The sequence below is a fragment of the Salvelinus alpinus genome, chromosome 35 (genome assembly GCF_045679555.1).
Source record: "Salvelinus alpinus chromosome 35, SLU_Salpinus.1, whole genome shotgun sequence".
Taxonomy (NCBI): Eukaryota; Metazoa; Chordata; class Actinopteri; order Salmoniformes; family Salmonidae; genus Salvelinus; species Salvelinus alpinus.
Genome location: NC_092120.1, coordinates 2,114,011 through 2,401,472, shown reverse-complemented (window position 1 = coordinate 2,401,472; position 287,462 = coordinate 2,114,011). Strand labels below are relative to the sequence as shown.

The 287,462-nt window shown below is 42.2% G+C and overlaps 13 protein-coding genes, 5 long non-coding RNA genes and 3 pseudogenes across 44 annotated transcripts in view; 10 read left to right on the top strand and 11 right to left on the bottom strand.

The window, feature by feature from the left end:
* LOC139563948 (amyloid beta precursor like protein 1-like) overlaps positions 1–34,794 on the top strand; it is a 55,045-nt gene extending 20,251 nt beyond the window's left edge. Inside the window, exons 2-17 of one of the 2 annotated variants that reach the window (XM_071383022.1) lie at positions 16,481–16,660; positions 18,922–19,051; positions 20,500–20,612; positions 21,246–21,436; positions 21,522–21,871; positions 22,674–22,801; positions 23,456–23,530; positions 23,627–23,785; positions 24,192–24,320; positions 24,877–24,976; positions 28,600–28,767; positions 28,905–28,928; positions 29,049–29,113; positions 29,499–29,564; positions 29,725–29,868; positions 30,641–34,794. In XM_071383022.1, coding sequence (XP_071239123.1) covers positions 16,481–16,660; positions 18,922–19,051; positions 20,500–20,612; positions 21,246–21,436; positions 21,522–21,871; positions 22,674–22,801; positions 23,456–23,530; positions 23,627–23,785; positions 24,192–24,320; positions 24,877–24,976; positions 28,600–28,767; positions 28,905–28,928; positions 29,049–29,113; positions 29,499–29,564; positions 29,725–29,868; positions 30,641–30,739 — 2,121 coding nt within the window. In that variant the 3' untranslated portion in view covers positions 30,740–34,794. Of the gene's footprint in view, positions 1–16,480; positions 16,661–18,921; positions 19,052–20,499; positions 20,613–21,245; positions 21,437–21,521; positions 21,872–22,673; positions 22,802–23,455; positions 23,531–23,626; positions 23,786–24,191; positions 24,321–24,876; positions 24,977–28,599; positions 28,768–28,904; positions 28,929–29,048; positions 29,114–29,498; positions 29,565–29,724; positions 29,869–30,637 lie in introns of both variants that reach the window. The other variant, XM_071383023.1, reaches the window with a different exon arrangement.
* Positions 24,983–27,207, top strand: LOC139563985 (uncharacterized). The gene is made up of 2 exons (XR_011672674.1): positions 24,983–25,974; positions 26,371–27,207. It is a non-coding gene; the product is annotated as an uncharacterized lncRNA (long non-coding RNA).
* A 24,387-nt stretch (positions 34,795–59,181) lies between the features above and the next one.
* Positions 59,182–82,276, top strand: LOC139563988 (uncharacterized). The gene is made up of 7 exons (XR_011672678.1): positions 59,182–59,306; positions 62,092–62,161; positions 69,554–69,697; positions 79,453–79,611; positions 81,529–81,582; positions 81,819–81,955; positions 82,103–82,276. It is a non-coding gene; the product is annotated as an uncharacterized lncRNA (long non-coding RNA).
* On the bottom strand, positions 59,384–64,510 carry LOC139563986 (uncharacterized). 2 transcript variants are annotated; one of them, XR_011672676.1, is made up of 4 exons: positions 61,386–64,510; positions 61,144–61,199; positions 60,885–60,938; positions 59,384–60,751 (listed from the first exon to the last, which is right to left on the bottom strand). It is a non-coding gene; the product is annotated as an uncharacterized lncRNA (long non-coding RNA). The 2 variants fall into 2 exon arrangements; XR_011672675.1 differs by having other exon boundaries at positions 59,384–60,938.
* Positions 82,277–99,086: 16,810 nt separating the features above from the next.
* LOC139563950 (zinc finger and BTB domain-containing protein 16-A-like) lies at positions 99,087–113,452 on the top strand. 3 transcript variants are annotated; one of them, XM_071383031.1, is made up of 6 exons: positions 99,087–99,164; positions 99,328–99,388; positions 104,196–105,406; positions 108,517–108,638; positions 110,722–110,895; positions 111,029–113,452. In XM_071383031.1, exons 2-6 carry the CDS (start codon positions 99,368–99,370, stop codon positions 111,256–111,258), a joined length of 1,758 nt encoding a protein of 585 aa, XP_071239132.1. In that variant the 5' UTR covers positions 99,087–99,164; positions 99,328–99,367; the 3' UTR covers positions 111,259–113,452. The 3 variants fall into 3 exon arrangements, with proteins under 3 accessions (XP_071239132.1, XP_071239131.1, XP_071239130.1); XM_071383030.1 differs by having other exon boundaries at positions 99,328–99,442; positions 108,538–108,638; XM_071383029.1 differs by having other exon boundaries at positions 99,328–99,442.
* LOC139563987 (uncharacterized) lies at positions 104,042–114,123 on the bottom strand. Its single transcript, XR_011672677.1, has 2 exons — positions 113,842–114,123; positions 104,042–104,690 (listed from the first exon to the last, which is right to left on the bottom strand). It is a non-coding gene; the product is annotated as an uncharacterized lncRNA (long non-coding RNA).
* Positions 114,124–121,815: 7,692 nt separating this feature from the next.
* Positions 121,816–126,700, bottom strand: LOC139563962 (putative nuclease HARBI1). 8 transcript variants are annotated; one of them, XM_071383060.1, is made up of 11 exons: positions 125,161–126,697; positions 124,799–124,869; positions 124,536–124,712; positions 124,384–124,445; positions 124,215–124,301; positions 124,086–124,127; positions 123,844–124,017; positions 123,729–123,764; positions 123,076–123,630; positions 122,683–122,794; positions 121,816–122,588 (listed from the first exon to the last, which is right to left on the bottom strand). In XM_071383060.1, the coding sequence occupies exons 1-8, from the start codon at positions 125,316–125,318 to the stop codon at positions 123,729–123,731; spliced, it is 807 nt and encodes a 268-aa protein (XP_071239161.1). In that variant the 5' UTR covers positions 125,319–126,697; the 3' UTR covers positions 121,816–122,588; positions 122,683–122,794; positions 123,076–123,630. The 8 variants fall into 8 exon arrangements, with proteins under 8 accessions (XP_071239161.1, XP_071239160.1, XP_071239159.1 ...); XM_071383059.1 differs by having other exon boundaries at positions 123,729–124,017; positions 125,161–126,699; XM_071383058.1 differs by having other exon boundaries at positions 123,076–124,017; positions 125,161–126,700.
* Positions 126,701–131,510: 4,810 nt separating this feature from the next.
* On the top strand, positions 131,511–135,848 carry LOC139563968 (IGF-like family receptor 1). Its single transcript, XM_071383071.1, is given in 8 exon segments — positions 131,511–131,637; positions 131,640–131,711; positions 131,836–132,025; positions 132,164–132,203; positions 132,473–132,572; positions 132,745–132,846; positions 133,023–133,130; positions 133,980–135,848. Coding segments are annotated over 8 exon segments (957 nt in total). The 5' UTR covers positions 131,511–131,615; the 3' UTR covers positions 134,303–135,848.
* Positions 135,849–136,290: 442 nt separating this feature from the next.
* On the bottom strand, positions 136,291–213,545 carry LOC139563939 (histone-lysine N-methyltransferase 2B-like). 2 transcript variants are annotated; one of them, XM_071382983.1, is made up of 34 exons: positions 213,131–213,545; positions 204,526–204,604; positions 188,868–193,004; positions 188,485–188,675; positions 188,146–188,259; positions 187,750–187,912; positions 187,371–187,605; positions 186,961–187,259; positions 184,689–184,792; positions 183,940–184,050; positions 183,323–183,436; positions 182,993–183,133; positions 182,392–182,602; positions 182,143–182,256; positions 162,090–162,274; positions 161,662–161,763; positions 161,400–161,510; positions 160,590–160,666; positions 159,191–159,426; positions 158,929–159,083; positions 158,589–158,726; positions 158,272–158,430; positions 158,065–158,182; positions 157,876–157,954; positions 157,626–157,786; positions 156,170–156,313; positions 152,753–156,026; positions 152,009–152,118; positions 151,740–151,877; positions 151,169–151,421; positions 143,075–143,182; positions 142,457–142,540; positions 139,211–139,340; positions 136,291–139,011 (listed from the first exon to the last, which is right to left on the bottom strand). In XM_071382983.1, the coding sequence occupies exons 1-34, from the start codon at positions 213,437–213,439 to the stop codon at positions 138,736–138,738; spliced, it is 12,360 nt and encodes a 4,119-aa protein (XP_071239084.1). In that variant the 5' UTR covers positions 213,440–213,545; the 3' UTR covers positions 136,291–138,735. The 2 variants fall into 2 exon arrangements, with proteins under 2 accessions (XP_071239084.1, XP_071239083.1); XM_071382982.1 differs by having other exon boundaries at positions 213,107–213,511.
* Positions 178,047–181,290, top strand: LOC139563983 (uncharacterized). 3 transcript variants are annotated; one of them, XR_011672672.1, is made up of 3 exons: positions 178,047–178,237; positions 179,543–179,774; positions 180,338–181,290. It is a non-coding gene; the product is annotated as an uncharacterized lncRNA (long non-coding RNA). The 3 variants fall into 3 exon arrangements; XR_011672671.1 differs by having other exon boundaries at positions 178,072–178,237; positions 179,558–179,728; XR_011672670.1 differs by having other exon boundaries at positions 178,072–178,237; positions 179,543–179,728.
* Positions 213,546–214,313: 768 nt separating the features above from the next.
* Positions 214,314–217,993, top strand: LOC139563981 (gamma-secretase subunit PEN-2). The gene is made up of 4 exons (XM_071383094.1): positions 214,314–214,470; positions 214,859–214,969; positions 217,112–217,216; positions 217,500–217,993. The coding sequence occupies exons 2-4, from the start codon at positions 214,909–214,911 to the stop codon at positions 217,637–217,639; spliced, it is 306 nt and encodes a 101-aa protein (XP_071239195.1). The 5' UTR covers positions 214,314–214,470; positions 214,859–214,908; the 3' UTR covers positions 217,640–217,993.
* Positions 217,994–221,580: 3,587 nt separating this feature from the next.
* LOC139563978 (alpha-crystallin A chain-like) lies at positions 221,581–223,431 on the top strand. Its single transcript, XM_071383086.1, has 3 exons — positions 221,581–222,293; positions 222,594–222,716; positions 222,935–223,431. The coding sequence occupies exons 1-3, from the start codon at positions 222,078–222,080 to the stop codon at positions 223,100–223,102; spliced, it is 507 nt and encodes a 168-aa protein (XP_071239187.1). The 5' UTR covers positions 221,581–222,077; the 3' UTR covers positions 223,103–223,431.
* A 123-nt stretch (positions 223,432–223,554) lies between these two features.
* proser3 (proline and serine rich 3) lies at positions 223,555–232,339 on the bottom strand. 6 transcript variants are annotated; one of them, XM_071383025.1, is made up of 15 exons: positions 232,174–232,335; positions 231,984–232,061; positions 231,694–231,778; positions 231,416–231,584; positions 231,059–231,324; positions 230,682–230,833; positions 230,122–230,228; positions 229,517–229,602; positions 229,262–229,395; positions 228,818–229,032; positions 228,235–228,674; positions 227,934–228,150; positions 227,034–227,196; positions 226,420–226,501; positions 223,555–224,159 (listed from the first exon to the last, which is right to left on the bottom strand). In XM_071383025.1, exons 3-15 carry the CDS (start codon positions 231,702–231,704, stop codon positions 224,120–224,122), a joined length of 2,082 nt encoding a protein of 693 aa, XP_071239126.1. In that variant the 5' UTR covers positions 231,705–231,778; positions 231,984–232,061; positions 232,174–232,335; the 3' UTR covers positions 223,555–224,119. The 6 variants fall into 6 exon arrangements, 5 of the variants coding, with proteins under 5 accessions (XP_071239126.1, XP_071239125.1, XP_071239128.1 ...); XR_011672666.1 differs by having other exon boundaries at positions 226,420–226,763; positions 231,984–232,339; XM_071383024.1 differs by having other exon boundaries at positions 231,984–232,336.
* Positions 232,340–232,360: 21 nt separating this feature from the next.
* LOC139563973 (protein lin-37 homolog) lies at positions 232,361–235,219 on the top strand. 4 transcript variants are annotated; one of them, XM_071383080.1, is made up of 10 exons: positions 232,361–232,495; positions 232,846–232,899; positions 233,031–233,100; positions 233,245–233,292; positions 233,431–233,460; positions 233,560–233,645; positions 233,789–233,949; positions 234,068–234,199; positions 234,293–234,366; positions 234,541–235,219. In XM_071383080.1, the coding sequence occupies exons 2-10, from the start codon at positions 232,866–232,868 to the stop codon at positions 234,626–234,628; spliced, it is 723 nt and encodes a 240-aa protein (XP_071239181.1). In that variant the 5' UTR covers positions 232,361–232,495; positions 232,846–232,865; the 3' UTR covers positions 234,629–235,219. The 4 variants fall into 4 exon arrangements, with proteins under 4 accessions (XP_071239181.1, XP_071239179.1, XP_071239180.1 ...); XM_071383078.1 differs by having other exon boundaries at positions 233,025–233,100; XM_071383079.1 differs by having other exon boundaries at positions 232,484–232,646; positions 233,025–233,100.
* A 339-nt stretch (positions 235,220–235,558) lies between these two features.
* LOC139563959 (C3a anaphylatoxin chemotactic receptor-like) lies at positions 235,559–237,797 on the bottom strand. Its single transcript, XM_071383050.1, has 2 exons — positions 237,651–237,797; positions 235,559–237,035 (listed from the first exon to the last, which is right to left on the bottom strand). The coding sequence occupies exons 1-2, from the start codon at positions 237,769–237,771 to the stop codon at positions 235,984–235,986; spliced, it is 1,173 nt and encodes a 390-aa protein (XP_071239151.1). The 5' UTR covers positions 237,772–237,797; the 3' UTR covers positions 235,559–235,983.
* A 2,767-nt stretch (positions 237,798–240,564) lies between these two features.
* LOC139563977 (chymotrypsin-like protease CTRL-1) lies at positions 240,565–242,378 on the bottom strand (annotated as a pseudogene).
* A 1,290-nt stretch (positions 242,379–243,668) lies between these two features.
* LOC139563982 (heat shock cognate 71 kDa protein-like) lies at positions 243,669–246,718 on the bottom strand (annotated as a pseudogene).
* Positions 246,719–250,944: 4,226 nt separating this feature from the next.
* LOC139563958 (TBC1 domain family member 15-like) lies at positions 250,945–265,913 on the bottom strand. Its single transcript, XM_071383049.1, has 10 exons — positions 265,264–265,913; positions 262,440–262,625; positions 262,166–262,284; positions 259,010–259,113; positions 256,924–256,991; positions 256,363–256,509; positions 256,153–256,243; positions 254,752–254,900; positions 252,227–252,368; positions 250,945–251,999 (listed from the first exon to the last, which is right to left on the bottom strand). The coding sequence occupies exons 1-10, from the start codon at positions 265,565–265,567 to the stop codon at positions 251,837–251,839; spliced, it is 1,473 nt and encodes a 490-aa protein (XP_071239150.1). The 5' UTR covers positions 265,568–265,913; the 3' UTR covers positions 250,945–251,836.
* On the top strand, positions 265,291–274,878 carry LOC139563964 (uncharacterized). Of its 4 annotated transcripts, none has more exons than XM_071383068.1 (10): positions 265,291–265,425; positions 269,547–269,627; positions 269,890–269,947; positions 270,049–270,426; positions 270,520–270,567; positions 270,710–270,748; positions 273,670–273,781; positions 273,946–274,023; positions 274,166–274,247; positions 274,545–274,878. In XM_071383068.1, exons 2-10 carry the CDS (start codon positions 269,562–269,564, stop codon positions 274,617–274,619), a joined length of 936 nt encoding a protein of 311 aa, XP_071239169.1. In that variant the 5' UTR covers positions 265,291–265,425; positions 269,547–269,561; the 3' UTR covers positions 274,620–274,878. The 4 variants fall into 4 exon arrangements, with proteins under 4 accessions (XP_071239169.1, XP_071239168.1, XP_071239167.1 ...); XM_071383067.1 differs by having other exon boundaries at positions 269,887–269,947; XM_071383066.1 differs by lacking the exon at positions 265,291–265,425 and adding an exon at positions 268,196–268,237.
* LOC139563976 (uncharacterized) lies at positions 266,254–267,756 on the bottom strand. 2 transcript variants are annotated; one of them, XM_071383084.1, is made up of 4 exons: positions 267,671–267,756; positions 267,493–267,540; positions 266,543–266,989; positions 266,254–266,419 (listed from the first exon to the last, which is right to left on the bottom strand). In XM_071383084.1, the coding sequence occupies exons 2-4, from the start codon at positions 267,536–267,538 to the stop codon at positions 266,310–266,312; spliced, it is 603 nt and encodes a 200-aa protein (XP_071239185.1). In that variant the 5' UTR covers positions 267,539–267,540; positions 267,671–267,756; the 3' UTR covers positions 266,254–266,309. The 2 variants fall into 2 exon arrangements, with proteins under 2 accessions (XP_071239185.1, XP_071239186.1); XM_071383085.1 differs by having other exon boundaries at positions 266,573–266,989.
* A 5,478-nt stretch (positions 274,879–280,356) lies between the features above and the next one.
* On the bottom strand, positions 280,357–285,911 carry LOC139564074 (B-cell receptor CD22-like; annotated as a pseudogene).
* Between the last annotated feature and the right edge of the window lie 1,551 nt (positions 285,912–287,462).

Genomic DNA, 287,462 nt, shown 5'->3' with positions numbered 1-287,462 from the left:
TAAGTCCATATTTCAAATGACTAAAGCCTTGCCTCTAATGGAAGAAAACATCTAGATAAAACCCTTATTGTATGAATGCATAAACAAACCACTGATAAAGGAGTGGAGAGACAGAATGTGGACAGAAGACAGATACATTGAATGGAATGATTAAAATGTGCTCCTACACTTGATACAAATACTGTGTATGTGTGTGATGAGTCACGGCTGTGAACCCATCTGTGTGAATGTGGGAGTTTTGTGGAGGAGATGCCTACAGGTCTGTTGGGTGATATGCTCCTGGACCTGGACTGGTCTGTGGGAGACAGAACTCTGCCAGCCAACCACGGCCTCATGACTTCAGGAGAAGTTCGTGACCTTTGCAGAGGAGAGATGACAACTGTAACTCACGACTTACTGTGCTGCTTATTCTCCAAGCCACAGCCTGATAGGTCAGGATGATAAGCAGGCGCTCAGAGAATGGAGCTGTAGGCTAGTAAGGTTTTTTCTACTAAGTATCTGTGATTCTGTATATGTAGAGACCAGCGCAAATATGACTCAGAAAAATGATAGGTTTACTTCTAAGAGGTATAGCCACCATAGAAATAGAATCCCCAAAATATGACGATCACCATCATGAGCTGGTTTATATAACTACTGACCAATCTCTCCATCTCTGGACTCTCTGATGTTTGTGGCAGCTGATAGCCCACGCCCCTTATTTTAAGCCACATCTGAAATTAAATTAAATGTTGCTCTGTGGGTTTTGGCTGGTTTCTGGCCGGTGCTGTGGCCCTAAGTTACCTGTAGGGTGCCGGGGTGATTATAGACCATCTGTTCCCAGTGGGCCCAGCTGGACGGGGCACTGCTGTAATCTGGTTGGATGAAGTCAGGGTCGCTGAGGGACAATGATGTCACAGCATAACCGTAAATAAGACCCTCTACCAGGGTAATCTAAAGCCATGTTTTTTATTTGATTGTGTAAGGTATCGAATAGTTTCTGGGTTCAAGGAAAGACAAGAACCTCCATTACAGGGAGAGAATGTGTTTGACTAGATGTCCAGTTAATTTTGTTTTGTTTTATATACACTATATACACTAGTTTTAGAACACCTACTCATTCAACTGTTTTTCTTTATTTGTACTATTTTCTTCATTGTAGAATAATAGTGAAGACATCAAAACTATGAAATAACACATATGGAATCATGTAGTAACCAATTTTGTTTTTTTTACCAATCAACATATATTTTATATTTGAGATTCTTCAAATAGCCACCCTTTGCCTTGATGACAGCTTTGCACACTCTTGGCATTCTCTCAACAAGCTTCACCTGGAATGTTTTCCCAACCATCTTGAAGGAGTTCCCACATATGCTGAGCACATATGCTGCGCACTTGTTGGCTGCTTTTCCTTCACTCTGCGGTTCGACTCATCCCAAACCATCTCAATTTGGTTGGGGGATTGTGGAGGCCAGGTCATCTGATGCAGCACTCCATCACTCTCCTTCTTGGTCAAATAGCCCTTGCACAGCCTGGAGGTGTGTTTTGAGTCATTGTCCATTTGAAAAACAAATGATGGTCCCACCACTAAGCCCAAACCAGATGGGATGGCGTATCGCTGCAGAATGCTGTGGTAGCCATGCTGGTGAAGTGTGCCTTGAATTCTAAATAAATCACTGATAGTGTCACCAGCAAAGCACCCCCACACCATAACACCTCCTCTTCCATGCTTTACGGTTGGAAATACACATGCAGAGATCATCCGTTCACCCACACCGCATCTCACAAAGACACGGCGGTTGGAACCAAACATTTTCAATTTGGTGTCTGTTACTTGAAGTCTGTGAAGCATGTGTTTGGGCTGCAATTTCTGAGGCTGGTAACTCTAATGAACATATCCTCTGCTGCAAAGCTAACTATGGGTTTTCCTTTCCTGTGGCAGTCCTCGTGAGAGCCAGTTTTATCATAGCACTTGATGGTTTTTGCAACTGCACTTGAAGAAACTTCCAAGTTCTTGAAATTTTCCGCATTGACTGACCATGTCTTAAAGTAATGATGGACTGTCATTTATCTTTGCTTATTTGAGCTGTTCTTGCCATAATATGGACTTAGCCCTATTTGGTAAAAGACCATCTTCTGTATACCCCCCCCCCCCTGTTCCCCGGTAGACCATCATTGTAAATAAGAATTTGTTGACTAGTTAAATAAAATAATCCTTCAAACTCATTAAGACGGACAGCAATTCCACAAATTAACTTTTAAGGCACACCTGTTCATTTTGATGTCTTCACTATTATTCTTCAATGTAGAAAATAGTAAAACATAAAGAAAAACCCTTGAATGAGTATGTGTTCTAAAACTTTTCACCTGTAGTTTTAATCAATTAATGAATCAAATGTATTTATAAAGTCCTTTTTATATCACCAGATGTCACAGTGCTTATACAGAAACCCAGCCTAAAACCCCAAACAGCAAGCAGTGCAGATGTAGAAGCATGGTGGCTAGAAAGGAAGGAACCTAGGAAGAAACCTAGAGGAACCAGGCTCTGAGGGGTGGCCAGTCCTCTTCTGGCTGTGCCCAGTGGAAATTATAAGAGTACATGGCCATTAAGGCCAGATCATTCGTCAAGATATTCAAAAGTTTATAGATGACCAGCAGGGTCAAATAATAATCACAGTAGTTATAGAGGGTGCAACAGGTCGCACCTTAGGAGAAAATGTCAGTTGCCTTTTCATAGCAGAGGAAGAGGGAGGGTCGAAACAGTAGTTCCGGAGACAAGGTAGCATGTCCGGTGAACAGGTCAGGGTTCCATAGCTGCAGGCAGAAACTGGATCAGCAGCACAACCAGGTGGACTGGTGACAGCCAGGAGTCATCAGGCCAGGTAGTCCTGAGGCATGGTCCTTGGGCTCAGGTTCTCCGGAGGGGAGAGAAAGATGGGCGAATAAGAGGGCGCATACTTATGATTTCGACCCATTCCAAAATAGACCTTAGGCTTTCCCAACCGGACCCGATATGTATACATTTATTTGTTTAATATAGAGACTGGTTCTGAACGGACCCGACGACAACTAGAACCATTCTGTATAGACCTGGTCGGATCCAGACCCGATCTGAATGAGGGAAGCAGCAGAAAAGTAATTTTTTGAAGCTACTTTGTTAACCGGAGCTGATAAAGCGCGAGAGGCAAAGAGATGCCGCTCTAGCAGGCGTGGGAGGGGGCTGTACTGTGAGCGAGTGACACAGGGAGGAGGGAGGAAGAGACAGCTAGCAACCAAGCTAGCAACCAAGCAGCTAGCAACCGATTAATGCCCACCTTGCAAAAGTATTCATCCCCCTTGGCATTTTTTCCTATTTTGGTGCATTACAACCTGTAATTTAAATTTTATTTTTATTTGGATTTCATGTAATGAACATAGACAAAATAGTCCAAATTGGTGAAGTGAAATGAAAAAAATGACTTGTTTCAAAAAATGAAGAAAAATACAAAACAGAAAAGTGGTGCGTGCATATGTATTCACCCCCTTTGCTATGAAGCCCCTAAATAAGATCTGGTGCAACCAATTACTTTCAAAATTCACATAATTAGTTGAAGTCCACCTGGGTGCCATATAAGTGTCACATGATCTGTCACATGATCTCAGTGTATATATACACCTGTTCTGAAAGGCCCCAGAGTCTGCAACACCACTAAGCAAGGAGCACCACAAGTAAGCTGCACCATGAAGACCAAGGAGCTCTCCAAACAGGTCAGGGACAAAGTTGTGACGTACTACAGATCAGGGGAGCACCATTAAATCCATTATTTAAAAAAATGGAAAGAATATGCACCACAACAAACCAGCCAAGAGCGGGCCGCCCACCAAAACTCACGGACCAGGCAAGGAGGGCATTAATCAGAGAGGTAGCAAAGAGACCAAAGATAACCCTGAAGGAGCTGCAAAGCTACACAGCGGAGATTGGAGTATCTGTCCAAAAGACCACTTTAAGCCGTACCCTCCACAGAGCTGGGCTTTACGGAAGTGGGCAGAAAAAAGCATTGCTTAATGGAAAAAAATAAGCAAACACATTTGGTGTTCGCCAAAAGGCATATGGCAGACTCCCCAAACATATGGAAGAAGGTACTCTGGTCAGATGAGACTAAAATTGAGTTTTTTGACCATCAAGGAAAACGCTATGTCTGGCACAAACCCAACACCTCTCATCACCCCGAGAACACCATCCGTGGTGGTGGCATCATCATGCTGTGGGGATGTTTTTCAACGGCAGGAACTGGGAAACTGGTCAGAATTGAAGGAATGATGGATGGTGCTAAATACAGGGAAATTCTTGAGGGAAACCTGTTTCAGTCTTCCAGAGATTTGATACTGGGATGGAGGTTCACCTTCCAACAGGACAATGACCCTAAGCATACTGCTAAAGCAACACTTGAGTGGTTTAAGGGGAAAGATTTAAATGTCTTGGAATGGCCTAGTCAAAGCCCAGACCTCAATCCAATTGAGAATCTGTGGTATAACTTTGCTGTACACCAACATTACCCATCCAACTTGAAGGAGCTGGAGCAGTTTTGCCTTGAAGAATGGGCAAAAATCCCAGTGGCTAAATGTGCCAAGCTTATAGAGACATACCCCAAGAGACTTGCAGCTGTAATTGCTGCAAAAGGTGGCTCTACAAAGTATTGACTTTGGGGGAGTGAATATTTATGCATGCTCAAGTTTTCTGTTTTTCTGTCTTGTTTATTTCACAATAAAAAATATTATGCATTTTTAAAGTTCTAGGCATGTTGTGTAAATCAAATGATACAAACCCCACAAAAATCTATTTAAATTCCAGGTTGTAAGGCAACAAAATATGAAAAATGCCAAGGGGGGTGAATTCTTTCGCAAGCCACTGTAGTAGACTAAAAGTTGACATAGCTAGGTTATTTATCATCAATATGACTACGTAGTGTCTGTCTTGAATGCATCAAACCGGGAGAACTAGTTAAGCTAATATTAACTAGCTAGGCTAATTGAGGCTGCATGTATTTTCTCATCCTACAAACAACATCTCCTTTCAGCATATTAAGTAGCAGCCTACCTATTGGTTATTTGTCGCAGCCTACCTGTTGGTTGTAGCCTATCCTTCTCCTTTAACTTTTAATTTCATAAATGTAATTCCATCTTCCATTGATTTAAATATCTCCTAACTTCCGTGACATTATTTAGAATTCTGGATTCAGACGCTCCCGGATCGGGCTTGGGTATTCAGGCACAGGTAGATCCATGAAGACAGGACACCAGATAAGACAGGACTGGAGACTGAGACTGGAGGGGTCGGGTGACACTGGCGCAGTCCGACAATACCCACAGAAAGGGCCAACCAGGCAGGATATAACCCCACCCACTTTGTCAAAGCACAGCCCCCACACCACCGGAGGATATCAACAGACCACGAACCTACTACCCTGAGACAAGGCTGAGTATAGCCCACGAAGATCATAGTAAATATTGTTCCAGTTGAATGCATCTGAAGTGCGTTCTTGCAGTGCAATCTTTTGTCTTCTTAGCCTGGAATCTGACAGCTTTTATTGAACTGTGACCTCTTAACCATATCCCTGGTATGATGTCTACTTTTGTGCATATCAAATTGCGTTTCAGATAGGCCACTCAACAGAGGTAGCATACATTGGGGGTTAAGACTAGCAGGTTAAGGGTCTACCAATCTGCCACAAAGCTGGTTTGATAGGTACCCAACACAAACTGGAAACCACAACAATTAGTAGTGGGGTTTTAATTAGTATGGGGGCGATGATGGGGGTCGATGTTGATGGCACGCTATTCCATATATAGTCAAATGTATTTTATATTTATTTTATAAATATAGTGCACTATTTCTGTTCAGGGCCACCATTTTTGTACGCACACCTTAACTCTCTCCACGCTCCACGCTCCACCAGACCAGACTCTGCATCCCTGTGTGTCTGACGCTCCTCTCATTATCATGGGCCCAGCCTGCCTGGCAGATGTGGAAGAGACCCTGGCAAAGCCAATGAATAATTAAACACTGTGATTACGATGATGAATGCTCCCAAATCTATTTCACCATATAGTCTGAGCCCAGCGATGGGATGGAACAACAGCAGAGTGTGAGGCTTTGTGTGAAGGCGGTGAGGGGTGGGGATGGGAGGGAGGGTGGGAAGGTGTAGTGAAGGGAGGGTGGGGAGGGAAGGTGTGGTGGTGCGGGGAGGGAAGGTGTGGTGGTGAGGGTAGGGAGGCTGGGTTGGGGTGGGACACGCTAGCTGACTGGAGAGTGCCCAGATCAGAAGTCAGCGGGAGGTGTGAGAGAGGGAGGGATAGGAGGGAAGGATAGGACAGAGAGTGAGGGAGAGAGAGAACAAACGGAATATGGGAGGGATGGAGGGATAGTCTAGGAGGGAAGGATAGTACAGAGAGTGGAGGGGGGTGAGAGGGAGGGAGGGAGGGATAGTCTAGGAGGGAAGGATAGTACGGGGAGGGGACAGGACAGAGATCAAATGGAATGTGGGAGGGATAGTCTAGGATGGAAGGATAGGATAGGACAGAGTGGAGGGGGGATTGAGAGGGAGGTTGCAGAGGTAAGGTGGGAGGAAGGATGGGATTGGAGGGAGAGAACCGAGATCAAAGGGAATGTGAGCGGGATAGTCTAGGAGGGAAGGATAGGACAGAGTGGAGGGGGGATTGAGAGGGAGGTTACAGAGAGCAGAGGTAAGGTGGGTGGGTGGGAAGGAAGGATGGGAGAGGACAGAGAGTAGAGGGAAGGTGGAAGGGAGGGAGGTGAGCCACACACTCTCTGACCATCTGTGCTGCAGAGGACCACAGAGACCGGCACAGCAAGGCTTCTGGCTGTGTGTGTGTGTGTTTGTAAGTGTGCGTATCAGCGTGTGTGTACGTGCGTGCATGCATTTCTGTGCATCTGTTCATGTGCATTAATGTGTTTGAATCTGTGTGTGTGTGAGTACAATTGTGTACAGTGTTTATCCCAGTGTATGTGCTTGTCTGTGTGTGCCTCGCCCTTGCGGTGGCACCCGGCCAGCCAGCCCTCAGGGAGGAGGGTTGTAAATAAGCAGGTGAAATAACCCAGATCCCTACTGCCAGGGGATTAACCCCTCAGAGGTCCCATGTCTCCGGTTCAGCACCCGACCCCACTAAACATCCATCAACATCAGTACACCAGTCGGAACATAGACTTAACATGATCCTCTCAACACACAGCCCTTAGCTACAGATCTAGGATCAGCTGACCCTCCCCAAGTCCTAACCTTAACCACTACAGGGAAGAAAACCACGTCATTAGGCTTGGACTCCTCCTCCCCACACACAGGAAGTGATGAGCCAGATGAGTCGGTGTCAGACGTGCAGCTCAGCTAACATTTATGGCAGGGCCATCTGATGGATTAAAGGGGTTGACAGATGATGGAGTGGCTACTCCCCCTCCGCTGCCTGGCCTTGCCATGTAGGGCTGGGAGGTTTCATCATTACAGAGGATGAAGTCATCCTGCAACAAAAGGCAGGCAGAGGGAACAGGTGCTGCATATTTAATTAGACAAGGGGGTGGGCTGTGGTGATGCCAGAGGAATATGTACATTTGATGGCGGCCCTGGCCTGGCACGAGCTAAACCCAGCTGACAAAGATATTTATGGGCAAGATTATGGATTTTGTTTGGTCTCTTTATTTGTCCCCCTGTACTCAGTTACACACATGCATGCATCTGCTTATCGCATCTGCATTGCAGCTTAACTACCTCCTATCAGAGGTGCATCTGAGAAATAAGGATGACTCTGTCTCTCTCTCTTCATGCTATCACTCATCATATCCCCAGACTGCTGTTCTTCCCTCTGCCCTTTGTGCTCTTTGTGTCAGAGTACTCAATACCTCCTTGTGATGTTTTCTTCCTTGGAGAATAGGGAACATAGGGACTAGGGAGTACTGTTCATGAAAAGAGTAGAGTCCATCCATCCCTAGCTAGTGGATGATGGAGAAAAAGAGAGGGAAATATCAATGGAGAATAAGGAGCAAGAGAGCAGGAAGGAACCAGGAAAAGGCAAAAAGGCAATCGATGTCTCTGGGCTTGTGTCAACGGGCAATTATTAATGATGAGGTGGGCTCTGGCTCTTTTCCTCTGTGCAGTGGTGGAGTCAGGGAGCTCTCCTCTCCTGTCCACTGTGTTTAGCTCCCTCAGCACGAAGGTGTGACATGGGGGAGAGCGAGAGAGAGGGCCTTGAAGGTGGAGGGAGAAGGGTGGGGATGGGGCACCACACACACCCCTCCTCTCTCTCTCTCACACACAGACACACCTCAGCTCACACTGTACATCTCTGGGAGACATCCAGGCCTTTACTGTCCAATTAAGGTTGGCCCAGGGGGGAAAGTACAGAACAGAGCAGCTCTCCAGCCTCCACCTCTCATCTCTCTCTCCGTGGAGGAGCTGGGTAATTGTTAACAGATTGGGAAGTGTTATTGTGAAGCAGTGTGGATCAGGACGTCTCAGCCAGCCGACCAGACCAGTCAGCCAGCCGGCCGGCCGGGGTGACTGTCTGAGAGGCTCACGCCACTGTGGTCACAGCAGAGAGGTCTTAGTGGTCTTAAGCCTAATTGACTAAGAAATAGAATGAAAAGCCCCCGTTCTGGCAGGCAGAGGAACCCAGTCAGGGTTTTCTACTGAGCAGATAGTTAAGAGGAGTCAAAAACTGACAAAACATACTTTTTGTGTGAGACCAATTCCATTAGGACAAATATTAAGTCCAATGAATATATTGAAAAATAAATTACACCTAGAAATGTTTGATCTTGCGCTCTATTCCTGCTACCCTTTAGCAAGAGCGTCTTCTCAGTTGACTGCCTTGTTTAGGTGGGGGCTACGCTTGACTGTTTGTTTGATTTGACCATTTAAACAAGAGTAGTGACTGGCTTGCAGATTCCCCTAGTGTGCCAAGGCAAGCGCCAAGACCACACCAGCACCTTTCATTCAGGCTGTTGGTACTTCCTCCTAAAAGTAATTTAGACCAATTAGTAGAGGGCATGCTGTCTTGTCTGACCAACCAATCACAGCCAGATAGGTCCCTGTCAGGAGATGGGTTCTAAACGGTTAGGATGTTGATGTTCAAAATGTTCCAGATAGAGGTGTATTGTATAGAATAGATATAACGTTATATTATGTGTAATAAACTGTCATGCCAGGTCTATGCAGTACATTTCTATCTGCAACCCACCAGATTGAACAGGCCCCGGGTGACTGTAGAACAGGGGTGCTAAACAATTGTCATAAGTAAATGACAGAGTGACGGCAGCTAGTTCCTGTTCACACGCATGTAACTGTACCATACCTTCTGTAAACAACAGTGTTAGTCAGCCTGTCTGATTCACTGACAACTGAGAGACAAGGCTTCTTTAATGAGTCTGTGTTGGGTGGGAGAGTTTACGTCTCTCCTGGGTCTCTCTATTGAAATAGATTGATTTCATGCAATTATGAATGACACACAGAGATACTGTACCTTGTTATAAAGCTAGGCAGCCTTGATGTAATTCAGAATTTGAATTGTGAGTTTGAAAATGACTATAATGCAAATATGCCAGGGCTTTTATTTACTGAACTGAAGCTCTGATTGAAACATTTCATGACTTGACTTGGACTATCATAGCCTGCAGTGGTGCCATCAGACCTGTGACTTTCCCAGTCAGCGCCATACTGAGACACTGCGTGGTAGGGTGGCAGTCACACCACGGAGGAGTGGGAGGGTGGCAGTCACACCACGGAGGAGTGGGAGGGTGTGGTAGGGTGGCAGTCACACCACGGAGGAGTGGGAGGGTGTGGTAGGGTGGCAGTCACACCACGGAGGAGTGGGAGGGTGTGGTAGGGTGGCAGTCACACCACGGAGGAGTGGGAGGGTGTGGTAGGGTGGCAGTCACACCACGGAGGAGTGGGAGGGTGTGGTAGGGTGGCAGTCACACCACGGAGGAGTGGGAGGGTGTGATGTCTGTCCTTGTGTGTTGGTTGTCATGGTGGTGAGATGGTGAAATGCAGAGTGATTATTCCCAAAGTGGGTCAAAGACAGCATGTCCATAACTGCTAGCAGGACATGGGTACTTTGAAGAGGAGAGAGCGAGAGGAGGAGAGGATTAGGAGGAGATGGAACAATGTATAAACAAATCCAGGGCTCATTGAGGGAATGCAGGCAGTGTTTGTGATTAGGATTTGTTTTCACGGCAGGCCCATCTAATCTGGTGGTGAATCAGGGAGAGCTGGGATTGGCTGAGGTGCTGCGGAGCATCCTCTCCACGCTGGAGGTCAGGCCCTCTGGCTCCAAATGGGCTCATATTGATCGGAGAGAGCGTGGCGATCCAGTTGCAGACGTACATCATTGATTTTCTGCAGGAGTGGAGAGTGCAGGAGTGGAGAGTGCAGGAGTGGAGAGTGCAGGAGTGGAGAGTGCAGGAGTGGAGAGTGCAGGAGTGGAGAGTGCAGGAGTGGAGAGTGCAGGAGTGGAGAGTGCAGGAGTGGAGAGTGCAGGAGTGGAGAGTGCAGGAGTGGAGAGTGCAGGATGAAGGCTGGAGCACAGCAGAGCTGTCAGGTCGTCTTCTCAAATATCCAGAATATTTTTTTGTGGCGTTGACCTTCCCTGAGTACGAGACATATCTATTTAACCACTACCTCAGCAGGCCCAGTGGCTTGTCACTGTGGGCTGTGTGTAGCTTAAGCAGGCGCTTTTATTCTCACACACACCCTTTCCTTAACACACATCAATAACGTGCTGAAAGCTGCCAGTTCAGCAGAAATCAACATCCGTTAGCACCACTCTAGTCTCCACTCTAGTACCAGTAGTCATAACGACTTGAATGAATAAAGTCACTACAGTACCAGTAGTCATAGAGACTTTAATTATTAAAGTCACTACAGTACCAGTAGTCATAACGACTTGAATGAATAAAGTCACTACAGTACCAGTAGTCATAGAGACTTTAATTATTAAAGCCATGTACAGTACCAGTAGTCATAACTACTTTAATGATTAAAGTCACTACGGTACCAGTAGTCATAAAGACTTTAATTATTAAAGCCATGTACAGTACCAGTAGTCATAGAGACTTGAATTAATAAAGTCCCATACAGTACCAGTAGTCACTCATGGAGACTTTAACCTTAGCTCTGTGCTTTGTTAATTATTGCTGAACTCCAAATAAATTGGGTGTCTCTGCACCATTCTGGAGCTCCAAACCCCATTCCTCGAGGCCTCCCTCAGCCACATCCATACAGCTTTAATTACAATCCAATGAACTCATTATCATAGTTTCCATTCATATCTAGTGGGGCTCTAATGCTCAGACTCCTACGGTCCTTATTATATTTATTGTATATTTATTCATGGGTTTTGTATATATTTATTTCCGATATAAATTTTAATTAGAACTTCAAACACTTTAGCAGCAGTCGGCTGAGGCAGAGCTTCCCTTTGATCAGATTTCACTCGTCCTGCTTTCCTCTCTCTCTCTCTTCTCCTCTCCCCCTTTACCCCTGGGCATCTTGATGCTAATAGGCTGAGTGTTGCTCTTCTTGCCTGTCAGTCCATCTGTCTGTCTATGGAGATTAAAGCAGGTGGGCCAGTCATAAGACGGGTTGAATGGGTTCTGGGTTGCCATTTGCCAGTTTCAGTGTGGATAGGGATATTGTTTGAACTTTCTGTCATATCAGTTTTCATAAGTGACTCTTAGCAGTTAAGCCAGAAGAATGGCAAGACTAAGCTAAATGATTTGTTAGGTAGATGTTCAAGCATGTCTTTGAAATATTCCCCTACTTTTTCTGCACCACAGAGGAGTCATATCTCTGTGCTATATATACTGTACGTGTGAACACAACACCTGATAACTCCATCCCTCTATGTCCCTTTCTAAAATAATCCTAGTGAGGCATTGACGTCATAATACTCAGCTTGTGTTACAAAACGAGCATGTTTGGTCTCTACATCTGCGGAGATTATCTCCTGCAGTGTGTACATCATTGTCTCCCCTCCCTCCTCTACTCTCCTCCTTTCCTCTCCTACTCTCACCCCTCCTCCCTCCCTCTCCTGTGTGTTAATGTACTTGAAGTGGCCCGGCGGTCAATGAGCTTGTATTAACACCTGACTGGGAGCAGCGGGGCTGGGGCCGGCTGGTGTTTGTTGCTCCACGGTGCCTCCCCTGGGCCCGACCCCCAGGCAGCAGGCAGAGGGAACGGATCCCATGATCAATAACAACATCCTAGCAGGCTGTTGAGAGAGGGTGGGTAGGAAGGAGGGGGAAGGGTGGGGGGAGGAAGAGGCAGAAAGAGAGGGAGAGAAACAGTAGGGCAGAGATTGAGAGAATAGAGGGGTGGTAGAAAGAGGATAAGAGGGGCAGATGGGAGCAGGCTTTACAGTATATAGTTGTTGTACATTTCCTATTTATCCACCCTATCTTTATATTCTCAACTCTTAACATTGCTAACAAAACCAGGGCGTAGTTTCAGTCGATAAGTCAGACTTTTCATCGGCTTTGGGTGTCACTCAACGCATGATCTGGTATAAATCTTTTTTGATCTTTGTCTCTGCCAATACTCTCTATCGCTGTAGCTACAGTGTGTGAGACGAAATGGTATATGCATTAGCGTGAAAGTCCATTTCTCTCTCTCTCCTCTCACATACATACATACATACATACATACATACATACATACATACATACATACATACATACATACATACATACATACATACATACATACATACATACATACAGTGGGGAGAACAAGTATTTGATACACTGCCGATTTTGCAGGTTTTCCTACTTACAAAGCATGTAGAGGTCTGTCATTTTTATCATAGGTACACTTCAACTGTGAGAGGCGGAATCTAAAACAAAAATCCAGAAAATCACATTGTATGATTTTTAAGTAATTCATTTGCATTTTATTGCATGACAAGTATTTGATCACCTACCAACCAGTAAGAATTCCGGTTCTCACAGACCTATTAGTTTTTCTTTAAGAAGCCCTCCTGTTCTCCACTCATTACCTGTATTAACTGCACCTGTTTGAACTCAAAGACACCTGTCCACACACTCAATCAAACAGACTCCAACCTCTCCACAATGGCCAAGACCAGAGAGCTGTGTAAGGACATCAGGGCTAAAATTGTAGACCTGCACAAGGCTGGGATGGGCTACAGGACAATAGGCAAGCAGCTTGGTGAGAAGGCAACAACTGTTGGCGCAATTATTAGAAAATGGAAGAAGTTCAAGATGACGGTCAATCACCCTCGGTCTGGAGCTCCATGCAAGATCTCACCTCGTGGGGCATCAATGATCATGAGGAAGGTGAGGGATCAGCCCAGAACTACACGGCAGGACCTGGTCAATGACCTGAAGAGAGCTGGGACCACAGTCTCAAAGAAAACCATTAGTAACACACTACGCCGTCATGGATTAAAATCCTGCAGCGCACGCAAGGTCCCCCTGCTCAAGCCAGCGCATGTCCAGGCCCGTCTGAAGAATGCCAATGACCATCTGGATGATCCAGAGGCGGAATGGGAGAAGGTCATGTGGTCTGATGAGACAAAAATAGAGCTTTTTGGTCTAAACTCCACTCGCCGTGTTTGGAGGAAGAAGAAGGATGAGTACAACCCCAAGAACACAATCCCAACCGTGGAGGTGGAAACATCATTCTTTGGGGATGCTTTTCTGCAAAGGGGACAGGACGACTGCACCGTATTGAGGGGAGGATGGATGGGGCCATGTATCGCGAGATCTTGGCCAACAACCTCCTTCCCTCAGTAAGAGCATTGAAGATGGGTCGTGGCTGGGTCTTCCAGCATGACAACGACCCAAAACACACAGCCAGGGCAACTAAGGAGTGGCTACGTAAGAAGCATCTCAAGGTCCTGGAGAGGCCAGCCAGTCTCCAGACCTGAACCCAATAGAAAATCTTTGGAGGGAGCTGAAAGTCCGTATTGCCCAGCAACAGCCCCGAAACCTGAAGGTCTGTATGGAGGAGTGGGCCAAAATCCCTGCTGCAGTGTGTGCAAACCTGGTCAAGAACTACAGGAAACGTATGATCTCTGCAATTGCAAACAAAGGTTCCTGTACCAAATATTAAGTTCTGCTTTTCTGATGTATCAAATACTTATGTCATGCAATAAAATGCAAATTAATTACTTAAAAATCATATAATGTGATTTTCTGGATTTTTGTTTTAGATTCCGTCTCTCACAGTTGAAGTGTACCTATGATAAAAATGACAGACCTCTACATGCTTTGTAAGTAGGAAAACCTGCAAAATCGGGCAGTTTATCAAATACTTGTTCACTCCACTGTACATACATACATACATACATACAGTTGAAGTGGGAAGTTTACATAGAGTTAGGTTGGAGTCATTTAAAACTTGTTTTTCAACCACTCCACAAATTTCTTGTTAACAAACTATAGTTTTGGCAAGTCGGTTAGGACATCTACTTTGTGCTTGACACAAGTCATTTTTCCAAAAATTGTTTACAGACAGATTATTTCACTGTATCACAATTCCAGTGAGTCAGAAGTTTACATACACTAAGTTGACTCTGCCTTTTAAACAGCTTGGAAAATTCCAGTAAATGATGTCATGGCTTTAGAAGCTTCTGATAAATTATGTCAATTAGCCTGAGTCAATTGGAGGTGTACCTGTGGATGTATTTCAAGGCCTACCTTCAAACTCAGTGCCTCTTTGCTTGACATCATGGGAAAATCAAAAGAAATCAGCCAAGACCTCAGAAAAAAAATTGTAGACCTCGTCAAGTCTGGTTCATCCTTAGGAGCAATTTCCAAATGCCAGAAGGTACCATGTTCATCTGTACGAACAATAGTACGCAAGTATACACACCATGGGACCACGCAGCCGTCATACCGCTCAGGAAGGAGACGTGTTCTGTCTCCTAGAGATGAACGTACTTTGGTGCGAAAAGTGCAAATCAATCCCAGAACAACAGCAAAGGACCTTGTGAAGATGCTGGAGGAAACAGGTACAAAAGTATCTATATCCACAGTAAAATTAGTCCTATATCGACATAACCTGAAAGGCCGCTCAGCAAGGAAGAAGCCACTGCTCCAAAATCGGCATTAAAAAAGCCAGACTGCGGTTTGCAACTGCACATGGGGACGAAGATCGTACTTTTTGGAGAAATATCCTCTGGTCTGATGAAACAAAAATAGAACTGTTTGGCCATAATGACCATTGTTATTTTTGCAGGAAAAAAGGGTGAGGCTTGCAAGCCGAAGAACACCATCCCAACCGTGAAGCACGGGGGTGGCAGCATCATGTTGTGGGGGTGCTTTGCTGCAGGAGGGACTGGTGCACTTCACAAAATAGATTGCATCATGAGGAAGGAAAAGTATGTGGATATATTGAAGCAACATCTCAAGACATCAGTCAGGAAGTTAAAGCTTGGTCGCAGATGTGTCTCACAATGGACAATGACCCCAAGCATACTTCCAAAGTTGTGGCAAAATGGATTAAGGACAACAATGTCAAGGTATTGGAGTGGCCATCACAAAGCCTTGACCTCAATCCCATAGAAAATGTGTGGGCAGAACTGAAAAAGCGTGTTCGAGCAAGGAGGCCTTACAAACCTGACTCAGTTACACCAGCTCTGTCAGGCGGAATGGGCCAAAATTCACCCAACTTATTGTGGGAAGCTTGTGGAAGGCTACCCAAAACGTTTGACCCAAGTTAAAGAATTTAAAGGCAATGCTACTGAATACTAATTGAGTGTATGTGAACTTCTGACCCACTGGGAATGTGATGAAAAAAATAAAAGCTGAAATAAAGAATTTTCTCTACTATTATTCTGACATTTGACATTCTTAAAATAAAGTGGTGATCCTAACTGACCTAAGACAGAGAATTTTACTAGGATTAAATGTCAGGAATTGTGAAAAACTGAGTTTAAATAAGGTGTATGTAAACTTCCGACTTCAACTGTGTATATATATATATATGCATGCACACACACGCAGAATGGATGCAACGATGTATACACACAGACACACACACTCTCTCTCTCTCTCTGCAGCTAAGCCATTGTCTGTGTTGGGAGATAGATCAGAGAGACTGTATCAGCTGGTACATTTAGACTAATCTAAGGTCCTGTCCTTCATTCTCAAACTCGATATTATCCAACCACTTTGTTTGTATTGACAACTCTTCTCTCTCTCTCACACAATTCAATTCAAGGGCTTTATTGGCATGGGAAGCATATGTTAACATTGCCAAAGCATGTGAAGTAGATAATAAACAATACAAATTAACAGTAAATATTTCACTCTCTCTCAGGACAACATTAACAAAGTATTTTTCTCCCTCCACCTTTCTACCTTACTCCCTCTCCTTCCATCTATTACTCTTTCTATTTCTCAACTTCTCTCTTCTCTTTCTACCACATCTCACCCCGTCTCCTCTCCTCTCCCTCTCCCTCTCCCTGTCTACCTCCCTCTCTCTAGGCTTTGGCCATGGCTGAGGTGAATGGACCGGGGCCCCTGGTGGCCGAGCCGCAGATTGCCATGTTCTGTGGGCGTCAGCTGCTGCACATGAACCCTGAGACTGGCCAATGGGAGCCTGACCCTCAGGGCCGTCAGGGCTGCTTCACAGAGCCCAACCAGATCCTGTCCTACTGCCAAGAGGTAGGAGCCAACAACACTGCTATGGTTATGAGATCGACCTCATACTGCACTGTTACTGCACTGTAATGCTCAGCTCATCTCCAATGCTGCTGCAATAGCATACTAGAGAGCAGATACTTTAGATAGGTTTATGGATATAAAGATAGTGGTAGATTCAGGGCCTTCAGAAAGTATTCATAACCCTTGACTTATTGTTACAGACTGAATTCAATATGGAGTAAAAAATCAATTCTACACACAATAATGACAAAGTAAAAACATGTTTTTGCAAACGATTACAAGCATACCCATAACATGATGCAGTCACAACTATGCTTGAACATATGGAGAGTGGTACTCAGTAATGTGTTGTGTTGGATTTGCCCCAAACATATTCAGAACAAAAATGTAATTGCTTTGCCACATTTTTAGCAGTTTTACTTTAGTGCCTTGTTGCAAACAGAATGCATGTTTTGGAATATTTTTCTTCTGTACAGACTTCTTTCTTTTCAGTCTGTCAATTAGGTTAGTATTGTGGCATACGGTAACTACAATGTTGTTGAGCAGTTTTATCCTACCATAGCCATTAAACTCTAACTCTTTTAAAGCCACCATTGGCCTCATGGTGAAATTCCTGAGCGGTTTCTCTCCTCTCCGGCAACTAAGTTAGCAAGGACACCTGTATCTTTGTAGTGACTGGGTGTATTGATACACCATCCAAAGTGTAATTAATAACTTTACCATGCTCAAAGGGATATATATTTTTTTACCCATCTACCAATTGGTGCCCTTATTTGCGAGGCATTGGAAAACATCTCTGGTCTTTGTGGTTGAATCTGTGTGTGAAATTCAGTGCTTGACTGAAGGATGTTACAGATATTTGTGTGTGTGGGGTACAGAGATGAGGTAGTCATTAAAAAATCATGTTTAACACTATTGCACATGGAGTGAGTCCATGCAACTTATTATGTGACTTGTTAAACACATGTTTACTCCTGAACTCATTTAGGCTTGTCATAACAAAGGGTTTGAATATTTATTGACTTGAGACATTTCAGCTTCTAATTTTAAATTGATTTGTAAACATTTAAAAACATCATTCCACTTTGACATTATGGGGTATTGTGTGTAGGCCAGTGACAAATAAATCTACATTTTATCCATTTTATCCATTTTAAATTCAGGCTGTAACAACAACATGTGGAAAAAGTCAAGGGGTGTGAATACTTTCTGAATGCACTGTAAATGGGTGGACAGACTGGTATAGATACCTGACACAACATTATGAATAGGAGCAGGAGTAACCAACCTAATCTCCCAATCTGTCTCACTTGGTTTGTCTTGTCCTATCAAATCTATATATTTCCGTATATATATAGTGATGGTGGTCAGGAGAAAATATTTATTGATATTTCCTGAATATTAATACTACCATTCATCGATCTTCCTCCTGCCACGTTTATCCCCCTAATTCCTGAAAGTCTCCTGCATGCCAAACTTAAGGCATATCAATGGCATGACAGGCCTAGCCACAGCCTTGGTTTGATTTGAGACTCGCTGCGCCCCCTCCCCAACAAGAGCAAGGAGCCTGTTTATATAAAAGGACATCATGCACCACCTGGTGGCTAAATGAAGCACAGCAGGTAAAGAAAACAGCAGTCACACAGTTGAAATGGCTGTAATATGATTACCCAGCTCATTATTCTTCTGTGATTGCTTTTCCACAAAAGTGTTCCTTTTTTCCTCAACGTCTGTGGACCCGGCTCTCAGACAAATACATTTCTCAATCCATTAAACCTCATTATAGGGCTGTGCTTATGCCATTGCCCTACATTTTAATTGAAAGTAGTCAGATGTGAAATTGGGATTATTGAAACAATTGGAAGTGGGATTGTATAGGTCAACTTGTTTTCAGACTGGAATTTTCCTTACAACTTAAGGAGAATATCAGTGTACGACGTGCATAGTCAGAAAATAGACCCTTAGGGCCAAAGTGTTTCAGACCGTTGCATGAGTCTCTCCTTTTTTACCTTCTCCCTATTGATTGTGCTATCCTCTCTCCTCCTCTCTCCCTCTCCTACTCCCTCTTGCCCTCTCCTCCTCTCTCCCTCTGTCTGTACTGTACGTCTCCTCTCCCCTTTTCCCCTCTCCATTTGTCTGACCCTGTTGTCTCTCTCCTCTCTGTTGTCCTGTCTGTCCATATCGTCCATCCATCTGTCCCTCCCTCTGTCTTTCTGTCTGTCTCTCCCACCGTCTGTCTGCCTGTCCATCTGTCCAACCAGATGTACCCAGCCCTACAGATCTCCCATGTGGAGGAGTCCTCCAGCCCCGTCACCATCCCAGCCTGGTGTAAGAAGGGCTGGGGCCACTGCCAGACACGCCCCTTCATCGTCATGCCCTACCGCTGCCAGGGTAAGAACCACATGTCTGCAATGTCTGCACCCTCAGCATCATCATCATCATCCTTCTAATCTTCAGCATATCCCTACACAAACATCACTCAAAACATTGCACAACTTCCCTTTGATCACCCACCCCATATCGGACGGATACCGTTATTATATTAATAAGTAACATGTCATCATTATGTTTAATACAAAGCATGTAATTTCCATGATATGTTTAAGTAGTGTTCAAATTCAGCCTCGGGGAAGTAATAATAGAAACGGACATAGTACGTCTAATAGTTCATTTGAATGGATTCCATTGTCAAAGCTTTGTCAGGTGCACCAAAGGGCTTCACTCCATTAAAATGGTGGAAAGGTATTTCAGTCTGTGTTGAATTTTAACCCCACATTTTTCCAAACATGCCACTATGCACATCTTACACCATTAGTAACCCTAACACGTAATCCAAATTGAAAAGTATGTAAAAAGAATTGTGACTGATGGGAACATACCGTGCTCTGCCTATAATAAAATGAACAGATATTTGCCCCCATATCTACTGTATATACCACAGCTCATTTACCCACACACCTCAACCCAATTACCCAAACATCCCATCCCTCTCTCCCCATGCCCTAACACCCACATGCCAATACCCTAATATTGATACAATCAAGTACTGATACATCCATATCCTAGCCCTGAATGATACACCCATATCCTAGCCCTGAATGATACACCCATATCCTAGCCCTGAATGATACACCCATTTTTATTTTCTTATTTAACCTTTATTTAACCAGGCAGGCTAGTTGAGAACAAGTTCTCATTTGCAACTGCGACCTGGCCAAGATTAAGCAAAGCAGTTCGACACATACAACAACAGAGTTCGGGGATTCGATCTTGCAACCTTTCGGTTACTAGTCCAATGCTCTAACCACTAGGCTACCTGCCGCCCCCAATAAAATTGTATTTTATTTTTAATCATACTCGACACCTTAATAATGCATAAGATATGGCTTATTTGTTAATAAATACAACTTTAACTTCTCTAGAGCCTATAAAGTACAAAAGTTATTATTTTCACTATTGTGACCGATGGAATCAAATTACTTAAATTAAAATCTGAAATGAAGCATACTTCACATTTTTCTGTCCTTGACTGACTGACTGGCTGCCTGCAGCTATTGAAAGTAGAACTGCAGGCAGCAGCACACCATTGTGTTTTGGATCAATCTCCACTCCCTACCTCGTCCTCAGCCCAGACAGTGCAGAGGCACTGTAATGAGTTGGCATTATCTTATTATACTGAACCTTTCTAGTTCAAGTCTCTCTCTCTCCTCTCTCCTCTCCTCTCTCTCTCTGATTTATGGATGTTTATCAATTAAAAATTTTTACAACCAAGGCAAGTATTAAAATATAAAATATTCTCCCCCTCATTCCATTTCCCTCCTCTCTCTCTCGCTCTGCAGTGGGTGAGTATGTGAGTGAAGCCCTGTTGGTTCCAGACCGATGCCGTTTCCTGCACCAGGAGCAGATGGATGCCTGTGAGAGCTACGTCTACTGGCACAACATAGCCAAGGAGGTGCGGGCGGAGCGACATTATATTAACTAAGATTATATTAGAGTTAATGAAATTATGCCTAAATGATATTACATGTTCATTTTTCAATTCATTTCTTAAGTTTTAATTGGGTTTTAACGCCACTAGGACTCTTTATAGAGAGTTAGCATAGACTTCTATGAGACATTAAACTTTGACTTGGACTAATTGAGTCAATAACTAAACTGCAGTGTAGACTGCACTGCAGTAAAAGACTGGGGCTGGAAGCTAACTGTACCCAGCTGGGTGTAGTGTAACATACAGTATCATACTGCATCAGCAGAGAGAGCAGCTAGAGTAGTTTATTATAGGCCAGGGAGGTGTGGTAGGTTATTATATTCCAGGGAGGTGAGGCAGTTTATTGGAGGCCAGGAAGGTGAGGACGTTTATTGGAGGCCAGGGAGGTGATGTAAGTTGTAGTTTTTATATTTCACCTTCATCATGCTGAGGAAGAGGTTACCCCCTGTCGTGTTCCATTCGTCCTGCTAGTTTGTTCCCTTTGATCACACTCACATTTCCTCTCTTTTTCTATACACCCCTGATCGCTCTAGTTCACCTTGGTCTTTTCCAATCTTGATCCAGTTTAACATATTTCTCTCATCCTTTCTGTTTCAGGCTTGCACAGCAGACGGTCTGGAGCTGCATAGTTATGGGATGCTGTTGCCGTGTGGCGAACGTTTCCGTGGGGTGGAGTATGTGTGCTGCCCAGGGAGGGGCGGGTCCAGTGGCAGGGGGGAGACCGAGGGAGGGGACGTTCTCCCAGCAGGACCCCAGGCCCTCACCCCTCAGGTCAAAGTAAACACAGGGTGAGTCCCATTACCCCTGCTGTCTGTGGTGATGATGGGGGTGATGATGATGATCATAATGTTTGACCTTGTACCCCATTCCCAGAGTCAAAGTGACAACACCCACCACAAGCCCCTCTCCTGACACCGATGTGGATGAGGCAGACATGGAGGAGGAAGACGATGAGATGGTGGAAGAGAATGAGCAGGTGGTGGAAGAGGATGAGGAGGAGGCAGTAGAGGATGATGATGAGGAGGAGGAGGAGGAAGAGGAGGAGCAGCAGCAGGAGGTTGCAGAAGCAGCAGCAGTGAAAGACCCAGAGGAGTATGAGTACTCCATTGACTCTGGCCCCTACCAGGCTTCTGACTACACAGACTCCTTCTACTATGAGAAAGGCCAGGGTCAGGCTGGTCGCAACCCCTCCACATCCCCACCCCAGACCAGGGGAGACAGCCGTGAGTAACCATCTACCTTCTATTTCACAGTTACATCTTCGCCCTGTCCAGAAACCATCCTTAGCCCCTACTTACCACCTCTCAACTAGATCTGAGAGGATTTCATGGGCATAAGCTTTATAGGAATACCACTTTGCCCTAGATGGAATTTTATCCATATTGTCTATATTCTTACCTACAGAAGTGGGGTATTAAGTTGTGTCTAGGTTTTGTGTCTCGTCTGGACCTTTCTCTCTAAAGGCCAGTCTCAGTAAGGGAATGGACTGTAGTTGCTACCCTTAGAGTGGTTAACAGGGCAGTAAAAAGACTGGGTAAATGCTCACATCACTCTCCCACTTACTCTTACTTACTGGGGAATGAACTGTAGTGCCCAGTTAGCGTGAGAGAGAGAAAGTATTGGAGATGCTATCTCTGTAATAGACTAAGGATGATTACGCATGCATGCAAGGGCACACACACACATGCATGCACACACACACTCACCATGCCTATCTGTCTGGCTGGATATAGGAGATAGCAGTGGCTGGCTGATGTATTTACAGCACTACACGTCTCCAAATCAATAATGCTGACTGGTCACCCTACTATCTGGATCAATGGCTGTCTGGCTCTCTCTCTCTCCCTGGGTAATGGCAATGATTGGGATATCTTTCTGTCTCCCTCATCTTCACCGTCTTTCATTCTGCTGCACTGCCTATACCTCCATCTCTCTCTCTCTCTTCTCCTTTGTTTTCCATCCTTTATTCTCCCTCGTCTCGTTCCCCTCCTCTCCTTATCCCCCTCTCCTCCTTCTCCTCTGCAGTACCCACCCCTCGCTCCACAGATGGTGTGGATGTTTACTTCGAGATGCCAGGGGACGACAGTGAACACGCCAACTTCCTGCGTGCCAAGATGGACCTGGAGGAGCGGCGAATGAAACGTATCAATGAGGTAAGGTGGGCAGGGAGGCGGGTTTGGACAGGCAATGAACCAATAAGATGAGGCCAGGCCTGCTGTGCTGTTTCCATATCTGTGATCTCCTACAGAACCCACTGTTGACAGTTGGGGGCAAATTGCTCTGGGACCTGAAGTGAGGTCTTAATGCAATATTAATATATTGGGAGAATCACAATTGAATACTCTGTGTCCTCTCTCCTCAACTCCTTCTCAAAACCCATTGGAGGAGAAGGTCGCGGGGGGGGGGGATGCTGGCTTTGTCATCCAATGGGTTTTGAGAAGGTGAGGACGCGAGGAGTATGCAATTGACTGTTCAACTGTTCAAGTGAACCAAGCCAAGTGGATACCCATAAACAGACAGACTTTCTTAGTAGCTGTAGATTGAGGTGGATATGGAGCATTTTAAACATCAGAATGGGCCTCAGTGGATTCCTGTCTGCGGAAATCTCTCTCTCTCTCTCTCTCTCTGTGTGTGTGTGTGTGTGTGTGTGTGTGTGTGTGTGTGTGTGTGTGTGTGTGTGTGTGTGTGTGTGTGTGTGTGTGTGTGTGTGTGTGTGTGTGTGTGTGTGTGTGTGTGTGTGTGTGTGTGTGTGTGTGTGTGTGTGTGTGTGTGTGTGTGTGTGACATTAACGCATTTTGCCTTTTCAGATCATGAAAGAATGGGCTGAGGCTGACAACCAATCCAAGAACCTGCCCAAGTCTGACCGCCAAGCCCTTAATGAGGTAAGAAGATGGAATAGGAAGAGGGGATTAAAGATGGGACACGGACACTCCTATACCTATTAACGCAACAATGATACCCCTCTCCTCTCCCCCCAGCATTTCCAGTCTGTGTTGCAGACTCTGGAGGAGCAGGTGGCAGGGGAGAGACAGAGGCTGGTGGAGACCCACCTGGCCCGCGTGGTGGCCACCCTCAACAACAACCGCAGACTGGCCTTGGAGAGCTACCTGACCACCGTGCAGGCAGAGCCCCCACAGGTCCGCAGACAGCAGGGGCAGCAGGGATATCTACATTTTCTTAGGCAGAGTACATGACTGTACAGAACTGCATGGGTTTTTCACGCTCAACAATTTCCTGTGTGTATCAAGAATGGTCCACCACCCAAAGGACATCCAGACAACTTGACACAACTGTGGGAAGCATTGGAGTCAACATGGGGCAGCATCCCTGTGGAACGCTTCTGACACCTTGTAGAGTCCATGATCTGAATTGAGGCTGTTCTGAGGGCAAAGGGAGGGGTGCAACTCAATATTAGGAAGGTGTTCCTTATGTTTGGTATACTCAGTGTATATTTGTTAGGCAGAGAGTATGAGTGGACTGTAGTGTGTTCATTTCTTCCACACCTTCCATTCTCTGACTATAATATCCCTCCTCTCTCAACAGCCAGAGCGGGTGCTGCAGGCTCTGAAGCGATACATGGCAGCAGAGCAGAAGGACCGCAGACACACTCTGAGACACTACCAGCACATTGAGGCCGTCGACCCCCAGAAGGCTGAGCAGATGAAGTTCCAGGTGTGAAATGAAAATATACCGGAATATACTAGGATGAAAAGATACTGTACATCTTCCTTAAGCAGTGATGCTGCTTCATGAAAAATGTATGCTCATGAAATAACTCTTAAAGGGGCAATCAGTTGTTGAAACAATAAATAAAAAAGTATATCCCCGCCCCTGTTTCGGTAAAAAGCTGAGGGATCGGGCTGGAGAAATGTAACCACTCAAGTTCATAGACATAGCTATGGATACTGTGACTGACCATTCATGATATCAATGATGTTTTTGAGGCTATTGGAGTAAAACAAGCTTATAGGTTGGGCTCTAATGGGGTACCACAGTTGAACTAAGCTCATGGGGCATTTATAAATTATATTTGTCAAGAATCAATGGGTACATATCATTTATTTATATGACCAAAATGATCAAAACTGATGTCATAATCATCCTTAACAGCAAAACTCATTTTCACTTGTAAATATCATTACATTAAACCAACACATGACTCTTTCAGACTCGGTGGGGGCTTTGTCTTGCAATGAACCTAACCAGCATTGATCTCTTGGGGTTGCAGGTCTACACCCACCTCCATGTGATTGAGGAGAGGATGAACCAGAGCTTGGCATTACTCTACAAGGTCCCTGCCTTGGCTGAGGAGCTGCACGATGATATCCGTACGCTACACTCCTCTCTACTCTCCATGTAGACCAGGATGTGGGGTTACTGCCCCTGTCCTAATATTCATGTTTTAGTTAATTCATAAGACATTTAGAAAGATAAGCTAGCATTTATCATGATGTCTTTGTAAGACATTCAAAGTTCCAAATATACATTATCTAATTAGTAGGTTATTATTATCTTGAAATTTCTCTAGCCCTTTCATGCGTGAGTTCCAAATATCTCTAACGGTCGCCCCAGCGTGAGTTTTTTTATGCACGTGATATTAGAACGTTCTCTCCATTCCAGAATGTGTTTGTTATGTAACAGTACATTTCATCCGCGCTGCACTCAAACAAAAGCACGCAGCCTGTTTTTATTTGTCAATTTTAAATTATTTCTAACAAGTTTTTTATTTTCTAATAACAGTTTGAAATGAGGTGTGTTCCGCCTCATTCATTCACATAAAAGTAGTCATTTTTACTTTTGCGGACCAATTAATTTTTTTGACATTTCTGACCCGGACAAAATTCCCCAAACACTTCTCAATTGTTTGTGCAGGACATTTACTCATCTGCCGTCCTGCATACACGTGTTCATATTATTCCACCTGTCGCCTGCATCGAAATCAAAGTTGTTTTCGTTACCAATAATACCTTTGGAAATGTGTGCGTTTCTATCAAAGTTCCTTATTACGTTATAATAGTTTCTGCATGTCGTGTTATGTCGTTTCTACTGTAGCATCATGTTTTTGTGTATATTCCTTATAACCGCGGACACGCGATGTAACGTTACTCATTTCATAACATTTATGGTGTTATACTCAATGCTTAGGTAGCTAGCTACATTCTCCTATTAGCTCTGGAAAACAATGCTAATTGCGTCAGGGAAGTATTAGCATGTGTTGTATTTTGAAGCTACCCTGGCCTTATGACTCCCAAGTGGCACAGCGTCTCAGTGCTAGAGGCGTCACTCCAGACACCCATCTTCAAATCAAGACTGCGTTTCTATCAAAGTAAGTGCCTAATTACGTTATTGTGTCGTGTTATACCGTTTCTACTATAGCTCACTGTGTGAATGGAGCATAATATATTTGTATATATTCCTTATAACCGCGGACACGCGAGGTAACGTTACTCACCTTTTATGGTGTTATATTCAATCGTGCTTATGTAGCTAGTTACATTATTCTATTAGTTCTGTAAAACAATGCTAAATGCGTCAGAAGTATTGGCATGTTGTATTTTGACGCTACCCTGGAAAAATTGAAAAATATCTTATACCACTTGGTCGTTTTCTGAGTGCATTCCACAAAGCTGTTTATCATCCACTGCCCCCATTTTGAGGTAATAGTCAAGCACGCAGTCTGGTTTCATGTTTCTCTGTCTGGTTTGTTTCTCTCTCCCGTCAGGTGGTCCACCTTCCCTGTGGCTGACATGGTTGCTGTATGGACAGTGGAGAGGACATGGACGTCTCGTTTGTCATGCCACTTTACTGCCAGCTGTTAACATTTCTTATTTTGTATAATGGGTCATTTAGGATGGTAGTAGCGTTGATGAAATGCAGTCATAGCAGCAGAACTAGAAAGCAGTCTTTACTGTCACCAGGAATGTATACATTTCACTAATTGTGGTTGTCCCCCACTCCTGGCTCTCTCTTATCCTGTAGCTCCAAGGCATAGCAATTGGTCTCTACTATGTCTCCCACCAGCTCCTCTGTCAGAAACAACTTGAAGCACTCTGCCTCAGTTGGAAATGGCAAGGGGCGTTGCACTCCAGACTGGGACTCATCAAAGCAAACACCAGGGCCAGGAGGGGTGAAACAGCAGGGCCAGGAGGGGTGAAATGACTGGTGACCTTCCAGCTACCACAGAACTCCTGTACTTCATCCACTGTTGGTATGCCTCCATCACCACCAGCATCTTCAAAGGGAACTGGGACTTTGTCAGTGGACAAGGGAAATTCAGATTCAGGGTTCTCAATGGCTACAAGGTTGGGGGGCAGCTCCTCACTGTCACTGTCAGAATCTGATTCCTGACTTTCATACTCAGACTCATTGTCAGAATTTTAAAAAATCTCCAGAATTTCCACATTTGTTTGTTGTCTCCTTTTGAAAGACATTGCTAATGCTTCAGCTCATCTCACTAGCTACATACATAAACAACAACACTGAATGGTTTAGAGTGAGAGGGTACGTGGTTGACTGCCGGCACGCGCCACTTGTATCAATAAATCACTATCAGAAAATGTTTTGTGTGGCAATTATTTGTGTATTTACGGTTTTATTCACATGTTTTCAAATCTAGGTGACAAATCATGCATTCCGATTCTTGCACAGATTGTAAAGGGCACATATTATGTGTGTAAAATACTTTTTTGAAGGTTGTACTGATTATGATGAGCTAAGCTAATTCCAGCTGTGTAGTCATGTTTGTTGACGTTCAATGCATTCTGGGTTCACGTAATCGTCTGTTTGACCAAAGATGTTATAACAAAATGAGGTGAGTAAGAGTTCACTCGTTTTTTGAGGACTTCCGGAAATGAATGGTGGGATGTGAACGACGGTAGACGACACACCCCTTCAACATGCATACTATAAACAGACCAAACTCATCTCGTCTTCTCTTATCTTCGGTTTCTGTGAGGGAAAAAAAATGCATGGCTGCGCGCTGAAACTAACCGTCGGATTACTTTCGATTTCTAAAAAGTGCTTTACCTAATTATTTCGATCAATGGTGTGCTCACCCGTGATGTGATTAATTATACATAATAATTGCTATTAGCTAATTCATATTGTAGTTTGTCAGCCGAGAGTTAGAAAATATGACTGCTTGTGTTGGGTCAATCTTTCCTCAGCGCTAGGACAAATGTAGCCTACATTTTTCCGGTTAGGATGATTGTGTTATGCTATATATTCTTCTGTGAATATCTGAACATTGAATCCAAAAATAAACTGCTCACATTCTGGACATAGCTCAGCCCAGTCAAAACTGTTCGCTGCTCTGGCACCCCAATGGTGGAACAAACTCCCTCACGACGCCAGGTCAGCGGAGTCAATCACCACCTTCCGGAGACACCTGAAACCCCACCTCTTTAAGGAATACCTAGGATAGGATAAAGTAATCCTTCTAAACCCCCCCCCCCCCCTTAAAAGAGTTAGATGCACTATTGTAAAGTGGTTGTTCCACTGGATATCATAAGGTGAATGCACCAATTTGTAAGTCGCTCTGGATAAGAGCGTCTGCTAAATGACTTAAATGTAAATAACTTTGTAAGGACTGTGTTTGTGTAAATAGTTTCTGAAAAAAGTGTGGCCAGCTCAAACGCTGATTGTTGCGTCATTCGAAACTGGCCGTTCTAAACGAGCGTTCTAAATGAGTGTTCTAATCACACGGGTGTGATCGTACGCTTCAGGGACCACTGTAGAACGATCACACCCGTGTGATGGTACGTGTGAAAGGGCTAGGGAACTCTCATTCAGAAAATAAAGGATTGGTGTATATAAGGTGTAAATAACAGTTTTACCGTAAATACATTATACTGTACTGTATATCAAGCTGGGTAGCACTTTAGTTTATTGTATTTCTCTAAACACCTTTCCTGTGTTTAAAACCTGCTTGTTTCTCCCTCTCTCCCTGTAGAGGAGCTGGTGAAGGCGGAGCGAGGAGACATCAGTGAGCTCATGACCACTTCCTTCTCTGAGACACGCACCACCGAGGAGCTGCTTCCTGCTGAGAGTGAGGAGGAGAAGGATGATGAGGAGGAGGAGGAGAGAGCCTTCCAGAACAGGCCCTACCCACCCCGCATTGGTACGGACACACACTCATGAATGCACGCATACACACAAAATGTTTCCTCTTCAAATAGTTCAGGAAATAATTCATTTATTTGAATACAAGCAGTAGTTAACTTTTTTTTTTCTCTCTCTTGTTTCTGTCCTGTCAAGACCCACAGCCCAACACTAAGAAAGGTGAGTTGAAGGGAAGGAACATGAAGTGTGATATTTGTCTGCCAAAATGTCATTTTCAAAGAAAAAAAAAGTTGAAGTTGATCATGGCTGAATCTGTGTGTTTTCTGCCTCTGCACTCAGCCTCTACAGACGAGTATGACTATGCCACATCTGAGAGAAGCCCCACGTATGAATATGAGGAGAAAGTGAGAAACATCTCTATTTTTTTTATTGCAAACATACACGTCACTTTGCAGACATGGCATCCTACTTGCACTTGTGTTTACAGCACAGCCAAGAGATACACTGACAGATATTATGTTAATCATCTCTCCTTCTCTCCCTCATCCCTACCCACTTTGTATCTCACCCCTCGTGTGTGTATATGGAAAAATAGCTTGTGTCGCACTGCAGCCTCCACGTGATAAACTGCTACATTTTTACTCACTTACTATAACATCCTCCCACAGCAGGAAGTCAACTCCCATAGATATGTAGTTAATGTGTTCTATTTAATTCTGTTGTACTTCCTCTGTAATGCCCTATTAAATAACCCCCTCTCTTTCTCTCACTCTTGCTCTCACTCTCTAGATTAACACCTCTGTGGAGCTCAAGCACGTGGTCTACAAGTCTCCTGAGATCCAGACAGATGAACTGGTGAGTCTGCTACCTAGATAAGTGTCTGGATGGGCTGGGCTGAGCGGACCCAGTCCTCTCTTGTGGTATTGTAAGTCATTCCCATGATGATATCAACCTCTAATTTCTCCATCCTCCCCTCTTTGTGCCCGCTCTTCCCCTCTTCTGTTTCTGTCCTTAGCAACCAGACGCCCTGGAGACGTTCAACCGCGGGGCCATGGTGGGGTTGCTCGTGGTTGCCGTGGCCATCGCCATGGTGATGGTGATTAGTCTGTTGCTGGTGCGCAGGAAGCCGTATGGCACCATCAGCCACGGGATCGTGGAGGTAGGAGGCAGGGAATCCAACAGAACCCGGACACTTTGATACTTTCAGTAGATCTCTTTATTGCACATTAGTGTGGGTTTAAATATTGTTTTGACTTCTCTGACCAAGGCTTCCTCCGATCTCAATGCCATAAACCTTCTTCCTTGATCATCCATCATGATCATCATCCCTTCCAGTTCCATTATTCTCACAATTTGTTGATTAGTTGTTTGTACAGCTTTTAGCTGTATGCAAAATAAAACTAAACTAAACACAATCAATCAAATGTATTTTATAAAACCTTTTTTACATCAGCAGTTGTCACAGTGCTTTACAGATGCCCAGCCTAAAACCCCAGAGAGAAAGCTATGCAGATGTAGAAGCCTAGAGGCTAGGAAATACTCCCTAAAAAGCATAAACCTACTATAGGAAGAAACCTAGAACGAAATCAGGCTCTGAGGGGTGGCCAGCCCTCTTCTGGCTGTCCAGGGTGGAGATACATGTGGCCATTAAGGCCAGATCGTTTTTGTTCATAGATGACCAGCAGGTTCAAATCATAACCATGGTGGCTATAGAAGGCGCAACAGAGCAACACCTCAGGAGTAAATGTCAGTTGGCTTGTCGTAGGCAGGTATTCAAAGTGTCTCTCCCTGCAGCGGCAGGTAGGAGAGGCACTTTATGCTTATAGCACAATATAGTGTCTCCTACTTCCTGCTGATAGCACTTCCTTATACCGTAGCATTGTACTGTATCTGTATCAGTATGACATTTGACCCTCCGTGTCTCACAGCAGGTTGACCCCATGCTGACCCCAGAGGAGCGCCAACTAAACAAGATGCAGAACCACGGCTACGAAAACCCCACCTACAAATTCTTTGAGCAAATGAACTGAGGCGGTGGGTGTGGCCTCCCGGTCATGCCCAATCACACGATGCGCTCCCTTTCCTTGCTTCCCCTCCTAGGGGCAGTCCCAGTCACACCCCCTATGATGTATTAAGACGTATCATTACGACCAACACTTTAATGTAACTTGACAAGCAAATAGGGGGTATATACCCCAAACCTCTGACTAACCATGTCCCCACATCAGTTTTTGGAATGTAAACCAGTAACAGAGACGTATTACCAACTGACCCATCCTCTTACTCTTCTGGTCTAGAATAAAGGGGTGGACATTAATGCCACAGTGTAACAATCATCTCCTTTGGAGAGATTTACTCCTGTCTACTTGGATAGGAATGCCATTGGCTTGAGTTGACCCCCTTATTCTTAATAAAATGGATTGATATTTGTCAGAAACTGACTCAATGTTGAACACTGCATTTTGCTTTGTTCTGTATGTCATCTGTTTATTCTTTATTGGATTGTGTTACAGCTCTGATTCATTATTTTCCAGTTCAGATAAATGGTGTAAAATGTGAACAAACAATATAGTATAGCTGATCTAAAACTCCACACAAACTAGTTCTCTATCTAAAGCTACAATGACTGACATGATGACCACCAAGCCAACCCCACATCCATGAGTCAATGAAGGACATCTTCTTTCAAAGCCAGGCACAGTTATAATGAATGAAGCAGAGATGAGGAGGTTGGGTTGGGAATGTAAGGTATTGAAGCTTGATTAACTTAGTTGTTACTTAGGTATTACTTACACCAACATATATTATCAATCCATAGTAAAATGGGTTGGTGGTCTTTTGATATTCAGCCCAACCTCATCCTTCAGTCTGTGGCATCTGACATAACCGGCACCCAGAGCCTATTCCATGTGATGTGAACTATATAATTGAACTAATGTACCAAATGTACCATTTAAGTGAATGACTGCTACCTAAAAAAATTGTAACAAAGTGATGAGAAGTCCATTATTTTAATGAAAGCATGCAGATTTGGTGTATGATGCTACCGTCTTTGTGTTGTTCCTGTTCTTTGCTTTTGATAAGATGGAAATGTTACAGATTAAAATGGACAGTGTAAATATCTTTAGAAAAAAACATGACTTCAAAATAGACATTTCTAGAGTGAATTTGCACCAGTGTAATGGAATAATAACAAAAAAGAAGAATACCTTGTGCTGTTCAGAGAGAGAGAACATTTTCCTAACATGGCTGATTGAAAACGGACTGTTGTAAAAAACAGCACAAGATGACACAATTAACTTCTGACTGAATGTATTTTAGGTAGACGTTGAGACTCCATTTCCTCTTCGATAGTGCATCACTCCCCTAGTAGAACCCCAAGGACTAACCTGTAATCAGTAGACAAGCTACATGTCCAAAACCTTCCTCATTATCTCACTGTAGTTTAACACTGAATGTCTCTTTTCACTATTTGCAGGTTTGAATGAGAACAGTGAGATGTCAATCATTGTTTTGGTGCAATGAACTTCAGCATTATGGAACATAGTGATGTTGGCAAACCATGGTGATATTGGGTAACAGTTGCACGTAAGGGAGGTACGCCGAGGACTGGACTATTGCTCAGATTGGGTGGGACCACAATATTTGCTCTAGCACACCTTAGTGAGTTATTTTCAGTTTATTGCTTCAAATTCAAGTGTAATCTTTATTAGGGACATAGCAGGTTTCAGGCAGGATGAACATATAGACGCTGTATATAAACCAGTTGAATGTTAGTCCACTAGGGAGATGTTGCATCTCACTGATGCATCTGTAACAGTTAGTATGATCAATATCATTCACTGTATATAGATAACAAGGGATTGTCCCCTTTTCAATGGCTGATTGTTGATCTCTTGGATGGGTTTTACATTTAATTTATTATCCACTACATGATTTTTGTACCAGAGAGAGTTCTTTGTGTTGGATGGTTACATACACAGTAGGAGGTTTCTTCATAATCAACAGTGTCAACTGCAACTACTGTTGGCCTACTGTACTACAGATGATCCTAACCAAAACCAATCATCTTTCACTACTCTCAGAATTCTGAACATTTTACTTTTTAAAACACCACCAGTCCTGAAACATCCTTAGAGGTTCATCATTTATTTATAACTCATGGCTAGGTTGTGTACTCCATGAAACCACTGGTGACACAAGGGAGTAATTTATTGATCACATCAGAGGAGATGTGGCTGATTTCACCCTCAAACAGTTCTGTTTCTTTATTCAAACACTGCTTTGAATATGGGGAAGATGAGTTCAAATACTTGACCTCAGAGATTTGAATTTTCCATGTATTGCTTTTGGATTGTAGGAATCACAGGTTGTGGTTACTGCATCAAGATAATTAGAGAGCTGAGGTAGTCTTTGTATAATTTGTACAGCTCTGTTTAGTGGATGAAAATGTGGTACTTTCACAGTTTAAGTCAGTTGAACCTTGTGTAACAGTTTAACTTTAGACCGTCCCCTCGCCCCAACGCGGTCGCTAACCAGGGACCCTCTGCACACATCAACAACAGTTACCCACGAAGCGTCGTTACCCATCGCTCCACAAAGGCAGCAGCCCTTGCAGAGCAAGGGGAACCACTACTTCAAGTCTCAGAGTAAGTGACGTCACCGACTGAAAGGCTGCTAGCGCGCACCACCACATAGCCAGCCATTTCACATCGGTTACATTCACCCACCTTTTGACCTCCTCCTTTTCCGCAGCAACCAGTGATCCGGGTCAACAGCATCAATGTAACAGTATAACTTTAGACCGCCCCCTCGCCCCAACACGGTCGCTAACCAGGGACCCTCTGCACACATCAACAACAGTCACCCACGAAGCGTCGTTACCCATCGCTCCACGAGGGCCGCGGCTTTTGTGGAGCGATGGGTAACGATGCTTCGTGGGTGGCCGTTGTTGATGTGTGCAGAGGGTCCCTGGTTCGCGCCCGGGTCGGGGCGAGGGAACGGACTAAAGTTATACTGTTACATTGATGCTGTTGACCCGGATCACTGGTTGCTGCGGAAAAGGAGGAGGTCAAAAGGTGGGTGAATGTAACCGATGTGAAATGGCTGGCTATGTGGTGGTGCGCGCTAGCAGCCTTTCAGTCGGTGACGTCACTTACTCTGAGACTTGAAGTAGTGGTTCCCCTTGCTCTGCAAGGGCTGCTGCCTTTGTGGAGCGATGGGTAACGACGCTTCGTGGGTAACTGTTGTTGATGTGTGCAGAGGGTCCCTGGTTCGCGCCCGGTCGGGGCGAGGGAACGGTCTAAAGTTATACTGTTACACTTGTATCGATACTACTGAAACTATAGAAGAGAATAAGCTTGCCTATGTTTCCCCAAAGACTCAAGGTTTTCCTACCAGCATTTAGCAGATGTAGAATGGTGTATACTGTAGTGACTGAACACACATTTGTATGTCCTCTCTTGATTAAGATACTTCTATGTTGGCCTTCCTCCCCTCCCCAGCCAATGAAAATGTAAACAATTATATGGAGAGTTTAATTGCTGCATTATTGCCTTTTACAATGCTGTGTTTTGGATGTAATTATGTATTTTTATTTCTAAGTAATAATCAATTGGATTGAGGGTCATGTTTTCTCACTGTATGAAAAATGTAATAGCTTGTATAAGAATACCTATAGGCACCCTAAAGAGGTTAAGTGATGTCTAACAGTTCAGATACAGTAAACATACTCTGTCAGTAAGTCTATAACTAAATTGTCCATGGTGTGGCGCCAAGCACAACTGTGAACAAATGATTGCTCTTTGTCAGACACAGATACTGACTGTAAATAATGTGAACTCCCACCATTTTGACTATGCTCTGATTGGAATGATACTGATGACATCACTGAGGGAGCTGATCTTCAAATCCATTCAGAACTTGACCAAACACATGCTTTGCTCTAGAAGAGGTCAGACAACTGACTAATTTAACCAATTGTCCCTGAGCTATGTTGAGTGTAATTCATGTGCAAGAAATCTGAGCAATGGAGATCTGATTAAGCTATTTAAAACTGTAATAAAATTAGAAATAACCCACGAAACACTGTTTCTTGAATCACTGTACTTCCCCTCTGACTACAGGATGGGATAGTTGTCTTGATTTTATAATATCAGCCAGCATGGGTTCACCAAGAGAGACGCATGTGTTCTGTCACAGCTATATCCAGAGAGATATTCTCTGGTTATAATAACACATTAATAAACACACCACCCACAGGAAAGTGGAGTGTTGTAAAGTATGGCTTATGTTGTGTGGCTGGGTGTAGCCTAATGTATGATCTAGATTGGTGAAGGTATCTATACTGTGTGCAACACTATAAACAGTGTGCTGCCATATTTGGGATTTGAGGTCTTGAGATTGAAACCCACCTTCATATCTGTACAAAACATAGCCAACAGAGTTAAGGGAATAAAACCAAGTTTTCTGCAAATGTGTTTATGCATTTTTATGTCAGAACAGGGAGTTGAACACAACCACACATCAACCAAGCACCTATTTAGATTCAATAGAACATGAAGCACAATGACATCCTGTTCTTTCACCTCAACATTTCCATTCCAGTATTTAAACATCACAGACTAACTCGGTATATGCAAGAGCAGGAAGTCAACATGGTTATGGTTTTATGGTTTGTTCTAGGCCAAATGACAACCCTCAGCAGCAATACTGTCTTAAACACCATAGCCAATGGTTTTGCTTGTCTACTAAGTCAAATTCACTTGTTCCAATTCAATGAGTGGAATTATTTTCTGTTTTTAATAGTGTCAGCAGGCTCAGCACATGTTATTTGGTTGGAACGTTATTAGGCTTTAATTATGACTTTTGTTGTGTGTGTATTTTCAACTACATTTGATAAATCATTAGCTATGTCAGTGGTCGCGATCTACTGGTCGATCTCCAAGGAATTGCTATTCGATCGTCAAAAATGTCTGTAAAAAAACAATAAAGCGTTCCTATTTTTTTGTATTCGTTTTGTGTTGTTCCCGTTAAATACACTTAATTCAGCAGCCCTAGCGACGGGAAGGCAAAGCGTTCCTTGCTTTAACAATTTAATGTGTCTGCGGGTAGAACTCCGTCTTCCCGGCAGGCCCAGAGAGCAAGTCAAGTGCACCTGCAAGTTTACCACTGGCCAATCAGATAGCTCAAATCGCCTTGATTGACTTCGAGCCAAAGACTGTAAAAAGAAGCCTCGAACACACAGCAAAGTTGATGCCGGTAGATTTCAAAACGTTCAAAACCATGACAAGAGAGAAAGTCAACGAATACAGCAAAGAGCTGTTGTTTTTGAATGAGTTCATGTTTAAGTTGTTAGTCAGCAATGTCAAGACTTTGTTTAACACTTTTATATGCCATAAAATGCACGTGCCGCTGCAATGAATGAGTATGGGAGAGTGTTTCCGATAAGCTTGCGTGGGTATTGTTAGCGGCTTGTCTTTTTTAATATCAAGGAATATTTAACTTTCTCTGGTCATAGGAGTAACAACATGAATTGGTGCATGAGGCAGAAATAATTCAGTGCGACTTGAGTTTCACCATCAGTTGGAAGACGGTGTCCCCACAGTTAGAACAATGAGAGAGTTTTATAATTAACATCTTTGGTGTCCCCCTTTCTCACGTAGGGTTTCCACAACTTCCGTATTCGCCAGACGAAGGTCCCCCCCATTTTCAACGGGAGCACGCTGAGCAATGCGCAGCACGAACCCTGCTAGTAGAGCGATAGAAAAAGGTCAGCTCTACTTTATGCAAATTGAATGCTGACACTGCTGTCGTTAACCAATCAGGTGAGGAGTAGATCATTGCTTGAAAATATCCCACCCACTAAACAAAATCATAAGGTCAATGACATGGAGGAGGATTACAGAGATTGTTGGTGTTGATGGCGGGTGAAGAGAGATTTGCACAACAATATTTGAGTGTGCTGCTAGTTAGCTATAAACATCAAGCAACCTAAACCTCAAAACTGGGATCAAAGCCACCATTTATAAATGTGCTGAGTCAATTAAATTGTGAAATTTGCCCACCAAAGGATAGAAATCACCAGTTAACACGCATTATAACATAGGAAATGCATGTTTGGTGTATAATTTACAATGTAATATGCTACCAATTGGATTATGGTATCTTAACATAATGAATCTTATATATTAAAGCTTAGGGCTCTTTCATTATGTTGTCATGACATTGATGATTATAGCTCACTTCCTGTAAAATACATAAATCTACATTCACTTGAATGGGTCTTTGGGTAAAGGGAATTGTGCCGTTGACTTGCAAAAAAATGTATGTGCAAATCTCTCTTTACCCAACATTAACACCTCTGAAATACTCCATGTCACCGACCTTCTTTTTCTGTCTCTGTATTCTAAAATCATTTTCAGCAAATAAACGAGGTAGAATTACAACGCTCCCAACGCCACATCATTTTCCTTTTTGATATGTTTCATTAGACTAAAATTGCCAGCTCATTTTCATCTGATTAGTATGCTATATAAACAGTTCAATGTCAATAACATGTTCTCATATGTTTGTTCTGGTTACACTGATAAAATCACCAATGTCTCTATTAAATTAGTTATATTTCTTTGTGCATTTATTGGGGAAAAAACGTCTTGCAATCAAGAGATGTCCTCTGAAAAAGTCTCAAAAGAAAGGTGGATAATGAAAATAGAAGTTTCAGGGAAGAATGAACAGAGAAATGGGCATTCTTACCATCTTTCTCCACTGTCAAACCAGAGTGTTTTGTTCCCAACCAAACTGTTGCTGTTTGCAAATAATTTAATATTAGACATCCTTATAAATCTAAGCATGGCACTTTCAAAAGTTACCTTTCCACCCAGACAGAGGCTTGACCGACGCAGAACAACTTAAGCTTCAACTGCTGGCTACTCCTCCGTTGCTTAACCCAACAACAGAAGTTCTTCCCTAAAAGCTGCCTGGGTTTAATTTATTTGTATTTATTTATTTAACCTTTATTTAACTAGGCAGGCCAGTTTAAGAATAAATTCTTATTTACAGTGACGGCCTACCAAAAGGCAAAATGCCTCCTCCAGGGACTGGGATTAAAAATTAAATAAAAATATAGGACAAAACACAAACATCTTCTCTTTTCAGAAAATGAAAAGCTCAATTAATAGGGATAGCAAAGTCAATGTTTTTCTCTCCTCCAATATTGAAGGCTGCAGCTCAGCTTCAGAATGTCATAGTGAGGAATCAATACATCCAGATATGCAGATATCTGTGTGAATTTTAAAGCTTGTTTCTAGCATAAGGCAGCATGGTGTTAAGCGTTGTTATAGGACGCTTTATATTACCTGGATACTTTTTGATTTATTTCCAAATATAAAGCTAACAATAGGTATCCTTTTTGTACTTTTCTTTAACAAAGGGTATGGCATACCCTCACTCAATTTGAACCCTGGTTTTAACCTAACACACCAAGCCCTTCCCAGACACGGAGGTATTTAAGGAGTGCATGATGACAGTATTGGAGGATTTGGCTATAACAACACATTTATGGATATCATAATTGCGTCTGTCAAACCAAGCCTTCTTGTTATTAGCAAAGTCGAATTAAAATGAAGACAATTGTTGAAATGAATTACTTTCAGCGCCATTTGCTGTCCACCTCTGTTTGATTATGCCGCAGCCGCTCCAAAGCTGATGTCTGCCCTGTTGCCTTTTTAGTTGACTTTCTCCTGCACGCTCTCCTCATAACTTAATGATTGAAAAAGTGTCTGCCTCATAACATTGTAATACATTTGGTCTCCAGTCTATGAGCTACAGAACAACCACATTGGCTACTACTCTTTTTACCGTAGCCTACATCCTTCATGTTAAATTAATTTTATGACCCGCCGCAGCGCTGCGTCTCCCCAACAGCACCCTGGAGAGGCGCGCTGGGCATGAACAAGCTAAATATTTTGCGCCCCTGCCGTTGGCTTATCAGGGGGTGGCATCAACACTCACCTAAAATGCCCTTATGCCGCTGGTTGACCGAAATTGTCATTGTTTTGGGGCAGAATTATGTGAGGTTTTATGTGTTGTTGTTGGAGGTGCGTCTTGGTCAGTTTATCTCAGAAAGGCGACTGCCTAATCCTGCCAAATGAGCGGGCCCAGTTGCGATTTTAGCATGTACATTTTGGTGGGGCAAAAAATAACAAGTGGGATGCATGCCAGCAAAGCCACAACACTAAACAATACATTAATTGCACTAGGTGACGAACTGTGCCCACAAACTGTTAGGGCCTACATAAAGCTGTCCCAACAGCAGTCCCAAAGTCTAACCACTGTTACACCTGGCTATCAGCTGAGCCTTGTCTGGCAGCGAAACAGTTCATTCGGCCTCATTTACTGCTTTTAAAAAAAACATAGCTGATATGGCTGACTTGCCAAATGTGGTTTCTAATGACAATTGAGATGTACAAACTATGGCATAAGTGGCAATCCGTAATTTCGATTAAGACATTAATGAGCGAGCTAGGATGGACGTAGTCAATATAACTATTTGTTTAGCGTTTTTGAAATGTACAGCGACAGAATTCAGAACATGGGCTGTTCTTAGTGTTCTCCCTGTACACCAAGTCAGAACCATAGGATAAATAAAGGGGGCATATAAGCAGACAATGAAAGCTCTTACAAAATGTGATGATTACATTTCCCTAAAACAGGTTATAGGCTACATGTACACCACCAAGCCAGAACAGTAGGCAAAATAAAGACGGTTAAATAGACCAAATTATTAGGGTGAGGCACATGGGCTACTAACAGCTTATTACACAACATACACTAAGTATTACTCTCTTAGCTGCAGTATACATATCTCCCTGGCATATTACATAATTTATGTAGCAGCATACAAGACATTTTTGGACTCACCTTGTTGTGCTGTGCTCACTTGAACAGGAAGGTGTCACGGCGGTACTCCGTGGGCAAATTTTGTCATCAAAGTCTTGCATTTTCTGGATTTATGGTGCTTTCAAGACAACTGGGAACTCTGAGGGGAAAATAACAAAGTTGAATCATGATGATGTCATTGATATTCAGGTTGTAGCTCTTGAAAGAGGCCTGCGTTCCCGACTTACAATTCTGAGTTGGATGACCGTTCAAAATGTATTCCCAGTCGGAGCTCATTTTTTCCAAAAATCACAGTTGTCTTGAACTCACTGAAGTCAAGTTTTCGCAGTTCCGAGTTAACAGTTGTTTTGAGCGCGGGACAAATCATGCTTCATTGACAGCATGGCCAATGTTGAATGTTTATCATTTTAAACTTGGAAAAGAGACACTTCATCCCAGATTTGGGACCACACACACCCACTCCACTGAATAGCAGGCTAGTGATTGCTTTGCAATGCTTGCAATTAGCCACTGTCACTGATTCCTTCCAAACCACTCATTGTTGAATTTGCTATTTCCAACTTGTGTAATGCTTATGGCCAATGAGCACTGATACGTTTTATCTATAATTTCTCATCATATGACGAGGATTAAAAAGGATTTGCCGGTAGATTGTCGTCTTGATTCATGATGATGACTGCTAGCTAAGATTTTGAAAGTATTCTGTTGACATGATCAGTCCAATCAAAGCTACTGTAGATATGTGATTTGACATCATTTTATCTGTGGCCAATGACCTTGAGCCTTCTTGTATAGGCACTTCTAATGTAACTCTATGGCAGCAACCAAGGGGTTTGAAATTGAGGTCTACCCTTAGATTTTTTTAGCTAAAAATGTGGGGCTCAAAACAGGCTCTGCCCCACCTGCCCTGATTGACAGGTCACCACTGAGTATGCTGGCTATGATGGAAACATTCAACCATACAGGTTTCAACCGGAATATAGCGAAGACTATTTGAAACAAAGAGTTGGATTTATCTAACGTTAGAATCTCATTTTTAGCCAGTGATGCCAGCACCAAGAAGGCAAATGTCAAATACGGTGCCTAGCTAAGTTATTTTTCCATCATGCCACCTAGCTAACTTTAGTTAATCTACAGAAACCCATATGTTGTATTGCTGGCTGACATACTACTGTGTTACAGTGGGAGGAAATCCAATTATTTTTCTGTTTGCTAACTAGCAATGACTAAAAATAGAATATATTTTGTATCACGACTGTCTCTTTTTGGTTGTAGATATGGCTAGCTACTAAACAGCAAGTACAACCAGCCACCTAAAGCTAGGTTTACTGGCAGACGTTAGCACATGACTGGAGTTGGGGGTTTCTCAGGGATTGGAGAAAAAAAGCAATTTTCTGGAAAGATGGCGGAAGCAGATGTTGAGGTAGATTCTCTAACGGCGGTAGAATCAAGGAGAATTGGAATATTGTCCAAATGAAAGGAAAACAAAGCAAAGTAGAGTACAGTGATGAGAATGTCACTTCGTATCTTGTAGGAGTACGGTTTATAAATGAGGAGCAGTTGATCGAATTACCAATCTTGAGGAATCCATTTGAGATATCCAAACTGGTGGAGAGAGTGCTGGGAAGAGTGAAGGCTGTGAGGATCACGAGAGACAGGTTGGTTTAGATTTTTTTGTGCTTCTGAGGATCAGAAGAAACGTGTGTTGCGTCTCACCTGATTTGATAAGTTTGAAGTGTTGTGTGTGTCTCTTAGGAACATCGCACCCCTCAAGGAGGTTATATCTGGAGTCTCGTGGGAAGTAGATGTTGAAGAGATTAAAAATATTCCGGGAGTGATTGATGCACATCGGATGAATCGTGAGGTGAATGAAGAAAACGTGAAGAGTATCTGTTCTTTTTTAATATGGAGTCTATCCCTACTCATGGTGCAGTTGGGGTATATTAACTACAGAGTCAGAGCATTTATCCCAAGACCAATGCAGTGTGATCATTGTAAAGCTTTTGGTCATGACCAAAGAAAAATATTTATTGGGCGAAGGAGTTACATGGAATATTATCACAAGCCGTACCACCCTCTCAGGCCCAGAGCCTGAAAAGGGAGATATGGATAATTGGAAGAAGTGGGAGTTTTTGTCAATGTACTATTTTTATTTGGGTGGATTACGTTAGTTTCCCTATCACGTATGGATTATCTTTTACCTTGTTTTGGTTTCAACCCGTTCAGTTGGTGGCAGCAATACACCTTTTTGGGTTGTAGTCTGCCATAAAACACACAGAAGGACTGGTGTTGGCTAGCCAGTTAGTAGCCTGGTGCCTGCCAACTTTTATGCGCCACACCTCGCATTTGTAACTTGTTTGCAAACGTGTCAGATCAGCAACTGTAAATATTTTCACTAGCTAGCTATGTAACATAATTGATGAAGGTTGACAATGGTTATGACCCTGGATGCATTTAAATCAAAATTATAGACATGATGCAAGATACTATTCCAAACAGGTGTAAATAACAATTATTGCATATCCAGCAAGATAGCTAGCTAAGTTTACTAGCAAAGTGAGAAACAATACAACAATTTACTGTTGTAAATCTCTAAAACTGAAGCTGGTTTTACAATAAAAAAATATTTGCCTAAGCATGCCTGATAGTAGTATCTACCACAGCAGTGTTTGTCTGCCTACCTAGCCTCATTTGTACAGTCTGGTACCTGTGCAAAGATTGAGGGTGATGCCTTGTTTCTGTCTATTAGGGTAGATATTGTTGTAAATGTAATCTCTGTGCCTGCGAACATGTATGCCTGTTCAACTAGTCTATATCACGTTTTAGGGAAGACCCAGATGCAGACAGTGTCGAAGTAACACATGTTTATTACTAGAACAGGGGGCAGGCAAAACAACAGGTCAAGGGCAGGCAAAGATCAGTAATCCAGATCGAAGTCCAAAAGGAACACAACAGCAGGCATCAGGGTCCGGGCAGGCATAGGTCAAATAATCCAGTGTGGTGGGTCAAGGTACAGGACGGCAGGCAGGCTCAGGGCAGGCAGAATGGTCAAAAACAGGAACCAGACAGGAGCAAGGGGAAAACCACTGGTATGCTTGACGAACAAAACAAGCTGGTAACAGTCAGAACACAGGTATAAATACACAGGGGATAATGAGGGGAGATGGGAGACTCCTGGTGGGGGGTGGAGACAAGCACAAAGGCAGGTGAAACAGATCAGGGTGTAACAGTCTACCCTAATGTTGATGTCATGCTGGCATGGTTCAACTGTCATGCTGGCATGGTTCGAACTGTACAAACAGAGTACAATTTTGTTTGTTATTTTTTTAAATATATTTTTCACCTTTATTTAACCAGGTAGGCCAGTTTGAGAGCAAGTTCTCATTTACAACTGTCGACCTGGCCAAGATAAAGCAAAGCAGTGTGACAAAAAACAACAACACAGAGTTACACATGGGATAAACAAAAGTACAGTCAATAACACAATTGAAAAATCTATATACAGTGTGTGCAAATTGAGTAAGGAGGTAAGGCAATAAATAGGCCATAGTAGCGAAGTAATTACAATTTAGCAAATTAACACTGGACTGATAGATGTGCAGATGATGATGTGCAAGTAGAAATACTGGTTTGCAAAAGAGTGCAAGTAGAAATACTGGTTTGCAAAAGAGCAAAAAAAACAATATAGGGATGAGGTAGGTAGTTGGATGGGCTATTTACAGATGGGCTATGTACAGTTGCAGCGATCGGTAAGCTGCACAGACAGTTGATTCTTAAAGTTAGTGAGGGAGATATGTCTCCAACTTTTTGCAATTCGTTCCAGTCATTGGCAGCAGAGAACTGGAAGGAAAGGCGGCCAAAGCAGGTGTTGGCTTTGGGGATGACCTGTGAGATATACCTGCTGGAGCGCATGCTACAGGTGGGTGTTGTTATGGTGACCAGTGAGCTGAGATAAGGCGGGGCTTTACCTAGCCAAGACTTAAAGATGACCTGGAGCCAGTGGGTCTGGCGACGAATATGTAGCGAGAGCAGGCCGACGAGAGCATACAGGTCGCAGTGGTAGGTGGTATATGGGGCTTTGGTAACAAAACGGATGGCACTGTGATAGACTGCATCCAGTTTGCTGAGTAGTGTTGCTGAGGCTATTTTGTAAATGACATCGCCGCAGTCAAGGATCGGTAGGATAGTCAGTTTTACGAGGGTATGTTTGGCAGCTTGAGTGAAGGAGGCTTTGTTGCGAAATTGGAAGCCAATTCTAGATATAATTTTGTATTGGAGATGCTTAATATGAGTCGAAGGAGAGTTTACAGTCTAGCCAGACACCTAGGTATTTGTAGTTGTACACATATTCTAAGTCTGAACCATAAAACTAAATGAGTGGTGATGCTAGTCGGGCGGGCGGGTGCAAGCAGCGATCGGTTGAAGAGCATTCATTTAGTTTTACTAGCGTTTAAGAGCAGTTGGAGGCCACGGAAGGAGTGTTGTATGGCATTGAAGCTCGTTTGGAGGTTTGTTAACAGTGTCCAAAGAAGGGCCAGATGTATACAGAATGGTGTCATCTGCGTAGAGGTGGATCAAGGAATCACCCGCAACAAGAGCGACATCATTGATATATACAGAGAAAAGAGTCAGCCCGAGAATTTAACCCTGTGGTACCCCCATAGAGACTGCCAGAGGTCCTGACAACAGACCCTCCCATTTGACACACTTAACTCTATCTGAGAAGTAGTTGGTGAACCAGGCGAGGCAGTCATTTGAGAAACCAACGCTGTTGAGTCTGCCGATAAGAATACGGTGATTGACAGAGTCGAAAGCCTTGGCCAGGTCGATGAAGACGGCCGCACAGTACTGCCTTTTATCGATGGCGGTTATGATATCATTTAGTACCTTGAGCGTGGCTAAGGTGCACCCGTGACCAGCTCACAAACCGGATTGCACAGTGGAGAAGGTACGGTGGGATTCGAAATGGTCAGTGATCTGTTTTTGAACTTGGCTTTCGAAGACTTTAAAAAGGGAGGGCAGGATGGATATAGGTCTGTAACAGTTTCGGTCTAGAGTGTCACCTCCTTTTGAAGAGGGGGATGTACGCGGCAGCTTTCCAATCTTTAGGAATCTTGGGCAATACGAAAGAGAGTTTGAACAGACAAGTAATAGGGTTTGCAACAATGGTGGTGGATCATTTTAGAGAGGGTCCAGATTGTCTAGCCCAGCTGATTTGTATGTATCCAGGTTTTGCAGCTCTTTCAGAACATCTGCTATCTGGATTTGGGTGAAGGAGAAGCTGGGGAGGCTTGGGCAAGTAGCCGCGGGGGGTGGGGAGCTGTTGGCCGGGGTTGGGGTAGCCAGGAGGAAAGCTTGGCCAGCCGTAGAGAAATGCTTATTGAAATTCTCAATTATCGTGGATTTATCGGTGGTGACGGTGTTTCCTAGCCTCAGTGCAGTGGGCAGCTGGGAGTAGGTGCTCTTAATCTCCATGGACTTTACAGTGTCCCAGAACTTTTTGGAGTTAGAGCTACAGGATGCAAATTTCTGTTTTCAAAAAGCTAGCCTTTGCTTTCCTAACTGACTGTGTGTATTGGTTCCTGACTTCCCTGAAAAGTTGCATATCGCGGGGACTATTCGAAGCTAGTTCAGTACGCCACAGGATATTTTTGTGCTGGTCGAGGGCAGTCAGGTCTGGAGTGAACCAAGGGCTATATCTGTTCTTAGTTCAAATTTTTTTGAATGCGGCATGCTTATTTAAGATGGTGAGGAAATTACTTTTAAAGAACAACCAGGCATCCTCTACTGACGGGAGGAGGTCAATATCCTTCCAGGATACCCGGGCCAGGTCGATTAGAAAGGCCTGCTCGCCGAAGTGTTTTAGGGAGCGTTTGACAGTGATGAGGGGTGGTCGTTTGACCGCGGACCCATAACGGATGCAGGCAATGAGGCAGTGATTGCTGAGATCCTGATTGAAAACAGCAGAGGTGTATTTAGAGGACAAGTTGGTCAGGATGATATCTATGAGGGTGCCCATGTTTACGGATTTAGGGTTGTACCTGGTGGGTTCCTTGATAATTTGTGAGATTGAGGGCATCTATCTTAGATTGTTTTACAGACGACCTGGACATCTTCCTGGAGTGGATTCTAGATACAGAAACATCATTCCTTTGCCTGCTTGTGTCATTGTAGGTGAATTGTATCCCTCTCGAAGGATTAGACATTATGCTCGATTTCAAAAATATTAATTTCAGGAGCTGAATGACCTTTTGATCATAGCACTCCTCCCACAGCTTTACAAGTATTCCCTGAATTTACTGTATGTTTCTAGACCTAGGCTACACTAATGGTCACGCTAGTCAGTCGCCTGTTTTACCTGTCTATGAAGTGTTCCAAGGCAATACCTGTGCAGTGATTTGAATGCCAGTCTGCTGCACTCTGTACGAATGTATGTTTTAACCAGGATTAAAGTGAATATTAAACTTGATTAGGATAAATTATTTATGAATTATTAGCATAGTAGGCCTACAGTAGCATTAGAATGAACAGCCTAGGCCTATAGATCGATATAGGCTTTGTGTCATACTGTAGGTAGATGATTTCATTTCCTCATCTATCACTATTCATATCATACACCCATAAAGATACATGTAGAAAGTAGGCCTTGTAAAATAGCTAATTATGATTTTTAAAAAGATCACACATTCTTCTGTCATATTGATCATTTTGTGTTGAAGCTGCAGCCTGGGATTCGAAAAACATTCTGGGATTTTAGCTAACAGCTGAGGTATGGGGCTGAAATGTAACCACTCTCATTTATAGACTGAGCTATGAATGGAAAGACTGATCAACCATTGGATGTTGTAAAGCTGTACAGTGTTTGTTTATAATTACAGTACATTGTTTACAAACAATGGAGTAAAACAAGCTCTTATTTTGGGTTCTTATGGGGTCAGACAGTTGAATTTAACAATGACAATTAATTCATTTAAAAGTCCATTAATCGATGCACCAACCAAATCAATTTCATAGTAATTTGCTACACACAGGTGGCATTTGAACTGGTGCTGGGCAAGAGACGTGTAGCCTACAGCAGTAACATGGCCAATACATTTTTTAATAGCCTACTTTGCATTTGTTTGTTTTTTTCATTTGGTTTCACAGGATGCATCTTTTAAGCCAGGATCAAAGTGAATAGTCAACTTAATTATGATAAATTGTATATTAATCAATAACATAGTAGCCTACAGTAGCTATAGAATTAACAATGTAAAGTTGAAAATAAAATAAGAACTAAAGAAACATTTTACTTTTGATTTTGATGCCCCATGAAGCCACAAGATATTATCTGACCAGTTTTGCAAGGCGAAACGTGAACTACAAAACTCTGCAGCCTACAGTAGACTAGGCTAACCTATGTGGCATTGGTAGCCTATTTCATTAACTCGCCTATCACTATTCATATCATATACACTCAGTGGCCAGTTTATTAGGTACACCCGTTCACTAAAATGGACTGTGATTCATCACTCCAGAGAACTCGTTTCCAGAGTCCAATGGCGGCGAGCTTTACACCACTCCAGCCAACGCTTGGCATTGCACATGGTGATCTTAGGCTTGTGCGGCTGCTTAGCCAAGCAAACCCATTTCATGGAACTCCCAACAAACAGTTATTTTGGAACTCGGTAGTGAGTGTTGCAACCGAGGACAGATTATTTTTACGCTCTATGCACTTCAGCACACAGCGGTCCTGTTCTGTGAGCTTGTGTGGCACACCACTTCACAGCTGAGCAGTTGTTGCTCCTAGACGTTTCCACTTCACAATAACAGCACTTACAGTTGACCGGGGCAGCTCTAGCAGGGCAGAAATTTGAAGAACTGACTTGTTGGAAAGGTGGCATCCTATGACGGTGCCACTTTTGAAAGTCACTGAACTCTTTAGTAAGTTCATTCTACTGCCCATGTTTGTCTATGGAGATTGCATGGCGTTGTGCTCGATTTTATACACCTGTCTGCAACTGGTGTGGCTGAAATAGCCAAATCCATTCATTTGAGGGGGTGTCCACACACTTTTGTATATATAGTGTATTATGTTATTTTCACTCAGCTGTGTTTCACAAGTAATACAACAAGTTATATATTACCGGTATGATCATACACCTACATTTTAATTATAATTTTCAGAAGAACAACATTGGCAGGGCAATTCAAGAATAGTGATAATGTATTGGGCCTACTGTAAATGTGGCCATTGCTAGATCATTTTTCAAGACGTTTAAATGTTCAGAAATGACCATCAGGATCAAATCATAACCATGGTGGCTATAGAGGGTGCCAAACAGTTCAACACCTCAGGAGTAAATGTCAGTTGGCTTTTCATAGGCAGGTATTCAAAGTGTCTCTCCCTGCAGCGGCATATAGCACATTAGTGTCCCCTACTTCCTGCTTATAGAACTTCCTTATACCATAGCACTTACTGTATCAGTATGACCTTAAACCCTCCGTGTCTCACAGCAGGTTGACCCCATGCTGACCTCAGAGGAGCGCCAACTCAACGATGCCGAACCTTTGCTACGAAAACCCCACCTACAAATTCTTTGAACAAATAAACTGAGGCGTTGGGTGTGGCCTCCCGGTCATGCCCAATCACACGAGGTGCTCCCTTTCGGTCTCAGTCAGACCACCTATGATGTATTAAGATGTATCATTACGACCAACACTTTAATGTAACTTGACAAGCAAATAGGGGGTATATGCCCCAAACCTCTGACTAACCATGTCCCCACATCAGTTTTTGGAATGTAAACCAGTAACAGAGACGTATTACCAACTGACCCATCCTCTTACTCTTCTGGTCTAGAATAAAGGGGTGGACATTAATGCCACAGTGTAACAATCATCTCCTTTGGAGAGATTCACTCCTGTCTACTTGGATAGGAATGCCATTGGCTTGAGTTGACCCCCTTATTCTTAATAAAATTGATTGGTATTTGTCAGAAACTGACTCAATGTTTAACCGTGCATTTTGCTTTGTTCTGTATGTCATCTGTTTATTCTTTATTGGATTGTGTTACAGCTCTGATTCATTATATTCCAGTTCAGATAAATGGTGTAAAATGTGAACAAACAATATAGTATAGCTGATCTAAAACTCCACACAAACTAGTTCTCTATCTAAAGCTACAATGACTGACATGATGACCACCAAGCCAACCCCACATCCATGAGTCAATGAAGGACATCTTCTTTCAAAGCCAGGCACAGTTATAATGAATGAAGCAGAGATGAGGAGGTTGGGTAGTTATAATGAATGAAGCAGAGATGAAGAGGTTGGGTAGTTATAATGAATGAAGCAGAGATGAGGAGGTTGGGTAGTTATAATGAATGAAGCAGAGATGAGGAGGTTGGGTAGTTATAATGAATGACCAGAGATGAGGAGGTTGGGTAGTTATAATGAATGAAGCAGAGATGAGGAGGTTGGGTAGTTATAATGAATGAAGCAGAGATGAGGAGGTTGGGTAGTTATAATGAATGAAGCAGAGATGAGGAGGTTGGGTAGTTATAATGAATGAAGCAGAGATGAGGAGGTTGGGTAGTTATAATGAATGAAGCAGAGATGAGGAGGTTGGGTAGTTATAATGAATGAAGCAGAGATGTGGAGGTTGGGTAGTTATAATGAATGAAGCAGAGATGAGGAGGTTGGGTAGTTATAATGAATGAAGCAGAGATGTGGAGGTTGGGTAGTTATAATGAATGACCAGAGATGAGGAGGTTGGGTAGTTATAATGAATGAAGCAGAGATGAGGAGGTTGGGTAGTTATAATGAATGAAGCAGAGATGTGGAGGTTGGGTAGTTATAATGAATGAAGCAGAGATGAGGAGGTTGGGTAGTTATAATGAATGAAGCAGAGATGTGGAGGTTGGGTAGTTATAATGAATGACCAGAGATGAGGAGGTTGGGTAGTTATAATGAATGAAGCAGAGATGAGGAGGTTGGGTAGTTATAATGAATGACCAGAGATGAGGAGGTTGGGTAGTTATAATGAATGAAGCAGAGATGAGGAGGTTGGGTTGGGAATGTGAGGTGTTGAAGCTTGATTGACTTAGTTGTTACTTAGGTATTACTTACACCAACATATATTATCAATCCATAGTAAAATGGGTTGGTGGTCTCTTGATATTCAGCCCAACCTCATCCTTCAGTCTGTGGCATCTGACATAACTGGCACCCAGAGCCTATTCCATGTGATGTGAACTATAAAATTGAACTAATGTACTGTTACGAGAATTATGTTCTCAATGTTCAAAACCCAATTCAATTAAACTACTCAGAATTTGTAAGATACTGGTTGAAGGAAACAGACGGAGGCCCAGCTATGGTAGTCAAAATGTTTATCCACGAGAGCGCTAGTTCGTTGTACAAAACCATTGATTTTATACTGGCTCCTTACGCACATACTTTCACACACAAACAGATATCATATGCACATACATACACACGAACAGTAGGTATCCTACGCACATACTGTATCAATACCCAGCCGACAAAGATTAGGGACCGTGAGAAGCACTCCCTGTCCTCCCTCAAGATTAGGGAGTACTTACTGCCCTCTCCCCAATCTCTGAGGCCCCTAGCAAGGTCGGCACCGATTTCTGCTCAGACAGTCTGTGTTTAAGATACTATAGAGATATATTGTTTTACCGTAGTTCTGACTAAAACTACACACATCATTGATAATAATTATGATCCTAATCAATTTCATACAATTATATGGTTTCAGGGTGGAATATTCTAATCATTCATTTAAACATATATATTCCATTAACATGTACCATTTAACTTAAGTGAATGACTGCTACCTAACAAATTGTAACAAAGTGATGAGAAGTCCATTATTTTAATGAAAGCATGCAGATTTGGTGTATGATGCTACCGTCTTTGTGTTGTTCCTGTTCTTTGCTTTTGATAAGATGGAAATGTTACAGATTAAAATGGACAGTGTAAATATCTTTAGAAAAAAACATGACTTCAAAATAGACATTTCTAGAGTGAATTTGCATCAGTGTAATGGAATAATAACAAAAAAAGAAGAATACCTTGTGCTGTTCAGAGAGAGAGAACATTTTCCTAACATGGCTGATTGAAAACGGACTGTTGTAAAAACCAGCACAAGATGACACAATTAACTTCTGACTGAATGTATTTTAGGTAGACGTTGAGACTCCATTTCCTCTTCGATAGTGCATCACTCCCCTAGTAGAACCCCAAGGACTAACCTGTAATCAGTAGACAAGCTACATGTCCAAAACCTTCCTCATTATCTCACTGTAGTTTAACACTGAATGTCTCTTTTCACTATTTGCAGGTTTGAATGAGAACAGTGGGATGTCAATCATTGTTGTGGTGCAATGGACTTCAGCATTATGGAACATAGTGATGTTGGCAAACCATGGTGATATTGGGTAACAGTTGCACGTAAGGGAGGTACGCCGAGGACTGGACTATTGCTCAGATTGGGTGGGACCACAATATTTGCTCTAGCACACCTTAGTGAGTTATTTTCAGTTTATTGCTTCAAATTCAAGTGTAATCTTTATTAGGGACATGGCAGGTTTCAGGCAGGATGAACATATAGACGCTGTATATAAACCAGTTGAATGTTAGTCCACTAGGGAGATATTGCATCTCACTGATGCATCTGTAACAGTTAGTATGATCAATATCATTCACTGTATATAGATAACAAGGGATTGTCCCCTTTTCAATGGCTGATTGTTACCTTTTAAAACACCACCAGTCCTGAAACATCCTTAGAGGTTCATCATTTATTTATAACTCATGGCTAGGTTGTGTACTCCATGAAACCACTGTTGACACAAGGGATTAATTTATTGATCACATCAGAGGAGATGTGGTTGACTCACCCTCAAACCGTTCTGTTTTATTATTCAAACACTGCTTTGAATATGGGGAAGATGAGTTCAAATACTTGACCTCAGAGATTTGAATTTTCCATGTATTGCTTTTGGATTGTAGGAATCACAGGTTGTGGTTACTGCATCAAGATAATTAGAGAGCTGAGGTAGTCTTTGTATAATTTGTACAGCTCTGTTTCGTGAAAAACGTATGTTCACAGTTTAAGTCAGTTGAACCTTGTATCGATACTACTGAAACTATAGAGCTTGCCTATGTTTCCCCAAAGACTCAAGGTTTTCCTACCAGCATTTAGCAGATGTAGAATGGTGTATACTGTAGTGACTGAACACACATTTGTATGTCCTCTCTTGATTAAGATACTTCTATGTTGGCCTTCCTCCCCTCCCCAGCCAATGAAAATGTAAACAATTATATGGAGAGTTTAATTGCTGCATTATTGCCTTTTACAATGCTGTGTTTTGGATGTAATTATGTATTTTCTATTTCTAAGTAATAATCAATTCAATTGAGGGTCATGTTTTCTCACTGTATGAAAAATGTAGTAGCTTGTTTTAGAATACCTACAGTGGGGCAAAAAAGTATTTAGTCAGCCACCAATTGTGCAAGTTCTCCCACTTAAAAAGATGGGAGAGGCCTGTAAATCCCATTGTAGGATTTTTAATGAATTTATTTGCAAATTATGGTGGAAAATAAGTATTTGGTCAATAACAAAAGTTTATCTCAATACTTTGTTATATACCCTTTGTTGGCAATGACAGAGGTCAAACGTTTTCTGTAAGTCTTCACAAGGTTTTCACATACTGTTGCTGGTATTTTGGCCCATTCCTCCATGCAGATCTTCTGTAGAGCAGTGATGTTTTGGGGCTGTTGCTGGGCAACACGGACTTTCAACTCCCTCCATTCTATGGGGTTGAGATCTGGAGACTGGCTAGGCCACTCCAGGACCTTGAAATGCTTCTTACGAAGCCACTCCTTCGTTGCCCGGGCGGTGTGTTTGGGATCATTGTCATGCTGAAAGACCCAGCCACGTTTCATCTTCAATGCCCTTGCTGATGGAAGGAGGTTTTCACTCAAAATCTCACGATACATGGCCCCATTCATTCTTTCCTTTACACGGATCAGTCGTCCTGGTCCCTTTGCAGAAAAACAGCCCCAAAGCATGATGTTTCCACCCCCATGCTTCACAGTAGGTATGGTGTTCTTTGGATGCAACTCAGCATTCTTTGTCCTCCAAACACGATGAGTTGAGTTTTTACCAAAAAGTTCTATTTTGGTTTCATCTGACCATATGACATTCTCCCAATCTTCTTCTGGATCATCCAAATGCTCTCTAGCAAACTTCAGACGGGCCTGGACATGTACTGGCTTAAGCAGGGGGACACGTCTGGCACTGCAGGATTTGAGTCCCTGGCGGCGTAGTGTGTTACTGATGGTAGGCTTTGTTACTTTGGTCCCAGCTCTCTGCAGGTCATTCACTAGGTCCCCCCGTGTGGTTCTGGGATTTTGCTCACCGTTCTTGTGATCATTTTGACCCCACGGGGTGAGATCTTGCGTGGAGCCCCAGATCGAGGGAGACTATCAGTGGTCTTGTATGTCTTCCATTTCCTAATAATTGCTCCCACAGTTGATTTCTTCAAACCAAGCTGCTTACCTATTGCAGATTCAGTCTTCCCAGCCTGGTGCAGGTCTACAATTTTGTTTCTGGTGTCCTTTGACAGCTCTTTGGTCTTGGCCATAGTGGAGTTTGGAGTGTGACTGTTTGAGGTTGTGGACAGGTGTCTTTTATAATGATAACAAGTTCAAACAGGTGCCATTAATACAGGTAACAAATGGAGGACAGAGGAGCCTCTTAAAGAAGAAGTTACAGGTCTGTGAGAGCCAGAAATCTTGCTTGTTTGTAGTTGACCAAATACTTATTTTCCACCATAATTTGCAAATAAATTCATTAAAAATCCTACAATGTGATTTTCTGGATTTTTTTTTCTCATTTTGTCTGTCATAGTTGAAGTGTACCTATGATGAAAATTACAGGCCTCTCTCATCTCTTTAAGTGGGAGAACTTGCACAATTGGTGGCTGACTAAATACTTTTTTGCCCCACTGTATAGGCACCCTAAAGAGGTTAAGTGATGTCTAACCTACAGTTCAGATACAGTAGACATACTCTGTCAGTAAGTCTATAACTAAATTGTCCATGGTGTGGCACCAAGCACAACTATGATCAAATTATTGCTCTGCCAGACACTGTTACTGACTGTACAGTATATAATGCGAACTAAACCCATTTTGACTATACTCTGATTGGAATGATACTGATGACATCACTGAGGGAGCAGATCTTCAAATCCATTCAGAACTTGACCAAACACATGCTTTGCTCTAGAAGAGGTCAGACAACTGACTAATTTAACCAATTGTCCCTGAGCTATGTTGAGTGTAATTCATGTGCAAGAAATCTGAGCAATGGAGATCTGATTAAGCTAATTAAAACTGTAATAAAATGACAAATGACCTACGAAACACTGGCTCTGTTTCTTTAATCGCTGTTCTTCACCTCTGAATGAGAGTATTTGTGGATGTATAATATCCTCTATGGGGTCACTAACATGCTGGCGACACTGAGCGTGCGTCCATGTGCGCCATCGCAAGCATGTTGATTTTGTCCATCCATAACAGACGTGATCCGGACACGCATGTTTAAATATCAAAACGAACTCTGAACCAACTATATTATTTTGGGGACATTTAGCTAGTTAGCAAGCTGTTGCTAGCGAATTTGTCCTGGGATATAAACATTGGGTTGTTATTTTACATGATATACCTGAAATGTGTTCTATACTCCAACAATTAGTCCACAGATAAAAGGGTAAACCTAATTAGTTTCTAGTCATCTCTCCTTCTTCTATGGACTTTATATGACGGTTGGCAACCAACTTTAAGGTGCATTACCACCACCAACAGGACCTCAGTTCAGCTTTCAATCACTCATATGGGTATATGCACCTAAAAACCAATGAGGAGATAGTAAAGGCGGGACTTGCAGCGCGTTAAGTGTAAAAATTAGAACTAAGTAATTTTTTTGCGTCTGGCTTCTCAGACTCTGAAAAACATGTATGTGTACATTTATTTTGCAGTGCTCATGTGAGAAAAGCGGGCGGTGTGGTCAGCATATAAGAGAGAGTACACAAGCTTGTCACAGTTATCACCAGAGATATGTATTCTTATTGTATTTCTGTGGTTTTAAAACAGTTATGGAGTCACCACCCATAGGAACGTGGAGTGTTTTAAGTATGGCTGGGTGTATTGTTGATTTATCAAAGTCGTTTGATTCAGTTGACGATGAATTGTTGCTAGCTAGACTCAGTAACATTGGAATCAGTGAAGTGGCAGTAAATTGGTTTAGGAACTTTCTTTCTGATAGAACACTGTATATACTGTCACGACTTCCGCCGAAGTTGGTCCCTCTCCTTGTTCGAAAGGCGTTCAGCGGTCGACGTCACCGGTTTTCTAGCCGCCACCGATCCACTTTTCACTTTACATTTGTTTTGTCTTCATTGTACACAGCTGGTTTTCATTCCCATAATTATGTTCCTTATTTAACCCTCTGGTTTCCCCATGGTTTTGTGCGTGTTTGTTCATTGTAAGTTAGTCTGTATTTGTGAGCTTGATTATTTTCCTTCTTGGAATATTTGTTGTTTTGAGTAAAGTTACGTGAATTACTCATCTGTGTCCTGCGCCTGACTCTGCCTTACCTGCTACACCTAGACGCCTTACATATACTGACAATCACAAATCTAGCTTTCTTGAGATTAATAGAGGTGTGCCCCAGGGTTCCATTTTAGCTCCTGTGTTGTTCTCAATTTTTGTTAATGATTTGGGAAATGTGATGCAACCAGCAGAGCTGCATCTACAGTTGAAGTCGGAAGTTTACATACACTCAGGTTGGAGTCATTAAAACTCGTTTTTCAACCACTTCACACATTTCTTGTTAACAATCTATAGTTTTGACAAGTCGGTTAGGACATCTACTTTGTGCATGACACAAGTCATTTTCCAACAATTGTCTACAGACAGATTATTTTACTTATAATTCACTGTATCACAATTCCAGTGAGTCAGAAGTTTACATACACTAAGTGCCTTTAAACAGCTTAGAAAATTCCCAAAATTCACCATCCCAACCATGAAGCACGGGGGTGGCAGCATCATGTTGTGGGGGTGCTTTGCTGTAGGAGGGACTGGTGCACTTCACAAAATAGATGTCATCACGAGGAAGGAAAATTGTGGCTATATTGAAGCAACATCTCAAGACATCAGTCAGGAAGTTGGTCGCAAATGGGTCTTCCAAATGGACAATGACCCCAAGCATACTTCCAAAGTTGTGGCAAAATGGCTTACGGACGACAAAGTCAAGGTATTGGAGTGGCCATCACAAAGCCCTGACCTCAATCCCATAGAAGATTTGTGGGCAGAACTGAAAAAGCGTGTGTGAGCAAGGAGGCCTACAAACCTGACTCAGTTACACCAGCTCTGTCAGGAGGAATGGGCCAAAATTCACCCAACTTATTGTGGGAAGCTTGTGGAAGGCTACCCAAAACGTTTGACCAAAGTTAAACAATTTAAAGACAATGCTACCAAATACTACCTGAGTGTATGTAAACTTCTGACCCACTGGGAATGTGATGAAAGAAATAAAAGCTGAAATAAATCATTCTCTCTACTATTATTCTGACATTTCCCATTCTTAAAATATAGTGGTGATCCTAACTGACCTAAGACAGGGAATTTTTACTATGATTAAATGTCAGGAATTGTGAAAAACTGAGTTTAAATGTATTTGGCTAAGGTGCATGTAAACTTCCGACTTCAACTGTTTATGCAGATGATACAGTCATATATTCATGTGCTCCTTCTCTGGTTCAGGCTTTTGAAGAGCTCCAGGCTGCTTTTCAGTCGCTGCAGGCCTCCCTTTATGGTCTAAAACTGGTCTTGAATGTACAAAAAACAATTTTCATGACCTTTACCAGAGCTCACACTCAGCCAGAGAAGGTTAGCATTGTCGCATCTGGTGGCTTATCCATTGAAAAAGGGTTATCCTACAAATACCTAGGTACAGTGGGGAGAACAAGTATTTGATACACTGCCGATTTTGCAGGTTTTCCTACTTACAAAGCATGTAGAGGTCTGTCATTTTTATCATAGGTACACTTCAACTGTGAGAGACAGAATCTAAAACAAAAATCCAGAAAATCACATTGTATGATTTTTAAGTAATTCATTTGCATTACCATTGCACCTTACCTTACCATTGCACCTTACCTTGCACCAAATTGTAGATTGGACTTCACTTTATATGCGCAGAAAGCTACATTTGTATGTGTTCATCTACACAGCTCTTTTGGGTAAACTCCCCTCTTTACCTCTGAAGTCTGGTCTCCTTCACCACCAGCAGTTATCATAGACCGTCTGCTAGGTGGTTGCTACTTAAAGTCCCCAGGACATTTACAGTATTAGGCAAGACTGCCTTCTCGTCTTATGCACCAGAGGCATGGAATAGTCTACAATTCATGCTTCATCTAGATATGTTAGTGCCACTGAATGAATTTAAAATATTGATGGGGGACTCTGTTACGGAAGAGTGTAAATGCTTTTTTTAGGCTGAATCCTGCTGTTCTATTGTATTGTTGTATGTTTTAATTTTGTAATGTACTGATTGTTGCTGCCTTCTTGGCCAGGTCTCCCTTGAAAAAGAGACTGTCTCAATGGGCTTTCCTGGTTAAATAAAGGTTAAATAAAAAAGTATCTAGATTGGAGTATCTATACTGTGTATAACACAAACAGTTTGTTTATACATATCTGGGGTTTGAGGTCGTGAAACCCACCTTCATATTTGTGCAAAACATAGATAGTTAAGGGAATTAAACCTCAACTGTTATGGACGTCAGATTGGGGAGTTGTACAGAACCACACATCAACCAAACCTCTATTTAAATTAAATAGAACATGAAGCACAAAGACATCACATCCTGTTCTTACACCTCAAAGTTTCCATTCCAGCTGTTCACCTTTAGAGCTGAAACAATCAGACTTTTCAAACCCATTAACTCAGTGTCTGCAATGACAGGAAGTTGACGGTTTTATGGTTTATCATAGGCCAACTCTCAGCAGCATTGCTGTCTAACTCAGTTTAGTCATTTTCATTGCAACTTAAATGTACCTATATTTTAAATCAATAATAAGGAAAACTTTCATCATGGTGGAAAAACACTCAAATACATAGTTTAAGGATATGATTATCTCTCTATTGAGCTATACGACATGCAAAACAAATTGACTTTCATGAAGGTTGTGTAGGTTGGTAGTAATACACCACATAATAACAAATAACCCCCTAAAATGAAATCAAGCATGCAGCAAAGTAGTACCATAAATCTGTACCACATCCTATTCTGTAGGCCTAAATCAAACCTCAATGGCTGCGTTTACACAGGCTGCCCAATTGTGATATTTTCCCACTAATTGGTATTTTGACCCATCAGTTAAGTTCTTTGCCAATAATTGGGCAAAAGATCAGACGTAAACGCAGCCTATTTTTCCATGCAATTTGTTTGTAGCCTTTTAACCTGAAAACTGCTGTAATTAGATGGTCAGTCTTTGGGGGCGGTTTCCTGGACACAGATTTTAGTTCTAGTCTTGGATGAAAAAGCAAACTCAATAGAAAATGTGCATTGAAATTGCTTTTAGTCCAATATATGTATCAACTCTCAGTATGACATCCTCATAAATATAGACCTGTTGTTCAATCAGTAAAAAAGTTGGTTCTGTCATTCACTTTTTCCCTCATGATTTCTTAGCCATCAGGATTAGGGTGAAGTTGATCTGTCAGTGCTGTCATGTACTTGGTATGGCACCAATTGGCATCCTTAATGTATGCTATCTACTGGATGTGTTGTACAGAACTCGCCAGCTTTGTAGTACTAAAACCCGGAAATTAGTTACCTGTTCGTTCAGCCATCCCTATGGGAAAAATGAATGGAGAAAGAATAGGGTTTTGGAATAAACGCTGATAAATAAAGTCTGAGGTTAACACAGGTTTAGGAGATCGTATATGTTTTGTACTATGGCATAATAGCAGTCAGTGCACATGACCTTTATGAATTCTGAAGCCTTTATATGCTGTTTTTTATAACAAATTCTTTAAAAAGTCACAAAAAGGGACGTTAGCTGATGAAGATTATCTTATAAAACAAAATGTATCAGATCTCCTAAGCATGTGTTTACCAAAGGCCTTTACCAAAGGCCCCCCAAAAAGACGCCATAAAATATCCTCATAGGCATTGTCCAACAAACCATGGTGGAGTTAGTGCCTACAAAAAGACGCCATTACTATTTCTCTCACTTGTGGTATTACAGAAAATATGCACTTTGTGTGCCACATAGAGATAGAGGACACATCTTTATAACTGCTTTATAGTGGCTGTGACAACATGGGCAGCGCCATTGAGGGTAAAACCCATAGGAATCCCCACCCAGTTTCCTACTTTAAAATGGTGGATGATGGCAATGTCCAATAGCAATGTTCATGCTAAAACGGGTTATATCCATGATGAGTCCTCGATGTATCTTTATGGTGTGACTTGTGGTAACTAATGGCGACCGCATGCAGTAAAGTGGACATTCGTGCCTACAGAAAACTCGAGATTGCCACGGCGAGATAAAGTGAATTAATTTGCTATTTATTTGCAGCGTCAACAGGTGTCTCCAGGTGCGATGTCCAAGGTATGATATGTTGCCTTTTCATATATAGTTATAAGTGTCACGGCTGTTGAAATGAGTGGACCAAGGCGCAGCGTGCGTAGAGTTCCACATTATATTTAATAGTGAAACTTACAACCAAAACAACAAAGAATATAACAAACGTGCAGTATTGCAGTGCTCAAGGCAACTATACAAAAACAAGATCCCACAAACAACAAGTGGGAAAAGGCTGCCTAAATAAAATCCCCAATCAGAGACAACGATAGACAGCTGCATCTGATTGGGAACCATACCAGGCCAACCTAGAAAAGGAAAAACTAGACTGCCCACCCTAATCACACCCTGACCTAACCAAATAGAGAAATAAAAGGATCTAGGGTCAGGGTGTGACAGTACCCCCCCCCCCCCAGTGCGTAGAACCAGAAAACATGGCACCTGAACGGTGACCAACTCCACACGGTGAGTACAGGGAGTTGGTTCTGGTGCCCACCTTGGCTCCGCCAACCACCCCGTGTCCCCCCCCCCAAAAATGGAGGTTGCCTCTTAGGCTTTCGTTGTGGCCGCAAACCCCGGTGTCGTTGTTGTTGCTCCTTCGCTGCCTCCGCCTGCTTCCATGACAGCTGCCTCTGATTGGGAACCACACCAGGCCAACCTACAAAAGGAAAACTAGACTGCCCACCCTAGTCACACCCTGACCTAACCAAATAGAGAAATAAAAGGATCTCTAAGGTCAGGGCGTGACAATAAGCTAGTTTGAATCAGAGTTCGATTGTTACTGTAAATGAAAGTAAAAGCAAGCCTCTGGTGAAACCCATGTCAGAAAACATTTAATAAACAATATATGTAGACAAATTAAAAGGACAGTCTACTTGAACATAGCATACTATAGTTTATGGCCGCGATAGCATACTATATAAATTCCCTTTCAACTTCAATCAACATTTCATTATCAACCAACTTTTACTGCGTGGAAAGTGACAGAACTGATTTTAGCGCATTTCCTAATGACTGACTAATGCCTTTAGCCATAATGCATACTTTTGTTTCATATTAAGAAAAAACAGCAAGAAACAAACAAATTCAATACAAAGCAGTTACACAATAGAAATATAATATGCCTTGATGTATAGATCAAAACACTGTATTTAATAAAAATGGTAAACCTATGTGTTCAGATAGTGACTGGGCATAAATACTTAGAATTCAAGCCCAGGAAAAAGTTATCTGAAATTTACCAGCAGACAAACATACCTTATACAGTCAACACTGATTAAAAAAAATGTCGATCATCAATTCACCAGGACAGGGCACACAGGAACAGGGCTGCTAATACTATACATTTCCTTAATTCTTCATTTGTGTTCGGAAGTATGACACACAAATAATTGTGGCCACAAAGAAAATCAAGATGTTTATGCTCAGAAAAATGTAATTGAGCCAATGGAGAGAATTGTCTTTTTTGATTTCTAAAAACAAGAGGAAAGTGTTTGTCACTGTCATGTCGAGTTGGGAAGTTATGTTATAGCTGGAATGCTAAGTAGGCCTACAGTCCTTTATCTTGTAAACAGAGCAAACAAGTCATGTTGTATCAATACTTACTCTTTGGGACCAGTGTTGTCAACTTTGGGGCCAGTGTTGTCATCTGGCTGATGTCTTAGATAAGGAAAAGGAGAGATGGCTATGTTATAGAATTAACTTAAATGGTTTTATTTATTTAATCTATAGGGTATTGTAGATGCTACATGGTCCAGATCTGTAGCCTAGACAATTCATTTTCTGTACTACATTTCATTCCACAAAATGTTATTTCCTCTTGATCTGAGGTAATGTTGCAAAAGAGAGTTGCTGTTTCACCTACTATGTAAGCATTTTTCGAGGACCACTGGTTCACCCACACCCTAGCAGATGCAGGAACTAGGAGAGAACACAATGCATAGATAATGAGGGAGTTTGCTTTAAACCTCAAGTATTTATGTTAAAAAGTAGGACTTTCATAAATAATCTTAATTTAGAAATAACTTCCATTCTCTCAACCATAGCAATTTATCCTTATGATGGACAACAACAGTTGATTTAAGATATCATTTTAAAGTATTTTACCTTGGATTAACAACAAGATAAAAAAAATAAGTTTGCACATGATTCTGTAGATCGTTCTAGTCCCGACCAACTTGAAAATGAACAACCTATTTCCTGTAACTTCACTTTATAACGTAGATCAGTTTTTAAAAAAATGAACACAGGAAGATGACAAAAGCAAAAGAAGGGGAGCTACATAATCAAGTTCAGGGCACACACCCCCAAATGGTAACACTTTGTTTGAGATAAAACATATTACGTACTAATTTCGAGTTAAGTGGTCTATTTAGGATGTGAATGCCTTCATTATGTATTATTAGCCATTTAATAGTCCATATTTAAGTGTTTTCTCATTCACACATTACAAGTAATGTATTAACTGACCACCAGTCCTTAATAACCTCATTGTTAGCAATATTCAATTATTATTTATGGTTAGTATATTTACACAAGTAAGAGACTCTTAGTATCCTGTCTCAATGTGGGACCTAACTGTTGGTTGGTCGAATGTTTGGTGGAGGTCTATTACCCTTTCATTTGCCAAATTTGCTGTTACTTTTTAAAATGTAGAGAGAGTGCAATGACCTGAAATTAAAGAACTTGCTTTTAAACATTTGAAGACTGAATTGGTACAAACCCTAAACTGTTTGTCCCACTGATGCCAGTTAAGGGACATATGCAGCTATAAATGGCTTTAATGTTCATATATATATATATTTTTTTTCAGAGTACATCTTCAAATTACTTTTGTATCATATTGTTGATACTGTTAACACGAATTCCCTTTATCTTACAAGGTAAGGCACCTTATCTATTTTGTTCACTATGTTCTTAGAAAATGGTCTGATGGTATTAACATACACTACATGACCAAAAGTATGTCGAACATCTCATTCGAAAATCATGGCCATTAATATGGAGTTGGTCCCCCATTTTACTGCTATAACAGCTTCCACTCTTCTGGGAAGGCTTTCCACTAGATGTTGGAACATTTCTGCAGGGACCTTCCATTCAGCCACAAGGGCATTAGTGAGGTTGGGCACTGATGTTGGGCGATTAGGCCTGGCTCGCAGTCGGCGTTCCAATTCATCCCAAAAGTGTTGGATGGGGTTGAGGTCAGGGCTATGTGCAGGCCAGTCAGCTTCTTCCACACCGATCTCAACAAACCATTTCCGTATGGACTTAGCTTTGTGCTGGGGGCATTGTCATGCTGAAACAAGAAAGGGCCTTCCCCAAACTGTTGCCACAAAGTTGGAAGCACAGAATCATCTGGAATGTCATTGTATACTGTAGCGTTAAGATTTCCCTTCACTGGAACTAAGGGGCCTAGACCAAACCATGAACAACAGCCCCAGGCCATTATTCCTCATCCACCAAACTTTAAGTTGACACTATGCATTCGGGCAGGTCGTGTTCTCCTGGCATCAGCCACACCCAGATTAGTCAGTCAGACTGCCAGATGGTAAAGTGTGATTCATCACTCCAGAGAACGTGTTTCCAATGGCGGCAAGCTTTTTACCACTCCAGCCGACGCTTGGCATTGAGCATGGTGATCTTAGGCTTGTGTAGGGCTGCTCGGCCATGGAAACCCATTTCATGAAGCTCAGTTCTTGTGCTGACGTTGCTTCCAGAGGCAGTTTGGAACTCGGTAGTGAGTGTTGTAACCAAGGACAGACAATGTTTACGCGCTGCGCGCTTCAGAACTCAGCGGTCCCGTTCTGTAAGCTTGTGAGGCCTACCACTTCGCGGCTGAGCTGTTGTTGCTCCTAGACATTTCCACTACTTACAGTTGACCGGGGCAGCTCTAGCAGAAATTTGACGAACTGACTCGTTGGAAAGGTGGCATCCTATGATGGTGCCACGTTGAAAGTCCCTGAGCTCTTCAGTAAGGTCATTCTACTGCCAGTGTATGTCTATAGAGTTTGCATGGCTGTGTGCTCGATTTTATACACCTATCAGTAAAGGGTGTGGCTGAAATAGCCAAATCCACTAATTTGTGTCTGCATACTTTTGTATATGTAGTGTATATTACACATCTGTTAGCACATCATAAATGTCATTGTAATTAGGCTACTGTGCAGTTGGGCTGTGGTGACATCAAGGTTAGAGTGCTGGGCTGGTTTGAATCTCACAGCTGATGCGGAATTCTGACTGGAGTGAGCCGGTAACCGGAAGGTTGCAGGCATCAATATCACAGGTGCTACCTATTGGAAGTTATGGCCTTGAGCAAGGCACTTAAATATACACTGATTACATTAACATACAAAACAGGCCGGCTTCCTGCCTACAGACATCATAATCAAGATAACAGAATTTGCCAAGACTGCCATTATTGAGTCTTCCCAATTCAAATAAAATGTTATTCGTCACATGCTGTGTAGACTAACTGTAACGGCAGTCTAGCTCTTCCTCCTCCTCGGACGAGGAGAGGCGAGAAGGATCGGAGGACCTATGTGCAGCGTGGTAAGTTTCCATGATTTAATAACACGAAAACAAGACACTATACAAAATAACAAACAAACTAACCGTCACAGTCCCGTGTGGCACAAACACTGACACAGGAGACAACCACCCACAATCCCCAACACAAAACCACCTATATATGATTCTCAATCAGGGACAACGATTGACAGCTGCCTCTGCTTGAGAACCATATTAGGCCGAACACAGAAACAGACAAACTAGACACACAACATAGAATGCCCCCCCAGCTCACGTCCTGACCAACACTAAAACAAGCACAACACATAAGAACTCTGGTCAGGACGTGACAGTACCCCCCTCCTGAGGTGCGGACTCCGAACGCACCCCTAAAACTCAAGGGGAGGGTCTGGGTGGGCATCTGTCCGCGGTGGCGGCTCCGGCGCAGGACGAGGACACCACTCCACCACTGTCTTTGTCCCCCTCCTTAGCGTCCTTTGAGTGGCGACCCTCGCCCCCGACCTTGGCCTAGGAATCCTCCCCAAGGCCCCCACATGATTTAGGAGACAGCTCAGGACAGAGAGGTAGCTCAGGACAGAGAGGTAGCTCAGGACAGAGAGGTAGCTCAGGACAGAGAGGTAGCTCAGGACAGAGGGGCAACTCCGGACTGAAGGGCAGCTCCGGACAGAGAGGCAGCTCTGGACTGAAGGGCAGCTCCGGACTAATGGCAGCTCCAGACTGAGGGGCAGCTCCGGGCTGAGGGGCAGCTCATGACTGGAGGGCAGCTCATGACTGGAGGGCAGCTCATGACTGGAGGGCAGCTCATGACTGGAAGGCAGCTCATGACTGGAGGGCAGCTCATGGGTGGAAGGCAGCTCATGACTGGAAGGCAGCTCATGACTGGAAGGCAGCTCATGACTGGAAGGCAGCTCATGACTGGAGGGCAGCTCATGACTGGAAGGCAGCTCATGACTGGCAGGCGGCTCTGGCAGCTCCTGACTGGCTGGCGGCTCTGGCAGCTCCTGACTGGCTGGCGGCTCTGGCAGCTCCTGACTGGCTGGCGGCTCCTGACTGGCTGGCGGTTCTGGTGGCTCCTGACTGGCTGGCGGCTCTGGCGGCTCCTGACTGGCTGGCGGCTCTGGCGGCTCCTGACTGACGGACGGCTCTAGCGGCTCCTGACTGACGGGCGGCTCTAGCGGCTCCTGACTGACGGGCGGCTCTAACGGCTTGGGACAGACGGGCGGCTCTGACGGCTCGGGACAGACGGGCGGCTCTGACGGCTCGGGACAGACGGATGGCTCAGATGGCGCTGGGCAGACGGATGGCTCAGACTGCGCTGGGCAGACGGATGGCTCAGACGGCGCTGGGCAGGCAGGCAGGTCACACGGCGCTGGGCAGGCAGGCAGCTCAGACGGCGCTGGGCAGGCAGGCAGCTCAGACGGCGCTGGGCAGGCAGGCAGCTCAGACGGCGCTGGGCAGACGAGCAGTGCAGGCGGCGTTGAGCAGACGAGCAGTGCAGGTGGCGTTGGGCAGACAGCCGACTCTGACCTGCTGAGGCGCACAATAGGCCTGGTGCGTGGTGCCGGAACTGGTGGTACCGGACTGGAGACCCGTACCTCAAGGCTAGTGCGGGGAGCAGGACCAGGGCACACTGAACTCTCGAGGCGCACTATAGGCCTGGTGCGTGGTACCGGCACTGGTGGTACCGGGCTGAGGGCACGCACCTCAGGGCGAGTGCGGGGAGAAGGAACAGTGCGTACAGGGCTCTGGAGACGCACAGGAGGCTTGGTGCGTGGTGCCGGAACTGGAGGTACTGGGCTGGAGACACGCACCACAGGGAGAGTGCGTGGAGGAGGATTGGGCTCTGGAGACGCACTGGAAGCCTGGTGCGTGGTGTAGGCACTGGTGGTACTGGGCTGGGGCGGGAAGGTGGCGCCGGATATACCGGACCGTGCAGGCGTACTGGCTCCCTTGAGCACCGAGCCTGCCCAACCTTACCTGGTTGAATGCTCCCCGTAGCCCGACCAGTGCGGGGAGGTGGAATAACCCGCACTGGGCTGTGTTGGCGAACCGGGGACACCATGCGTAAGGCTAGTGCCATGTATGCCGGCCCGAGAAGACGCACTGGAGACCAGACGCTTTGAGCCGGCTTCATGGCACCTGGCTCAATGCTCACTCTAGCCCGGCCGATACGTGGAGCTGGAATGTACCGCACCGGGCTAAGCACACGTACAGGAGACACCATGCGCTCTTCCGCACAACACGGTGTCTGCCCGTACTCCCGCTCTCCACGGTAAGCATGGGAAGTGGGCTCAGGTCTCCTACCTGACTTCGCCACACTACCCTTTAGCCCCCACCCCAAGACATTTTTGGGATTTCTTCTCGGGCTTCCAGCCATGCTTCCGTGCTGCCTCCTCATACCACCACTCCTGGGCTTTAGCTGCCTCCATCTCTTCACGAGAGCGGCAATATTCTCCAATGTGAGCGCAGTGTCCTTTTCCCTCCAGAATTTCCTCCCATGTCCAGGAGTCCTGTGTAGTGGGCCGCTGCTGCTGCTGCTGCCCGTACTCACGCTGCTTGGTCCGAGTTTGGTGGGTGGTTCTGTAACGGCAGTCTAGCTCTTCCTCCTCCTCGGACGAGGAGAGGCGAGAAGGATCGGAGGACCAATGTGCAGCGTGAGTTCCATGATTTAATAACACGAAAACAAGACACTATACAAAATAACAAACAAACTAACCGTCACAGTCCCGTGTGGCACAAACACTGACACAGGAAACAACCACCCACAATCCCCAACACAAAACATGCCACCTATATATGATTTTCAATCAGGGACAACGATTGACAGCTGCCTCTGATTGAGAACCATATTAGGCCGAACACAGAAACAGACAAACTAGACACACAACATAGAATGCCCACCCAGCTCACGTCCTGACCAACACTAAAACAAGCACAACATATAAGAACTCTGGTCAGGACGTGACACTAACAGTGAAATGCTTACTTAAGGTCCTTCCCAACAACGCAGAGAGAAAGAAAATGAAGAAATAATAGAAAAGTAATAACACTTAATAATAAATACAAAGTAATGATAATTCGGCTATACACGGGGTACCAGTACCCAGTCGATGTGCAGAGATACGTGGTAATTGTGGTAGATATGTACAGTGCCTTCAGAAAGTATTCACACCCCTTGACTTTTTCCACATTTTGTTGTGTTACAACCTGAATTTAACATGGATTTAATTGAGATTTTGTGTCACTGGCCTGCAGACAATACCCCATAAACTCAAAGTGGAATTCTGTTTTTTGAAATTTTAAATAATGAAATAATGAAAAGCTGTCAATAAGTAGAAGAATTTTTAAAAGATTAATGTGCAAATATTATACAATCCAGGTGTGCGAAGCGCTTAGAAACTTACCCAGAAAGACTCACATTTGTAATGGTTGCCAAATATGTATTGAATCAGGGGGTTAAATACTTATCTTATTGAGATGTATTATTGTTTTATTTTTCATAATTAATTTACAAATGTGCAAAATTTTTCTTCCACTTTGACATTACAGGGTATTTTGTGTAGATCTTTGACAAAAAAATGACAATTAAATACATTTTAATACCACTTTGTAACACAACAAAATTTGGAAAAGGTCAAGGGATGTGAATACTTTCTGAAGGCACAGTACATATAACTAAGAATAAAGCGACTAGGCAAAACAATCAACAGTAGCAGCAGTGTATGTTATTAGTCAAAAGAGAGTGCAAAAAGGGTCAATGCAGATAGTTAAATATTTAACCAGCTACACAGACTAACTATTTAGCAGTCTTATGGCTTGGGGGTATAAGCTGTTCAGGGTCCCGCTGGTTCCAGACTTGTTGCATTGGTACCGCTTGCCTTGCGGTAGCAGAGAGAACAGTCTATAACTTGGGTGGCTGGAGTCTTTGACCATTTTTAGGGCCTTCCTCTGATATAGCTTGGTGTAGAGGTCCTGAATGGCAGGGAGCTCGGCCCCAGTGATGTACTGGGCTGTACGCACTATCCGCTGTAGTGCCTTGCGGTCGGATGCCAAGCAATTGCCATACCAAGCGGTGATGCAGCCAGTCAAGATGCTGTCAATGGTGCAGCTGTATAATTTTTTGAGGATCTGAAGGCCCATGCCAAATTTTTTCAGCCTCCTGAGAGGGAAGAGGCGTTATCGTGCCCTCGTCATGAATGTGTTGGTGTGTGTGGACCATGATAGATCCTTTGTGATGTGGACTCTGAGGAACTTGAAGCCCTTGACCTGCTCAGCCCTTTGTTTCCTGTACTCCACAATCATCTCCTTTGTCTTGCTGACATTGAGGGAGAGGTTGTTGTTCTGGGACCACACTGACAGGTCTCTGACCTCCTCCCTGTAGGCTGACTCATCGTCGCTAGTGATCAGGCCTAACACCGTTGTGTCGTCAGCAAACTTAATGATGGTTTTGGAATCGTGTGCGACCATGGAGTCGTGAGTGAATAACGAGTAAAGGAGGGGACTAAGCATGCATCCCTGAGAGGCCACCGTGTTGAGGGTCAGCGTGACGGATGTGTTGTTGCCTACCCTCACCACCAGGAAGCGGCCCGTCAGGAAGTCCAGGATCCAGTTGCAGAGGGAGGTGTGCAGTCCCAGTGTCCTTAGCTTAGTGATGAGCTTGGAGGACACTATAGTGTTGAATTCTGAGCTATTGTCAATGAACAACATTCTGTAGGTGTTCCTCTGGTCCAAGTGGGAGAGTGCAGTGTGGAGTGCAATAGAGATTGCGTTATCTGTGGATCTGTAGGGGCAGTATGTGAATTGGAGTGGGTGATGGTGTTGATGTGAGCCATGACCGGCCTTTCAAAGCATTTCATGGTTACAGATGTGAGTGCTACGGGGCGATACTCATTTAGACAGGTTACCTTGGCGTTCTTGGGCACAGGCACAATGGTGGTCTGCTAGAAACATGTAGGTATTACAGACTGGGTCAGGGGCAGGTTGAAAATGTCAGTGAAGACACTTGCCAGCCAGTCAGCACATGCTCTGAGTACTCGTCCTGGTAATCTCTCTGGTCCTGCGGCCTTGTGATTGTTAACCTGTTTAAAGATCTTACTCACATTGGCTACGATGAGCGAGATCACACAGTTGCCCGGAACAGCTGGTGCTGTCATGCATGTTTCAGTGTTTCTTGCCTCGAAGCGAGCATAGAAGGCATTTAGTTTATCTGGTAGGCTTGCGTCACTGGATAGCTCGCGGCTAGGTTTCCTTTGTAATCTGTGATAGTTTGCCCGCTCTGTCACATCCGACGAGCGTCAGAGCCATAGTAGTAGGATTCGATCTTAGTCCTGTATTGGCACTTTGCCTGTTTGATGGCTTGTCAGATGTTGTTGCGGGATTTCTTATAAGCGTCCGGATAAGGGACCCGCTCATTAACAACACCCTCCCTTGAGGCAGCTCACATTGTGAAGAATCAATAATGGCATTGCTGGCAGATTTGAATTGATATTTTGTAAGCAGGAAGTCGGCCCATTATGTATGATGATTTTATCTTGCTGATTGTACCTTTAACCCCTAACCTAAATTACAGTACAATTAATTGTTATTCCCAACATTGTGTGTTATTGATATGATACTGTGATACTTCTTACTGTAAGAAATGTAGACATACACATAGAAAAAACATATAGTGGGAAACAGTCAATACTGTTTCATGTTACATGTAAAACTCTAACTGAAATCTCAATGATGTTTTATTTGATTTCTAGGCTCTGAAATGCATTTGGCTAAGCCATCTTTTGAAGTATCTTGCACAAATAATGCAAAAGAAGAAATGTGCAATTCCACCACAGCCTGTGGATGGAATGGTTTCCTGAAACAAGTGCAATTTATTTGCTCTAAAGTTTTGAACGGTAAGAAGCTCATCTACTACCTGTCCCATCTGTAGATTAGTTATAATGCATTATGCCACCTGGGACATACTTTTTTTCAAATAAGTAGGAATGTGCATTATGCATTTTGGTCATAAAATGAATCATAGGGTGTTATAACTACTTGTGTAGAGTTTGTTATGAGTTGTCATGACAGGTTATATGAAGTGATATATGCACTACCCATACTGAAAAATATTTACATGTACAAGGCCTTCAGAAAATCTTCATACTCTTGACTTATTACACATTTCGTTGTGTTACAGCCTGAATTACATAATTACATAATTATTCACACACCTGGGTCAATACATAATTATTCACACACCTGAGTCAATACTTTGTAGAAGCACTTTTGGCAGCGATTACAGCTGTGAGTCGTTCTATGTAAGTCTCTAAGAGCTTTCCACACCTGGATTGTGCAACATTTGCCCATTATTACTTTTGGTTGTTGATCATTGCTAGACAACCATTTTCAGGTCTTGCCATACATTTTTAAGTAGATTTAAGTCAAAACTGTAACTGTTTTCTTGGTAAGCAACTCCAGCATAGATTTGGCCTTGTGTTTTAGGTTATTCTCCTGCTGAAAGGTCAATCTCCCAGTGTCTGGTGGAAACCAGACTGAACCAGGTTTTCTTCTAGGTTTTTGCCTGTGCTTAGCTCCATTCTATTTTTTTATCCTGAAAAACTCCCCAGTTCTTAATAATTACAATCATACCCATAACATGATGCAGCCGTAGCACACCCACCCGTAGCATGCGCTCCAGCAGGTATATCTCACTGGTCATCCCCAAAGCCAACAGCTCATTTGGCCGCCTTTCCTTCCGGTTATCTGCTTCCAGTGACTGGAACGAATTGCAAAAATCGCTGAAGCTGGAGCGCATGCTACGGAAGCTACATTTCAAGCTGAAGCTACATTTCCCTCACTAACTTTAAACATCAGCTATCTGAGCAGCTAACCGTTCGCTGCAGCTGTACATTGTTGTCACGAGAATTTTCAATCCCAATGACGATAACTAAACAATTATTTAAGCTTTGACCAATCCCCAAGGTTTGTAAGACCCTGGGTTTAATAATAATTAGGCAAAGACTCAGCTTCTGCAAAAGGGCCGTAAGGTTTATTCAGAGAGCGTTCTAAAGTAAAAAATGCAAAGACATGTCATTTTATAACTCCCACCCCCCCACCTACTTACACGCACACACAGACACACAAACAGTAGGTGGGATGTATCTTTCCCCACAGTCCACATTCCTCGTTTATCACTACCAAGCTGGCAGTTCCATGCCGTTCCCTCCCTCCCTAGATTAGAGGGACCTTGACAGGGTCTCTTTCCTGTCGTAAGTTTTTCAGAGTTCCAACCAGGTCAGGTCATGTATAGTTCAATTGTCCTCTGTGTTTTCTTAGTCACACATTTCTCTCCTTTATCTTGTCTCGACCAAACCTTATTGGACTTTAGTCTATCACTCCAATTCATTTTACTTTACATAATCTAATAATTACGTTAGTCTAATTATTCTTATACATGTTACATAATCTAATAATTACGTTTCAGGGTGGAATTCTTTAGTCATTACTTTAAACATATAAATTCCCTTAACAATAGTCCATCTGTAAATAACCCAACCAATCTACCGACCTCATCCCCAAATTGTTTTTATTTACTTTCCTGCTCTTTTGCACACCAGTATCATTACTTGCACATCATCATCTGCTCATCTATCACGCCAGTGTTAATCTGCTAAATTGTAATTACTTTGCTACTATGGCCTATTTATTGCCTTACCTCCTCACACCATTTGCACACACTGTATATAGATTTTTTTTCTCTATTGTGTTATTGACTGTACGCTTGTTAATTCCATGTGTAACTCTGTGTTTTTGTTTGTGTCGCACTGCTTTGCTTTATCTTGGCCAGGTCGCAGTTGTAAATGAGAACTTGTTCTCAACTAGCTTACCTGGTTAAATAAAGGTGAAATAAATGTAAAAAATAAAATAAAAGCCACCACTATGCTTGAAAATATTGAGTGTTACTCAGTAATGTGTTATATTGGATTTTTTTTGTTGCCTTGTTGCAAACAGGATGCATGTTTTGGAATATTATTATTTTTCACTCAATTAGGTTAGTGTTGTGGAGTAACTACAATGTTGTTGATCCATCCTCAGTTGTCTCCTATCACAGCCATTAAACTATGTAACTGTCACCATTGGCCCCATGGCGTGGTTTCCTTCCTCTTCAGCAACTGAGTTAGAAAGGACACCTGTATCTTTGTAGTGACTGGGTGTATTGATAACCTTCCAAAGTGTAATTAATAACTTCACCATGCTCAAAGGGATATTCAATGTCTGCCTTTTTATTTTTTATCCATCTACCAATAGGTGCCTTCTTTTTGAGGCATTGAAAAACCTCCCTGGTCTTTGTGGTTGTATCTGTGTTGGAAGTTTGCTGCTCGACTGAAGGACCTTCAAGATAATTGTATGTGTGGGGTACAGAGATGAACTATTCATTCAAAGATCATGTTAACCTAAATGACAGAGTGTAAATGACAGAGTGAACAGAATAATAATATTCCAAAACATGCATCCTTTTTGCAACAAGGCACTAAAGTAAAAATGCTAAAAATGTGGCAAAGAAATGAACTTTGTCCTGAATACAAAGCGTTATGTTTGGGGCAAATCGAACACAACACATCACTGAGTACCACTCTTCATATTTTCAAGCATGGTGGTGGCTGTATCATGTTATGGATATGCTTATCATCGGCAAGGACTACAGTTTTTTTAGGATAAAAAGAAACAGAATAGTGCTAAGCACAGGAAAAATCCTTAAAGAAAACCTTGTTCAGTCTGCTTTCCAACAGACACTAGGAGACAAATTCACCTTTCAGCACAACAACCTAAAACACAAGGCAAAATATAGTTGCTTACCAAGACGACATTGAATATTCCTGAGGCCTAGTTACAGTTTTGACTGAAATCGACTAGAAAATCTATGATAAAACTTGAAAATGCTTTCTAGCAATGATCAACAACCTGACATAGCTTGAAGATTTGTTTAAATATTGTACAATCCAGGTTGTACAATCCTTAGAAACTTACACAGAAAAACTTACAGTTGAAGTTGGAAGTTTACATACAACTTAGCCAAACACATTTAAACTCAGTTTTTTACAATTCCTGATATTTAGTCCTAGTAAATATTCCCTGTCTTAGGTCAGTTAGGATCACCACTTTATTTTAAGAATGGGAAATGTCTGAATAATTGTAGAGAGAATGACTTATTTCAGCTTTTATTTATTTCATCACATTCCCAGTGGGTCAGTAGTTTACATACTCTCAATTAGTATTTGGTAGCATTGCCTTTAAATTGTTTAACTTGGGTTAAACGTTTCGGGTAGCCTTTCCACAAGCTTCCCACAATAAGTTAGGTGAATTTTGGCCCATTTCTCCTGACAGAGCTGGTGTAACTGAGTCAGGTTTGTAGGCCTCCTTGCTCACACGCGCTTTTTCAGTTCTGCCCACATATTTTCTATAGGATTGAGGTCAGGGCTTTGTGATGTCCACTCCAATACCTTGACTTTGTTGCCATTTTGCCACAACTTTGGAAGTATGCTTGGGGTCATTGTCCATTTGGAAGACCTATTTGCAACCAAGCTTTAACTTCCTGACTGATGTCTTGAGATGTTGCTTCAATATATCCACATAATTTTCCTCCCTCATGATGCCATCTATTTTGTGAAGTGCACCAGTCCCTCCTGCAGCAAAGCACTCCCACAACATGATGCTGCCACCCCCGTGCTTCACGGTTGGAATGGTGTTCTTCAGCTTGCAAGCCTCCCCCTTTTTCCTCCAAACATAACGATGGCCGTTATGGACAAAAAGTTCTATTTTTGTTTCATCAGACCAGAGGACATTTCTCCAAAAGTACAATCTTCGTCCCCATGTACAGTTGCAAACCGTAGTCTGCTTTTTTATGGCGGTTTTGGAGCAGTGGCTTCTTCCTTGCTGAGCGGCCTTTCAGTTTTGGTCGATATAGGACTCGTTTTACTGTGGATATAGATACTTTTGTACCTGTTTCCTCCAGCATCTTCACAGGGTCTTTTGCTGTTGTTCTGGGATTGATTTGCACTTTTCGCACCAAAGTACGTTCATCTCTAGGAGACAGAACGCGTCTCCTTCCTGAGCAGTATGACGGCTGGGTGGTCCCATGGTGTTTATACACTGCTCAAAAAAATAAAGGGAACACTTAAACAACACAATGTAACTCCAAGTTAATCACACTTCTGTGAAATCAAACTGTCCACTTAGGAAGCAACACTGATTGACAATAAATTTCACATGCTGTTGTGCATTAACAATACATTTGTGGAGTGGTTGAAAAACAAGTTTTAATGACTCCAACCTAAGTATGTAAACTTCCAATTTCAACTGTATTTGTGGAAATACATTGACTGCATGCTGTTGTTGCTAGTAAAATATATTTCATGAATGAATATATTTCATTTTTTAATGATGGGTAAATTTTGCTTTTTACCTTACATACTGTAGCTAGGCTACATAATTTAAAAAAAATAAAATCAGCACTAAATCACAATAGCATTCTGTGGTAAAGTTTGAATGACTCGACTGATAACAATGCTTCCAATAATCTTTTTCTCAAATAACTTGGTCCATTGTTGAATTGTGTCATTGGAGTCAATGGAAGGTCACATCTGAAACACGAAATAAAATGTACAAATTACCTCTGTGCACTTAACATAAGTATTTGAACATCAAATTGATACTTACAATGCAGATTCCTTCACCTCCAGTGTCTATTGCAGACTCAAAAGTTATAAAAATATATATATTTGTCTTTTAGCAGATGCTCTTATCCAGTGCGACTTACATTTAGTGCATTCATCTTACAATAGCTAGGTAGGACAACCACATCACAGACATGGTCATTCCATTTTCCCTTAATAAAGTTATCAGCATAGTCAGAGCTAGAAAGAGGGGGGGGGGTTCAAGTGCAAGTGTTTTATTTTATGACGGGGGATGGGGATTATTTAAGATACTCTTTGAAAAGGTAGGGTTTCAGGTGCTTTCACAAGATGGGCAGGGACTCTGCTGTCCTTGCTTCAGGGGGAAGCTGGTTCCAACATTGGGGTGCCAGAACAGAGAAGTGCTTGGACTGGGCTGTGTGGGAGCTGCCCTCCCATAGGGGTGGGAGGGCCAAGAGATCATAGGTGGCAGAACGGATTATTCGGGTTGGGGTGTAGGATTTGAGCATAGCCTGAAGGTAGGGATGGGCAGTTCCTGTTGCAGCTCTGTAGGCAAGCACCATGGTCTTGTAGTGGATGCGAGCCTCGACTGGGAGCCAGTGGATTGTGCAGAGAAGCAGGGTGACATGGGAGAACTTGGGAAGGTTGAAAACTAGGCAGGCTACAGCATTCTGGATAAGTTGCAGGGGTTTTATGGCACAAGTGGGGAGCCCAGCCAACAGCGAGTTGCACTAGTCCAGACAAGTGCATGGATTAGGACCTGCGCCGCTTCCTGTGTGAGGAAGTGTAGTACTCTACGGATGTTATTGAGCATGAACCTGCAGAAGCAAGTCACTGGAATTGTCAACCGTGATGGAGGTCTTTGAGTGGGTAGGCCTTCCCTGGGAGGAAGAGCAGCTCCATCTTAATGAGATAGAGCTTGAGGTGGTGGGCCGACATCGGAGCTGAGACATCTGCCACCTGATAGGCGAGACCTGTGAGGATATGACGGAGCCAAGTGACTTGGTGTATAGAGTGAACAGGGCCTAGAACCGAGCCCTGGGGGACATGTGTAGTGAGAGTATGTAGTGCAGACATAGAACGTCTCCACGTCACCTGGTGGAGCGGCCTGCCAGGTAGGCTCCAATCCAAGAGTGTGTAGCGCCTGAGATGCCCAGCCCTGAGGGTGGAGAAGAGGATCTGATTGTTCATGGTGTTGAAGGCAGCGGATAGATCTAGGAGAATGAGAACAGAGGAGAGAGTCAGCTTTGGCAGTGCGGAATGCCTATGTGACACAGAAGAGCAGTCTCAGTTGAGTGACCCATCTTGAAGACTGACTGGTTAGTCAAGATCTTTCTGAGATATCTGATCAACACTTGTTATACTGCACGCAAAATTGTTTTGGAAAGGAAAGAAACAAGGGATACAGGTTTTGACATCAGATGAGTTGAGTGTTGGATTTCTTTCTCTTAGCTGCCCACAGCCCTGTTCTGTAAGCTCACTATGAGTCAATAAGCCACGGAGCAGGAGGGGAGGGCCGCACTGGTCGGGAAGAAAGGGGGGTTAGCAGAAGGGAGAGGCTATTGGATAGAATAGGTGAGAGTATTAGGAGCAAGAGAGAAAATTGCTACTGCGCATGACCGTCTGGGTTGGGGCTAAGTGGCTAGGGTTGGAGGAAATGGAGATGGAAAGGAAACAAACTAGTGATCAGAGACCTGAAGGGGGGGTTGCAGTGAGATTAGTAGACAAAGCATCTAGTAAAGATAAGGTCAAGCATATCGCCTGCCTTGAGTTGCAGGGGGTTGGGAAAGGGTGAGGTCAAAAGAGGCAAGTAGGGGAAAGAGAGTTGGAAAGAAATTATATCAGGTGGTTGAAGTCGCCAAGTACGAAGAGCGTTGAGCCATTGTCAGGAAATTAGTTTATCAAGGTGTCAAGCTCGTTGAGGAACTCGCCAAGGGCACCTGGTGGGTGATAGATGACAACAATGTTAAGCTTGAGTGAAAAAGTGACAGTAACAGCATGGATTTCAAATGAGGATATGGACAGGTGACAGGGAGAAGAGAAAATCTCCACTTAGGAGAAATGAGTAGCCCTGTGCAACGACTAGATGCTCTTGGACTATGAGAGAAAAATGTAGTCAGATTGAGATCAGCTGGAGTAGCAGTGTTCTCTGGGCTGATCCATGTCTCCATCAGGGCCAAAAAGTCAAGGGACTGAAGGGCAGCATACCTGAGATGAACTCGCTCTTCTTGACCGCAGATTGGCAGTTCCAAACGTTGCCAGAGACCCTGAATTCCACATGGGTTGGTCGTGCATGGTGCACTAAATTAGAAGAGTTGCAGCAAAGGGGTGGGGAGCTTTTGTTAGGCCTACAGAGACAGGAGCAAACAGGTATAGAAAACACACACATAGTTGGCAAAGCTACAAAAGAGCAAAAATGAGATCAGAATATAACTCAGTAAGATATTAAGTGGGAGAGTGGCTGTTACGTACGCCTCTAGGAAGAGGGAACGCAACACCCTGCTACAACTCAACTCCCTGTGGAGTGAAAGAGGTATGGATTTGTAGGTGCGAGTAAGGATGACAAAAGCAGAGAATTTATTCCTTCACACGGTAATATGGGGAAAAGGGGCTGATGGAAGCAAAGAAAGTAAATGTCAAAGCCCCCTCTCCTACCTTACCTGCCTATCCACTACTTACCGCACCAACCAAAATACAGGGGATGGTCCGCCCAGGTCTTACCTAGTGTGTATAGACATAGTACATACTGAAAGAGATTTGCGTCAGTTCAAATCTGGTATCAGGACAAAATGTGATTCAGAGTCACCGAATATATTTTAAGTATTTTAATTAAACTCAATTGATAAATGGTAAATGCAATTTTCGTATATACGGGTTCACTGTATCACCACGCAGGGTAAAGCAGGGAACTGTGGAATGTACTCAAATAGCAGTTCTTATACTATGACAGCTTTAGTTCCAACTCGTCCAGTTGGCCTAACATAGTAGAGGCTGAGCGCGGTTTAAACTCTTGATCCGCCTTTGGTGGCATCCGGACTTGTCCAAGTCCCTTAGTGCTTTCCTTTGTCCACATCTGGTTGCTGGGTAGATTAGCTCCGTCTTGTGTCTCTCCCTTGATTCTTCACTCAAACAATTCCTAATATGGTACTGATCAGTGCCCTAACCACCCTGGTTGGCCTAGAGAGATGCACCCCTCCCCTCTCCAGCTTGACCACAGCTTTTATGGCCTGTGTTGGTCAGTCATTACACACCTAGACACACACACATCTGTATTGTTTGTGTGTGTGTGTAACAAAACAATATTAATCTTCAAACAATATGCTAGCAGGCTATAGTGCATAAACATAAATCCTAACAATACTACGGGGTGTATATGTATGCCCGCAGGCCTCTTGCCTAAACACTCCCTAGGTGCCTTCCCCTTCCCCCCTGGGAACAAAAAACAGAATAATTACTAATCACGAACACAGTCCTTTTGGCATACACACCCCTTGCAGGACCGGCTACAAAATACTATACAGAAACTATTTGAGCAACAACCAACACAAAAAAATCAAAGAAGCGCTCTCTGAGCAACAACCAATACAGAACATAACCATCAGCTCTCTTAACAACAACCAACACAGGACACACTAATCATCTCTTCTTCTGAGCATCAGAACACTGGCTTATATAGCTGGAGAAGTTGTCTGTAATGGGATACAGCTTTATCCCCTGACGAGAGGGCGGGGTCAACTCCAATTAGCAATGGGGCCGACCAATCAGCTGCTTGGTGGGAATTTCAGGAATCCATCCTGAAACACACACATACAAACAAAAACCACAACACGGAAACTGGGGAACGTAACAGTGGTGTGGAGCCTTCCTCTCAGAACTCCGCAGAACAACTCGGCAGAACCGTCTTTTTTTTGGCGACGAGACTGCCACTGACACGAATGCCGCTTACAGCTACTGCTGAGAAACCAAGGGAGACTGAAGTACTTACACTAATTGCTGATTGCCTGGGAAACCATTCCCCCTCCAATACAGCCACTGATTACCAAAACAAGTCACAAATTCCCTACCCTTAATCCTGGTTGATGTGTCAACAACTATCTGCAAGTTATTAGCAATCAGCAGTTCACACACCAGGTAGGCTAATAGGCTAATACATACATGACATTAACTGTACTGTACTGAACTCTACTCAACTTTAATTTTCAAAACAATTCTTACCTTGGTCAGTCACACTGCATGTTGGTGGCAAGCTAAAGCAGGAGCTAGTTAGCCAGCTAACGTTAGCTGTGTTAACAAGCTTGCTGAAAATTCTTGCTTGCAGTTGAAGAAATTATCTTCTTCCTCTGTCACCCACCAGGTAAAAAACATATTTTAATTCAATGTTATGAATCTATAATCAAATAAATTGCCATTATCCACGAGAAAGCTTTTGGTAGTGACAGCTGCTCTTCTCCTTCGGAATACATTTCTAAATTGTGAAGGCTGCTCTGTCAGTTTGAGGCGGGGCTCTGCAACATTTAAAATTGTGATTGACAACTCTGGAAAAATATATTTGAATATATATTTACAGATATGTTCTACGTTCAAGTGTCTTTTCGAAATTAACACCTCATTTATTTTTACTGTTTCATAAGTGGCAGTAGGCTATACCTCAATAGCTGCAGAATTTTTTCAACAACAACTCAATGATCCAACTTTTGCATGCAAAACACCTCTTTGGGAACCTAATGCTAAGGTACCAGAGATCAATTAAAGACTCAATATTGTCATCGGTGTGGAGAAGGTTGTGAGGTGTGAGTGTGTATTTGACATATTTTATTTATTTATGTTTGATAAATACATTTTCCCAATATATTTACATATATTTCCAATTGATTTAAATATATAATTTTTCCGTATGGGTATAAGTGTGTAATTCATAAGGCATTATAGATGTAGTCTTTATGTGTGTTGCCTAATAGAATGTGATATTTTTCTAGGCGAGTTCCAATGCAAGCATGAAATAACTGAACCTTCGGAGAAAGAAACATGTAAAAAACTAATGGAGAATTTTTGCAATAATAACTCCGAATGTGGATTCAATCACTCTGCTATTATTAACAACAATGCTTTAAAATGCACCATAAAGATTAAACAAGGTATGTATCTTGTCACTCATACACTCATACACACATTTTATAATATGTACTGCTCTGTTTTACCTATGGTACTATAATTATTAAAATTACAATTATGGGGTAGCATTTAGGGTGTACCTGTGTCACTATTAATTTAGTTATAGTAACATTTATATATTTTGAACAAAACTGATTTATGTTCTGAAATACATTATTGCAGCTTTACGTCAATGTGCATGTTTTAATGGGGCGGCAGGGTAGCCTAGTGGTTAGAGCGTTGGACTAGTAACCGAAAGGTTGCAAGTTAAAATCCCTGAGCTGACAAGGTACAAATCTGTCGTTCTGCCCCTGAACAGGCAGTTAACTTCTCTAGGGTATGTGGGACGGTAGCGTCCCACCTCGTCAACAGCCAGTGAAACTGCAGGGCGCCAAATTCAAAACAACAGAAATCCCATAATTTAAATTCCTCAAACATACAAGTGTTTTACACCATTTTAAAGATACACTTGTTGTAAATCCAGCCAAAGTGTCCGATTTCAAAAAGGTTTTACGACGAAAGCACACCAAACGATTATGTTAGGTATGAGCGAAGTCACAGAAAAAGACAGCCATTTTTCCAGCCAAAGAGAGGAGTAACAAAAATCAGAAATAGAGATACAATTAATCACTAACCTTTGATGATCTTTATCAGAAGACACTCATAGGACTTCATGTTACACAATACATGTATGTTTTGTTCGGTAAAGTTCATATTTATATCCAAAAATCAGAGTTTAGGCGGGACGCTACTGTCTCACTTGGCAAAAAGCCTGAGAAAATGCAGAGCGCCAAATTCAAATGAATTACTATGAAAATTACTATAAAAATCTAACTTTCATTAAATCACACATGAAAGATACCAAATTAAAGCTACACTGGTTGTGAATCCAGCCAACATGTCAGAATACAAATAGGCTTTTCGGCGAAAGCAAACGATGCTATTATCTGAGGATAGCACAATAGTAAACAAAGACAGAGAAGTATATTTCAACCCTGCAGGCGCGACACAAAACGCAGAAAGAAAATATAATTCATGCCTTACCTTTGATGAGCTTCTGTTGTTGGCACTCCAATATGTCCCATAAACATCACAAATGGTCCTTTTGTTCGATTAATTCTGTCGATATATATCCAAAATGTCCATTTATTTGGCGCGTTTGATCCAGAAAAACACCGGTTCCAACTTGCTCAAACGTGACTACAAAATATCTCAAATGTTTACCTGTCAACTTTGCCAAAAAATGTCAAACTACTTTTGTAATACAACTTCAGGTATTTTTTAACGTTAATAATCGATAAAATTGCAGACGGGATGATCTGTGTTCAATACAGGATTAAAACCAACTATAGCTAGCTTTCTGGTCTCGTGCCTCTAACAAACAGGACACTTCGAGTGACTCTACTTCAAGATGGCCGTACTTCTTCATTACACAAAGGAATAACCTCAACCAATTTCTCAAGACTGGTGACATCCAGTGGAAGCGGTAGGAACTGCAAGCAAGTCCCTTAGAAATCTGGTTTCCCAATGAAAACCCATTGAAAAGAGAGTGACCTCAAAAAAAAAATCTGAATGGTTTGTCCTCAGGGTTTTGCCTGCTAAATAGGTTCTGTTATACTCACAGACATGATTCAAACAGTTTTACAAACTTCAGAGTGTTTTCCATCCAAATCTACTAATAATATGCATATCTTATCTTCTGGGGATGAGTAGCTGGCAGTTTAATTTGGGCATGCTTTTCATCCAAAATTCCGAATGCTGCCCCCTACCCTAGAGAAGTTTTAACCCACTGTTCCTAGGCCGTCATTGAAAATAAGAATTTGTTCTTAACTGACTTGCCTAGTTAAATAAAGGTTTTTAAAAAATGCTATTTTTAAGTTGTGTTTTTGCCATATTTGCAGCATTGTCGACACAATCAATTGTGTCAGCAGTGAAAGCGGATGAACCCAGAAATGGTAATTATAATCTCAATACATCATAAAGTATAAGAGATGGAAGCAATAGGGTAGTGTTAAGATGGATGCATATACAGCTATACATTTAAAAACCATGGTGTCCTCTGTACTGAACACATATAGCCTAGTTCCAAAGCTCTTTTTTCCCATTAATTGTCAATATTTGTATGTGTTCCTTTTACCATTGTATGAGGATTTGGCCTGTTCTATTGATTTAATATATTTTTCATACACAGAAACATCTGGAAACGACGCAAATTCCAACTGGTCGAACAATTTCACTTGCATTTGCATTGCCAGCATTATCATTGGATTTTTCATTGGATTTTTCATTGGATTTTACATTGGATTTTGTATTGATTGTAGTTGTCTGGTATGTGTTCTTTGTACTTTGTCAGAGATACAGTATATTTTCAGGATTCTCAACATTTCTGGGAATGTAAATATATGAAAACAATAGAACTGGAAGTTGTAAAATGTCTGATGTCCTGTATCTTATTCAATTGTCTATATTTTATAGGAGAGAAATATGGATCATCGCCGTGGTAACAGGTACACTGCAGTACCTGTAGAAGTGGGCCTAAACTAAAGTTTTATATAACATCCAGCACACAGACAAGCCAACTGAATCTGAGTTTAACAGAGTCTATTTGTTTCATTTATTTATTTTGTATTTTGGGTGCATTATTTTTGTCTGAGCTGGGGTTGAGTGATTGGGGGGGGGGGGGGTTGAGTCAACTTTCACTGACTCGGGATCAGGCCCTTAATTGTTTTATTTCCCTGTTTAACTCTGTTGCAGATAAAACATTTGCATACAAAAAAGTAAGAGTAAAAGACAGACGTTATCATTGGTGTACGCATGGGGTGGCAGGTAGCCTAGTGGCGCTTTCTCCCGCGATGGATAGTGGTTCTGAAACATAATCTTCAGTGCGCCGTTGAATTGGCGCCTTTCCCCTTTATGTTGCTATGTGCATAATAGCAAACTTAACCAGAATGTTGATGTTGAGAACAATGCGAAGGAGGCAGCAGCTGAATGAGGAGATGAGGAAACAGGTCTTGCCTTAATTGTCTTAAGAAAATTGAGGGGAAACACCAACTTAATTAATGAATAGCCTAACTGTTAACTTCTACTTGCTACGCATCCCGGATCCGGGAGCACCCCCATCAGTAAAAAAAGCTGACTAGCATAGCCTAGCATAGCGCCACAAGTAAATACTAGCATCTAAATATCATAAAATCACAAGTCCAAGACACCAGATGAAAGATACAGATCTTGTGAATCCAGCCATCATTTCTGATTTTTAAAATGTTTTACAGGGAAGACACAATATGTAAATCTATTAGCTAACCACGATAGCAAAATACACAACTTTTTTTCCCCACCATTTTTTTCCTGCATAGGTAGCTATCACAATTTCGACCAAATAAAGATATAATTAGTCACTAACCAAGAAATAACTTCATCAGATGACAGTCTGATAACATATTTATTGTATAGCATATGTTTTGTTAGAAAAATGTGCATATTTCAGGTATAAATCACAGTTCTACATTGCAGCTGCAACCTGAAATAGCGTTGGAAGCAGCCGGAATAATTACAGAGACCGACGTCAATTACCAAAAGAATCATCCTAAAACACTTCTGAAAAATAAACGGCCTACAGCAATCGAAAGACACAGGTCTTGTGAATCCAGACAATATTTCAGATTTTCTAAGTGTTTTACAGGGAAGACACAATATGTAAATCTATTAGCTAACCACGATAGCAAAACACAATCTTTTTTTCTCCAACATTTTTTCCTGCATCAGTATGCTATCACTAATTCGACTAAATAACGATATATATAGCCACTAACCAAGAAACAACTTCATAAGATGACAGTCTGATAACATATTCATGGTATAGGATAGTTTTTTTTTTAGAAAAATGTGCATATTTCAGGTATAAATCACAGTTCTACATTGCAGCTGCAATCTGAAATAGCGTTGGAAGCAGCCGGAATAATTACAGAGACCCCAGAGACCGACGTCAATTACCAAAAGAATCATCCTAAAACACTTCAGAAAAATAGACAGCCTACAGCAATCGAAAGACACAGATCTTGTGAATCCAGAGAATATTTCAGATTTTCTAAGTGTTTTACAGCGAAAACACAATATAGCATTATATGAGCGTACCACAATAGCCAGAATCACAACCGCATTTACCAGCTGTAAATGTTAGCGATCGTAACAACCCAACAAAAGATATATAATTTGACTAACCTTGATATACTTCATCAGATGACAGACCTGTAACATCATATTACACAATGCATATAGCTTTTGTTCGAAAATGTGCATATTTAGCAGCATAAATCGTGGTTATACTATGTAATCACTACAAACATTGCATGTATTCTGGCCGGCGCCATTTTGGATTAGCGCCTATTCTTATAAAAATACTATTCATAAACTTGACTAAAAAATATAAGTTGGACAACAATCGAAAGATAAATTAGTTCTTAATGCAATCGCTATGTTAGATTTTTAAAATTAACGTTACTAGACATATAGTGTGCGTTGCAGCCAGACCAGTGCCTGCAAAAGTGGCGCGCAAACACTATGACATTTTTCCACATAAATACGTAATAACATCATAAATAGTTCCTACTTTTGGACGAGCTTCCATCAGTATCTTGGGCAATGTGTCTTTTCTTCAAAAGAATAGTTGCTTTGTTGTAAAACGTCCTCTTCACCTTTGGAACTAGCTGCTACCATTAGCTATGTCGCACACACATGTCCAAATCCTCAAACTAGATACAAAGGAAATTCAGAAAAATAGCACTATACTCGCATAAACTGATATAAATCGGTTTCAAATAACATCGTTATGATGTTTCTAACACCTATATTTAATTAAATTACAGACGGATACATCTCTGGTCGATAACTGAGCGTTCCAAAATTTCATCCTGACTTCTTGCCAGGCGCCATGACGAACGAGACAAAGAAAGGTACTCTCGTTCCATCCGGCTTTATAACCTCGGACAGCTACGTAGACAGACCATTCCACTTCTCATTGGTTACTGACATCCAGGGGAAGGCGGGTGCAGTTCAATTCCAGCCATAGGATATACACAGGCTTTAAAACTGAACCCAGATCAGAGGATAATTCTCAGACCTTCGCAAGTCATGTCAGGATTTTTGCTGTAGAGGGAGTTCTGGGTCACCCACAGACATAATTCAAACGGTTTTAGAAACTAGACAGTGTTTTCTATCCAATAGTAGTAAGGATATGCATATTGTACGATCAAGAATTGAGCAATAGGCCGTTTAATTTGGAGACCAAAAAATGCTAATGCGGAACAGCACCCCCTATAGTTGCAAGAAGACAGACGTTATCATTGGTGTACGCATGGGGTGGCAGGTAGCCTAGTGGTTAGAGTGTTGGACTAGTAACCGCTGAACAAGGCAGTTAACCCACTGTTCCTAGGCTGTCATTGAAAATAAGAATTTGTTCTTAACTGACTAAAAAAATAAATTGTTTGAGAAATACATTTAGCTAAGGCTAAACGGACTGATTCTACATCTGATTGGCAGTCCTTCAGATATTTGACGAATAGATGTTAAAAAAGCAAAATCAACACATTTCTTGAATTGCGTATCAGAGGGTAGTGGTAATCCAGCCAATTTCTGTCAAATATTTGAAACAAAACCCCAGCCCCTCATTGCCCCCTTCTGGTTTTGACAGCCTCTGGTCCAATTCTAGACCAAATGGATATTAGTGATGCTTTTAATAAAAATGTTGCTTCAGCTAGCCACCTGTTTGAAAGGATAATCTCTGAAAGTTCATATCATCCCAACAGAGGGAGTCATTTAGTCACCTCAGAACGGATTGGAGAGAATGATGCACTAACAGACTCACATACTTTATTTTCATTTCAACCCTTTGATGTCGATGATGTACTAAGTGCTTTGCTAAAGATTGATGTAAAAAAAAAAACTAGGGGCTGATTCACTTGATCCTTTCTTACTGCAGCTCTCTGACCCACTTATTGCAGAACCAATGACCTGTATTTTTAACTTGACAATTGTCCTCCCACTACATAAAGGACGAGATCCTTCTGATTTAGTTTACTACCGTCCAATTACCAAATTATTTTGCCTTTCCAAAGTTTCAGAAACAATTTTTTAACATCTCACTCTATTCTTAATACATTTTATTTAATAAATAAATAAAATAATAATGCATTTAATGATGCTACCTGTACAAAGACAATGGGCCAATGATTGAATGGTATACAGGATTAGGGGAAGTAGTAACAGAAAGTAATTGTGAAGAAAGCCCTAATAGTAATTGATGACCACTAATGTGCTAGTAGTAATGTAGCATGTGTTAAACCAATGGTGCATGAACATGGGCCCCCAATGGAAGAGAGTTGGCAGCAATGTCATCATCACCCCACAACTATAGAGTGTGAATACTGCTGTCAGTAGAATGCACATAATTGTTGGCTAGTCAGGATTAATGTATGTCAGTCATTATTGCCCTATATTGGAAAAACACATGATTTCAAAACTGGAAAATCACATGATTTCACATGTGAAATTTCCACGTTTTGCAAATGCTGACCAGTAACTACACTTTATGGACAATAGAAAGGTCATTCTACCATTCCCGTGACATGGACAATAAAGACAAATTTTCTCTCCTATAAATTGAGTAGCTAATCATGTCTTAAACAAATATTATTGTATTTTGTTTTTATCTTGAAAAAATTATTGAAGTTAGGAGGAAATCTAAATACTCTAAGGTGTAGTTAGTAGTGTTGCAAACATTAAAACAGGTATATCCAGTTTAAACCTCAGCAGTGAACAGTAAGGTTGAGTCATGGGGAGTAAATTGGTGATTTAATGTTAGAATGTTCCACCCGAGTCATGTTTTACATATTATCTGATGAATAAACTTGTACAGCAGGTATGTCCAAAATTAAATTAAGATAACAGCCTTGATCGATTATGTGAAAACTGTGAAAAAAACAAGCTACAGTCTAATATGCATATGGAATTATATTGGTGCAGGCACCTGATTTTACCATATACCTACAGTAGCAACACCCTTAAACTGTGACTATGTTCATGATGTAACATGACCTCATGTGCCATAATGTTCAGGGAGATTAACAGACACTAAACCATGTGAATAAGGCTGGGATTCAATCATTGCAGATTTTCTGCTACTACTCCGGGTGTTTATGCTATATCAGAGGTGCCTGATTATTATGGCTGATAACCTTGACTGCTTCCTGTCACAACCATGTGCACTCAAATAATGACATTTTATTGACATTGTCATTGGATATTGATATAGTATGAAGCCACTCCGATCCTAACCTTCCTTGGGTGAATACTAACTGTAGTTGCCAATATGAATTGTTGCTATTTTGTGGACTTGTCCATGATGCATTATCCACAATGATTGAATTCTGCCTAAATGAGCTTTGTTGATATACTTACAGTATATGCATATTTTTGGCACAAGAGGGCAGTGTCTTGCTTTAGAAAGAGCGATAGAGAGACAGAGACAGGGGTTAAGGTAGATATCAGGCATATCAACATGGATTTTATGGCAAAATATTACACTTTTGATTGATATCAATATCAATGAATAATAAAGTCACACACTCCATCGTACTCTATTGTAGGCCTACTCAATGTTTGTTTGAAAATAGTGCCTCATCAATTGTTTTCCTTTTGCATGATCAATATCCCACCCCCCTAAGGCCTACTTTTATTGGCTTTTAAAAATATATATTTTATTGTATTGTGTTTACTTATTTTGATGGAATGTGCATCTTGTCAAATGTGTCTTCAGTTCCAATACTTCTAATAAATATGCCAGTATCTAAGTATCATTCAATTGCATGAACACTACATTTGCAATCGTCTTTATAATTTAATTATATGAATTTGACTTCACTGAAAGTTGAATGGTTCTGTGTACTACAGTCTGAAAGGGGAACGGAGAGGGAACACCCTGTATGAAGGACCTGATTTGATGTACATAGAGTGGGTTCCCCCTCTTTAACATTGGGGAAGACCCCCCTCCCACACTCTACACCATATGCTGTTCTCTATCCCTACACAGCACGGTACAGGTTGAATCACACACCCTTTCATATGGTATATCTTAAGATACTACTGTATAGTGCATAGCAGTGAGCTACTGGCTCAGTAGCTAAGGGCTCGATTCAATCCATAGTGCTGAAGACCTTTGCTACATCGCAATATACATGTAAAAGCAATGTTCCCACGTTTGTGGAGACTAAACACGGAATATGTTGGCTCAATATGATTTTTTTTTTTAAGTTTAAAAATGTAACCAGGCAAGTCAGTTAAGAACAAATTCTTATTTACAATGATGGCCTACCCCGGCCAAACCCGGACGACGTTGGGCCAATTGCGCACCGCCCTATGGGACTCCCAATCACGGCCAAAAGTGGTGCAGCCTGGATTCAAACCAGGTAGTGCAGTGATGCCTCTTGCACTGAGATGCAGTGTCTTAGACCACTGCGCCACTCGGGAGCCCCATTACCTGATCTTCCGTGCTATGGATTGAATCGAGCCCAAGAACCTTGAACTGAAAGAAACACTAGCTTAGAAATTACCCAGAACTACTCAGGACTAGACAAAAGTTTTATATTCCCTTTGTTTTTAACTTTTCTACCATGAATTATGTGCACTGTATCTACTGTATGTATAGGTTATGCAAGTATAAAGATGTATATTCATGTGTACCTTTGACGCTGTAATAATCTGAACTAAATCAATTTCCTAACAGCTTCGGTTGGTACGGCAATAAAGTCTTGAATCTTGAATGTTCCCTTCCTTCCTTGGAAAGTTAATCATGGCAGAGATGTTGCAATACATGATAAGCATCTGTAGGCTATATATAGAAGGGGAAGTAATTGGAGCTGTTATTATGCTACCTGTGTAGTGTATAAGTTGTCATTGAATGGTTCATGTTGGGTAGGGGGAAGGCCCTCTGACTCAAACCAGTGCACATTCAAGTTGGAAAAATTGCTTTTCTTAGGAAATAGAAACTTACACAAGAGTTTATACAGAAAAATAGTAGTGTACATGTGCACACAACCAACAAACACACACATTTAAGGCTTCATTCATTTCAATCGAGATTTGTTTGAGTGAATCAGGCTATGTCATACTGTATCATCTTCCAGGGGAGATATGGCTTTATATGGATAGCTCGAGATTTTGGAAATGAAGCCCTTTATCTACAGTGCACTCCATAATTATTGGGACAGTTTTTTTGGCTCTACACTCCAAAAGTTTGGATTTCAAATCAAGCAATTACTATGAGGTTAAAGTATAGATTATCAGCTTTTATTTGAGGGTATTTGTGTACATATTGGTTGTACCATTTAAAAATTACAATACTTTTTATACATAGTCCCCCTATTTCATGGCACCAAAAGTATTGGGACAATTGGCTTGACAGGTGTTTCTGGTTAGTCAGGAGTGTTCCGTCACATGATTTGTGCAGGCATAAGAAAGCTGTCAATGTGTAGTCTTGATTCTAGGCTTTGAGTTTGCCTTTGAAGTCTGCTATTGGTGTCTGTCAACATGGAGGACAAAATAGGTGTCAATGAAAGTCAGGGAAGCCATTATGAGGCTGAAAAATACAGCTGAAAAAATATATCAGAAACATAACTAAAACTTTAGGCTTACTAAAAACAACAGTTTGGAACATCATTAAAAAGGAAGAAAGCACTGGTGAGCTCAGCAATCGCAAACAGCCTGGTAGGCCATGGAAGACCCAAAAGTGGATGACCTGGAAAAGGGTCTTGTGGACAGATGAGACAAAGATCAACATGTACCAGTGATAGCAAGAGGAAAGTGTGGAGAGAAAAAAGGAACTTCCCAAGATCCACAGCATACCACCTCATCTGTGAAATATGGCGGAGAGAGTGTTATGGCTTGGGCATGTACTGTATGGCTGCCACTGGAACTGGCTCACTTGTCTTCATTGATGATGTAACTGCTGACGGCAGCAGCAGAATGAATTCTGAAGTGTGCAGAAACATCTTGTCTGCTAAAGCAGTGGTTCCCAAAATGTGGGTCGCGGCAGGGGTCCAGGTGGGTCGCGGGATGACATAGAAAATAGTTTTCAGTGTAAACTTAAATGACTAAAACCAAATAGAAAGTACGTAGAAAAGATAATGAACCAATACATTTTTCAATAATAGCCTATAATCTTTCAGAATGTACAATCAACAAAATAAAAGCTAGACACCAGCCATGTCAAAATGCATAGAATTGTAGGACATTAGCTTAAAAACTTAAAACAATTATCTCAACTCCATGGTAAAATGAATAGAATTGCAGGGAATGGACTTGAAAATTGCTAAATGTTCTTTCAGCTCGATAGCAGGATGTGTGGAATTGCAGGAGATTAGCTTTGAAACTGCAAAAGGTTCTGTCCGCAGCCAAGATAATATACTTGGTCTGTGTATGTTTTTTTTACCGCTCAGCCCTTATGGTGGGTCAGGCAAAAACGTTTGGGAACCCCTGTGCAAAAGTACAAGCAAATGCCTCCAAACTCATTGGATGGCGCTTCTTCATACAGCAAGACAATGACCCCAAACATACTGCCATAGCAACTAGGGAGTTTTTCAGGGCCAAAAAGTGGAAAGTTCTCAACTGCATTTCATTTATTGAAGATGAGACTTAAGGGAAAAATACATTAAAACAAACAACAACTGAAGATGGCTGCAGTACAGGCCTGGCAGAGCATCACCAAAGAAGATACCCAGAGAAGATATATCACTCAGATATAGGACAGACACTTCAGAACAAACTTCCTTTAGATTTTCTTTATCTGTTGTTCTATCTGTTGTTCAATGTAGTCAATCTCTTATTCAGTGCGTTTCTATGGGCTAATAGCAGCAAGGGACAAAATAATTTTTCATAAAATATATATCTTTTTTTACTTAAGGGGGTCTTAAAATTCAAAATCAAATAGCAAAATGATCCTTGGTATTAAAACAATTCCACATAGCTTATTAGACCCCCCCCCCCCCCCCCTCCTTACTTACAAGTCCTTAACTAACAATGCAGTTAAGAAACCTAAGTGTTAAGAAAGTATTTAGAAAATAAACTGAAGTAAAAAATAAATGCAAAAATAGAAGCCTAGAATGCTAGTACCATGCTAAAATCTTGAACTATCCCTTTAAGACTGTAAGCAGACGAGTTTAGCTGAAAGTAGATATTATCAGCAGTTCTCTTGTACCATAAGGACTACTAACTCAGACTGGCTGCCTGTTATCTCAAGGATTCCACACTTACTCAAACGTTGACTACAGAAACAAGCTAGGGTTCCACTGTAAAGATTTTCACTGAACACCAGATTTGACCAAAGGCTGGGGATCTCTGGCCTATTGGGTTCAGACAGCTAAACTGAAAAAAAGAGGTGTCATGGAAAATGTGTTTGCTGTATTCAGGCTTGTGTCATGAATTGTGGTTATGGTACATGCACATTAGCCAGCTACATGGTGAAATGTTCTCTACCTCCTTGTCAGGAACCACACCACCTCTTGGTTCCATTGAAACCTTTGCGCATGATGCTATTGTCCCTGTCTGAACCCACACCTAATGTGGTGTTAGTTACACCCAATCTGTCTTGGTTGAGATTCTCACTAAGCAGACGTGCTTATCCAGACTTAAGGAGCAATTGGAGTTAAGTGCCTTGCTCAAGGGCACATTAGCATATTTTTCACCTAGTCGGCATTGGGATTTAAAACCCGTGACCTTACGGTTACTGGCCCAATGCTTTTAACCACTAGACTACCTGCTGCCCCGACTGAAGAACTGGCTTTATGTGTCTGCTGGACCAAGACAGGGTCTAGTTTGCAAACATTTTAGAAGACTCCAGCCACCCAAGTCATAGACTGTTCTCTCTGCTACCGCACGACAAGCGGTACCAATGCACCAAGTCTGGAACCAACAGGACCCTGAACAGCTTCTACATCCAAGCCATAGGACTGCTAACTAGTTAGTCCGGGTAGCTATTTGGTTAATTATTTAACTATCTGCATTGACCCTTTTTGCACTAACTTTTTTGACTCATCACATACACCGCTGCTACTGTTTACCATCTCTCACTTGATTCCTAGTTATATGTACATATCTACCTCAATTACCTCGTATCCCTGCACATCGACTCGGTACTGGTACCTCTGGTATATAGGCAAGTTATCGTTACTCATTGTCTATCTTTTATTATTATGTGTTTTACTTCTATTTCTCTATTGTCTTTCTCTCTGCATTGTTGGGAAGGGCCCATAATTCACGGTTAGTCCACACCTGTTGTTTACGAAGCATTTGACAAATAACATTCTATTTTAGTTGAACCAGTGCTATTATTGGCAAGAGCTTATTGACCAGGGCTATACAAGGTATGGTCCCTATACAAATGATCCTGTGCAAATGGGTCAATCAATGACATTGGAACAACAGACAATGCTTTATCTGTCTGTACCACCTTTCCCTGCCCAATGATCAATACAACACTACAGTTACAAAATTACATTACAGTGCATTCAGAAACTATTCAGACCTTATTCTAAAATCTATTAAATTGTTAGTTTTTTCTTCAATCTACACACAATACCCCATAATGACAAAGCAAAAACAGGTTTATTTTTTATTTAAAATAAAAACTGAAATATTACATTTACATAAGTATTCAGACCCTTTACTCAATACTTTGATGATGCACCATTGGCAGCGATTACAGCTTCAAGGCTTCTTGGGTAGCTTGGCAGACCTGTATTTGGGGAATTTCTCCCATTATTCTCTGCAGAACTTCTCAAGCTCTTCAGGTTGGATGGGGAGTGTCGCTGCACAGCTATTTTCAGATCTCTCCAGAGATGTTCGATCGGTTTCAAGTCCGAACTCTGGCTGGGCCTCTCAAGGACATTCAAAGACTTGTCCCGAAGCCACTCCTGCGTTGTCTTGGCTGTGTGCTTAGGGTCGTTGTCCTGTTGAAAGGTGAACCTTCACCCCCAGTCTGAGGTCCTGAGCGCTCTGGTGCAGGTTTTCATCAAGGATTTCTCTGTACTTTTCTCCGTTCATCTTTCCCTCGATCCTGACTTGTCTCACAGTCCCTGCCGCTGAAAAACATACCCACAGCCTGATGCTGCACCACCATGCTTCACCGTAGGGATGGTGGCAGGTGTACTCCAGACGTGACGCTTGGCATTCAGGCCAAAGAGTTAAATCATTGTTTCATCAGACAAGAGAATCTTGTTTCTCATGGTCTGAGCGTCCTTTTGACAAACTCCAAGCGGGCTGTCATGTGCCTTTAACTGAGGAGTGGCTTCTGTCTGACCACTCTACCATAAAGGCCTGATTGGTGGAGTGCTGCAGTGATGGTTGTCCTTCTGGAAGGTTCTCCCATCTCCACAAAGGGACTCTGGAGCTCTGTCAGTCACCATCGGGTTCTTGGTCACCTCCCTGATCAAGGCACTTCTCCCTCGATTGCCCAGTTTGGCTGGGCAGCCAGCTCTAGGAACAGTTTTGGTGGTTCCAAACTTCTTCCATTTAAGAACGATGGAGGCCACTGTTCTTGGGGAGCTTCAATGCTGCAGAATTGTTTTGGTACCCTTCCCCAGATCTGTGCCTCAACAATCCTGTCTCCGAGCTCTACAGACAATTTCTTTGACCTCATGGCTTGGTTTTTGCTCTGACATGCACTGTCAACTGTGGGACCTTATATAGACAGGTGTGTGCCTTTCCAAATCATGTCCAATCAATTGAATTTACCACAGGTGGACTCCAATCAAGTTGTAAAAACATCTCAAGGATCATCAATGGAAATAGGATGCACCTGAGTTCAATTTTGAGTCTCATAGCAAAAGGTCTGAATACTTAAGTAAATAATTTATGTTTTATATTTGTAATAAATTTGCACCAAAAAATCTGCTCTGTCATTATGGAGTATTATGTGTAGACTGATGAGGTGGAAAAAATGATTTAATAGATTTTAGATTAAGGATGTAAAATGTGGAAAAAGTCAAGGAGTCTGAATACTTTCTGAATGCACTGTAATTGCAGTAGTTGCATTAGCATACATTAGACACAAGACCAAATACCTTCAGCAGTCTCTAACACAGTTCCCAGGCTATGATCCACCTGATAGTCAATGTGTACAGGCTCTCATTGTCATCTCCATCATCACCCACAAATTAGAGAGAATTTCACAGACCTGTCCCCTTTATTTCTCACTGCAGCTTCATCTCTACCACATCACAACTTTTAGGCGCCTCTGCTCTACTGACGGTAAGACCTGTATACACAGATTACTCTGAACAGGGTCTGCGGCCATACACTGACGGTTTGCCATTCATGCGTTTTGTGTAAGTCACAGTCATCTTGGTAGTTGTTCCTCTGAAGTACTCAGACACAGGCATTTACCGTGTTGTAGTGTAGTGTAACAACGCAGCATCGCAGCATCACATTCAGTGGTGGTGACCTTATCACTTCTGTTAACATCTCACCTGCTACTCCTGCTTTTCATTCATGGACTCTTTGATTCATTCAGAGACAATATAAAACTGTTTCTAACAGAAACAAATGTGTGTCAAGAGACTCAGATCAAAGAAGGGAGAAATAATACTGAGTTTGTCTCGTCTGAATGATGACTGAAATATAGGTGTTGTCATGCAGGTCACCTGGGACTAGGAGAACTGGAATAAACATCTGTACCAAAGTGACAGATGTGCTGAATGGACGACCATGTCAGCAACCATACAGACATTCCACTTACATTGGTTTGGTTTATAAAGGCTAGACACACACACACACACTCCAGTGACACATACCAGTGAGTCAGCATAGACGCGGGGCAGGGTGAGTGTAGTGAACGTTAAACTGGCAGTGGAGGACTAGCAGGTGTTAGGGGGTGGGATGTGGGGGAGAGGTACTCTTGCTATTACTGTATAAGAGACAGTAAAGAACAGCCTCATACACCATCTCTCGCTGTCTCTGCCCGGTATCTGAAAGGGTGACATTTCTGTGTTTGGTTAGAGGGACCACTCATAATCACTTACAGCCACATAGAGTAGACCAGACGGTCCAGTGGTTTGAGTTCAAGTCATTTCAACACCAAACAGTGAAGTAGTCTCAGAGCATGACACAGGAGCTCTAACGCTAACTCTCTCTGTCTCTCAACTAAATTCAAAGGGCTTTAGTGGCATGGGAAACATATGTTTACATTGCCAAAGCAAGTGAAATAGATAATAAACAAAAGTGAAATAAACAATATAAAATGAACAGTAAACATTACACTCACAAAAGTTCCAAAGGAATAGAGACATTTGAAATGTCATATTATAGCTATATAGAGTGTTGTAACGATGTGCAAATAGCTAAAGAAGAAAATGGAAAATAAATAAACATAAATATGAGTTGTATTTACAATGGTGTTTGTTCTTCACTGGTTGCCCTTTTCTTGCGGCAACAGGTCACACATCTTGCTACTGTGAGTGCACTGTGGTATTTCACCCAATACATACAGTTGAAGTCGGAAGTTTACATACACTTAGGTTGGAGTCATTAAAACTCCTTTTTCAACCACTACAAATTTCTTGTTCACAAACTATGGTTTTGACAAGTCGGTTAGGACATCTACTTTGTGCATGACACAAGTCATTTTTCCAACAATTGTTTACAGACAGATTACGTCACTTATAATTCACTGTATCACAATTCCAGTGGCTCAGAAGTTTATATACACTAAGTTGACTGTGCCTTTAAACAGCTTGGAAAATTCCAGAAAATTATGTCATGGCTTTAGAAGCTTCTGATAGGCCAATTAACATAATTTGAGTCAATTGGAGGTGTACCTGTGGATGTATTTCAAGGCCTACTTTCAAACTCAGTGCCTCTTTGCTTGAAATCATGGGAAAATCAAAATAAATCAGCCAAGACCTCAGAAAAAAATTGTAGACCTCCACAAGTCTGGTTCATCCTTAGGAGCAATTTCCAAATGCCAGAAGGTACCATGTTCATCTGCACAAACAATAGTACGCAAGTATACACACCATGGGACCACACAGCCGTCATACCGCTCAGGAAGGAGACGCGTTCTGTCTCCTAGAGATGAACGTACTTTGGTGCGAAAAGTGCAAATCAATCCCAGAACAACAGCAAATTACCTTGTGAAGATGCTGGCGGAAACAGGTACAAAAGTATCTATATCCACAGCAAAACGAGTCCTATATCGACATAACCTGAAAGGCAAGCAAGGAAGGAAGAAGCAAGGAAGAAGCCACTGCTCCAAAACCGCCATAAAAAAGCCAGACTACGGTTTGCAACTGCACATGGGGAAAAGATCGTACTTTTTGGAGAAATGTCCTCTGGTCTGATGAAACAAAAATAGAACTGTTTGGCCATAATGACCATCATTATGCTTGGAGGAAAAAGGGGGAGGCTTGCAAGTAGAAGAACACCATCCCAACCGTGAAGCACGGGGGTGGAAGCATCATGTTGTGGGGGTGCTTTGCCCTAGGAGGGACTGGTGCGCTTCACAAAATAGATGGTATCATGAGGGAGGAAAATTATGTTGATATATTGAAGCAACATCTCAAGACATCAGTCAGGAAGTTAAAGCTTGGTTACAAATGGGTCATCGAAATGGACAATGACCCAAGCATACTTCCAAAGTTTGGCAAAATGGCTTAAGGACAACAAAGTCAAGGTATTGGAGTGGCCATCACAAAGCCCTGACCTCAATCCTGTAGAAAATGTCTGGGCAGAACTGAAAAAGCATGTGTGAGCAAGGAGGCCCACAAACCTGACTCAGTTACACCAGCTCTGTCAAGGGGAAATGGAACCAAAATCCACCCAACTTATTGTGGGAAGCTTGTGGAAGGCTAACTGAAACATTTGACCCAAGTTAAACAATTTAAAGGCAATGCTACCAAACACTAATTGAGTGTATGTAAAATTCTAACCCACTGGGAATGTGATGAAAGAAATAAAAGCTGAAATAAATAATTCTCTCTACTATTATTCTGACATTTCCCATTCTTAAAATAAAGTGGCGATCCTAACTGACCTAAGACAGGGGATTTCTGCTGGGATTAAATGTCAGGAATTGTGAAAAACTGAGTTTAAATGTATTTGGCTAAGGTATATGTAAACTTCCGACTTCAACTGTATGTGAGTTTATCAAAATGTGATTTGTTTTCGAATTCTTTGTGGGTCTGTGTAATCTGAGGAAAACATGTGTCTCTAATATGGTCAGAAATCTGTCAGGAGGTTAGGAAGTGCAGCTCAGTTTCCACCTCATTTTGTGGACAGTGTGCACATAGCCTGTCTTCTCTTGAGAGCCAGGTCTGCCTATGACGACCTTTCTCAATAGCAAGGCCATGCTCACTGAGTCTGTACATAGTTAAAGCTTTCCTTAAGTTTGGGTCAGTCACAGTGGTCAGGTATTCTTCCAGTTTGCTCTGTTTTTGTGTTAATTATTTCCAATGTGTCAAGTAATTATCTCTCTCTCTCAGTTAACTCTCTCACTCAGTTAACTCTCTCACTCAGTTAACTCTCTCACTAAGTTAACTCCCTCACTCAGTTAACTCTCTCACACAATGTGAATAGTTTTCTTCTGAAAGGTTTTTCTTTCCTGTGAGAAAGATGTGTAGGTGTGTTTCTTGACAGCTACCCTTACACCTTGTATTATCTGTGATCTAAATAATGTGATGAACAGACCACCTTGTGGTTAACCCCAACAACAGGCATGCTTGATGATGACTAACTAAGGGAGATGCAAGGTGGCCACCAACACCAACATGCCTACTGCACTTCATCATGGTATTTGTGTTACTTCTGTTTCAAACAGGCAACATGCACATCCAGAAAGGCTTTTCAGAAAGTTACATTTTGGATCAATCAAATCACATGATCAGTTATCTTCTCTGCTGAAAAAAAGTTGTCCCGTAAAAAAAAAAACATTTCTAAATGCAGCTTATCTTTGTGTGGACCTATAGAGGAGGATTAGGCAGGGAACCCCACATAAGGCTTTGACACTAAAGTTGACATGGTTTCCCCCCGTGTGTGTCTTAGTTGCTCTTTCTGTCTCGGAAAGCCGTTGGGCTGGTATGCAAAAACAGGCATTAGGGGTGAAGGAGTAGGGGTGAAAGGGAAACCACTGGACCATTCAGATGGTTGAGTGTCCCTCTCACCCACCCACCCACCCACTCACTCTCTTAGTAAAATTGAAAAAACATCAGACATAGTACAGAACAAATGATTGGTCAAGACTCTCCATACTACAGTATGTCTTCTCAACACAATGGAGGTTAATTTATAGGGCCAATGCAGACGTTTTAAATCAATATCAAATCCTTTCTGGGTAACAATTAAGTACCTTACTGTAATAGTTTTCAATTAAAATGGTCAAAAAGAATATAAAAGATTTCTCAAACAAGAATTTAGCTAAGACTGTCTGGGAGTGGTCTGAGTAGAGAGAGGAAAAATAGCTGTTATTGGCAGAGAAGTTTGGAACTCTCGTTGTGATTGATCTATTAAGTCATTTACCACCTGGTGATGTCACCAGCCAAGCCGAAACTCCACCCATGCAAAACCTGCTTGTTAGGTCCTGTGTAGATTGTATTTTCAACCAGCAAATATCAGGAAATAACACTGATCAAAATTCTTCACACTTTTACAGTGTTAGTTTCATCAGCTGTATAATATGATACAAAATACAGGAAAACAGAATTTTGACTGATCTGGTCCTTTAATCAACATAAATATATTTGAAAAACAGAGCCTTAAATTTCCAAGCTTCACTACTGTATAACGTACTACTAAAGATGCTGCATGCATTCTAAAGAGTGCAAGGTCAGACCATTGACCCCACAGTAGAAGCCTACATGCCTATATCATTAATGATAATAGTTTTCACATTATCTATCTCACACGCACATGAAATGCTGCACCATCAGGCTAATGCATGTGCTATTTCAGGTAGACAGGTTGTAGTTGGGTTCTATGTTGTTACAGCATCTCCGGCCTCTCTAGCGTTCAACATCCTGTCAAAGCTAAACTAAGTGCAAATGGTTTTCTCTGAGCACTGTACTTCAGCCCATTACAACATTTCAGTAACCTGCGACTGATGTGGGTGGGAAAAAATGAATAAATATTTGTGCCTTTTAGGATAAGATCATAAATATGATTAAAGAGATTACTCTGGCATAACCTGTGCGTAGCTACATTTCAAACGGACAGTCTCAGCCTAACACATTATTTTGAAATTGATAATCAACCAAGATCAATAGTATAGCCAGTTCAACTCTGTATACTGTAGTAACCAATCATATCTCACGGATGCTCCCATGACAGACCAATCAGGGCCAGATGAGGTTAAGAGGAGGGACTGAGAAGAGAGAAGAGGTAACCACCCTTTCCCTTACCTAAACGGACACCCAGCCAACCCTGTCATTCAACAGCCAGGCCACAATGCGTATAGGGTCGACACTCTCCACAGTGGGTGGGTTGAGTCACTCGTGAACTGGTGAGTCTCTCCATCGCACTGAACACCTCTGCTTTACTTCACTTTCCGTCCCTGCATGGTCTCCCAAGCCAATTTGTTTTTAAATCTCTCTTTCTCTCTCTCTCACTCTTTCTCTCTAACTCTTTCTCTTCACTATCCCCTCTCTGTTGATCCTGTCATCTAGCTGGTGTCTCTGTGGTTTTTAGCTTCAAAAGGTTCCTCACATGCAACTCCTGCCTTTACATGTGAGTAGAGGAGACGCCCTCTGGTTTTTCATGTGTTGTCAGAGGATGTTGAAGGTATGTCAGTGCACACTAGGTTTTCCCCTTAGCTTTATGGGCTATTGAGGACATGTAGATTTGCTTGTGGTAATATTGAAGCCTGCATACTGTAGGTCTAATGTCTGTCTGTAGCCCGCTACTGTATGTGTGATATTCAGTAATCGTATCGCCATCAGTACCTGATTTCTGATGGTACTGTCCTGTATGCGTATAGCCAGGGAAGATCTACTCATTCAACTTTGTGGATAGATTAGTTTGTATGGATGATTGCATTGATGGTGGATCAAGCTATTGTTTAAGGTGCTACATGTAACATTTCTACCTGCAATAGTCCTAGATGTCAATAATAATAATGCATTTTACTTCTATTGCACATGTCAGTATCAATAAAGGAACATACAGTCGTGACTCAAATTATTGGCACCCTGATAAAGATTAGCAAAAAATACAAGCTATGCTGAAAAGATTAGAACATGGTATTATTTTTACTAATACAATTGCTCAGAAAAAAGATATTTTGTTTAACAACTAATATTTTATTTTTCAAAAAGATAGGGGTCATAATGATTGGCACCCCTGTTTTCAATACTCCGGCACCCTCCCTTTGTGAGGATAACGGCTCTGAGTGTTTTTCTAAAATGTTATAAGAGATTGGAGAACACATTGGGAGGGATCTTAGACTACTCCTCCATACAGAATCTTTCCAGATCATTGATATCCTTTGTCTGTGCTTATGGCCCTCTTCAATTCAAACCACAAGTCCAGAGACTGAGATGGTCATTGCAAAATGTTGATTTTGTGGTCAATTAACCATTTCTTTGTGGAATGTTATGTGTGCTTGGAGTTACTGTGCTATGGCCAGATGACATGAAATTAGACATCTTTGGCCACGCAAGAACGATGTGATAAACAGAAAAGAACCGCATACCTACTGTAAAATATGGAGGTGGATGTTTGATGTTATGGGTCTATTTTGCTTCTACTGGTCCCGGGGCCCTTGTTAAGGTCAATGGCATCATGAAATTTACCCAGTACCAGGACATTTTAGCCAAAAGACAATAACTCCAATCACACATCAAATTCCACAAAGAAATGGTTAATTGACCACAAAATCAACATTTTGAAATGGCTCTCTCAGTCTCTGGACTTGATCCCCATTGAAACCCTGTGGTTTGAATCGAAGAGGGCACTCACTCCATTAGCACAGATGAAGGATATCAATGATCTAGAAAGATTCTGTATGTAGGAGTTGTCTAAGATTCATCCCAATGTGTTCTCCAATCTCATAAAACATTTCAGAAAAAGGCTCAGTGCCGTTATCCTCACAAAGGGAGGGTGCACAAAGGGAGGGTGCACAAAGGGAGGGTGCACAAAGGGAGGGTGCACAAAGGGAGGGTGCACAAAGGGAGGGTGCACAAAGGGAGGGTGCACAAAGGGAGGGTGCACAAAGGGAGGGTGCACAAAGGGAGGGTGCACAAAGGGAGGGTGCTGGAGTATTGAAAACCGAGGTGCCAATAATTGTGACCCCTATCTTTTTAAGAAAAAAAAGGTATTTTTAAACAAAATCTCTTTCTGTGAGCAAAATTGTATTAGTAGAAAATAATAGGATTTCCTCTTTTTTCAGCATACAATATAGCTTAGTATTTGTATTATGTATTTTATACAGTATTTTCTGCTCATCTTTATCAATAATTTATGTCGTGACTTGATGTCCTACTGGTGGAAATAATAGAATAGAATTTTTAAAAATGCACTCATACAATTCTCTAATATACAGTAAATAGTTAAATGAATGTCAGTAAAGACGTTCTATAAATTTTCACCCTATAAAATATTCCTGTACCAATAAAAATAATGATGAAGTGATGCTGGAATACATTGTACGATAACTGCTAATCTGCAGTTTCACTTACGCATGAACTTCATTGTCATTTTCGAGAAGGGTGGTCAATTTAATTAAATTCAATTTACTTAAAGCAGTTGCTTCTCAACAATAAGAAATTCAAAAAGGTGATTGTGGGATCCCTCATGTTGCGTACAGAAAGTTTAGCAACAACATTTAAATCTGAATATGATGATTTCTATGATCTGTTATGTCCCCACCACCAATAACCAGCGTTATTGAGCCTTGAATGACTGGCCTTTGTATGTTTGTGTCTTGGCAAGGATAATGTTTTGCACATTTGTGGACAATGTGAATCCATTATCTGGTGCATAAATATGATATAGGGGGGTGGTATATGGTCAATATACCACAGCTAAGGGCTGTTCTTAGGCACGACACAACACGGAGCCGTGGTATATGGCAGCCCCCCGCACCTCTCTGATTCAGAGGTTGGGTTAAATGTGAAAGACACATTTCAGTTGTATGCATTCAGTTGTACAACTGACTAGGTATCCCCCTTTCCCTTTCCCTTTATTGGCCATACACCATAAACCCCTGAGGTGCCTTATTGCTATTATAAACTGCTTACAAACATAATTAGAACAGTCAAAATTAATGTTATGTCATACCTGTGGTATACGGTCTCATATACCATGGCTTTCAGCCAATCAGCATTCAGGGCTCGAACTACCCAGTTTATAATATGATATAATCTATAATAATACAGAGGCCATTACAGAGGCATCGTATAACAGTTGTCCATGGCCATCAGTATACTATAGTTGTTAGTTTTAGTATTTCGTTTTAGTATTTTCACTCTGGGGTCTATAGTCCCATTCAGCAAACAAATCACATTTTGCGTGTTTAGTAACATGTAAGCAAATGAAGGAATGTATTACTTAAAATATTGAGTTCATACTTTTGAGAGTGGAACTGACACTTTGTTTGACTATGTGTGTGTTGGAAAGAGATTAAGCATCAATTACAGTAACGATGACATTAAAGTGCTGTCATTTCAGTACCGGTATGTCTACTTTCGATCTTATCGACTGTCGCCGTCGGCGGATAGAAATGGAGTTACTGTACTGAGCAGAGGTTACTGTGCCAAAGTGCTCCATGGGACAGTTCTCTCAGAGACAGGTCAGCTGGAGGAGCAGAATAGAGGATACACAACCACACATCACACACATAACTGACCACTTGGATTTTTTAATGAAGGGGTTTTTAATGAGTTCAAAAATAAAGTCAGTTTTAACCTGTTTTGCAGTGGTGTAAGTAAAAATACTTTAAAGTACTACTTAAGTAGATTTTTTTAGTATCTGTACTTTACTATTTATATTTCTGACAACTTTTACTTTTACTCCACTACATTCCTTAAGAAAATATGTACGTTTTACTCCCATACATTTTCTCTGACACCGAAAAGTAGTCATTATATTTTGAATGCTCAGGCAGGACAGCTATATGGTCCAATTCACGTATCTATTAATATAACACGTTGTCATTCCTACTGCCTCTGATCTGGCTGACTAAACGCAACTACTGTGTTTGTAAATGATGTCTGCGTGTTGGAGAGTGCCGCTGGTTGTCCGTAAATAAGAAAACCAAGAAATTCTTGCCACCTGGTTTGCTTAATATAAGGAATTTGATGTAAAGCATTTTGTTGTACTTTTTACGTATAACAATTTAGTACTTTTTCCACCATTGTAATTAAGTACATTTAAAACCAGATACTTTTAGACTTTTACTCAAGTAGTATTTTACTGGATGACTTTCACTTTTACTTTAGTCATTTTCTATTAAGGTATCTTTACTTTTACTCAAGTATGACAATTGAGTACTTTTTCCACCACTGCTGTTTAGTAGGATTGTGCACAATATAGTACAGAACTGCGGTTAATCCACTTTTGTAAATTGACGTGACCCATTTCTTTCCAACACAATCCTGTCATATCAAGACTCACTACTGCATGTTCCAATAGCACAATTTGATGTATACCACATACAGAACACTGTTACAACTGTAGATGCCTATCTAAACCAAATTACAGTACACTATAGGTTGTTGTTCATCAAACAAACTTGTCGTCTGTCTGTGAAGCCTGTGTGTACTGGCATTAGTCATAGTGTCATATTCTGAGGAGGTTTGTGGCTTCTGAGTGTATACCTGAGAGATTAATTTCAAAGCTGACATGAAACATAACATTTCCACACGTCAACCAGATATACAGCCTCCGCCACTTATTTTTACTACAGAGGTCAGATATAAGACGTGCTAAAAACATCTGTGAAATATGCTGTACTTCATCAACCACAGAATTGACAAAGACCTTTTAAGCCCCAGATTGCTACACAAGGACTTCAGGGGAAATGGACTTAAAGATAATGTCATGAATGGATATAATTTAATACGACATGTTCTTGAGATTCATTTCACTTCATGCTGCAGACTGTGAAATGCCACTCAATATTTATTGATATGTAATATGATCGACATATCAATTGCTTGTGTAATGTTGAACTTTTTAAGTCATTCTTGCATTGTGTCAGTCCCTTGCGGGCTATGAATTTCCAAAACCCTAGTAACCAACAGCACGTTATCAACCTAACTTACGTCAGCAGGTGATATGATCTGCCCTCTGAGTTTCCAACCCCCTCTTCTCTCACCCCTGATAGCTTGAATACATCCTAAACGTCTGGCATTGATGGAAAAACACTAAGAACCAGAGGCGTGGGATATAATCTATTTATCACAACTGCAATCTCTGCAATTTACTTATTTATACAAATACATTTTCCAACTTGCTATCTGCCATTTTTATTTCTCAGAAACATTACAAAAAATGATCACATTTAGATAATTTCACTGTCTCCTTTTTCCTATAGGTTGAATGGCGTTGTCTCAAACAGTTTCCAAACCATCTCCTATCCACCTGCCCATCTTCTCTTTCCATCACTCCTCCCTTCCTCCTCCATACCTCTAAGATGATCCGAGTTCACAACACCCAGTACTCCCTCTTCCTGCGCCAGGCAGATGTCCTGCGTCGCTCGGGGACACTGTGTGATGCTGTTATCTCAGTGGAGAGCCAGGTGTTCAGGGCCCATCGGCTGGTGCTGGCCTGCGTTAGCAAAACCCTGGAGCATCAGCTCACCCTGCAGGCTGCATACTCAAACCAGCACGATCGCCTCAACCAACCTCACCACTGTAGTCTGGAGCTCCTCTCTCCACACACCTTCCAGCAGGTCCTGGACTTTGCATACACCGAGACACTGGAGGTCCCTGTGGATGATCTGCCCCAGCTTCTGAGGGCAGCCAAGCTCCTGGAGATGCATTCTTTGGAGGAGCAGTGTCGCAGCCAGCTGAAGAGAAATCGGGGGTGCCTGAAGAGAGAGAGAAGAGAGTTGAGAGAAATAAGAGAAGTGAGAGGAACAAAAGAAACTGGAGAAATGACAGAAACAAAAGTTCAGATAACAGAGGAGAGAGATGAGAAAGAATCCCTGAAAGGAAGTCCCATTCCAGAAGAGGGGGATCCCCAGACAATTCCCTCCATTGATCTGGAGCCCCAGAGCAGCCCATTCACTGAGGACCCCACTTTTCCTGACACTAGGGATAACTCCTCTGGTTCATCACCACCACAGAGAAAAAGGCCAAAGCCACTCACACCCACACTAGTGGCCAGCACACCGCCTCCATCCAGAGACAGTGTCATCGCCACCACTGCTGCCACCATCCAACCCCCTCCCCCTCCTCCCCCAGCGGCGAGGGTCATGTGGCACCAAGTCAACACCCTGAGGAAGATGGCCTTGAACTATAACGACATCCTAGCAGCCAGTTCCTCTTCCCTTCACCCCTCACAGCACCTGGTGACATACCCCTTCCACCTCTCCACTCCCCACATGTACCCCCTGCTAACGTCCTCACGCCCGCCCCAGGTCCACAGCGCCGTCCTGGGCTACCCGGGCATCCTGCATCCATACCACCACCCTCTGCTCTCTGGGTCTCGGGAGCTGGGGAACATCCTGAAGCAAGGTCTGCTGGGAAAAAGAGACCCGATGGATAAAGTGTTGATAGGTGGAGCACCAGGGGAAGGGCAAAGGTAAGACCACTCTGGAGGGGTTTTATACTACAGACGTTTTGGTCTTCATTCTTCTCCTTCTTTCCCTGTTCTCATTTCTACAATATAGTTCAGAATCTCCCTAATTTGCTTACATTAAGTAACACATATCGACACAGCTATCTGACTCATTCTCGTTTGGGTGGATCTGAGTGAAAGTTCTAGCCTCCTGTTCTTTCCTATAAGCAGAGTTTCCCCTGTCTCCAGTTAACCCTCTCCTGTCTGTCATATTCACATGATGTACAGTGGGGCAAAAAAGTATTTAGTCAGCCACCAATTGTGCATGTTCTCCCACTTAAAAAGATGAGAGAGGCCTGTAATTTTCATCATAGGTACACTTCAACTATGACAGACAAAATGAGAAAAAAAATCCAGAAAATCACATTGTAGGATTTTTAATGAATTTATTTGCAAATTATGGTGGAAAATAAGGAATTTGGTCAATAACAAAAGTTTCTCAATACTTTGTTATATACCCTTTGTTGGCAATGACAGAGGTCAAACGTTTTCTGTAAGTCTTCACAAGGTTTTCACACACTGTTGCTGGTATTTTGGCCCATTCCTCCATGCAGATCTCCTCTAGAGCAGTGATGTTTTGGGGCTGTTGCTGGGCAACACGGACTTTCAACTCCCTCCAAAGATTTTCTATGGGGTTGAGATCTGGAGACTGGCTAGGCCACTCCAGGACCTTGAAATGCTTCTTACGAAGCCACTCCTTCGTTGTCCGGGCGGTCTGTTTGGGATCATTGTCATGCTGAAAGGCCCAGCCACGTTTCATCTTCAATGCCCTTGCTGATGGAAGGAGGTTTTCACTCAAAATCTCACGATACATGGCCCCATTCATTCTGTCCTTTACACGGATCAGTCGTCCTGGTCCCTTTGCAGAAAAACAGCCCCAAAGCATGATGTTTCCACCCCCATGCTTCACAGTAGGTATGGTGTTCTTTGGATGCAACTCAACATTCTTTGTCCTCCAAACACGACGAGTTGAGTTTTTACCAAAAAGTTCTATTTTGGTTTCATCTGACCATATGACATTCTCCCAATCTTCTTCTGGATCATCCAAATGCTCTCTAGCAAACTTCAGACGGGCCTGGACATGTACTGGCTTAAGCAGGGGGACACGTCTGGCACTGCAGGATTTGAGTCCCTGGCGGCGTAGTGTGTTACTGATGGTAGGCTTTGTTACTTTGGTCCCAGCTCTCTGCAGGTCATTCACTAGGTCCCCCCGTGTGGTTCTGGGATTTTTGCTCACCGTACTTGTGATCATTTTGACCCCACGGGGTGAGATCTTGCGTGGAGCCCCAGATCGAGGGAGATTATCAGTGGTCTTGTATGTCTTCCATTTCCTAATAATTGCTCCCACAGTTGATTTCTTCAAACCAAGCTGCTTACCTATTGCAGATTCAGTCTTCCCAGCCTGGTGCAGGTCTACAATTTTGTTTCTGGTGTCCTTTGACAGCTCTTTGGTCTTGGTCATAGTGGAGTTTGGAGTGTGACTGCTTGAGGTTGTGGACAGGTGTCTTTTATACTGATAACAAGTTCAAACAGGTGCCATTAATACAGGTAACGAGTGGAGGACAGAGGAGCCTCTTAAAGAAGTTACAGGTCTGTGAGAGCCAGAAATCTTGCTTGTTTGTAGGTGACCAAATTCCTTATTTTCCACCATAATTTGCAAAAAAAAAAAATCCTACAATGTGATTTTCTGGATTTCTTTTTCTCATTTTGTCTGTCATAGTTGAAGTGTACCTATGATGAAAATTACAGGCCTCTCTCATCTTTTTAAGTGGGAGAACTTGCACAATTGGTGGCTGACTAAATACTTTTTTGCCCCACTGTATATTATGGATGTAGATGGTCATTCATATTAGCTGTGTCCAAACCACAGAACAGCTGCTGAAGTCATGTTATGTGGTCTGTCCCTTGATGGTGGCATTACACTGTATCTCGTTTCTGGTTTTACAGTGAAGCTACTTCCTCTTTTCTAATGCAGAGACATGATGTACAGTATGGTGTAATTGAAAGGCTCTATAAAGCAGTTTTCTGCATAGTATCTAAAGGGGGAGCCCCCTTAGTTTCTCCCCTCCCTTGCAAATATCAACCATGAAAGACATTCAGATCCACTACGGATCAGTTACAAGCTGTTTCAGTCCTGTTCTTAAACAATGTCTGCCTATTTTTTTTTATTTAACTTTTATTTAATCAGGGGAGTCCATTGAGCCCTGAGGACAACACATTTTACACGAACATTCCAATAAAAAAATATATAAAGAAATGCAGTTTACAATTTGGTATAAGGTCCCCGTAATACACATTGCACATTGCACACACACACACACACACACACACACACACACACACACACACACACACACACACACACACGCATGCATAACATGATACATACTGCACTCCCTCGGATACCACCTTGACCTCCAGGTCAGAAATAACATGTGGCTCAGATCAGAGTACGACAAAGTACTACAGAATGAGTGTAAGTAGTCTTAAAACTGTGTTTATGTGATCCTGTTTCAGTGTGGAAACTATCGGTCGTCAACATCTCTCTGACTTCCTCCTCCCTCCTGTTGCTGATCTCTGAGGTTTTTCTGATATCTCTGGCCATTTCATTTAGGTGGCGTAGGAAACCATCTAGCAGACTTTGTAGCAGATTTGTCACTTTTGTTTATTTGGGGGATTTTAGGGCCATAAAGAGCGTTACCACTCTTCCTTTCTGAAAAATCATTCACCTATGGTGAGTCTAGCTAACAAAGTGCGTCAGATGCTGTGGAAAGTCCCTTTTCTATGTGACACTAAACATACAGTACCATTGTAACGCCTGGCCTCTTCCTCAGAACCCCAGCCTACGACAGTTGGGTGCTTACATTTGACATCAATAGACAGGTACATATAGCCTGCGGTTGGAGAGGTAGGGGAGAAGGACAGGATGTCACAAGATGGTGTGCAAATCAATCTGCTTTGGCATGACACTCATTGCAACACATCAACTGGGTTATCTAATAGTGGTTCGGTGACCACCATGCTCACGTGTTTGCCTTACAACAGTTACATTGACTCTTGTCCTTGAAATATAGTTTTATCTTCTATGGGGCCAGATACTCCCAGGAGCGTCCAGGAAGAACCCAGGACTGTCAGCACTGCAGCAAGGTCCTCCTGGGCAGCTCATGGCTGCAGGGCTCAACCACCAACCCCTCAGGTACTGTAATGTCACAACATTCACTCAGTGCTTTTTCACTAGACCTCTAACTGGGGTACATTGCAAAAAGCATAATCTCAAAATGTGAATATTGTATTGGGAGCTGTACAGAACTAAGACGTGACTGTATTCTTAATATTCTAATGGATACATGGCAGTGACATTTCTAACAGTGGGACCCTTAACCTCTATCGTCATAGGGACAGAGCATATAGGAAACATGAGAGAGAGAGAGAGAAGAGTGCCAGAGGGAGAACGAGAGAGAAAGAGAATAAGAGAGTGAGAGAGAAAGAGTAGGGGAGATAAAGGAGCGAGAGAAGCATGTCTTATGAAGAACGAGAGAAAGAGAGTGAAAGAGTGAGAGAGAGTGGGGGAGAGAGAAAGAGTAAGAGAAAGAGAGTGAGAGAGAAAGAGTGTGAGAAAGAGAAAGAGAGTAGGAGAAGTGTGCCTTAGGGAGAATGAGAGAGAACGAGAGAGAAAGAGAGTGAAAGAGTGAAAGAGTGAGAGAGAGAGAGAGAGAGAGAGTGGGGGAGAGAGAAAGAGTATGAGAGAGAGAGAGAGAGAGAGAGAGAGAGAGAGAGATACAGAAACAGAAAGACAGACAGAGTGAGTGAGTTGTGGCTTTGTGCTGGCGGTGCAGCAGTGCGGTAAGCTGGCAGAACAAACAGTACGTTCTGCAATGTGCTGGTGGTTTTGATACAGTGCCAAAGGGGAAAAAAGCGTACATCTTTTTTTCACTCTATGTAGGGTGGTCAAATCAGCCTCACATCTTTACAGTCTGTGTTTGTGTGATGGGGTTAGCACTGTCACTCGCTCGTTACAGTACGACTGAGAGACGGTATTCATGTGACTCAAGATTATCTCCACTGATTGTCTCCACCAAATTGAATGGACAGCCAAGAGTAACACATTTAGTTGAATAATGAGTGTTTCACTGACTTCAACTGGTCACTTTTATCAGACTTGATCATTTTAGTCCTCATAAGTGGGATACTTATCAAGCTTAGACATCAGAGGTTTGTGTGTTCTAAGCGAGAGGCCAAGGAAGGTTTGGACAGGAAGCTAATTGAGAACAGGCTGAATTTTAGTGAGAGAGGAGTGAACACTTTATTGTGGTCTTGGTCCTTGCTCTCCCGCACCTCTCTCTCTCTCTCTCGCTCCCTCTCTCATCTCAATCTCCCTCTCCACCCCCCCCCCCCCCTCCCCACCCCTATTCAGCACCCTGTATGTGTTCTACAGGGCCCCATAGTAACTGTGTAAAACAGTATCACTAACTGCCACCAAAGGGCTAGAGAGATGACAGCTCTACTTCAGAATCACACCTCGGTCAGATTATAGAGAAATACAAAGGTAGACGATGAGAGGAAACCAAGGTTCTTCTTGTCAATTTGAACCTCGTGAAAGAATGTGGTGTATTTATAGAACTATCTCTGGTAAAAGGAGGTCTTAGTTATCATTATCTAGGTGTGTGACAAACACAATTATGCTACATAAGTTGTATAATACCATTTCATACAATACCCACTGTAATAAAAATAAAAAAAGTAATCTTTGAACTTATCGTCACAAATGAAGACAACAAAAAATGTTGAGTGAAGAAGGTTGCTGCTATGACAACAGTGAGCCTTTACAGTCATGAGTGTGACCCCTGTCCTACAGAGAATCCATCAGCATGCAATGTGGCTGAGCTCACATCACCCTTTAGTGCTATTAGTAGGTCATCACTCTGGCCTGACACTATTGTTTAATCGGGTAATGGTCACCAATGATTGTGCTGATAAATATAGACGTGTGAGAAAACAATTAACCCATACTCTCAATTATACAGGCTGCAGTGGGGAGCACAGGGGGAACGTTAGGGGAAGAAACGCATTACAGTATAGAAATGGAGCTAAGCTAGGTTTATTAATACTGATGTCCATTGGACGGTTCTGTCTGTATACACATAATGTATATTCATGTAAAGTTAACTATAACTAATTAAGTTACTCATCACAAAATACTAAATGAAAAAAGGAATTTATATGACATGGAATGATTACAATTCTACCCCCACCCCCTCTTGTTGCTCTCTCCTCCCCAGGCTCAGGTGAGACTTCTCTGGGGTGTAAGTACTGTGATCGTGGCTTCAAGGTGGAGCGGTCACTGTCGTCCCACCGGCGAGATCAGGGAGGAGAGAAGCCCTACCAGTGTAAACGCTGCTCCAAGAGGTTCAGTCTCAAACACCAACTGGATACACACCACCGGGTACACACAGGTATTATATCCCCCTGTGTGTGTGTGTGTGTGTGTGTGTGTGGTTGGGGGTGTGGGTGTAGGCGTGGGTGTGTGTTTTAATGTGTCAGTCATTGTGTATGTGCTTGCCTGCTCACTCTCAATGTCAACCCCAGGAGAGAAGCCGTTTGAGTGCCGTCTGTGTGGCCAGCGGTCAAGGGACTACTCAGCCATGATCAAGCACCTGCGGACCCACGGCGGGGCCACACCCTACCAGTGTACTGCCTGCCTGGAGTTCTGTAGCAGCCTGGCTGCCATGCAGAAACACCTGAAGAACCACCCGCTGCAGGACTTCCCCCCAGACTGGACCATCAGCAGCACCTACCTGTACACATGCCATACCTGAGCTAGCTTGAAGGCAAATGTAATGTCAATAGAGAATAATTTTACTGCCAAACAACTACATCTCAGGGAAACTAACTCATAGCATGTAATGTACATACATGGTAACAAGACACCAGTTACCGTAGAATTTATCCATGTACTCCAAAAGTGCATGGAGTACGTCAATGCATATTTTCACCACTAGAGGGACACTGGGTCTCAGAAAAGAACGTAAAACATGTCTTGCATCAACAGCATTATCATTATCAAGCACAGTATTATTACTCATCAAAAAGAAAGGAGGACCAAGGCACTCTTCATATAATTAATTAAAATGCCTTTATTAGTATGGCATGTTCAATAGAAACAAAGTTGTTTAAAAACCGATGCGTTTCGGCTGCATGGCCTTCGTCAGGGACTACTAGTTAAACAGTATTATTACCATTCTATCATGGCTGCACCTGAAGACAGTGGCGGTTCTAGACCATTGCAACTGGGGGGGCCAAGCTGGGGCCAGTTGTACTGTTAGAGGGGCCAGTTACATTAGACGTTATTGTTGTCATATCGTTTTCTTCACTGCATTGCAGGCATTAGCAGGCAAAAGACCATGTTCATTATCATTCAACTATTGATTTGCATTTTCTGTCTAATAACGGATGTAAAAGAAATAACAAGAGCCCCCCCCCCCAGAACCGCTAGTGCCTGAAGAGTCAGTCACTTCCAAGAGACAAGGAAAGGAAACATCAAGACTATTTAGAGGCAGCAAAAATGTGTCCTTGTTTCATATGAATGTTTCCATCTATGTTTGTCCGTTATCTCTCTCAAGACAACTTGGAGCAATCGTTTTGTACGCAAATTCTTGATTTTCATTTAGCCATATGTGTTTAGTACATTTAGATCTTGTTCGATTCATATTTACAGTGCCTATAGAGTCTGCACCTCCTGGAATTATTTTGCACGTTCTTTTGCATTACAAAGTGGGATAGAAAAATATTTAATTAATTTTTTAAAATCATTAATCTACACAAAATACTCCCTAATGTCAAAGTGAAAAGAAAATTCTACACATTTTTACAAATGAATAAAAATTAAATAACTAAAATATAGTAGCTGCAGAACTACTCATCCCCTTTGTTTTGGCAAGCCTAAAAGAAGTCAAATGTGTCTTAACAAATCACATAAGTTATATGGGCTCCCTCTGTGTGAAATAATAGGGGTTGACATGATTTTTGAACGACTACCCCTTTCTCTGTCCTCCATACATACAGCCAAGTATTGAATTTGAAGCACATATTCAACTACAAAGGCCAGGGAGCTTTTTGAAAGCCTCATAAAGAAGACCACTGATTGGTAGATGGGTAACAATAACAAATCAGACATTGAATATATCTTTAAGCATGGTCAAATTAATAATTATGCTGTGGAGGATGCATTAAACCACCCAGACACATCAAAGATGCAGTCGTCCTTCTGATCTGAGCTGCAGGACATTAAAGAAACTGCTTAGGGATGTTATTTTGAGGCCATTGATGATTTTAAAACAACTACAGAGTTCAATGGCTGTGATGGGAGAAAACTGAGGATGGATCAACAACATTGTTGTGACTCCACAATAATGACCTAAATGACCTGAGTGAAAAGAAGAATAAAAATATAAAGAATAAAAATACTCCAAAACATGCATAAAAGGCACTAAAGTAATACTGCAACAACAACAAAAACATGGCAAAGGAATACACCTTTTGGCCTAAATGCAAAGCCTTATAATGTACTTATCTAATCAAGGTATATTAGTGTCTTCCACTTTGATATTACAGAGTATTTTGTGGAGGCCGTTGACCAAAAAAATAGTTAAATCCATTTTCATTCCCACTTTGTAACACAATATAATGTGAATAAATCCAAGGGGGATGTAGCCTTTCTATAGGCACTGTATATTTGCTTTAGCCTATTGCTATTTGAATGATAGTATTGATATAATAAATGTATTCATTTGGCAGATGGCCTGTTTTTGTATTGAATGTAGATCCTCACACAGTCACACCCAACAACAAAGAAACAGTAGCCTGTCAAACCGTTATGACCATTGATTTGCTCTGAACTTGAGTATGAATGCGTTTTGGCATAAATTACACAGCAGCTGGCATGCAGAGTGTATTTGCAATTATTATCTCTTCAGAGAATTGATGTCTTAAATAAATATTTATTTATTTTGACAGGTTGTCTGTGTCAGTGTTCTACCATTTTACTTACAGTATTTTTTAGATAAAACTATAATCTCATTATTAAACAATATCTAACATCTTATTCATCTGGTCCAAACAATCCTCATAATTTATCTGAACTATCTATCTGAAAAGCAGTATTCACTAATGCAGCACTTTAAACAATCAACGCCACGGTCAGTCTTAAATAAACGAATGTTCTACATTTAAAATTACAGTTGCTTATTATTTTAAATGAAAATATCTTAGGCGATTATAATCAGTTAATGTGGAAGCCTGAGAGCACCTGATATCACAGAGTAGTAATCTGATCCTGGCTCCCATCACACTCGTTCACTTCACCCGTTCCTCTTGGATGTTGTCTATAGTGAAGCACCCACCGTGCGACGGCCGCATCTCCTTCTCCTCTTCTCCGTCTCTCTCTCTCCGCCCCGTCAACACAGTTCTCGGAGTCGTCGCTGGTCTTGGAGGGTGCGAAGAGCGTACACTCCACCAGGACGTTAAGCTGCTTGGTCTCGCGGGCGCTGCAGTGGGGTGGAGTGGAACCGACGCAGGTCCACCCGGAAGGAGCCCTTCTCTAGGGTCATGCATGGCTCACATCGAGCCCCCCACTCTATCAATTCAATTTCAATTTAAGGGCTTTATTGGCATGGGAAACATATGTTAACATTGCCAAAGCAAGTGAAGTAGATAGACTTTTGTTTATGTCTCTATGTAGGAGATTTTCGCTTGGCACGTCATACCTGGGAGAGGAATACAGTCAGTCCAATCACTGCATCTGGACATTTTAGCAAACAAGCTACTGAATACTTTCTGCTGCATAGCCCTCCAATGCAATGCATTGCAAATGATACATAATTTGAACTACATTTTTTCCAATTACCCTATTCTGCCACAAGAGGGCACTATGAGCCAAAACCTGCATCTGTTACGGTTGTTCATAATAACCCATCTCTTTGTAACCACTGCTCCTTAAATTCTACTGTATGTTATAAACCTCGCTCCCCTTCTGATGCATAGAGCAAAAACCTGAAATTATAATAGCCCATCTGATTGGCCCAATAAATGAGATACGCATGGTAAATTGTTGTATGGTTACTTCGGGAATATTTACTCATGGCCATGAACGGTGAGGAATTTATTATACAATGGTTATCATAACAATTGCAGAATAAATAATACACAATACATATCATAATATGAAAAATGTATTATGTTTATAAATGAAATATTGTCTACTCGAGAAATGTTTAAATTACAGACTGTAGCTAGCCTACAAATGGCAATGGAAAAGGTGAGCCTCTGTTCTACTGTTAAACTGTGCTTCGGAATGGATCAAATAGAGCAAAATACTTGAACTAGCTTATCTATTTACTACTGTGAAGTGGATACAATTAAATAAGAGATGAAGCCTATCCTTACTTGTTGTAGGCTTATAGGGTTTTCAGGAGTATAAAACCACCACAGGCAGAACGAATGAGGCCCCTGGTCACTTCAACACTGTGTTAAGGACAGTACTCCAACAGTGCTCACTCAACACATCAGCCACAGTTAACATATGGCAAAACATGCCATAATTAAAAGGGAAAGACACCCATATCTCTGTTGTCTGCAGTTATGCCAAATGTCTCCATTTTCTTTTATTGGTTGCATTTGGGCATTTCCTGATCCAGAGACTCTCTTTGGAAGGCTTCAACCTAAAATAAAACCTGCCTGAATAATTTACAAATCTTGTTGTGTGTTTAGTCACTGCCACTTGCATAGTCAGGGACATCACATAAAGTATTTTCCTACAAACATGTTCCTAGACTACTCCCTAGTCTAACTGGCAGCAATCCACCAATCAAGAACCATATAAAACCATGTGCAACAGAACCACTCTGTTAGCGTTTACTCTACACACTGCTGAGATCAGATATACAGTCTGGAGTTGTCCTGGGAACAGTGTTTACAGCAGTAGAAGGATTTAGTAGACAGATAAAGACAGAGTAGGGTGGGGGAGAGATTTTGGATCTAAACCTGTCCACTCAAACAGGGCCTGTTGCTCTAAGCCCCTTCATCCTCTGTCTCAGCAGAATTGTGATGGTGTCCCAGCCTAGCACCACACTGACTGGGACAATAATAATATAAAGTATACTTTTTTATCCAGAGAGCAACTTACTGTTAACACACATGAGGTGAATACAGGATTTGAACCCACAGCCATGCTGTCGTGTCCGCACCTTTGTGTCCATTCTCCGGCTTATCTTCTCTAAACCAGTGCACATAAAAACACATGGAAAAACAATGGAGTTCACCTGGAAAGCATCTTGTCTTTATTTGGTGACACGAAATACCTCACTGGGGGGGATTAATGAGGTTGTTCTTTTAAAGATTATTTAACTCCTTCAGCACAAGGAAACACAAACAACATTTGGGAATACACTACAAAATTTGAACAAAAAAATGTAATGTAATCTGTTAAAAAAGACATATTATATATGAATTTGCCTAGTAAAATGTTGATACTCGGAACACAAGGTAAAAGGTAGCCAGGTCGGCCTGCACTCCATCCCTACAGTCTAGGCATCGACCATCGGTCAATGCGTCTGTCTGTCTGTCAAGGCAGACATACTTGCTTATACTATCCTTTAGTCTGGTTACACACACTTGGCTTTTAAACAGTGGCGGTCTGTGACGTTTATACAATTTTTAAAAATTTTATGAACATGGCCTTATTTGTATTACAGCATATTGGATAACTGTCATTCATATTCCATTCACCCAGTTCAATGTAACAGCGATAGGTTAAGGCTAGTGCATGATACTCAAATTGTTTCCATACCCATAATGAGGTTGATACAACCTAGCCTATGAATGAAAGTTTACAACATACAGTAGGTGTATAGGTCAAGAGAAATCTGAGTAATCAAGGTGATAGACATTAACACATTCAATACCGTTTTGCACACTATTGCCTGTATCTAGCTGATCTAGGGTGTAATCATTAGTCCAACAGTTGCAAACGAGAGTTTCTATTGGACAAATTCAGGTATGTTTATCCCAATTTCATTCTGTTTGCTTCCGTTTAAGAAATGTTTTTCAACAGAATCGGTGGAATTTGTTCACCCCTGATCACATGCAAATACAGTTCACTTTCATAGCAGCCACATACAAACAGCATGATCTCTTTGTTGTATAATTCCTTCTTGCATCTACGCACTCTCCTCCTCTCACCTTTTTCCCTTCGCTTATGGACTTCAGTGCACAAAACCATGAGCTTTCTCTGACCTAATGAAAACACTTTCCAAGCCAAACCTTCATAACATAACTGTTAAAACGTCTTAGGGATAGCCCCCTTTTTTCAAATTTCGCCTAAAATGACATACCCAAATCTAACTGCGTGTAGCTCAGGCCCTGAAGCAAGGATATGCATATTCTTGGTACCATTTGAAGGGAAACAATTTGACGTTTGTGGAAATGTGAATTGAATGTAGGAGAATTTAACACAATAGATGTGGTAGAAGAAAATACAAAGAAAAAAACAACCGTTTAAAAAAAAGAATTCTACCACCATATTTGAAATGCAACAGAAAGGTCCCAAATCTAGCATCTCTATGGTTGTAATTCCGATGGTTGTCCAAGAGAGGGCAGCAGTGTATGTGCAAAGATTCAGACTGATAACTTGAAATATGAGCAAGCTTCATGACATTTAGTGTGAAGTCACCCAGCAACATTTGGGCAAATCGTGAAGGACACATCTACATTACATTTTTCTGCAAGAATATCGTCAAATCTGTATACTTGGACATTGATTTAGCTTTTCCAGTATTAGTAGCCATATTGTAAGTTCAACATTTGTAAAACACCCAGGTTTCATAACTCTCCATATTCTTGCAATTTTTGTCCAACAGGAAAAGGCTTGCTGTCGCACAAGGTTAGCAGAAAAATTGTGAGACAGATACGGGGTTATCGCATACTCCTGTAAAGCCCAGCTCATTGGCTATCTACAGTTGAAGTCGGAAGTCTACATACAATTAGGTTGGAGACATTAAAACTCTTGTTAACTAACTATAGCTTTGGCAAGTCAGTTAGGACATCTACTTTGTGCATGACACAAGTAATTTTTCCAACAGTTGTTTACAGACAGATTATTTCACTTATAATTCACTGTATCACAATTCCAGTGGATCAGCAGTTTACATACACTAAGTTGACTGTGCCTTTAAACAGCTTGGAAAATTCCAGAAAATGATGTCATGGCTTTAGAAGCTTCTGATAGGCTAATTGACATCGTTTGAGTCAATTGGAGGTGTACCTGTGGATGTATTTCAAAGCCTACCTTCAAACTCAGTGTCTCTTTGCTTGAAATCATGGGAAAATCAAAAGAAATCAGCCAAGACCTCAGAAAAAAAATTGTAGACCTCCACAAGTCTGGTTCATCCTTGGGAGCAATTTCCAAATGCCTGAAGGTACCACGTTCATCTGCACAAACAATAGTACGCAAGTATAAACACCATGGGACCACGCAGCCGTCATACTGCTCAGGAAGGAGAGGCATTCTGTCTCCTAGAGATGAACGTACTTTGGTGCGAAAAGTGCAAATCAATCCCAGAACAACAGCAAAGGACCTTGTGAAGATGCTAGAGGAAATAGATAAAAAAATATCTATATCCACAGTAAAACGAGTCCTATATCAACATAACCTGAAAGGCCGCTCAGCAAGGAAGAAGCCACTGCTCCAAAACCACCATAAAAAAGCCAGACTACGGTTTGCAACTGCACATGGGGCAAAGATCGTACTTTTTGGAGAAATGTCCTCTTGTCTGATGAAACAAAAATAGAACTGTTTGGCCATAATGACCATCATTATGTTTGGAGGAAAAAGGGGGAGGCTTGCAAGCAGAAGAACACTGTCGTGTCTTTGGCTATGCCGGATTAAGTGATATGACATGCTATTCTATAAAATCCTTTCTCTGTAATTAATATTACCTGATTGAGCTAATCATGTAAATGTAATTAACTAGAAAGTCTGGGCACCATGAAATAATATTTATAGAGCAGTTATCTTCCGAATAAACTCTTAAAGACCTAGTAATATTTTACATCAATAGCAGTCAATATTAATCGTCACCTTATTTCAGTCTCATCTGAAAGTTGTAAATTCTTGGTTATCTTCACGAACCCTGGCTAACAAGTTGAATCAGCAATACAAAATTGGGTTTAATTATTTATTTACTAAATACCTAACTAATCACACAGAATTACATATACACAGAATTAATCATACCTTGATTACAAATGATGTCCTAAAGAAAAACGTCCCTAGCGGACGGAACAGATATGACAGCTGGTTACCCAAAGAAAAGGGGGTTGGGTTTGAGTGAAAGAGCGGGAAGACTGAAGAACAAAGGGAGAAGCGATGTCTCTATCGTAAATACAGGATCTTATGCATTCTAAATTACCGCCCATTTGGAAAAGGAAAATGCAATAAATATTTACTCTGAGCTGCGCTTCGGTAGGTTGGTGGTAGATGAAAGGCTATGTTGCCCAACAGAGTCCTTTGAAGAACGTCTCTGGTGGTAAATTGGATACGTTGTAGTAACGTCGTTGTGTGGTAGACGGGATACTCTGTCTGTTCTTTCCTAGCCCACGTTTGCAACTGCTGTTGCTAACGTATCACTTCTGTATCACTTCTGTAGTGTATCACTTCTGTAGTGAATAAGAGTTCATACCATTCGCAACCAAAGCTCACGCTGAGGTTGGCTTCGTTCTGTAGTTATTATCTGAACCCTTCTGACATCGGATCGTCATCCTAATGTACCCGGGAACAGAAGGTTACATTTTCGTCAAGGGCTTATATAGTGGAGGGAGAAGGGTGTGTTTTCATAGTTTTATAACCCATGTCTCTTCACAGGGGCGGGCCACTGATTGAGCAGAGCCCTAACCTTATGAAAACCCAAATCTCTCATTTGGAAGCTAAAATGACATTTAATCTTTTCACCAATAATTTTATATTTAAACATTTGAATTGCACAACAATTCCATGTGAATCTGATAACTATAATGTGTAGACTTTCCACTGTACCGTTTGTCAGCCTATCATTGATGAGAATGTCTCAGATGACAACCGAACTGACATCATATTCATTAAGTACCATCGCATATGTTCAACTGATTGGATTCCCAAAATATGGTTAATTTCCCCCCACCTTCTGATATTCCCAGAATCTCTGTTTAACAAAGGCTATTCAAGAGTCCCTCTGTAGAGTCAAGAGAGAGGGAAGGGAGAAAGGTATTTATGGGGGGGGTCATAAACCTTACCCACAGGCCAACATCATGACAACCCCATCCCAACCGTGAAGCACAGGGGTGGCAGCATCATGTTGTGGGGGTGGTTTGCTGCAGGAGGGACTGGTGCACTTCACAAAATAGATGGCATCATGAGGGGGGGAAATTATGTGGATATATTGAAGCAACATGTCAAGACATCAGTCAGGAAGTTAAAGCTTGGTCGTAAATGGGTCTTCCAAATGGACAATGACCCCAAGCATTCTTCCAAAGTTGTGGCAAAATGGCTTAAGGACAACAAAGTCAAGGTACTGGAGTGGCCATCACAAAGCCCTGACCTCAATCCTATAGATAATGTGTGGCAGAACTGAAAAAGCGTGTGCAAGCAAGGAGGCCTACAAACCTGACTCAGTTACACCAGCTCTGTCAGGAGGAATGGGCCAAAATTCACCCAACTTATTGTAGGAAGCTTGTGGAAGGCTACCCGAAACGTTTGACCCAAGTAAAACAATTTAAAAGTCAATGCTACCAAATACTAATTGAGTGCATGTAAACTTTTGACCCACTGGGAATGTGATGAAAGAAATAAAAGCTGAAATATATAATTCTCTCTACTATTATTCTGACATTTCACATTCTTAAAATAAAGTGGTGATCCTAACTGACCTGAGACGGGGAATTTTTACTTGGATTAAATGTCAGGAATTGTGAAAAGCTGAGTTTAAATGTATTTGGCTAAGGTGTATGTAAACTTCCAACTTCAACTGTAGCTAGCTTTGTTTGACCCCGATTGGTGTATATTTAACAAAGTTACAGTCAATCAAGTGTAGACCGCCCGTGTCATCGGCGCGCCATTAAGGCGTCGCTCTCTGACCAAATTTGGTGTCCTACAGGATATACTACACTCCTAATGATATTGTGAAGTCTGGTTACGTTCTAGGATCTCTGAGGAATAAATACGAACATAATTTGACTGGTTGAAATAACGTTTAGGGTTAGATTTTCACAGATTCCTTTCTTTGCAAGTTTTATTTTATTTTTTATTTCACCTTTATTTAACCAGGTAGGCTAGTTGAGAACAAGTTCTCATTTACAACTGCGACCTGGCCAAGATAAAGCAAAGCAGTAAGACACAGACAACAACACAGAGTTACACATGGAGTAAACAATAAACAAGCCAATAACACAATAAACAAGTCAATGACAGTAGAAAAAAAAGAAAATCTATATACAGTGTGTGCAAAAGGCATGAGGAGGAGGTAGGCAATAAATAGGCCATAGGAGCGAATAATTACAATTTAGCAGATTAACACTGGAGTGATAAATGAGCAGATGATGATGTGCAAGTAGAGATACTGGGGCCTGTTGCACAAAACTAGGATAAGGGATTAAGCCAGGATATCTTGGTGATCCTGGCTCAATTGATCCGTAATCCGGTTGCACTAAAGATGGATAGGGGGCAGGAGGATATGTTATGGTATAAATTACCATGGAGATTTATTCTGTGGAGCTAGCCTGCTCCAGACCAGGCTAAATTCCAGGATCTATTTAATCTCATCCCTAATGTCAGTCAGCAGTCACCACAAATGGAAACCAATAGTTATTTCACTGCTCACTATACATTGTTATCACATATAACTAGACCCACTGTTATTATTTAAACGTTTGTGATCATTAATTTCAATGATTTTGGATAAAAAATGATTTTTAGATGATGTTGCTATCATTAGATAATTTACAGTTTCCCATAGACTATAAGGCTATATATAAAATGATAGAATATTAGGGCCACAGAGGGGAAAAAAACACAAGTCATAATATTGTAACCAGTTGTTTTAAAGGAGGACAGTTGTTAAAATGACAGATGTGGGGCATTTCGTGAAATTGTACTTCAGTATGGTTTCATAAACAAAGACATGCTGATGTGCCAGAATATTAAGTATCACATTGTCATAAGTATCAAAACTGTAAAAACAATATGTAGCTTTTCTGCAGAAAGAACCAGCCTCATAAATTTATGACTTTATCCTTTTTCTTCAGTGTGGCCCTAGTACTCTGTCATATAAACAAATACACATTCCATATGAATATAAAAACACAATGTGTAACATTATGTTCCTTTATTGAATAAGGACAAAACAAAGCAGGTAAACCATCAGCTCCTTTCGAAACTGAAGTCACAGTGACTCTACAAGATGGAAAGCACAGAATCCAAGCATATTATACAAAATGATACATACACATTCAAAGGTCTGTATATAACACACCCTGCATGTCTGCACACTAAAATAAATGCAGGACAAATCCATACACATCAACTGAACAGACAAATGAATGGATGCAGTAGCCTCCCTGCAGCCTTGTATTACACACAGTATACCGCACAAACATCATAAGAGGCCAAATTCGTCAAAAAACGAACCCAAAAAAAACCAAATTCCTCTGCCACCGCAGGACATATTTAACCAAAATTGAAAGCACACATACTAACTAAAATAATTCAACACATATTGGTCCCTCAGCAGCCGACCACTGTCGTCATCAGGGAAGATTGCCGGATTGTCCCAGTCCATGGCTGGTGGCACTCTGGGGGCCCTCTCCTTCCTCAGGCAGGCCACATTGTGGAGGACAGCACAAGGCACAGTAATATCACATGCCCTAACAGGGCTGACCCTTAATTTGTGAAGGCAGTGAAAGCGTGCCTTCAGGAGGCCAAAGGTCATTTCAACTCTGGCCCTGGTCCTGGCATGGGCATGGTTGTAGGCCTGCTGTGCTTCCTGGGGGTCTGTGAAAGGTGTCAGGAGAAAAGGCTGGCAGCCATACCCCCTGTCTCCCAGCAACACACCAGAGAATTCACCTGTCAACACAAAATCTCATCATTACTACCTCATAAACACAGTGATATTCTTGACACAGCCATGATGGTTATAAATAGGGGTTGTGTGGCTTACCTTGTGATAGGCACTGATAGATTTCAGAGGCCCGAAAGATTCTGGAGTCATGGACTGAGCCAGGCCATTTTGCCACAACATTGCTGATCACACAGTCAGCATTGCAGACCATCTGAAATCATAAGATGAGGAATATTACACCAATCAATGCACATCACTGGCAATGCAGAGTGTTCGTCAATGGACAATATCAAAAAGTTATGTTCACCTGAACATTAATGCTGTGAAAGGATTTCCTATTCACAAAATCGGCCTCATGGGCACCTGAGGGGGCTTTTATCCTTATGTGTGTGCAGTCCACTGCACCAATGACATTGGGGAAACCTGTCACACAAAGTAATGAGTATCCTACTATGTGTTAACAGTTGTCCTGTAATTTGTAGATCCTCTTACCTGCAATCCTATAGAACTCCTCTTTGATGTCACAGAGTCTTCTGTGGCCAGGGAAGGAGATGAAGACATCTGCTAATGCTTTGATAGCCAGACACACACTCCTTATTGTGCGGCAAATTGTGGCCTTGTTCAGCTGTTCTGCATCCCCCACTGAGTACAGGAAGGCTCCACTAGCAAAAAAGCGCAAGGCCACACAAACCATTTGCTCCACACTCAGTGCATGGCTCCGTGCAGTGCGGTGCTTAATCCTGGGACCCAGTAGTCTGCATAGATACCTGATGCCATCTGCAGAAAACCTGTATCTTTCATATAGATGGTCATCAGGGAAGGCCAGTGGGTCCAACCGGTCCCTGAAGACCCTTTCTCGCCTGAAGGCTCTCCTCAGCACAAGTGCTTCTTCATCCACCACATCTCGCACGAATGGGCATGCCATTGTCAGAGCAGAAAGGAACACACAATTTTGGGCCTTCATATAGGCTAGTGGCCACACCTGGTGCTGGGGGGGTGGGCAAAAGAGGGCGATGCCTTATAACGATGACTTGGTTGTACTGATTGCTGGGAAAATAAAAAAAACCTTAGAAAGATGCCACCGTCCTGTGTGCTCACAATAAGAGCTCATATGTCATGGCTCACTTGACTTTACGAGAATATACCTAATTTTTATTTTGAGCTGTGTCATCTTCTTGGAGCTGGGGGAGGAAAGAAAAATAATGATTAATACATTTGTGTTACAGTTAGCATACAGTGTACATTGAAGGCATATCTCACCTCCCTCTCAAGTTTTTTTATTTCAAGGTCCAGTTTCCTAATTGTCCTCTTTTTTATTTCGGACTCCAGTGCAAGATTTTCCATCTTTTTCTTCTTGTACTGAATGTCTATGTCTGCCAGTTCTATTTGGCGCCGGAGGTGGTTGCCATACAACTTTCTGATAGCTTGTGAGCTCTGTGAACACAATACAATTAGCGCAGCTGGAATTTGGCAGGATGTGGTGTCCTTTTATTAATACGCACTATGTTGCCAGGCTGGTTTTCCCACTGTATAGCATCTGGGTCCTGTAAAAGAAATTAGATTTTTTGATTTTGATGAGGACTCCTCACCATTGTAGAGTAAATAGTACTTTCACAGTCTTAACATGATACCTCATGCCTTCTGGAATCCAGAGAGATGGTCTCCTCCTCATCATCATCTCCATCATGTGCTGTTGCTGCTGCACTGGGGCCTTCACCCTATCACATTTAATCGGATTCATATTGAAGCTAGTAGACAAGACATGCCAGGCCTACAGTATGCCTTTGATGGAGTACTCACTGGATCAGCATCGTCTGGTGCTTGTGCTGGTGGCTCTAACAGGAACACAGTGCTGCCAGACACTGCAAGGCAATAGGTAAACCAAAGTCAGACAGTCCAAATTGATTCAATATGAATGTGGTTGTATCCCATGTAGAGATGGAAGGACATACCTTGAATGAAGCGGGTGGCATCTTGGGAGGAACCTATGCTCGTCTCTTTCCCCCCAGGGATCCCCTCTAAGACGGGCCTGCCTTTATTTAGCTCCAAGGCCATGTCCTCTGCTGGGGTAAGGTCAGCCTTTGGTGACCCACCACCCGTGCCTTGTCTGTGGGTATTCTTTTTCACTGCTAAAACAGTACAGACAATGTGTGAGCAGGCACCTTCTGGGTACAATATATGCTTGTGCTTTGTTAAAATTAGTCAGGGACCATACCATTCTGCAGAATGTTCTTGTATTTGATTTTGACCTGCTGCCATGTCCGTTTTGGCCCGTTCATGTTTAATCTACACACACACACACACACACACACACATTTAATGGAGTCACACTGCAAAAAATTACTTGGTATTTTTGTCTTGTTTTCAGTAAAAATATCAAAAAATTTATCATAGCTTTATACAGTGTGATGGAGTTACTTTACACAATTTCACTCATATCTGCAGTGCATTTCAATTAAAAATTTAACCGTTTCATAATTACAGTACAACTGCATTTTTGGAGATGTGAATTAAATATTTGAATTGTAATTGTGATGTTTCAGCGGAGCGGTGAGTGTGTAATTGTGCACTACTTACGCATTCAGGCGGTCTGCAATACTTTGCCACGCTTTTTCTCTTTGCTTTATCACTGTGGCGGTGTTGCCTTTCTTCTTAATTATATCTTTTACCTCCTCGTATGCCTCCATGAGGATTTGTGCTTCCGACGGGGAAAAGTACGCGGCTCTAGTTGCCATGGTAAATCAGTTAATCTGTGATCTGTGGCGGGGTCTATTTGAGTGAGCCGTGAGCGCGCACCTATCCAGGATTGGTTTCACCTGGCTTAATGAATCCGTGTCTGCTCATCCTGGCTTGGTCTTTGTGCAACCAATTAAGCCTGGACGCACATGTTTTGGCTTCATTGAGCTCAGCTGAGTCATTTATCCCGGATGTCTTAATTCTACTTTTGTGCAACAGGCCCCTGGTGTGCAAAAGAGCAGAAAAGTAAATAAAATAAAAACAGTATGGGGATGAGGTAGGTAGATTGGGTGGGCTATTTACAGGTGGACTATGTACAGCTGCAGCGATCAGTTAGCTGCTCAGATAGCTGATGTTTAAAGTTGGTGAGGAAAATAAAAGTCTCCAACTTCAGCGATTTTTGCAATTCGTTCCAGTCACTGGCAGCAGAGAACTGGAAGGAAAGGCGGCCAAATGAGGTGTTGGCTTTGGGGGTGATCAGTGAGATATACCTGCTGGAACGTGTGCTACGGGTGGGTGTTGTTATCGTGACCAGTGAACTGAGATAAGGCAGATGTCACGTTCTGACCTTAGTTCCTTTGTTATGTCTTTATTTTAGTTTGGTCAGGGCGTGAGTTGGGGTGGGCATTCTATGTTGTTTTTTCTATGTTTTGTTCGATTGTTCTATTTCTATGTGTTTGGCCTAGTATGGTTCTCAATCAGAGGCAGGTGTCAGTCGTTGTCTCTGATTGGGAGCCATATTTAGGTAGCCTGTTTTTCATTGTGTGTTGTGGGTGATTATTTTCTGTTCTGTGTTTTTGTTTCACCGTACAGGAGTGTTCGTTTGTCGTTTTCTTGTTTTTGTTCAGTGTTCATTATTTCGTATTAAAACAATATGGACACTTACCACGCTGCGCATTGGTCCTCCTCTTCTTCCAACCACGACAAGCGTTACAGCGGAGCTTTACCTAGCATAGACTTATAGATGACCTGGAGCCAGGGGGTCTGGCGACGAATATGTAGCGAGGGCCAGCAGACGAGAGCATACAGGTCGCAGTAGTGGGTGGTATAAGGTGATTTGGTAACAAAACGGATGGCACTGTGATAGACTGCATCCAGTTTCCTGAGTAGAGTATTTGAAGCTATTTTGTAGATGACATCGCTGAAGTCGAGAATCGGTAGGATAGTCAGTTTTACTAGGGTAAGTTTTGCGGCATGAGTGAAGGAGGCTTTGTTGCGAAATAGAAAGCCGATTCTTGATTTGATTTTGGATTGGAGATGTTTACTATGAGTCTGGAAGGAGAGTTTACAGTCTAACCAGACACCTAGGTATTTATAGTTGGTCACATATTCTAGGTCAGAACCGTGCAGGGTGGTGATGCTAGTCGGGCGGGCGGGTGCAGGCAGCGAATGGTTGAAAAGCATGCATTTGGTATTACTAGCGTTTAAGAGCAGTTGGAGGCCACGGAAGGAGTGTTGTATGACTCCTTCCGTATGACCTCATTTGGAGGTTAGTTAGCACAGTGTCCAAGGAAGGGCCAGAAGTATACAGAATGGTGTCGTCTGCGTAGAGGTGGATCAGGGAATCACCCGCAGCAAGAGAGGCATCATTGATATATACAGAGAAAAGAGACGGCCCGAGAATTGAACCCTGTGGTACCCCCATAGAGACTGCCAGAGGTCCGGACAACATGCCCTCCGATTTGACACACTGAACTCTGTCTGCAAAGTAGTTGGTGAACCAGGCGAGGCAGTCATTAGAAAAACCAAGGCTATTGAGTCTGCCGATAAGAATACGGTGATTGACAGAGTCGAAAGCCTTGGCCAGGTCGATGAAGACGGCTGCACAGTACTGTCTTTTATCGATGGCGGTTATGATATCGTTTAGTACCTTGAGCGTGGCTGAGGTGCACCCGTGACCGGCTCGGAAACCGGATTGCACAGCGGAGAAGGTACGGTGGGATTCGAAATGGTCAGTGATGTGTTTATTAACTTGGCTTTCGAAGACTTTAGATAGGCAGGGCAGGATCGATATAGGTCTGTAACAGTCTGGGTCTAGGGTGTCACCCCCTTTGAAGAGGGGGATGACCGCGGCAGCTTTCCAATCTTTAGGGATCTCAGACGATACGAAAGAGAGGTTGAACAGGCTGGTAATAGGGGTTGCAACAATGGCGGCGGATAGTTTTAGAAAGAGAGGGTCCAGATTGTCTAGCCCAGCTGATTTGTACGAGTCCAGGTGGGGAGGCTTGGGCGATTAGCTGCGGGGGGGGAATGCAAAATCGATCATGCATGCTATATGGACCTTTTTAGGATATGAAAAATTATTTTATCTGAGAAAACGACACTTCATGGTATCTCTGTGACCCTTGGGATGATAAATCAGAGCAAGATTTCAGAATATAAGTACACATTTCACCTTCAGAGGTGAATTTATCAAACCTATCGCGGTGAAAAAAAGTGTTTTGTTGTTAGGAGCTCTCCTCAAACAATAGCATGGCATTTTTTTGCAGTAATAGCTACTGTGAATTGGACAGTGCAGTTATATTAACAAGAATTTAAGCTTTCAGCTGATATAAGAAGCTTATATGTACCGACATTTGTTGTTTCTCTAAAATCTGCGATCGTGACACACGGCGCTGCATGATTTACAACTGTCCTGTTGACGGGATGCCTATCCCTAAGACATTTGAACTGCTACACACAGCCTACATCATTGTCACCATATTAACATCATAGTCAACATAGCTACTAGAAATAACGCGTTAGTAAACACGCTACAAACATGCAGTACAGTGTACAGTAAGCAGCTACATCGGCGGGCCCCGGTGGCAATAAATCAATAAAACCAAAAGCTTACTTCGACTTAGAAGAGTTCCAGTGTTTGATAGCCATAGCCAGCTAGCTAACCTAGCATCCCTCTCTGTTTGAGCCAGGTGTTTGAGTAGGCTAAACTAGCTAGCTGCATTTTCTAGTTAAGTGAAGGTGAAAGTTTTTTTTAAATACAACAAAATATAGCTCTCTCTCTCGCGCTCTCTTGCTTCTCCTTAATTTAGGAATAAATTAAGTTGTTCAAAACTGTTATACTATTGTTTTTCTCTTTGAGTCAACTACTCACAACATTTTATGCACTGCAGTGCTAGCTGGCTATAGCTTATGCTTTCAGTACTATATTCATTCTCTGATCATTTGATTGGGTGGACAACATGTCAGTTCATGCTGCAAGAGCTCTGCTAGGTTGGATGACGTCCTCCGGAAGTTGTCATAATTACTGTGTAAGTCTATGGAAGGCCGTGAGACCCACAAGCCTACTAGGTTTTGTATTGAAGTCAATGTGCCCAGAAGAGGATGGAAACTAGATTTCCCCTGGCTACACCATGGTGCTACACTAGAGAGTGCTGTTGAGGCTACTGTAGACCTTCATTGAAAAACCGTGTGTTTTATTCAATTACTTGCTGACATTTGAATATATTTGGTATAGTTTTATCTAAAAAGTTAAACTTTTAAATTTTTCACTGTTTTAATTTTTTATGAAATTCACTGAAGAGGATGGTCCTCCACTTCCTCCTCCGAATATCCTCAACTGCCTTTAACTAATGAATAAGATGAACAAATAACTTGGACTGTATTTACACAGGCAGCCCAATTCTGATCTTTTTTTAAAATTAATTGGTCTTAATTGGCTCAGCTCTTTTGCCCATAATTGACCAAAAGATCAGAATTGGGCTGCTTGTGTATGTATCTCATATCTAATAAATAAGCAGAGGCCTAATGTAGTTGAGCTCTATCTACTACCATGTAGCCACCTCCCACAATCCAACCCTCCTACCCTTTTCCAGGGCCGGCAGCAGAACGAATCAGTTGGACGGGCCTTTGATTTCCATACAGGGACACGTTTTTGCTTTTTCATTATGGGGTATTGTGTGTAGATTGATGAGGGGGGAAAATGGTTCAATCCATTTTAGAATAAGGCTGTAATGCAACAAAATGTGGAAAAAGTCAAGGGGTCTGAATACTTTCCGAATGCACTGTATTTGTGGTGTACCTGGTGAGTTAAGACAATAAGAAATAAGCCATTGCCAAATGGGCACTTTCCTACATATGAATGCATTCTAGAGAGAGACGCACCATATCTTCGCCACACACCCCTCCCCTGTACCTTCTTCTTGTTGCAACATTTTCAATTATACTCAAGGCACAATATGTTCACACGTTTTAGACGCTTTTCACTGACAGCTGCAACTCAATCAGCTAGACCTACTGCCACACATGCACTACCCAAATTTGGGCTTCCCAAACACACTTGTGATTTGAAGCAATCCACAGATAAAAAATTAAAAAAAGATCCTCCGTGGCAATGTCATGCTCTCTGGTGAAGTATTTTAATGATATTATTTAGACAGGAGTAATTATATAATTTTGGTGTAACATCAATTTACTTTAGGGCAATCCAGCATCCTAACAGTGCACTTTTCACCCACCAACTTTCCTTTACAATTTGCAAGGTGCTGAAACCAGAGATCTGTATATAATGATGAGATGTTCATGTCTCCGCCCTTAAAATGGGAGTCTTTGTTCCAATGGCGGGAAGGCAGGCGACAAGTTTAGCTCTGCATATTATTCCCATAGAAACTAATTGGGCTTATTCTGGACAGATTTTGGTGAGAGTGAGCCCTCTCGCTTCATCTGTGCTGAAACGATATCACCAGAGAAAGCACAAACACAAACAGACCCCACAGACCCCCAGGACAGCAACACAATTAGACACAACCAAATCATGAAAAAACAAAAAGATAATTACTTGACACATTGGAAAGAATAAAAAAAACTGAGCAAACTAGAACGCTATTTGGCCCTAAACAGAGAGTACACAGTGGCAGAATACCTGACCATTGTGACTGACCCAAACTTAAGGAAAGCTTTGACAATGTACAGACTCAGTGAGCATACCCTTGCTATTGAGAAAGACCTGGCTCTCAACAGAAAACAGGCTATGTGCACACAAAATGAGGTGGAAACTGAGCTGCACTTCCTAATCTCCTGCCAAATGTATGACCATATTAGAGACACATATTTCCCTCAGATTACAATGATCCACAAAGAATTCAAAAACAAACCCAATTTTAATAAACTCCCATATCTATTGGGTGAAATACCACAGTGCACTCACAGCAGCAAGATTTGTGACCTGTTGTTACTTCACTTGCTTTAGCAATGTTAACATGTTTCCCATGCCAATAAAGCCCTTGAAGTGAATAAAATTGAAAGCATCCGAACGAGAGAAAAACCGCCCTCTATATGTAGCCCATGTAGGCCTATCTGATGCTCTCTGAACAGAAATAGGATGACATGCCATACACTTTCGGTCCAGACAGAATCCGATACAAGGTCGAAACATACTGAGCAGTGTTGCCAACTTAGCGACTCCGTCGCTATATTTAGCGAGTATTCAGACCCCTCTAGCGACACATTTTCAAAAAAGCGACTAGCGACAAATCTAGCAACTTTTTCTGGTGTTATTGGAGACTTTTGGAGACTCTGACGTGAAAGCACATATCGTTCTTACTCTTCTCAACGAGCAGCGGGTGCTGCAGTGGGCCCCGCCCCGCCCCCGCCCCGCCCCGCCCCCGCCCCGCCCCCGTCCCACCCCACCCCCGTCCCACCCCACCCCCGTCCCACCCCACCCCACCCCCGTCCCACCCCACCCCACCCCACCCCACCCCCGTCCCAAAGCACTCACAGGCGGCCCAGTCCTCGTGCAGTAATCCCTCCCAGCTGCAGTCAGAGCAGGAGATGTTCACCCCTCCGAGTCCAGACTGCAAATGAATCGCGCATGCGGGAAGCCGCCGCTGGCTGATCCCGCCCTGGTTTAGGGCGGGAATATATATATAAAAAAAAGATATATATATATATATAATGAAAAAACTAAGTAACTCTGCCAGTGTCTCTTTTGGGTCACTTTTGCAGGTCCCAAGCCCAGATAAAGGAGGAGGGTTGGAATTGTGACATAAAAAAAAAAAAAGAATTGACAGAAGAAAGTTCATTTGTAGTTCAAAACATATTTAGGGTGTTTTTTACTCACTTTCTGTCTCTCCCACGACATTATTCCTCTCTTCTACAGCGTCCATCACAATTAAATGCACATGGCCAATTATGCACATTAGGCGATGACGTCATTTAGCGACTTCTCGCTACTTTTAGGACAGCCAATAGCTACTTTCCTTACTGAGGAGTTGGCAACACTGAAATACTGAGACAGGGTTGCTGTTTCGCTTGCTCTAACAGAGCCTAGTCTATTCCTTACGTCTTCTCTGAACGAAATGGGCCACTATTCTCATAATTGTAATTGGATACATTTTGGGATGAGTTGAGTAATACATGTGTGCCATGTCATCAACATAATCTGATCCGACCAGGTGAGCTCGACATGCTGCAAAGATAACTTGATTTAAAATAAAGATTTTGATGTTGCTACGTTTTGATGTTTTTCTGTGCACAGCGCGCACTTGTGGTCTACAAACAAATATTATTTTCGATCAGGGTACGAATTTAGTCCAAACTGTGGCAGGCATGACGATGGGGGAACAGCGGAAAGACCGTATCGACCGTGTGCCGCACAGACCTTCAATAACGGGAGCTCCGTGAAATGCAAAACCTGTTCTCCTTGCGCTCCAAATCAAAAGCTGTCCGAATGCAACGCAACGACAGACACGCAATGCTGCGTAGAGGGGTGAGCGCAAATTCTCTCTGGGATAGCTTCAAATCTTGATTGGAAAATAAAGGATGGCCATTTGTTTTCAATCTGGTGCTGAAACTATCTGTGCTTGGTTGTTTGAGTAAAATGTTTAACTGTAGACCCTATGTCTAGGAACCAGACACGGTGTTGGAATGGAGCCCTGAGTACCACGGTGAGTTTCACCTATGATGATGAAGCTGACGATGCTATTTAATTAAGAGCGTCTGTGTGGTAGACTTTGAAGACCACTCTCAAATTTATCATGGCTGTTATTAATCTGTGGACTCTAACTACATCAACAACAGTGCCCCAGGGAGGATATTTATTCACAAATGTTTTCAATTTTGGTCAATGTCTTCTCAATAGGGCAATGAGCAAACAAAACAAATGTATTACATTATGAATGACAAAATTAATATGTTGACTTCACATAAATTTCAGACTCAACGTGTGCAACGGTCAACAACGTTAAGGGTCCAAGTGTCAACATCAAATCCCACCACAGCCAAACACATTGATCCGACATTACATCAGACTGCGTGTAAGTTCCAACCCAACCCCCAAATATGAGCCATTTTAGAAGTCATTTAAAAGGTACTGAGTTTGATAATACCAGATAATACCACCATTCAAAAATATGACTAAACTGTTTTGTTAGGATACTGCTGAACATGTCTAACTGCTCATTGTCACACTCCTCTGTGGTCTTTCAGGGATAGTGCTTACTGTCATCTTGGTTTTCTCTGTACTTGCATTTCTCTTATTCATCTATATTAAGACGAGAAGGAGAAGATCAAGAGCTTTTTGCTTCAGAGGTGAGCAGGATGATAAGCATTAGGGAGAATAAAAAATGTCAAACTGTCAATGTATAACACAGACCAACTGGTTTCACATGTTTGCTTAAAACCGCTTTAACTCTTCCACTTACCTTAGTCTGTGTAAAAAGCACTTTTTTCCTGTCCTATGTTTGAATGGTTGTGGTTTGACACAGATAAGGAGAATACCCACCAACGGTCACAGAGCAGTAAGACAACAGCAGCTGTCAATGAAGAGATTGCTCTGTTACAGTCAGAGACCAGGAGCCTAGAGGACATTTTGAGTGAGTTATCAAGTGCTATTACTAATAGAGCTACTACCAGTCTGTTATTCATTGGTATTACTAGTACCTCTACATCACTACTCTTCCATAAGTTGCTAAAAGGCTCTTGATGTTTTAGCGCGCCACTTGAATTTCAGCACAAATATCCCATGACATGTGGCTGGTTCAACGAAAAGGGTCCCTTTTGTGTCTTTCATATTTTAAGTAGAAATTGTGCCCCATATTTAATTTTAAAAGCCTGTTACATTAAAGGAAGTGCCCTTTAATGTTGACCACATGGATAATTCAATGAAGACTGAAAAGATGTTAAACTGTTCCTTTTAAAATAATTGTTTCAAAAGAAACATTAAACATCTAATAGTCAAATCATAGTGTAAAAGCAGGTGAGCTGGTGCTACTCTTTTTGTACATTTTCTGGTGTTTTGAGGTTGAAAACTGAGTGGGTTGAGCAGAACACGTCAACCCTGTTACCCAACAATTTACATTGTGAAGCTTGCATTCAATTGCCCCTCCCTGTTACACAAAAGCTTCCATTCCCCGTCAAAAGGGGATTTATGGCTAATTTAAGATGAAATTGTCAACCCTGTTACTTTATTAGTCACTTAATATAGTAGTTATTTTATTTCACCTCTTGATATGGGGAAATCATGTTTTTTATTAAGTTGACCGTGTGCTCTTCATGACAGAATGTTAAAATGAGGTGAAATCAGGTTTTTCTCCACCCAAAAGGGACTAATTTTGTGGAACGACCCATTAATACTTGATTTACGTATTTGGCTCTGGATTGACACAAGTCAGCATTACAGGCATGTCACTCACCCTTAGTGATATTTCCCCTCGTCTCACCAGGTCCTGACCTCCAGTCGGCGCCACTGCAGACGGTTCTGGACAACCTGGATGTTCTAGAGGAGCTTGTGATCCTGCTGGACCCGGAGAGCCCTGGGGTGAAGAACACCAGCCACCTAGCATCTCGCTGCTCATTCCCCGCCACCTGGATTACCTACACCTACTCCCTGAGGGAGAGCAAGAGCCCCTTGAGGGCCGTGCTGGAGGGGGTCACCACCAAGCACCCAGAGTGGACTGTAGGACACCTGGCCAGGCTGCTGAGAGAGATGGACCGGAACGACGCAGTGGCGGTGCTCACCAAGCTCAGCTTGCTTAAGGTGTTCTAGTCTGGGTGTGTTCTGTGTTGGGTCCGGAAGAGATGGCTCCATCCAGATACAACCGCGAGTCTCTACCCCCTGCCAAGGCACTGAGATATAACAGGAGGGCCAGTAGGTGGCATGCTTTTCTTGGGGACCCCAAAGCCCCAAGGCAGTGATTGGGAGCACTGTTATTTTGCATTAGGGTTCAAGTAAGATATTTAACTGCGATAACATGGCACTTATAACTTAATGCAGGGATGTTAACCCCGGTGTACTGAAAAAGAAGAGCTGCACACTCTAGGAGCTCAGATGCAATAATATACTAACCTAATAACCAACGTTTTGACAGACAACCTGTCTTCATCAGGGTATAATGACAAACACTGTGGGGTGACTAGTTTATATTGTGTCGAAGGACACACACAAGTGTCTCTAATCATGACCGGGTGTGGCTTGATATCATTTGTTTATTTTCAGATATAAATAGAACATACAAAAAACATGAATGGATAGCATACAATCATAGATAACATTTTGCTACATAGGCCTACAAACATTTATAATGAATAGCAAGATCAAGGTAATGGCTTCAGATCAGTCTACGTTGAGACCGAGGGGAGCAAGGGTCTTTAAAGTAAAGATCCAGGCAGCCTCTCGTTTTAACAAATTGTCGAGGTCACCCCCTCCTAGGGAGGGTGACGTGTTTGATGCCGATATAACGTAGGTACGAAATCGAGTGTTCATTTTTACCACAAGGACAAGTTCTAAGATAAATAACTGCCTTAGGGAAGCACGTGATAACACCTTTGTTTGGGGGTGTTTAAAGGATCTACATTTGTAAGTGACATTGTATTGAGCGTAGCTGTTACACTTGTAGTTTCCATCCGGTAGAGGTGCAAATAGACATTGTGCAGGAGTATTTTGGGGTGGTAAATCAGTTTACCAATTGATCAGAGATTTCTGCCCCGTGAAAATACGACCAAGGGAGGGTCCAAAAACACATTACCGATAGTGTCAGCGGACCGTAGAATGTGGCAATGTTTGTGAACGATTCCCTTAATTTGTTCAGAGCACTTTAAATGAGGGGTAGTGAGGATGCAAGAATGCTGCTTTTTGCAAGACTGTCCTTGAAAGAGATTAAGGGACATTTTAATGTTTGTGCCATTCTTATCTAATTTCTGTGTTCTATACACCAATTTCTGTGTTCATGCAAGTGGCTGACTGTACAAATCACACCTATGAGTAGCTGAAATTTGGCAGTAGGCCCAGACCGTGTTTTGAGAATAAACAAAAGATCTCAGATTCAAGGTATCAGCTTAGAGAAAGAAGTCTCGTGAGGTGTTGGTCTGTCACGTTATGAAACAGTATTGGTCGGTCACATGGATGAAACAAAACGGTAATGATTAATGAATTATGCCAAATCATGCAAATATAACTTGTCTGTGTATAGCCGTATATAAGACAACGGTTGGGACTGCCCCGGCAGAGTTTTCTGACAGACATGTGTACTATAGTGCATTGAGTTGGTTGGAACCTCTCCAGCACGCTGACAAATAAACAATTATTCATTTAAGATTGAGTGTCCCTGTGTAAGAATTGGTTATGGATTTTTGTACCCCCCTCTCCTTGAATTTTCTTTGCATCTCAGCCATATTTCTGTCAATCTGATTGTTTTTGATTCGACAGAATTGGCTGTAGGGCAAACTGTATTCCATGGGAAGCGGGGGTGACAGCTATCAAGCCCTCAAACTGTTACGATCAATAGGTTTCCTGTAAAGATCAGTATATAGAAAATTATCCTCACACAAAATCAGAAGATCAAGGAAACTGATTTGATATGTGTCAGATGGCACAGTAAATCTCAGGCACTCAGAACAAGTGTTAAGTTCCCAACCTGGCCCTCACAATCATTATCATCTTATGTCAAACGTAATATCGCTGTATTTATACATTGCATGTTATATAAATGTCATATTAGCATTTGTTTAATTCAATTTTCAAATGATCAAGTCTGATTTGTTCAAACATCTTAACATCTTTATTAAGCAAACATTATAAATAAAAAAAGTGCATAGAAAAATTAAACGGGTTTAGAAATATGTATACAATTATTTACAAACTCAGGGCTTATTTGTACAAGGTAACAATGACAAGTTCACACATATTTTCATGTCTTTAACACTTTGTTATACTTTAAAATAACCCTACCATATAGAACATACAGCTTTCTGAACCATTTCTGGGAGAGATCGTCATGGTAACTTCAGGTTTCCAACTAGTGCTTTGCATGCTTCATCGAACACACAGGCCAGCTCTGCAGGACATTAAAACCAAGTTACTCTTATTATATTGTCATCATCCTCTTTTTTGCATTAGTATTCTTTCTGTCAGAACAACTGAGGTAGAATCCTGGCAAGAGGTTGGGGAGTGGAGTGGGTATAGAGAAACCTGCTCTGAGCGGGGTTTTCAGCGGAAAAGGAAGCAAGGTTAAGGATAGCCGTATCCCTGAAACAGATGAATCCTGTTATTGTCAAACTAAGGGTGTTAGATGATTGACACATGGGAATACAAGCTCAATCTCACTGATTGGTCACGCAGGCTGGTGGGCTTAAGCTCTTCCTAACTGGTTATTACATTTCAAAAGGACAGTGCTCATTTCCTTTAGATTATTATCTCTATCTTGAAGGGTTCTCTGTAGCACGCAGATGGGAAGAACAGCGTGGACTCAAATGCTTGATATTCTCCTGTTATATGGCCTGCCGATACTAAGGCCTGCTGTACTTTCTCCATGAAAATTCTACCAGAACAAAGAAATACAATCAAAAACAAATAAAAAATACCTGCTTTAGGCCAATGTCTTGTGTAAAGGCTGAAATGTAATACACAACTGTCCCCAAACATCAAGGTTCAAATAAGAGAAAGAAGAAGTAACAAAGTAAACAAAAAGAGGAAACGAGGGGAGGAAGATTTCCCACTAGACCACCATTTATACAGCTAGTTTCACCAGTCCAAAATCTGAACAGAAACATGAATAAATACAACTATTCTAGAGCTCAAGCAATCTCTTATTGTAAAGATGTGAACAACAGGGTGTACATTTCATGTCCTAATGTCTGAATGAACTGACTGACAGCCTTTTTTAAAGTTGTACGACAGCAAACGTTAAGGTGCTGAGTACAGTACTAACGCTATGCTTGAGATCTCCAGTGCACAGGGGTGCTGTCAGTCCACACAGTCGGGTATATATAGAGTTTATAACACATCTCTTAGTGGTCTAACACAGTGTTCCACCCTTTGTGGATTGCAGAGAATGTCAGAGAGAAGTCTGTACTTTGTTGAGAAATATGGAGTCTGGATTTTGTTAGTTCACTAAAGATGTGCAACTGGAGCGCAGCAAAGCAGTAGGCCTAATATTATTGCAAAAGGTAATCAGCATTTGCCATGATAGTAATAAAATATATTTTTAAATAAAAAAAGACGCACTGAGGTTTCCAGCTAAACTCGTCACTCTTGGATTGGGTAGTGTTTGCTACATACAAAAACATTGAAGGGAAAGTTCTTAAAGATATGATTTAGCTGCAGCAAACTCTTTAAGGGTGACACTAACCGTTATCTAACCGTTTAACTGAACATAATGGAGGTCCCTTCCCCGGTCTGTGTGAGAGGCGAGTGGAGAATGGATAGAAAAATAGGTATTATTTGCAGGGTCTCTGACCTAGGAGCCACAAAGCCTATGGCCCATCATATCTAGCACCATGGTTCTCTGAAGTCAACGGAAAGCAAATATGTACAACCTGACGCATGATGAGCTCTGTGAAAAATAATTTCAAATAAATAAAACAATGATTCATAAATCAAGTAAAGATGGAGATATGGCTAAGGGATCAACTGTAGAGGATGGAGCCAACATGATTATGGGTGTCAAAATTAAAAAATCTCCCCCTGCCCCCCCGACAAAAAAAGATGAGGAATCTCTCCAAGTCTAGCTTTTCTGGTCCACCCTTATTTCAACAGAAAGTGCTTGACGTTATGGCGTCAAGGAAAATACCTTCATGCAACATAGAACCAGCATAACCACAACAGATGTCTGCAGCGTTCAGTATCTTGTTCTCAAGAAACAACCCACGCTATAACGGTAGCTACTTCCACCCTCTCCTGTGGTGAACTTGTCCAACCTCTGGCAGGTGCATATCGGTTAGGAGCCAATGTGGGCTTATGGATACATGTCCCTGTGTGGCCTCTTCTCTCTTGCTCCCCCATCTCCTGGCCCTGGTTCCTCTCCCAGTCTTTTCGTAGTGGCCCATCCTTTCCTGTATTTTCTCCTCCCCCACCTCCCAACCCAGTAAAACCTTAATTTAAGGCTTTTAACCTCTTCATCTGTTGCCTCTGCTCTCATCCCCTTTCCTTGTGCCTTGTTCCCCCTGCAGAGACTGTGGAAGTACCAAGTCCTCCTCCTGCCCCTAGTTGAGGAAGCGTCTGCATTTCCGGGCCCCGCAGTTGCAGTTGAGCTTGCTTGCTGGGTCTTCGATGGGGAACTTGTAGTCGTAGGTGAGCTCCTCGCCCCGGTAGATCTTGCGCAGGGCGAAGATGACGATGTGCTTCTGGCCCTCCACGTTGATGACGCGCGAGTAGCAGTTGGGCTCGCATGAGTGGTTTATGAAGCGCGCCGCATTGCCGTGCATGGTGGCGTCCACCACGTCAAAGTCATCGATACGGAACATGTAGCAGCCGATACCCTGTGGAGGAAGGAGGGAAAAGAGACAGGGGACTTAGTTTTAGTTTAAGGAACATGTATTATGTTGGTATCAATAACATGTATTTATTCAAGCCCACAATTAGTGGACTTAAAACAAATCCACCAAATAAGGTCTCGTTGGGATGAACCATAGGATTTATGTCGTCTCCGCAAACACACTCTGGACTGATTGATCTCACCTTGCCATCGTAGTACTTCTCCCGCTTGTCTGTCAGCACTGAGCGAATGACGATGCCGGCATACTCAATGACCATCTCCTGAGCATCGATGTTCCTCTTGCAGAACAGACCTCGGCCGTGGATAGCAGACCTACACCAGAGAGATGTCAGAAGAGGTTCAAGTATGAACAACAGTTCCCATAGCTAATCTCCTTGGCTATTAAAAAGGATGCAATGGATCACATTATTTTTATTATCTGATCCTGAGTCAATGGAAATTCATGTTACTTATTTTGCAGCAGAATAACAGAATAGCAGAAAAGGGAGGGGCAGGAAATATAAACCATGCCTCAGTCCCTAGTTTGCTGTGATAGCTGTAGAGCAGTGGTTCCCAAACTTTCTATAGTCCCGTACCCCTCGAAACATTCAACATCCAGCTGCGTACCCCCTCTAGCATCAGGGTCAGCGCACTCTCAGATGTTGTTTTTTGCAATCATGGTAAGCCTGCCACACACAAACACACTATACAATATACTTCTTTAACATAAGAATGAGTGTGAGTTTGTCACAACCCGGCTCGCGGAAAGTGACAAAGAGCTCTTATAGGACCATGGCACAAATAATAATCAATAATTTCTCTATTTAACCATCTTACATATAAAACCTTATTTGTTCATCGAAAATTGTGAATACCACACCACAGGTTAATGAGAAGGGTGTGCTTGAAAGGATGCACATTACTCTGCAATGTTGGGTTGTATTGGAGAGTCTGTCTTAAATCATTTCCCACACAGTCTCTGCCTGTATTTTGTTTTCATGCTAGTGAGGGCTGAGAATCCACTCTCACATAGGTACATGGTTGCAAAGGGCATCAGTGTCTTAACAGCGTGATTTGCCAAGGCAGGATACTCTGAGCACAGCCCAATCCAGAAATCTGGCAGTGGCTTCTGATTAAATTCAATTTACACAGAACCGCTTGTTGCAATTTCGATTTCTCTTGTTCAGATATCAGTAAGTGGACTGGAGGCAGGGCATGAAAGTGATAACAAATCCAGTTATTTGTGTCATCCGTTTCGGGAAAGTACTTGAGTAATTGCACACCCAACTCACTCAGGTGCTTCGCTATTTCACATTTGGCATTGTCCGTAAGCTTGAGTTCTTTCGCACACAAAAAAATCATACAATGATGGAAAGACCTGTGTGTTGTCCTCGTTAATGCAGACAGAGAAGAGCTCCAACTTCTTAATCATAGCCTCAATTTTGTCCCGCACATTGAATATAGTTGCAGAGTCCCTGTAATCCTAGATTCAGATCATTCAGGAGAGAAAAAAACATTACCCAGATAGGCCAGTCGTGTGCGAAACTCGTTATCATCATGCAAGCGGTCAGACAAGTGAAAATTATGGTCAGTAAAGAAAACATTAAGCTCGTGTCAATACTTTACCCCTTGATAACCAGCATACTTCTGCATGTTGTAAAAGCGTTACTTGGTCGCTGCCCATATAATTGCATACTGCAGAAAATACACGAGAATTCAGGGGCCTTGCTTTAACTTCTTTGGGATAGGGGGCAGTATTTTCACGTCAGGATGAAAAGTGTGCCCAAAGTAAACTGCCTGTCACTCAGGCCCAGAAGCTAGGATGTGGATTTAGATAGAAAACACTAAAGTTTCTAAAACTGTTAAAATTAGGTCTGTGAGTATAACAGAACTAATATGGCAGGCGAAACCCCGAGGACAAACCCCCCCCCTCCAAAAAAAAAAATTCAGCTTACCACTGTTTTCAATGGCTAGTACTATAATTATAAGCCCAAGTCCTCCCAAATTGCAGTTCCTAGGGCTTCCACTAGATGTCAACAGTCTTTAGAAAGAGTTTCAGGCTGGTTTTTGGAAAAATGACCCAGAAATTGTAGTTTTTCTAGGTGGCTCCCATTTTGGCTGTAGTGTTTCCAAGCGCGTGGAGGAAAGCGCGTTCTTTCTTATTTATCTCCGGTAATGAACATACTATTCTCCATCTTAAATTGTATCGTTTATTTGTGTATTAGGATACCGAAGGTTTGATTATAAACGTTGTTTGACTTGTTTGGAAAAGTTTATTAGTAACGTTTGGGATTCATTTTGTATGCATTTTGATGGAGGGAAACTGGATGGATTATTGACTGAAGCGCACCAGCTAAACTGAGTTTTTATGGATATAAAGGACATTATCGAACTAAATGGCCATTTGTGATCTTTTGGAGTGCCAACAGAAGATCAAAGGTAAGGCATTTTTTATATCGCTATTTCTGACTTTCGTGTCGCACCTGCCTGGTTTAAATGTTTTTCATGTGTTGATATGCGGGGCGGTGTCCTCAGATAATCACATGGTTTGCTTTCGCCATAAAGCCTTTTTGAAATCTGACACGGCGGCGGTATTAACAACAAGTTAAGCTTTATTTTGATGTATTACACTTGTATTTTCATGAATATTAAATATTTATAGTAATTTAATTTGAATTTGGCACCCTGCAATTTCACCGGATGTTGTCGAGGTGTCCCACTAGCAGCATGCCTTTCCCAAATTAACAAAGTTAACAATTTTCACTGTAGTGTCCAAAACATCTTCAAGCTGTCAGGCATTCCCTTGGCAGCAAGAGCCTCTCGGTGGATGCTGCAGTGAGCAACTGCTTGCATGCGTTATCACTCCACTGTGTCTCCCTGTCATGGCAGCAGCTACCAACATGAGCAGCAGCTACCAACATGAGCAGCAGCTACCAACATGAGCAGCAGCTACGTTTGGCTACATATGGACCGTTAGTGGAATTCCCGTGAGAGAGTAACGGTTAATGTGATTGGATGTTAATTATTTCACTAGGCTACCTATATTTGACATTGTGTTGTTATTTTACTGAACACTAGATGGCTTAATTTTATTTTTGGCAGTGAAACGAGGCTACTCAGGCGAGAAAAAAACCTCACCCAAATGTACGTTTGAAAATATAAATGGACTGTTTGAAAATGTGGGGGGGGGGGGGGGGGGGAAAGTGAACCACATTTTTATTTGGCGTACCCCCGACGGCATTGCGCGTACGCCCGTACCCCAGATTGGGAATACCTGCTGTAGAGAACCACAGTGACTGCTTCCTGTCCAGACAGACCGCAAATGACCTATGGTGGGGTCAGTTTGCACCCCACTGAGAAACGCATGAGCTCTTTAGCCCAGAATCATGATCATAGTCACAGGCTTTGTCCATAGTATTGGCTTTGACCAGGACTAGTTGTGTGCTGACCTGTACACGCCTACAGCCTCCTTTGATGTCCTCTCCAGATGTCTGAAGCGCATGGCCATGGGGAGCTCCAAGCTAGTGGCACGTCTAGGAGAAAAGGGATAAGCAGAGAAGATGATGATGTGCTTCTGACCTTTCACGTTGAACTCTGAGAAAAGAGTCACTAGAGACTCTAAGACACAAGAGGGTAGAACACATTTTTAACGTTGCTTGTTTGGGGGAAGTAGTTGCAGAAATGACGGAATGGTTTAGTCCAACCACAAAGATCACTTTAGGGGAGTTACAAATACAGGAATAGACAACATTTCAATAGTGAATTAGTCACAGCTATAAAAACGATTATGTAAACCTGTAGTTGTACAGCTGGCTCCTTTGTTACTCATCAGGCTGAACGAATACATTGATATGTCTACCAACTTATAAATGGATAATTTGTTGATGTGAAAGTTGTTTTTCAAAGGAACAACATTTGCGGCCATGTACAACACGTTCTAAGAATGTTCTGCTAGACAAGATCTTTCATGGACTAGCTACTGCAGTATTTAAGCCAAAGTTTCCTTTTTAAAGATATTAGCTAGCTTCCTTTGCGATGGCCAGCATACAATAACTCTGTAATCTGACCTTGTGGATTTGAGTGGGACTTCATCCTCCTCCTCATCGTAAGGGTTGATGTCAGGGAGCTGGCGGTGCTGGGAAGCCAGGAAGTTGAACATGTCGAAGGTGGACTTCCTGTAAGAGAAGACAGGAACAAGGTGTTACGTTAAATTTTACAGTATGCAGACTTTCTTTATCATAGTTATTTTTTGCCCAGCACTGGTGTAGAATTTGGGATGTGTACATCACCCACACACTCTTCATATGTTAATGAAAGGAGCAGCATAGACGTCATACAGGTCTTATTTCCAGCTTACTCAGACTGTGGAGTTGGAGATGACACTCGCATTGAAACACAACAACCACAGACATCCTTTGTTCCTCTAAACCTGACAGCTGTCTACATTCAAAACAGACATTTCACCAATACTCCACACAGACACTAGTTTCCACTTTGAAGTTGAAAACCACCTACAGAGGGGAAAACCCAGATTTTTTAAACATATGCTAGACTTTAGTGCTATGGGTTGACCAACTGCAAGGTGAGGACAAAATAATACCGGTTCCCACCATTAGACTTGTGGTGATTAACAATTCTCAGAAATTTCCAAATGAATACATTTGTATTTATTAAACTTCTTCCAAACTATGACTCATGGTTAGGGTTGTACATTTTGGTGAATATTCAGAGGTGAAAACTTTCCGTGGGAATTAACGGAAATACACTACTGTTCAAAAGTTTGGGGTCACTTAGAAATGTCCTCGTTTTTGAAAGAAAAGTAAATTTTCTGTTGATTAAAATAACATAAAATTTATTAGAAATACAGTGTAGACATAGTCATTTACAACATTAACAATCGTAGGTGGAAACGGCAGATTTTTTATGGAATATCTACATCGGCGTACAGAGTCCCATTATCAGCAACCATCACTCCTGTGTTCCAATGGCACGTTGTGTTAGCTAATCCAAGTTTATCATTTTAAAAGGCTAATTGATCATTAGAAAACCCTTTTGCAATTATGTTAGCACAGCTGAGAACTGTTGTTCTGATTAAAGAAGCAATAAAACTGTCCTTCTTTAGACTAGTTAAGTATCTGGAGCATCAAATCAAATCAAATTTGATTGATTGGGGTTCGATTACAGGCTCAAAATGTCCAGAAACAAAGAACTTTCTTCTGAAACTCGTCAGTCTATTCTTGTTCTGAGAAATGATGGCTATTCCATGCGAGAAATTGCCAAGAAACTGTAGATCTGGTACAACGCTGTGTACTACTCCCTTCACAGAACAGCGCAAACTGGCTCTAACCAGAAAAGAAAGAGGAGTGGGAGACCCCGGTGCACAACTGAGCAAGAGGACAAGTACATTAGTGTCTCTCTAGTTTGAGAAACAGACGCCTCACAAGTCCTCAACAGGCAGCTTCAATAAATAGTACCCAAAAAACACCAGTCTCAACGTCAGCAGTGAAGAGGCGACTCCGGGATGCTGGCCTTCTAGGCAGAGGACCTCTTGCTCAGTTGTGCACCGGGGCCTCCCACTCTTTCTATTCAACAGTCATTGACAACATTAACAATGTATTCCTGATCAATTTGATGTTATTTTTAAATGGACAATTTTTTTTGGCTTTTCTTTCAAAAACAAGGACATTTCTAAGTGACCCCAAACTTTTGAACAGTAGTGTACATGCAAATTAATATTAATACCATCCTGATGTCCTAGCCGTGTCTGAATCCTGGCTTAGGAAGGCCACCAAAAATTCTGAAATTTCATCCCCAACATTTTCCGCCAAGATAGAACTGCCAAAGGGTGTGGAGTTGCAATCCCCTGTCTGCAGAGTTCTGTCATGCTATCCAGGTCTGTGCCCAAACAGTTCGAGCTTCTACTTGTAAAAATCCACCTTTCTAGAAATAAGTCTCTGACTGTTGCCGCTTGTTATAGACCCCCCTCAGCCCCCAGCTGTGCCCTGGACAACATATGTGAATTAATTGCCCCCCATTTATCTTCAGAGTTCGTAATGTTAGGTGACCTAAACTGGGATATGCTTAACACACCGGCCGTCCTACAATCTAAGGTAGATGCCGTCAATCTCACACAAATTATCAAGGCACCTACCAGGTACAACCCTAAATCTGTAAACACGGGCACCCTCATACATATATTCCTGAACAACCTGCCCTCTAAATACACCTCTGCTGTCTTCAACCTGGATCTCAATGATCACTGCCTCATTGCCTGCGTCCGTAATGGGTCCGCCACCCCTAATCACTGTCAAACGCTCCCTAAAACATTTCAGTGAGCAGGCCTTTCTAATAGACCTGGCCCGGGTATCCTGGAAGGATATTGACCTCATTCCATCAGTAGAGGATGCCTGGTTATTCTTTAAAAAGTGCTTTCCTCACCATTTTAAATAAGCATGCCCCATTCAAAAAATGTTGAAATAAGAACAGATATAGACCTTGGTTCACTCCAAACTTGAATGCCCTTGACCTGCACAAAAACATTCTGTGGCGTACTGCATTAGCATCAAATAGCCCCTGTGATATGCAACTTTTCATGGAAGTTAGGAATCAATATACACAGGCAATTAGGAAAGCAAAGGATAGCTTTCTCAAACAGAAATTTGCATCCTGTAACACAAACTCCAAAAAGTTCTGGAACACTAAAGTCCATGGAGAATAAGAGCACCTCCTCCCAGCTAGCCACTGCACTGAGGCTAGGAAACACTGTCACCACCGATAAATCTACGATAATCTAGAATTTCAATAAGCATTTTTCTACGGCTGGCCATGCTTTCCACCTGGCAACTCCTACCCCGGTCAACAGCTCTGCACCCCCCACAGCAACGTGCCCAAGCCATCCCCATTTCTCCTTCACCCAAATCCAGATAGCTGACGTTCTGAAAGCACTGCAACATTTGGATCCCTACAGATCAGCTGGGCTAGACAATCTGGACCCTCTCTTTCTAATACTATCCGCCGCAATTGTTGCAACCACTATTACACCTCTCTTTCGTATCGTCTGAGATCCCTAAAGATTGAAAGCTGCCGCGGTCATTCCCCTCTTCAAAGGGGGAGACACTGTAGACCCAAATACAAACTGTTACAGGCCTATATCTATCTTACCCTGCCTTTCTAAAGTCTTCAAAAGCCAAGTTAACAAACAGATCACCGACCATTTTGAATCCCACCGTACCTTCTCCGCTACGGAATCTGGTTTCCGAGCTGGTCATGGGGGCACCTAAACAACGCTCAAGGTCCCAAACGATATCATAACCGCCATCGATAAAAGACAATACTGTGCAGCCTTCTTCATTGACCTGGCCAAGGCTTTCGACTCTGTCAATCACCACATTCTGTCAATCACCACATTCTTATTGGCAGACTCAATAGCCTTGGCTTCTCAAATGACTGCCTTGCCTGGTTCACAAACTACTTCTCAGATTGAGTTCAGTGTGTCAAATCAGAGGGCCTGTTGTCCAGACCTCAGGCAGTCTCAATGGGGGTGCCACAGGGATCAATTCTCGGGCCGACTCTTTTCTCTGTATACATCAATGATGTCGCTCTTGTTGCTGGTGATTCTCTGATCCACCTCTACGCAGACGACACCATTCTGTATACATCTGGCCCTTCTTTGGGCACTGTGTTAACAAACCTCCAGACGAGCTTCAATGTCATACAACACTCCTTCCGTGGCCCCCAACTGCTTTTAAATGCAAGTAAAACTAAATGCATGCTCTTCAACCGATCGCTGCCCGCACCCGCCTGCCCGTCTAGCATCACTACTCTGGACAGTTCTGACTTAGAATATGTGGACAACTACAAATACCTAGGTGACTAGTTAGACTGTAAACTGTCCTTCCAGACTCACATTAAGCATCTCCAATCCAAAATTAAATCTAGAATCGGCTTCCTATTTCGCAACAAAGCATCCTTCACGCATGGTGCCAAACATACCCTCGTACACTGACACAATCCTACCGGTCCTCAACTTCTGCGATGTCATACAGAAAATAGCCTCCAACATTCTACTCAGCAAATTGGATGTAGTCTAGCACAGTGCCATCCGTTTTGTCACCAAAGCCCCATATATCACCCACCACTGTGATCTGTATGCTCTCGTCGGCTGGCCCTCGCTTCATATTCGTCGCCAAACCCACAGGCTCCAGGTCATCTATAAGTCTTTGCAAGGTAAAGCCCCGCCTTATCTTAGCTCACTGGTCTCCATAGCAGCACCCACCCGTAGCACGCGCTCCAGCAGGTATATTTCACTGGTCATCCCCAAAGCCAACACCTACTTTGGCAGCCTTTCCTTCCAGTTCTCTGCTGCCAATGACTGGAACGAATTGCAAAAATCACTGAAGCTGGAGACTCATATCTCCCTCACTAACTTTAAGCACCAGCTGTCAGAGCAGCTTACAGATCATTGCACCTGTACACAGCCCATCTGTAAATAGCCCACCCAACTACCTCATCACCATATTGTTATTTTTTTTTTGCTCCTTTGCACCCCAGTATCTCTGCACATATATCACTCCAGTGTTAATGCTAAATTGTAATTATTATTTTGCCACTATGACCTATTTATTGCCCTACCTCACTAATCTTACTACATTTGCACACACTGTATATAGACTTTTCTATTGTGTTATTGACAGTAGGTTTGTTTATCCCATGTGTAGTTTGTGTCGCACTGCTTTGCATTTATCTTGGCCAGGTCGCAGATGTAAATGAGAACTTGTTCTCAACTGGCCTACTTGGTTAAATAAAGGTGAAATATATATATATTTTAAAGGTAGTTGTTTTTTGCATACATCATCCAGGAGGATCCTCTTGATGGGGCTGTCCATATCGGCAGACTGTGATATGACCATTTCTTGGAGACTCCTTCCCCTCCAGGAGACTGTCAAATATGATGACAACACCATCCCAACGGGTGTTGCTGGGCAGCTTCAATGTGGTACTCTTATTCTTCTCACTTTGCTTGGTGAGGTAGATTGCTGCTATAACTTGATGACCCTTCACATACCTAACCATTTCCTTGGCTCTCTTGTAAAGTGTATCCATTGTTTTCAGTGCCATGATGTCCTTGAGGAGCATATTCAAAGCATGAGCAGCACAGCCTATGGGTGTGATGTGAGGGTAGGACCACTTTAGAACAAGCAGACTTCATATTCGCAGCATTGTCTGTCACCAGTGCAAAAACATTCTGTGGTCCAAGGTCATTGATGACTGCCTTCAGCTCATCTGCAATGTAGAGACCGGTGTGTCTGTGCTCTTGTAGAATACTGGTTGAGGGGTGGAGATGTAGTTAATTATTCCTTGCCCACGAACATTCGACCACCCATCAGAGATGATTGCAATACAGTCTGCTTTCTCTATAATTTGCTTGACATTCACTTGAACTCTGTTGAACTCCGCATCCAGCAAATTAGTAGATAAAGCATATCTGGTTGCAGGGGTGTATGCTGGGCGAAGAACATTCAGAAATCTCTTCCAATACACATTGCCTGTGAGCATCAGAGGTGAACCAGTTGCATACATTCATCAGCATTTCTCTGACTACGTTCCTCCATTGAGTCAAAAAAACATCTGATTCCAGGAGGACCATGAGCTGTTGCTATCGATAAGGTGTCTCATCATTTTCACATCGAATAGAAGTAGAGGGACTTTTGTCAAATGTTGCTTGTTGTGAGCACAAAGGGAACTTTATTCACTTTGCCAGATGATTTTTCATCTTTGTTGCATTCCTCACATATGATTTGGCACAGTATTTGCAAATGTACACAGCTTTTCCTTCTACATTAGCTGCAGTGAAATGTCTCCACACGTCAGATAGTGCCCGTGGCATTTTCCTGTAAAGATTAGAAAAAAACGAGTAAAAAAATAACTAAATACAATTCCAGATAAATAGTTAAGCAGTTAGATTAAACAACTCCTTTGTAAGATAAATGTTTTAAAATGAAACATGTATGGAAACAGGTGAATTAACACTCAGTTAGCAGGCTCAAGCAAGCTAAAACCCACATGGTAGCAAAAACTAACTAGCAGAAACTGTTAACAAGTCAGAAATTATTTAAACACACTTTGCTGTAGGCTACTAAACTCAGCAAAAAAAAGAAAAGTCCCATTTTCAGGACCCTGTCTTTCAAAGACCATTCATAACAATCCAAATAACTTCACAGATCTTCATTGTAAATGTTTTAAACACTGTTTCCCATGCTCGTTCAATGAACCAAAAACAATTAATGAACATGCACCTGTGGAATAGTCGTTAAGACACTAACAGCTTACAGACGGTAGTCAATTAAGGTCACAGTTATGAAAACTTAGGACACTAAAGAGGCCTTTCTACGAACTAAAAAACACCAAAAGAAAGATGCTCAGGGTCCCTGCTCATCTGCGTGAATGTGCCTTAGGCATGCTGCAAGGAGGCATGAGGACTGCAGATGTGGCCAGGGCAATAAATTGCAATGTCCGTAGTGTAAGACGCCTAAGACAGCACTATAGGGAGACAGGACGTACAGCTGACCATCAACGCAGTGGCAGACCACGTGTAACAACACCTGCACAGGATTGGTACATCCGAACATCACACCTGCGGGACAGGATGGCAACAACAACAACTGCCCGAGTTACACCAGGAACGCACAATCCTTCCATCAGTGCTCAGACTGTCTGCAGTAGGCTGAGAGAGGCTGGACTGAGGGCTTGTAGGCCTGTTGTAAGGCAGGTCCTACCAGACATCACCAGCAACAACGTCGCCTATGGGCACAAAAAGTGCTCTTCACTGACGAGTCGCGGTTTTGTCTCACTCGGGGTGATGGTCGGATTCGCGTTTATTGTCGAAGGAATGAGTGTTACACCGAGGTCTGTACTCTGGAGCGGCATCGAGGTGGAAGGTCCGTCATGGTCTAGGGCAGGGTGTCACAGCATCATCGGACTGAGCTTGCTGTCATTGCAGGCAATCGCAATGCTGCACGTTACAGGGAAGACATCCTCCTCCCTCATGTGGTACCCTTCCTGCAGGCTCATCCTGACATGACCCTCCAGCATGACAATGCCACCAGCCATACTGCTCGTTCTGTGCGTGATTTCCTGCAAGACAGGAATGTCAGTGTTCTGCCATGGCCAGCGAAGAGCCCGGAACTCAATCCAATTGAGCACGTCTGGGACCTGTTGGATCGGAGGGTGAGGGCTAGGGCCATTCCCCCCAGAAATGTCTTGCAGGTGCCTTGGTGGAAGAGTGGGGTAACATCGCACAGCAAAAACTGGCAAATCTGGTGCAGTCCATGAGGAGATGCACTGGAGTACTTAATGCAGCTGGTGGCCACACCAGATACTGACTGTTACTTTTGATTTTGACCCCGCCTATGTTCAGGGACACATTATTCCATTTCTGTTAGTCACGTGTCTGTGGAACTTGTTCAGTTTATGTCTGTTGTTGAATCTTGTTATGTTCATACAAATATTTACATGTTAAGTTTGCTGAAAATAAACGCAGTTGACAGTGAGCGGACGTTTCTTTTATTGCTGAGTTTATTTACTAGTTAACAAAAAATCATGTATGTCATAAAATATATTCACCCCACCCAGTATTGTAATCAAAACTTACCAGAAAGCATGTTGTCCTTGGCTCAGACAGTGTAGTAGCGTGGGCACAATAGCATCTCATTAGTGTGCAAGATTTTGAGAATCAGCTGTACATGTGATGGAAGAGTGGACTGCACGTGATGGTAGAATGCACTGTGCATGCAGAGGTTTACAATTCCATTGAATTGGGGATAGTTTAAGCAGAATGTCACAAAACCTAGAATTGCCTTATGTGTATCCCACAAAAAAAGGTTCACTGTCATAAGCTAACTTTTTTGATGAATTTAAGCAAAACTCCCAAAAATTCCCATGGAAAATTTCCAGGAATTTACCGGAATGTTTCTGACCCTTTGCAACCCTACTCATGATACCTAGGAAGTATTGGTGAAATGTTTACAAGATATGTAAGATGAATCTGTAAGACAACTGTAAGACTCAGTTTACAAATTACACTCCAAAATAATGACTTCCCTTATAATTTATATATTTAACTTACAGGGCCCCTGAAGTGAACAGAACACAGGGACACTGACCTGAGGTAGACCTCAGAGCGGGCACATCCAGAGGGGTTGACAGGCAGGTCCTCCTCTTGGCTGATCTGTTTAAAGAAGCGGAAGGCGTGGCTATGGCAGCGGCGGGCCCCCTGAAGCTGCTCCACCAGGAAGACCACTGTGTCGTGGAGCAGGCCCAGCATACGGACACCTGTCATCCCAGAGAAGGACAGCTGCCTAAGCCTGGCCCCTGCCCGCGCCTCCTGGACACAGTCTATCACTGCCCTCCAGGCCACTGAGGAGTGAAAGGAGGGGGCAGAGAAATAGAGAGAGAAGAGTAAGACGTGAGTAACACAGCATAACACACAAATGTAATACATATGGAAATTAGCCTACATTTTGTGCTAGATGGTTTATTACACACGTTAATTCTATCCAAGTACGAGAACAAGTATTTTTCATAATCTATTGTTTAGTCACATGTAGAAATAGTGGGTATTTGTGCAAAAATCATTGCCTTGAGAATTGGGAAATGTAATTATTTCTATACGAACACTCCACAAATAAGACACATGCAGTCTATTAATTTGCCCTGTCCTCCCTGAAACCTCACCCTCTACGCTGTCTGCCTCCACACTGAAGCCGTCATCGCTTTTGATTTCGAAGCGAAGGTGGGGCTGGTCTCGGCTGGGGGGACACTCATCGTCCTCGTCTGATGGCAGCAGCTCATCATCTGAGCACGATACAGCACCTGACAGGATGGAAATACCACAGGGTATTTTCAAATCAAGCACACTTGTTTACAGAGTACAGGTATAAGAAGTATCATCAGTCATCGTCATACAGGCATACTGTTCATACGGCACCATTACATATAAGTACCTGAGTATTTGTTCCAGTCAGTCAGGGCACTGCGGCCCACTGCGTCCCAGTTCTGTTTGCCCATGTCCCCCCCAAATCGAGGTATAGACAGGCGGTCCCAAGGCCCTGGCCTGTGAGGAATACAACAAGAAAAACACTGAAATCGACTGGATACAGGCTGTATATCACTCACTGTATTAGATACACACTTTAGGGCAGAAATGCAGTGATGACAATTGGAGGTCATCCTGCAAACTAGGCGCTGTATTGTAGATTGGTACATGAGTGGTGACGGTTATGACAATCTCAGTTATGACTTCAAAAAAGGTTTCTATGCATGACCTGCTCTTTAGTTACTGACCTCTACATAGCCTATCGACAGTTCTATTTCAGGAGTAAAACGCCTTGTTCCATTTGTCATATCATACTATAGGTTACTAGTATGGAGAGGAAGAGTTAAGAAGAAGGTTAAAAATAGCCAGACATGATCTTATCGACACAACAGAGAAGAGGCCCACACTGGAAACACGAGCAACGTGCCAATTGTGAGAAGAAAAAAAATATTTCAATATGATTCTGACCTTGAGCATTGTTGGAGATGTAGCAAGTTAATCACTTTTAATAAAAATTATACAAGAGACTCAGCGGACATTAAACATAAAGGCATGACTATTCTTGTATTATTCATTGAAGATATTATTTGTACATTTTACCTCATTACTCACTTCATAAGATCACTGCCCTGATAAGTTCCAAAAGACTAACCTTGTGCTTTCAGAGTCACTCAAGTGCTCCTCCTTTAGCTTGTCCAGGTCCAACACACCTTTCACCGTTGGGGTTTTAATGCGAACACCCCCGGCCCTGCTGGAGACAGCAGCAAAGCTGTCTTTGGGTACCAGCAGGTCCTCCTTAGCACTAGGGGGCTCTGGCTCTAGGAAGTCTGTCTTGGACTTCTTTATGGCACCAATGCGATCAGAAAGGGAGGACACCCTCTTCATACGGACATGGGCACGAGGAGGGCGGGGTGTTGAAACAGACAGTGTGGTGGCTGCGGGCTCGGGTTTGATGAGTAGTCCTGGGGGAAGGACCACAGATTTCAAGGAAGGGTTGTTACGGAATGTGGAGGGACTCAGTATGCGCGGACCGGTCCGGTTGGGGGTGTAGTTACTGGCCATGGCTTGGTTGATGATGGCTTGGGCACTCTCAGTCTTGGTCATGGAGGAACTCCCGTCCTGACCAGCAAACTCAAACAGGTCTGCAGCTTTGTCAGACTTCTTTCTCCTAGAAGTTGTGGAAGGTTCTTTCTTCTTTCTGGGTTTCTTCATCCCTGGTATAGCTCCATCTGCAGATACGCTTGCGTTCTTCCTGGGTTTCTTGACCGCAGTTGCTGCCACTGTCCCATTGTTGTTATGAGTGAGCAGTTGAGTGATGGTAGCTGGGTTCTGAACCACAGGCGTGGCCATCCTAGGGACATGGGTTGGCATGGCAGTCATTGTAACTGGGGTGGACATTGTACCAGCTGCTGCCAAGGTGGCAGACAGGGCATTGCTCTGAAGGAGGCTGGCTATCTGAGTGACACAGTTATAGGAGGGAGAGCTCTGACTGGGCAGCTGGAAGGTGTTGCTCTCTGGGTTCTTCACAAAGATCTGGCCCAGGCGGTTGACTAGCAGAATGTGAGGTGTAGGGTCCACGTTAGGACCACCCACTTCCTTCACAGTAAGGATAGCGTGGCCAGGTAGTCCCTGAGGTAACAGCGTCTGTTGGGGCTCCAGTGGCGGCCTGGGGGTGGAGAAGTTGATGGAGATGGTGTGTCCCATGGCAGCTTCCTTCTGCAGAGACGTGGAGCTGTATCCGTTAATCATCACAGGGGCAGAGGAGGGCTGAAGCGAAGAGAGCATGGGGTGACACTGGGTGGATAGAGCATCGGAGAGAGAGCATATGGAGGGAGAGGAGGATACAATGGTAATTGCTGTGGAGACCATGGCCTGGGATTGTGTGGAGAATATAGGAAGAGAGACTGATCCATACGATGGGAGACTGACGCTTGATGTTGCAGATAAAATGGGATCAATTTGAGAGGACAAATGTGGAAGGGCACTGTCTGGAATAGGTGCTGATAATTTGGTACAAAAGGTCTCCATGGGCTGCAAGACTGTTGACCCTTGGGAGGATGTCAGGGGTTGTAGTGAGATGCTAGTGAGAGGTGGCCTTGAAGGGTTAAAGCCAGGCAAAGAGAACTGCACAGAGGGACTCATTTGTAAAGGGTTCATCGGGGCTATGCTGGGGCAAGGGAAGTCCGAGGAGATAAGAGAAGAGGGTTGAAGAAGCTCCAACAGGGTGCCCTGACTACTGCTCAACGATGGATCTCGTGAACTCTCTGTCAAGTGGTTCATGTAAATGGCAGATCCATCTGTGGGCGATACAAAGTGGCCGCTGTTAGAATCCAAGAAGAGGTCTTTTGGGTCTTGAGGCTGATGGGTTTCCATGGGAGCATCAACCTGGACAGGGACCAACTCAGTGAAACAGGTGCTGGGGGAGGGAGGATCACACCTTTCAAGAACAAGTGGAGCCCCAGGGACAACATCCAGACTGGAAACTTGAAATAAATCCTCTGGGTAGACCGTATCAGGCACCTTAGTATGGACGAAGTCCAGCAGCGTTCCTTGAAGGGGTGCAATCAGCACTGGTTCGTGGGCGTCTAAGGAGGGGACTGAGTTATTTTGCTCTAGAGGAGTTGGGAAGGCGTATAACTGCAGGGGAGTAGTATTCACATCAGCAGGGCTGTACGTTGTAGATGGGTCCACTGCAGCTGGTCTTCGAGCTTCTGGTGAGATCTCAGTTGGTGCAAGGGTCACACTATCCAATTCAGTCCTAGCTAGTTGTGTGGCATTAAAGGCTTTGGATGGATCATGGGGTCTATACGCTGGGGGAGGTTTTGTAGCGGGGAGGACAACTCTGGTTGTAGACTTGAATGGGTTGCTAAGGGGTGACTGATCTGGGACAGGGCTTCCAGAGTCTGCACTTAGACCATTTGTTGTAATTTTTACTTCAGGCAGAACATGCGTTTGAGCTGGGTTCTGAACTTGACTGGCGCTCTTCAGTTTCTGAGCCCCATCTGTGGTTGTCATGCTGGCATCACTCTCAGTCCCATCGTCCACGCCGTCCAGCTGAGGGATAGATCTTGAAGAGGGAGAGGCAGGAGCCTGGGGTGGGTCCCTGGAGCCTGTGCGACTGACCACAGTGTGCGAGAAGTCAAAATAGTGCTCCATGTCCTCATCAGAAGAAGTGTTCCCCCAGTCTTGCCTGGCAGCTGAGCGGGTCAGGGCTGTACGGGTCTTCGTCTTGCGAACCTCGGGCTCCCAGAACTCCTCTTGGTTGTCGTCGCCCTCCACGTCTATCTGGGCGCCACAGTTCATGGCCACTCCCTCATTCACTAGCGTCTCCTCAATCTCAAGCTCAGTCTTCAACTCGGAGCCCATGGCCACGTCAGAGTCCTCGTGGAATTGTGTGAAAGAGCCCCTAAGTGGTGAGGTGCTGTTAGGTGCAGGGTTATCCTCCGGTTCTGGGGAGGCCAGGAAGTTGTGTGGTACCTCCACTGAGTCTGACTGGTTCAGGTCAAAAGACAGCCTGGGTCTAGGGGAGTGCTGGACGGTTGGGGAGAGGGACAGGCAAGGGGAAGGGAAGCTGCCCACACTGTCTTCCCACGGTGGCTGGGGAAAGAGTCCTGAGGTAGAGCGAGTCATATTCCCGGGGCATCGGGCAGAGGAAGCACTTCGACCTCCGACAGGGCGGGCAGAGGGAGAGGTCAGCAGGATATCAGTAGCACCGAGGGGAAACAGCGGAGAGGTGGGTACGGAGGCCTTGGGATGCATGGAGCCCCCAGTGCGGAGGGTGATTAGTCCAGATCCAGTTGGAGAGCCCAGGGGTGGGGAGGACATGTCCCTGCGGGTTTGGGAGTGGGGGCTGTGGCGACGAGGCCTGCGTGTCTCCTCCAGGTCACTGATGGTCAGGATGTGGTGGGGTTTGGACTTGGTAGCTCCTGCAGAAGAAAATCAGATAGCAGTGAGACAACTGAACGGACACACAAACAATTAATGCTTTCTGAGTAATATCTAGAAATCACTCAAAACCTGACAATTGTTTTTTTTATAAAACAACATTAGCCAACCACGGAACAGTTACCTGGGGAGGGCAGAGGCCGGAACAGTCCTCCAGCTGGTCTCCTGATTTTGGGCCTTGCCCCTTGGTCAGGTTTAGGGAGTGGAGCTGAGAAGCTGGGAGTAGTGGGTCGGGAATGTGCCACGTCAACCTCTTGGGCATCAGATTCTAGAGGTGAAGCAACAACAACTCTGTTTCCTATGCCACAGCTAAGTCTTGCTAATATCCACGTTGTAGTGTAAGAAAGCCAACAGTCACACATTCACACAAATATTTATACTGAACAAAAATAGAAACGCAACATTCAACAATATCAAAGATTTCATTGAATGACAGTTCATAAGGAAATCAGTCAATTGAAATAAATTCATTAGGCCCTAATCTATGGATTTCACATGACTGGGAATACTGATATGCATATTTTGGTCACAGATACCTTAAAAAAAAAGGTAGGGGCATTGATCAGAAAAGTATCGGGTACGAGCACTATTTTTGCCTCATGAAGCGCAATATCTCCTTCGCATAGAGTTCATCAAGCTGTTGATTGTAGCTTGTGGAATGTGGTCCCCTCTCCACTTCAACGTCTGCATGAAGTTGCTGGAGAGAGGCAGGAACTGGAACACACGGTTATACACGTCGATCCAAAGCTTCCCAAACATGCTCAAGGAGTGACATGTCTGGTGAGTATGAAGGCCATGGAAGAACTGGGACATTTTCAGCTTCCAGGAATTGTGTACAGATCCTTGCGACATGGGGCAGTGCATTATCATTCTGAAACATGAGGTGATGGCGGTGGGTGAATGGCACGACAATGGGCCTCAGGATCGTGTCACGGTATATCTCTGTGCATTCAAATTGCCATCAATAAAATGCAATTGTGTTCGATGTCCGTAGCTTATGCCTGCCCATACCCTGCCCATACCCTCATGCTACGACGGGGCACTCGGTTCACAACGTCAGCAAACCGCTCACCCACACGTGGCCATACAACGTGATCTGCAGTTGTGAGGTCAGTTGGGCATACTGACAAATTCTCCAAAACAACTTTGGAGGCAGCTTATGGTAGAGAACTGAACATTCAATTTTCTGGCAACATGTCTGGTGGACTCCTGCAGTGAGAATGCAAATTGCACGCTCCCGCAAAACCTGAGACATCTATGGTATTGTGTTGTGTGATAAAAATGCACATTTTAGAGTGGCCTTTTATTGTTCCCAGCACAAGGTGCACCTGTGTAATGATCATGCTGTTTAATCAGATTCTTGATATGCCACACCTGTCAGGTGAATGGATTATACATTATTAGTAAGCAAATTTGTGCACAAAATTTGAGCTAAATAAGCTTTTGTATGTATAGAAATTGCTATGATATTTTATTTCAGCTCATGAAACATGGCACCAACACTTTACATGTTGCGCCAATATTTTTGTTCAGTGTAGTAGTGATGGTTTGATGCAGTGTTGTGTTACCAGGACTCTCACCTGACTGGGCGCAGGGGCTGTGTGCTATAGTGTTATTCTCTCCTTTGTCAGGCATCTCTTCAGCAGGTTTCTCAGGGACCGGCGGTCGGACCTCACGGATCGTACACGTGTATTTGCATCGCCGCAGTGGGTTCACCGTGCTCCAGTACCAGCGAGAACACCTGGGGAGAGGAGGAGTTGAAAGGAAGTCATAAAATACCCAAGTCGTAACATGCATATTTCTGTTTCATTATGAATTTCTGCTACTTACCGGTAACCCACTGGGAAGAGTTTTCCTTGCTTTGCAGACAGCTCAGTCAGCATACCTAGCTTTTCAATCTGCAAAGAGCCTGAAATCAGAAAATAACTATGATTAGATGAGCAAAACCCATGACCAGTCCTGTGATACTTATACTCAAGTGAGCTAAAAATAACAATGTAATGTGTTGAGAAAATATACCAATCATCAAATTTATGTTTTCTGGCTCCAGTCCGGTCAAGAACTTCCTGCGAAGACTGATCCCATCAAAGTCCACATACATCCTCCGATTCACCTCAAACCCTTGGCCGGTGATGATCTGCAATGAACAAGAACAATGTACACATGCGTGAGGAAACTCATAAAAAAACATAACAGTCCCACTGCTGAGTAGTCCCAGGACTTTACCTTGCCACTGATGAGGTCTCTGTGTTTGTAGCAGTACACCTTCTTGTCGTCCTGGAATACACAGTTGCGGGAGCGGGCACACATGAAGTGGTAGTTGCTCTGGCAGGAGGTCAGACAGCAGCCCACTGTGGCACCTGTATGGTTACAGCGCTCACAGCGCTGAGGGAACAAGAGACAGACAGGTTAGATCAGTCCAGGAGGAGAGAAAAGGGGTGGATAATGAGTTTGAGAGAGATGATGGACGTTGGACAAAGATACACAAACTACAGCTGCTGGAAAAACAAGAATGTCACTGCACAAATAAAGTGAAGCCTCACCATGAAGCGCCCCCTAGCGACGGCACTGTGCACGTGCATCAGAGAGCCATTGTCCTCCTCGAACACCTCGGCGGACCACATGGAGCAGTTGATGTGAGCCCATTCGTTCTGGCCCAGGTACAGCAGCCTGCCCGCCTCCTGAGGAACACACGGAGGAGGTTAGAAATACAGAACTGGTGGGTTACCTACTGTGTGGATTTGGTTGACTTAATTTCCTGTGAGTCAAGGGCTGTTATGTTGAAAAAGGGTATGAAGGCTTAGTGCTCTGAAGTCAGAGTGCGGTTTTCTTTCCACCATGCTGCTCAGAAGTGTTCTGAAACCTAGTTTCAGTCTTACTCACATTGGACTTAGCATCTCCATACTTTTGGCACAGTGAGCATTGCCTCCCGTCGTCCTTGGACCACCCTGTGTCTAGGTCAGCCTTGGACAGCCGTCCCTCAGACTTGAATGGACGTCCCTCAGACATGGATTGCAGTCTGGCTCTTCCCCTTTTCCCTGAGGGACAAATGCCAAACATCAAACCAAAACAATTCCCTTAGGAAATTGGTTGATTCAATATTTTCTTTCTCATTGTTTTTCCTCCCCTCAGTTGTGTAAAGTACCTTTGAGTTTATTAAGCCTGAAATCCCTGTTTTTCCTAAAGTGGAGACCCCTGGTTGGCTCTGTGATCAGTGGGGTGGTGGGGTGAGGCACCTCTTCTTGTTTCACCTCCAGGCGTGGAACGTTCTCCGTCTGCAGGGTCCCTAGAGGGGCCCTGGACCTTAGCTCCTCCCTCTCACGCCACTGGGCATACACATGCTCAGTGGTGGGGGGCTGAACCGCATGGGACAGCATCCCACTGCAATGGGAAAGAGAATGGATGGAGAAATGGAGGGGTGAGGAGATGAAAGAAGAGGAAGTCAAGTTCTATGTTAGACACCAGTGCAAAACTCAAATTTGGATGGTTTAGGCAAACATCTGAGTTACACGTGCACACAGTTACTCAAGTTAGGATTTGACTTTGCGCATACAACTGAGACAGTGGCTCACATCTAGCTAATTATGATTACACTCATTTACATTAAGAAACAATTCATGTTTATTAATCAATCTTGCCCCCAGAAGATAAGGTGACAGACAGGTTAAGTCCTGAGCTTACCACTCTGTGCATCACCCTACAATGAGCTAAATGAAGTCACTACTCTGTGTCCTCCATCGCAGGGAAGGAAAGCTGTGAACTGGGAATGTGTGGGAGAGGAGGGGGACTGTCCTGGCTTTAACATACAGAAGAAGAAAATAATTATAAGACTAACTTCTGTAACTTCCTGTCACATTGGATTTGAATGACTTTTCCCCCACTTTAAGGTCATTGTTGACAGTACAATTCAAATCAACTTCTCATCTCCCATCAGGATGGGAACAACAGGGGTGTCATACAAATGTGTGGCAAACCAGAAAACAATCAGTTGCGCCACTGAATGTAGGCTTATGCTGCTTCATGGGAAAATACATAAATCACTGCAGGGAAGTAGTGAAGCAATATATCACAACCCAACCTTAAACTGGAATTTCATTGAAATCTTCCCATATGAGTCAATATCTGATGACATGGTAAATTCTTCAACCTAAGTGTTAAATCCCCAAATCCTAATGTCTGAGCAATAACTCCCAGACAGATAACCTTCTAAGAGCCTTGGTAAATCGTACGCCGAGTTCAAAAGCATAACAAAATCTAGGTTTAACAGACTAGGACAGGGATCATCAACTAGATTCAGCCGCGGGACGATTCTCTCTTGAGCAGATGGTCAGGGGGCCGGAACATAATTACACATCATTTGTAGACTGCAAAATGATCGCAGGAAGCCCAAACAGATATAATTTGACTAAAACAATAATTTCAAAACCTGCTTACATTGGTATAAAACCACATATTTCTCTATTATGCATGGGAAATAAAATCACTGTGGGCCACCAGTTGAGATACCCTAAACTAGGAGATATGAGGAGCAGATTGCTACTCACATAGGCAGGTCTTTGGATCGGGGGTCCCACACTTTGGGGTCCTGACTGTTGAACCAGTTGAAGACCTCCTCCAGAAGCTGCAGAGAGAACAGTGAGCAGAGGGTGAATCTACACTCCTCTGTTTGCCATTTTACAACATGTACTGCTTTTTTCTTTCCAATAAACATTGCAAATATTCTTGGATTCAACCATCTTCTATGACTTTAGTTTGAACCAAGTGAACCTATGACCACCAGGAGAGTCATGACCACCAGAACCACAGCCCTACAGAGCCCCATAACTCATTCCCAATCACATACTGTTCTGCTGACTAGACAGCCATTTGGAACAGCAGACACCACAATACATATACTGAGGACTGATATCACTGACTGAGTACAGACCATATATTGCGTTAGGATGAGGGTATTCAAGTGTCTGTTGTCTAACTTCTGATATTGAATTTTATGAAACATTTAAACTAGTGTGTACAGTCTATACACAATACTTCAAATTAAGTTGAATGTCTCAAGCAAGATGAGCGTAAACAGCTGTGTTCAAAGTGCAACCAAGTATAGTGAGAACATTTGTATATCCGTTTACTATCGTGTGTGTGCTTTTAACAAAAAAGCTGTGTTTATGTAGCTAAAGTACAGGAAAACGTGATAACATTGCAGAAGACTTTCAGTATGACACAAAACAGTTGGTTGAACTGTAAGTACTGTGCTTGTAGCTACATGGTCAAGTAAATATTTATGATTTGTACTGTACAATTGCCTATGTAAAGAGCTTTCCCCCCAGAGTGTTGCTGTCTGAGTACTCAGCTTTTACCTTCAAGTAGTAGGAGCGGGCCAAGGCTGTGGGCCTTTCATCCTCCGGTAGAGACTCCTCCTGATCCAGACGCCTCCGCACCACTTGCACCACATCTTCATGGAATGATTTCTACAACATCAACAGACATAGAAATATACAAACATAGTTATTTAGCTGACACTACTCATTCATCTTCCTTTGAAAATGTTCCTTCAAATGAGAGTTAATGTAGAAGAGATCCTGTCCTGCCAATTCAGATGCTATATAGACAGACACTGACCAGGGTGGTGTAGAGGCCTTTGTCAAACTTCTTGCCCACAGCACGGAGGTCACAGACTGGCTGGCCCTCCGCTCCACTGTCAGGGTCAACCTGGGTCACGCACTACAGGAGGGGAATATGGACAAATTTAGTATGTTACAGAGAAACAACACTGAACATATAGCCACACAAGCACTTATGTGCAACAGTTCAAGAGGAACGGGCAAATAGTCCTAGCAGATCTCTGATATCAGCTAATAAACTTTTTAAAAAGAGAGGAGAGAGTCGTTGCACTCATTCTTTGAAATTATTTCTTCAGAAAAGCCACATGAAAACTTGACTACAAGTCATGATAGGTGTTAAAATGCCTGCTGCTATTTTCAGCCTGCGCATCCTGTCTCATTTAGCATCCTGTGGTAAGAAGCATTGTACGGCCTGGTATCTCCCACCTGTGAGCAGGTGATGAGGTGCTGGGTGAGAGTGGAGGTGAGCAGGCAGGCCAGCACCTTCTCTACCCCGGCCCTCAGCTCCATGTGGAGCAGCTCCCTCCAGGCGCTGGGCTGGGACTGGCTGCAGGGCCGGCAGGAATACGCCACACTCTCTGGCAGGCTGGACAGAATCTCATACAGGTCACCTGGAGGGTAGGAGGGACGGACAACCATCAGAACCATTCCTTCGCACTACATCAAAAGCATGGGAGATAACAGCAGGTGATAAACTCAGATTTGGTCTGTCCCAGATAGTCGTCATCTGTTCTTTAGACCAATCAAAATTGTAAAACACATTTTTTCAAATATAGACACGCTCTATGCATTTGAATAAAATCAACTATATGCACTGAGCTTGTCTGACGCTTTAAGCACACTGTTTGATGAAATAATTAAGACAAATTACTCATGAGGGAGGGAATCCATTGGCCATGCTGTGTAAAAACATTTATAACAAATGACAGCAAGTCTCTCCTCCCTGGTGCAGCAAACAGACACCACAGCAAGTGTTTATAGCGCTTTACATGCCAAAGCTGCAACATAATAACAGCGATTTCGTTTCTTACTTGTTCCTAAACTGAAAAGTTCTGTTACCGAAATACCTACATTTGTTAAGGAAAAACATTCCCTAGACCCTTGTTCTCTTACGTGAAACATGTATGCATGTGACCAATAGGGCCTGGCCTATAGCCTATCATAATCACATCAATAAATTGGTTCTAACAAACTCCGAACACATGACAGCAAAATGGATGTGAAAAAAGCAGCAAAATGGATGTGAAAAAGAAACTCGAAAGTGCCAAGAGTGAGCAAAGCTGTCATCAAGGCAAAGGGTGGCTACTTTGAAGAATCGCAAATATATTTTCATTTGTTTGTTTACTACATGATTCCATGTGTTATTTCATAGTTTTGACATCTTCACTATTATTCTACAATCGAGAAAATAGGAAAAATAAAATAAAAACCCTTGAATGAGTAGGTGTTCTAAAACTTGACTGGTACTGTATATGGATAATTTATAAAACCAGGCATGTTTAACAGTTAGGCTATTCATTAATTAAGTTGGTGTTTCCCCTCAATTTTCTTAAGACAATTAAGGCAAGACCTGTTTCCTCATCTCCTCATTCAGCTGCTGCCTCCTTCGCATTGTTCTCAACATCAACATTCTGGTTAAGTTTGCTATTATGCACATAGCAACATAAAGGGGAAAGGCGCCAATTCAACGGCGCACTGAAGATTATGTTTCAGAACCACTATCCATCGCGGGAGAAAGCGCATTTGTTATAAAATAATATTCTATTTATTAGCGTTGCACCATTATTGTTACATAATATAACCATTTACAATTTCAGTAGCACGTTTTGGAGTTATGGGCTGTGCCATCCTCATGGCCTCGGCAATGGAGCAGTCCACTGAGATAGGCGTGAATTAGACAGTCGGCTTGTGCACCATGAAGAAACACATACATTTGGGACTGTTCGACAAAAGAAAGCTCAGTCGACCAACAACCCATCGACCAGTCCACTTAATGGGGTCAGCCTTAATAGAGATACAGTGCCTTCAGAAAATATTTACACCCCTTGACTTTCTCCGCATTTTGTTGTGTTACAACCTGAATTTAAAATGGATTAAATTTGTCACTGGCATACACACAATACCCCATAATGTCACAGGGGAATTGTGTTTTTCTACATTTTTACCAATTAAAAATGATAAGCTGAAATGTCTTGAGTCAATAACTATTCAACCCCATTGTTATGGCAAGCCTAAATAGGTTCAGGAGTAAACATTTTCTCAACCGTTTACTGCAGTGGGCTAAATCAGTGTCACACAGGGTTTCTTTGTAATCTTTTATATATTTATACTTTTAACCCTTTTTTTCTCCCCTTTTTCGTGATATCCAAATTGGTAGTTACAGCAACTCTCGTATGGACTCGGAAGAGGCGAAGGTCGAGAGCGTGATGTTGTTCCCCTAGATTATGCACCAAGTTGCACACAAGGACCAATTCAAATAGGCCAGGTCAAGAGGGGATGTTAATAATTTGATAATAATAATTCAGTGTATTTTTTAAATTTAATTACAGCTGCATAGCTAATGTTTTTATTTGGTGTACAAACACTTATTCATATCAATATTGTACATACATGTGATTGTAAAAGTTTTGTATATTTTGGTTTGGCCCATCGCGGGTTATCTGTATTTCCATACCCCCTTATTGTTCTCTTTTGCCTGACCTTCGGCTAGCAAGGTATGTTGTCCTTGGCTCCGAAATTGTTTAATATAAAACCGTCATAATGTTACAGAATGTACTGTTTTGCAACCATAAGTTTGTTACAATGTGGATAATATAAAGATTTATGTTAACAAGTTTCACAAAGCTCGCTAACTTGGGTATCTATTGTAACTTGTGAGTACTTGGGACAGTGTTTGAGTGAGTGTCCATGTGCTCGCGCAGGTGCCTGAGAGCTGTGACTGTGCCAAGGGTTAACATAATGTGTGTTGTCTCTTCGTGTGCAGGTATGTCTTTTATTTTGTCCGAATTAATTTCTGTATAATTTTACTTGTATTGTATGGTGTGCTGTTGTGCATCGAATGTGTGCACGCAACAGCTGTTATTTCCTTTTGGTTCTCTTTTGCCTGACCTTCGGCTAGCAAGGTCCCTTTGAGCTTTGACTGCGCCATAGGTTAACATAATGTGTGTTGTCTCTTCGTGTGCAGGGCAAATAAAAATAATTCAAGAATTCAACTAGCAGACCTTCAGTTGTGGCGGCGTCCTAATTAAAAGTACACAACGCAGAACGAACCACGCTACATACACATCATAAAATACAAAAATAACGAAAGCCATTTGACAAAGAAACATCAAATTTTAGGCGGGCTTTTTGTTTTTCATTTAAATATTATTAACGTTCGACCCATGAGGCCACTAGACGGTGATTTGGTCATTTGGCTGCAGGAAAGAGTTTTAACATGTCGCATAATAAGTTGCATGGACTAACACTGTGCAATAATAGTGTTTAACATGATTTCTTAAATCTCTGTACCAAATACACACATTATCTGTAAGGTCCCTCAGTTAAGCAGTACATTTCAAACACAGAATCAACCACAAAGACTAGGGAGGTTTTCCAATGCCTCGCAAAGAAGGTCACCTATTGCTAGATGGGTTAAAAAAAGCAGAAATTGAATATCCCTTTGAGCATGGTGAAGTTATTAATTACAGTTTGGATGGTGTATCAATACACCCAGTCACTACAAAGTTGCCAGAGAGGAAGGAAACCGCTCAGGAATTTAACCATGATGCCAATCGTGACTTTTTAAAAACAGTTAAAGAGTTTAATGTCTGTGATAGAAGAAAACTGAGGATGGATCAACATTGTAGTTCCTCCATAATATTAACCTAATTGACAGAGTGAAAAGTAGGAAGCCTATATATATACTAAAAATACTCCAAAACATGCATCCTGTTTGCAGTAAGGCACTAAAGTAAAACTGCAAATAATTTGACTAAGAAATTAACTTTGTCTTGAATACCAGTGGTGTAAAGTACTTATGTAAAAATACTTTAAAGTACTACTTAAAGTTTTTTTTCCAGCATCTGTACTTCACTATTTATATTTTTGACAACTTGTACTTCACTACATTCCTAAAGATGTACTTTTACACCAAACTTTTCCCCTGACACCCCAAAATACTCACTACATTTTGAATGCTTAAGTAGGACAGGAAAATGATCCAACTCACGCAGTTATCAAGAGAACATCCCTGGTCATCCCTACGGTCTATGACGGACTCACTAAACACAAATCCTTCGTTTGCAAATTATATCTGAGGGGGAGAGTGTGCCCCAGGCTATCCGTAAATACATTTTTTTTTAAACAAGAAAATTGTGATGTCTGGTTTGCTTAATATAAGGAATTTGCAATGATTTAAACTTTTACTTTTGATACCTAAGTATATTTAAAACCAAATACTTTTAGACTATTACTGGGCAACTTTCACTTGAGTCATTTTCTATTAAGGTATCTTTACTTTATCTCAAGTATAACAATTGAGTACTTGTTCCACCATTGCTGAATACAAAGCATTATGTTTGGGGCAAATCCAACAACACATCACGGAGTACCACTTTTCATATTTTCAAGCATGGTGGTGGCTGTATCATGTTATGGGTATGCTTGTCATCGGCAAGGACTAGGGAGTTTTTTAAAGATACAAATAAATTGAATAGAGCTAAGCACAGGCAAAACCCTAGATGAAAACCTGGTTCAGGTCTGCATTCCAACAGATACTGGGAGACAAATTAATATTTCAGAAGGACAATAACCTAAAACACAAGGCGAAATATACACTGGAGTTGCTTACCAAGAAGACGTTGAATGTTTGAGTGACCTAGTTAGCTTTGACTTAAATCTATGCAAGACTTGAATGGCTGTCTAGCAGTGATCAACAACGAACTTGACAGAGCTTGAAGAATTTAAAGAATAATGTGCAAATACTGTACAATGCAGGTGTGCAAAAGCTCTTAAGAGATTTACTCAGAAACAGCTGTAATCACTGCCAAAAGGTGAGTATAACATGTATTGACTAAGGGGGTTGAATACTTAATCAAGATAAGTTTATTACCAAGATGTTATTATTTTTTATAATAAAAAAAAAGTTAGAATCTTTCTATTTTGAGTAGACGACAAATAAATCCATTGTAATCCCACTTTGTAACAACTAATGTCCATGTGGCCCATTGGCATCGGTTACTTCTATCGTTACTTCATATAGAAGAAGAATTACTTGGGGAAGGTAGTGTATAGATTGTATTGGGGGGAGGGGGGAATAATAATGTCTCAATTTACGATGTGCTGGTCCTAGGCATCCTTGTATGTAGCCTAGTGTTTATCGCCTTTCCCCGCTTCTTCCTATCCTCAGACAAGGGGTCTCTCCAACTGGAAGGGATTCTTCCATCTTGTCCAGGGCATCATCTGCACTTGTGAATTCCATGCTTTGCTTTCCCTTCCATACTGACAGCATTGCCAGGAATTGTAGATGAGTTTTGATTTCACTTTTCTCCAGTGACGGTCTGATCGGAATGAAATCGTAGTGTTTTTTTCACAGCCTAGCAGACAGGTCCTGGATGAATCTAATGGATTGGCCGTGGATTTTAATCTCCTTACACCCCTGTGCATTCAGAATGTTGACTTTAGTCTGATAGTTCCACAATTTGAAGATTACCATGCAAGGATATTTAGCAGAGGTGTGGACTCGAGTCACAAATATGACAACTTGCAACTCGACTTTGAAATCAATGACTCGTGACTTAACTTGGACTGGAGCCTTTTGACTGGAACTGACTTGATATCCTCCCCAAGCCCAAATATAAAAAATGATGCTATTAAAAAAAGTGTGCAGCACGTCAACTCTTCATTTAACGGATTACAGTTTGAATCAGACAGCATCCAATCAAATTGTGCCAGCTGAGAAAAAGTTGCACGTGGCAGTGCAGAGGAACGTTGGCGGGTGAATTCAGATGGAGCCCTTGGAAAGATGATACCCAAAATTATTCTTTTTGGATATAAAGACTACGCAGTATCAACAAAAAACGAATTGCAACTTGCAAAACATGCGGGAAGAAAATTACAGACGGAGGCGCAACAACTTCCAATTTCGACATTTGAAGCTGCACAAAGAACGGTAAGTCGTGGCTAATATAGCCGACAGCTACATAATTTATAACTTTCTCATGGCTACCCATGTATTTCCATGGAAATATAAAGTTTATTTGCAAAGTGAAATCAGTTTGATCACGTAGCTGGAAAGGGCTTCTTTTTCCTCGTCTTCTGGTAAAGACAATAATCTCATGTTTCGTCTCGTTCTACAGTATTTTCAATTCCTCTTCCAAAGTTAGCAGCTTTGTTTCCAAAAGGCAAATTTTGTCGTCTTGTTCGCTCACACACATGCCTTGTTGGTACGTGTCTGACACGATAGACGACTTCCTTTCGAGCAAATCTACTTTTTTCACCACAGATTGTAACCGTTTGTTTTGGTGAGCATCAAGAGCCTTTTAGCTACACTTTCCTGGATATCCTTTAGACATTCATTACTCTCATTTGCATCTCCAAGTTGTTCCTTGTCTTTTCCTCTGAGGGAAGCCATGGTTGTGTCGCCGCGTCGCTTTACCAACTGATTGGTTCGCTGTTATTCACAGATTCCCACTCACTCTCTCCCAGGTACTTGAGGATATATTGATCTAGCAATTTTATGGGCTTAATTTGAACTGTTGTCTGACTTCTACATATAACAGTTTTGTCTGTAAAAAAAAAAAAAAGAGCTACTCACTCCCCATGCATCCTAAACAGAGCTACTCACTCCCCATGCATCCTATCGGCACCCACAATCCCTCTCATATGGCGCCAATTCCAAGGAAAACAAACTGAAACTAGACAAACAAAAAATGTGAGAAACATGTTGCTGAGAGCAAAGGCCAACTTCTTCATAACTGGAGGAAAAAACCCACACTACAAAACACAAGATGGGAAACTTTGTTATTATATGTGTTTCTGGGTAACCCTGACAGCAAAGGACAAAGCAAGGAAGCAGAACTCGAGTCGTGCATTTTCACGACTCCTTTAGGCAGAAAATTACATCTGGGCATTACATTAAATAACTATTTTGAGAATCACCCACGTAATTCATTCGACCTTTCATACTTGTTCTCTATTGGAAACTCCTGCGCTTACTGTGATGAGTCATTTGTTGAATGCTATTTAATGCTACTGGGGTTATTGCACCTGATGCACTGACTTGTGTCTCAATATACACTGTAGGCTTGTCACAATTCCAACATTATATAAACGATACGATACCAGGCGAAGTATCACAATACCGAGATTCAGTGGCCTAGCATCCCCTGGAAGCTTTTCTAAACGTTCTCCAAAAACCTGTCACTGAAATTCACACTTTCACTCAATACAACAAATTGAACTAATAGAATACTGCATAGAATGGCTGATTTGCTCATATTTGCAAAGCTCTACCTGTGATATGGCTGGAGGAATGGGAGGAAGGAATATACATCAGTGGAGGATGCTGAAGGGAGGACGGCTCATAATAATGGCTGGAACATCACAAATGGAATGGCATCAAACACATAGAACACATAGAAACACAAAGGCCTCCAAGCCCTCAGTCCAGCCTCTCTTAGCCTATTGCGAACAGTCTGAGCACTGATGGAGGGATTGTGCGTTCCTGGTGTAACTCGGGCAGTTGTTGTTGCCATCCTGTACCTGTCCCGCAGGTGTGATGTTCGGATGTACCGATCCTGTGCAGGTGTTGTTACACGTGGTCTGCCACTGCGAGGACGATCAGCTGTCTGTCCTGTCTCCCTGTAGCGCCGTCTTAGGCGTCTCACAGTACGGACATTGCAATTTATTGCCGTGGCCACATCTACAGTCCTCATGCCTCCTTGCCTAAGGCACGTTCACACAGAGCAAGTACCCTGGGCATCTTTCTTTTGGTGTTTTTCAGAGTCAGAGTCACTCTTTAGTGTCCTACGTTTCCATAACTGTGACCTGAATTGCCTACCGTCTGTAAGCTGTTAGTGTCTTAATGACCGTTCCACAGGTGCATGTTTATTAATTGTTTTTGGTTCATTGAACAAGCATGGGAAACAGTGTTTAAACCCTTTACAAAAAAGATCTGTCAAGTTATTTGGATTTTTACAAATTATCTTTGAAAGACAGGGTCCTGAAAATGGGACTTTTCTTTTTTTGCTGAGTTTATAAACAAAACTGACTTTATAACAGGTTCTTTAGATCAGTAGGGCTGAAAAAGTCAGTGGTATCATATGGAACGGTACTATGGCATTCTAAAAATGTTGATATTATAACTTTTTGGTATACTGTGCACCACTAATATACTAACACCCACCCTCAGAACATCCTCAATTCGTTGGGGCATGGACTCTACATGGTGTTTAAAGCTTTCCATAGGGATGCTGGCCCATGTTGACTCCAATGCTTCCCACAGTTGTGTCAAGTTGGCTGGATATTCTTTGGGTGGTGGATCATTCTTGATACTGTTAGATTCTTGGTTATGACTTCTTAAACTTAAAACATTGTTATACTAGAGACATGATACATCAGAAGTAATACTATAGTATCTAAGGAGTGATAGACACTGGTTTTTATATCAGAAGTGAATGGTTATCTGTAGGAGCCAGATGGCTTTGGAACGTGCTGAGTAGAGGGGAGGCAATCACATGATTGCTGTAGGTGATACGGGTGGAGAGTTTAGGATTAGGCATCAAGGGGGTTGAGGTCAGGTCACCTTAACTTCTTTCAGCTAGGGGGCAGAATAGTTATGTTTGGAAAAATAACGTTCCCAAGGTAAACGGACTATTTCTCAGGTCCAGATGCTAGAATATGCATATAATTGACAGATTAGGATAGAAAACACTCTAAAGTTTCCAAAACTGTCAAAATATTGTCTGTGAGTATAACAGAACTGATTTTGCAGGCAAAAACCTGAGGAAATCCAACCTGGAAGTGCCTTTTATTTGGAAAAATCCCTGTTCCGTTGCCTGCTCCTCCTCCATTTAAAGGGGTATCAACCAGATTCCATTTCCAATGGCTTCCTCAGGCTGTGACCAGGTTTTAGACATAGTTTCAAGCTTTTATTTTGAAAAATGAGCGAGATTTTTCAAAACGCGCCAGGTGTCCTTTGATTAGTTCCTGCGCGCGAGAGATGTAGCTCGACATTTTCTTTCTCTGTAGTATTGAATAGGTTACCGTCTGGTTGAAATATTATCGATTATGTATGTTAAAAACAACCTGAGGATTGATTATAAAAAACGTTTGACATGTTTCTACGAACATTACGGATACTTTTTGGAATTTTCGTCTGTCTGAACATAACGCGCAAATCAAATGGCGTTTTTTGGTTATAAAACTAATCTTTATCGAACAAAAATAACATTTATTGTGTAACTGGGAGTCTCGTGAGTCCAAACATCCGAAGATTATCAAAGGTAAGCGATTAATTTGATTGCTTTTCTGACTTTCATTACCAAGCTAATTTGAGGCTAGCTGTTCTTACGGTTTTGTCTAGTGATTGATAAACTCAAACGCTTGGATTGCTTTCGCTGTAAAGCATATTTTCAAAATCTGACACGATAGGTGGATTAACAACAAGCTAAGCTGTGTTTTGGTATATTTCACTTGTGATTTCATGATTATAAATATTTTGATCCCGCTAAAGGGATCCGTGCGGCAAGAAGTTAAGAGGGAAGGAACGGTTTATTACCCCATCACTTCGTCTTCCTGTCGAACCATAAAAGATGCAAGGGTTGGCGAGAATGAGGAGTGCATCTATATACACATACTTGTGATGGAGGAAACATGTTTTGTCTAAATGCAGCTGTATTGACCCTCTGGGAAGAATAAACTTGGTTAAGCTATCATAGTATCCGTTGGACTTTTGACTCAGAATTAGAACCTAACAGTTGGCGCTGCGAGCAGGGTTCGCCACGATTTGCAGTCGAACTAAAGATTCCGAATCAGTGAAACAAGAGCCGGCAACAGAAATAAAGGTAGGCATAGTTCCTACACCTGTTATCACAAATTCTGACATTTTGGGGAGATGACAGTCGTAGGCTGAACCAATTATAGGATACGGACCTAGAAAGCCTGAGCTTATTCAGTAGTCCCATTGTGTTACGACCGGTCATAGCTTTGTGGTATATGCTAATAGAGTAAGTCCAGAGCAGGATATAGTTCCTGTGAAATATAACATCTCAGAGAGAGGGGAAGTCCTGAACAGGGTGGTCCTGTAGAGGGTAAAACCCTAGTGTAGTGACCAGACCCGTAAGAAGGGTGGAAGCCCAGTCGCAGTGGCCGTTAGAGCGCAGGGTGTGAGAGTGCGTGTGTGTGTGAAGGTTTGAACAAGCTCTATTATAGGGGTTCGAGTCCGCTATTAAAAGGTTTGAGGCCTCTGTTTTTGTGAAACCTTCTTGTTGCATATAAGTGAGTTGCTAGTGAGTAGCAATTTTTACATGTGTGGAAATTTAAGCCTTGTGAGCCGCATTCAACAAGCTTGATGTTGAACATGAGTTATGGGTAGCCAGGCCCTACAGAAACAATGTGTTCTAGAAGAGGTTTGAGTCCTCAAAAGGGGTTATATAGCAATAAAGAGAGGTTGGTTTTATGCCCTGTTGGGGTGGGGAACCATGACAGATTGTGTGGAAATAGGAAGACAAGTGTGAATAATTTTGGTAATGTGTGTTATCTATAATAGTGATATTTGATGCGCAATACTGGAATAAGTCATTACGTCATCCGTATTCTCCAGTAATACATTTGCAGACACTATAGTATTGGTTCTAATACAAGGTATTAAGTGCCGTGACCAATTAATTGGCACAAATACAATAACTATTATCCTGGGAAGTGGGTAGCCCTACCTTGGAAAATAGTTAATCGAAAGTGTGTATTATAGATGGGAGTGAAGAAATCTAAAATACCCTGGACATCTTCGGGAGAGGTTTAGGAATAATAACAATTGATATCGCAACATACGGCCCCGATTTTCCCTGTAGAGCGGAGCTAGAGGATTTTAATAAAGCCATGGAGGTGTTGAAAGAAGCGCACAAGCATTCTACCAATTTGGCTCGAATATGGAAGCAATTGAGCAAACTGGAAAGAATTGGGCAACATTTCCCTGCTGACGGAGAATTCAAATCAAACAAAGAATTCAGGGAGGCAATTATGACTTGGCACAATGACATAAAAACTGAATCAAAAGCTCAATATACCAGCGTGTTGATGTCAGCATTATATCAAAAACAAACCAAAAAAACTCTAAATTAGTAGAGATACTCAGCTGCAAAAAGACTGGGTACGGGAGTGCATTGATAGAATTTGCACTTTGGCTTTGATGGTAGGTTTGCAACCTGTGGTCAAAACGGCAATTGCGGGGGTTGTGGATGAAATAGAGCAAGATGTTTTGAGAGTGAAATTTAACTCCGCTCACGTCGCAGACCAGCGAGGGGTTAATATGGCCACAGTGAAAGTCACTAACAATCCGCCCTGAAACTTCCTATAGAGAGACTGTAAACAAGGTGGCTTTCCACCGAGTACACACACTTGGAGCTCGGAGCGACAAGACCAAGGGTCCCCGACCGATCATCGCAAAATTTGAACACAACCATTTACATTTAACATTTAAGTCATTTAGCAGACGCTCTTATCCAGAGCGACTTACAAATTGGTGCATTCACCTTATGATATCCAGTGGAACAACCACTTTACAATAGTGCATCTAACTCTTTTAAGGGGGGGGGTTAGAAGGATTACTTTATCCTATCCTAGGTATTCCTTAAAGAGGTGGGGTTTCAGGTGTCTCCGGAAGGTGGTGATTGACTCCGCTGACCTGGCGTCGTGAGGGAGTTTGTTCCACCATTGGGGTGCCAGAGCAGCGAACAGTTTTGACTGGGCAACCAACAAAAGGAGCTGATCAAAAGCAGGGGAAGGGACCTTAAAGGGACCAAATTTGGTCTCAATGACCAATTCCCAAGGGAGATAAACGAACATCGTAAGAGACTGTATCCGGTAAAAAGGCAACAGAGGGGGAAGGGTAAGCGTGCCTTTCTCATTATGGACAAACTCTTTATAAATGGACAGCTATTCCGAGACAGCTCCATAACACCATGGCTGTACTTGTTTGGGAAACCTTTAAAATGTACCTTCAGGAGGACATTCAATTCAATATTCATCAATAATAAAAAAGCAGTTTCTGGCTAAAGACAAGGCTAACAAGGGAAATCCATGAACTAATAGTACAGGTAGATAGCAATACAATTATACTACAGAGATACAAAATAAGTTAGAGGGAAATCAAAAAGAACTTGAGAAACCTATTCAAGAACGATCTAATGTAATCTTTCACAAAAATAAAGCAAACTGGATGGAATATGGAGAGAAAAAAAATAAAAAATAATAATAATAATTCTTTCTGAATCTCCAATACAGGAACTCTAACAAAAATAATTGTGGTTTCAATGGCCACGGTAAGACAAAGAAATGTAGCGAAAAAACATCTAAAACAGGGAGCTATCGGACATTGGAAGAATGAGTGTAAGGTGATACTAGAACATGCTGCATTCGGATGAAATGCCGTTATACAAGCGTTTGCATCTTTTTCAAAAGAGCAACAACAAATCATTTTGAAAGTAGCAGGAGTGTTTGTGTCATATTGGTGTATAGCCTCGATTCGATTGATAGTGGCTCATAGAGATTACAGTTTATATGTGAAGGAAAACGTATGAGATCACATCTTATCAAACTTTTTAATAGATGCTAGGATCAAATGTCACAGAGTCCTTGTGATGAGAAATTGGCTACATTTGCAACAGAAAAAGTATTTTGGGTTGAATAATCTAGGCGAAATGCCGGGGAAATGGATTCCGGGGGAATCGATTCTTAAGAGGTAACAATTTCAATTAGCTGGCCAAACACTCCTTGCAAACTTTTTGATCTCATGAGACATTTGTGATTTTATTATGAAACAGATTTCTAGAATGGACGAAAGGGTGGCGGGGTAACGAGGAATTAGCATAGGGGTTACCAAACCTAAAATGAATTAATTTTTTTTAGTTAATAATAAAGATTGTGGTGCGGTGGTGATGGTGGACTCGGTGGCGAGATAAAGTTGCTGTGTTTAAGGGTAGGACATGCTAACTTCTCTGGGGTAGGGGGCAGTATTTTGACATCCGGATGAAAAGCGTGCCCAAAGTAAACTGCCTGTTACTCAGGCCCAGAAGCTAGGATATGCATATAATTGGTGGATTTAGATAGAAACTTTAGTGTTTTCTAAAACTGTTAAAATTATGTCTGTGAGTATAACAGAACTGATATGGCAGGCGAAACCCCGAGGACAAACCACCCCCCCCCCCAAAAAAAACAAATTCAGCTTACCACTGTTTTCAATGGCTAGTACTATAATTATAAGCCCAAGTCCTCCCAAATTGCAGTTCCTAGGGCTTCCACTAGATGTCAACAGTCTTTACAAAGAGTTTCAGGCTAGTTTTTGGAAAAATGACCCAGAAATTGTAGTTTTTCTAGGTGGCTCCCATTTTGGCTGTAGTGTTTTCAAGCACGTGGAGGAAAGCGCGTTCTTTCTTATTTATTTCCGGTAATGAACATACTATTCTCCGTCTTAAATGTTATAGTTTATTTGCGTATAAGGATACCTAAGGTTTGATTATAAACGTTGTTTGACTTGTTTGGAAAAGTTTATTAGTAACGTTTGGGATTCATTTTGTATGCATTTTGATGGAGGGAAACTGGATGGATTATTGACTGAAGCGCACCAGCTAAACTGAGTTTTTATGGATATAAAGAAGGACATTATCGAACAAAAGGACCATTTGTGATGTAACTAGGACCTTTTGGAGTGCCAACAGAATAAGATCAAAGGCATTTTTTATATCGCTATTTCTGACATTTGTGTCGCACCTGCCTGGTTGAAATATGATTTTCAAGTGTTGGTATGCGGGGTGCTGTCCTCAGATAATCGCATGGTTTGCTTTCGCCGTAAAGCCTTTTTTTTTTTTTTTCTGACATGGCGGCTGGATTAACAAGACGTTAAGCTTTATTTTGATGTATAACACATATTTTCAAGAATGTTAAATATTTGAATTTAGTATTTTTGAATTTCGCGCTCTGTACTTTCACTAGATGTTGGCCAGGTGGGACGCTACCCTCCCACGTACCCTAGAGAGGTTAAATAAAAGATACATAAACATTTGGGTGGATTGAAACAAATGTTTAATGATTGGAGTAAGGACAGTGGATTTACCATTATCATGTTTGGTTTATAATTAATACTTTTGAATTGCTGATTAAAATGTAGCATTGTGAATGCTAACGAAATGTACACTTTCTTTTCCAGAAGTGGGGGTTTCATTATCTCTCGTTGGAATGTCCCCGGAGACTATGTTATTGGGGAGAGCAGTTAGAGATATTCGACAGTTAAAGATAAAAGTATTGGAATTTGGCTATAAAACAGAGTTCCCAGATAACTAAGGCCTGTTCATGTGTGTTTTTGGGCCTACCGTTTACCACACACACACACACACACACATATTACTGGTTATGAATATGCGTTAGTGGTGTTGATAGTGTGGGATTTATTTTGGATGGGGTCTTTTCACTTCCGTTTTAAAATTGGGTATGCAGAAGGATGGAAAGGTTTAAACTGTTTGGAAGGTTTTGAAATGGTTTCTGAAGGAGAGGAAATGAAAAGGGAGAGGAAAATATTTAATGGTGTCGAATGCCCTGTATCCTGACTTTCTGTTGAGGCCTGATCAATCTCATTAGAAATGACTGAAACAGGTGGGATTTAACTATAAAATGAATGAGAAACACCAGTTTCTATTCTATTTTACCATTGCTTTATGAGATACTTTTATTTCCTGATGGAGTTATCAAGAGATGTAATTCTAAGTTGATTAGTTATTCTTGATTTAACATGTTTTTGAATCACGATACGAATCATGGGTTCGAAGGGAAAATAACCAGTTCCCTCGGGTTCCTGGTTTTTGGGTAAATATACAAATATACTTTGTTCAGTCTGCATATAGACTAAAAATATATGTTAAATAGGGATGACAGTTAATCAAAATGGACTTTGATATGTGAATTGCTGATTTAAATTTTTCGATACAAATTTCACCAGATTGGGACTGCTGGATTGTTGGTGGGATTCTCCGATGGATTAGGGTGCCAACTCCCTGATCGGGTAACTCTTCCGAGAGGTCGCCAGTAAAATAAGGGAGTATGAACTAATGTTGAAAATGGTTTCAACAGTAACCGTATGTTATCCTCTTTGACGTTTGTCTTAGACATGGTGTTAAGAAAATTGGGAATGTAATAATTTATATAGTATAGTTATATAGTCAACGCTTGTCTGGATTTCCTGAAACAGGAAGGAATTTAACTAAACTGTTGTTCTGATCTGAGGTTATCATGGAAGGTGACATCAGATCGTGTCTTAATGCATGGTATGAATCATTTGGACACAAACTGTGTGTGAACCTCAAAACTCTCCCAAACCGGCTGAAGAAAGAGCGACAAAGGCGTTCAATGTGACAGTGACTTTTAACACTTCAATATGAGTCCGAGCCATTAACCTGGGTACCGGGGGCAGGAGTGCACTAGAGTCTTGAGATCGCGCATGTGGAGTGAGCGTGGAGAGAGATAACATACACATTTCTCTCATGTTTCTGGGGTGCTGGTGGGAGGAATAGGCCAGACAGGATGGTGATAGCAGCTCAGGGGAGAGGCTCGTGTACGTGGGAAAATCGGACGTATCTATTTGGATATTGAAATTGGGACATTATCAAGGACCATCAAATGTGACAGGCAAGAGTTACATGTGCCATTGGGAAGATGAACTGTAACGCTATAAGAGTTCAGTTTAGAAATGTATATTCTAACCGGGATGATGTGTGCTAGGTTCAGAGGCTTGAATTTGTAGGGGGTGGGTCCCAAAGACTCTCCCCATTATTGATTAAGGGGACCTTAAGATTCATGTTTTGCTGCAAGCCTAATAATAAGATACTGTTGCTATGTGTGTAAAAACTCTGCCACTTTACACTGCATAAGCTATCTATATTAGTCTTTGTGGTTAAGCCCTGGCTGTTGCGAGAGTGTGCTTGCAGGCTAGGTCTGAGTCAGACCGAAAATAGATAAAGAGAAGTAACCACTGTCTGGTTTTGACATTTTGATTTTGTGTGACCATAGACAATGCTAATAAATTCAGAGAAGCTACCATATAAGGTAACCTCAGTTTACTGATACACACATACATTGACGTAGGTGATCATACCACTAGGGAGTGATCACATGTATAAAATCATCTGTGCCCTTAGGTGGGGTGCAGAACTTACTCGGAAACATGCGTGCTATGTTCCCGTTGTCAACTTCTGTCTGCAATTGCATTAATAAAGGTTTAATTGATTTACTTAAAGAAGATATGGTCTGATTGCTGATTTCACCAATAAGCCAATGATTGACAAGGAACAAGGAACCTACCCCGACAAATTCGAGTCAGACTCAAAGTAAGCACTAAGGACTGTCACTCTATATTTGGGTTGGATCATTTACAAAATGTTTTAGTTATGATTCAGAGAGCGAGAGCGAGAGAGAGGCTCTAAAATGGTGAGGGGTGGGGGCACTGCTAAAATGTATAAGGTCTAGGGAGGCTCTAGAAAACTAATCTCTAAGTATCCTCTGACAGGGAGGTTGTTAGAGAACTCACTGGATGATAGCTTGGGTCAACCATGAAGGTTTTTTTTGTTCTCTTTTGTCATCAGAATTTGAATGTTAAATCGCATTGATACATAGAGATTGCTGGATGATACGGTACAATTAATTGCATACAAGGCTCATAGTCTGTTTTGCGATAACACCCAAGGATGAAAATGAAGGAGATGGCATTGAGACCAGCATCACATGGGTATTGAACGTAACGGATGGACGGTTGTTTCCCCAGTTTTAGTCACATCAAGGGTGGTGTGAAGTTATTAAACATGTACTTTTTCGCTCTTTCCTTTGCAAGTCAATATGTTTTTAGGTTTCGTGGAACATCAGAGTGATCATTGTTCCAGAGGAGAGACTGATGTATATTGACGTATTGATTTGAGAATAACTGTAGAAGTGCATTAGGAGTAGTGACTATTGTGTTATGGGTTAGATGGAATGATATATGTGCAAATGTATCTGTAGCAGGAGGCGAGGTACACATGAGGCCTGTGTTTGAGACAGAATGATTACATAGGGCTGTTAAGTGGGGTGGAATGTGACTGGGGTAGAGATCTGTGGGGGCTCATAAATTAAGGTTGTGGTGATAGAGGGGTGTCATTCCCAGAGACTATGTATATTGTTACAGGAGATGGCTCACAGGAGAGGGAGGACAGCTAACTGTGCACAATATAGGGACTATTATGAGGTTAAACTACAGTTAAACATTACACATATCCAGATCATGGTGAGAGTAGAAGAGATAGTGGTGGCATTTCAGACTCTAAGGTAAACTTTCAGGAAACATGTGACTCAGTTTTTTTACCAATTTCTAACAGCCGGCGAACACTTGACAGATAACATGCAGTAGTTATTCTCACGGCAGTCGCTGTAGGGACAGTAATTGAAGGAGGCTATATTCATGGGCCATGTTAGTAGTAGCAGGGGTTACTTTAGTAGCATTGTTGGGATATCAGTTTATGAGGACTCCTGCCAAATGGCTGGGTAGCTGGTAACTGGGAGACCGATGGGAGTACCAGGGGCTGTTATTCAAATGCCACAAATGAGTGATCTTGCCATAAGGGGGGAGTCTATGTTGTCAGGAAATGACCAACGCGTTGCAGTGTGTATATCCTCAGGTGAAAGCAGCACATGAGGAGCAGGAGATAACCGAGGGCACGGGTTGAATTCTGGCGATTGAGTATACATCAAGATACACCAGGCGGGGGTGTTGGGACAGTGTTGGTCTGGTCTACGCACAGTACTCCTTACAGCACCTTCAGCGGTAAAGATCGTCATGTCTCTCCTCGGTGGGTTCACAGTTCTCATAGGAAGTGAGGTCCAACTGCATAATGGGTGAGCTTGAAGACGCCATGACAGAGGAAGCAGAGCTAAAGAGAGAGAGAGAGAGAGAGACTAGATTCCACTGTAGACATGTAGATGGGTTGGGTCAGGGAGCTACTTTAAACATCATAGTTGGGTTAGCTGCTTTATTGGTTAATGCATCAAATTAAAGGATAGATGGTGGGGTAATTGTACTCTAAACAACATTTTGGAGGCATTGATGTAAAAGTCTATACAGTGCTGAGGTACCTCAAAAGGATGTAGTGTTGATTGGGGATACGCACTTGCCTATCAGGTGGCAATGGAGGAGATGGGGAACAAAGTGATAATGACATGGCTTGGGAACACCTTTCGGAACCTGGGGCCGGAAAGGGGAAGACTGGGCGAAAGCATGAGGAGGCTTTAGGGCTTTCAATTTTGTGGAATCCAGCAGAAAAGTATCCTAGGCATAGAGTCAGGTGAGAGAGAGTGGGAATTGTCATGGTCTCAGACTTTGGTTTTCATGCATATATAATTATGCATAGCTTAACACATTGTTAATGCTGTTGTTTTGTGTTTCTTTTCGGCTTTCCAAGTCCTGTGCTATCACTCTCTTAAGAACCAGAAGGAGAAAGTGGAAAAGCAGCTCCAGCTGAAGTGGAGGAAGCCAACAGCTTCAGCTGGAATGGCATTCTGTTGTGTGATGAGAGATGGAAATAAGAGCGTGCATATAGAACAGAGGCCATAAGCCTAACTGTGAATGTTAATCATGTTACATTTTTTATTCATGTTTTATTATTATTGTTTGTCCATTTAAAAGTAATTTCCAAGTGTATGTAATGTTGAACAGTATGGAGTTAAATGCTAGAAACAGGGGACTGTTAGATTCTGGGTTCTGACATCTTAAACTTGGAACATTGTTATACTAGAGACATGATAGATCAGAAGTAATACTATAGTATCTGAGGAGTGATAGAGACTGGTTTTTATATCAGAAGTTAATGATTATCTGTAAGAGCCAGATGGCTTTGGAATGTGCTGAGTAGAGGGGAGGCAATCACGATTGCTATAGGTGATACGGGTGGAGAGCTTTGGATTAGGCATCAAGGGGGTTGAGGTCAGGTCACCTTAAGGGAGAAGGAACGGTTCATTACCCCATCACTTCGTCTTCCTGTCGAACCATAATAGATGTAAGGGTTGGAGAGGAGGAGTGTACCTAAATTGGAGTATATATATATACTTGTGTTGGTGAAGACATATTTTGTTTGAATGCAGCTGTATTGACCCTCTGGGAAGAATAAACTTGTTTAAACTTTCATAGTATCAATTGAGTTCGACTGAGAATTAGAACCTAACAATAGACACAGGAAACTTGTGAAAAACCCAGCAGCTTTGCAGTTCTTGACACACTCAAATCCATTGTGCCTGGTACCTACTACTCGAACCCATTCAAAAAGGCACTTAAATATTTTGTATTGCCCATTCACCCTCTGAATAACACACATGCACAATCCATGTCAAGGATAAAATAAAATAAATCCTTCTTTAACTTGTCTCCTCCCGTTCATCTACACTGATTGAAGGTAACATCCATAAGGGCTCATAGCTCTCAACTGGATTCACCTGGTCAGTCTGTCAAGGAAAGAGCAGGTGTTTCTAATGTTTTGTGCACTCAGTGTATGTTCTCTATTGTGAAAGTGACAGAAATTCTTCCTACAGAAACACACGACAAAAGCTATGTAAACTGCAAGAAAATGTGCCTATTTTCAGAATAGGGTTGTCACCATACCAACACTTTACTAAGGATGTGCTACCAGACCAAGTATCATAATACAGAGTAATATGTATCCACTTCCCTTGCACTGCGAGCAGCTCCAATTATTAAACAAATGTAACAGAAACCACATCACTGTCTGCACACCCCAGCTCGCCATCACGGCTAAATAGCATTTGAAAAGTGATAGAGATGTGCAGAAAGAACAGATGGCGAGAAGCCGCTGAGCAGGCTAACGGCTGGTTAGTGGGACACAGCTGGCTGCTCACAGCTGTCACACGTGATATTGGACGAAGCACTCGTTCTGATATGACATATCTGACATCATGATCTAAACTCTGGTATTCTATTTGTAGGACGCAGAGGGTAGGGATGCATTATGTACAGTCGGTAGTGATCACACAGGGAGAAGATCTGTTGGGGCCTCGACGTTATAACTCAATGAGTGATACACTACATCTAAGCACTTTTTGTCAGATCTACATGACTCACGTGGATGACCTTCTGTATACTGAGATCAAAAGGCAAATATCACGGAAAAGTGACGAGTTTGCATCCCTGTGAAAGGTACTGCTGAGCATGGGAGCCCGTTACACAACATAAGTTGGGCGTAACACTAAGACTCACCTGTCAGGTCCTCACACTTGGCATGGACCCAGTGGTTACAGGTGGCACACTGCATCATCTGACTGTCGTAGTCACTGTCCTCATAGCACTTGAAGCAGATCGGACAGTAGTTGCCTTTAGAAAGTGATATCGTCAATATCCTGCCATTCCCATATGAATAGTGAAACCAAATAAATGAGCTTGTCTTTTATCATGTTTTAACATTTGTGTTTGCAGATCGACTTCCCCAAAGCGCTCACGTCATCTCACCTTGGTCGTGGAGCTTGGTGCAGTCTGGACAGAGTCCTTTATCGTGGTTCCACTCGGTGTCCCAACTCTTCCCTGGTGTAACCCCACAGCTTTTACATCTGATGCACGTCATACACACCCAGGCCTTCCTCCTCCTGTTGGGTTTGGGGTAGTTAGGACCCAGGCATGAAGGGTGATAACAGTTCTGACATCTGTCACACTCCAGCAGAGGCTGAGGAACACCAGAGAGATACAGTATTACAGTTACACATAGATTGGTGGCAACACTGATGTCACAGTTTTTTCCTGATCAGTGAAAACCAAAGATGGTGGATATATGAAGATTGTTAACGGCCTGAGTGTGAATTATTGAACAAAATGTCAGTTCTGGTCTAATAAAGTAAGTTCCTCTCCTATAGGCATCAATGCAATATCAGCTAGATCTGGTCTACTTAGTTCATTGACTCTCATTGAAGCAGAAAAAAAAACAGTGAGTGGGGTGTCTCACTTACTCTTCAGTCTCTGGGTTAACTATAGACCCTGGATATAGCCTAAAAACTAGTGACCAGGTGGTTCAGTCCTCAGGTGAGACGAGTGACTGGGGCCTTGTGTGGACCCATACCTTGGAGTGCTTGTTTTTTCTGCCACATATATGGCAGCACTTGCAGCGGCGACAGCACCAGTTCTCCTCAGAGGGGCGCTCTGTTGGCTCAAGGCAAAACCGGTGGAAGGGCTCACAGCACACCTGGCAGTACAGCATTTGCTAGGATAGGAAGAGGCAACAGTCTGCAGGTTTAAGACTTTCCAATGTGGATTCAAAAGATCCATGATGGCCATACATTGACAAAAACATCCTACATGTCAAAACATCCTATAGCAAATAGCAGTGTTGAAAACAAAGACATTCCCCCAATGGACATTGTAATAACAGAGCCATGTTGTGAGCCTTTACCTCTTGTTGTCCTTTACTGGCACACAGCAGGCAGACACAGGGGGGCATGATCGGCACAGAGGTCAGGATACTCAGGCCTCCCATCATCCACACGTTCTGGAGGTCACAGTCCTCCTGCATGGCAGACAGGGGAGGCTTAGACACAGCTTTCACCTCTATGAGAGGCCACAGCACAGAGTCAGACACAGGAGTGGGAGATACAGAAATGGGAAACAACAGCCTTTTGGAATCTTGATGTAGAAGAACACTGACATCCAGTGGATAGATAAAGGTATTACAGAACTAAACCAAAGACAAAACCTGGTGATAATGGCTAATTTAACCATGGTTATAAACTGAGTAGTTTGGGTCCTGGATGCTGATGGGCATTCTTGCCGTGTATTTAGCATACAATATATCACAGGTATGACGCAAAACAACTTATTTACTGTTATATTTATGTTGGTAACGGCTTATAATAGCAATAAGGCACCTCTGGGATTCCTGGTATATTGGCCATTAAAACTGTGTGGTTCAAGCCCTGAATGCTGAATGGCTGACAGCCGTATACCACGGTTATAACTGGTAAATGAGATCTCTAAAACCACAGCTACAAGAGTCAAGGAAAAACATCTGACCTTGAAGTCCACGCCGATCTTGTGCGTAGGCTCGGAGGGCTCCCTCTCCCTCTGGTCAAATCCATTGGCGAGGGCGGCCAGAACGCTAGGTGGCGTCTGTTCCAGAGGAGTCTGGGAAAAATACGACGAAGCATAAAAACAGGCTCGTCCCCACCCCGCCTCCACCAACATTCTTCCCCTCTCACCCCCTACCCTCACCCTGGCCCTTGGCCACCCCGGGGTGGCCCCAGTGTGGGATAGCAGGCGCCAGGGGTGGGGAGACCCTTGGTCCTCGGGGGAGGAGGAGGATAGCTCCAGGTCTGACTGGGAGTGTGGGGGGGACTGTGTCATCTGCAGCAGTAGCTGCTCTGCCGACAGTCCCTCTGACTCTCTCTCTCCCTGGTTGTCATCGTCCAGCCAGCTGTAGACACCACCGCTCCACGGGCCTGTCCGCTTCTGCTGTGCCTGTGAAGGGTGGGACTGCTGAGGCCAAAGCAAAAGAGCACCAGCGTTATCTGCCACGAGCACCTAAGCAAGCAGCAGCTTAACTCGAAATGAGAGGAGAGAGAAGGAAGAGGACAGGGAATCCCACCATAAGGTGCAGCAGAGAGAAGACGAAGTGAGTGGAAAGATAGAGAGATTAGAGAGAGGGGGGGGGGAGTGGGTTGTGCAGATCCTTTGTGTTATTCACCTAGGCGACCCAGAAACTGTCAATTCATGCACCGCCTGCTCAGTGGCATCAGAGCAGCAGCCCTGTTGTGATTCTTTACCTTGTCAGTTTTACGGCGACCAGGAGGGACTCGGTGGTGCAGCCTGCGATGTCTCACACCGTCGTCCGATAGGTCTCCCAGGAATCCATCCAGAGAGACAAAGTCTGAAGACAAAAAGGAACCATTGCAGTGGTCATTAGACATACAGTGTTAATACTTCAGAGTTAACGCATTAACTCACAGCTTTGACCGGGATCTTCTAGAACAGTGGTTCCTAATCTTTTTGTAGTCCCGTACCCCTTCAAACATTCAACCTCCAGCTGCGTACCCTCTCTAGCACCAGGGACAGCACACTCTCAAATGTGCCACCATTGTAAGCCTGCCACACACACACACACTATATGATACATGTATTAATGAGTGTGAGTTTTGTTCCTATAAGAGCTCTTATACGACCATGTCACAAATAATAATAATCAATCATTTGGCTCTTTATTTAACCATCTTATATATAAAACATTTGTTCATCAAAAAATGTGAATAACTCACAGGTTAATGAGAAGGGTGTGCTTGAAAGGATGCACATTACTCTGCAATGTTGGGTTGTATTGGAGAGTCTGTCTTAAATCATTTTCCACACAGTCTCTGCCTGCATTTCGTTTATGCTAGTGAGGGCCGAGAATCCACTCTCACATAGGTACGTGGTTGCAAAGGGCATCAGTGTCTTAACAGCGTGATTTGCCAAGGCAGGATACTCTGAGCACAGCCCAATCCAGAAATCTGGCAGTGGCTTCTGATTAAATTAAATTTACACAGAACCGTTTGTTGCAATTTCGATTTCTCTTGTTCAGATATCAGTAAGTGGACTGGAGGCAGGGCATGAAAGGGATAACGAATCCAGCTATTGCACACCCAACTCACTCAGGTGCTTCGCTATATCACATTTGACATTGTCCATAAGCTTGAGTTCTTTCGCACACAAAATAAATCATACAATGATGGAAAGACCTGTGTGTTGACCTTGATAATGCAGACAGAGAAGAGCTCCAACTTCTTAATCATAGCCTCAATGTCCTGCACATTGAATATAGTTGCGGAGAGTCACTGTAATCCTAGATTTGGATCATTCAGGCGAGAAAAAAACATTACCCAGATAGGCCAGTCGTGTGAGAAACTCGTCATCATGCAAGCGTTCAGACAAGTGAACATTATGGGCAGTAAAGAAAACATTAAGCTTGTGTCAATACTTTGCCCCTTGATAACCAGCGCACTTCTGATATTGTGGAAACTGTAGTGTGCAAAACGTCTTTCAAGCTGTCAGGCATTCCCTTGGCAGCAAGAGCCTCTCGGTGGATGCTGCAGTATACCTAAGCGGCGTACACTGCCGAGAGCAACTGCTTGCACGCGCGTTACCACTCCACTATGTTTCCCTGTCATGTCCTGCCATGTCACTGATGCGTTGTGAAACAGTGGTGTTTGATGAAGGCATTGTCTGTATCGTTTTTGGGGCATTCTCCCCACAGCATTGTCCCAGCCATATCCACGGCATCAGGAAGAATTAAGTCCTCCACAATAGTATGGGGCTTGCCTGTCCTAGCCACTCGGTAGCTCACCATATAAGACGCTTCTAGCCCATTCTTATTAATGGTATCTGTTGATTTTATACATGTCTTACTACTCGAAAGTCATCTTAATTCTCTCTCAAAAAACTACCATGGCTTATTTTTCAAATTAGCATGTTTTGTTTCTAAATGTCTGCGCAAGAGTGAAGGTTTCATCGAGTTGTGAGATAGTACTTTTGCACATAACACACTGTGGCTGAGGAGAGGCACTACTCCCAATATAAGTGAACCCCAAATCAATATAGTTCTCTTCATATTTGCGCCTTTTCGATGGTCCAATGTCCCTGTCTGTTGTTCGGTGCTTTCCCGGGTTAGGGGACGGTAGCTCTTCGGCTGCATCAGATTCACAACTGTCAGTGTCCATGCTAGCTGGGCTAACAACAAATGTAGAATTAATGATGCTAGCATTGGATGTGCTCGTGGAAGCAACATAACTTGTGTAGTCGACAGGTGCAGGTGTAGTACTGCTGGTAGTAGCAGTACTACCAGTAGAACTGGTATGTGTCTCTATGGACACAGGCCTTACTAAAATGGACTGTTTGAAAATGTGAAGGAAAAAAAGTGAAATGTGAATCACATTTCTATTTAGCATACTCCCGACGGTATTGCGCGTGCCCCAGTTTGGGAATACCTGTTCCAGAAGATCTGACAATATTAAATAGAGTAAAATCCCTTTCTATTATCACTTCCCAATAATGTTACATTACTACCTTGGCTGCGTGGGCCGGGGCCTCTCCTCCGGCCGGGGGAGGCAGAGTTGGAGCCCACAGTGATCTCCAGGTCGGAGTCATAGTCCAGCAGGTCAAAGTAGGAGCGCGGCTTCACACAACGCCGCGGCTGCTTCCTCACAGATGGGCTCTGGCTGTCCCCCACCTCCATCCCATCAACTTCATCATTGCTAGACTGAACCACGCTGAGGGAGTGCCGCGGGCGTTTCCCAGGACCTCCAGGGAACTTGCCACTCAAACGACGTGCTTTTCTGTCTTCAATCTGATCGCATCTTTTATATCTATTGGAAAGAGAAAAAAATGGGTAATTTAATTGTCTATTCAATCTATATAATTCAGTAACATATATGCGAGTTGGTCACCTTTGCAATTCTGATGAGCAGTACACTTACATGCAGCACTGTCGCTTCGTATTGGGCCCTCCAAACTTGGGTTTGTCCAGGCAGTTCATGCACTCGCCACAGTCCTCCTCATGGTTGCAGCCCTTGCAGATCCCACACCTCCGAGAGCGGAGTCCAACTGGTGCAAGGCTCTTTTGTTTAGCAAAACCTGCTCCCGACTTCCTGACCTTGGTAACCTTTTGGTCCAGCAGCCCAGGGCTGTCTGGACCAGAGAGAGACTCACCACCTTCAATAGATCAGGTATATAATTATGAAATCTTTCATAGGAAAGTCAAAGAAAGTTGTGTGGAAAGACCAGAACGCATAATGTCACTTAAAAATGTTTGAGAGATTTGCATTGATAATCAGTTTTGAAAGCTTGAGGCTCTACCTTGGTTCTTGCCAGAGGGGGATATGCCAGTTCTCTCATGCAGAGGCAGAGCACTGAGTCTGGGGATCATGTCATCGGACACCAGCGCACGAGGCTGGCCCAGCACCACAGCTGCTGCACGGCACACATGCTTGATGCGTGGACCCCCCGCTCTGCGGAACTCCTGTTAACAAGGAGAGGGGGGACAGGGAGGGATGCTGTTATGACATTCATTCATCACAATGAAAAATGTATTTATGACCAGAAAAGGTGGGTCTTAGTGAGGAAGAAACAACATACTGATACTTTATTAAGTAGGAGACAAAGCAACATTCAGACACATTGAATAGCAAGAGACACTGAACATAAAACATGCAGAGAACAGCACAGACCAGGATTGTGTTCATTTGCCGATACCTGTGACAGGGGAGGGTCAGTCATGTTTGAGGCAGCAGGCTCAAGCTGCTCTTTCGATTTCCTCCTTTGTCTCTTCCCTGCTGCATCTCTGGAGCCAGCAGGCCCTGATAGAAGCTGCAGGTAACATGTTTCATCACTATGGGCTTACACAGGAAGCTCTCCAGAGATATCACAATATTGGTGTTAATGAATATCATCCTATTTAATGACAATGAAGGGAAACAAAGCATATTCTGTATCAGAAAAAAGTCCCACCATGCATGTTGTTTACTGAAAAACAATTACTGTTTGCATGGCAATTTTGAAGTGTATTCTTTTTATGAGTGGGACAATTATTACCCCTGAGGACTTGAGTTGTTTCTGCTGGTCAATCTTGTTGAGCTGGACCTTGGCTTTCTTGAGCAGATTGAACATCCTCTTATTGGCCCCTGTGAAGCGAACTCTCTGGGTGGCTCCTTTCTCAGCAGTAGCACGGTCAGCCTCAGCGATCATGTTCAGATGCAGTTCCTGTGGCTCAAGCTTTCCTGCTTCTGGGACAGAGAAAGACCAAAAAGTATGTCACTACTTTCCAGGGTAGTTTAAGCAGTAAAAACATACTCAGAGACATTAAACCAAGTAACATACAAATAAACAAAAATACCAGGTTTACATAATGTGCAGTTATTTATCAAGCAAGCCAGTGTTACACAACTATCAGCATTAATTGATTGATCTTTGCTTACCTGCAATAACATTTTCAGCATTTGTTTTGTCTTCCTCTGTCAACTCCTCATGTTCTCCATATTGAAATGTTAAGAACTTTGAGTTCATAGTCCGAACACACACAGAGACTTTTCGCACAACCCCAGGGCTATCAAGGTCCTCAATCTTGAGCTTGGATTTGCCTTGCTTTGATTTGGGTTTGCTTGGAGCTGTGATTGTGGGACGTTTCTTTAGACAGATGCTCTTGACTTCATCATCCAGACCTTCCGCTAGCATATGAACAGAAGATTGAAGAGTATTGCAAACACCATCTGTCATCACGTTTTTTCTTCTCCTTTTGGGAAGTCCTGGTTGTAGCTTCTTCAGTCGCTTGTACATATTTAGGTGAGATGTTTGCTTGTTGAACTTGTAGCACCTTTTCTTTTTCTGAACCTCCTGGGGATCGGTTGATGGGTCAGAAGCAATTTGAAATTCTTTGGATAAAAGTAAAGTCTCATACTCGCTCTGTAGAGTTTTGTCCAGTGTATATACCTCCTCACCAGACTCTCCTGGCACATGCCACTTGAAACTGGGATTCCTCAAAAGGGACTTCCTCTTTCCAGACTGCTTTCCGGAGGATAAGCCGTCACTCACGTAAGTGGTTTCCTGTTCGAGTTCCTGAGTTGAGAACAAATCAACATCTAACTGAGCCTCATTCAGAAATTCTTCCTCGTCGATAGGCAGATCAGGAGTAAGCTCTCTACCTGTGCCATCTTCTCGTTTCCTTCCAGTGCGTGGGTGTAAGCCGAATAGTTGGCCTTTCTTCGGGGAGTTTCTACGAGGCAAAACGGACATGCCAGCATCATCCATAAACCTCTGTGGAGTCTTGATCACCCGTGAGGACCGGACACTGACAACAGGCATGATGAAGTGCTTTATGTTTTTAAGGTACTTTGATTTACCATGCTGGTCATCAAAAGCATCAGACTGTGGTTCATCATCCACAGTGTCTTGTATATCCTGCTCCTCCAAAATTTGCTGGGCGAGATCCATTTCTACCTGCTTAGATAGAGTTTTAGGCCTGGCTCTTGGTCTTTTGGTACCAAGGAACTGAAAGCTTGAATTGGGGACCTTTTTCCTTCTGTACTTGGTCTTGAGGATGCCAAGGAGTTTAGAGCTTGCCGGTGTGGAAGCAGCCTCTGGGGAGGAAACTTCCTTTAGGTCTACCTCTTCAACAGCTTCAGGTACCTTACTTTCAGGTGATTTACTCTCATCACTCTTTCTCCCTCTTGGCCTCTGCCTTTGTTTCTGTTTCTGCCTCTGTCCAATCAAGGCTCTTCGCTTCTTTTTGCCATGTTTGAACAGACTTCTATGACGGCGTGGTTCTGTCTTTTCAATAACAGAGGGCTCCAACAGCAGCACCTTTCCACTCTCTATTGGCTGGGTCTCTTGGTCCACCTTTACCGCTGGTTGAGTGTCAGCCAAAGTCACAGGTTCAGATGATGTTGGTGTCTTTGACTTCTTTCTTATTGAACGGCTAGAAGCTATTCTCCTAGGTTTAGAGACAAGAGACAACGTGGAGACCTCCTCTCTCTGTGGTTCAAATGGGGCCATCTCGGTGTTTGGAGTTTCAGATGTTGGTGTCTTTGACTTCTTTTTTATTGAAAGGCTAGAAGTTCTTCTCCTAGGTTTAGAGACAAGAGACAACGTGGAGACCTCCTCTCTCTGTGGTTCAAATGGGACCATCTCTGTGTTTGGAGTTTCAGATGTTGGTGTATTTGACTTCTTTCTTATTGAAAGGCTAGAAGTTCTTCTCCTAGGTTTAGAGACAAGAGACAACGTGGAGACCTCTTCTCTCTGTGGTTCAAATGGGGCCATCTCGGTCTTTGGAGTTTCAGATGATGTTGGTGTCTTTGACTCCTTTCTTATTGAAAGGCTAGAAGTTCTTCTCCTAGGTTTAGCGACAACAGACAATGTGGAGACCTCCTCAGTCTGTGGTTCAAATGGGGCCATCTCTGTGTTTGGAGTTTCAGATGATGTTGGTGTCTTTGACTTCTTTCTTATTGAAAGGCTAGAAGTTCTTCTGCTAGGTTTAGCGACAACAGACAATGTGGAGACCTCCTCTGTCTGCTGTTCAGATGGGGCCATCTCGGTGTTTGGAGTTTCAGATGGTGTCTTTCTTGACTTCTTTCTTATTGAAAGGCTAGAAGTTCTTCTATGTTTAGAGACAACAGACAACGTGGAGACCTCCTCTGTCTGTGGTTCAGATGGGGCTAACTCTGTATTTGGAGATTCAGCGGGTTCAGGTAACATCTGTGTCTTCCCTGGCCTCTTTCTAACTGAAATACTCAAACTTCTTCTCCTTCTAGGTTTAGAGACAGACAATGTGGAAACCTCAGTCTTCAAAACCTCATTGGTCTGTGGTTCTGCTTCACTGGCAGGTATAGCAGATGGATGTTCCACATTTGGACTTGATTGAAGCTTGTGTTTGTGGGTTGTCCAGGGTTTATGACTTCCCCGCTTCTTCCGTGGTGTAGACATCTTTGCCAGTCTTCTCCTCCTTGCTTTGGGAGTTGGCACAGCATTTGTGTCTGATAAAAAAACATTGTCCTCCAGAATTTCACTTGAATCTGTTGTGTTTACCAGTATCTTTTTTTCTTCCGGCGCAGGACTAGTTTGATGGATCAAGAATGATGGTTTTGAGCGTTTAGGTTTACCGGGTGAGGAGACCTTTTTTATCTGAAGGGGTGGAACAACCTTTGCCACAGTATCACCACAGTCAGTTTGAGTGGCCTCCTCTGGATGTGGTTGCATTACCTGTCCCACTTCAACATGAAGAGAGGACTTTTCCTCAAGAGACGAAGTCTCCTTAGTCTTCTTCTTGGAAGACTTCTCATTATGTGTGTGCTCAGCATCTCTGGAAGTGGTAAAACTCGTGGCCTCTTTTTCTTCGGGGTTCTCTACACTCTTGATCACACTGGGTTCAAAAAGAGAGTCTTTGTCTAATTCAGTGGTACTCTGCTGCTTCTCTGTTCCTTTGACAGTATTTCCAGAGCCCTGCACTTGGGTGTCCTTTCTTTTCCCCTTAACTAATGTAAGTGTCCACACAAACTTGCTTCGTTTCTTCTTACGAGATGAGCCTTCCAATTTGGGGTTTCTGATTTTAATCAGTTTAAAACTTGGAATCCCGATTATGTCATCGTCATTTTTAAAAGCCAGACCGTCATTGGATTCAACAATTGACTTTTCAGGTTCTGTGGCTAATGGAACATGGATTTCTGTGACCATCTTCTCTTCTTGATGTGCCTTGCTTTGTTTACGCTTACTCTTTCTGGATGGTGGTTTGGCTTCCTCTATTCTTGAAACCTCTAACAAAGACTCTGCCAGACATACTTTATCATTACTCTGGTTTTTTGATTCTGTTGTTACAAGGCCTTCATTTGTTTCGGGGGGTGGATTAGTAGTTCTACTTCTTCTCCGGATCACCAGTTTATTGACTTCAGTGCTTACCTCTGTGGTTCTTTCTTTCCGTTTGAATTTCTTAATGTCTGTTTTTGGCTCTGCATTTCCACTTTCCAGTGCAATGTCCTGTTTGCCTGTTGATTTTATACCCCCCTCTGATTTTTGGTCATCAACCTCCCCAACTTTGGCCCCACGTTGAACACAGGGTTCAGTGATCTTGGAGGCAGATCTACCACGCCTCCTTGCCGGTATGGCTCCTCCGCCTCCCTCATCCTCAGTGCCATTCAGATGCTGTGCCTCATCAGCTTGTGTCTCTGTCTTTAATTTGACATGGGCACAGGAGATCTGGTCACCTTTGACGTCATTAGCTTTTGATTGAAATTGTAATCCTTTTCCCTTCAGCTTCTCCACAGATTTTAGACGTCCTCCCTTTTCCTTTCTCACCGTCTTCTTGGCCACCAACTTGATGGTAATCCTTGGAGTTATAGCTGCCCCGTTTTTTGCAGGACGCTTCTCCTTTGCTGGGTTTGAGTGCTTGTTTTTTGAACCCTTCCTACCATCCTTGGAAGGCACTGCATCAGGCGGAATTGCACAGTGGACCTCTTGTGAAGATGGTGCATCTTCTTTAGGAGTTGGAGACCCATCTGTCTCCTTTGGGGTGACTACAAGAGGTAGCTTCTCTCGTATCCTTTTTGATTTTGTTTTGACAGGATTACCTTATGGAGGAAAAAAACATGAGGAAATTACTATCATATCTAAGCTGATATACAATGCCTTCAGAAAGTATTCATACCCCTTGTTTTATTCCACATTTGTTGCGTAACAGCCTGAATTCAAAATGGTTTAAAATTAAATTTCTCACCCATCTACACAATACCCCATAATGACAGTGAAAACATGAAAAAAAAGAAGAAAATTGCTAATTTATTGCAAATGAAATACAGAAATCTAATTTACATAACTATTCACACCCCTGAGTAAATACATGTCAGAATCACCTTTGGCAGTGATTACAGCTGTGAGTCTTTATGGGTGAGTCTCTAAGAGCATTGCACCACTGGAATGTAGAATATTTGCACCATACTCTTTTTAGAATTATTCAAGCTGTCAAGTTGGTTGTTGATCATAGCAAGACAGCCAATTTCAAGTCTCGCCATAGATTTTCAAGCAGATTGAAGTCAAAACTGTAACTAGGCCTCTCAGTAACCTTCAATGTCGTCTTGGTAAGCAACTCCAGTATATACTTGCAGTGATGGAAAAAGTAACCAATAAACATTAATAAAAAATGACTCAAGTAACAGCGAAAGTCACCCAGTAAAATACTAGAGTAAAAGTCAAAGTATTGAGCTTTAAAAATACTTAAGTACCAAAAGTAAATGAAATTGATAAAATATACTTAAGTATCAAAAGTAAAAGTATAAATACATCACATATTCCTTATATTAAGCAAACCGGACTGCACCATTTTTTTTTCTGGATAGCCTGGGGCACACTCAAACACTTCGACATCATTTACAAATGAATAATTTTGTGATAAGTGAGTCCGACATATCAAAGGCAGTACGGATGACCAGGGATGTTCTCTTGATAAGTGTGAGAATTGGACCCTTTTCCCGTCCTGATAAATTCAAAATGTAACAAGTAATTTTGAGTGTCACAGAAAATGGAGTAAAAAGTACATTATTTTCTTTAGGAATGTAGTCAAATAAAAGCTGTCAAAAATATACAGTTGAAATCTGAAGTTCATATACACTTAGGTTGTAGTCATTAAAACTAGTTTTTCAACCACTCCATACATTTCTTGTTCACAACTATAGTTTTGGCAAGTCGGTTTGGACATCTACTTTGTGCATGACAAGTAATTTTTCCAACAATTGTTAACAGACAAATTATTTCACTTCACAGTTAATACAGGTAATGAGTAAAGAACAGGAGGGCTTCTTAAAGAAAAACTAACAGGTCTGTGAGAGCCGGAATTCTTACTGGTTGGTAGGTGATCAAATACTTATGTCATGCAATAAAATGCAAATTAATACAATGTGATTTTCTGGATTTCTTTTAGATTCCGTCTCTCACAGTTGAAGTGTACCTATGATAAAAATTACAGACCTCTACGTGCTTTGTAAGTAGGAAAACCTGCAAAATCGACAGTGTATCAAATACTTGTTCTCCCCACTGTATATGTATAATATATATATCTAATTTTTGTCTATCTATATATCCACATACATATATACATACATACATATATACAGTTGAAGTCGGAAGTTTAAATACACCTTAGCCAAATACATTTAAACTCAGTTTTTCACAATTCCTGACATTTAATCCTAGTAAAAATTCCCTGTCTTAGGTCAGTTAGGATCACCACTTTATTTTAAGAATGGGAAATGTCAGAATAATAGTAGAGAGAATTATATATTTCAGCTGTTATTTCTTTCATCACATTCCCAGTGGGTCAAAAGTTTACAAGCACTCAATTAGAATTTGGTAGCATTGCCTTTAAATTGTTTAACTTGGGTCAAACATTTCAGGTAGCCTTCCACAAGCTTCCCACAATAAGTTGGGTGAATTTTGGCCCAATCCTCCTGACAGAGCTGGTGTAACGGAGTCAGGTTTGTAGGCCTCCTTGCTTGCACACACTTTTTCAGTTCTGCCCACACATTTTCTATGGGATTGAGGTCAGGGCTTTGTGATGGCCACTCCAATACCTTGACTTTGTTGTCCTTAAGCCATTTTGCCACAACTTTGTTAGTATACTTGGGGTCATTGTCCATTTGGAAGACCCATTTGCTATCAAGCTTTAACTCCCTGACTGATGTCTTGAGATGTTGCTTCAATATATCCACATAATTTTCCTTCCTCATGATGACATCTATTTTGTGAAGTGCACCAGTCCCTCCCGCAGCAAAGCACCCCCATAACATGATGCTGCCACCCCCGTGCTTCATGGTTGTTCTTTGGATTGCAAGCATCCCCCTTTTTCCTCCAAACATAACGATGGTCAGTATGGCCAAACAGTTCTATTTTTGTTTCATCAGACCAGAGGACATTTCTCCAAAAAGTACGATCTTTGTCCCCATGTGAAGTTGCAAACATTAGTCTGGCTTTTTTATGGTGGTTTTGGAGCAGTGGCTTCTTCCTTGCTGAGCGGCCTTTCAGGTTATGTCGATATAGGACTCGTTTTACTGTGGATAGAGATACTTTTGTACCTGATTCCCCCAGAATCTTCACAAGGTCCTTTGCACTTTTCGCACCAAAGTACATTCATCTCCAGGAGACAGAAACCGTCTCCTTCCTCAGCGGTATGACGGCTGTGTGGTCCCATAGTGTTTATACTTGCATACTATTGTTTGTACAGATGAACGTGGTACCTTCAGGCATTTGGACATTTCTCCCAAGGATGAACCAGGCTTGAGGAGGTCAACAAACTTTTTTCTGAGGTCTTGGCTGATTTCTTTGGATTTACCCATGATGTCAAGCAAAGAGGCACTGAATTTGAAGGTAGGCCTTGAAATACATCCACAGGTAACACCTCCAATTGACTCAAATTATGTCAATTAGACTATCAGAAGCTTCTAAAGCCATGACATCATTTTCTGGACTTTTCCAAGCTGTTTAAAGGCACAGTCAACTTAGTAAACTTCTGTATGTACTTCTGTATGTAAACTTCTGACCCACTGGAATTGTGATACAGTGAATTATAAGTGAAATAATCTGTCTGTAAACAATTGTTGTAAAAATGACTTGTGTCATGCACAAAGTAGATGTCCTAACCGACTTGCCAAAACTACAGTTTGTTAACAAGAAATATGTGGAGTGGTTGAAAAACAAGTTTTAATGACTCCAAGTATGTAAACTTCCGACTTCAACTGTATGTATGTATATGCCATTGTGTTGTAGGTTATCGTCTTGCTTAAAGGTGAACTTGTCTTCCATTGGCTGTTGGAAAGCACACAAACAAGGTTTTCCACTAGAATTTTGCTTGTGCTTAGATCTATTCTGTTTCTTTTTGTCCTTAAAAACTCACTAGTAGTTGCTGATGACAAGCAAACCCATAACATGATGCAGCCACCACCATGCTTGTAAATATGAAGAGAGTTACTCAGCGATGTGGTGTGTTGGATTTGTCCCAAACATAAAGCTTTGTATTTCAGGACTAGGGTTGCAAAGGGTCGGAAACTTTCCAGCAATTTTTTTTGAATATTTAAGCAAATTTTCCATGAAAAGTTAAGCCCAGGAATTTTGCTAAAATTTATCAAAAAAGTTAGCTTATAACAGTGAACCTTTTTTGTGGGATACACATAAGGCAATTCTAAGTCTTGTGACATATTTTGGTTAAACTACACCCAATTCAATGGAATTGAAACCCTCTGCATACACAATTCATTCTTCCATCACATGTGCAGTGCACTCTTCCATCACATATATAGCTGATTCTCGAGATCTTGCACACTAATGAGATGCAATTGATGCCAAACTACTACACTGTCTGAACCAAGGACTACATGCTTTCTGGGAAGTTTTGATTACAATACTGGGTGGGGTGAATATATTTTTTATGACAATTTTTTGTTAACTAGTAAATAGTGGCCTTCAGAAAAGTGTGTTTAAATAATTTCTAACTTGTTAACAGGTTTTGCTAGTTCGTTTTTGCTACCATGTGGGTTTTAGCTTGCTTGAGCCTGCTAACAGTGTTAATTCACCTGTTTCCATACATGTTTCATTTTAAAACATTTCTTACAAAGGAGTTGTTTAATCTAACTGCTTAACTATTTATCTGGACATGGAATTGTATTTTTCATTTTTTTTACTAATTAAAAAAAAAAAATCTTTACAGGAAAATGCCACGGGCAATATCTGACGTGTGGAGACATTTCACTGCAGCTAATGTAGAAGGAAAAGCGGTGTACATTTGCAAGTACTGTGCCAAATCATATGTGAAGAATGCAACAATGATTAAAAATCATCTGGCTAAGTGAATAAAGTTCCCTCAGAGCCCACAACAAGCAACCTTTGACAAAAGTCCCTCTACTTCTATTTGAGGTGAAAATGATGAGACACCCTATTGATAGCAACAGCTCATGGTCCTCCTGGAATCAGATGTTTTTTTGACTCAATGGAGGAACGTAGTTAGAGAAATGCTGATGAATGTCTTGCTCGAGCTGCGTATGCAACTGGTTCACCTCTGATGCTCACAGGCAATGTGTATTGGAAGAGATTTCTGAATGTTCTTCGCCCAGCATACACCCCTCCAACCAGACATGCTTTATCTATCATTTGCTGGATGCAGAGTTTAACAGAGTTCAAGTGAAGGTCAAAGAAATCATAGAGAAAGCAGACTGTATTGCAATCATCTCTGATGGGTGGTCGAATGTTCGTGGGCAAGGAATAATTAACTACATCATCATCTCCACCCCTCAACCAGTATTCTGCAAGAGCACAGACACAAGGGACAACAGATACACTGGTCTCCACATTGCAGATGAGCTGAAGGCAGTCATGAATGACCTTGGACTACAGAAGGTATTTGCACTGGTGACAGACAATGCTGCGAACATGAAGGCCGCTTGGTCTAAAGGGGAGGAGTCCTACCCTCACATCACACCCATAGGCTGTGCTGCTCATGCTTTGAATCTGCTAATCAAGGACATCATGGCACTGAAAACAATGGATACACTTTACAGGAGAGCCAAGGAAATGGTTAGGTATGTGAAGGATCATCAAGTTATAGCAGCAATCTACCTCACCAAGCAAAGTGAGAAAAATAAGAGCACCACATTGAAGCTGCCCAGCAACACCTGTTGGGGTGATGTTGTCATCATATTTTACAGTATCCTGGAGGGGAAGGAATCTCTCCAAGAAATGGCCATATCACAGTCTGCTGATATGGACAGCCCAATCAAGTGGATCCTCCTGGATTATGTATTTTGGGAGAGAGTGGTAAGTAGCCTGAAACTCCTAAAACCTATAGCAGTAGCCATTGCACGGATTGAGGGAGAAAATGCCATCCTGTCTGATGTTCAGACTAGAGGTCGACCGACTAATCGGAATGGCCGATTAATTAGGGTTGATTTCAAGTTTTCATAACAAATCGGTAAATCGGCATTTTATCTTTGAATCACAGCCTACTTCGCCAAACAGTGATGATTTAACAAGCTCATCCGCGAAAAAAATCACTGTCGTTGCACCAACCTAACCATAAACATCAATGCCTTTCTTAAAATCAAAACATAAGTACAGTGGGGAGAACAAGTATTTGATACACTGCCGATTTTGCAGGTTTTCCTACTTACAAAGCATGTAGAGGTCTGTAATTTTTTATCATAGGTACACTTCAACTGTGAGAGACGGAATCTAAAACAAAAATCCAGAAAATCACATTGTATGATTTTTAAGTAATTAATTCGCATTTTATTGCATGACATAAGTATTTGATCACCTACCAACCAGTAAGAATTCCGGCTCTCACAGACCTGTTAGTTTTTCCTTAAGAAGCCCTCCTGTTCTCCACTCATTACCTGTATTAACTGCACCTGTTTGAACTCGTTACCTGTATAAAAGACACCTGTCCACCCACTCAATCAAACAGACTCCAACCTCTCCACAATGGCCAAGACCAGAGAGCTGTGTAAGGACATCAGGGATAAAATTGTAGACCTGCACAAGGCTGGGATGTGCTACAGGACAATAGGTAAGCAGCTTGGTGAGAAGGCAACAACTGTTGGCGCAATTATTAGAAAATGGAAGAAGTTCAAGATGACGGTCAATCACCCTCGGTCTGGGGCTCCATGCAAGATCTCACCTCGTGGGGCATCAATGATCATGAGGAAGGTGAGGGATCAGCCCAGAACTACACGGCAGGACCTGGTCAATGACCTGAAGAGAGCTGGGACCACAGTCTCAAAGAAAACCATTAGTAACACACTACGCCGTCATGGATTAAAATCCTGCAGCGCACGCAAGGTCCCCCTGCTCAAGCCAGCGCATGTCCAGGCCCGTCTGAAGTTTGCCAATGACCATCTGGATGATCCAGAGGAGGAATTGGAAAAGGTCATGTGGTCTGATGAGACAAAAATAGAGCTTTTTGGTCTAAACTCCACTCGCCGTGTTTGGAGGAAGAAGAAGGATTAGTACAACCCCAAGAACACCATCCTAACCGTGAAGCTTGGAGGTGGAAACATCATTCTTGGGGATGCTTTTCTGCAAAGGGGACAGGACGACTGCACCGTATTGAGGGGAGGATGGATGGGGCCATGCATCGCGAGATCTTGGCCAACAACCTCCTTCCCTCAGTAAGAGCATTGAAGATAGGTCGTGGCTGGGTCTTCCAGCATGACAACGACCCGAAACACACAGCCAGGGCAACTAAGGAGTGGCTCCGTAAGAAGCATCTCAAGGTCCTGGAGTGGCCTAGCCAGTCTCCAGACCTGAACCCAATAGAAAATCTTTGGAGGGAGCTGAAAGTCCGTATTGCCCAGCGACAGCCCCGAAACCTGAAGGATCTGGAGAAGGTCTGTATGGAGGAGTGGGCCAAAATCCCTGCTGCAGTGTGTGCAAACCTGGTCAAGAACTACAGGAAACATATGATCTCTGTAATTGCAAACAAAGGTTTCTGTACCAAATATTAAATTCTGCTTTTCTGATGTATCAAATACTTATGTCATGCAATAAAATGCAAATGAATTACTTAAAAATCATACAATGTGATTTTCTGGATTTTTGTTTTAGATTCCGTCTCTCACAGTTGAAGTGTACCTGTGATAAAAATTACAGACCTCTACATGCTTTGTAAGTAGGAAAACCTGCAAAATCGGCAGTGTATCAAATACTTGTTCTCCCCACTGTATATATTTTTAAACCTGCATATTTAGTTAATATTGCCTGCTAACATGAATTTATTTTAACTAGGGAAATTGTGTCACTTCTTGCACAGAACGCAAGAGCAGAATCAGGGTATGTGCAACAGTTTGGCCCGCCTGGCTCGCTGCGAACTGTGTGAAGACTATTTCTTCATAACAAAGACCGTAATTAATTTGCCAGAATTGTACATAATTATGACATAACATTGAAGGTTGTGCAATGTAACGGCAATATTTAGACTTAGGGATGCCACAAGTTAGATAAAATACGAAACAGTTCCGTATTTCACTGATAGAATAAACGTTTTGTTTTCGAAATGATAGTTTCCGGATTTGACCATATTAATGACCCAAGGCTCGTATTTCTGTGTGTTATTATAGTATAATTAAGTCTATGATTTGATAGAGCAGTCTGACTGAGCGGTGGTAGGCAGCAGCATGCTCGTAAGCACTCATTCAAACAGCACTTTCCTGCATTTGCCAGCAGCTCTTCGCTGTGCTTCAAGCATTGCGCTGTTTATGACTTCAAGCCTATCAACTCCCGAGATTAGGCTGGCAATACTAAATTACCTATTAGAACATCCAATAGTCAATACCACTGCTGGCTTGCTTCTGAAGCTAAGCAGGGTTGGTCCTGGTCAGTCCCTGGATGGGAGACCAGGTGCTGCTGGAAGTGGTGTTGGAGGGCCAGTAGGAGGCACTCTTTCCTCTGGTCTAAACAAAGATCCCAATGCCCCAGGGCAGTGATTGGGGACACTGCTCTGTGTAGGGTGCCGTCTTTCGGATGGGACGTTAAACGGGTGTCCTGACTCTCTGAGGTCATTAAAGATCCCATGGCACTTATCGTAAGAGTAGGGGTGTTAACCCCGGTGTCCTGGCTAAATTCCCAATCTGGCCCTCAACCATCACGGTCACCTAATAATCCCCAGTTTACAATTGGCTCATTCATCCCCCTCCTCTCCCCTGTAACTATTCCCCAGGTCGTTGCTGCAAATGAGAACGTGTTCTCAGTCAACTTACCTGGTAAAATAACGGTAAAATAAATAAAAATAAAAAAATAAAAAGGTATATGAAATACAAATGGTATAGAGAGAAATAGTCCTATAATAACTACAACCTAAAACTTTTTACCTGGGAATATTGAAGACTCATGTTAAAAGGAACCACCAGCTTTTATATGTTCTGAGCAAGGAACTTAAATGTTAGCTTTTTTAAATGGCAAATATTGCACTTTTACTTTCTTCTCCAACACTTTGGTTTTTCATTATTTAAACCAAATTGAACAGGTTTCATTATTTATTTGAGACAAAATTGATTTTATTGACGTATTATATTAAGTTAAAATAAGTTTATTCAGTATTGTTGTAATTGTCATGATTACAAATATATATTTAAAGATAAAATTTGCCGATTAATCGGTATCGGCTTTGTTTAGTCCTCCAATAATCGGTATCGGCGTTGAAAAATCATAATCGGTCGACCACTAGTTCAGACTCTGCTTGCAGATGTAAGAGAAGAAATCCGTACTGCCCTGCCCACTTCACTGTTGCTCCAAGCAGAGGAAACTGCAGTTCTGAAATACATCAAAAAGCGTGAAGACTTCTGCCTGAAGCCCATACAGGCCGCATTGTACATGTTAAACCCCAAGTATGCTGGCAAGAGCAGTGCAGAGATCAACAAGGACAATGGTGTCATCACTCCCGTGTCTCGCCACCTTGGCCTGGTTGAGGCAAGGTCATTGGCAGTCTGGTGAAGGACACTTCCAAGCAAAGGCTTTGGGATGGAGATGCAATATGGCAGTCGTGCCAACATATCTCATCAGCCACCTGGTGGAAGGGACTTTGTGGATCTGAGGCTCTTTCTCCTGTTGCCATCATCATCCTCCAAATCCCACCCACATCAGCCGCCTCAGAGCGCAACTGGTCCTTGTTTGGGAACACACACACCAAAGCACGCAACAGGCTGACCAATACAAGAGTTGAAAAATGTATGGCCATCTGGGCATATTTGAGGGTTTTTGAGCCTGACAAACAAGCAATCTTCAACAAGGTTGGAAAGTGATAGTGAAGATGAGGCCTCAGTCTGATGTTCAAGAGGTGGACATTGAGGAGGTCTAGGGAGAAGACATGGAAGCCTGAGAGGAAGACAACCAAAGCTTTAGTTTCTAGACTATCATTTTACAGATGTACAGTGGGGCAAAAAAGTATTTAGTCAGCCACCAATTGTGCAAGTTCTCCCACTTAAAAAGATGAGAGAGGCCTGTAATTTTCATCATAGGTACACTTCATCTATGACAGACAAAATGAGAAAAAAAAATCCAGAATATCCCATTGTAGGATTTTTTATGAATTTATTTGCAAATTATTAAAGTCAAAGAGCTCTGGATGAATCTGTACAGTTACCATTTTTTCTCTGTCTTTCCAACTATCTTTTTTTCATCCTTTCTGTTCTCCCATCTTCTCAGCGTACAGATGCTGTTCTTCCTTCAGACAAGCATGCATTACAACTTGGTTTATTTGCACAATTTCTCTCGTTCACTTTAGCTAGTAAATGTCCACACCAGAAATGGCTACTAGCTATACTTGTATAACTTCATGAGCTGGATTTGTCAGTCTTTGCAATTGGTTTGTTCTAGAGGTCGACCGATTAATCGGAATGGCTGATCAATTAGGGCCGATTTCAAGTTCTCATAACAATCTGTAATGAGCATTTTTGGCCACCGATTATGGCTGATTACATTGCACTCCACGAGGAGACTGCGTGGCAGGCTGATTACCTGTTACGAGTGTGCAGCAAGGAGCCAAGGTAAGTTGCTAGCTAGCATTACACTTATCTTATAAAAAACAATCAATCTTAACATAATCACTAGTTAACTACACATGGTTGATGATATTACTAGATTATCTAGCTTGTCCAGCGTTGCATATAATCGATGCAGTGCATGTTAATTTATCATCGAATCACAACCTACTTTGCCAAACGGGTGATGATTTAACAAGGGCATTTGCGGAAAAAAGCACTGTCGTTGCACCAGTGTACCTAACCATAAACATCAATGCCTTTCTTAAAATCAATACACAAGTATATATTTTTAAACCTGCATATTTAGTTAATATTGCCTGCTAAAATGAATTAATTTTAACTAGGGAAATTGCGTCACTTCTCTTGCGTTCTGTGCAAGCAGAGTCAGGGTATGTGCAGCAGTTTGGGCTGCCTGGCTCGTTGCGAACTGTGTGAAGACTATTTCTTCATAACAAAGATCGTAATTAATTTGCCAGAATTGTACATAATTATAACATTGAAGGTTGTGCAATGTAACAGCAATATTTAGACTTAGGGATGCCACAAGTTAGATAAAATACGGAACGGATCCGTATTTCACTGAAAGAATAAACGTTTTGTTTTCGAAATGATAGTTTCCGGATTTGACCATATTAATGAACCAAGGCTCGTATTTCCGTGTGTTATTATAGTATAATTAAGTCTATGATTTGATAGAGCAGTCTGACTGAGCGGTGGTAGGCAGCAGCATGCTCGTAAGCACTCATTCAAACAGCACTTTCCTGCATTTGCCAGCAGCTCTTCGCTGTGCTTCAAGATTGCGCTGTTTATGACTTCAAGCCTATCAACTCCCGAGATTAGGCTGGCAATACTAGTACATATAAGAACATCCAATAGTCAAAGGATATGAAATACAAATGGTGTAGAGAGAAATAGTCCTGTAATTCCTATTATAACTACAACCTAAAACTTCTTACCTGGGAATATTGAAGACTCATGTCAAAAGGAACCACCAGCTTTCATATGTTCTCATGTTCTGAGCAAGGAACTTAAATGTTAGCTTTTTCACATGACAAATATTGCACTTTTACTTTCTTCACCAACACTTTGTTTTTGCATTATTTAAACCAAATTGAACATGTTTCATTATTTATTTGAGACTAAATTGACTTTATTGATGTATTATATCAGGTTAAAATAAAAGTGTTCATTCAGTATTGTTGTAATTGTCATTATTACAAATATATATATCAAATTAAATTAAAATAGGACGAATAATCGGCATCGGCTTTTTTGGGTCCTCCAATAATCGGTATCGGCGTTGAAAAATCAATCGGTCGACCTCTAGTTTGTTCATTTGCGCTCGTTAGCATTTAGCTAAAAGCGTCCATGAGAATTTGCCATTACTTGTGCTAATTTTGTTGGAAATCTGGTAATAGACTGCCAATGGGCCTTTTGAGCCCCTTCTGTGCTATACCAGTTATACCGTAAATCCCGGGATGGCAGAATAACGGTATGAAAATCTCGATTCTGCCCAAGAATAATAGATAGGTGGCAAGGGATGGGAATAGGTTTAGAATAGGCTAATACTTACTTTTGGAGGGATTTTGTCTGGACCGTACAGGGCCTTTATATCCTTTACGATCAGATTCAAATCCTGTGAAATCATCTTCCTGAAAGGCAAGGTCAGATTATTAACTTTGGACACCCAACATTCTTTTCCGACTGTTTCACAATTTTTCATAACCTCACAACAGTTTGATAACGAATATGTATTTGAAATTGATGAATAGTAGTTTACATGCAACAATTAGGCCTAAAAGCTTTGAGAACAGTGACAATAACCTAAAACACATACGCCTGAACACAACTAGGCCTATGCAATAGATAGCTAGTACTGGTACTGTTGACTACAAAATATTTTTTTTATATCCCAACCTTGAGGGAGAACAGTAGCATGGCAATCAAAAAATATTTAAAATTAGATTGTGTAATGTCATGTAGTGAGTAGATAATTCCCTGGTAATGGAATTACGCTGAGCCTCCTATTTTTTTTTTTACATTCAATATATTCTAAACAAAAAACATTGATTTCAATGTAGAACAAACCATACAACTCTATGCACAAGGACTACTTTGAACAATTTATACAGAAAATTTAACGAAAATAGATTTACTGGAAGAACTGTGCAGATGCTAAATTTGGTAACAGTAAAATCTCTCTGTTTATGCAACTGCATTTCCCAAAAACTTCAAAGATGTTTGCAGAAAGAATGGAGTGTCAGCTATGACATGACACCTTGACTTTGAAAATCTATTTTGGTTATTGAATACACTATGTGAAGTGAATTTACAACCGGTAATAATAACTATGATAGCAGAATTACCTAATCAGTCCCTGATCTGTACTACACAAATGCATAATTATGGATATGAATGTCACTCTTCATGGTGTCCTGAATTAGGTACACAAAGGTAAAAATATGCAATATCATACTTTGCATATATGGGTATTATTCTACACACTGGCCATTATTCTCATGATCTCATGACCAAATTTGGTTGGTCCGGATAAATCTGAACCAATCATAAACTTCTATGTAGGGTACAGTACAGCACAGTTCAGTACTAGGGATGCAAATTTCAATTAATTTTGCTGCCGACTAACTGACTATCATTAACCGGTCAATAAAACAGCTACATTTTTCCAAACGGTAAAATGGCGTGATCAACCAAAAATACTATACATGGAAAAGGAGCCACCATTTTTCATTAGGAGCTTACATGCAAACATTCAACATTAGCAAGCCTATTGTCTTACAGTCAAAAGGCTATAGCCTATTATGGAACATGCAACGCTTGTAATGAAGCAGGAAATAAAATGTAATTTTCAAACATTGGCCAAAATGCATTATGAGGAAAACACAGTTCTAAAACAGTGCACCTAATGCGAGTGGTTTCATGTGTGATAGATATAAAAATTTCTGTCACACAAAAAGATGGGAAATCTAACAGCAACAATTAGGATGAGTTGCTAATATGACTAGGATTGTGCCTTTGGTTTCTAGACAACAAAAGAAAGTTGATACGAAAACCAATAGAACAGTAGCAAAATTAAAGTTAATGGCATAAGAAAGTTTATATAAAATAATTTCCTCCGTTTTTATGGGCTACCTTGAAGCAAAGTAAGACATGCCTCATTTGAAGTCAAGTAAAACTTTCAGGTTTCAAACAATTATACTGCCTAAAGCTCATGCTGCAGTGGTGGGTGATGCACTGCTAGCCTGACTATGGTTTACTTTAGCATATGTACTCGAATGGGGAATGGGAGGCGAGCTTAAATTATGAGTTGAGATTGAGAAATAAAAAGTTATATATAAAAGCACGTTTTTTTTTTTTTTTTTTAACCTTTATTTAACCAGGTAGGCAAATTGAGAACACGTTCTCATTTACAATTGCGACCTGGCCAAGATAAAGCAAAGCAGTTCGACACATACAACAACACATAGTTACACATGGAGTAAAACAAACATATAGTCAATAATACAGTGAAAAAAAAAAAAAAAAGTCTATATACAATGTGAGCAAGTGAGGTGAGATAAGGGAGGTGAAGGCAAACAAATATATGTATAAATAAATAAAAATATAAAAGGCCATGGAGGCGAAGTGAGTACAACACAGCAAGTAAAATAAAAACTAAAAAAACACTGGAATGGTTGGTTTGCAGTGGAAGAAAGTGCAAAGTAGAGACAGAAATAATGGGGTGCAAAGGAGCAAAATAAATTAATAAATAAATACAGTAGGTAAAGAGGTAGTTGTTTGGGCTAAATTGTAGATGGGTTATGTACAGGTGCAGTAATCTATGAGCTGCTCTGACAGCTGGTGCTTAAAGCTAGTGAGGGAGATAGGTGTTTCCAGTTTCAGAGATTTTTGTAGTTCGTTCCAGTCATTGGCAGCAGAGAACTGGAAGGAGAGGCGTCCAAAGGAAGAATTGGTTTTGGGGGTGACTAGAGAGATATACCTGCTGGAGCGCGTGCTACAGGTAGGTGCTGCTATGGTGACCAGCGAGCTGAGATAAGGGGGGACTTTACCTAGCAGGGTCTTGTAGATGACCTGGAACCAGTGGGTTTGGCGACGAGTATGAAGCGAGGGCCAGCCAACGAGAGTGTACAGGTCGCAGTGGTGGGTAGTATATGGGGCTTTGGTGACAAAACGGATGGCACTGTGATAGACTGCATCCAATTTATTGAGTAGGGTTTTGGAGGCTATTTTGTAAATGACATCACCGAAGTCGAGGATTGGTAGGATGGTCAGTTTTACAAGGGTATGTTTGGCAGCATGAGTAAAGGATGCTTTGTTGCGGAATAGGAAGCCAATTCTAGATTTGACTTTGGATTGGAGATGTTTGATGTGAGTCTGGAAGGAGAGTTTACAGTCTAACCAGACACCTAGGTATTTGTAGTTGTCCACATATTCTAAGTCAGAGCCGTCCAAAGTAGTGATGTTGGACAGGCGGGCAGGAGCAGGCAGCGATCGGTTGAAGAGCATGCATTTGGTTTTACTTGTATTTAAGAGCAGTTGGAGGCCACGGAAGGAGAGTTGTATGGCATTGAAGCCAGTACCATCTTTTGAGGAGCTGCTCTCCGACAGGTGATAGGCTATTCTCTGTATGCTGTGTGCGTGTGACAGATAAGATACATGACAGCCAACGGAAATACACATGGCCAATTTAATTCCCCTAAATTATGAAAAATTAACCTATAGACTGATAAGCATGAGCGGTCAAATGTATTTTCGGCTGCTAACCAATTAACGGTTAACTGTTAAGATCCCTATTCAGTACAGTAGACTACTGTACCAAACTTTACTGTACCAGGGGTCACGTTAGAGTTCAGAAATCAAAATCTGCATTTTAAACCATCTCCCATGCGTTTTATGTTGAAAGACAGTTTTTTTTATTTATTTTTTTAATAGAGTGATCAGGGGCATGCAACTATAGTTCTTCTTTACATTAGTGCATCACATTCAGCAGAATATAGCTTCATTTTCATTAGATGACAACAGAAGTGCAACACTATTTGGCTAGCAGCCATACGAGTAAATTAGCTTAAAATGAAAAAAGGCATTTTTTGCAAAAAAGATGCATGGCTATCATACACTGCTCAAAAAAATAAAGGGAACACTAAAATAACACATCCTAGATCTGAATGAATGAAACATTCTTATTAGATACATTTTTCTTTACATAGTTGAATGTGCTGACTACAAAATCACACAAAAATTATCAATGGAAATCAAATTTATCAACCCAAGGAGGTCTGGATTTGGAGTCACACTCAAAATTAAAGTGGAAAACCACACTACAGGCTGATCCAACTTTGATGTAATGTCCTTAAAACAAGTCAAAATGAGGCTCAGTAGTGTGTGTGGCCTCCAAGTGCCTGTATGACCTCCCTACAACGCCTGGGCATGTTCCTGATGAGGTGGCGGATGGTCTCCTGAGGGATCTCCTCCCAGACCTGGACTAAAGCATCCGCCAACTCCTGGACAGTCTGTGGTGCAACTTGGCGTTGGTGGATGGAGCGAGACATGTTGTCCCAGATGTGCTCAATTGGATTCAGGTCTGGGGAACGGGCGGGCCAGTCCATAGCATCAATGCCTTCCTCTTGCAGAAACTGCTGACACACTCCAGCCACATGAGGTCTAGCATTGTCTTGCATTAGAAAGAACCCAGGGCCAACCGCACCAGCATATGGTCTCACAAGGGGTCTGAGGATCTCATCTCGGTACCTAATGGCAGTCAGGCTACCTCTGGCGAGCACATGGAGGGCTGTGCGGCCCCCCAAAGAAATGCCACCCCACGACTGACCCACCGCCAAACTGGTCATGCTGGAGGATGTTGCAGGCAGCAGAACGTTGACCACGGCGTCTCCAGACTCTGTCACGTCTGTCACATGTGCGAGTGAACCTGCTTTCATCTGTGAAGAGCACAGGGCGCCAGTGGCGAATTTGCCAATCTTGGTGTTCTCTGGCAAATGCCAAATGTCCTGCACGGTGTTGGGCTGTAAGCACAACCCCCACCTGTGGACGTCGGGCCCTCATACCACCCTCATGGAGTCTGTTTCTGACCATTTGAGCAGACACATGCACATTTGTGGCCTGCTGGAGGTTATTTTGCAGGGCTCTGGCAGTGCTCCTCCTAATCCTCCTTGCACAAAGGCGGAGGTAGCGGTCCTGCTGCTGGGTTGTTGCCCTCCTACGGCCTCCTCCACGTCTCCTGATGCACTGGCCTGTCTCCTGGTAGCGCCTCCATGCTCTGGACACTACGCTGACAGACACAGCAAACCTTCTTGCCACAGCTCGCATTGATGTGCCATCCTGGATGAGCTGCACTACCTGAGCCACTTGTGTGGGTTGTAGACTCCGTCTCATGCTACCACTAGAGTGAAAGCACCGCCAGCATTCAAAAGTGACCACAACATCAGCCAGGAAGCATAGGAACTGAGAAGTGGTCTGTGGTCACCACCTGCAGAACCACTCCTTTATTGGGGGTGTCTTGCTAATTGCCTATAATTTCCACCTTTTGTCTATTCCATTTGCACAACAGCATGTGAAATGTATTGTCAATCAGTGTTGCTTCCTAAGTGGACAGTTTGATTTCACAGAAATGTGATTGACTTGGAGTTACATTGTGTTGTTTAAGTGTTCCCTTTATTTTTTTGAGCAGTGTATTTCTATTGTTCATCATAGAAAGAGCGCAGCGCAGCCAGCTACATTTCCTAAGGTGTTGCTTGAAGTTAATCTTGCATTTTACCGGAGAAAAGTAGGCTACACCGAGAAAAATGGAGAAGTCCAACTGAAGCACAAAAAATGTCTGATGCTGAGCAGAAATTACTATAAGAAGCATTTTAGATCTGTGCTTACAACACGCAGCAAGATACAGTATAATGACAAAGCAAAAACAGGTTTAGACATTTTTGCAAATGTATTAAAAATAAACTGAAATCTCACATTTACATAAGTATTCAGACCCTTTACTCAGTACTTTGTTGAAGCATATTTCAGGTCTCTCCAGAGATGTTCGATCGGGTTCAAGTCCGGGATCTGGCTGGGCCACACAAGGACATTCAGAGACTTGTCCCGAAGCCACTCCTGTGTTGTCTAGCCTAGTGGTTAGCGCATTGGGACAGTAACCGAAAGGTTGCTGGATCGAATCCCTGAGCTGGCAAGGTAAAAATCTGTTGTTCTGCACCTGAGCAAGACAGTTAACACACTGTTCCCTGGGCGTCGAAGACGTGGATGTCGATAAAGCCAGCCCAAGAGAGGTAGAGTTAAATGCGCAGAAGATACATTTCAGTTGGAGGCATTTAAGTTGTACAACTGACTAGGTATCCACCTTTCCCTTTCTTGGGTGTGTGCTTAGGGTCATTGTCCTGTTGGAAGGTGAACCTTCACCCCAGTCTGAGGTCCTGATCGCTCCGGAGCAGGCTTTCATCAAGGATATCTCTGTACTTTGCTCCGTTCATCTTTGCCTCGATCCTGACTAGGCTTTCAGTTCCTGCCGCTGAAAGAAAAACATCCCCACAGCATGCTGCTGCCACCAACAAGCTTCCCTGTAGAGATGGTGCCAGGATTCCTCCAGACGTGACTCTTGGCATTCGGGCCAAAGAGTTCAATCTTGTTTCTCATGGTCAGAGAGTTCTTTAGGTGCCTTTTGGCAAACTCAAAGCGGGCTGTCATGTGCCTTTTACTGAGGTGTGGCCTCCATCTGGACACTCTACCATAAAGGCCTGATTGGTGGAGCTCTGTCAATCAGAGTGACCATCGGGTTCTTGATAGCCTCCCTGTCCAAGGCCCTTCTCCCCTGATTGTTCAGTTTGGCCGGGCGGCCAGCTCTAAGAGTCTTGGGGATTCCGAACTCCTTCCATTTAAGAATGATGGAGGCCACTGTGTTCTTGGGTACTTTCAATGCTGCAGAAATGTTTTGGTACCCTTCCCCAGATCTGTGCCTGGACACACACAATCCTGTCTCGGAGCTCTACGGACAATTCCTTGCTCTGACAAGCACTGCCAACTGTGGGACCTTACATAGACAGGTGTGTGCCTTTCCAAATAATGTTCAATCAATTTACCACAGGTGGACTCCAATCAGGTTGTAGAAACATCTCAAGGATGATCAATGGAAATGGGATGCACCTGCGCTCAATTTCGAGACTCATAGTAAAGGGTCTGAATACTTACATAAATAAGGTATCTGTTTTTATTTATTTTTTATAAATTTGCTATAATTTCTAAAAACCTGTTTCGCTTTGTCATTATGGGGTATTGTTTGTAGATTGATGAGAACAATGTTTTTTTTTATCCATTTCAGAATAAGGCTGGATACGTTCCGAGTACACTAACAGTATGCCAAATGGGAGGGAGGACAGTGGCCGGTGATTCAACAGTGGTTTGTGACTACTATGATTTCCCATTGTTGACAATTGCAGTAATTCCATTAATGATTACTTAATAATTGATAAACAAATATGGGTTATCGGTAAAAACATGAACTAATTGGTAGGTCTACATTTACTTTTTACTTCTGTGAACTTTCGTTATCCTCCCTCCATCTGAGGGATAGAAATGTATCTTAGACGTGGGATTTTGGTAACGGAATTACAAGACACAAGGAAAAGTTTCTAGAACTTAAAGGCATTTCATTTCTCTAAAACAAAATATAAATTGCTTATATTAGTTGGCAGGGGGTCTTTACTTCAACATTGTGTTTTGATGTATTTCTAATACCTTTTATGACTTCCTGGTAGATATTTTTTAAAGACCCTTTCCCATCTATTTTGCCAGAAATCAATGCCAATTATTATTATTTTTATTTTTTTAAACGTTTTTTTCTTATGCATCTGTTCCTTCATTTACCAAAAATAGACTTAGCTTTCATTTGACACCCAATCTGATAGGCGCCTACGAACTTCACGTTGGTGCTCATGGGTCCTTTTACATGGAAATTACCAAGTATAGTGTAATAGGTTACTGCCTTCTTGGAATAGGTCTCCCATGTCAAATGTTTACCATCACTTGGATGACCGGTTATCGTGCTAGTCTTGAGCACCAAACTACACCATTACAAACCCAACACAAGTGCACTGGACAAGCCATTACATCAACTAGTTAAGTTAATCATTAAAAAAAACAGTCCAAGCACATCCTTCAAATTCTCTTCTCCTCCAGGTAATGCAGTTTTGTTCATGGATGGCGAGGCATTAGCAAGAAACCAGCAGCAATTTACCCAGTCATGCCTGGGAACTGGGGAGGGGTTGGGCCTCTAACTATATCTGTACATGCCTGCTAATATGCAAATAAAGTCGATAATGTGGCAGCAGCATTGTCAGATTTGAAGTCAGATTATTATTAACAGATTATTAACATATGAATACTTAACATCATTAGGTAGGCCTAGGTCATTTATGTCAAATTGAAATATCTAATATGCTTGGTGGTCCTCTCTCGCTTGTAATGAAATAGAAAATGGACTGCAATAGCAGGCCAAGTAACGTTTACATCTCACATCATGGCAAATTTACCCACTACCGGGTTTCGTTATCATAGTTTTCCCTCCAATGACTTCTCCAACAAGCTAGTTACATTAGCAAGCGTTGCATTAATTGACTCAGTGACTGCGACAAAAACTGACCTGGATGATACTCTGCAAACCATGTTTTTGAAAGGAACGTGAAATTATCCCCATAAACGGTAGTTAGCTAGATATCATTGACAGTAGGTATCTGACGTAGCCCCTCCCCCTCTTGAATTCATAGAACCATTTATGTAGCTACGTTCGTTACTCACTGCAGCAATAACAGGCATAAACCAGCTAAACACTAATTTAAGACAAATACCTGGCTAGCTAGCGTGGGTGTAAGTTATTCGTGGTAAATCGTATGTCTAACTATCCGTAGAGCTCCAATGCAGACAAATATTACATTAGCCTTCCCCTTTGTTAGCTAGCTTTATTGACGAACATCTCATGAAGTCGCTCCTGCTAACGCTAGCTAACTAATGTTGACACTTAAAGCAAAGTATTATGAAACGGGGCTAACTCTACATGACATACACACAACTACACACCAACACAGGTAACCAAAATGACATGATAAAAGAAGCAAAAATATACTAACTCCAGCAGCGATTTGGGCTCTCACCTCTTCGCTCCCACTTGAGCTGTACCCAGCCTCCGCTAAGCTCTTGTGGTTCGACTCTATCCCAAGTAAGCGCAAGTGAGACTGGTCCTCGTTTAACGATAGTACCAGGCTTGTGGGCCTTGGGCCTCCAGCATTAGTCACATCGTCAGCTTCTGCCCCTGATCGGTCGAGTTGCCAACGCTTCTCAGAACGCAAGCGGCTGTGAGACGACCAAGGCCGACCAGGGAAGCGACCTCGGGGTGCAGCAGTACCAACTTGGCCTCCTATGGCAGCCGCGGTTGCTGATCCGCATCCCGCTGCCGCCATCATAGCTTCAAAAACAACACCGATATCAACTTGAGGTGAGACAAGAGGGAAGGCGCGAGATAGGGAGGGGGGACCCCGCAAGGCTGCCGGGAAATGAAGTAAGTCAAAGAAAAGCTTCACAGGGTAACTTGCAAATCTTTATATAAATGATGATTGGAATTTATAGGAGTGGTGTGTGCAATTCAATATGTAATGCAAATAATAAACCCATTTGATATTAAACAAAGGACACATTGCTCGATCATCGTTTGATTCCAGCCATTACGATTATTGATAATTAACTACAAGGCCCAGCTTCCCTCCATGCAAAAAAAATACACATTTTGTGAATGGCCATCTACCGCTGTACCAAGATGTTTAGGCTTGTCCCCATTCCTCAGTGGCCGAGCGGCATGTCCTCGTCTTCTGATATGATCATACTGAATGAACCACTGTACTTTATGTGCACGCTCCTTACATGAGAGAGAGTCAATGCACTTAAACTAAACATAATTTGAAAAGAAGAGAGTCAATGCACCTGAGTCAAGCTCGAAACATAGTTTGAAAAGAAGAATTGAAAACATTCACAAGTCTAGGCCTATATTTTTTGCATTGATAAGAGAATAATTGTGGCTGTATATTGTAGTAAACTTCATTGATGGAAAATATTCACAGAATAAGACAGGCAGGTTAAGAGTAATTTTGCAACTGCAAGGCACATATTTTGCATATCTTTTGCATGGCAATTCAGATAATCTGCACTGTCAGAAATCATGGGTGATTTACTACAAGCAAAAGTGAATTACACTGTTGAAATATATTTTAATTTAATTGCCAAAACATACGTTATTATTTACGCTATCTGAACTACATTACCCACAATGAACTGGCGGGGGGGGCAGCATGGATGTCACATCCCCCTCTATAGAAAACTGGAGCAGGAAGCGGAAAGGAACGAGTTGAAATGCTCTTTTGTGTTGATGTTTTGAGCTGTTTAACGTTAATTTGTCAAGCAATTCAGAGCTATTTGACATATATTTAATTAAAGATTACAGGTAAAAGCCTCGGAAAATAGTATTAATGCTGTCTTTTCTGTAATAGTGGTTCCTATAGAGGACAATTGCTGTTAACATTGTAGCATATATTGTTAGCCATCCAGCACGCACTATTTTCGACTGCTTTTTCGAAACTTAGCTACTAGCCTACACATTTCCCCTTAAAATATTTCAATAGTTAGCAAAATTGGTGTTTATATATGTTATTTTATCGTGTAATCTGGGAAGATAGCCAGGCAAAAGTTGGGTGGAAACACAAGACTTGTTCCACTGTTATCAATAGGGGGCACCCTCATTTTACAGACGGGCAGTTCAATGAAGCCGAAATGTGCCAGTCTAGATCTTCAAAAGACCCTCTCACTTTTATACTCTTCCTTCGTACTTCAAGGTCTCTTTGAAAAGCTGTCAATACGAAGGGGGAAATAACAGGAAATCGACATGAACCTAGAGCGCCTTCCCAATGAGGAGAAACTCACCCTCTGCAGGAAATACTATTTAGGTAAGTTGGTAAGTGAACTACCAAGTGTTGTTGTGCTCTAATTATAAGCCACGTGAAATCCCCTGGCATGGTTCAAAGATAAAAACATTACATGAACTACCCAATGTTAGTGTTGTGAATTGATGTTTTCACAACGTTGTGTGTATGTGTATACACACACACACAGTTGAAGTCGGAAGTTTACGTACACTTAAGTTGGAGTCATTAAAAATCATTTTTCAACCAGTCCAAAACCACAAACTATAGTTTTAGTAAGTCGTTTAGGACATCTACTTTGCATGACACAAGTAATTTTTCAAACAATTGTTTACAGACAGATTTCACTTATAATTCACTGTATCACAATTCCAGTGGGTCAGAAGTTTACATACACTAAGTTGACTCTGCCTATAAACAGTTTGGAAAATTCCAGAAAAGGACGTCATGGCTTTAGAAGCTTCTAGGCTAATTGACATCATTTGAGTCAATTGGACGTGTACCTGTGGATGAAGTCGGAAGTTTACATACACCTTAGCCAAATACATTTAAACTCAGTTTTCACAATTCCTGACATTTAATCCTAGTAAACATTCCCTGTAATTAGGTCTGTTTTTTTTTTTTAGAATGTGAAATGTCAGAAAAATATTGATTTATTTCAGCTTTTATTTCTTTCATCTCATTCACAGTGGGTCAGAAGTTTACATGCACTCAATTAGTATTTGGTAGCATTGCCTTTAAATTGTTTAATTTAGGTAAAATGTTTCAGGTAGCCTTCCACAAGCTTCTCACAATAAGTTGGGTGAATTTTGGCCTATTCCTCCTGACAGAGCTGGTGTAACTGAGTCAGGTTTGTAGGCATCCTTGCTCGCACATGCTTTTTCAGTTCTGCCCACAAATTTTCTATGGGATTGAGGTCAGGGCTTTGTGATGGCCACTCCAATACCTTGACTTTGTTGTCCTTAAGCCATTTTGACACCTTTGGATGTATGCTTGGGGTCATTGTCCATTTGGAAGACCCATTTGCTATCAAGCTTTAACTCCCTGACTGATGTCTTGAGATGTTGCTTCAATATATCCACCATTTTCTTACCTCATGATGCCATCTATTTTGTGAATTGCACCAGTACCTCCTGCAGCAAAGCAACCCCACAACATGATGCTGCCACCCCTGTGCTTCACGGTTGGGATGGTGTTCTTCGGCTTGCAAGCCTCCCCCTTTTTCTCCAAACATAACGATGGTCATTATGACCAAACAGTTCTTTTTTTGTCTCATCAGACCAGAGGACATTTCTCCAAAAAGTACAATCTTTGTCGCCATGTGCAGTTGTAAACCTTAGTCTGGCTTTTTATGGCAGTTTTGGAGCAGTGGCTTCTTCCTTGCTGAGCGGCCTTTCAGGTTATGTCTATAGGACTCGTTTTACTGTGGATATAGATACTTTTGTACCTGTTTCCTCCAGCATCTTCACAAGGTCCTTTGCTGCTGTTCTGGGATTGATTTGCACCTTTCGAACCAAAGTACGTTCATCTCTAGGAGACAGAATGCGTCGCCTTCCTGAGCGATATGACAGCTGCGTGGTCCCATGGTGTTTATACTTGTGTACTATTGTTTGTACAGATGAACGTGGTACCTTCAGGTGTTTGGACATTTCTCTCAATGGATGAACCAGACTTGTGGAGGTCTACAATTTTTTTTCTGGGTTTTGGCTGATTTCTTTTGATTTTCCCATGATGTCAAGCGAAGAGGCACTGAGTTTGAAGGTAGGCCTTAAAATACATCCACAGGTACACCTCCAATAGGCTAATTGACATCATGAGTCAATCAGAAGCTTCTAAAGCCATGATGATATAATCTGTAATTTTCCAAGCTGTTTAAAGGCACAGTCAATTTAGTGTATGTAAACTTCTGACCCACTGGAATTGTGATACAGTGAATTATAAGTGAAATAATCTGTCTGTAAACAATTGTTGGAAAAATTTCTCGTGTCATGCACAAAGTAGATGTTCTTGCCGACTTGCCAAAACTATAGTTGGTTAACAAGAAATTTGTGGAGTGAGTGGTTGAAAAACAAGTTTTAATGACTCCAACCTAAGTGTATGTAAACTTCCGACTTCAAATGTATGTGTGTGTGCAGTAATACTGTAATGACTTTCTCTCTCTCTCAGGGGGATTTGCATTCCTTCCGTTCCTGTGGCTGGTGAATGTGGTGTGGTTTTTCAAAGAGGCCTTTGTAAAGCCAACATATACTGAACAACTCCAGATCAAAACATGTGAGTACACAGAGAAAGTAATGTGAATTAATATAGCTAAAGATTCCTGTACAAATGATTAGTTGTCCAGGTTTGTTGTGGCTTATCCACATACTGGATAAATAATACATTTATGTTACAGATTGTGTGTCTTATGAGATGTAGGCCTATGATCCATGATGAGATAAGATGATCCAGCTAAAACAAAGTTGGCTTTGTATTAGTTTAACATTAGTGTCAGTATTGGTGAAAGAATGCAGTTTCTATGCAAACATGACTACAATAAATTACATCCCTCTTTCAGATGTAAAGCGTTCAGGGCTGGGGTTGCTACTGTGGGTTGCAGTACTCACCACATGGATAACCATATTCCAACACTTCAGAGCAGAATGGGGTGAGGTGGGCGACTACCTCTCCTTCACCATTCCACTTGGCATTCCCTGAGACAGACAAGGCGGGGAAACAAGAACGCTTCCTACTGTATAAAACTTGACCATGACAGAATTAATAGACAAATCTAACAGGTTGAAATAGTTAAATATGTAGTTGATCTCAATGGATAATCATAGTAATTTTTTCTGGGCTTTAATGAGTGGGAAGATTCCTGTGAACACTGCACCTCCTCCCCAAATTGTGTCTAGTGTGTGGATTTCTCAACACGTTTGAGTACATTTGGAAGGTTAAACAGGCGAATGGTATGTATGACAAAAATAAATGGCAAATTCATAAACTTTCTAAATTAAATGGAAGTGTATGCTTTTTTTATTTGCTGTAATAAAGTTTTGAACTTATATGCTAGATCGTGGTCTAGTGTGCATTTCATTAGACATTTGGCTCCTATGGATAATATGAATGGTATGAGTATAGCTTTGGATAACAATATCCAATTGGCTTTGTGTTTAGTAAGTCAGTATTTGTGTAACACTGCTCACGATAACAACATACTTATTCCAGATAATTTATTCATAGTCTCCTTTGTACTCTCACAGTGTAAACAATTCCGACAGTGATGAGATATTAGCCAGTAAAGTACTTTATGATTGCAGCATTATGATTAAGTCCTTAAATGAGGTCCGCCTTAGGCCAAGCTCTTATTATGAAACTCAATGCCTCTGTAGCAAATGTTACCCCCCTCCCCTCTCTTCAGGATCATGGTTGATGCTGTTTTTAGGTACTCAGTCAAAGACTACTTCTATTACCAACCGACTCCATGGCAGGAAGGACACGTCATCCCACCAGCTCCAGTACTTAACACATGTCCATTGAGTCTGCCAAGGTTGTGTAAGTCACACAACTGTCTGCTCTAAATGGGGTCAAGAGGCAGTTGATGTAAACCCAAATCAGATGTGTGTGATGGATGGTCATAAGATACCCAATCGATGAGGTGCTAAGACCTGTGGCATACTGGAGGCTTATATGACATTGTTGTGCATGTGGTGTCAGTGTAATTGTAGAACATGATGTTCACCCTGCATGTCATATAAGGTCGTTTTAATACGCCCCCATTCTTCTCCAGAACAAAGTGGCTCAGGGAGACTGGCCAAAATTAGTCACGGATTTGTTCATCCCTCTCTTTGGGATTTCTATCTTTAGAAATGACAGAATTATAAAAATATTGAATCATTTTTTATTTTGAATAGAAAGATTTCCAAATAAGGCCAATGTGATTGAAGATTAGTGTGCTTAACACCTGCTTCACATTGATCAAAAGATCATTACATAAACAATGTAAAAGAAAATTCTGAAGTATGTAGACCTATAAAATAAATATTGTAACATCTTTAACATTCCAGTGTTTGGGAAAATATTTTTACATGGTGTGACATTGACAATGTTTGTGACCTTTTTCAACCTCTGTTTAATAAGCGGAGGTAGAAGATAAAAATTCCCATTCCCCAATTATTAACCCGGGATAAGCACAGTTTATGCAGTGTAGGCCTAATGAATAATCATTTTAAGCCTGTCAGAAAATGAAAGTGCAATATTTAATCACTTTTCAAGGAATATGTAACAGCAATTATTGAGCAGTCCAGTCCGTTATGCAGTGTATCACTAGAAGGAATCGCCTGAACTGTTGCCTGGCAGGACACTGTATTGAGATTACCGCTTTTGGCTGTGTTGAATGCCAATTGCCAAATCACCAAAAGGGGCTCCACCAGAGCTCTCAACAGGCGTCAAGAAAAACAACCATGATAGGTTAATTAAAAAGGTGCATGAGGTGGAAACATTCCTATTATCACACGTACACTGGCATGAGAATATTGCCACGTTTCCGTGGTAGTCGGAACTAGGAAACTCAAATTCCCGACTTGCTAACTGGTCGTGGTTACAGTATACAGTACACGTGCCGCATGCAATCAGTTAGCAAATCAGAAATTTACGAGTTTCCTAGTTCTGACTAGTACTTGAACGCGGCATATCACCCTTTACTGTCAGATGCTGTCTGGCACGGATGCACTGTTTGGGGGGTTCACCCCTATGATGTTATTTTTAAACAGACAACAGCAACAAACTCTGAGAAAGTGAAATTGTATAATGCATACAAATGATCTAAAATTAAATGAAAAAGCGATATGATTTTGAAGGAGGATTGTAACAGTTAAAAATGCTATATGATTTTAATGGAGAATATGGTAACAGGTCCTCGTATATAGGTTGATATGATAGGGAGGAGTGTTCCTTAAGGCAGGTCCCTATTCTATCGAAGCATTTGATCACAACTAAAACAAAATCATAATTCCCAGGGGGTCTGGTGGTGAATCAAAAGCAATCCAGGGTGCCCCACAGCGAAGTTCCCGCCTCATTATGTAACTCCTGCTATCATAAATACAGACCTTAACTGGCACTTCCACAATTTATGTCAGGGAAAAGGGCAGAGTCAGATACACGGACGCAGCAATCCATCCTATTGGCAGTCAGAACATAATACGATTTGCAGGCATCTCATAACGGTAAACGCTAATGACTCTGGGATTTTACACTGTGACCCTTCCCAGCAACAATTTGAAAGGTCTTTGAGGGTCAAGCGGATTTGGTATTATTTACTGCAATATTCCAGATTTGACAAGGGCTATAAAAACCATCGCTGTGGCCTTTACGAATCAAGCACTTTCTGAACCTCAGCAGTGAAGCAGCGGGTATATACACTGCTCAAAAAAATAAAGGGAACACTAAAATAACACATCCTAGATCTGAATGAATGAAATATTCTTATTAAATACTTTTTTCTTTACAAAGTTGAATGTGCTGACAACAAAATCACACAAAAATGATCAATGGAAATCAAATTTAGCAACCCATGGAGGTCTGGATTTGGAGTCACACTCAAAATTAAAGTGGAAAACCACACTACAGGCTGATCCAACTTTGATGTAATGTCCTTAAAACAAGTCAAAATGAGGCTCAGTAGTGTGTGTGGCCTCCACGTGCCTGTATGACCTCCCTACAACGCCTGGGCATGCTCCTGATGAGGTGGCGGATGGTCTCCTGAGGGATCTCCTCCCAGACCTGGACTAAAGCATCCGCCAACTCCTGGACAGTCTGTGGTGCAACTTGGCGTTGGTGGATGGAGCGAGACATGATGTCCCAGATGTGCTCAATTGGATTCAGGTCTGGGGAATGGGCGGGCCAGTCCATAGCATCAATGCCTTCCTCTTGCAGGAACTGCTGACACACTCCAGCCACATGAGGTCTAGTATTGTCTTGCATTAGGAGGAACCCAGGGCCAACCGCACCAGCATATGGTCTCACAAGGGGTCTGAGGATCTCATCTCGGTACCTAATGGCAGTCAGGCTACCTCTGGCGAGCACATGGAGGGCTGTGCGGCCCCCCAAAGAAATGCCACCCCACACCATGACTGACCCACCGCCAAACCGGTCATGCTGGAGGATGTTGCAGGCCGCAGAACATTCTCCACGGCGTCTCCAGACTCTGTCACGTCTATCACATGTGCTCAGTGTGAACCTGCTTTCATCTGTGAAGAGCACAGGGCGCCAGTGGCGAATTTGCCAATCTTGGTGTTCTCTGGCAAATGCCAAACGTCCTGCACGGTGTTGGGCTGTAAGCACAACCCCCACCTGTGGACGTCGGGCCCTCATACCACCCTCATGGAGTCTGTTTCTGACCGTTTGAGCAGACACATGCACATTTGTGGCCTGCTGGAGGTCATTTTGCAGGGCTCTGGCAGTGCTCTTCCTGCTCCTCCTTGCACAAAGGCGGAGGTAGCGGTCCTGCTGCTGGGTTGTTGCCCTCCTACGGCCTCCTCCACGTCTCCTGATGTACTGGCCTGTCTCCTGGTAGCGCCTCCATGCTCTGGACACTACGCTGACAGACACAGCAAACCTTCTTGCCACAGCTCGCATTGATGTGCCATCCTGGATGAGCTGCACTACATGAGCCACTTGTGTGGGTTGTAGACTCCGTCTCATGCTACCACTAGAGTGAAAGCACCGCCAGCATTCAAAAGTGACCAAAACATCAGCCAGGAAGCATAGGAACTGAGAAGTGGTCTGTGGTCACCACCTGCAGAACCACTCCTTTATTGGGGGTGTCTTGCTAATTGCCTATAATTTCCACCTGTTGTCTATTCCATTTGCACAACAGCATGTGAAATTTATTGTCAATCAGTGTTGCTTCCTAAGTGGACAGTTTGATTTCACAGAAGTGTGATTGACTTGGAGTTACATTGTGTTGTTTAAGTGTTCCCTTTATTTTTTTTGAGCAGTGTATATATATATTATGGTTGAATTATTTCTTGCTTCATTCTAACAACTTCTATTAGGCTAATATTTTCTCGAGTAGACCTACATTTATTGGACTATCATTTTTCCCATTTGCTATTTCTTCCTGTGGCCTAGAATATTTGTAACATCATCGGCACATATGGGTGTGAAAGGCTGTAGTAATCACTGGATATTCTATTTTGACCTCAGACGTGAAATGGACTTTGATCTGCCACCCACTTTGCCAACCAGTGGTATCTCATGGGAGAGGGTCCTCCCGCCTCTTCTTCCCAGGCTGAACAGGACATTCGGGCTGTCCTCATTCACGCCGTCGGAGCTGCTCACCCCAGTGACGGAGCACACTGGCCCTGCACAGGTAGGTTTATTCCCGTTACACTGCATGCATGCAGTGCTCTAATTTCTCACTGATCAAACAATTTCTGGATTCATTTTTCATGACTTTGTTCTGTATCAATGAGTTAGCCTTGATTAATTAATTTTGTGTTTTACGTTCTATATTCTACTGACATTTTAATGAATGCCCATTTACGGCAGGTGCTCTTGCATTTTCTTATCGTTTGAACAGGATTACATAGAAGTAGATTAAACCAGCAGTAATAGAGCAGCAATAGTGTCAATTTGAGTAGTAATATTGGGTATCTTCCCCTGTTGCCAGGTGTGTTGTGACCACAGTCAATTCACAGTTCAGGTTGATGTGAAACACTTCAACCCAGAGGAGCTGATGGTCAAAGTGACAGGAGAGTTTGTGGAGGTCCAAGGGAAACACAAAGAGAAAAAAGTAAGCAACTACTGTGTTGCATGTATTATGCAAGAGTTGTTCTCTATTCATAATCACACTTCCATAGTTTGTGATGACAGACATTGAATATAGCCTGGTTACTATGCAGTCCGTTTCTGCTTCAACCAACCACTGACCAGACTGGAAACCAGACCACTTGTTAGCCTGAAAAGGAGCATTCCTCACTGACCGTGTTCACTATAAACATGTGTTTGCAGGATGGGTTAGGGCTGGTGACGAGACAGTTCAACCAGCGCTACAGGATTCCAGAGGGAGTGGACTCCATGGCTCTGGAGTCGGCTGTGTCGCCTGAAGGCATCCTCATCATATCTGCCCCTATGCTGCAGGGGGAGAACTCCACACACCGGTCCCACTCAGAACCATGAGCATACACGCCCTAGGAACAAACACACACAATCCATAGGAACCAGTGTTGGGGAGTAGTAAACTACATGTAGTTCAACTAGTAATTTAACTACATTTTGCAGTAGCTTGGTGGCAGTTCAAATCTTGGTAGTATTTAGTAGTTAGCTACACTACATGGCAAAAAAAGAAGTTAACTACTGGAATTACACTACTTTTTTTGCAAATAGAAAATTAAATATGGGTGTAGTAAGCAATCATTTCCTTTCTTTTTCAGTATTACTCCCTTCTAGTTCTCACTTGAAACATAGTTGTTTAATATGCTAAATTACACATTCTGTTAACATCTTACTCCAGAGTGAACTGTCTTTGCAATTTGTAGTCTGACATTTCAAACTTAAATATGATAATTTATCACAAAGTAGTTTGATGTAGTGAACTCTTTTCAAATGAATTTTAGTAAAGAAAATAAAAATGTAGTTAAAGGTAACTTTATTGTAGCTTAACTTCTTTCAGTGTGAAGTAATTGGTAGCTTGGTAAACTATGCACACACACACAAATACAGGCACACTCCTCCAGACATATCAAACACTCACCAAGGAACTGGTGCCTGCCTGTACCAAAACACCCATTAACTATGCCATCACACCATTAAAATTCCCTACTCTCTCTGAGGTTTGTACATATTAACAGGACAGATTCCTCATTTAAAAGCATCCCTCATCCAAAAGAATCCTATTTAACTCAATCTTAAAATGTTTTTATGGAACCATTCATTGTAAATATGATATAAAACCATTGAAAATGTTGATTTGTATTGTGTGGTGTGTCTAAGTCATGAGTAAATGTTTTAACACTCAGAGATTTAAGTATGTTCACAAAACCCAACAGTAAGGTTGTTGTATATTTTCTAACTATTTATTGTAAGAGAATTAGTAAAAAATAAATGCACTATATATTTCTGTACAAAAATAAAATAAAAATGCTGTTGAATAGATTGGTTGTTTCTGTTCCATGTGTGCGTGCACACCACCAGTGCTCACTCTTCCTGGAATTCATCCAACAGCGAGTCCACCTCACTGAAAGAAAAAACATGTTTTTAGAGCATGTTCTATGGTTGCTTCAACACTTTGCATAGCCAAATATTCTATAACTCTAGGAATCAAATGGGTCTGCAATGTGAGAAAATAAAATGTAACATTTTACTCCAAAGACAAAAACCAGCATAACATCATGATTTAACTATACAGTGCATTCGGAATGTATTCAGACGCCTTGACTTTTTCCACATTTTGTTATGTTACAGCCTTATTCTAAAATGGATTAAATTGCCACCCCCCCCCCCCCCCCCCCCACCTACACAATACTCCATAATGACAAAGAAAATAGGTTTTTAGAAATGTTTGCAAAAAATTTAATAAAATCTCAATCACATAAGTATTCAGATCCTTTACTCAGTACTTTGTTGAAGTACTTTTGGCAGCGATTAAAGCCTTGAGTCTTCTTGGGTATGACGCTGCAAGCTTGGCACACCTATATTTGGGGAGTGTCTCTCATTCTTCTCTGCAGATCCTTTCAAACTCTGTCAGGCTGGATGAGGAGCGTCGCTGCACAGTTATTTTCAGGTCTTTCCCGAGATGTTCGAACAGGCTCAAGTCCGGGCTCTGGCTGGGCCACTCAAGGACATTCAGAGACTTGTCCTGAAGCCACTCCTGCATTGTCTTGGCTGTGTGCTTAGGGTCATTGTCTGGTTCTAAAAACCTGTTTTTGATTTGTCATTATGGGATAGTGTGTAGATTGATGAACATTTTTTATTTAATCCATTTTAGAATAAGGCTGTGCCTTCAGAAAGTGTTCATACCCCTGGACGTATTCCACATTTTGTTGTTACAGCCTGAATTCACAATTGATAAAAAAATATATAAAAAAATCTCAACCATCTAGGTTTTTAGAACTTATTCCACATTTATTGAAAATGAAATATAGAAATTTGTAGAAGCACCTTTGACAGTGATTACAGCTGTGAATCTTTCTGGGTAAGTCTCTAATAGCTTTTCACACCTGGATTAGGTAACATTGGTCAATTATGCTTTTCAAAATGTTTCAAACTGTCAAATTGGTTGTTGATCATTGCGAGAAACTTTTTCAAGGCTTTCCATAGATCATCAAGTAGATTTAATTCAAAACTGTTACTCGGCCACTCAGGAACATTCACCGTCTTATTGGTAACCAACTCCAGTGTAGATTTAGCCTTGTGTTTTAGGTTACTGTCAGGTTAATTAATCTCCCAGTGTCTGGTGGAAAGCAACGGAACCAAGTTTTCGCCTGCTCCATTACGTTTTTTTTATCCTGAAAAACTACCCAGTTCTTAACGATTACAAGCATACCCATAACATGACACAGCCACCACTATGCTTGAAGATATGGTGAATGGTACTCAGTAATGTGTTGGATTTGCCCCAAACATAGCACTTTGTATTCAGGACAAAAAGTGAATTGCTTTGCCACAATTTTTGCAGTTTTACTTCAATGCCTTATTGCAAACAGGATGTATGTTTTGGAATATTTGTATTCTGTACAGGCTTCCTTATTTTCACTCAGTTATTTAGGCTAGTATTGTGGAGTAGCTACAATGTGGTTGATCCAGCCCCTGCAATTTCCTATCACAGCCATTAAACTCTAACTGTCACCATTGGCATCATGATGAAATCCCTGAGTGGTTTCCTTCCTCTCCAGCAACTGAGTTAGGAAGGACACCTGTATCTTTGTAGTGACTGTTATTGTTACACCATCCAAAGTGTAATTAATAACTTCACAATGCTCAAAGGGATACTCAACGTCTGCTTTTTTCCTATTCTTTGTTTACCCATCTACCAATAGCTACCCTTCTTTGCAAGGCATTGGAAAACTTCCCTGGCTATTGTGGTCGAATCTGTGTTTGAAATTCACTGCTCGACTGAGGGACCTTAAAGATAAATGTTTGTGTGGGGTACATAGAGGTAGTCATTCAAAAATCATGCTAACCACTTTTATTGCACTGTGAAACAATGCAATTTATTATGTGACTTGTTAAGCACATTTTTACTCCCAAATTTATTTAGGCTTGCCATGACAAAGGGGTTGAATACTTGACGCAAGACATTTTTCAGCTTTTAATTTGTAAAGATTTAATAACTTAAATTTAGGCTTTAACACAAAATGTGGATAAAAGTGAATACTTTCATAAGGCACTGTAATTACTCTGAAAATATTTTAAGTTCATTATCTTAATGAGTAAAGGTCAATGAAATAAATGACGAAGGATGTACTGTATCTAGGGAACATATACCAGTTCTTTACCTGATTTGCTCCTTCACCCACTTCCTCTGCTGCCTTAAGACCTTCAGTAAGGGGTCATCTTTAAACTCCTGCTCATCTGAATCTTAAGGGGGAAAAGATATGCAGTTAAAATGTCACTGTGCAGATAACAAAAGTAACTTCAGGAGCATTTGATTACATTACCGATTCTTTTTGTTGTAACTTTAGCTACTTTCTAACAAAGCTATGACAGGAGTTCATAATATGTTATATTAGAGCACATGTTAACTGTACACAGGTATAAATAGCCAGAAATGTACACATGAACACAAGCAAGGTGAAGTGAAAATAGATAACTGGCACTGGTCCATACGGTCAATGTACTCCTGTAACAGAGAGAACAGTGGCATCACTCAATTGTTATGCCGCCCAAAAGACCCCTTTTAGCATTTAGGGAAAAATCCTAACTTATTATTTAGAGTAAGAAATGCATGTATAGGAATGGGATATTCAGGAAAAAGTTCAAGTTAGGATTCAGTCCCGGTGGAACTTGACTGGAGGCTATATATACACACACTATTATACAGCCAGAGTCTATTCCACCTCTGCTACCTAGAGTTAAGGTCAGCAGTCCCCACTGCACCAGGCAGTCTCACCTTCAGCCTCCTGCAGCAGCTGAGCTACAACCTCCCGGGGCTGCTGTGCACTGGGAGGCGGGGCAGGGGACTGCGGGGGCGCGTATCTGGGAGAGTCAGAGGACACAGGGGTTCTGGGCGGGTCCGGGGAGTCCGTGGTCAGGAACAGTACCTCTGAAACTACCTGCCAAGGTAAATTAATATGCTTTACTCAGCTAATATCTTTATTTAAATTAAACTAACCTGGATAAATTAATAAAGTAAATTAATATTATTGTAAGACTTAAATTCATAACAGCCTTTCTTCAATGTGTTAATGGCATCTAGCATCAGTGATGCTGATGACCCACGGTGTTTGTTTTTTAGTTTTTTAGGGGTGGATCAGCTTAATATTGCGGGAAAGAATGTTGCTTCCATCAATGTAATTGTCTGCATCATTTCCAATCCCCCATATATTTTGGGGGTAAATATATATATCCATACACACATGCATACATATACTGTATATACATACCTATATAGGCATACATACTTTTTTAAAGAATATACCTTTATAATTATTCCCCGCAAACCCTACCACCGATCCCCCAATTGGAGTAAACTAATAAACACTTTGGCTTTTACCTTCAATTTATACACATTTTACAGACAGTCTACTTTACAATCGTTATCTTGTTTGTTCTTAGTCCTTCCTCTTTTTTCTGATGTCCATCCAGTTTGATTTCTATTTGTAACTGTGCTATTTCACAAAAGTTCCAAACCTATATACATTTTACAGATCCCGTATGTTTTACATTGTTTATCTTGTTATTAGTCCCACCCTTCAGCTCCATTCAACCCTTCCCATCTATCTCTCAACATCATCCATTTCGGATTTCTATTTGCCATATATTTTTCAACTGACCCACAGTGTTAACTGACCTGACCCAGGGCGCTGTGTATGGGAGAGGGTGGTGGAGCACGATCTCCAGGGCAGCCCTCTCTCACTATCCCCGGCCCCCTTTCCTGTTGCCCCCAGTCTCTGCTGGGCTCCTCCCTCCATGGGGTGACCCTGTCTTTACCTCTGGTGGGGTGTTGGCTCACACTCCAATCTGCATAGCTGGGCCTCTCAGCATGGTCCCTGTCACCAACGTGACACCTACAGAGATATTGTCATTGAGTTTACAGACTGGGCCACATGTCATTCAGTCAAACTGTCACCCCTCTTATATACAGGTCATACCTGGCTGATTTCTTCTTTCTGCAGGAAGGCCCTGTCCGCTTCTCACTCCTCTCCTTCTGTAGTGTCTCCTTTTTTGTCCTCTCGGTTCTCCTCTGTTGAACTACCCACTCTTCCTCTGTGGTCACAGACAAGGCAGGCGGTGGTGGCGAGGACTCATGTTTACTAGTGGGCTCCTCAGTGGAGGTGTCTGTGGAGCTGGACTGGGCTTTGGGCTGCCTGACGGTCCGGTCGGCCCCAGAGACCTCACTCCTCTTTGGATTCCTCTGGTGGCTGGGTGGAGGGGAGTGGGGCTGAGTGGTACAAGGAAGGATGTCACAGAGAAGGTGCATGTGGGGACGGGCCGAGGAATCCGACTGCAACTTAGAGACGGTGGGGCTGGAGATGGGGAGGGAGGGGGCAACTCTATGAGAGGAATAGGCAGGGAGAGGATTCCGCTGTACCTAACGAAGGGGAACAAATCAAATCATATGATCTGTGATTAGCTAAATGCATTGGAAAATACTACCACACAAATGGCAGACATTTCAAAGAGACTTCAAAACCTCTTTCTAATAGCAGGTGTAGTAGACAAGGGGGTAAGTACCTTGTGTGCCTGCCAGCTGACAGAGTGCTGATGAAAGGCGTAACCCTGCTGTGGGTTTGACTGAACCCACTGACTGGCCTGCTCCATCTTCCTCCTCAGACGCCACTGAAACAGGATGTCCTCCTCTGGGCGTGTGCGGGGGTCAGGGGGACCAACCACAGACGGTTTGGGAGCGGTTCCAGCATAGAGGTCTGCTGAGCTTAGGTTCCCCACAACTTGAGAAAGCGGTTACACAAGAAGAGTTATTGCAATATGTGTATTCAGATAAAGTGAGAAAAGAAAGTTGCAAAAGGAAACTAAATCGTGACCATGAGAAATGAGGGACGTGGCAAGAGCACAGAATAAGAGTGGCTCTGGGAGTTTGAAAAAGCAATATCATGTGGTTGAGACAAGGGAAATTCATGCAAATCAGATGTTTTGAACTTCCCAACCCCCATGGCTCACCAGTGGTTGAGTCGATAAGACTGGTAACTATAGGCCTTCGGACTGGCTCATCTATGCTCACAGGGGAGGAAAAATTGGAGCAGCCCAGGCCCTCAGAGCTGATGGGAATAGATCCACTACTGAGTGAGTGCTCACTGAAAACATAACATTTAGTTTTTGTAAGACTAATCCAAGTCTCCTCATTGCAACTGACTGAACTACATTTAATTGACCCCAACCCTGCTCAGTGTATTCCATTCCTCCCAGCATATCTACCTTCTGTGTAGCAGTCTACTGGCTTTCTCCTGTAGATGCTGTATCTCAGAGTCTCCAAGGTCATCGTGAGAGGAGTCTGACAAGCCCTGCCAGGGCATCAGAAAGAGAGAGGCCAGTGAGTGCACCAGAGGCATCATCTCCTGTCACCATTTCTATCACCAACATTCACAATGTTGTGTAACTGAGCCCTCAGCGGGTTCTGTTTTGAACACGCTTTATGGATCAGTTCTATAAAAGCTCACGTCAGTTGCATATCGAGTTTAACTCATTCCCTCAGGGATATGCAGCAAGCTGGATATGGAGCGATGTTTTGACCAGAAGGGGTATTAACGAAGGCATCAAACACAGTTGCATAATCAAAGGGAACAGCTTCTAACTAGTTCATATAAACAGTGGTTGGGCAGAACATGTCGTCTGGTGTTGGTATGCAAATATTTATGAGGAGCGGCACTCTGCATGGGAAGTCTTTCTTCTAATACATCTCAGCCATTCTGGCTCTTGCACACTTGACAGAATTACATACACCTGTCTAATACCAATATATCTCACCATCTCAAAAAGAAACTTACCAGGACGGAGCATGAACAGGACGATGATGTACTCACCATGGCACTAAGACCAAGGAGTCCCCTGCATGGGGAGAGGGTGGTGCCATGCCGAAACTGCCCAACTGGACTGAGGGTGGTGGCTGAGTCTTTTCTAAGGGAAAGGCCTGTGTACATAAAGAAATAGGGAATGAACGAGAAGACATTGTATTTTACTGTTTATACATACAGCATATTTATTTATATACTTGATATATCTCACTAATATAGCTACTGCTGTACATATTCATCCGGTGTATAGATTGCATTTTGATTCAGTGCTATTTGGGTTGTTAATTGGATTCGCCCCGACGTTCTTGATTTCTTTCCTTAAATTTTTTTATTTTATTATTTGACTGCATTGTTAGGAGCTAGTAACATAAGATTGTCGCTGCACCCGCTATAACACCTCCTAAACTGTGTACACGACCAATAAACTTTGATTTGAAATGGAGAGCAGAGCAAGACAGTTGGTCAAATACATCACAACAGTCACTAGATTCCTTGTTTTATAGAGCCAGCAAATCTTTTAGTGAGTTTCAATGAGATGTAAAGAATAATGAATGATCCAAGTGAAGTACCTTTGTCAGTGGTTTGAGTGGGTGTAGAACTGGTGGGTAGCGGGGAGGAGGACAGCCACCAGAAAGGCTGCTGGCCCTCTCCCACCATTGCCGACATCTGCTGACGCTCCTCTCGACTCTGTGGCCTTCCGTGACGAAAGCGTTCAATGTACCTGGAAAAGGAATTATTGTAGTTACTAATGAGACATGTAAAGGGCATGAAACCATAAATCAATACAAAAATCCTATGAACTCATCACCTGCAAGCTTATTGTGGATATCATGATACACACTATAATGAAGACATACATAAGGATGCAGGGTCACAAATGCTGTATGACATGTCACAAATAAAACAAATTACCATCATGTAATTCTAGAAATAGTATTAAGCATACTTTGCCAACACAGAATCTTCCTGCTCTCCTCCCCCAGCGGAGACCAGGGACTTTCCCGATGTCGGGTCCCGTGTCAGTGTGTCTGTGTTCGGGGAGGCGGCAGTGTTGCCCGGGGAGGACCCAAGGTCAGTGGAGGGCCAGGACTCTAAGAAACTAGGCTGGGCCTCTGTGGCAGGAGGAGGACAGAAGACAAAGTGGTTGGCTGCCCCGAGGAAGCACTGGTCCTCTGGGCTCAGTGAGTGTGTCTGGAGAGGAGGGCTGGACAGCTGGGCAAGGAGAACAGGGCTCAGGGTCTAAGACAAACCAGGAAAAAAGCTACAGTTTGATGAAGAGACTAATGACAATACATTTATTTACTGTATTGGAGTATGTGTATTTGGAAAAGACCCCGACAGCCCCTGAAGTCCAGTTTACAGTTTTCCTCTGTTGCTTTGGAAGCTTCTTGGTGCGTGAGGGGTAGTAATGTGTTTTTCCCAGAGGTGGGTCTGGCGGGAAGGGATTCTTCCTTGTGAACAGAGCAGCACCACTAAGAGAGCAAGAGAGACAAAGGTGACCATTTTCATTGTGGTAAAAACATATCGTTCTGGTTTGAAAACGGTAGCTCTGCATTCCTAATTACTTGTTCCACGTCTCACCTGGATTTCATGTTGACAGTACCACCGGCACCAACTCACACACTGGGCAGAGAGGTGTTATAGCCCACATGTAGACAACTCTTAGCTATAATCATAGGATGAGACAGTGTTAAAGTGTGTGTCGGGTAAATGCATAGCACACACGCATTTGATTTAACAAGAGAGTGAAAAGAGACAACTAGCTAATTAGCTAGCTAACAGCATTACAGTTTAAAACTGTTTTTATTCATTTAGAAAGGTTAGATCACTGACATCGATTACGTATTAAATACTTTTTTAAAAGCACGTACTTTCCATGTAAATGTTACTTGAGCATCTCGATTTGATCACTGCCTGGGTTGATTCAATGAAAGGAAAACATGGTGCGCCTTCCGGGTTTTTATCCGGTTTGGGCTTGTATCAGTTACCGGGCAACCAAACGGCGAAATAAAATTGTTAGATTAGTAAAATCATATGCATAGTCTAGACAATTAGTTCTACCTTTGTAAATGGTACATTCCTCGCAGGATAACCTTTTATTCAACTATTTGACAGATTCAATAATCTAGAGTTTATCTTTACCGAGAACATCATTATCGACAACGATCGATTCTGGCCAATCTAGAAAAAGTTGGTAAGTGACAGACATTGATTTGAACCAATGATACTCGTGTAATCGACTCCACATTGTACAACCAGTAGAAAGGAAGCGACCTGCGCGCGGAAGAGGAAAGTCTTCTGAAACAAATCCGACCGCCGCGGAAACAAACCAACCAACCAACCAACCAAACAGCCAGCCAGCCAGCCTGTTAGTTGTTGGAGGGTAACAAAACTATGTTCTATGTATAGATACGTGGCATTTGGACATTAATTCTACAATCATTTTCTGCCGATGGAAAGTTATGTATCAAATAGACATAATTCGAATAATGCGTATATACACGCTTACTCAAGAAAAGACTGCTTCAATTTGCGTTAGTTTACGTTAACCAGTTACTTTAGCTAGCTACGGCATCCAGGCACAACAACAGTCCTCTTGGGTCATTTAATATCTAGCTACATATTTTGCATCAGTATTTCCCTGTACATAATCTTTTTAGCAAGCTTGTCGTTGTAACTAGCTACCAACTAACTTGTATTTTATCTTTTGTTTTGGGGATTTCTGAATGTCAGTGTGAACGGGTAGACTGATCATGCATCACGTCAAGATCAAGACTGAGAAGCCAGGTGAGCGCTTGAACATTTCAAAACCAAAAACCCATTCAGCTGACGATACAGTGGTACCTAACACTATCTACTGGAATTATTATATCTCTCCTAAGTAAAGTCGACTGTTTATTTATATTTGTCAGATGCAGAGGGGAGTGGTGCACGCAGCCGACTAGATGCAGTATTACAGGGGCTGGTAGAGAAGAGTGACAGTGAGAGGTTGGTGTTTTTATTTTATTTGGAAAGATACAGTACATTAACTGGCTTGACACTGAAACGTACAGCTTCCGGAACCTTTCCTTGGCTGTGCACTTTCTAATCAAGCTTAGGTGATGGGAAATGTTGGTTTTGCTGTTTTTCCAGGGAACAAAATGAAGATGAGACAAAGATGGCAGAAGAGTCTCTGAGCAAGTATGGCTGTAACATTTTTTTCCCCTTCTGGTATTCCAACTTTTTATATTAAATGAAGTATGCTATTGAGACTCACTCAATAGCCTATTGTGGTTCCACTACTTCTGTAGTTATTCCGATTGCCTGTTTCTTCCATAGGGATGTGTCTCCATCTTCTGCTGGGAAGCGGTAAGCCTTATTTGAGTTTTTTAAACACATCTGACTGTGTGGCTGTTAGACACTGAAAGGCCTTGACCTGTCCCCTTTCCCTCATCGTTGATGTTATAGGCCATCGTCACGGTTCCCACAGCACCGCAGGAAGAAACGGAAAGAGATGGATGATAGCTTAACAGAGAGTAACCAACATAAACAAAGTAAGTCCGCTGCAGATGTCAATCCCCTGCCAAACACAGATCGTTTGACTTTTAAAAACCTTTTCTCTCTCACTCACTGACTACCCTTCAAGCTCTAGATATTCACCTACATATACAATCATTTGTTATCCTCCCTCTGCTAGATGCCTACATTATCAAGTTGTTTGACCGCAGTGTGGACCTGGCCCAGTACACCACCAGTACCCCACTTTACCCCATTTGCCGGGCCTGGATGAGGAACAACCCGGCGGTCAGAGAGAGAGCTGCATCCCCAAGCCCCCCACACAGCATGGGGGAAGAGGAGGTAAGCTCACAACCAAAAAGCAGGACAAAGATGCCCACAATGTGGGCATAAATATATATTTTTCATTAGTGCTCTCTGTCCATATTTGTTTTCTCACTTTTTACCTGCATCTTGCCAGGCTGCAGACATGCTCAATGGTAAGGGACAGAATGTGTATCGCCTTCCTCCGCCCACCTCCTGTCCTCTCAACCCTTCTGGAGATCCTGTCAATCTGAGGATCCCGCCCACAGAAAAGCCTATCATCAGCAAGGTACTGTATAACATCTGCTACGCCTAGCCATCATTTTCATATTTGCCACAGTAAAACGGTTGATTGCTTCAACCTGTCTGTCTTTGTCACCAGTCTACAGATACAGCTCTTGTGTCTGGTCCCCTCATATACAACCACATAGAACGCTGGAAAAAGATCAGGCAAAAGTAAGTCTAATCACAAAAGCTAACTTTGTTGACATGAATAGATTGTGGAGTCGAATATCAACTATTGAACCGAATGTAATGTTGATTGGGAAAAAAGTTGATACAAATTCTGTCACAATGTAAACATTGTTTATCTAGCTGCGATCAATCTTATTAATATACATAACTGTTCAGATGGAAAGAAGCGTCCAACAAGAATCAGCTGAGGTATAGTGAGAGCATCAAGATCCTGAAAGAGATGAAGGAGATGTACGACCGCTAGCTGGGAATCCCCCAGGGCAGTATCCCACAGCAGAGGGAGGAGAAAAGAATAGAGCAGGTAGGAGCCACGGGGAAGTCATCTATCCCAGGACGCTGCCCTAGTCCTCTCCCCAAGGAGGACATTATGTGTGACAATGTCAGAGGAGCCTCATGGAGCCCATTTCTACCATATACTGCTACAATTAGGGACCCAAAGTCCTCGTTTTGAAAATGTAGCAATACTTTCAGTAAGTTGATGCTTCTGGTGGGCCCAAGTTCATCTGTTTAAATAATTATTACATGTTTTTTGTCATATTACAGAATATCTGGTAATGCATTATTATAGTCTGTTGTCAATCACAACAATGTGTCATGAAAAGTTTGTGAACAGGTTGAGTAGTGTGCAACATTTTGTCTAAATTCCGGGATACTTTGAATTAATTCCAGGCTTCCAGTGGTAAATATTTGTGTTTTTAGGATCACCAGTTTCCCAGACAAGCAGTGCTCTTGTGAATATTTTTTGTTTAAACATTCAAAAGAAAAGTCTCTCACACATCTAAAATGTAAAAATGTAAACTGAAAGAAAAAAAAGATTTATAAAAAGTTGTAAAGAGCTATTGTAATCTATTCATCGCTATAATATATCTGCCAGTGCTGTTTTTACAATTGATTGATGAAATGTAATTCAAAGGATTTCTCCACAGCAATTATTTTGGGAGAGGGTTTTTCAGAAGGATCTTGTCATCTGCAGGTCAGAAACACAGTCCACATGGATGAAATAGGTCCAAGATATCTATCACATACAGGCAATAAATGTTCTGTTTGTTTTGGATCACAAAGGAATGTTGTCTCAAGTAAAACAATTGTAAGTGTTTTTCTTTGGTCAGATTTCAAAGAGTCCTTTCAGGAGTCAACTCTTATATTAGCTACAAGCAAAATATTAACAAAGAAATTAATAAATTACCTTTATTAGTTATTTTTGATACCAAAATTGATCCGTCTGGTCGAAGTCTTGTAAGATTTTGAAATTAGAGTTTTAGGAATGTTATTGTTTATTTCTGTGAGAATCTCCCCATAATGTCAACATAACATCCCCATAATTTTCCCATAACATCAAAATAAGGTCTCCATAACTTCAACATCACTATAACAGAAGTTAAATCTGGTAACTGCATCTGCATTGCTTGCTCTTAAAGCAATTTGTGACAACTACTGATGTAAAAAGGGCTTTATAAAATACATTTGATTGATTTGATTACCACCATGAAAACCACAATGACAACAGCTACTGACCATTTCAAGTCCCATAACTACAGTATAGATACAGTCAAGTTACTCTGTAATACAGATGTACTAGCCCTGTCTTTTGCAGATGTCTCACACCTCAGTTTCCACTTTACTATCAGACTGGTCACCAGTGGGGTGTAAATGTCCTCTTTCTCCTGGAGCCAGAGAATCAGACTTACGGGAGATCCGGGAGAGATGGGAGTTCAGGGAGCGCGTTGATGACACAAAGTTCATCCCGTGGTCCTCTGCAAAAGCGCTCTCGAATACGAGCAGCACGGACTGACGCAGCTTCTTCTGGAACTCGTCACACATGAAGACGTACAGGATGGGGTTCAGGCAGCTGTTGAGGAATGCCAGGCTAGCAGACAGGGGAATCCCTATATGCACGACCAGCTTGAGGCCTTGGTTGTCTTCTTCCATGATGTCCAGAAACTGGAAGACGTGGAAGGGCATCCAACAGATGAAGAAGGCCAGGACAACGGAGATGATGATCCGGAGGCACCTGCGCGTTCTTCCTTTCTGAAGGCGCCTGGCCCGTATCCATATGGCAATGTAAGAGCCTATGATGACCAGGAATGGGATGAGAAAGCCCAGCAGAAAGCGGAACACAACCAAGTTCCTGTAGGTGGAAGAATGGGGAAATGAATAACTGCACATTGTCCTATTATCATGGTGTATGATCTTCCGAAAGATGGTGAATGGGAGGCTGCAGACCAATGAGGCTAGCCAGATCCCCACACAGATGACCTCAGCCCTGCCTGGCGTGCACTTGTTATGGGCCCACACAACCACCCACGTGGACAGACAGCGGTCCAGACTGATGGCCGCCAGGAGGAAGATGCTGGCGAACATGTTGAGCACAGTCACCATGCTGTTTAACTTGCAAAGGATGTCACCGAAAGGCCAATCATAACCACGGGCGATGTTGATGATATAGAGGAGCAGAAAGGAAGTGAAGAGGAAGTCTGCCAAGGCCAGGTTGAGGAACCAAACAGAGTTGACAGTCATCTTTATCCTGCAGCTCGTCACGTAGATTACCAAGCCGTTGCCAGTGGGGCCAAGCACAAACGCCACACAGTAGACAACCAGAGATGTTATGTCCATCCCAGTTGTCACATCGGAATATACCATGGTAGAGTTTTCTGAAATTAGAAAGAAATATTACCAATTGTCTTTTAGGCTCCGACACATTGTAGTCTTAAATATAGTGCTGATTAGTAGACTTGTCTATAAGAGATTATTTGAAACGGATGTTATCTGAAAGGGAAGTCAGTATCTTGCAAAATAGTGTATATTTTGTGCAACCTTGCACACGTCTACTGCACTGCTATAGATAAGCCTTAAATATCTATTTGTTTATTTGGATCAATTATTCACAAGAAATGTCCCAATGGAATGGTGAAAAAGAGAAGGTTACATTGTGGTAATTTGTTACCCCAGTTTTCATCAATTTCCCACCTACTATGACCAGGTATGACTTTCAACAAGGAAAGTCATTAGATTTATAGAAGACATTTAGTACATGACTTAGCCCTCATATGTTCTCTATTTACTCATAATGCAACAATTCTAATGCATAGGTGTTTCTAAAAAAGTATGAGTAAAAAGCAATTGACAAAAATCGAGTTGACATTAAGAATTGCATGTTTGTCATGAAACTCTACTTCTACAAATGAAGCATCAGTCTGAATGAAAAGTTAAAGCACCCGGTGCAGAGATCATAAGGGTAGAAAAAAATAGACTATAAAGCGTCTTACCCATTTCCATCTTATTCTCTATAGCAATGAATATCATCCACTCTCTCGCCACAAATGAAACAGCTCTCTCTCGCGTGCGCGCGCTGTCGCCCTCTGCCTCCCTCCCTTTCTCTTCAAACATCCTCTCAAAGTTTAAAGTGTCTTATTTCATATTTGAAGATGGTATGGCGTAGGGTTGAATAACAGGAACTGGGTTACCGAGATTTCCCTGTCAAACCTACTCCATTTTCCCAGTATGAATAACTGCGAGAAACCGGTAATTTATAATGATTTATTTATATGAACAGGATCAGCATGATGTGAAATGGAATTCTTAAATTATATGCCATATCTAAATCTGGCTTCTTTGGAAAAAGTACTAAATTGTCATACTTGAGTAAAAGTAAAGATACCTTAATAGAAAATTACTCAAGTGAAAATCAGCCAGTAAAATACTACTTGAGTAAAAGTATTTCGTTTTAAAAATACTTAAGTATCAAAAGTAAAAGTATGAATAATTTCAAATTCCTTTATATTAAGCAAACCAGACGTCACAATTTTCTTAACTTTTTTTTTTATTGTCGGAAGCCAGGGCACACTCCAACACTCAGACATAATTTACAAACGAAGTACGCGTGTTTAGTGAGTCCGCCAGATCAGATGCAGTTGGGATGACCAGGGATTTCCCCATGATAAGTGTGTGAATTGGACCATTTTCTTGTCACTGTAACGAGTACTTTTGGGTGTCAGGGAAAATGTATGGAGTAAAAAGTACATTATTTTCTTTAGGAATGTAGTGAAGTAAAAGTAAAAATCGCCAAAAATATAAATAGCAAAGTAAAGTACAGATAACTCATCAACGCTTCTCAGTTTGGAGTGCAGTTCACAATGCATGTATCATCTCATCATGGTAACTTTTTTTTTTCTTGTGAAAGGTAGGACTACATTTGCTGCAACAGCCTATGCTACAGTAATATAAGGACTGAATGCGGTCCAATTTACTCTTCTCCATCTGGTTTTCGGGGTCACCATTTTTTTCACTGTAAAGATGCATTTTTAAATTGCAGCTGCAGAGTTTTAAAACAGCCTATCACTCGAATATCATTACTTTAAATCAGTGTGCATGCAAATACTCTTTCTGTCTTTCTCGCTCCATCCATTCCATTCAAATTGCATCCAAAATAGATAGGCCTAATCCTGGTCAAGATTGTTATACTGTACAGTGCATTCCGAATGTATTCAGGCTCCTTGACTTTTTCCACGTTTTGTTATGTTACAGCCTTATTCTTATTAAATTGTCCCCCACATAAATCTACATTCAATACTCCATAATGACAAAGCAAAGAATACTTCCTGAATGCATTCTATAGCCTATAGATCTTTGAGCCTACCTCTTTCAGGTAATAAATGAAATGCAGTATTAGCCTTACATTTAGCTAATGAATGATGGGTTATGCATAGGTTAAGCTTCTAATTTATAGCGGTCTCTTGCATAATCACCTATGCTCCACTGGCCTCTCTCCTTAAAAAAATGGTCCTTAGCTCTTGGAGTCCCAGGAAAAGCTAGACTAGAATAATAGCTTGCTGGACATTTTTTAAATCATTATTAGACTATCAGACTATTCGAAGAGGGATACAGTCTCTTGTTTGCTGAATGTTAGATAGGCCTACAGCAGCCAATGGAACTCACAGGGAGTTTAAAAGAGGAGAGAATGCACGATGGTAGGCTCTGACAGTTATTTATTCAGACCCATAACTGGTCAATCTTCATGGAGTGAATAGAGAGCCATCTGCATCTTATTCTAGTCCTATATTTATTATTCAAGGGTGTCATTACAATGGCGAAGATAAGGAAAACAAAACTTATTTAATTTAACTGTTGAAAGCAAAGAAGGAATGAAGCAACAATGGAGAAAGAGGAGGTAGGCTATTACACACATGGTAAAACATTAAGGCAAATGTTTTGAAAGCCTGTCAGCCTGCAAATTATACACATTTTAAAATAGGCCATATTATATTTCCAAATATAAATGTGACTTTGTAGGCCTCATGTCCTGCACCAGCATCACGTTCTCTCCCAGCTTCATGGTTTGAATGAGGTCAGTAATTCCAGTACTTATAATACAATACAGTATACTAATACAGTCCACACTCAAAAAGATTAGGCTACTAGAGCTTGTTTCCTTTATTTTCCCAAGAGAGCATGTATACATCTATTGGCTTTTATGTTTTTGTGTAATGTGCGGTAGCCTATATCATAAACAATGTATTGGATAATGGCACTCATTTGGGCTTGGGATCACAAAATGTCTTTGATGTATGGCTCATCAGGCTTGGATGTTCATGCCGATCAAAGCTCTAATCAAATCCAGACACATTTATATGCTTTAGAATGGCACTTCCGGTTTTGGCATGAAATACCGGGTTCGTCGTGTGACAAGTCATTTATGTTCGGGATGGAACATTTGTAAAATACCAGGAAAATATTTAACCCGGTTATGGCTTGCTTGACACATTTTTTAATACTTTCCATATTTGCTGTCTGGGGACAAGTTGGGAGGCAAAAAAAACTTTACTTTCCCAAGGACAGTTCACACATTTAAAAAAAAATAACATAACTGCCAAATGTGTTTTAGTAAGACTATCCAAGGGTTACTATTAATGAATGCAAAGTTTTTTTTTAATGCATGTGTGTGTTTTGTTGATGGTTATGGTTATGTTTTTCCTGAATGGTCTCGGCACTGCTCTGATTTCAAACAGAAAAAAAATTTATACAACTTTAATTGAATGCATCTTTTTCAGTTACATTGAAAACAATTAGACTGTGGCAACACGGTGAGCGGCTGTGCATGAGACAGGTTGAAATATCACTAGCTGATGGGAAAGCTAGCCGGATCAAGCCTGTGTGACATCACACACTCATCTGTGGGACCACTGTTTGCAGGAAGAAGAGTTTGTGTGAGGAGACATGGCTGCTATTGCAGCTGGGGTCCACTGTGACTCTAGTTGGATGCGACGGTCTGGTCAATCCAGCCACGCAGGTAGGCGACACGGGAGTAGACGGCAGGGGTACTGACGTTGCAGTTGGTGGTGCCCTAGGACACGATACCCAACTGAAACCACACGCCACTGCTCTGACACACCAGAGGACCGCCGGAATCACCCTGGAGATGGAGGAGAGGTTAGGAGCACTGGCACTGGTATAGATTATGTATTAGGGGCCGAGTTGTAGCCTATCTGACTTCCATTGTCATGCCATTGCCAGAGAATTTGGTTAAACAAATCTGTACCTGGCTACTTTAAGATAGTGCATGTTTTGGGTGAAAGGTTATTGCTGGACGAAATGATACGAGAGTGATTAGAGAGAAATGCTCAGTAACTGACTGGAGAAAGGTAGCCTCAACTTGCTCCAGGAGGACATGGGAGGTCATGTCCTAACCTGACACTCCGGAGGCTCCGGCGCAGATCATGGCGTCAGTGATCCTGTTCTGGCCCCAGTACTGCTTGCACTGAGCAGGGCTCAGAAGAGGAAGGGCCACCTGCTGGAGGATACGGGGGCTTGCTGGGGACAGGGGACATGGTTAGGAAGGAGCTCAGTGCTCTAATGAAAGCTGAGGTGGAAACATTGGCACAATACATTTTACATTTTAGAAATTTAGCAGACGCTCTTATCCAGAACACCATACTGTAGTGAGTGCATACTTTTCCGGAAATAATGCAATAGTGCTATATTTGCAAGTGCAGTGTGTGGGAGTTTCTTTCCACTAACTGAGAATGAGGAAGGAAATCATGTTGCAAACATTAGGCCTTTAGCTATGATGCAGCTGTTTTCTTAAGAGCCATGCCCATGCTGACTGGTTTACTGATAAAACAGTTTTTGTGTATTTTACCATCCATTTGCACATACTCTTGTATTAACTGTAAATCTATCATGTATCAATAATGGTTCAGTAGCTTGTGTGGCCACTCACAGGTGGTGCCAGTCTTGCCCCAGCCAGTGGTGACACAGCGGGTTCCAGAGGGGAAGGGGGTGCTAGAGGAGGCCAGGCACACAGGGGACACGCGGGAGGTGATCTGGACAGAGGAGAACAGCTTCAGCAGGGTCAAGTCGTTGTTAAAGTTCTGGCTGTTGTAGTAGGGGTGGGTGATAGCCTACAGGGATCAGGGAAAGATGTAGACACAGATAGTGAAGTGATTCATCTTCAAAAGTGAACAGAATCTCAGAACTCTGGTAAAACCTATGAAGCAGGCAGGCATGTTGTGGTTAAGTGAGCGGATCTCTCCCCAGGCTTCTGGACTTACCCTGGAGATGCTTTTGACCTGGATGGGGTTACCTGAAGGGAGACTTGCCAGGGCCAGGAGCCAGATACGGCATTCTGTCCGTTCACAATCTTCAAGCCGCTCACCTGCGGCGGGATGCTAGGCACTCCGCAACCTAGGGCACAAACACAGTCTCAAACAACACCCTATCCTCATATATAGTGTTCCACTTTTGACCAAAGTCCTACATCGTTTTGATTGGCCTCAGAGTATGGACTGACATGCCTTCAGTAACTACCAAAGTATAATAGAACACTTCACCTCCTTTTTGGCCAGGGCTTCTTTTAGCTATTCATCTCATTAGGACTTACCTATATGAATAAATAAAGGATCAAAAAGATCAAATCAGTTCATGTTACCAGACGTTGATGATGACACCACTCACCCAGGGCTGAGGCCATCAAAGCGAGAGCTGACGATCCAGAGCATGGCCATAGTGAAGTAGACTGTGCTTGACGTCTCTTTGTCCCTCTCCCTCTTATACCCTGGCAGGCCCATCAGTCATGTCTCCCACTCACCCACGGGTTCCCCGAAGGTCTGATAGAGCTGGGAACAGTCAGGTGGAACAGGTGGGAAAACCTCACGTCTCCGGGACAGTCAGATACACGCTTCTGTTTGCCATGTAGTGAACTGTACTCTATGTGGACCAGGCCTAAGCAAAAAAGGCTTTGCACAATGATTCCAGGGAAAGATGCAGTCATCATTTTTTGTCTTTATGCTGAGTGGAAAATATGCCCAGACCCCAAATTTGGTCCTCTGAAATGCCCTTGATGCCTATTTTTCTGGTTTCTTATCACGCTGTCCAATTGGAGTTCTGATGATGGGCAGAACAACAACATCTTATAACCGTGTGTTGCAATCCCACAAGCAGGGTGGAAAACCATGGTCAGACCATTCTGTTTATATGCAGCTGAACGTGACCGCAAAACGATCAAAAACAAAACACTTGATTAACATTATGGATTCAGATCATATGTTTTATGGAGCCCTCTGTGACAAAAACATTTGTTTTATTAAGAAAGGAAGATATTGTTTATTCATCTATACAAAGTAGCAGTAAGGACATGTGTTCAAATTGCTATTCCAGATCATACTTTGACACATTTAAAATGCCACTACATTTGAGGGTTGTAACAGAGGGCACACCACCATGAGGATGAGGCCACTGAGAAAACCGCCAGAAAATAGGATCTTATCCCATTAAGTTTTGAGAAAGAGACAAGTTTATCAACCAATCAGGAACAAAATATACATCTTCACATATCATAATCACATACATACCTATTTCTACTTCTTCATAATAAGATTGCTACAAGATGAATGTCACTTTTGAGGGAACTTTTCCGATGAGCAATAGTGCAGATGTTCATACAAGTTTCTAAGACTAAGCACTTTGTGACAACTGTTAATGTACAAAATTAATTTGTCAAATCTAACCCCAGGGAGGGTATTTGGGGGGAAGTTAAAGAAAAACACAAAAAATGCTTATCAGAATCCAGCTTAATTGGTTGTGATATATTCAATCTGATTAAAGTGAAGGTTGTGTGAACTGCACAACAGCACAAGGCTGTAGGAGCCTGCCATAGATATAAATATTACACAGGATGTTCTCAAGAAGGGAAGTGATGACACAGGCCAGGTCTGCAGTAGGTGTTGTGTGAAGCCTGGGAGCTGAGATGTGGATAGGATGTGGATTCTTTCCTGTAGATGTCAGGGATTTTAGTCGACCTCCTCGATGTTTGGGCCAGAGGAGGAGCCAGCTCCAGCACCTCCAGGGAAGCCTCCAGGCATACCACCTGGCATACCTCTGGCGGGCCTCCGGCACCCTGATACAGATTGGTAATGATGGGGTTACACACCTTCTCCAGCTCCTTCTGCTGGTGCTCATATTCATCCTTCTCTGCCGTCTAGATAAAGACAAGGGGAGAGACGAGAGAAGAAGGGAGAGAGTATGAGAGGGTAAGAGACACAGGTGGTGATCAGAATATTCTATCTTATATGATTTATTTGTTTCAAACATACTGTGAAGCCTACTTTTACCATGGGAGGAAATGCATCAATGTGAAACCATTGCTAACCACTAAGAACACTCAATCTAGGTGGAACTCTACACCAGCCCCCTGTGGTTTACCTGGTTCCTGTCCAGCCAGGAGATCACTTCGTTGCACTTTTCCACAATGGTGTTCTTGTCCTCCGGGCTGATCTTTTCCGCAAGCTTCTCGTCGTCCACGGTGCTCTTCATGTTGAAGGCCAGGGACTCCAGCGAGTTCTTAGCTGTGACGTTCTCCTTCTGTGCCTCGTCCTCAGCCCTGTACTGGTCAGCCTCTTGCACCATGCGCTCAATGTCCTCCTTGGTCAGACGTCCTGGGGATAACAAGATACAGACACATCATTATATAATTGCCCATATGTGACATTCATTATCTCCTACTCTCTCCTGTTGTCTCTCTTTCTTTTTGGGACTCTTTTCTTTGAGGAAAGGGTTGGAAATAAATAATATAGTTGATTATGTCGTGAGGTTCAAGGTTGAGGAGGCATACCTTTGTCATTGGTGATGGTGATCTTGTTCTCCTTGCCGGTGTTCTTGTCCACCGCAGACACATTGAGGAGGCTGTTGGCGTCAATGTCAAAGTCAAAGGTCACCTCGATCTGGGAGACACCCCTGGAGGCAGGGGGGATTCCGGTGAGCTCAAACTTGCCAAGGATATTGTTGTCCTTGGTCATGGCTCTCTCCCCCTAATACACCTGAGAAATAAATAATGGAAATGGATTAATACTAGATAGAATCATGGAGGGTATATGTGATCTGGCTACTTTACACAAATGTTGGCAGCTGATAAAAGACTCACCTGGATGAGCACTCCGGGTTGGTTTTCTGAGTATGTTGTGAAGGTCTGGGTCTGCTTGATGGGGATGGTGGTGTTCCTCTTGATGAGCACGATCATGACCCCTCCCGCCATCTCAATACCAAGGGACGTCCAGCAGCAGCAGGTCCTGCACGCTCTCTGACTTGTCACCGGCCAAGATGGCAGTCTGCACAGCTGTGGAGGACAGAGAGGAGATGTTGGATGAAACACAGTGAAATTTTCCTGCAACGCACTGAGATACCTACAGACGCCATAAGCCAGAGCCTCATCAGGGATGATGCTCTTTTTGAGGTCTCGCACATTGAATAAGTCCTGCAGAAGCTTCTAGATCTTCGGGATACGTGTGGCGCCTCCCACCAGGACGATGTCGTGTATCTGGGCCTTGTCCATCTTGGCATCTCTCATAGACTTCTCCATGGGTTCCAGGGTGCTGCGTAACAGGTCAACGATGAGCTCCTCAAAGTGAGCCCCAGTAATGGAGGTGTAGATGTTGGCACCCTCATAGAGAGAGTCAATCTCAATGCTGGCTTGGGTGCTGGAGGAGAGGGTGCGCTTGGCCCACTCACAGGCAGTGCGCAGGCGCCGCACCGCCCTCTTGTTGCCGCTGATGTCCTTCTTGAATTTACGCTTGAACCCGCTGATGAAGTGGTTCACCATGCGGCCTCTCAGGTGGGTGTCGCCGGCGGTGGACTTGACCTCAAAGACACGTCTAAGGTGCCGCCGCCCAGGTCGAAGAACAGGACTCTTGCGCTCACCGCCGAACTGATAAGAGAGAGCAATTAAGTCAGTAGGACTTTCAAAGGACTAATCAAGCAGACCTAGTGTGAGTCGTACAAACCAGTGTTTTTTTGTTTGTTTTGTGGTTCCTGTACCTTCTTGTCCAGGCCACAGGTGATGGCTGCAGTGGTGGGCTCGTTGATGATACGCAGGACATTGAGTCCAGAGATCACTCCAGCATCTTTGGTTGCTTGGCGCTGGGAGTCGTTGAAGTAGGCAGGGACTGTGATGACAGCATTGTTCACTGGCTGAAGAGGGAAAAACAATATTAGTTAGGTCTAGTGTGTATCATCCCTAAATAGATTGTCAGTTGGAGTTATTAACATACAATGTATACCCATCCAATCTTTTCAAACCTACATGGGGTGCATGGAGTGGGTAGGGGCTAAGACTAGATTTGGAATTGAGGTTTTTCATTTGGTTAGTCAGACTCCCTACCTTGCCCAGGTAAGCTTCAGCATCTCCTTCATCTGGGTGAGCACCATGGAGGACACCTTCTCAGGGAAAAATTTCTTCCTCTCTCCCTTGTACTCTACCTCCATTTTGGGCTTGCCACCATCGCTCACCACTGTGAAGGGCCAGTGTTTCATGTCCGACTGTACCACGGCATCATCAAACTTACGACCAATCAGACACTTGGCATCTTTGGACACAGGGATGGCAGAGTAGGGTTGATTTTTAAAAGTAGGATGAATTTGTCTGTGGACACTGGTCTAAGGTCAGTTTTGCATTTCCCCCTAATGGATTGCGGTGAGGCTGATGGATTTAAATCTAGTACTTTAAGGCCCTCAAGTAGGGACTACTGATAACAACAGGCAAGAGGCTACAGCGCTGAGCTTCAAATAAACCTTGATTCTGTTCCCTTTGTCCACTAGAGGCTTCATCTAACTACCCACTGTGTGTCAAGGTGAGGTGATGTGCTTACTGAACACGGTGTTGGTTCATGACCACCTGGTTCTTGACAGCGTCACCGATCAGCCTCTCCGTGTCGGTGAAGGCCACATAGCTGGGTGTGGTTCTGTTGCCCTGGTCGTTGGCGATGATCTCCACCTTGCCATGCTGGAAGATGCCCACACAGGAGTATGTGGTCCCCAGATCAATGCCTGCTGCTAGTCCTTAAGACATCCGGCAACAACAAGACCTGAATTAAAGTTCATTAGTGAGAGGAGAATTACTTGAATTATTTGAGAATTACGTAGGCCTACAGTATCATACAAGAATGTTGAAAGATACGTTTCATGAAGACGATATTGTTATAAAACCGTCTCTTTTGAATATTATCAGTTATTAGTAGCTAGCAACAGGTAGTTGGATGACAACAGTCAAATGTTTCAACATGTGTTGAAAGCCTTTGGTGATAAAGGTCATCATGATCATGTATGTGCATGCGTGTGTATGCATGCACACGTGCACGTCTTTGACAGTGTGTGTATTCCTTCCCTGAATGTCCCTGTCATTCACAGAGAGCAGATGCAGTCCCACGTGAGCCCCCAAATTGGAAGTGATCCCCGGGGCTCAGCTGTTCTAGAAAGTGCTGTCATGGCAACATGCCAACCAGGGGAGTGATACCAACACCGCAACTCCTTAAAGCAGCAGTACCACCAGTAGCATGCCACCAGAGCCAACAGGTCACCCTCCCTCACCCTCCCCTCCCTCATCCTGTTCTCCCCTCTCCACAGATCCTTCTGGCAATACAACACCCAACTGTTACCAGCCAGGCTAAGTCAAAGTGATGTATTAACAGAGTGGCTTTTTTTTCGACAGCTGAATCCCACAAACTACCAACACATTCTATTAATATGGCTCACAGATCTGTTGTTGGAACACGGGTTGGATTAAATTAAGTGATTATTAATGAGCTGTTAAGTAAAACTGGACTTAGCCAATATCATATGTACTGGGCAGTTACCGTGTTGAAATACTTACTACTGTACTTCACTATTGTGTAATATGCAGTTACTATGGGCCTGGACTGTAATAACAGTAAAGGCCTTAGAAACCTCACTGCTGGAGAAGGAACTATGATATACATTCAAGCTGTTACCTCACAATTAACTAATACATTAAATTAAGTCAGTGGGGAAACAAGGGGGGATTGTTGAAATTGAAAAATGGTGAACATGCTAAACAGGGCCAGATCATGTGGTGAGGCCCAAATATTTGGTCGTAAAAAAAAGTTCTTAAATGTTTGGCAAGTAAATACTGTACCTAATTCTGTCATACAGCCACTCACTATATTCTTGTGAAAGGATAAAAGTATCATTTCTCATATCCGGAATGGATTAAATAGACAAAGCTACCTCACACAAACTACTGGTACTGGTAAATTCCTTATCACTTATGATCTAATTCTGTTACTCCTGGTATATTAATTTAATCTGAACAAACACATTACTATCCTTTTTATGTATTTTTTAAAACGTATCTAAACTCAAAGGAATGTACCTTTTTCAGGACCCTGTCTTTCAAAGATAATTCGCAAAAATCCAAATAACTTCACAGATCTTCATTGTAAAGGGTTTAAACACTGTTTCCCATGCTTGTTCAATGAACCATAAACAATTAATGAACATGCACCTGTGGAATGGTCGTTAAGACACGAACAGCTTACAGACGGTAGGCAATTAAGGTCACAGTTATGAAAACACTAAAGAGGCCTTTCTACTGACTCTGAAAAACACCAATAGAAAGATGCCCAGGGTCCCTGCTCATCTGCGTGAACGTGCCTTAGGCATGCTGCAAGGAGGCATGAGGACTGCAGATGTGGCCAGGGCAATAAATTGCAATGTCCGTACTGTAAGACACCTAAGACAGCGCTACAGGGAGACAGGACGGACAGCTGAACGTCCTCGCAGTGGCATACCACGCGTAACAACACCTGCACAGGATCGGTACATCCGAACATCACACCTGCGGGACAGGTACAGAATGGCAACAACTGCCCGAGTTACACCAGGAACGCACAATCCCTCCATCAGTGCTCAGACTGTCCGCAATAGGCTGAGAGAGGCTGGACTGAGTGCTTGTAGGCCTGTTGTAAGGCAGGTCCTCATTGGCAACAATGTCGCCTATGGGCACAAACCCACCGTCGCTGGACCAGACAGGAGTGGCAAAAAGTGCTCTCCACTGACGAGTCGCCGTTTTGTCTCACTAGGGGTGATGGTCGGGTTCGCGTTTATCGTCTTCAGGAATGAGCGTTACACCGAGGCCTGTACTCTGGAACGGGATCGATTTGGAGGTGGAGGGTCCGTCATGGTCTGGGGCGGTGTGTCACATCATCATCGGACTAAGCTTGTTGTCATTGCAGGCAATCTCAACGCTGTGCGTTACAGGGAAGACATCCTCCTCCCTCATGTTTATTTATTTATTTTATTTTTTATTTCACCTTTATTTAACCAGGTAGGCTAGTTGAGAACAAGTTCTCATTTGCAACTGCGACCTGGCCAAGATAAAGCATAGCAGTGTGAACAGACAACACAGAGTTACACATGGAGTAAACAATAAACAAGTCAATAACATGGTAGAAAAAAAAGAGTGGTACCCTTCCTGCAGGCTCATCCTGACATGACCCTCCAGCATGACAATGCCACTAGCCATACTGCTCGTTCTGTGCGTAATTTCCTGCAAGACAGGAATGTCAGTGTTCTGCCATGGCCAGAAGAGCCCGGATCTCAATCCCATGTTTGGTCGGAGGGTGAGAGCTAGGGCCATTCCCCCCAGAAATGTCTGGGAACTTGCAGGTGCCTTGGTGGAAGAGTGGGGTAACATCTCACAGCAAGAACTGGCAAATCTGGTACAGTCCATGAGGAGGAGATGCACTGCAGTACTTAATGCAGCTGATGGCCACACCAGATGCTGACTGTTACTTTTGATTTTGACCACCCCTTTGTTCAGGGACACATTATTTCATTTCTGTTAGTCACATGTCTGTGGAACTTGTTCAGTTTATGTCTCAGCTGTTGAATCTTATGTTTATACAAATATTTACACATGTTAAGTTTGCTGAAAATAAACACAGTTGACAGTGAGAGGAGTTTAATAACCATCGGTGCTAAGCATACCATACATACCAATGCACTCATATTTAGATCAACTGCGTATATTTCATATGTGCATGATTAGTGTTCAAGCATGGATTATGCACATCGACAGAGCAGACACCATTGGGTGTGGTGTATGACACTATGACAGTGTTTGTGACATACAGTGAGACCAGGCATGACACGGAGGGCTCACAGGCACAATTTCCACTGGTCAAGCATGTCCGTGGACACTGGACATTGGACAACATGTGTGTCCAGAAACAGAAAGTCATGCAATAGACAAATCATTCAAACAGGCTTGACAATAACTTTTGGCTTCATGCTACTTAAACACTGCTTAAACAATTTGAGATAAGCTTTATGCTAGTTCTTAATGCTCCTCCGTCAGCCAATAGTTGACATAAAGCTTGCTAGTGTCATTATGAGAGTGGGGTCATGTCCCTTGAGTTGGACAGGAGCTGGCAAGTCAAGCTGAAAAAGCAGAGCTGAATGCAACGCTTCTTAGAAAAGGAGTTACCTTGCTCAGTCAGTCGTGCAACGCTTCAAAGATTACCACACAAACCACAGAACAACGGCTGCTCAATTCCACTGAAGCGCTCCTTTTCCTGGACAGAAAGACTAAGAGGACGAGTGTCATGTCTCTACAGAGTATATAACTACAGACAGACGGCTCACTGAGATTCCATCAGGGAATCAGGTGACTCAGCCAGAGAAAGTTCCAGGCCCACGTAGCTTGTGTGCCCATTCAGTGCTAGCCAACTAACTTTATCTGGTATAGGAGTTAGCTGAATTGCTGTTAGACATGTCAGTGAATAAAAAGAGTAGAAATTAGAAAAGGAAGACTATTGTATTTTCTTTCTACACTATCTTAATTCCTGTTTTATAAAAAAAAAAAAGTGAAACAAGTTTGTCCTGTCCACAGAGAAAGAAGGAGGTTCTCAGGGCATGTTTAACTTGGTTCACATGGTCTGGGGGCTGTTCAGTTCTTCTTCTACTGTGAGAAGACTACAGATAACTCCTACCAGCAGCCGGCCTGTGGATTCACATTCATTAGAAAAGCAGGAAAGCAAGCAGCAAAGCACATTCTAGTTTGTACAGTAAATTACATGCTGTAATGAATTGACAAGTAATGAATTGACAGTATTTTGGAATAAACTAAGCATTTTTTTTTATATAGTTGTCTGAACCTTTCACAGCATACTCCATAAATACTACACTAACCATGAAAGCATTCACCAAGGGTTTAAGTCAAGTAGGTCACACAAAGGCTATTCTAAAAAGGTTAAATTAAGAAAAGATTCACACGCCTTTAATGTCCCACAGTTTATTACATTTAACCCTTATATAATAACAGTCCATACATACAATGACAATCCTGTCCCTCCAACATACTGAAACCTATTCTTCACTCTCCAACTCGCAGGCCAAGGAACTGAAATGTCAAGCAGCTATACATCTGGAAATAATCCTCCATTTTTTTATGAATTGCGCCAAACCCAATTATACTCGGAATTACATGTTCACTCCTATCTGCCTAAAAGACATGGACACCTGAATGTGATATCTCCTTTCTGGCAATTAGCTGGATCCGAATAAAACATCTTTAAATAACCAAAAAACTAACCCACACACATAATATCAAACTTTCACTAAGCAAGATTGTGACAAACATGTATATTTATTATAGTATTCCAGACAGTGTGCCAATACTGTTCTGGGGTTCTGGGGGCCTATATTATATAGTTGAATCTCAGATCAAGGGTGAGAACCCCTTCTGGCCACATCATAGTCCTAATTATTATTATATCATTTTGTAAATAGTGCTTTCTTCTAAACTCACCAAGAAAAGCATAGAAATCAAGGCTTGGCGTAGGCCAAACTCCAGGTGAACGTATGTAACTAGTTCAGCGTTGCACACCTTTCTAAATAATTAATAGATATGTTTAAATAGATACAAATTAGCATAATCAGATACAACAACAAAGAGAGAGTCCAAATTGATAGAATTGTTGGTAAGTAAGCAGCGTCACTCACTGAAGGTAGATCCCACAGCAATATTATTACTTTAACGTTAGTGTACAAGACATGTAAATAGTACACACTCCTCTTAGGAAATAGGTCCCTTGTTTTGAGTCCACCACACAGTTACTACAGGTTGTAGCTGAATGTTCAAGAGGTTAAGTTAAGGACTGATCTGGGTTCAGGAGAAGAAGCTGCGGAGCTGGAACAAGAAGTGGTCCTCCTTGTTTTTACTTGTCCTGCAGCGGCCATTCATATAGTCCCAAGCAGAGCGCTTACAGTAGTTGTAGAAATGCTCCTCTGCTTTCTTCAGGGTGAGGTTCAGGTCCAGAGTTCCCTGCAAACTGCACAGAGAGAAACACGGAGCGAAAGACTGATGAGTCTGGTTGTATTGCTTTGTAATGAAAAGGCAATGAGAGGATGGACGGACGCAGACACACACACACACACACACACACACACACACACACACACACACACACACACACACACACACACACACACACACACACACACACACACACACACACACACACACACACACACACACACACACACACACACACACAACCTGTTGGTGAACTGGATGAGCTGCACGTCGTTCCTACAGCTCAGCAGGACATCTCTGTTGTCCAATAATATGGTGGCACAGATGAAGAGTTCAAAGGTGAATTCTGTGTTGACGGCCTGTGCCTCAGACACTGGTTTATCCTCTGGAACCATCCCAGAACATCCGTTACAACACAAACAAATCACAAGAAGGATAACATACCATTGTTATAAGCAAATACAGAAGGACCAAAACGGGCTTCTGTAAATTCATATTACTAATTGTATGGACATATACACAACATGACCAAAAGTATGTGGACACCTGCTTGTCGAACATCTCATTTCAAAATCAGCGGTGGTCCCGTACTGTGAGTTTGTGTGGCCTACCACTTCGCGGCTGAGTCGTTGTTTCTTCTACATATTTCAACTTTAAAATATATAGTGTATTTGGAACCATAGGCTGTGCACTGTTTCTTATGTACTGTCACACATGTGACACATCACTGTCTCACTAGCCTGGGACTCACTAGCCTGGGAAGGATGGCCACAGGAGACTACCGTCTCTCCTACACCGTGACTACCATCTCTCCTACACCGTGACTACCGTCTCTCCTACACCGTGACTACCGTCTCTCCTACACCGTGACTACCGTCTCTCCTACACCGTGACTACCGTCTCTCCTACACCGTGACTACCGTCTCTCCTACACCGTGACTACCGTCTCTCCTACACCGTGACTACCGTCTCACCTATAAGTGACTACCGTGCCTACCATCTCACCTATACCGTGCCTACCGTCTCGCCTTCAGTTGAAGTCGGAAGTTTACATACACTTAAGTTGGAGTCATTACAAATCGTTTTTCAACCACTCAACAAATCTCTTGTTCACAAACTATAGTTTTGGCACGTTGGTTAGGACATCTACTTTGTGCATGACAAGTAATTTTTCCAACAATTGTTTACAGACAGATTATTTTGCTGTATCACAATTCCAGTGGGTCAGAAGTTTACATACACTAAGTTGACTGTGCCTTTAAACAGCTTGGAAAATTCCAGAAAATTATGTCATGGCTTTAGAAGCTTCTGATAGGCTAATTGACATTTGAGTCAATTGGAGGTGTACCTGTGGATGTATTTCAAGGCCTACATTCAAACTCAGTGCCTCTTTGCTTGACATCATGGGAAAATCAAAAGAAATCAGCCAAGGCCTCAGAAAAAAAATTGTAGACCTCCACAAGTCTGGTTCATCCTTGGGAGAAATGTCCAAATGCCTGACGGTACCACGTTCATCTGTACAAACAATAGTACACAAGTATAAACACCATGGGACCACGCCACCGTCATACCGCTCAGGAAGGAGACGCGTTCTGTCTCTTAGAGATGAACGTACTTTGGTGCGAAAAATACAAATCAATCCCAAAACAACAGTAAAGGACCCTGTGAAGATGCTGGAGGAAACAGGTACAAAAGTATCTATATCCACAGTAAAACAAGTCCTATATCGACATAACCTGAAAGGCCGCTCAGCAAGGAAGAAGCCACTGCTCCAAAACTGCCATAAAATAGCCAGACTACGGTTTGCATGGGGACAAAGATCGAACTTTTTGGAGGAATGTCCTCTGGACTGATGAAACAAAAATATAACTATTTGGCCATAATGACCATCGTTATGTTTGGAGGAAAAAGGGGGGGGCTTGCAAGCCGAAGAACACCATCCCAACCGTGAAGCACGGGGGTGGCAGCATCATGTTGTGGGGGTGCTTTGCTGCAGGAGGGACTGGTGCACTTCACAAAATAGATGGCATCATGAGGTAGGAAAATTATGTGGATATATTGAAGCAACATCTCAAGACATCAGTCAGGAAGTTAAAGCTTGGTAGCAAATGGGTCTTCCAAATGGACAATGATCCCAAGCATACTTCCAAAGTTGTGGCAAAATGGCTTAAGGACAACAAAGTCAAGGTATTGGAGTGGTCATCACAAAGCCCTGACCTCAATCCCATAGAAGATTTGTGGGCAGAACTGAAAAAGTGTGTGCGAGCAAGGAGGCCTATAAACCTGACTCAGTTACACCAGCTCTGTCAGGAGGAATGGGACAAAATTCACCCAACTTATTGTGGGAAGCTTGTGGAAGGCTACCCGAAACATTTGACCCAAGTTAAACAATTTAAAGGCAATGCTACCAAATACTAATTGAGTATGTACACTTCTGACCCACTGGGAATGTGATGAAAGAAATAAAAGCTGAAATAAATCATTCTCTCTACTGTTATTCTGACATTTCACATTTTTTAAATAAACTGGTGATCCTAACTGACCTAAGACAGGGCATTTTTACTAGGATTAAATGTCAGGAATTGTGGAAAAACTGAGTTTAAATGTATTTGGCTAAGGTGTATGTAAACTTCTGACTTGAACTGTATACCATGGCTACCGTGACTACCGTCTCACCTAGACCGTGACTACCGTCTCACCTAGACCGTGACTACCGTCTCACCTAGACCGTGACTACCGTCTCACCTAGACCGTGACTACCGTCTCACCTAGACTGTGCCTGCGGGCGATCCTCTCCTGGTAGCGGGCGCGGTCCACCTGCTGGGAGATGAGCTCCAGGTGGTCACAGCTCAGGATCTCAAAGAGACGCAGGGCGTCACAGTGCTCAAACTCTCTTTGGAAACCCAGCAGCAGCCATCTGGGAGAGGGGACACACATAAGTGTAAGTATACATATTTCATGCAAATACACCTCTTCAAATTATTGGATTCTGCCTTTACAGCCACACCTGTTGCTGACAGATGTATAAAATCGAGCACACAGTCATGCAATCTCCATAGACAAATATTGGCAGTAGAATGGCCCGTACTTAAGAGCTCACTGACTTTCAACGTGGCACCGTCATAGGATGCTACCTTTCCAACAAGTCAGTTCATCAAATTTCTGCCCTGCTAGAGCTGCCCCAGTCAACTGTAAGTGTTGTTATTCTAAAGTGTAAACGTCTAGGAGCAACAACGGCTCAGCCGTGAAGTGGTAGGCCACACAAGCTCACAGAACGGGACCGCCGAGTGCTGAAGTGTGTAAAAATCGTCTGTCCTCGGTTGCAGCACTCACTACCGAGTTCCAAACTGCCTCTGAAAGCAATACATTTTATTTGTAAGCTTCATGAAATGGGTTTCCATGGCCGAGCAGCTGCACACAAGTCTAAGATCACCATGCGCCATGCCAAGTGGTGTAAAGCTCGCCGCCATTGGACTCAGTGGAAACGCGTTCTCTGGTGTGATGAATCACGCTTCACTATCTGGCAGTCCGACGACAGAATCTGGGTTTGGCGGATGCCAGGAGAACTGTAAAGTTTGTTAGGCCCCTTAGTTCCAATGAAGGGAAATCTTAAAACTACAGCATACAATGACATTCCAGATGATTTTGTGCTTCCAACTTTGTGGCAAAAGTTTGGGGAAGGCCCTTTCCTGTTTCAGCATGACAATGCCCCTATGCACAAAGTGAAGTACATTTACATTTACATTTAAGTCATTTAGCAGACGCTCTTATCCAGAGCGACTTACAAGTCCATACAGAAATGGTCGAGATCGGTGTAGAAGAACTTGACTGGACTGCACAGAGCCCTGACCTCAACCCCATCAAAAACCTTTGGGATGAATTGGAATGCCAACTGCGAGCCAGGCCTAATTGCCCAACATCAGTGCCCAACCTCACTAATGCTCTTGTGGCTGAATGGAAGCAAGTACCCGCAGCAATGTTCCAACATCTAGTGGAAAGCCTTCCCAGAAAAGTGGAGTCTGTTATAGCAGCAAAAGGGGGACCAACTCCATATTAATGCTCATGATTTTAGAATGAGATGTTCGACGAGCAGGTGTCCACATACTTTTGTAGTGTATGTACTGCAAACACATATAGATGCAGTATATGTGTTGTGTTGTGTTGTGTACCTGTGACAGAAGGTGAAACTCTCCATGCTATCTGTGATCAGGTGGGTGTGGAGCTGAGGGTCCAACTCCTTCAGCAGTGCTGCCTCCAGCTCTGAGTGACAACAATCAAAACGTTAATAACATTACCTTATTATCAAGTCCATACCATATTATTACACATGTACAGAGAAGACAGACAAAAAAAAAAAAACATCATTAAAACTAACAAACCTATCTTCCTGTGCAGGCCGTCAGCGCGGAAGTCCTTGGAGAACTTCTCCATGTAGCAGGAGAAGCTCCAGTAGGTGTCCACCTCAGAGTCCAGAACCTCCAGGAATCGGCTACAAAGGTCATTCATCCCCTGGGCATAGCTCACCTCTGACCCCCAGCACATCAGCATGACACACACAGTATGAGGAAGGTAAGTAAATACAGTTACTTTAGCTTACTACTAAGACTAAGGGGATAATTTGAACATGAAATATGCGTGTACATTTCTCGTAAACTCTGAATTTACTTCCATGGCAGATAGGGGTGAAAACGTACACGCACATTTGTCAAATTAGGATTGTGTGACATTTTACTACGCCAACATATATTTCGCCATTAGAGGGCTCTCTAACGACACTTTTTTTCCGTGGTTGGGTGACAACCGGCTTATGACTGATGACCAATATACAGTATTTGCAGCACTAAAAACTGAGATAGGCAGGATCAAAGATAAACAGAGAGAGAGAAAAGAAAGAAAAAAATGACAGAAGAGAAAGAGACAATAGGAGAGAGAGAGATTACCTGGGTGAAAAGCAGCATATGTGATGAGAATATCCCTCAACACCAGCAGATTGCCCAAGCCTTCACCCCTGTAAAAGCAAACAAACCGTCAACACTAGGGTTGCAAAGGGGGAGAATGTTACCGGTAACGTTACCCGTACACTACTGGAATATTGGACACTTTCTAGGATTTTAGGTCATTTTCATAACATGTAACAGATAAAATAAGATGTTTTAAAATGTGACAAAGCTGTTAAACATAATCCTTAATATGACACATTAATTTTTGAATACAGTTGGTGTTCAATGAGTGTTTCAGCATGGAATATCCTTTCTATCTTTTTTATACGCCTTTATTTATTTTACTATGGGTATGTCAATATGTCTTTGTTGTAAATGTTTAGGGGCCGAACTGGTGGCAGTTGTGAAAAAAGTAAATAGTTGGAAGAGTTGCAGAGGTAATTGCAAACAATGTCATTATATTTAATATGTTTTTTCATTATGTAGGTCTATCCACTAGAACATAACTTTTTTTTTGCAACCCCACCATGTGATGTAGTGATGTAATAAAAGGCCAATGTTAACTTTTTTAAATTGGGTCTATGGCAGCCTATTTACAAATCAGTTTGACAGTACTTCAATCTAAAGGAAGTATGGGTTGAGGTGACAAATGCATCAGAAAGGTATTGGGAAGTTCAGAAGATCATCAGGCAATAATTTTGCATGGTATTCTGTGTAGAAAAGATCATAATTGATGATATTATTTTCCCCCCAGTCTGATTTAGAGCCTGGTCTTGTCCACTCTGTTCTAATGAGTCCTGTGCAGCTTGAGGGACACAGAAGACACATAAGTATTCCTTATCTTTCAGTGAAGGCGTCATAATATTTTGTAGGTAAACCGTAAAAAATTGAGACACATTTGTAGGAAGAAAACAGAAACTGCTCTGTTTATTACAACTGTATCTAGCAGCTACTGGAGGTTACTGACAGAACCCTGGTTCTATGAACCAAGAGCAATTATTCATATTTTTTATTTCAGTCGCAACCCCTAGTTTGGGAAACGCTGCACTAGAAACTAATGGACAATATGGACACACAGATGTAAAGATTAAAAAAATATCACTATTTTTATGTTTTTTTAATTTTTTAAAGTTACCATAGATAAATGAACTGTTAATTACCAAAATGATTGACAAAATCTGATAACTTTGGTAAATGACCAGTAGTTTTGCAACCCCCGTTAAAACAAATCAGATCAAATACACTGATACCTCACACAAAAAGACTATGTGATCCTTAAAATGAGAAACTACATGTAGCCTACTGGCTTTATATGGGTTGTAATGTCAAGCTAAAAACCTTTAACGTTGTAACGACACAGCCTTCTTATCCTAAAACCAACAACAGGTAGTCAGTGTGTCACTGCTTACACATGTTGACAGAGAACGAACACTTAAGGCCCTACTCCAATATGCCCTGTTGATTTAAGTGTTGAACTGTTTGTAGCTGACAGCCTGCCAGAGGAGTTTAAACATAAATCCTGTTAAGCTTCCTGTTTCTGTTAAGTGTTGAGCAATGTTCCCTGTAAAGGCATCGGCATGCTTTAGTTCGCCTGGCGCCTAGCCGAGCTCGGCTAACCGAAACCAAACTAATGTGATCGCTTACTCCAATAAAAAAAACTTTGCTTGAAAAACAAGAAAAAAAAGTGGCAATAGTACTGTTTGTCCATTTTGAGATGCCGAAGCCAGTATACACTTCCTCAATAAATCAGGATTAATTTAAGATAAAATTAATGACAGATTTCCTGAGTTGAGGTTTTTCCAGAGGAGATCTTAATCGTGCAATTTTGCATCTGACTAGAATGTTTGGTGCAGTATTTCTCAAGTGAACAAAATGTGCATGAGGACGAGTCATCTCTCGTTGAATGACAACAAGCACTTCATTGAAGAATCCCTACTGGTGACCAATCTCCGACGAGGGGGCGTAGACTCTGGCCGACTTACTATTTGATCACCACAAAGTATTGAGTATTCATCTGTGAGAATTTCATTGGCGCTCTGTCTCAATGTACAGAGACTGAAGTTGATAATGAACTAAAGCCACTCACGAGTAGTAGGGTAGGTCTCTGTCTGTCCGAGGCACGTCCTTGTCGATGATTCGGATGGCCTCTTGGAGCTCCTCCAGATCAAAGGTCACCCGCTCAAACAACACCTGGGTTCAGGGGTCAGAGAAACAAAGATATTAGTGATCCGATGGACTATGTCTTCATCTCAGACTTCAGTCTGTAACATACTGTAGACTGTAAAGGTCTGTAACAAGACATGTCAACCTCTGACAGTGTGACCAGCTGTTAAGAGATTGTAAAATATAATAATATATATAATATTCAGTAATACAATGACAGAGTGAATTATATTGTAAAATATAATATATATAATATTCAGTAATACAATGACAGAGTGGATTATATTTATTTATTTATTTATTTTTATTTAACCTTTATTTAACCAGGTAGGCAAATTGAGAACACGTTCTCATTTACAATTGCGACCTGGCCAAGATAAAGCAAAGCAGTTCGACACATACAACAACACATAGTTACACATGGAGTAAAACAAACATATAGTCAATAATACAGTGAAAAAAAAAAAAAAAAGTCTATATACAATGTGAGCAAGTGAGGTGAGATAAGGGAGGTGAAGGCAAACAAATATATGTATAAATAAATAAAAATATAAAAGGCCATGGAGGCGAAGTGAGTACAACACAGCAAGTAAAATAAAAACTAAAAAAAACACTGGAATGGTTGGTTTGCAGTGGAAGAAAGTGCAAAGTAGAGACAGAAATAATGGGGTGCAAAGGAGCAAAATAAATTAATAAATAAATACAGTAGGTAAAGAGGTAGTTGTTTGGGCTAAATTGTAGATGGGTTATGTACAGGTGCAGTAATCTATGAGCTGCTCTGACAGCTGGTGCTTAAAGCTAGTGAGGGAGATAGGTGTTTCCAGTTTCAGAGATTTTTGTAGTTCGTTCCAGTCATTGGCAGCAGAGAACTGGAAGGAGAGGCGTCCAAAGGAAGAATTGGTTTTGGGGGTGACTAGAGAGATATACCTGCTGGAGCGCGTGCTACAGGTAGGTGCTGCTATGGTGACCAGCGAGCTGAGATAAGGGGGGACTTTACCTAGCAGGGTCTTGTAGATGACCTGGAACCAGTGGGTTTGGCGACGAGTATGAAGCGAGGGCCAGCCAACGAGAGTGTACAGGTCGCAGTGGTGGGTAGTATATGGGGCTTTGGTGACAAAACGGATGGCACTGTGATAGACTGCATCCAATTTATTGAGTAGGGTTTTGGAGGCTATTTTGTAAATGACATCACCGAAGTCGAGGATTGGTAGGATGGTCAGTTTTACAAGGGTATGTTTGGCAGCATGAGTAAAGGATGCTTTGTTGCGGAATAGGAAGCCAATTCTAGATTTGACTTTGGATTGGAGATGTTTGATGTGAGTCTGGAAGGAGAGTTTACAGTCTAACCAGACACCTAGGTATTTGTAGTTGTCCACATATTCTAAGTCAGAGCCGTCCAAAGTAGTGATGTTGGACAGGCGGGCAGGAGCAGGCAGCGATCGGTTGAAGAGCATGCATTTGGTTTTACTTGTATTTAAGAGCAGTTGGAGGCCACGGAAGGAGAGTTGTATGGCATTGAAGCTCGCCTGGAGGGTTGTTAACACAGTGTCAAAAGAAGGGCCAGAAGTATACAGAATAGTGTCGTCTGCGTAGAGGTGGATCAGAGAATCACCAGCAGCAAGAGCGACATCATTGATGTAAACAGAGAAGAGAGTCGGTCCAAGAATTGAACCCTGTGGCACCCCCATAGAGACTGCCAGAGGCCCGGACAACAGACCCTCCGATTTGACACACTGAACTCGATCAGAGAAGTAGTTGGTGAACCAGGCGAGGCAATCATTAGAGAAACCAAGGCTGTCGAGTCTGCCAATGAGGATGTGGTGATTGACAGAGTCAAAAGCCTTGGCCAGGTCAATGAATACGGCTGCACAGTATTGTTTCCTATCGATGGCGGTTACGATATCGTTTATGACCTTGAGCGTGGCTGAGGTGCACCCATGACCAGCTCTGAAACCAGATTGCATAGCGGAGAGGTGTGGTGGGATTCGAAATGGTCGGTAATCTGTTTGTTAACTTGGCTTTCGAAGACCTTAGAAAGGCAGGGTAGGATAGATATAGGTCTGTAGCAGTTAGGGTCAAGGGTGTCCCCCCCTTTGAAGAGGGGGATAACCGCAGCTGCTTTCCAATCTTTGGGGATCTCAGACGACACGAAAGAGAGGTTGAAGAGGCTAGTAATAGGGGTGGCAACAATTTCAGCAGATAGTTTTAGAAAGAAAGGGTCCAGATTATCTAGCCCGGCTGATTTGTAAGGGTCCAGATTTTGCAGCTCATTTAGAACATCAGCTGACTGTATTTGGGAGAAAGAGAAATGGGGAAGGCTTGGGCGAGTAGCAGAGGGGAGGGCAGTGCTGTTGTCCGGGGTAGGGGTAGCCAGGTGGAAAGCATGGCCAGCCGTAGAAAAATGCTTATTGAAATTCTCAATTATAGTGGATTTGTCGGTGGTGACAGTGTTTCCTATCTTCAGAGCGGTTGGAAGCTGGGAGGAGGTGTTCTTATTCTCCATGGACTTTACGGTGTCCCAGAACTTCTTTGAATTTGTGTTGCAGGAAGCAAATTTCTGCTTGAAAAAGCTAGCCTTGGCTGTTCTAACTGCCTGTGTATATTGGTTTCTGGCTTCCCTGAAAAGTTGCATATCACGGGGGCTGTTCGATGCTAATGCAGAACGCCATAGGATGTTTTTCTGTTGGTTAAGGGCAGTCAGGTCAGGAGAGAACCAAGGGCTATATCTGTTCCTGGTTCTAAATTTCTTGAATGGGGCATGCTTATTCAAGATGGTGAGGAAGGCATTTTTAAAAATTGACATGTCCATGAATATAAAACACAGTTTGTAGCCTAACACCCATATCCTGGTGCAATATAAACTGACAACATTTCAAACAGCCCCAAGCTAAATTACTGTAGTACATTTTCAATGCATAGCACTTCTGTTGAACATATTAACTATGAATAAGTGAATGGCCAATAGGGAAGGTGAATGGTAATTTTGATCTCTTACACTCAAAAATGTAAAGAGGTAGAAGCAGTTAAACCATATACTTTGCAGGGGTTTTGAGTGTACTTTTTGAGGCTGGTGGTTTACCTGGGCCTGTAGCTCCAGGAAGGACAGCCTCTCCCTGACCTCATCACTCTGGTTCTGAGCCTGCAGCTGGACCCTGTCCTGCCTCACATCGAAGTACCGCACCGCTTCCACCAACTCAGCTAGAAACACACACAGGGAGGGAGGAAGAGAATTATAGACTGGTGAGCGAGAGTGAAGGAAGCAACTTTACAGGAGGAAACAAGGGAGAATTTACGAAATTGGTTGAGCTCAGATTCCAAAAGAGAGTATAAGTTGATCTACATCCGGGCCCTACCATCGGTGCCATTTATACGCAGTCGGACAGCGGCAGGAAAAAGCTGCTGCCACTTCCTCTTCATGGAGTGGTAGCGGACGTTGAGCTGCTCCTGCAGTAGGGGGCGCTCCAGAGAGGTGGAGCTGCAGGGGTACATCCCGAACAGGAAACGCCACACCTGGCCACGCTCCGAAGGGGACACACCACCTAGACACATACAGCACAGGTTGAGTCCAGATACTTTATAATGGCTTCTTTCCTCCTGTGTGTTCATTTTCCTCACTCCTCAACTTCACTGATGGGAAACAACTGGACAGGTGAGAGATGCAATGACATGTCCACTTGGTGTTCTGGACTGGTAGGTCTGTCTTTAGCTTTTCAACAGAATCGACTCAGGTGATAATGGTGAGACAAGGACTTTTGCATAATTTCACAGGAATGTGAAGACAAGACTAGAACTAAAATATAAAAGATAAGCTATTGGATCACTTGGCCTCTGACTAGATATACATATACACACTGCTCAAAAAAATAAAGGGAACACTTAAACAAACACAATGTAACTCCAAGTCAATCACATTTCTGTGAAATCAAACTGTCCACTTAGGAAGCAACACTGATTGACAATAAATTTCACATGCTGTTGTGCAAATGGAATAGACAAAAGGTGGAAATTATAGGCAATTGAGATGAGACGGAGTCTACAACCCACACAAGTGGCTCAGATAGTGCAGCTCATCCAGGATGGCACATCAATGCGAGCTGTGGCAAGAAGGTTTGCTGTGTCTGTCAGCGTAGTGTCCAGAGCACTCCGTCTCATGCTACCACTAGAGTGAGAGCACCGCCAGCATTCAAAAGTGACCAAAACATCAGCCAGGAAGCATAGGAACTGAGAAGTGGTCTGTGGTCACCATCTGCAGAATCACTCCTTTATTGGGGGTGTCTTGCTAATTGCCTATAATTTCCACCTTTTGTCTATTCCATTTGCACAACAGCATGTGAAATTTATTGTCAATCAGTGTTGCTTCCTAAGTGGACAGTTTGATTTCACAGAAGTGTGATTGACTTGGAGTTACATTGTGTTGTTTAAGTGTTCCCTTAATTTTTTTGAGCAGTGTATATACAGTGGGGCAAAAAAGTATTTAGTCAGCCACCAATTGTGCAAGTTCTCCCACTTAAAAAGATGAGGCCTGCAATTTATCATGATGAAAATTACAGGCCTCTCTCATCTTTTTAAGTGGGAGAACTTGCACAATTGGTGGCTGACTAAATACTTTTTTGCCCCACTGTGTGTGTGTGTGTGTGTGTGTGTGTGTGTGTGTGTGTGTGTGTGTGTGTGTGTGTGTGTGTGTGTGTGTGTGTGTGTGTATATATATATATATATATATTATTAAATGTAACCTTTATTTAACTAGGCAAGTCAGTTAAGAACAAATTCTTATTTACAATGACAGCCTACCCTGGCCAACCCCTAACAACGCTGGGCCAATTGTGCGCTGCCCTATGGAACTTCCAAACACGACCGGTTGTGATACAGCCTGGAATCGAACAGCGTCTGTAGTGACGCCTCTAGCACTGAGATGCAGTGCCTTAGACCTCTGCGCCACGCGGGAGATAAAGTGGCTAATTTATTCCTTCTAGCTAATTTATCCCTAAACAAACTAGGCTTCTCAAGGAATGAGTGGCTTATAATGGTTAGTGTGCAAAACAAGTCTTGATCCCCAGCGTGGAGACCTTTAGCCCCCTTCTTAGAGCTCTGACAGGGATCATTATATAATGTTTTTGCACCATAGTCACTGCAGCTAATGATATCGCGCCAGAGGAGAGAAGGAATGTGCATCGATGAAAGAGGGAAGGGGGGGGCGGGTTTTTCCATGTTCCTGGTTACATTTTCTGATAAACACAGTCACAGTAGTAACCCCTCTGTAGCAGTATACCATGTACCTAGCTCACAGAGCTCTACCTTGCGTGCAATGGAAGACTCATGACTCATGATTTTCAGCACGACGAAGCCCTAGGGGTTCCTACGTCAGTGGGGGGTTCAGTGTTTACAGTCAACACTATGCACCCTGAGTCCTACATCTTGGTCATATACTGTAGCTGTTTCCCCTAACCACTGATACATGGTCAGATATTTTGTCATCCCTAAATGGTTAAGGTTATGATTGGTAGTTGGATAATCTGATCCTAGATCTGATGTTAAGGTCCATTTCACCTTGAGCTTGAAAACATGTGAGTGAAGGCCCTGAGTGTACCGGTGACTGTAATTTACACACTGATGCAGATAGAAGCTAGAAAGTATAGTGTCCCCAGCTATTCACCCATTCATACACTCCTCTTGTTTTCCCTCAGGAGCAGCTGTGTGTGGACTGTTGATGTCATACCCACAAACCATGACTGATGGATTTCATGTGAATAATGATTTTTCCTCCCTCTGAACATAATCTGTCAGATCACACCAAAGTCTTGACTGGTAACTGTAAAACCAAACCATTGTCTGTTTCTAAAATTCTTTGCTTGAGGGGTCTCAGTGAGGTTTGATTACATGGCTTTCTAGAGAATGGTTGAACTGTAGTGCAGTCAGCTAGCTCCTCAGGCAAACATCACTTGACTTCCTCTTGACTTGTAGATAGTGATAGAGCAATACCAAATATGGGAAACCCAGCACTGGGAAACAATTTAACTTTACTTAATTTAAACTTTGTGATAGGCTCCAGCATACTGGCCCATAATGTTTGAATATGAAATAATTGTCAATAAATTAATATGTTGAATTATGAATTGCTGAATTGACAGTGATTCATGCCCATCAATTTCTCTTTAGGATATCGTATCCCATCCTTACCATTCTTGAAAATGTGCATCCGCAGCCTGGACTCGTCCACTCTCCCCTCTACGTCCATAACGCCAGGTAACCCGAGAGGTGTCGTGGAAGGAGCAGGTGCGTTTACCAATGGTACTTGGTACAACTGCTGGTTGCCAAACTCCGCCGTGACATGATTGCCAGGTGAACTTCTTCCCGTTGTCCCATTATTTTCCTTTGTTTTAAGGGGAGTCCCACATACCCCGAGTTCTTTGGCGGTACTTTCACGACCGGGAATATCGAGTGCAGGTGAGTGCGGTAACCCGTTCTCCTGTAGAGTGTCCATGATGTATATTCTCACTAACGACACAAAGTGTAAAACACAAACATCCCTCCTCGTGATACCGGTTTGAGTGCCCGCTACATTTGTTTGTTGCAAAATAAAAAGTAGCGTTTTACGTTCCTTTCACTGTTATGTTTATGCTGCGCTCCGATTTTAAATGGAATATGCTTCAATACACAGGAGTTAGGACATTTCCCAATTCAGGCAGGAATCCATGATGTGGAAGACTTCTATGCTCTGCCCACTTAAACCTCACGACCAAAGTTCTTCCTGTGAGTCAGTCATATGACTGAACCTTACTGTTTTGTGTGTGAGGCCTACATTCGGGTTTTTATGTCGGGTTGAAAGCCGCAATTCTTCCGCTACAGGAGCATTTTAACACCACCTAGTGGTTTTTATGAGACAACTATTTGTACTGTATAGGGCTAGGCTACACATGGTCAATCTGGCATAAGCGTTTGAAAAGTGAAACGCCTTCATTCATATTCTTGGCATTTTATGATGGACTAGGCCTACAGCTAACTAGTCTAAACTGCTCTTTTATCACCCTACACCCAAATCTTTACATTTCCTCCCACACTATGAATGGAAGTGGTCTGTGAAATGGAGATTCAGTGCAATAGTAAAAGTACAAACTAATGACTAACATAATGACCATACAATAAGTTGGGCCTTTTTCCATTCATTAATTGAGTAACTACTTAAGATTTTTTTATTTAACCTTTAAATTGTCCAAATTACATCTTTAAGAACTGATTGTGAGGCCTCCAAGCACTATGATGACCAACAGCTTCACTGCCAGAAAAGCATAAAAATAAAATAGTTGCATCTCTGAAGTATTCTCCTCTTCTGCACCTTAAGAACAAAATCATATTGAAAACATTAACTACAAAGGGAAGGACAACTGTCATCTGTATGATAACTTGATACATTTTTGACCAATACAATAGTAAGGGAGTAAATGTGATATTTTTTTACCTAATATGTGCATTTTCTTTGTTGTGTTACCTGGGATAACTGAGGTAAATATTAACCCATAAGGTGTAGGCTTAGCCTCGCTGAGGAGGAGTCTTGTCCCATTGCCATGGTACTGCTTGTCCTTCCCATTGACGCAGCAATGCAGAGTGCAGAAGTAGTAGCCTATGTCATTCAGCTCTAACCAGATCATCAGGATGCTTGTGTCTGTTGTGTTCAGGTCGTAGGTTTTCTGAAACCTCCCCTTGAATCGGGGCAAGTCACCCATCTCCCTCCACACCTTCCTCTGGCCATGTGTGGCCGTGTTGATGTACCATTCTGCCCTGCAGCCAGTGATCAGCTCCCCGCTGTCCGACAGGACACGGCATCCCATGGAGACTTTCTGGCCCAGTGTGCTGGTCACCACAGGGTTCTGGTCCACCCATACACGACAGAAAGCCTGATGAGGGACTGGACAACAGAATAAACAAATACTTATGACAAATGTTATGGTATAATTAAGCAATAAGGCCCGAGGGGGTGTGGTATATGGCCAATATAGCACGGCTAAGGGCTGTTCTTATGCACGACGCAACGAGGAGTGCCTGGACACAGCCCCATTAGCCGTGGTATATTGGCCATATATCACAAACCCCTGAGGTGCCTTATTGCTATTATAAACTGGTTACCAATGTAATTAGAGCAGTAAAAATACATGTTTTATCATACCCGTGATGTACGGTCTGATATACCACGGCTGTCAGCCAATCAGCATTCAGGGCTTGAACAACCCATTTTGTAAATAACTATATTTCTGTCAAGAGGATGACTTTCTTTGCCAGCAAGACAAAAGAGAGTATACAATAGTGAAACTAGTTTACACCTGTTTAGATCTCTCCCATAGTTAACATTGGGGTTTGTGTCTGCCAACTGCACAAAACTAAATTAAAACCCAAACAAGATAAAACCATTACCTTTGAGAAGGATGATCACAATTAGGACAATGTGAAAGGTAGTCATTCCTTACAGCAACAAGAAGAGCCAAATAATTTGCATGTTGTATGATACCAAAAGTCAGATTTTATGGGTTGAATAGTGGAAGAATTTCATCCAAATAAGATAAATTTACTAAATGTGTCATTAAAGTCTTACCTTATGCCCCCAAATAGTACCGCAACAATTACAATAACCAACTTTACTTCCTTAAGTTCATTTCCTGATGCTCTAGCTACACTCTTGAGGTAAAAAAAATATAGAGATATGAGTCAAACCCACTGTGGTTTCCAATGTAGGTTTGTGTGAGCAAATGTCAATTGGATGTGGATATCAGAAATATTTAATGTGTATGTTTAAATCATTGACCTTGCAAAGGCCTAAAGAATATAAAAGTGGATTTGTTTTTCTACTTTAAAAGTTCCAGAGAGGGGTGAGAGAAAGACAGAGAGGGGTGAGAGAAAGACAGAGAGGGGTGAGAGAAAGAAAGAGAGGGGTGAGCGATAAAGAGGTGAGAGAAAGACAGAGAGATTATGAGAGATTTTTTTTCTGCGTTCCTGATCATGCGTCAGTTACACTCATACTCACTACCCCACAATCCCCACCCCGTGGCAGCCCCTCTCTAGTAGAACACCATGTACCTAGCTAACAGAGCTCTACCTTGTGTGCAATGGAAGCCTCATGACTCAGCTTTTCAGCATGACAAAATCTCTTCGGCAACCACAGGTTAGAGATGATTGTGTTTACAGTCCAACACTTAATTAACCCTGGGTCATATCTCTCTTTCTCATATCTCCCTTACTGATAGAGTGAGAGAGAGAAAAACATTTAGTTCCTTGACAGTTGTGGGAATGTACATTTTTAGTTACCCATTGGTTCTGGGAACGAAGCCATACGTTTCCTGACCGGTAAAATGTTATGTTTTTTAAACGTTCTGAAAACAGAAGTGAAAATTTAGCCTGTTCTGGGAATGTTAATTTTTAGGGTACAGGGAGGTTCTGAGAACGTTTCATTATGAAACCCTGAAAGTTTTCCTGGAACATTTTACTAACATTGAGATAAAAAATGATAGGCTATTTGAAGGTAATTAAATAACATTCTGAGAACATGTTTCAATAACACTGTTGGCTTAGTTTGGGTTAACTGTTTTGAACCCATGGAAATTCATTTGTTTAGGAATTTTTATTGTTGTGGCAAGGCATCTGTGAGATTCAAACCTATGATCTTCTGTTTTCTATTCATGGAATTAGTCCACTGCGCCAACAGGATGTACAAACAGGCCCAATTTCAAAGGAAACAAGCGCTCATTAAGATTAGGTGCCGATAGAGAGAGTTTTGTTGATGCTGAGAACGGAATGTTTTTAACTTCTTCTTTAAAAAAGGTAACATTCTTGCATTAAAAAAATTTTTATTGTGTTTTTTATAGAAAGTTATCTTAATGTTCTAAGAACATGACGTTAAATAGAACCATGAGGAAAACCTGCAGAAAACATGTTGAAGTACTGAAATTTCCACCTAAGAAACATACGGTTCTCAAAATGTAATGTGCCATCTGGGTATCCTGCACCGTTCCCAGAATGTTGTGGGAAGGTTGTGTTCAAAATAACCATAGGACAACCACACTCTCACCAAGCTCTAAGAAGGGGCGGCAGGCAGCCTCGTGGTTAGAGCGTTGGACTAGTAACCGAAAGGTTGCAAGATCAAATCCGCGAGCTGACAAGGTAAAATCTGTCATTCTGCCCCTGAACAAGGCAGTTAACCCACTTCCTAGGCTGTCATTGAAAATAAAAATTTGTTCTTAACTGACTTGCCTAGTTAAATAAAGGTAAAAAAAGAAACATAAGGTTCTCAGAACATTATGTGCTAGCTGTAATTAGCCAACAGTTTTCACACTTCCTAAAAATGTTTTGTTCAACCATCATCATTGGTGGTTGAACAGGAAATAGGAAACAGGAAATATACATGCAATACTTTTGACACCACTCTTGTTATAACTGCTTGTCACTCATTTTATTGGAACCATTTGGCTTTTAAGATATGTGCCGGTGCCATGGTCACTGCTGGTGTTTTCCTTGGACCTGTAGCCTCCTGTTTTTGCACCTCTTTTCACAACACAGTGAGTATCCTCTGTAGATTTGAGTTTTTATTTTGTTATTGCTGTTGTTTTATTTTGTTGTTGCTGAACCAACATTATTTCCCAGTGCTTTACAGTCTATGCTATGCTTGTTGGTCAGTGGTAATGTTGTATTTGGTTGACACAATTATGATGGGCGTGCCATCTGACACCAGGCATCTTTAACACAACATGTAAACGATATTAGGAATCCGATGCGTCATTAGTTAGAGTTAACTTTCAAATCTCTCTGTTGGACCAGAAGAGCCCATTGATGTGGATTGAGATGATGCTCATTTTGTCTCAGGCCTGTGGCACTAGTGGTATGTGATTAATTTTTATGTCAATATGCACTCAGTGTTTTCTTATGCTATGTCTAAACAACATGAACTGAATAATCCTTTTGTTGTTAATTCAAACACAGGTGTGGATTGGAAAGCTGATTACCCAAAGGTTGTTTTTACCAAAATGGGAGAAGATGTGACCATACCATGCAATGTTACCTATCCCCCGTCCCCATCTAAAGAGCCTGTCCAGGCCTACTGGAAACGCCTGGGAAATACTAAACTAAACATCAATGATAATGACAAGAATGAATTCCTCTATCACCCCAACAACACATTCGTAATCAAGAGTTTTCAAACCAGGACCAACCTGACAGGAAATGTCACTAAGAGAAACTGCTCCCTGAAGATCAATATAATTCAACATGGCGACATTGGGCGCTTCTACTACTTGAGAATTGCCACTGGAGCCGACAACTTCAGTTTTAATAAAGAACTTGTCTCCATTCAAATATCTGGTAAGCAGAGGATGCAATGTAAAGTGCCTTTGTTCAGTGTGTCATTCATTTGATTTGGAGGAAACTAATCCCTACTGTATTTTGTCCATTCAGGAACCTCCGGGACTATTTCAATCATACCAATGGACAAGTCAAACACAGGTGAAGTATTCAGCTTAGAATTTTCACGTACACACCGAATTTAAAATGTTGCTCTGAATCAGATATTGGTTTACTTTAGAAATTACCAGTAAACCTGACACAGTTGATAACAGCAATAACAATGGCTTTGTCTCCTTCTCAGTTGATTCCACAACTACAGTCCCACTAGCCACCACAGAATGTAAGTAGACTCTCAGGGCCAGTTTCACAGACCCACATTAAGCCTAGTCTTGGAATTAAAGGTATGCTATATCTACAGTGCCTTCAGAAAGTATTCATACCCTTTGACTTATTCCACATGTTGTTGTGTTACAGCCTGAATTCAAAATGGATTCAATATTTTCTTCTCACCTATTTACATCACAGGAGGTCGGTGGCACCTTAATTGGGGAGGACAGCCTCATGGTAATGACTGAAGCGGAATTAGTGGAATTGTATCAAATACATCAAACACATGGAAACCATGTGTTTGATGCCATTCCATTTACTCTGTTCCAGCCATTATAATGAGCCGTCCTCCCTTCAGCAACCTCCACTGATCTACATAAAATACCCCATAGTGAGAAAGATAAAACATGTTTTTAGCAACGTTTGCAAATTTATTAATAAAATAATGAAATATCTTATTTACATAAGTATTCACAACCCTGAGTCAACCCTGAGCTTTGGCAGTGATTACAGCTGTGAGTCTTCCTGGGTAAGTCTCTAAGAGCTTTGCACACTTGAATTGTACAATATTTGCACATAGTTTTTTTTTTATTCTTCAAGCTCTGTCAAGTTGGTTGTTGATCATTGCTTAACAGACCTTTTCAACTCTTGCCATAGATTTTGGTAAGCGACTCCAGTGTAGATTTGGCCTTGTGTTTTAGGTTATTGTCCTGCTGAAAGGTGAATTTGTCTTCCCGTGTCTGTTGGAAAGCAGACTGAACCATGATTTCTTCTAGGATTTTGCCTGTGCTTATCTCCATTCTGTTGCTTTTTATTTAAAAAACCTAGTAGTTTTTGCTGATGACAAGCATACCCATAACATGATGCATCCACCACCATGCTTGAAAGTATGAAGAGTGGTACTGTACTCAGTGATGTTAGATTTGCCCCAAACATAATGTTTTGTATTCAGGACATAAATGTAACAATAAAATAAATAATTTGCAAACAGGATGCATGCTTTGGAATATTTTTATTCCGTACATGCTTCCTTCTTTTCACTCTGTCAGTTAGGTTAATATTGTGGAGTAACTACTATGTTGTTGATCCATCCTCAGTTTTCTCATATCACAACCATTGAATTCTGTAATTGAAATCACTGTGTGGTTTCTTTCCTCTCTGGCAACAGAGTTAAGAAAGACACATGTATCTTTGTAGTGACTGGGTGTATTGTTACACCATCCAAAGTGTAATTAATAACTTCACCATGCTCAAAGCGATATTCAATGTCTGCTTTTTTTTTTACCCATCTACAAATAGGTGCCCTTCTTTGTGAGGCATTGGAAAACTGGTCTTTGTAGTTGAATCTGTGTTTGAAATGTACTGCTTGACTGAGAGACCTTACAGACAGTTGTATGTGTGGGGTACAAAGATGAGGTAGTCATTCAAATATCATGTTCAACACTATTATTGCACACAGTGAGTCCATGCGACTTGTTAAGCAAATTTGTACACATATATACAGTTGAAGTTGGAAGTTTACATACACTTAGGTTGGAGTCATTAAAACTCGTCGTAAGTTTACATACACCTTAGCCAAATACATTTAAACTCAGTTTTTCACAATTCCTGACATTTAATCCTAGTAAAAATTCCCTGTCTTAGGTCAGTTAGGATCACCACTTTATTTTAAGAATGTGAAATGTCAGAATAATAGTAGAGAGTGATTTATTTAAGCTTTTATTTCTTCATCACATTCCCAGTGGGTCAGAAGTTTACATACACTCTATTAGTATTTGGTAGCATTGCCTTTAAATTGTTTAACTTGGGTCAAACATTTCGGGTAGCCTTCCACAAGCTTCCCACAATAAGTTGGGTGAATTTTGTCCCATTCCTCCTGACAAAGCTGGTGTAACGGAGTCGGGTTTGTGGGCCCGATTTCTTTGGATTTTCCCATGATGTCAAGCAAAGAGGCACTGAGTTTGAAGGTAGGCCTTGAAATACATCCACAGGTACACCTCCAATTGACTCAAATGATGTCAATTAGCCTATCAGAAGCTTCTAAATCCATGACATCATATTCTGGAATTTTTCAAGCTGTTTAAATGCACAGTCAACTTTGTGTATGTAAACTTCTGACCCACTGGAATTGTGATACAGTGAGTTATAAGTGAAATAATCTGTCTGTGTAAAGAATGTTAGGAAAAATTACTTGTGTCATGCACAAAGTAGATGTCCTAACCGACTTGCCAAAACTATAGTTTGTTAACAAAGAATGTGTGGAGTGGTTGAGAAACTAGTTTTAATGACTCCAACCTAAGTGTATGTAAACTTCCGACTTCAACTGTATATATTATACCCCCCACCCCCCCTAATTTGAGTAAACTAATAAACAACAACACTTGTTGTCTACTTCCAGCTCATACAAACAAGGGGTTGAATACTCAAGGGCTTGTAAGTAAGCATTTCACTGGAGCATGTGACAAATACCATTTATTTGATTTGATTTTACATTTTAGCTTTTCATTTTTTACTTTGCCAACATTTCTACAAACATAATTCCACTTTGACATTATGTTGTATTGTGTGTAGTCCGGTGACAAAAAAATCTCAATTTAACCAAGAAAATAAATTCAGGCTGTAACACAACAAAATGTGGAAAAACTCAAGGGGTGGGAATACTTTCTGAAGGCACTGTATCCATTTGAGAGAGGGTCTGTTGATTTTGCATTGGGAGGCAGGTAGCCTAGCAGTTAAGAGCGTTGGGCCGGTAACTGAAAGGTTGGTGGTTTGAATCCTTGAGCTGTGAAAAATCTGTTGATGTGCCCTTGAGCAAGGCACTTAGAACTAGTTGCTCTGGATAAACGTGTTGACTAAAATGTAAAAAAATATAAATTCAAATGAATAATGGAATGAATAAATATTCCTCAGTCCTAATCAGAATGTTTTTCACAGTGTTTGAGGACGCGCTATCCACGACCACATATATTGCCACCACGGTCCCAGTGGTTGCAGTTCTACTGGTTGCTGTATTGGGGATTGTTTGGTTCTTCAAGTACAGGAAAAGGTGGGTCCGGTTGATGGGTATCCCCAGAGGGATGCACTCAAGCTTGACTGACATTGATCCATTTCTATAGCAACATCATGTCCCCTGCCTTATATTAGTCATTGCAGATACATTTGAAATACATTTTTCTCACATTCACTAAAATAACTGAATTGATTTAATAGGTCCAGGGGTGTCACTAAGCAAGAGTCTGGATATTATGCTAATTTCACCATGACAACTCCAACGACCAAACCTGAAAGGTATGCTTAAAACTATGAAACATCCTTCATTAAATTGCTAGTTTGACATATTTCGTTTTTTCTTCTGAACATTACTCTAAAATGTGTTCTTTGAGTTGACCTACAGTGTCAGTGAGATACTTGTCTTCCCCTATCTCCACAGAGTCAAAACTACAAAGAAGAAAGATGACACCCAAATTCCTCCTCCAAAGGTCATCGATGAGCCCGTCTATGGCAACGTCCAGGTACATTACAGCACCCTGAGCAGATCTGTTTTAAACTGACAGTACTCTTTATATTGATATCAACAGTCTACATGTACTAAGTCATCAGCTTTGGACACACACTGTTTGACTCAACGTTGTTTCCATGTCATTTCAATGACATGACATTGAAGCAACGTGAAATAGATGTTGAGTTGACTTCTGTGGCCAGTGGGTACTAAATATGTTTACCATGTTGGCCATTTAGTGTTGTGTGCATAGCTTGATGATAGCCCTTTCCCTACCTTCCCTGCCTGATTTCTCCATTTCTCTTTACAGGGTCCAGACGATCCGATGGACAGTATGGATCAAATGGACAGTGTATATGCAAATGTGGATCATGCAAAACAGTGATGAAGCTGCATCTCAGATATCAGCACTGCTTAATAATACTTGTTGAATGTGTGTGTGTGTGTGTTTTATCTTGATTGTTTTCTTGTCAAAAGGCAGCTTACAGTGTCAGCCCTCATTTTTCATATCCTGTTTGACTTTCACTTGGTTAGACAATAATATGTGCAGTTTGTTTGTTAAATGTAATATACATAATTCAGTATGTAACTATTTTTTAAAGGACTGGCTTTCAAATAAACATACTTACTGAGATGATATGCTACCGGTTGTTTGATTCAATCTATGTCAAAACATTTCACAAAAACAGATCTCGCAGTCCTATATTGACAACCATTCACAACTAAACGTAACATTTGTGCTGAGTTGGACAGAAACATATTGCCAGAAATTGATTTTTTTTTTAGACTAAGGTTTTCTGGGTAGAAAACACATTTTGACACATGAGATTCACGTGTCAAAGTCAATACATTTTCAGAGTTTTGATTGATTGAGTTTTAAGTTTTCTATGTTGCGTATGTGAACAAATGTATCTGATAAGAAACTTTGCAGACAATAACTGCCACTGTTAGTTTGGAGTGGATGCATATATAGGCCTTGATTTTGGTACTCAAATGCAAAGTCTCAGGGTAAGAGTGGGTGAAACTCTGGCATATTACTGGACATGAACTAAGGAAACACAGAGAAGGTACTTCTGCGTTCTTATTTTTTCAGTTCAAACTCAAATACATTGCCTTCCGTGTTTGACGAATGAGAGCTGTTCCAATTGCCTTGGTTTTAGGATTTAATTCTACGGCATCGGTTTTAACACATTCCCTCTCTTTTCTTCCACAGTCACCTGAGATGGAGATCAAACTGCTGTTTCAAATTTTGCTGTTATACGGTATCTCCTTAAAACCGCTTAAAGGATCGCACCCTTTTTAAAAAAAATTATCTAAAATGACATACCCAAATCTAACTGCCTGTAGCTCAGGACGTGAAGCAAGGATATGCATATTCTTGATACCATTTAAAAGGAAACACTTTGAAGTTTGTGGAAATGTGAAATTAATGTAGGATAATATAACACATTAGATCTGGTAAAAGTTAATATTATTATTATTATTATTTTTTCATCATCTTTGAAATGCAAGCAAAAGGCCAGAATGTATTATTATAGTTTAGGTGCAATTTTGGCCACTAAATGGCAGCAGTGTATGTGCAAAGTGTTAGACTGATCCAATGAACCATTGCATTTCTGTTCAAAATGTTGTATCAAGTCTGCCCAAATGTACCTAATTGGTTTATAACTGTGCACTCTCCTTAAACAATAGCATGGTATTCTGTGCAGTTAGATTAACAATAATTTAAGCTTTCTGCCCATATCAGATATGTCTGTCCTTGTCACTCCCTGATCTTTTCACCTGTCCTTGTGCCTGTCTCCACCCCACTCCAGGTGTCACCCATCTTCCCCATTATCCCCGGTGTTTTTATACCTGTGTTTTCTGTCTGTCTGTGCCAGTTCAACCAGCGTTTTTCTCTGAGCTCCTGTTTTTCCCAGTCTGTGTTTTTCTCTCGTCCTCCTGGTTCTGACCCTTGGTCAGCACGCCTGCCTGACCATTCTGCCTGCCCCTGACCTCGAGCCTGCCTGCCACCCTGTACCATTTTGGACACTGACCTGGTTATGAACTCTTGCCTGCCCCTTGGACTATAATAAATGTCAGAGCTCAAACCATCTGCCTCCCGTGTCTGCATCTGGGTCTCGCCTTGTGTCGTTATAGTCCTGGGAAATGTACTTGTTACTTACAACTTCATGCTAATCACATTAGCGCACGTTAGCTCAACCGTCTCGCAGGGCGGGGTTAATTTCCTGATAATATTACAGCAGTCATGTTTGTGCAAGCTGTCTATGTACACTAGGAAGGATTTCTTTTAACTCGTGATTGACTTGAGCCCAATGACTGCTCCAGTGATCCATGGGGTCCAGTCTCAGGTCAGCAGACATCCCAGGTGGTCAACAGACATCCCATGTATCCTGTACATTCTGTTACCCTCCCACATGGACACATATCACAGACTATGGAGGCTCCTGATAAACCCTCTCCTGGTGGGGGAAGGTCAACTGAATCTACAACCTACAGGAGAAAACCAGGTGGCCCCAGAGTTTGCACCCAGATCCTGGGAGACCTGAGCAAGGGAAACGGCATCTTGAGTATTGATAATGTTCAGCGCGATGACATTTGACCGTTCTGTTTCAGGACTGACATGCCAGAGTACAACCAGTTCTCCTATGTTGGTAACATGGTTTGCATACATTTTTAATTCGCCTATGTTAATTTGGTTGAGGATTTTTTGGCTATCTGTATCCTGTTGAATTGTTGAAAGTGGCTTATTAAATGGGCCTTTCAAAAGGCCATATATCAGTCTTTGACTAATTGTTCAATGAATGCTTTTCTTCCGTGTCATGCTGTCCAGTCCCCCCTTTCTGTCAGTGAGGGAGGAGGTGAAGGAGGAGGAGGTGGTATCTGCCTTCTGCTGTGTGTTTCACTCCTGCCCATCTGATCCCCCTCTCCTCACCTGGAGACACTCTGGAACACCCAGAATCCAATCACAGCAGCATACCAAGGGCCAGTGGGAGGTGACATCATCCATGACCTTTACCCCCACCATCACTGATAACAACCAACCTTTGTACAGTGAACCGCTCAAAGACTCTCATTGTCAAATGTCACTCTATGTCAAAGTCCTATATGGTATAAATGAGAGTGGTTATATTTCCTGACAATGTTGTTCCAAACCAAGTGGCGTGGCAGCTGTTGGGCTGAACAAACAAACACATGATTGTTGCTTTGTGGGAAAGAATGACCCAGTCAGTGGCTCATCTGCGTTGTCAGTGGTGATTTTAGCATGTACATCTTGGTGGGGCCAACAAAAAATTGGGATGCATGCCAGCAAAGCCACTACACAACACAAAAACCCTAAACATTAGATGAATTGCACTATAACAGTGACAAACAGTGCCCACAAACTTTTAGGGCCTACATAAAGCTGCCCCAACGGCAGAGTTCCAAAAGCAGTCCCCAAACCTTACCACTGCTACACCTGGCTATCAGCAGAGCCTTGTCTGGCAGCGAAACAGTTAATTCAGCCTCATATACTGCCTTAAAAAAAAAAAAAACTGATATGGCTGACTTAAACAAATGTGGTTTCTACTGACAATTGAGATGTACAAACTATGGCAAGCGGATAAGAGGCAATCCGTAATTTCGAAAAATACATTAATGAGCGAGCTAGGACGAACGTAGTCAATATAGCTATTTGTTCAGCCCTTTTGAAATGTACAGCGACAGAAATCAGAACATGGGCCGTTCTTACAGTGTTCTCCCTGTACACCAAGTCAGAACCGTAGGATAAATAAAGAGGGCATATAAGCAGACAATGAAATCTCTTACAATATTCAATAATTACATTTCTCTAAAACAGATTATAGGCTACATGTGCACCACCAAATTTTGTCATCAAAATCTGGCATTCTCTGGATTTATGGTGCTTTCAAGATAACTGGAAACTCGGAAAAAAACAAGGTTGAATCATGAAGTCAGTGAACTTCAGATCGTAACTCTAGAAAGAGGCCCAAGTTCTGACTTACAATTCCGATTTTGATGACCGTTCAAAACGTATTTACCCAGTCGGAGCTTGTTTTTTCCTGAGTTACCAGTTATCTTGAACTCACTGAAGTCAGATTTCCCAGTTCCGAGTTAACAGTTGTTTTGAGTGCGGCAAAAATCATGCTTGATTGACAGCATGGCCAATGTTGAATGTTTATCATTTTAAACTTGGAAAAGAGACCCTTAAACCAAGATGTATCACCACACAGTCACTCCACTAAATAGTAGGCTAGTGATTGCTTTGCAATGCTTGCAGTTAGCTACTGATTCCTTCCAAACCACTCATTGTTGAATTTGCAATTTCCAACTTGTTGTCCAATGGCTAATGAGCACTGAAACGATTTATCTACAATTTGTCTTAATTATTTCTCTTTGTATGGCAAGGATTAAATAGGGTTTGCCAGCAGATTGTCAGCTTGATTCATGATGATGACTGCTAGCTAAGATTTTGTGTCACGTTCGTCGTATGGAAGAAGAGAGAAGGACCAAGGCGCAGCGTGATACGAATACATTCTTCTATTTATTTAACACGAAACGAAGAACACTTAAACAAACTAATCAAAACAACAAAACGAACGTGAAGCTATATATATATATATATATAAAGTGCAGACACAAGCAACCAATACATAGACAATAACCCACGAAATCCCTAAAGAATATGGCTGCCTAAATATGGTTCCCAATCAGAGACAATGATAAACAGCTGCCTCTAATTGAGAACCAATCTAGGCAATCATAGACATACAAACACCTAGACTAGAAAACACCCCATAAACATACAAAACCCCTAGACTAGACAAAACACATAAATCCCCCATGTCACACCCTGACCTAACCAAAATAATAAAGAAAACAAAGATAACTAAGGCCAGGGCGTGACATTTTGAATGTATGATGTTGACATGATCAGTCCAATCAAAGCTACTGTAGATATAACGTGATTTGACATCATTTTATCTGTGGCCAATGACCTTGAGCCTTCTTGGAAGGGCACTTCTAATGTAACTCTATGGCAGCACCCAAGGGGCTTGCATTTTCTAGCTCTACCCTTAGATTTGGCGGTGATGTAGTGTCCCCATGAGTGACAGAACACTGAGCCAATCACGGCTCAATTAGAGATTATTACCAACCCCTACGCTCCGAATTTTCTGCTGGCTGCCCCCCCACCACAGAAATCACTAAGCTAGGCTGAAACACATGTATTTTGGAGCTGCCTTACTCAAGAAAGAAAAAAAGAGACCATATTTGCATGCAGCTTAACTAACTCAATGATTATTTATTATGTTTTACATTGTTTGCAAACTGATATGTGACATGTATTAATAAAAATAAAAAAAGCATTTCGCAGCACCCGATATAACATCTGCTAAACTATGTACGTGACCAATACATTTTGACCAGACCGAAGCTCTCTACTGCACTGCTGTCAACACAGAGGGACATGGGTGCTCCAGACAATGGACAATCACGGTAGATTGTAAGTACCAAGCATTTATAACTTGTATTCCCCAGTTTCTCCTTTAGTCAGGTAGAGTCAATTGACAAGCACTTCCTATAACTAGATACATACATTCATGTTTCTCACTAGTTTTGGTTGTCATGCCAAGTTAACAGGGGTAAACCTATTCCCCCTCAGGAGACTGAAAAGGTTTGGCATGGGTCCTCAGATCCTCAAAAGGTTCTACAGCTGCACCATCGAGAGCATCCTGACTGGTTGCATCACTGCCTGGTATGGCAACTGCTCGGCCTCCGACCGCAAGGCACTACAGAGGGTAGTGCAAACGGCCCAGTACTTCACTGGGGCCAAGCTTCCTGCCATCCAGGACCTCTATAACAGGCAGTGTCAGAGGAAGGCCCTAAAGATTGTCAAATACTCCAGCCATCCTAGTCATAGACTGTTCTCTCTGCTACCACACGGCAAGCGGCACCGGAGCGCCAAGTCTAGGTCCAAGAGGCATCTAAACAGCTTCTACCCCCAGGCCATAAGATTCCTGAACATCTAGTCAAATGGCTACCCAGACTATTCACATTGCTGCCCCCCCCCCCCCCCCCCTCTCCACACCACTGCCACTCTCTGTGGTCATCTATGCGTAGTCACTTTAATTAACTCTACCTACATGTACATACTACCTCAACTAACTGGTGCCCCCGCACATTGACTCTGTACCGGCACCCCCCTGTATATATTGTTATTTTTTACTGCTCCTCTTTAATTACTTGTTACTTGTAGCTCTTATTCTTTTCTGTATTTTTTTAAACTGCACTGTCGGTTAGGGGCTCGTAAGTAAGCATTTCACTGTAAGGTCTACACCTGTTGTATTCGGCGCATGTGACTAATAAAATGTGATTTGATTTGATTTCCTTAAGATCACAGTAATTGGAGAAGTTCCAGAGTTATGGTAGCTCATTGCACTTCTGAAGTGGTCTGTAAAAAATATGCTGTGTGGCTATAAACAAATGGTCCATATTCTCCCAACAGACCTTCCAGAAAAGTATGCAGATTACTTGGGCTGAACCAACGAAACCACACATTTGACTTGTCAACCTCTACAGTTTTAGTGGAGGAGGAGTTTGAAGATAAGGACACTATATCCTGCACTCCCAGGAATTAGTATGGGGAGGCTTTTCTCACCAAATACATTCAATATATTTAAATGTTTCTATGCCTTTCAAATCATATGAAGAATTTGTTCAAAAACATGTTTTGTGAAACTTTCTTTTTTTCTCTCCAGATTTAATCATGTATAGAGAGCTACAATCAGAACCTAATAACAATTAATAATTGTCTGTATTTTGATTTGTATTCCCGTTACCGATATGTTCTTATAGAGAGGGTCAAGAAAGCTGACAAAATCACTATTGTGAAATAGCTCAAACCCCATGGAAATAAACAGACGTTGAAAATCTCAATAAATGAAAGAGCAACCCCAAGTGGAGAAACACTGAAAGTCCCACACTTGTATTCTATCCTCAGATTACCCTCAAGACACAATTTCAACAGACAGCTGGGGAAGTGGGAAACAAGCTATCGTTAAATACTGGTTGATTTATTGTGCATATTAAACATTTTGTAAAAACTCTTCTGAATCACCCAAGCCATAGATGATAAACAAATGCCTTGTAAAAGCCATAACACAAAGCCACAGCCCAAATAAGAATGTACCATATTCATTAGCCATAAGAACAATAAAGCTACATCAAGCTAACAAATATAAGCAGTCACCAGCTCTGCTAGATTGGTTTAGAATGTTAATATTTTCCTGGAACCTTTAACAGACTTAGTACCATGGCCTCTGGGCCAGCTGACTTCCACATGCTTCCTGTTGTGTTCACACGTTACCATAGACTGCATCATCTCCACCATCACACTCGTATGGGTCGCCATCCTCTTCAGACTACAGGAAACCAGATCAGAGAGATCATCAACAACACCTCTATTGTTTTTTATATCCTTTTTATTTAGAGCAAACTTTTCCCAGATCTCTACAGCAGCTGTAAATGTATGCAGTAGAACCACAGTACATACCTCCATGTTGCCATATAGGTGATTGTTGGTGTAGTAGTTTGTGTGGATTTCACTGCTGGTGTCTGTCTGCTCATTCCTGTGGATAGAGTTAGGACTACTCTCAGATGCATTCTCTTCATTTGATAAGACACAACAAGAGTGAATGTAGGCTAATGGGCTTTAGCAACTCATCAGGATGTATACATTATAATCACAGACAGAACAGCCTGTAGAAAAATACCTTGATGGTGTGGGATCTGAGGAAGCACACTTGGATGCATCAATGTCCTGCTTGCTGGTTACTGGCTGGTCACAATGACTCCTCCCGCTGATTAAAAAAATGATGCCAAGTTGAACAAACAGAACAAAACAGCTAATAACAAACACAAATCTGCGCAGCTCACTTCAAAAATAAATACAAGAGTAACTTACACCTTCTTGTTCAATACGCAAGCTGACATGGGAATTAGTATTACTACCACCACTAATGCAGCAATACCAATTGAAACGTACAGCATCAACTTCTTATCTGTCCAAAAACAAATAAATATGTTTTATTAATGTACCAATGATATCCTTTATGATGTTAATATAGTATGTAAGACTTCATTTATGATGCTTCTCCCTCACTGTTTCCCTTACCATTTGTGGACACAGTCAAGGACAAGGTGGTATTGCCCTTTGTGTTGCTGGCATGGCAGTGTAAGGTCTCTGAGAAGCCTAGTGTCCTCTGTAGGGTCACCATGGTAACTGACCCATGCATCTCCACCCTGGTACTGGGCAAGGTGGGCAGGGGTCCAGCCGGAAGAGACCACTCCACAGTGGTGGTGGGCTCCGAATCCACAATGCACAGACAGGTCACCATGGAGATGTCTGAAGTGCAGGCAGAGCCCACTTTGATCTCAGGGGGGTCTGGGATGAGAATGATAAACATTGGTTTCAAATGAAGAGTATTGTCTTCATATTATATACACAGAAAGGACATGATCCATATTAACAGAATGGCGGCATCTACTTACACTCTACATTGAGCTTCAGTGAGCTGGAGTGGCCTTGTCCCTCTGTGTTGATGTCAGTGCAGTAGAGGGCTTCAGTGAGTCTGGTCACATTCTCCAGTGTGATGGTAGGTCCCGTGGTGGGCAGAGGTCCTCTGCTGTTGTGCCATCTGTAGCTGTGGGCTGCAGGGTTACTGTCACTGGAGCATCTCAGCTCTACAGAGTCTCCTTCCTTCACACTGGACACTCCCTCAACCTTCACATCCACTGGGGCATCTATGATTAACATCATTAGTAAGAATGCTATTACTATGTAATAAACATCTTAGGACAGATTCAGTGGATCAACCACATGCTTTCAATCTATTTAGATTTCAAAATGGAAGTTTTCCAAATCCAGGCTGTGGAAAAAGTTAATGTTTCCTTTTAAAAGAAGTTTAATTCTAGTAGAAAAAAAGAAGGAAGGGATGTGCTGCTAAGGTACACAATAACAGACTTTGGTTGATTCGAGTTTAACTTTTGTCATTTGTGCAGAAGCATTCTGTTTTCAAAGAAATGAAAGTGTAAATCTACCATACAGTGTTATTAACACACAGATGTGTTCCACTTACATTTGACATTGAGAGTTTTGGACCTTTTCACTGTCTTCCCTCCCCTGTGTTCTGCTGTGCAGACCAGAGACGGGTTGTGATCAGTGATGCTGGGAGTAAATGTCAGGGATGACATCACTTCCCACTGGCTGTCGGTCAGCTGTTGTGATTGGACACTGGGTGTTCTGGAGAGGCTCCAGGTGACGAGAGGGGAATCAGATGGGCAGGAGTGAGACACAGAACAGAAGCAGAAACCACTTCCCCCAACTTCACCTCCTTCATCACTGACAGAGAGGGGGGGGGTCTGGAGAGCCTGATATCAGCAAAGAGAAGAGAACAGTTATTGCAGTTCTTGTTCCTCCACCAGTTCTTGGGTCTGTCCTTTCAGCACTATAATTTAAATCAACAAGAAGCTATAGCTATCATTAGGGTAAATAATGGGATACTATAATACAACATTTGAAATTATCCTTGTCAATTCTTCCAGTGGGAACTTACTGCTCACTGCAATGGAGACCGTGTCCTCTTTGTATGAATACTTGTTATGGTCTTCCATTTCCATCCTGAAATGAAAGGGTCCTTTGTCACTGCGATGGAGGGGGTCGATTCTGAGAGAGCAGTTCTTCTGCCGGAGATCTCCCACCAGCTCTGTACGACCCCTGTAGTCTTTGATGATGTTGGTGCTGTCTGGGTGGTATATAACCTTATACAGTGGGGAGAACAAGTATTTGATACACTGCCGATTTTGCAGGTTTTCCTACTTACAAAGCATGTAGAGGTCTGTCATTTTTATCATAGGTACACTTCAACTGTGAGAGACGGAATCTAAAACAAAAATCCAGAAAATCACATTGTATGATTTTTAAGTAATTAATTTGCATTTTATTGCATGACATAAGTATTTGATCACCTACCAACCAGTAAGAATTCCGGCTCTCACAGACCTGTTAGTTTTTCTTTAAGAAGCCCTCCTGTTCTCCACTCATTACCTGTATTAACTGCACCTGTTTGAACTCGTTACCTGTATAAAAGACACCTGTCCACACACTCAATCAAACAGACTCCAACCTCTCCACAATGGCCAAGACCAGAGAGCTGTGTAAGGACATCAGGGATAAATTGTAGACCTGTACAAGGCTGGGATGGGCTACAGGACAATAGCCAAGCAGCTTGGTGAGAAGGCAACAACTGTTGGCACAATTATTAGAAAATGGAAGAAGTTCAAGATGACGGTCAATCACCCTCGGTCTGGGGCTCCATGCAAGATCTCACCTCGTGGGGCATCAATGATCATGAGGAATGTGAGGGATCAGCCCAGAACTACACGGCAGGACCTGGTCAATGACCTGAAGAGAGCTGGGACCACAGTCTCAAAGAAAACCATTAGTAACACACTACGCCGTCATGGATTAAAATCCTGCAGCGCACGCAAGGTCCCCCTGCTCAAGCCAGCGCATGTCCAGGCCCGTCTGAAGTTTGCCAATGACCATCTGGATGATCCAGAGGAGGAATGGGAGAAGGTCATGTGGTCTGATGAGACAAAAATAGAGCTTTTTGCTCTAAACTCCACTCGCCGTGTTTGGAGGAATAGAAGGATGAGTACAACCCCAAGAACACCATCCCAACCGTGAAGCATGGAGGTGGAAACATCATTCTTTGGGGATGCTTTTCTGCAAAGGGGACAGGACGACTGCACCGTATTGAAGGGAGGATGGATGGGGCCATGTATCGCGAGATCTTGACCAACAACCTCCTTCCCTCAGTAAGAGCATTGAAGATGGGTCGTGGCTGGGTCTTCCAGCATGACAACGACCCGAAACACACAGCCAGGGCAACTAAGGAGTGGCTCCGTAAGAAGCATCTCAAGGTCCTGGAGTGGCCTAGCCAGTCTCCAGACCTGAACCCAATAGAAAATCTTTGGAGGGAGCCGAAAGTCCGTATTGCCCAGCGACAGCCCCGAAACCTGAAGGATCTGGAGAAGGTCTGTATGGAGGAGTGGGCCAAAATCCCTGCTGCAGTGTGTGCAAACCTGGTCAAGAACTACAGGAAACGTATGATCTCTGTAATTGCAAACTAAGGTTTCTGTACCAAATATTCAGTTCTGCTTTTCTGATGTATCAAATACTTATGTCATGCAATAAAATGCAAATTAATTAATAAAAAATCATACAATGTGATTTTCTGGATTTTTGTTTTAGATTCCTTCTCTCACAGTTGAAGTGTACGTATGATAAAAATTACAGACCTCTACATGCTTTGTAAGTAGGAAAACCTGCAAAATTGTCAGTGTATCAAATACTTGTTCTCCCCACTGTAGGTGTCTTTTAACCAGATGCCAGTTAATTTGGAGGGCTTCTTCTCTGGTTATGGGTAGTTGAATGAGCAGGGAATCACGATGCATGAGCCCTGTAGGCCGGAGACTGAGCTGGGCACCTCAGCAGTCCATGACGAGGCATCAACTCCCATCACTCAAATAGCAGTGGGAAACTAAAGGTGTTGGACAGTTAGACATTCAACTGACCACACTGGTTAGTTTAAACAAATTCATATTACTTACTATATACAGTATACAGTTGAAGTCGGAAGTTAACATACACCTTAGCCAAAAACATTTAAACAAATTTGTTTCACAATTACTGACATTTAATCCTAGTAAATATTTCCTGTCTTAGGTCAGTTAGGATCACCACTTTATTTTATGAATGTGAAATGTCAGAATAATAACAGAGAGAATGATTGATTTCAGCTTTTATTTCTTCATCACATTCCCAGTGGGTCAGAAGTTTACATACACTCAACTGGTATTTGGTACCATTGCCTTTAAATAGTTTAACTCGGGTCAAACGGTTTGGCTAGCCGTCGACAACCTTCCCAAAAGAAGCCCATTCCTCCTGACAGAGCTGGTGTAACTGAGTCAGGTTTGTAGGCCTCCTTGCTCACACACGCTTTTTCAGTTCTGCCCACACATTTTCTATGGGATTAAGGTCAGGGCTTTGTGATGGCCACTCCAATACCTTGACTTTGTTGTCCTTAAGCCATTTTGCCACAACTTTGGAAGTATACTTGGGGTCATTGTCCATTTGGAAGACCCATTTGCGACCAAACTTTAACTTCCTGACTGATGTCTTTGTCACGTTCCTGACCTGTTTTATGTTATTTTTGTATGTGTTTAGTTGGTCAGGGCGTGAGTTGGGGTGGGCATTCTATGTTTTGTGTTTCTATGTTTAGGTCACTTGTAATTAGCCTTATATGGTTCTCAATCAGGGACAGGTGTTTGACGTTTTCCTCTGATTGAGAACCATATATAGGTTGGCTGTTCACACTGTTTGTTTGTGGGTGATTGTCTTCCGTGTCTGTGTCTGCGCACCACACGGGACTGTAGCGTTTGTTCGTTCGTTTGTTATAGTCTGTACCTGTTCCTACGTTCTTCGTGTTATATGTAAGTTCTCATGGTTTAGGTCAGTCTACGTTCGTTTTTGTTATTTTGTAATCCTTCCAAGTGTTTGTTTTCGTGTTTCGTCGTTTGCTTTAATAAATCATTATGTATTCACAACCCGCTGCATTTTGGTCCTCCGATCCTTCTCTCCTCTCCTCGTCCGAGGAGGAGGAAGATCTAGACACCCATTACAGTCTTGATGTTGCTTCAATATATCCACAATTTCCTTCCTCATGAAGTCATCTATTTTGTGAAGTGCACCAGTCCCTCCTGCAGCAAAGCACCCCCACAACATGATGCTGCCACCCCCGTGCTTCACGGTTGGAATGGTGTTCTTCGGCTTGCAAGCGTCCCCCTTTTTCCTCCAAACATAACAATGGTCATTATGGCCAAACAGTTCTATTTTTGTTTCATCAGACCAGAGGGCATTTCTCCAAAAAGTACGATCTCTGTCCCCATCGGCAGTTGCAAACCGTTGTCTGGCTTTTTTTATGCCGATTTTGGAGCAGTGGCTTCTTCCTTGCTGAGAGGCCTTTCAGGTTATGTCGATATAGGACTCGTTTTACTGTGGATATACAGTGGGGCAAAAAAGTATTTAGTCAGCCACCAATTGTGCAAGTTCTCACACTTAAAAAGATGAGAGAGGCCTGTAATTTTCATCATAGGTACACTT

Coding starts and splice junctions, on each gene's coding strand:
- LOC139563950 (XM_071383029.1), top strand. CDS start 99,368: ATGCAACTCCTGCCTTTACATGTGAGTAGAGGAGACGCCCTCTGGTTT. Junction 108,639..110,721: donor CTCAACCACCAACCCCTCAG/GTACTGTAATGT, acceptor TCTCCTCCCCAG/GCTCAGGTGAGACTTCTCTG. Junction 110,896..111,028: donor ACACCACCGGGTACACACAG/GTATTATATCCC, acceptor TGTCAACCCCAG/GAGAGAAGCCGTTTGAGTGC.
- LOC139563962 (XM_071383053.1), bottom strand. CDS start 123,547: ATGAAGGCCCAAAATTGTGTGTTCCTTTCTGCTCTGACAATGGCATGC. Junction 123,007..123,075: donor GGAGTTCTATAGGATTGCAG/GTAAGAGGATCT, acceptor TTTGTGTGACAG/GTTTCCCCAATGTCATTGGT. Junction 122,795..122,890: donor TTCACAGCATTAATGTTCAG/GTGAACATAACT, acceptor TTATGATTTCAG/ATGGTCTGCAATGCTGACTG.
- LOC139563939 (XM_071382982.1), bottom strand. CDS start 213,439: ATGATGGCGGCAGCGGGATGCGGATCAGCAACCGCGGCTGCCATAGGA. Junction 183,437..183,939: donor AGATCGGCGTGGACTTCAAG/GTCAGATGTTTT, acceptor TCTGCCATGCAG/GAGGACTGTGACCTCCAGAA. Junction 143,183..151,168: donor CGCTCTGAGGTCTACCTCAG/GTCAGTGTCCCT, acceptor CTTCTCTTACAG/GAAGTCCACCTTCGACATGT.
- LOC139563981 (XM_071383094.1), top strand. CDS start 214,909: ATGAACCTAGAGCGCCTTCCCAATGAGGAGAAACTCACCCTCTGCAGG. Junction 214,970..217,111: donor CTGCAGGAAATACTATTTAG/GTAAGTTGGTAA, acceptor TCTCTCTCTCAG/GGGGATTTGCATTCCTTCCG. Junction 217,217..217,499: donor ACAACTCCAGATCAAAACAT/GTGAGTACACAG, acceptor TCCCTCTTTCAG/ATGTAAAGCGTTCAGGGCTG.
- LOC139563978 (XM_071383086.1), top strand. CDS start 222,078: ATGGGTGTGAAAGGCTGTAGTAATCACTGGATATTCTATTTTGACCTC. Junction 222,294..222,593: donor AGCACACTGGCCCTGCACAG/GTAGGTTTATTC, acceptor CCCTGTTGCCAG/GTGTGTTGTGACCACAGTCA. Junction 222,717..222,934: donor GGAAACACAAAGAGAAAAAA/GTAAGCAACTAC, acceptor ATGTGTTTGCAG/GATGGGTTAGGGCTGGTGAC.
- proser3 (XM_071383024.1), bottom strand. Junction 228,675..228,817: donor TCAGCTGGCAGGCACACAAG/GTACTTACCCCC, acceptor CCCCTTCGTTAG/GTACAGCGGAATCCTCTCCC. Junction 227,197..227,933: donor TACACAGCGCCCTGGGTCAG/GTCAGTTAACAC, acceptor TTACCTTGGCAG/GTAGTTTCAGAGGTACTGTT.
- LOC139563973 (XM_071383078.1), top strand. CDS start 232,866: ATGCATCACGTCAAGATCAAGACTGAGAAGCCAG. Junction 233,950..234,067: donor ACAGCATGGGGGAAGAGGAG/GTAAGCTCACAA, acceptor GCATCTTGCCAG/GCTGCAGACATGCTCAATGG. Junction 234,367..234,540: donor TGGAAAAAGATCAGGCAAAA/GTAAGTCTAATC, acceptor ATAACTGTTCAG/ATGGAAAGAAGCGTCCAACA.
- LOC139563959 (XM_071383050.1), bottom strand. CDS start 237,771: ATGTTTGAAGAGAAAGGGAGGGAGGCAGAGGGCGACAGCGCGCGCACG. Junction 237,036..237,650: donor AGAGAATAAGATGGAAATGG/GTAAGACGCTTT, acceptor TTCTAATTTCAG/AAAACTCTACCATGGTATAT.
- LOC139563958 (XM_071383049.1), bottom strand. CDS start 265,567: ATGGACACTCTACAGGAGAACGGGTTACCGCACTCACCTGCACTCGAT. Junction 262,285..262,439: donor GCGTATAAATGGCACCGATG/GTAGGGCCCGGA, acceptor GTGTGTTTCTAG/CTGAGTTGGTGGAAGCGGTG. Junction 254,901..256,152: donor AGTTTCACCTTCTGTCACAG/GTACACAACACA, acceptor CCCCTCTCCCAG/ATGGCTGCTGCTGGGTTTCC.
- LOC139563976 (XM_071383084.1), bottom strand. CDS start 267,538: ATGACTACCTTTCACATTGTCCTAATTGTGATCATCCTTCTCAAAG. Junction 266,990..267,492: donor TGTGATCATCCTTCTCAAAG/GTAATGGTTTTA, acceptor TCTGTTGTCCAG/TCCCTCATCAGGCTTTCTGT. Junction 266,420..266,542: donor AAAGAAAATGCACATATTAG/GTAAAAAAATAT, acceptor TTTGTTCTTAAG/GTGCAGAAGAGGAGAATACT.
- LOC139563964 (XM_071383065.1), top strand. CDS start 268,211: ATGACAAAATCTCTTCGGCAACCACAG. Junction 270,568..270,709: donor AATGGACAAGTCAAACACAG/GTGAAGTATTCA, acceptor TCTCCTTCTCAG/TTGATTCCACAACTACAGTC. Junction 273,782..273,945: donor TTCTTCAAGTACAGGAAAAG/GTGGGTCCGGTT, acceptor TTGATTTAATAG/GTCCAGGGGTGTCACTAAGC.